Consider the following 288,358-nt stretch of genomic DNA (forward strand, 5'->3'; position numbering starts at 1 on the left):
AGGTCTTAGATGCTTTGACATGGAAACAAGAGAATATCAAAAAGGAAATTGCCACTTATTTAAAATCCTCGTCAGAAGCATATGCTTGGAGTTGTCAAATGTTCTACAGAAGGATAAATAGTGTATTAAAGAGCAAGACAAAGTATAAAAGTTTGGTTCAGGAGTCATTCTCATCTATCTGATCTGTATAATAATCTTCATTTTTCTGGACGTAGTCGCTCTGGACATAGTGTGTTACTTCTTGAAAGATTCAAACTCCAGTTCACAAAAACAGCCATGTAGTGGTTTTCATTAACCACACTGGGGTTTCAAGGACTTTAAAATTCACCCCTGCTACTTCTGCTTTCTCACAGAAGAAATGAACAGTTATCCTTCCCCTGAACTTCAAGAAGAGTGTGAAAACTTAGACCGGGGAGACATACAACAGGAAACATCCATGACTGAAAGGTTGGAAATTGCCTATTTAACTTTTTGAGGGCATACCTCTGAATATAAGCTTTATCCCTTTGGGTTATTTGTTGCATTCAAAGTAGTTATAACAGAAATGGGATTGGGGTCAAAACATTTTTTTCATGTTTTTCAGAAGGAATGAACCAGATGCGTTTTCTAAGGTCATATTTGTGCTTAAGTATATTTTCCCCCCTCTCCTTGAAAGGATACCTTTTCCTGGAATGGCTGGAAGGGGTTCCCGTCAAGTTTTAGAAGACATGGAAAAAAGTGAAAGTAGAATCATGAAGAGTAAGAAAGAGAACATCAAAAATCCTGTATACACAATGCCAGAAATGAGAGATGATTATGAGGAGAGCGAGTACGTCACAGAGGAAAATGCTAAAAGGGAAAAGCCTCAAGAGTGTGGAAAAGCTCAGGAGAAGAACAAGAAAAACTTAGAGACAACTGCAGAAACTAGAGATGCCTGTAATGATTATGGTATGATTCTAGAATATAAAAATCTTTTTTAATTCAGTAAAAAGACTAAACTGTGAAGGACTCAATCGAATATTTTTACAAGTTGAAGAATTTCCAATTACATTTCTCCAAAGCTTTTAGTCGCCATGTGTTAGTATTCAGTCCAAACCTATACAGTAAAGACTAAGTTACAGGTGTGATTGTAACTTCACTTTTGATTTATAACTTCTTGTAATAATATTATATAAAGTTCTAATCCCCCTTACTGAAATATTTGATCATTTTAAAATCCCCAAGTTGAACTCTAATTAGTGAGTTACTCCTGCTGCTAATTTAGCTCAACATGGAAGAACTAAAGCTGCTACAGTCTGTTCCTGTAGGAAGAACATGATCCATCAAAATATACTCTCTTCATGTTTTAAAGTACTTTCTAATGACACATTTTTTCATTGCAGATTTGCCATTAGGTATAGGTATGGGAAGCTGATTGTGAGATTGTTTGTCACCAAATAAATTATCTTGTAACACTATTGAGTGTTTTTATTGTATAAACTACAATTAGAGAGAATTTATGTGAAAATAAATGAACAGGTGTCTGCATAGTTTTGGGTGCAGTAGCTCATTTCTATAGATATTATCCCTTTGTTTTTCATCCCTCTCCACTCAAGAATGGTTCTGGAAATGTCTGGTAGCCTCATTCAGGATGAGAGAGGATCAGTAACAGGAAGATATGTTACTGTTCATACTTTATAAATAAAATAAAATATTTCCTTTGAGGAAGTGTTTATGGTCACTGCACTTAAGTTACAAATTACCTAAGTCACTTAAGAGAGATGTATGAACTGCCTCCTGCAATCCTATGCTGTAATTAGTGATCCAACAGTTTATTTCTAAAAACGTGTAGCCCATTTCCAGAACTTGCCTTCTGAGAGATGTGGTTTGTGCTCATCTCTTGCTTGAGATTTTTGCTTTTCAGTTGATTAGGAGAAGGTTATGTAATTTTAAATCTTTAAGTTGTATCATTATATTTCTTTACTTCTGAATTCTTCCTGTTTAATATTGTACTGCCACCAAAGGCTGGAGCTGCCTTTCTGTCTTCTTTTGAGTAACTCTGAATTTACATTGGTAAAAGATTATTAGATCTGTTCTTACCAAACACCAGATTGCTACTAAGTATGCTTCTCTCACCTACTTTGCTAATTTATGCAATTTAAATCTGTAATACTCTTGGATTTGTCTAAGAGACTAGCATGGATAGTATGACAACTAATGTATATTAATTTTTGAAATTTTATTGATGGATACCAGTATAAGATGTTGGAATGAAGAAGACGGGAATTATTTAAAAGTTTATTCCTCTAGTCCCTATGGACCAGTTATAGTTATTTTACAATCATTTTAATTAAAATTTCATGCTAGAAAACTGAACAAATTTTAGCAGTCCTTCTGTTTATGGCAACAAAAACCTAGTTGTTTCAGACATTCTTTCTGGTTAAAGCAATCATAAAAAGAGGGTTTTCACACTGGCATTGTGGGGTTGTGGATGAATACGTAGTGAATCTGTGTAAGACCTTGAGCACTGGATACTCCTTTTGTCTGACAGTTTGCACTGACTGTAATTTTCCCCTGAATTTATGATGCTGAGAAGGGTGGATCTTTCTTTCATTAAATCTGTCTCTTATTTCCCTTTTCCAGATGCATGTGACCTTGTTCAAGACAGTGGAGAATGTCAGAATTACATTTTGAAGTGGTACTATGACAAAGAGCAGAAAATGTGTGGTCAGTTCTGGTATGGGGGCTGTGGAGGCAATAAAAATAGATTTGAAACACAAGAAGAATGTGGATTCTTGTGTATAGAGTCCTCCTAGTGCAGAGACACTTAAATTACTTTAACTCTTCAGTTAGATTATCGTGTTGATGTTTTACATACCCACTCGGCTGCCATATTTCAGCTGAAAGAAATATTTGATTATAAAGTTATTATCTGGTAATGTAAATGTGAAAATAAAAATTAGGTTATTTCTCCATTGATCTAACATGTTGAGTATTGAGAAACTCTTGTTAGTCAACAATGCATTGTTTAAAAGGCATAAAAGTATTGAAACTCAACTTTCTTCCATAAATACCAAAATGTGCACTTTCTGAATATACTGCATAAAACAAAGCAATGCCTCAGAGATTTACATTAAATAATACCAGATGCAAGACACTGGCATCAAAATGTTTTGGTGTGTTTGCTTACATTTGTCCTGCTTATAGAAAATATCAGAAAGCATTTAGATCTCAAATGACAGAATCCCTAGAACTTAATTGACTTAAAAGATTTAAAAGATTTGTTACCATAGTATCATTCTTGACCTTTTTTTTTTCTGAATAATCCATTGCATGAATAAAATCAATCATTCTCAAATGTTTTACTTCTGCTGTTAGTTCTTGAAACAGGTGGAAGTGTATTCTCATGGTGTGGCTTCCCACTGGTAAATAACCATTGGTCCCCTTTCCTTGTTACCAGATGTTAAACAAGTACTTTTATTTTAGATCATTAGATTTTCATGACTGCCCCTGAGTGAAAGAAAAAATCCTGAGGACATCTGGTTGAAGATAGTAAAGACAGTGCCCTGCAGAAGGGTAGGACTTAACTGAACTTTTGTACCCTGATGACTTACCCAAATTCTGTTGTTACCCATTTTATGGCTGTAGAAGTCACAGTGCATTTAACTTTGTCACCAGAGGCCATTCTGCAGAGGTGGCTGTACTTACCTGGCCTTTTGTTCTTCTCTGGATTCACTTACAAGATACAAGAATAGATCTAGCAGCATCTTTCTGTATGCTCCCTTGGAAAAAAAAAGAAAAAAGAAAAGAAAAAAATAAAAAGAAAAAAAGATTAAACTGGAAGAAAAGCTGTAAAAATTATGCTGAAAATGATTCTCACTGAAGAAATAAAGTGAAATATTGATATATATTCCATACGTGAAGATGGATGTCACTGGATATAAAAGAGTATGTGCCAGCTTTCCTTAAATAAAATTTAAAATTTCCCTTTGAAAATATAGGCTTTGCTCTGATTCAGAGGAATCACATGCACAACACTGAGGCCTTCCTAGCAGAATAGGAGGGCTGGTTATACTACTGACTCTGTGGAAAGAAGTTCTTGTCCACTTATGGAAGAAATTAGCAGGGAATTTTATGAAAGAAGTCATTCTGTTGCCACTGCTCAGTGCCACTGGACCAGACATGCTGAACTTTCATAAGAACTGCAGTCAAAGGTAGCCAAGTGCTGTGCCACAATTGATCCTGTTAATGCCTTTTTCTCAGTCCCTTTGGTGGCAGAGTGCAGGAAACACTCTTTGCTTCCACTTGGAGGGATGATTGTACACCTGAAACCAACTGCCCCAGGCATGGAAACAAAACCCTACTGCCATGGACTGATCCAGACTGCACTGGAATGGGGTGAAGCTCCAGAACACCTACAGTAAATTGATAATACCATTGTTTAGGGCAATACAGCAAAATAAGTTTTTGAGAAAGGGAAGAAAATAGTACAAGTCCTTTTGAAAGCCAGTTTTGCCACAAAACAAAATAGAGCAAAAGGACCTGCACAGGAGATCCAGATTTTTAAGTGCTTCTCTTGGCATCCTGATTACCTGTGTTGGATTGGTGTTCTAAGGGAGGCTTTCCTCTACACATCATGCAACTAATACTACATGGAGTAAGTGGGTCACACTGATCACATAATGAGCTCAAATAAGAAACCCCAGTCATCCAGGAATCTTGGAAGTCATCATGGGCTGGCCAGAAGGCAAAGATTTTAGAATGTCACCTGAGTAGGAGTTAGCACATGCTGATAATGCCCCACTATATAATAAATTAGCAGAATGCGAAAAGCAATGTGCCTTGTTTACTGCTGGACCCTGCCATCAGATGGAAGGCTGGAAGGCATCAGATATGGAAAGACTCTGTATGGACTCCCCTACTACAAGCCACAGAAACTACTGAAGAAGAAGGTGAACCGGGTCAATTTGCAGAGGTCAAAGCCATCCAGATGGCTTTGGATGCTTTTGAATAGGGAAAGTGGTCAATGGTTTATATGGATTTCTGGAAGCTAGCAAGTGCCCTGTGAGTCTGGCTGCAGCAATGGAAGCAGAATAACTGGCACCATAGGGCTGCCACATTGTGGTAAAATATCTCTGTGTGGAGAATCTGGTTATGCGAGTACGTCATATAGATGCTCATGTACCCAAGAGTCAGGCCACTGAAATACTTAAGAATAGCCAGCAGCTGCCAAGACTAAAGTGGCTCAGGTAGATTTGGATTGGCAACATAAATGTGAATTATTACTATCTCAGTGGGTCCATGATACCTCAGGAGATCAAGGAAGAGATGCAGTATATAGGTGGGTTCATGACTGAGGAGTGGACTTAACCATAAACATTATCCATGGGTGTGAAAAATGCACTGCAATTAGGCAAGCCAGGCTACTAAAACCTCTTTGGTATGGAAGACAATGAAATGTAAGTATGGGGGTGCATGGCAGATTGACTATATCACACTCCTGCAAATCTGTGATGGCAAGATTCATGTACTTAAAATGGTGGCAGCAACCACCAGATGGCTGGAAACACCCTATGCCCCATGCTACTGCCCCTGCTGGGTCTTGAAAAGCAATTCTTATGGGACAGAGAACTCCAGAAAGAAATTAATCATTGGAACTAATTTCCTAAACTATCTTGTAGACACTTGGGCCAAAGAACATGGCATTTGAGTGGGTGTATCACATCCCCGATAATGCACCAGCCTCTGGAAAAATCAAGCAGTGTAATGGACTGTTAAAGACTACACTGAGAGCAATGGGTGGTGGGATCTTCAAATACTGGCATTTAGCTTTTCGTGAAGGCCACCTGGTTAGTGAACACTAAGGAATCTGCCAACCAGACTGGCCCTGACTAGTCAAAAATTTCCATAATGTAGAAGGGGATAGAATTCCTGTAGTGCAAACAAAAATTGTCTGAGGAAAACTGTCTGGGTTATTCCTACCTCAGGCAAAGACAAACCCATTCTACACTAGCCCCAGCAGCTAGAAAGGATTGCCATAGTTTAACCCCAGCAAGAAACTAAGCCCCACACAGCCGAGAACTGGGAATGTAAAAGGGAGAAAACTCAAGGGTTGGGACAAAGAGTTTAATAGGTAAAGTAAAAGCCATGCATGCAAGGACAGAGAAATAAGGAATTCATTAACCACTTCCCATGGGCAGGCAGTTCAGCCATCCTTAGGAAGGCAGAGCTACCTCGTGTGTAATGGTTACTTGGGAAGATAAATGGCATCACTCTGAACACCTCCCATTTTGTTCTTCCCCAGCTTTATATGCTGAGCACGTTGCCATGTGGTATAGAATATCCCTTGGATGAGTGGGGGTCAGCTGTCCCTTCCCAACTTTTTGTGCCTCTCCAGCTTTCTTGATGGCACGGCAGGGCGAGGCCTTGACTCTGTGTAATCACTGCTCTGCAATAACCAAGACATCCCTAAATTATCAACACTCTTTTCATCACAAACACAAAACAGATCTCCATATCAGCTATTGTGAAGAAAATCAGCTTTACCCCAGCCAACAAACATCAGAACATTCTCCACTCCTACAGGTGGTGGGTTGACAATGTCTGGATACCAGGTGACCACCAAACCACTCTTCACACTCTTTCCCTTCTTCAATGTGGAGTCCCTCCCACAGAGTGTAGTCCTTTGGGAATGGGTTCCTCCAGCATGGGACCTCTACAGAGTCACCAGTCCTGCCACCAAGTCTGCTCCAACATCTTCTCTCCAAGGGACCAACTTTCTAGACATTCAAATTTTTGGTCCTGTTCTAGACTGAATAGAGTCACTGTGCTCTTTTGACAGCCCTACATAAAGCTGCACTTCTGTAGATGGATTATGTTACAGTTGTCATCAGCCATTTTTGCCGGTCTCACCTTTTCCCATCAACTAGGACAAATCTGAGAAAATTTTGAGTTACTGTGGAAATCTGATAGCAGTCTTTGATAGAGTTTTGTAAAGGCTGATCATTTCATGCCTGGATAATCATAGTCCAGATCTCTGTCAGTCCTGTCAGGTGAAGGAACTGTTCAAGTGCCTGAAGGTGTTTTTAATGTTGTATCAGGCTGCCCATCAGTGACAAATCCAAGAGTTTTCATGACCCAAGAAACTGATTTGACAGAGTAACACCACTCTGGGGTCCTTAGTCGAAGGAGGTTTCTCTGCAGATGCAAGTTATCTAGGTGACACCTTCTGCTCATTGGTATCACCTTCACTTTGTCAAGGTCAATGTTCCTTGTCTGTTTTACCTTCACAGAGTGCTCTTTGTGCTCTTTCCTGCATGGTATATCTTCTCGTCTTGGGACCTGACCTTGCTGAGGTGGTGAAAGAAGAAGAAAAAGTGACCAAAAAGCCTCTGAACCTCTGGGGCAAGCTTTTTGCCAGCCTCATAGCAGTGCTGCTCTCCAACAATTCTACAGGACACCCTGTTAGCAGGTATACATCACTGTGTCTCTCACAGGAAGTGAAAAAAGATCCCAATGACCTCAGAGGCAGCTGGCATAGTCCAATCACATCAAGCCAGAATGCACCTTCTGGACAACAGACACCTTTGCCACGTACATCCACTGTTTCCTGAGTCAAGTAGCGTAGTGAGTGTAATGAAGCATTTTGTACGATCCTTTTCTGCCTAGATTGCTTTCTTTCTGGGCGAGTGCATGTTTCATGTTCCAGGGATGTCTGACAGCACTTTTTAAGATCCTAGGGAACATCTTTTTACTTCCAAATCCCATTCGTTTTCTGGGAAAAAAAAAAAGGTAACTAAATAAGGAAAAGCCTTAGCTCTTGCATGTGTCTAATGGAAGATTGTATCAGCTATACATCAGTTTAATCTGAGAAATATGGTACTTGATTGTGAAAACCAGGGAATGCCTGATGCCTTCTTCAAATTAAAATATTTTTAGAAGGAAACTGTGTATTATACCTTTCCAGATATTTATTGCTAACCTGCAAAAATAGCTGAGAACACAAGAAAAACCAATTAACTGTAATCTTCAGCAAGGGAGGTCGAGGGTTTACTGTAACAGAGATGTGAAGGACAATGTTCTCTAGCAGGATCTAAGGGGGAAATACCATATAGTTCCTCTTTTTAAATTAGTTTTCACATCTAATTTAACCAACAGCTTTAAATTCTGAGATTCTCTTATCTTTACACTTTCTTTGACAAGAAATCTTTGAGTTGCCAGAGAATTCACAAGGCAAGGCAGTGCTAGCAGCCACAGCCCCAAGAAAGGACATGTCTAAAGTGCCATCAAGAGCCAACTCTATAATTACTAAAATTGAAATTGAAAGTCAACTGCCAGGACTGGCAAAAAAAGAAGATATTCTTGTAGCTGAAGATCATGTTGCAATTGTCTTATCCCTGTTCTTATCCTGCTCCCTAACTCAGCTGTGCCTAGATTACCCCAGTACCTGTAATGGAGTACAGGAGACTTTTTCCAGACTCCTTAGATCAGCAGAGCCTGAGCTCATGAGGAAATTAGGTGCTTGGCTGTAGTCTTGCTGAAGTTTTAAAAAGAGCTACCAGCTTTATGTCCAGAAATATTGCATTGCAGTAGTTTCCACTGACTATTGTTTCCTAATGACTTGAATACAAATATGTGTTTTTATACACGTATCTTTAATAAATAGCATACTAATAATCCTGCAAAATAAATGTTTTCTTGCAACAAGAGTTCTGTCATCCGTAAGCTCATAGGAATGGATAAATCTCAGCTAAAATAAGTTCACATAAGTCAAACATTAGAGCACAGACTTGCTCTCATCAAAATTGGAACAAAAATCACCACTCAATATTCTGTAAAAAGATTTTCATCATATATTACTTTAAAAAACAAGATGAAAACATTTTTTAGAAAATAGTGATATAGCAATATAAGATACCCAGACTTCCTGAAATCACAAACATGCCATTTATTAAGGGTTAATAACTGTTAAAAACACATTTTTAAAAATAGCTCCCATTTGATTAATAGGTGGCTAGTTAAGTGTTTTCCACTTTTCTTCAAATTAGAAAAAAAAAAACAGGGTGCATCTGAACTTCAATAGAGCTGGCTCTTCCTGGTACATACATGTGGTTAAAAAACAGCTTCTTCAACTTACTGACTGTAGCCATTCTTTTCACCTCCCTCAGAGAGGATGCACAGAGAGAGCCACCAGGACCAAAAGGAAGACAAGGTAAAGTGGAATATCCAGGTAAAGGAGGTCTAAAGTTTAAACAAAAATTCTGAAAATACTGTTTATTTGTGTTTTAGAATAATTCTTCAATGTTTTTGCTGCATGTTTTTCTAAATTTGCTGTAATTTTTCTTTTCATGGATGCAAGAATTTGTTGGTAAAAGGGTACAATATTAATGTAGACAATCTGAATGTGTGAATGCAGTATTCTTTAGGGCTATCTCTTTCAATAATTTAAGTGAGTGTTAATAAATGTTACTTTTTTTTTTTAATCTGTGTGCAAATAGCTGCTGCAGTACCCAGTTTGTGTTTTTGCTTAGGAAACACATGGGAAATCTAACTGCAAGCATTAATTCCTGTGTTTAAGGATTTTTTTCTTCCTTTTTATCCTGTTTGGTTGACTGGTTGTTTATGTGAAAAACTCATGCACATATTTATTATTTCAGGAACAATGGGGAAGATGGGAGTGACAGATTTAGTGGAGAAGAGATACATTATTTCCTTTCTTTTGCCTTCTTGACCTCCAAGATACTGAGTAGTAAAAATGAAATAATATACCATATTTTGTCTCTAAGAGACCTCTTGGGGTTCCTGGAAAGAAAGAAGAAAAGGGTGACTTTGGATATCTGTTACACTTAGTCATCTTTTATTGGTCAGGTTTGGATTTAAGAACAATAGTATGGCTATTTCATGAAACTGTCCCTGTGAAAAATGTCTTTAATAAACTCTCAAGCACAAGGCATGACTTTGTACCACAAAGTTATTTGCATGTCTTTTTGTTTGAATTTCTATCAGAAGAGATATTATAGGACTTAAAATACTTTTTGCTACTCTGAAAAAGAGCAAACTACTGATGAATAGCCAGAGGGTAGTTTTGAAAACAGGGTATACATTCATTAGAAGAGGCCAGTGTAGGACAGAGGAGAAAACAGTCAAGATTGTCATAGTAGTCTTTATCAGAAGATGATTTTTAACATATGTACAATGCTCTAAAATAACTACTTGGCACCTCACTTCCAGATAAAACTTTCTTATCCTTTCTGTCCTTATAGAAGTGTGGAAGGACACACAGAGCTATATGTGCTCCAAATAGTGCACAGATAAAACTGCAAGTTTTAGGCATGTATAGCTTTCACATAAGTATTGTTACATATATAAAATTTCTTTTTTCATTTATTTGTGTCAGCTTCCACCACCAGGCCTACTGCTCAGCAAGTCTTTCCTGGTGACTCAGTATTAAATGATTTTTTAGTGTCAAGATTTTATGTCAGGAACACCACCACTGCATCATTTCAGGAGTACTGTCTTTGAATTATTTTTGCTGTATGGATTGCTAGGTCTTTCTGTGTCTGCAGTGTTCAGTGCTGAAATCAGACTGAGTAGATAGATCCCCTGGAATCTTCATTGACATCCATAAATGCCAGGAAGTATATTACACATAGGAGGAAGACATAAAGAAAAAGTTAAACCTTTTCAATATAATTAGTCCAAATATATTACTGTCTGTTAGGTCACACAAAAGAGCCTTAACAAGACAAAGGTTTGTTGTCATTTAGAAATAGATCAGTTGTGAACAGCCTGGTTACAATGGTTTGAAATGAAAACAAGGATACAAAGAACATCAGGTGAACATTTTTAATATTCACGAGCAAAAAAACCCCAGCATTAATGATTTTGTGTATTAACTGGACTTCTTTGTACACGTTGATTTTTAGGGTCAAAAAGGACAGAAAAACCAGGAAGTAAGAGTCTTCCAGTAATGAATGCACTGAAAGCATGCTATGTTGTTTAATTATAAGTACTGGATATTTAACCAGATGAGGACTGAAGTCTGAGTATTTTTCGTAACTAATTTTTCAAAATTCTTATAAGTACATGGTTTTAACCAGAGATACATATTGCTAAGAGACAAAAGCAATTAAAATAACTCATAAAACTTCATTATTACCAATAAAATATCAGATTTATAATAATGCCACCTTCCTAGAAATGATGAAGGAAAAAAATGGTAGTGTAAGGCACTTCTCCTGCACCAGTACTTTTTTCAAGCTGTGATAAATTCTACAATTATACCTAATAAGTTGCTGTAGTTATCTGTAACAAGCTATTAACAGAGCCTTGACAATTTTATTACAGTAAGCTAAGACAGAAAACAAGACGAAAGATCACAGATTTGGTCATGCAGAAACTATCAAGTATGAATTGATACTATTCATCTAAAAATTATAATAATTTTAGTTCCTAGGAATTATAGTTATTTCATAAGTGAAAACCCTTCTTAAAAAGGTTTTCTGCCTTTGCTCCTTGGTCTCCTTTCAGTGTGTGTCTCTTGTTCCAAGTGCTGTGGCACAGAGGCATTTGTAAGGATTTGCTTTCAAGAGCTGTTGGAATTTTTGTCGGTGTGTATCTACATTTTTGTTGTTCATGCTCACACTTCCTACAACCTCCATGACATTCTCAAATATTCTGTATAATTATGGTTTAGTACTTAATTAAAAAACAGAGTAAATATACTTATTTTCAAAATCTGATGGAATAATTTAGCCAGACAAAAAAATGAGAAAAATGAGGGGCTTTTTTTCAGGCTGAATGTGAAGTATGAAACCCCAATCAGTTTTCAAAATGATGCTAATGCTTAAATAGGACTGATCTGTGAAGTTGGTACTACACTTTAGACTTCAATCAATAAGTCTGCTTAATATCTATTAATATCTATTAATATCTCTGTGGATGTAGAGCTATCACCACAGAAAAAGCAGGCTTGCTTTACTGAACACCATGGTTTGGTGACACTGTGGGAAGATCTCTGACCCAAAGCTTTCTGGTAAGCTGTCATTTGTACATGGAGTAAAGAAGAGTAAGAAGTGCTTCATGTTCCCTAAGTTTGCTGACTGATGTACATTCCCCCACAGATGCAGAAAGTTTGCCCAAGGCTTGTTCTTGTTGATATCACTGGATGTTTTCAATGTTCTGTGCACAGAAATTCCCTGTTAATATTTTCTCCAATATTTGTGCTTACACAGAAATTAGGAAGCAATTAGAATTTTTGTTAAATAAATTGAACTGACAGCTCTTCACTGTTCTCATGGGAAATCAGTGTGTGCTTCAGTAAACAAGTAGATAAATCACACTTTGGAAACAGCCCCCTTCTGCCACAGACAGTATTATTTGGAGAAAACACACCAGTCAACAGGATAGTTGTGGCAGATTAAAAGGAGGAGTACTTTCAGTTCTTTGAAACAAAATGCTGCAAGCCTTTTGTTATGGTACCGCAGTAAAGTAACAGCTACATCTCATTTTCCTTTTCACCAGTAAAAATTGACTGGACATTGTGCAAATTTGGTTTGAGTCTTTTACACCAACCTATGACTAATATTTTTTATTCCATATTGTTGTGTTTCAGGGGAAAACGCTGCAATAATTTTTTGAGAAGCTTGCATTTTTATCAGAACAACTTCTTGTCGAATTTTAATTGTATTTTTTTCAGCTAACTAGGGTAAAGCTAGAAACAAGGGTCTTGCAGGAGAGCGTGGACTAAAAATATATAGAGAAAGAACAACGAGCACATCATCATTGGTATCCTTTAATGGATTTTTTTAATAGGTTCCTCCTTTATATGTGCTGTTTTCACACTTGTATTGATTTTTAAATGTTACGTCTCTCATTTGCAAAAGCTGTTAATACTCTGTCCCTGTGTCAGTCACATTAAACAGAAGCAATGACCATCTCTGTACATCGTACTATATGTGTTCCAGTCCATCTTCCTTTTTTGCCTTTTAGGTAAGAAACTGCAATAGAAGAAATAAGCTGGTTCAAGAGCAGTGAGATGATCACTTTTATTCCCCATTGAATTCTTTGTCCTGTTTTTTGTTTTTTTGGGGTTTTTTTGTTTATTTTTTGTTTGTTTTTTGGTGTTTTTTTTCTGTCTTCTTATGTGTTTCTTTCTCCCTTTTCTTCACAAGCTTTTCTATGGCTGAATAATAACTTCAGATGTTCTCTATTATGACAGGGACTGACAAGGGCTGGCTGCTCCCTGCTGAAACATGTGCTAATTTTATTTTAAGGACTGTATTTTTAAATGGACTTTGAACATATTGGATGAATAACTCAGTTAACAAAGATGAGCTGAACTACTAGAAGAAAATTGGTGTTTTGATGTTATCCACCCAGGCTGTTCATCTCTTGTAAGTGAAAATGGTGTCAGACCTGATGTTCTTCTTTCTTATTTCTCATTTACCATTACTTCAGTGGAACTTAAGCATGTAGCAAATAAGGAAAGTAATCTGCTTATTTCCAATAGAAAATAAAAATTTTATGCTGCCTCTGTATGTTGTTTGAATACCACACATGTAACATGCTACTACTATTCATAGAAATATTCCAGGACCTGCTGGTCTGGAAGACAGCTGAAGTGACAGGGGATCTCCAGGATGCAGGGCAAGACCTAGACTGCAAATATTTTGCCATTACTGGAAACTATGTTTGATCTTTCTCATTTTAAAGGGAAAATGAGGAATGAAACATAACATTCTCTTCCTGTTGTGGTGGTCTGGAGTAGTTATTCGTGCAGTCTTCTGATCAATTCCAAAGAAGTGTTGTCCATATACTGTAAATTGCACAGCTGTATTAGTCTGTGAACTTCAATACTTTATTAAATAAAGAAGACAGGGAATCCATCTGTATGCAAGTACAAATCAGGTTCTTCTGAATGCAAGTAATTTCCAGAAGTCACCATCTAAATGAATGATTTGTGCATGTTTGAAAAGCGTACCCGACTTGTACTTTGAGCCTCTCCTTTTAACTAATCCAAAAGAGAATTTTTAATGTAATTTTTGGTTGTCAGTAGCACCATAAATTTTACAATTATGTGTTTCTAGCAAACTCTCTAGAAGTCCCATTGTGGGAATTCATCAGTATGTATCTTTAGTCTCAAATGAACGAGGCTCACTTTAGAAATATTTATTTCCTCCTTGACTTTCAGCTTTGCAAGTTCAACACAGTATATAAGACAGATTGGGTTCATTTCCCCCTCATTAAATGTTACCATTGCTAAAATGGCTGCAGTTCTTGATAAGGTGGTATTTTCCCTGTACATCTTTTCCTGCACAGGTGATATACTGTGAATATTTTGCAGTTTCAAAATAGGATTAAAGGTGAAATGAATTGTAACAGTCATGTTCAAAAATTCCTGTAAGCACAAGAGGTCGGTCCTTACAAACAAAAAACCATATGTTTTCTCAACCTAAATGGAATAAAGATTTTATATATATACATATATATATATATGTATGTATGTATGTATAGACACATATATGTATATATGTGTGTGTATATATATACTTATATATAAAAATATTTAACTAAAATAACAGAAAACAGGTAGTAAAACCTTCAGTTCTACTGTGGAATTTCAATATCCCCAAATCATAGTAGACATAAAAAACATATAAAACTGTGCAATGCAAACAATCTTTGACTTTGATTGATTTCCCCCCCATGATTAGTAAAATATCTGAGCAATTAAGTGAGATGAAGAGAACATAGCTTGGATTTTTTTTTTTTTTTTTTTTTTTATTAGGGGAGTAAATGACTGAAAGGACAAGCCTGATTTTCCGTACATATCTCAAGCAAAGTCCATGTTACAAACACATGAAATGCACAACCTCACTAAGTACTCATGTGCTCGTGCATGGCTTTTTGTTCTTGTCCACAGCCATGTGAACTCATTGCCTACATCTACAAAGGCAGCTATAAGCTTTCAATTGTATTTTGATATTGTAAAGCTGAATAATCACTTGCTTTCTTCCCTGATATATTAATATCATATTGGTTCTGTGTTCAGCACTCCTGTGAATGTATGGTCTTAGCAGGCAGGTACTTGAAAAATGATGTTAGGTCTGAGAATGCAAAAGTTTGGGGTTTTTTGGGCTTGTGTAGATTACTGAAGTTACTGTAGCATAACTTATTAGAAATGTTAAGTGTCTTGGTATCCAGTGGTTCCAGTTACCATGAGGTAAGTTTGCATTGTTTTTCCTAATCTATTTATCCTATTTCCTTAGGAGGTGACCGTGCCAAACAGTGTGAGTTTCTACAACAAGAAGCATACTTATATCTGTAAACTCTGAGAAAAGCCTCTCAATTAAAATGTTTGGTATAGAGCAGGGCCAGGTCCTGCTTGTCCTTTTACTCCATTCTCCAATAAAACCAAAAGGAGTTTATCAAGCATGAAAGTCACTGAAAGATTTCAAATCTATAGAACTACGTAAAATAAATTTGGTGTGTGCCCCAACAGTGATTTCAGATTTTGTTTCAAAAACTCTTCCGATGCAATGTTTTTCAACAAATCTTTCTTTTTCTCTTTCTTTAGCTTTCTAAGATGGTGAGTATATCTTACTCCTATGTTACTGATTCTAATGGTACTGTTTATTTGTCAAATTGACCTAGCAGAGATCTGATAAATTGTGAACTATTTTGCCTGTGTAATGGTAGTCTCCACACAACCAAACATTCTGAGCTGTGTCGTTCCTTCACAGGGGTGAAATCCTCCCTTGTGTCAGGTGTTTACTGATCTGCAGCTTCAGCTGCAAGAGAAAACAAACTGAAAAACAACATATAAAACTGGATGCAGTGTCTTCAAATGTTTTATGTATCACAAATTTCTATTTACAATAAAGGTCATTGGTCTTCTTAGAGGCTTGCATCCTTTGATTTCAGTGATATAGTATTTAACACATTAGTAAGGGTATTGTTGGCAATAATGAAGCAATATGAGTTCCTCCTTTGTCATTTCCCCCTATTCTCTATGTTCCTGTGCTTCTTATTTTTTATTCTTTCTTTCTTTCTGCTTTTTCCTGAGAGATACAGCTTGCATTATCCTTCTCTGACCTTTCATAATTCTAATTGTCTTGCAGCTTCAGCAGTGCAGATTGTCTTCCCTGTCCCTTCTCTGACCTTCTTTTCTGATTAACTTCACTCCCACAAGTTCCTCCACTGCTTCACACTGAGCTGACAAATAATTTTATCACACCCATTATTTAAAACTTTCTCCTCTTTATTTGTTCTGATTTCAATACTGCTCTCCTCTGTTTTGCTTTGTGCAGTTTTTTCCCCCCCTAACTATACTCAGTATTTGGTGTGTTCCATGCCCAAATGTGTCTGATACCAATTATGTACAGGAAATTATAATGGAACCCCTGTCCTACACTGAATTCGCCTGGAATGGTGAGTCAGTAATCTCCTCTCTTCATGAGTGCTAGATAAATGATCTTATTGTTACTGTAGTTATGCTGCCTGCTCTAGCCTGTGATTTTTCAAATAACTTTTTTCTTCATGATGCAGCAGATTATTTTATTCAGCACAATTCTGCTTTTAGATGTAATATAATGTCTGGAGTAATTACAAGATTAAATGTGTTTTACTACAGAAATGTCACATTCATTATAAAACTGAACAGTTCTCTTAGCAATAATGCAGTAATAATAGCATCAAGTCAGTATCTGAGGCACACAGCAATACTTGAATTAGTGTAAGCCCCCACTGTGCCACAGAGAAGGCTCAAAAGGGAATATTGTGTGCTGAAATTGCAGGGTAGAGCTATACACCCCAATGCTGGCTGTTGCAGGCTCACACTGAGGTACGTAGTGCAGGTCTTTCCTCTGCAGGCACTCAGCAAGGGGGCTCAGCCTGCAGCAGATCTGCATTAACAGGGGTCAGACTGCAGGTGAACGTGGGCCTGCCAGAGCTTGGACAAAACCCAAGATCATTTCTACCCCTGTTACTGTCTTGTGTTTAGGTGGTGCTGGAAAAGCAACTTCTTTTCTCTGCTGCCGTTTATTCACCTGTAAATAGTGCTAATATAATTTAACACTATTTCTCAAATATCTCTGTAAAACCTTTTCACACAACAATTTGTGCTCTTCTGTGCTTCACTTCAGTATACATTGGGCAGATTTTTGTCTAGCTCCCCATTTTTCTTTGAGCTTCTATCAAGTGCGGGATGTAGTTCATCATTGCATTGCATTGCTTTTATGTGTATTATTCTCTGTGTCTGAGATGGAAGAAAACAAAATAATTTAGGGGTGTTTTTTGTTTCCTGCAACTCTGTTACCACCACCTCATCTCCTTTTCACAGTTTTGCAACAAGAATACGTTACTCAAATCACTAAAAGATATTTCTCACCAGAGATCCTCCAAGGGAACAGGACGCTGGATGTGTGATGAGGTTTGTTGCAATGAATGTTTTCAGGAGAACCGTACAAGACGCTAAAGAGAAAAAAATAGCCAGGAAAACCACAGCTGTGATTTACATTCATGGACCAGCTTCTTCTGTTAAACAATCTGTTATGGAGAGCTGTTAGGGAGATGAGTGCAGTAGAAGTCATTCCAGTAGTTATTATGAAGTTTCTTGTTTTGAGGGACTGCATGAAGAACAAATGGGTGTGGAGCTTCTGCTGCATGAGAAAAACTGCAAAATGCCTCTACTTGTCTGTTCTGGTGCAGAACCATCTTCTCATATGTAATGGGTCTGACCTACTTTTACCTATGAGTGAATGAAAATTCATTTGACAAAATGACTTCTCAGAAATGAGTTGCACTCTGCCACTTGATGTTCTCCCTTCTTGTGATCTTATTTCTAATTCTCTGTCATTTATTTTAAAGGAAATTAATGAAAGGCTGATAACTGGGCTTTTCCCAGCTTGCTTTAGGAGGGCAGAGTAGGGAAGCTACATTAGGAAAAGGCACCCTGTAAGGCAGTGAAACTGACACAGTTAATGAACTGTTTTCACAAAAGAGGAGCGTGAAACAACATGAGCATAGGAAGACTTTGTAACTGGAAGACAATAACCAGCTGAGCAGCCTGGCTACTTAGTTGGATGTTGTCATCCAAAGTGCAAATCTCTCCTATCCATTGTTGCAAAAACTCCATTTGTTATGTTGTTAAGATAGACTTTCCTTATCACTGATGACTTCTAAATCCTCAAACCAACGAACCTTTTCTATTATAAAGTTTGATGTGAAATCAACAGTGACCATAGTGCAGCTAATGAGTTTTCATTACAAAACCTCTTTTGAGGTGTTTTCTACTTTTTTTTTCTTATATTTTAAGTAATAAAGCTCAAAATTATTAGTAGTCACATTGCTCTTAATAGGGCATTTTTTAGAATCACTGTAGGTACATTCTACTTCTATAATAAATCATTGCATGCTGTAAGTTCACTGAAGTATAGATTATTATTTATTATTTTTCTGTTTAGTTTCTGAAAGGATTTTATACTCCTGCCACATGCTTTAAAAAAATGTTAGAAAGGAGTTCTTAACTCCTTAGTGATTCTTTTAATACCGCCAAGTGGCCCTACAGGGAAATGTGATGTCTCTATTATAAATGCCCTAGGAAATCATGTCATTTCATTTTAGATGAAAAAGACCAAATATAATAACATATACATGGTATTAAAGACCGTGCTGTGGAATGAGGGTGCATTTCTATGAAAAAATGTGAAAAATAATATACAATAACTATAAATCTGGTGTTGAGAGTAATTTATTTTTCTATCTAATTAGGCATGAGTAAAAGGATATATGAAAAACTAATTATAAGGTGGACATGGAAGATCTTCACATGAAGAAAATTGAGTTATTGGTTTAGATTCTGTTAATGTTCACCTAAAGTACTATATGATCTTGTGGAAATTATAATAATACCACTATATAGGAAGGATTTTAATAATTTAAATTTGTGTTCTTCCTTTTTGCCTTGTATTATAAAGAAAAACTCTTTTAAAAATGTGTTAGGTGGTTTTTCTCTAGCATGCAGTTGAAACTCATGGAGCAATGTCCAAGATTATTTTAAGTGATTAGGTTTTCATTCTGACTGGCATAATTAAATAATTTAAACTGGGAAAAAGACTTCCATGCTACACATAGTCTATGAAAAGACTATATTAGGTACAACGTAACTCATGTGAAAAACCCCAAAGGTGAACTGTGTTTCTCATTGAGACTGAAGTATTTAACCCCATTCTGGTGGTTTCTATTGCAGATAAGTTACTTGAAATGGAAGCCTCTTCCTTTTCCTCAAGTGTCATGCTCAGCTTCGAGGTTAATAGATGAGAGACTGAAGCTTACTGAAAATCTCTGTTCTTGTTCATATGCCTCAGGCCTCCTCATGAGACTGAGTCCAGCAGGATCTGACCTGTCACTTCTTTCACATTCACTGGATTTAACTTATTTCCTAAAGCATGTTTTGTCTTCATACAAAGAGGTGTGACTTTTTCCTAAAACCAATGAATAATAATAAAAAAAGCTTTAAAATGCCACAATAAAAGATTATATAATGTGGTAAAGTTTTGTGTATTCTGGCATCCATCACAATTTTGAACTTTGTTCACCTTTCAAAATCACCACAAGGTGCCAGTGATCCCTGCTGCTGCTTCCTCTGTGTCACATCCTGGGCAGATAGGGAGTTTTCTGTCTTTCTTTTAAAAATATGAGGAAGTTCTTTCAAGCTGTATCTGTTAAAGCAGTGTGTGGTGTGAAGGCAGACACAGGGCATGGCAGGACTAGTATTGCTGTTTCAGATCTTTCTGTGAGGATAAACAGCTGTCTGGAGACTAAGTTCATAACATGAACAAAAGTGATCCAAAAAGCTGCCACCAAATGACCTGGAAGCCTCACAGGGGTTCTGTCCCAGACAGGTGATATTCTGGTCATTACATCCCCTGAGTATATGACAGTGAACTCAAAAATATTGCCTTTGTTTATTTTGATGAGTTGTTGTAGTAACTTCTGAAAGTTGTTCTGTTGGATATTAGGGATTGTATGTTGTAGATTTATCATATAGCTAGAGAGGGAATTCAGCCATTTTCAGGGTTGTTTAAATACAGAGAATAGAAGTGGTACTGAGTTCAGAATTCATTCTAACACCTGATTTTCTTGCTACTGTAAAAATATAAACTCTCCCTGTCAAATGCGAGTGAGAACAGTCTAGTGATTGTCTGTATCCTTCACAAAGTGTGTTAAATTGTGAATATAGACCATATAAAAAGACATTGAGTAAAAGGTAAGAACACTTTACTAAGGAAATAAATAAGTATGGTATAAACATACCTCACTTATCCTCACATTCATCGAAATTTAAGTTTATTTAGGTCCTTCATTTTTTTAATTCAAATTTTGCTATTGATAAATGCAGAATCAGACCACCATAGCATTCACATACATATAGTGTTTGGTATAAAATCATTGAATATAAAATCATTGAAGTCACTTGATTTCAGGCTATGCTTGGATAAGGGATAAAACTGCCAAAATCTTCTACATCCCATAACACTAATGAATTTTATTACTTTTTTTCTGAACAGGAAAGGACAACTACACGCCAGAATAGCCCAAGGAAAATGCAATAAACTCCACTTTCAGAGTAAAAGAGCTGCGTAGGTCCACTAAATAATTATTCAGACATTAGGGGTTAATAGTGGATAAGATTTCAGTGCTTTCAGAGCACTGTCCTTCATGGGTATTTTCAACAAGTTTTTTATTTTATTGGTAAATTTCTGCTTGATTTGCAAAGAGAAAGATTGGAACTGGACTATAAAAGACACATTAGAAATTGATGTCATACCATGCTTGAAAAAATCTGAAATTGTTGTGCATAATTAATGACATCCCTTGTCTTATTTCTGTGTTTTAAATATACCTTTACAGTCCCATGAAACTAGTCATTGGGTCCTTCTGAGATTTCCAAGTGCTGTAGCAGATTAATATTAAAATGCTACTTTGTTGTTGTTGTTGTTGTTGTCGCTGCATGAAGGCATAAACACAACGGCAAAAGAATAGTCACAGCTCAGGAAAACAGTCACTGGTGTCAGCGAGTTTTGTGATTTCCCCTGCCAAAGGCATTGGTTGATTCTGAAACTGAATCAAAGTGCAAAAAGGCTCACTCTGAATGCAGAGATTCACTGGAGAACTGCCTGCTAGGACACACACTGGAAAGTGCTGAAAAAGAACTGCGGAGCCAGAGTTCTGATCAGCAAAAAAAAAAATATTAAGAAATTATGAAACATTAAGTTTTCAAGCCATTGTCTTCAGGGTTATTTCCCTGAAGCACGACAAAGAAGTGTGTGAAAGTTCCTAACATTTTCCTGGTTCCCATTACTGCTGTATAGAAGGATCTCTCTTATGTAGGCAGGCACATTGTCTTCTTACAGCTACCTGTTAAGGCAGCTTGAGCATGAACCTGGAGAAGAATTTGAATTCTTGCATTAGAAAAAATGGTGATAATAAGGAGCAAAACCGAAGACTTTGAAAGCCTACTCTTGGAGGAAAAAAGCCAGAACAGATTGTTGAGAGTTCTTGTTTCAATTTTCTTATGTTTAGAAACACCATCTCTTATTTGCAGTTATCCTGTTTTGAGTTTTCTCTAGCAGCAGTTCACATTACAATGGATCATGGCTGATAATAGCACTCTTACTGACTTGCAACAATCAACTTTGGCTTTGCCCCTGCTTCAAGCTGTTTTTTTCATTACTTTTCTTCTCTATTTGCAAGTGAATGATTCACATAAGCCTCCATCCATTTTCTGAGTGAATCGTCTCTAAGTGGGACAAGAAGCCTGATGCTTTTCCATTCACCTGCTGAGAGCTAGCCTTTTAAAGTACAAGATTGTGTTTTGGTTTCTCTCAGCTCCATGCTGTTTCCACCAAGATTTAGGTGAAAAAAAACTGAACTGCAGAGTCGGTATCAGAATAGTCAATAGCTGCTTAGCTAAAAGGAATGGATCTTCAAGAAGAAATCCTACAAATCATTCCTAGCTCTTTCCTGAATTGCATTTCCCGAGAATGGGTTTTGGGGTTTGCAATCAAATGTTAAAACTTTCTTTGTAACTTTTTTATTCTGAATTCTTTCTAGCTTTCATGCCTTTCTCAGGGTGTGACTTCCAACCACAGATACTATGTTATATGAAGAAAATTGTCAGCACCATAAAGAGATGAAATGTCTTTTCTTTGCAATTTTCTGCTATTCATTGTCCCTTCACAATGCATCAGCAATGTTTGCTGAAATCATGATCTGATGATGCTCTTTTAAAAACTTGCAGATGAGAAGTCATTTTCAGCAGTTCTCTATGAAAAAGGAGACCACAAAGCAGGGATTTCAGTTTCTTCAGACAGAGAGTTAGAGTCCATCAAATTAATTGCAAGTGGAGTACATAGATTCTCCAGTTTCCATATCTTCATACCTTTTCATTCTTTCTTTTCTCATGCAGCCTTAAGAGCAAAAAGGGGTTTATGTTTTGCTGTTAGGGACTACAGTGCTCCACACTGATGAGAGATGTTTTAATCCCATCTATTTCCATCACAGGCTCCTACAAAGCACTCTTTATATAAACAAGCTCATTCAAGCGCGTGAATTGGGAAGTGATTCCCTCAACAAAATATTTGGTATCTTGAAAACAAAGAGGATGCAGAAGATAGGAAGAAATAACCAAAGAAATAAATTTCTGTCTTCATAGCAGATGTTTGTGATTGTTTTGGCAGATGTCTGGGAAAGGGAGAAGGAATGCTCTTAAAAGGCACATAATAACCTGAAGACAGGGAGAAGCTGTTCATGATTTTACTCTGCAAGTACAGTGGATTTCAGAGAGATGTCTGTTTACCTTCAATGTTTCCAAGAGTTACAGAGGCCAAGGTCACTAGAAAGATACTTTACCTATAGTACAGTTTTGAAGTTACAGTACCTCATACCTCAAAGAAATAAAATATCTCCATTGCTTTCAGAAACCTGAAAATATACTTGAGCTCTGGTATGTAGCCTCTCTACTGCACAGGTGAGACTATTGAAAAGCTGCATCCTACCACAGTGTTTATTTGGGTTCTTTACTGGTGTTTGTTGATTTGCAAAGTGCTGTGAAGTTTGCTTTTTACTTTTTTGTTTTGTTGTCATTGTTGTCAATAATCTACATTGCAGGATTTCTGCTGATGGCTCTGCTATAATATGTATATCTTTCCTTATTTAAATCTTTGTCCTGGTTTACAATACAACATACATATTCTATTACCATCTGAGAAGTGTGATCATCCTTATCTCTGTGGGAAATGTCTTCTGTTGATGGGCCATCACTGATAAGGGTGATCATCCTTATCTCTGTGGGAAGTATCTTCTGTTAATGGGCCATTGAGTCCTACTATAGAACTGATAAGATTACTTCATCCCATTGGGAGATGCTCCAGCCAGGAGGATGAGCCAAGCCTTTCCTACCTAGATAAAAACTGAGGTTTAGAACGCCAAAGGCAGCCTTTTTCCACTGGATTCCAGAGGAAGAACCAGGTCCTTATCCACATCATCGCTGGACCCTTTGGAGGAAAACTGCACCAGCACTCTGACTGACAGGGTATCAGGTTGTATTCTGACTCTGTCAGTGGTTTTATTTTTATTATTGCATGTATTTTGTTTTTTTCTTCTTTTTTTTTCTCTTCCCTATTAAAAATTGTATTACTGACTTGAAGTCTCACTGGTTTTGCTTTCCAAACCAGTACATTTATTGGCGCCCAACGTGCGGCAAGAAGGTACTGAGAAAAAAGTCAGCATTACAATTTTGAATTTTGCCAGCCACCTATTCACCATGATTCTCAACATGCTTACGTGGGTTTTATATCTTACTCTCTATATTTTTCCGCACATGGGGAACTATCTGCCGGTTGTAATGCTCCTGTGTAGACCAGGGTATGGTATAAAAATTGCTTTATTGGTCTATTATGTCTATTGCATGATAACCTCTGAGGCAATGAACATCATTCGGAATATATACTCAACTTTGTTTGTTTGTCCTAGTCTAGGCTGCTACATCTGGGGTCTCAACAATCGCACCCAGCCCCTGGGGGGAGGGGAAAAGGATGATTTTTTCCAATCTTTCAGGCATGGCACAGCAGTTTTTGGAAATGTTGAGTTCTCTCTGGATGCCAAGGACAGCATAATATTGTTGTTAGTTCTGTTTTGTCTTCTCTGCACAGCCTTCACAGCCTGCAACATGCTTAGAAACAAAACACTACATGGTATAGTGCAGCGTATTCTTGAGGAAGAGGAAAAAAGAAACAAATCTACTGCGTCCATGTCTGCACAGACTGTCACAAAGGAGAAAAGAGCCAAAAGAAAAGCAACAGCATCCGTCTCTACACAGACTTTTATCCAGGAAGAAGGAACCAAAAGTGCCACCAGCATCTCCACACAAACTGTCACCGAACCAGAACAGCCCAGACCAGTAGCAGTTGCCCCCGTTCAGAAGAAGAAATCAAAGAGCAAATCAGTTCGCATAGTCACTGATGAGGACGTGGCAGGACCTTCGCACCCAGCAGAAGAGACAGAGCCAGAAATCATCACTCGCTCTCTATCCCTGGGTGAGCTGCGTGACCTGCGGAGGGAATTCACCCGCCAGGCAAACGAGTCCATCCTGACCTGGCTGCTCCGCATCTGGGACGCTGCAGCCAATGACACAGTTCTGGATGGAAGTGAGGCCAGGCAACTGGGATCTCTGTCCCGGGATGTGGTCATTGACCAGGGGATCGGGAAAACCCAAGAAACCCTCAGCCTCTGGCGGCGACTGTTGACAAGTGTGAAGGACAGATACCTTTGTAAAGAAGATCTCCAGGTGCACCAAGGAAAATGGAGCACAATGGAACAAGGTATCCGATGCCTGAGGGAATTGGCTGTGCTGGAGATCATTTTCTCAGAAGATGAGAGATTTCCTAAGAGCCCAGACTGTGTCCGGTGCACCTCACAGATGTGGTTGAGATTCGCACGGCTTGGACCAGAGATATACTCCCGTTACCTGGCAACGCTGCAATGGAGGGAAGGTGAGGACATGGTAGGCGTCTTGGCCAATAAACTAAGAATTTATGAGGACACTGTCACTGCCCCATTTCGTACCCATGTCTCAACCGTGGAAACAAGGCTGGTTGAGCAAGTCCGGAGCTTGATTGAAGAGGGCCATCAGAAGCTTAAAAAAGAACTTAAGGCAGAAAACTACCAGATCTCACCAGAACCAACAAGAGTCTCTGCCATTAGGAGCCGGCGTTTCCCAGCCAGGGAGAAAGGACACACTCCACGAGGTAACCTCTGGTTTTTCCTTCAGGAGCATGGAGAAGACATGAGGAAGTGGGATAGAAAACCCACCTCCTCCTTAGCAGCCCGGGTACGTGAACTGAAAAGAGGGACACCGAACATAAGAAGCTCACCTAGAGTCAATGCTGCTCCAGTCTCTCGTGCACAGAACTCCAAACAGTATCAGAACGATGATATGACTGATCCTCTTGAAGGGACCTCAAGAACCTATCTACAGGAAGAGAGCAACGTGTACCAAGACCAGGAATAGAGGAGCCCTGCCTCTAGCCAGGTAGAGGAGAGGGACAATCGGATCTACTGGACTGTGTGGATCCGATGGCCTGGCACATCCGACCCACAAAAACATAAGGCTTTGGTTGACACCGGCGCCCAATGTACCCTGATGCCATCAAGGTATGTAGGAGAAGAGTCAATCTCTATTTCTGGGGTAACAGGAGGATCCCAGCAGCTGACTGTAGTAGAGGCCGAAGTGAGTTTAACTGGGAAAGGGTGGCAGAAACACCCCATCGTGACTGGCCCAGAGGCCCCATGCATCCTCGGCATAGACTATCTTCGAAATGGGTATTTCAAAGACCCAAAGGGATATCGCTGGGCTTTTGGGATAGCTTCTGTAGAGACAGAAGACATCAGAGAACTGAATACCTTACCTGGTCTCTCAGATGACCCCTCTGCTGTGGGACTATTGAGAGTTGAAGAGCAACAGGTACCAATCGCCACAACAACAGTACACCGTCGGCAATACCGTACCGACAGAGACTCTGTGACTCCCATCCATGAGATGATTCGTAAACTGGAAAGCCAAGGGGTGGTCAGCAAAACCCACTCACCCTTCAACAGCCCCATCTGGCCTGTGCGCAAGTCTGATGGAGAATGGAGATTGACTGTGGACTATCGTGCATTGAATGAAGTGACTCCACCGCTGAGCGCTGCCGTGCCAGATATGCTGGAACTCCAGTACGAGCTGGAGTCCAAGGCAGCAAAGTGGTACGCCACCATTGACATTGCCAATGCATTTTTCTCCATTCCTCTGGCAGCAGAGTGCAGGCCTCAGTTTGCTTTCACCTGGAGGGGGGTGCAGTACACCTGGAACCGACTGCCCCAGGGGTGGAAACACAGTCCCACCATCTGCCATGGACTGATCCAGGCTGCACTGGAAAAGGGTGAGGCTCCTGAACATCTACAGTATATCGATGACATCATTGTATGGGGGAGCACAGCAGGGGAAGTCTTCGAGAAAGGAGAGAAGATTATTCAGATTCTGCTGAAGGCTGGTTTTGCCATTAAGCAAAGTAAAGTAAAGGGACCAGCTCAGGAAATTCAGTTTCTAGGAGTCAAATGGCAAGATGGACATCGTCAGATCCCAACAGAGGTAATTAACAAGATCACCGCTATGTCTCCACCAACCAACAAGAAGGAAACACAAGCTTTCCTAGGTGCCATAGGCTTTTGGAGAATGCACATCCCTGAGTACAGCCAGATTGTGAGCCCTCTCTACCTGGTTACCCGCAAGAAGAATGATTTCCACTGGGGCCCTGAACAACAGCAAGCCTTCACCCAGATCAAGCAAGAGATCGCTCATGCGGTAGCCCTTGGTCCAGTCAGGACAGGACCAGAGGTAAAGAACGTGCTCTACTCTGCAGCTGGAAATCATGGTCTATCCTGGAGCCTTTGGCAGAAGGTACCTGGTGAGACTCGGGGTCGACCACTGGGATTCTGGAGCAGAAGCTACAAAGGGTCTGAAAACAACTACACTCCCACAGAGAAAGAAATTTTGGCTGCCTATGAAGGAGTTCAAGCAGCCTCTGAAGTAATTGGCACTGAAACACAGCTGCTTCTAGCACCTCGACTACCGGTACTGGGCTGGATGTTCAAGGGAAAGGTTCCTTCCACACATCATGCCACTGACACTACATGGAGCAAATGGATTGCCCTCCTCACTCAGCGCGCCCGTATTGGAAATCCGAATCACCCTGGGATTCTGGAAATAATTACAAACTGGCCGGAAGGTGAGACTTTGGGGTTATCTTCTGAAGAGGAGGAGCAAGTGGCACGTGCCGAGGAAGCCCCACCATACAATGAGCTACCGGAGACTGAAAGACGATATGCCCTCTTCACTGATGGTTCCTGCCGAGTTGTAGGCACTAACCGAAAATGGAAAGCTGCAGTATGGAGCCCCACACGACAAGTTGCACAAGCTACCGAGGGACAAGGTGGATCAAGTCAGGTTGCAGAGTTAAAAGCCATCCAGCTGGCTTTAGATATTGCCGAACGGGAGAAGTGGTCAAAGCTCTATCTCTACACTGACTCATGGATGGTAGCTAATGCTCTGTGGGGATGGTTGGATCGCTGGAAAAAGGCCAACTGGCAGCGCAGAGGGAAACCCATCTGGGCTGCTGAGATTTGGCAGGACATTGCCACCCGAGTAAAGAAGCTAACCGTGAAGGTTCGACATGTGGATGCGCATGTACCTAAGAGTCGAGCTAATGAAGAGCATCACAACAACGAGCAGGTGGACCGAGCTGCCAAGGTAAAAATATCACAAGTGGATCTAGACTGGCAGCACAAGGGAGAATTATTCCTAGCTCGTTGGGCCCATGATGCCTCTGGTCATCAGGGGAGAGATGCAACATACCGATGGGCCCGTGAGCGAGGGGTGGACCTTACTATGGACAGCATCTCACAGGTCATCCAGAACTGTGAGACCTGTGCCACAATCAAACAGGCCAAGCGGGTGAAGCCTCTGTGGTACGGTGGACGATGGTCAAAGTACAGGTATGGGGAAGCCTGGCAAATTGACTACATCACCCTTCCCCAAACCCGCCAAGGCAAGCGCTACGTACTGACCATGGTGGAAGCAACCACAGGATGGTTGGAAACCTACCCTGTGCCTCATGCTACTGCCCGCAACACCATCTTGGGCCTAGAAAAACAAGTCCTTTGGAGGCATGGTACCCCCGAAAGAATTGAGTCAGACAACGGAACCCATTTCAAGAACAGCCTTATCAACACCTGGGCCAGAGAACATGGTATTGAATGGATATATCATATCCCTTACCACGCACCAGCTGCCGGGAAAGTTGAACGGTGCAATGGACTCCTTAAAACTACCCTGAAGGCACTCGGTGGGGGAACCTTCAGAAATTGGGAAATGAACTTGGCAAAAGCCACCTGGATGGTCAACACCAGAGGGTCCATCAATCGAGCCGGTCCTGCCCAATCTGAACCCCTGCACACAGTGGATGGAGACAAAATCCCTGTGGTACACATGAAAGGTTTTTTAGGAAAGACTGTTTGGATCAATCCCACCACAGGCAAAGGCAAACCAATCAGTGGGATTGTTTTTGCTCAAGGACCTGGTTACACTTGGTGGGTAATGCAGAAAGATGGAGAAACCCACTGTGTACCGCAAGGAAACCTTATTTTAAGAGAGAACTGTGTGTAGGGTTTCATTCTGTATTATATGTAAATATATAGGGTATTGGTTTGGGTATAATGTAGATGGTAATAGAATAAGGGGTGGATTATGTCCTGGTTTACAATACAACATACATATTCTATTACCATCTGAGAAGTGTGATCATCCTTATCTCTGTGGGAAATGTCTTCTGTTGATGGGCCATCACTGATAAGGGTGATCATCCTTATCTCTGTGGGAAATGTCTTCTGTTGATGGGCCATCACTGATAAGGGTGATCATCCTTATCTCTGTGGGAAGTATCTTCTGTTAATGGGCCATTGAGTCCTACTATAGAACTGATAAGATTACTTCATCCCATTGGGAGATGCTCCAGCCAGGAGGATGAGCCAAGCCTTTCCTACCTAGATAAAAACTGAGGTTTAGAACGCCAAAGGCAGCCTTTTTCCACTGGATTCCAGAGGAAGAACCAGGTCCTTATCCACATCATCGCTGGACCCTTTGGAGGAAAACTGCACCAGCACTCTGACTGACAGGGTATCAGGTTGTATTCTGACTCTGTCAGTGGTTTTATTTTTATTATTGCATGTATTTTGTTTTTTTCTTCTTTTTTTTTCTCTTCCCTATTAAAAATTGTATTACTGACTTGAAGTCTCACTGGTTTTGCTTTCCAAACCAGTACAATCTTCTGCACAAAAATCATCCATAGGACAATCTATTTCAGATGAAAGAGAATTGTGAAGTAAAAATTAATTTTGGCGTATTTGTGAGATAGCATGTGTGCATCCCCTTTGCGATTTAGAGCCTCATCTATATTCACAGTGTGGAATTGTCCCCCACAGGTATAGGAATCTAGGAAATGTGAGGATGGAGTGCAAAGAAAAAAGAGAGTTTTCTTTATCTTCCAAGAAACCTTGTGAAGAGCTGGGCTGCAATGGAGTTCTGATACAGAAAAACAGAAGAGATTTGTAGGGAGACAACCGTAGTTTAATTTATGTAATTTCAAGTCATCATAAAATTGGAAAATGTGTTGACTGTTCAAAGGTTGTACTTTTCATGAAGCTTCAGACAATTATTTTAATAAATTAACAGCAAGAAATGAGCATGTGCCATAATTCTTTAGAGCCTATAATACAGAATATCAGCTTCTTTTTATAGATGAGTCAATTCTGATATCATTAAAATTACCAACCACTTGACATATTAAACTCTTTAGTGTGGAATTTTGTTGTACCAAATATGGCATGGAAGAATTGTACTACAAAACAAAAATATATTGTAACTCTCAGAATGGCCAGTAAAAATACTTTAGATATGTCATATATACTAGGTTTCTTGCTTATTTAAACTTCTCTTAAATATAATCTACTGAACTTATTATACAGAAGGAGACTAGCATTAACTTTGTAAAAGAGATTAATTTTCATATAATTACTGTAAAAGAAGAATTGGATCTGGATATTCATAAAAGACTGGCTACTGTTTCCTTCATTAAGCTATATGGGGAATAAGGAAATAAGCTATGGGGGAATAAGGAAACTGCACATTCTCCATTCTAGAGTTCAAGAAGTCTTTTCTAAAGTATTTGTTATTTGTTCATTCAAATGGGGGGAAAAAAGTTAATGCTCTTATTGGAACAGTTTTGTCCTTGGCCATGCTGGGCAAGTAAGGAGGAAAAGTATTGAAAGTGGGGCTCACCCACTCTGTTCTCTGCCATCACTCCAACTGTCCTGATTCTATTTATAATGGTATTCTCAGCATCCTTTCATCTTCTCTCTCCTTGCTCTTTCACAGCACAGTTAAACACATTGAAATCCATTCAGTTCTACCAGTTCACGTTCTTTCAAATCCTTCTCTTTTTTTTTCTCAGTCCAAATATTAAAAAAGGAGATAATTTATAGTAAGAAATTTACATCTATTTTAACCATTTCACAAAAACCAGAACCAAACAAAAAAATCATCAAACTTTCTGGAGACATCTTAATTCTCTTAAACTGCTGAAGTTGTTTGATCCCTCTGCCCCTTTCTTTGTGAAATTTGCCTTTGATTCTTGCTTTATGTCTTAGCATGTCTAGCACAGAAATACTTGGGCTTTCTTGGTAATGATTGCACTTTAAAATATAAGGAAGCTCTAAAATGACATGGATGCATAGAATTATCCATTGCCATGGCTGGGTATATGTGATGTATCTCCTGGACAGCACAGGTTGTATCTGAGCTCACACCCTGCTTTTTCTCTTACTAGACCATTATATTCATCTCTAAGCTCTGCACTGCTGTTATCTCTCTACAGTCTGCAGGAACTTCAGAACTTTGGGACCTCTACCTTTCTGTCACATTTAGCTGAAATTGGCCAATATGTTCACAATTCTACTGTGGCAAGAATAAACAGACAGAGACTGTAACAATATCAAGCTCATTTTCATTGGAAAAAAGGCTAGAGAAGAACTGTAGAACAATAGGGCTGGCACACTCCACCCTTCCTTCTCAAAATGGCCAGATTTTCATTGTGCACATGGAAAACTTGCTTTTAAAACCTTTCTTCTTAAAACTAGGCCTGGTTATAAAATTGTGAAGAATTTTGCAGGATGCCATATTTTTAAACTGAAAATTAACTAAGAAGGAATGTCCAGCTAATCTCTGATTAAAATGTCAAATAAAAGCTGTCGCAGAAATTTATTTCATACTTTATGTCATACATGATTGAACTTGTGGTTCTGGATGCTGAGTCCTTTGTGCTTGCTCTGAAGGTAACCACAGTACTACATGTGACTGTACCATTCCCTGTGGCTGGTTTGTACTGACTAACTCACTCTGGCTTTTTGATAATTTTTTTTCCCCTCTTTTGAGAAGACATTCACAAAATACAATACAGCATAAAATGCTCATTTTCTCCAAGCAAAACAAAAGAAATACAATAGGTGTTCCATCATAGCCTGTCTTGTAGTATGATACACTGAAGGCATGGACTCCCAAAGCACGTGTCACTTTTCAGTATGAGGAGTGAACTGGGTTTTTGTATGATGGAAAAGTGTAATTGAATGCCAGGGGCTTTTTCTTTCACTCAGCCTTTTTATAGCCTAGAACATAATGGCCTTTTCCTGCTTCAGTCTGAGATTAAAATTTTGGCTTTGTGCTAGTTAATAAAAAGTTATACGTTTATGCATGTTACATTTTTATTGCAAGATGAGGATTTATGAATTTTAAAAGTCAAGTGTTCTGTCTCCCTTGGAAATATCTTTTTCATTCTGCCCTGCATAGTTAACTCAGCTGGCATTGAGAAATAGATTTTTTTTTCAAAAATTTGCTTTGCATTCAGGAGGATTTCCTGACTTTACACAATATTTCTGTTTTCACTTTTGCTACTCTTTTTTTCTCGGGTTTTTTTTTTCCTTTTCAGATGCTAAGGCACTCTTGCAATTTTTGTTTGAGAAGTCATTCTTTTAAAACCATGCATAAGTGAGATATCAAAAAGAAGGATTTAAAAAATGTTATTTTAATCACACATGCCAAAATTTCAAGAAGTCCTGAAAAATAGGAATGTCCAAACCTGGTTAGTAATATACTCAGGGAATGAAGCAGAAAAGAATAAATTGCATTCTGGTGGCTGTTGCTGGCAGATGATTATGGCTCAACTTTCATTTCCAACTTTTTCCTAAGCATTCTGCCTTCTTTGTCTCAAGCACAGATTCCACTGAGATCATGTAAACTGTGCCAGAAGTGGACCCTCTATACTGCATCTCACAGGCAGATGTGATATTTATATGGAGCTGCCAAGGTAAATCTCATCTTGAAGAGATTACTGGGAAGCACAAGCTCCTATTTTTTAATGAAAGTTTTGACATTCTGAAAACAAAAGAAGATGATTTTGTCCTTGCCATCACCACTGCTGAATATTTACTGTAATTCATGTTGATTCATGTATTTATTAATTAATTTCAGATTCAGCAGTGATTATTTTAATGAGATAAATAACAAAAAGGTGTTTTCTTCTTGCAATGTCACCTTTTTGTACAGTGTGTACATGGATGAAGTCAATTTTATTTAGGTCAGCCCATCTGACCCAGTTACCTTCAAAGATGTAATATTCTCCTTCTGATCATCTGCAACAGTAACATCTACCATCCTTGATCTGGGATTTGAGAGCAAGTTGTTTCTGCTATTCAGCTTGCTTGCATAATTCTCAGGTCTTTGTCTCCCCTGTGGTTTTTAGACATACTCTTCTTGTCTTTGCTTTCCATAAATCCTCGAGAGACCACTTTCTTTGGCAGTGCCTTTCTTTCCTGTGTATCTAAGAATACTAACTTCTTTCTCCTTAATTATGCTAGCAAGATCTCTTGTGATATAATCTCTTCCCAAGAGACTGTACTTGGTATCTCTTATCCAAGCACTTCTATGTAATACCAAATGTAATTGTAATTTCTTCTATGTAATACCAATAGGTATAACAATACCTATTTCAATTTCTTCCAGTCTCTGATTCACTCATTCAAACCCCAGTTTTTAAAGATGTATATAGATGATGATTTAATATGTAATTATCTTTTTTGAAGCTGACACTTCGAAGAAATCAGTGAGCTATGGAAATAATAAGGTGAGAAAACAGGCTTCCTTTCAGTTGTTATCCCTACACTGGATTCTAGAGGATGGCTGCCAAAGTGGTGTCAGCTGGAATGGAAGAGTCTCTTGGAGGCTCCAACCAGCACAGCACAAACTCCTTACAGTGCAGTATGAAAACCAGGGATTTTGAACACTTTGCTTTTCCCTCTCCTTGGAGAAGAAAATCTGGACTGGTATCTTCACAGGTAAAAATAGAACTTTTCTTTCTACTTTCAGAGCTGTTGCCAGCTTTACTTTACTGGTAGTGCTAATGGTTTTCTGCCTCCCAGAATCCATGCCTTATGCCAACTGGTCTAATTTTGACAAGAAGTAAATTATCTGTGAAAAGCTAAGTCTTTGCTTTTCCTGTAGTCAGGATATACTACTCCATGAGTGTTTAAATTTGGAAGGAAATGGGATTTGTGATTCTGTCTGGAATTTTAGAATCTCAGAATAGTCAGGTAATTCATAACAGTCTTGCTAACATCAAGCCATTTCTGTTTTCATGGAAACTGAATTCCATTCAGGAAGTTATTTTAATAAAAATATAATTTCCTCTCCCATTTTACAGAAACTTGCATGCACGCAAATAAAATCTTATTACTTTTTTACAGGTTAGTCCTGGCAGAAAATTCATGTTGGAGTTATTGCAAAATCACAACTTTAATTTTCTATATGGCATTTTTGTATATAGCAGTTTTGTTATCAGCAGCCCTTAAAGGATTCTTCTTTGCTCTGAATGTACTTAAGTACTGTATTGGAACACAGGCAAACATTGGTGTTCACAACAGCCCAAAACAATGAGTTTCATCATTTAATTACATGCTTTATGAAATAGTGCCTTCTTTTGTACATGTTTATCTCATCTTTTATGTGACACTCTGTAGTTCTTGCATTAAATGCATGAGCAAACAGTTACTGCCTATTCAGTGTTTCCTGCCATTGCTTATTTACAGATCTGTTATCCCTTTCTTCAGGCTTCTGTTTTCCAGATGCTGACTCGGAGTCTGGTTAATGGTTCTTTATATGGAAACTATTCTTTACCCACAATAGGCCTCTCTGTGCCTCCCACAGTTGTATTATATATTTTTCATTATTAAGGGGAGTTGCTACACACATTATAAACAGTAAGAGGGCACCATGGATTTGTTCACTGGTGTATTTTCCTATTCTTTCCCTTTTCATGTCTAACATTTGTTTTAACTTCTGGATCAATACTGAGTACTGAGTTAATAGTTTCACAGGACTGTCTGTTATAATTCCAGCATTTTTTCCCCTGAATAGTACTATTTATTCAGGACTCATTCAGCACTCTTCATTATAAACATAAAGTCCAGGGTGGGCTGTGTTTACCATGTACACCATTTTTACCTACAAATTATTTAATTTTACATGGGATTGTTCCACCATCCACCATAATGAAATCCTTATGTAAAATTTTTGCAGCCACTTTTTTGTTCCATATGCCCCAAGTAACTTACTTAACACTTTTAAGCAAGAGGCTCCAAACCATACTTAGCAGTTTGGCTGTTTCGTTCCTGATGCCCTTTAAAACACATAGTCTTTTAGATGAGAATTTTCTGTTCTTGGCAATTTACTATTGATTTAAATCTCTCCTTCCAACCTGGCAGATGTTTCAGGCAAAGAGAACCTGTGGCACAACACATTCATGTGCAGAAAAGGGACAGGATTTCAGCATAGGAGCTCCTCTGAATTCCTCCATGGTGAACACAGGCAAAGTACACCTCTAATTATCTGCCATGGCCTTGTTTTGTTTGAAATCTTCTTTTACGCCTTCCTCAATTATTGGCCAAACAGAAACTGTCAGATTCTCGTTCCCAATATCTTTGGAAAGGAGTTTATTACTTGTTTTTACGTCTTGCAGAATGTTTTCCTGAGAATATATTTTGCCTTTCTGTATTGTATTTTATATATGGTTTCCAAAGTTTATTTTTCTGTGTTTTCCATTTTAGCGTAACTTACGAATTTTGGAAGGTTTCCTTTACCTCACACTAGTCTTCAACATGTCACTGTGAATGTGTTATCTGGAAACATTATCCTTGCTTAAATGTCACACAGCAGTAGGATGTCATCATCCTCATGGTAGTTAAATGGAGTCTTTCATGATTGTGCTCTCCACCTTTCCAGTCTCTGTAATTTCCTTTAGCACAGATAGAATTGCCTTTCTGGTAAGAAAATCCAAGCCTCCTTTTGAGGGGATTCTGCTGCTTCAGACTCCCTTTAAAGTTTTGCAAGCTCTGCTTCAGGCCTAATCTGAGGATACAAAGTTTCTATTGACACAAATCCAGAGGAAAACCTCACTGCAAATATCATGCCTTTCACATGCGCCCTCCATTCCCCTTGTCTTTCTTTTAAATATTTCACCAAAACTTGTCTAATTGCAATTGTCAGCAATGTGGTATAATTTTAGTTTTAAAGGGAACAGTCAGTTTGTAGTTGAAAAGTCCATGCTACTAATAGTATTCTCTAAGATGTAAGAGTTTTGATAAATATTATTGAATATAATTTTGTTTTCTTTCCCCCTTTTGCATGTCTACAGTGCAGCTGTGCAGCTGTCCTTAGGTCCCCAGGACAGCAGAGCTTAGCCTTAGACTTAGCCAAGTTTAAAGCAAGCTGGATGCAAGGCACAGTTGGGGATCAAGGACACAACTGTCAAAGGAAAGACAAACTGACAGAACACTAAGCTGATCTCAAATGACAATGAACAGCCCAATGGCTCTGGCAGCTGAGACTGTGGAATCACTGCAGTGGAACCATGAACATAAAGAAACCCAAGTACCAAACAGGGAAGCTCAAGTGGACTTTATTATAGTTATTAGAATGTACAGGGACATCAGTGCACTGGTTCTTATTTAATTTCTCAGATCAACACAGGAGCAGTTAGACACCAGCTCTTTGCTTTGTGCACATTCAGAATGTTTCATGTGGGACATCCTTAAATAATTTTCTGAAAGGTTCTTGAAGAACAATGTGGTCAAAAGCAATCTAAGTGACTTCATAGATACCCTGATATTTCAAGGAAATGCTATGGATATCAAAAAGCTTTAATGTAAGAAGTGATTAGGAAGTGTGTCAACAGGAAAGTAGGGTACAGGTAACTGATTTTATCATTACTTTGTAGTTTTTAAAGTCCATTCCATTCCATTAACTGGAAACAGTCCTTGAAAACTTCATTATAACACTATTTCTTTATTACAAATATTTACATAGTATATATTAGTACAATTTTTATTTCCACACTTTAACAATCCCATCTCTTGATGCAGTTACTATAAACCCTTGTGTGGTCTGAAAAGTCGCAATATCTGTGATAATATCATGATGCCCAACTGGGAGAGACTCTGGACCCTTTCGAGGGGTCTCATCAGTGGGCCCCAGCTTTTGCTTGTTCTGAATTTCCTGTATAAAAACAAAGTGAGAAAGGGTGAACATTTGCAGAGAGACTGTTATCCATATTAGGTTGTCAGTGTAAGAAGACTGCAAAACCTCTTCCACCAAAAAAAAACCAAAAAAACAATCAAACAAAAATGCCCAACCACACAACCTCACACCCTTTGACAGTTTTTTCAGGATTACTCCTTGGTTCATTTCTTTTCATCACAAGCAGCCTAAGTCTTAAACTGAACTGATATTACAGCTCTATGATTAGGTAAACAATGGGTTTTTTTTTTCTCATATTTATTTCAATGACACTAAGATTTGATATTCTAACTGGGGGAGAAAGTTACAGGAACACATACATCCTGGCTTCCAAAAGCTTTTATGAAAACTGCTTCAATAGCATGAATGTAAATTACTAGTTTGAGAAGAAACACTAAAAAAGCAGTGCACTGGGCAGACCCCTACTGATTTGTTTTAGCCACCTTTGAAGTAGCACTCAATTTGTTGGACTGAAGCAAAGCATTGTGCTATTTAACAACTAGCAACACCTCCAGTTCCCAAAGTCACTCTGAAGGATGTAGCAAAAACTTCAGCATGCAGCTACTGTATTATCCCAGTGCCAGCGTATCTCACATTGCCTTGCTAAGATCTTACTCAAAAGACATTTCAAACACTGATGAAAGGAAAAACGTTAAAAGTCTAAATTTCAATATCCCAAAAGGAACATATGACTCTGGCTTCTGCATGTAAATACTATTTGGTGAGTCCAATTCTGTCAAAAACAAATTATGTTTTTCTTTTAATGTAACTTCTTCCCAATTGCCCAAAAATGCAACACTGACACCATCCACAAAGAGTGAGCGAATTATAACTAAAGACATCATGAAATGAATATAATCCATAGGGTCATCCAAAGGCAGGCAGAATATGTATCTATCAAACAAAGCAAAATACCTGAACCACCTCTGTGCCCTCAATTATCTTCCTGTAGTAGGAAACAGATGGGCAATTAGAACTTCCAGCAACAACATATGATCTCTCAGGGTAGGCTAGATCCCAAAACCTAAACATGAAGAAACAAAATCAAGGTGAGATGTTCAATTTTATCATCCTAAAACAGCTGCTTAAAAGTGATCTTGCTGTTATGATGAAAATGAGTGGGCACAATGCTATCTGCTTTCTACACTTAGTGGAAGGGAGTGATGCAGAGAAATCTACATTCAAATCAAGCTCACATATGAGTTATTTTTTGGTTTCTGTCATGGAGCCTGTGAAGAACTTTACAGAAGGATACACTCTGTGTTTGAGTGCACACTGTGCTTCAGAGAAGCACCAAGTTCTGCAGTCCTTTTGCTGAGAAGAATCTCCTCAACTCACTGATGTTTACTAATGAACACATGTTCAGTATTACTGTTTTGGCTTCTTAGAGATTACTTAGGCAACACTTGGCAAAATTTAGTACACCAGCAGGGGTGGAAGGGAGGGTGACTAACAAGAAAGTTGTTTAGTTTGATTACCTTATTTTCATGTCTGAGCCTGCTGTCAGTAATATGGGATTACCAGAAGCTGGACTACAGTATATTCCATGGATGCTATGAGGAGAAGGCTAGCAGGAAAAAGAGAATATAAAAACAACTTATCAGCAATAGCTGTCACCATGCCTCAGAAAGGGAATGCATTCCTTGCCACATTCATCCAGCCAGTTTCCAAATCTTTCTGGGAAATGCCAAGTTACTTTAATGGGTCACATCTTAATATATGAATGTAAATTGCTCCCTTACACTTTACAGAGCAATGCAACAGAGTTAACCCTCAGTAATCCTTTTTTTCTTTTTTTTATTGTTGGAAATTACATTCTCAATTATGAGAAATTATTTTTAAAATAATCAGGCAGGCAAATCCTACTGAAAAGCACATGGATGTTTAAATTTTTAGACTATGAAGGCATTACAGGACAGATATACAACAGAAAACTATCTTGGATCATGAAGCTCCCTGTGTAAAAAAGGGCAAGACTGAAATGAACTCAACCTGCAATCCTTGTAGCATGTACAAACTTTGGTTTAAGTAGATTCCAGATATGAATTTACAACATTTATAGAAGCAGCTGTGGTAGTTTTCATCTATGCACTTATGAATGATATTCCAGACTGCTCCTTTCCCAGTTAAGTCCCAGAAGAAGACCAACTTCATGCTTTAAACTAGCAGTTAAGTGTACTAGTGGCATTATAATACAGACAGAATGTATAAAAGAGCAGGTGCTTACGGAAGTATGCATAGCCCCAGGAACAGCAAGTAAAAATAAGTACAAGATGCCACACCATGAATTTTGGTGTTCTCATAATCTTTATAAGCTTGACCAGATCACTGGTTTTCCAAGAACGTGAGTGAGTATAACAAGTGAGTGTTACAAGTACATTACAGGGACAGTGGAAGGTACCAATGAAGATTCAGGTTACACTGCTGTTCTACAAAGGGGATTTAATTCTGACAAGTAAACAGTTATGATGACAAAATTAATCCCAGGGCAAGCTTAGTACTGATGCACAGCATGGAGACTAAGGCTGTTCTAACCCTGGCTACACAACAGAAACTGGAAAAGAAAGAGACCAGACCTGCAGTTCTGAAAGAGGTGGTGCACTGCTGGCCCACAGAGTGAAGCGTCGATCACCAGTTTCCATATCCCACATGGAGACTTCATTGTTGCCTTGAACAGCTACGGGAAAGATAAAGCCAGTGCAAAAAGTACAAAACAGGTTGGTTGTCTCCTGTTTGCTTTACTGACATTACACAGAGGGTATGACATAGAGACATTCTCTGCTCCCTGCAGCATTTGTGTTAGTCTTGCTTTAGTACTTTGGTTTTACTGTTTGAAAGCAGCTTCACTATACTTAAAAGTGCCTGATTTAAGTTTAAAGGAAACATGATTTAATTCCCAACCCTTTTAAAAATGTATAAAACCCTCAGTTTCCTCCCTAGATAATTTCTCAGCCTTCTTTGAGAAGGATAGATGGTTTGCTCAGCATAGTCATCAGGGACTTTGGAGAATACTCCTACGCAAGTAAGAAAACAATCCAAAGTTACAGAGTTCAGTAGCTACAATGAAGTTCCACACTCATGTGGATAGGTAAGAATTCTGTTCAAGGGATTGCTTGCAATCCTGGCAGGAACCTAGCAGGTAAGGACATTTTAATAATAATCCAAAATTATGAACTTTGTCATTCATTTAGTCTTTCACAGGGGGGAAATAAATTGGAAAGCATAGTGAAATTTGCTTAATTTGTATGTTTTTTCAAGAAATTTATCTCCCAGAGTAGTTAATAACTCAAAATAGGAAGTGAAGCCTAAGAAGCAAGTAAAATACGAAACTCAAATTACTCTGATTTTACAGCAACTTGATAGATTTTGTTATTGTAGGATTAGTTTAAGGTACTTGTCCATTTCAGAATGTCTTCCTGACACAAACTTATAAAAGTCTACCTATGACAGTGCCACATGCAGTGAGGATGAAGCAGCTGTAAGCATATTGGATGAGGAATCTTGGAGATTTCCAAAAGTTCTAACCCATGACACAGCTGGCTTAGACTGAAGAGGGAATTGGAATTCAGTGTCTGCTCTACAGTAGGTGGTGGCAGATTTCCCATCAGCTTCAATATATGTCATGAGTTTGAATTTAATCTTCTGTAACATTTTGTCCTTAAAAAGGGAAGGGGTAGACTGCACACAGGAAGGACCCCTCATGAGAGCTGCAATGCTCAGGAGACGAGAACTGTAAAGGCTGTCTCTCATTTCAACAATGGATAAACCCTATTTTTTTTTCTTTTCAACTTCCAACCAGGGCTTGAAGCAGAAACTGAAAGAAAAGCTGCTTTAATCACAACTTCTGGCAATTGTGAGGTGAGTTTAAGACATCTTTTACCTGCTATTACCCAGGACTGATAGACAGGATGCATGAGCAGGCGTCTGATTCGGGCCTTGGAAGGATGAGAATGGCTGGAGATAGGTAACTGAAACCTCATGTCCCAGCACGCCATGGTACCATTGCTTGTTCCTGGTGAGAAAAGGCTCTCCTTAGTCAGAGGGATACATAAGAGTTTTGGTGCTTATCTTTGTGCTCTCTTCCTAGGGAAATGGTCTTCAGCCTCAAGTACTTAGCAGGCTTCCCAAAAATAGATGAGAAAATATTTCTCTCCTCTTGTTTGAGAGAAGCATGTGCTAGTAAAATCAGATCAAGCAAAAGCTTGAGCTGTAGTTACTGTAAGAGAAAACCATAAAGAAGAGGGGGGCAGGGAAGAGAGAGAAACTAATAAGAAATACAAGCTTACCAATACATAGCCAGCACTGGTGTATGTCCACAGCAAATGAAGTTATGAGGCCTAACTTCAAATCATGTTTCAGTGTCCAAGCATTGCTACTGGATCGCAAATCCCATCCAACCAGAGATCCATTAACTGTTCCATAGGCCAGTACTGACTGGGCTCCTGAATTGAAGTGATGCATATCTACCACACAGCCATCATCCTTCAGATCTAATGACCTGGGTTAAACGAATAAACTAATTTAGACACAGGTATGACTCCCTCCAAGTTTAAGACTCCTTCGCACAGCTTATGCCGAGCAGCTTTTTCCTCTCTGCGTCACTTCTTAAGGCATCTCCCAGAAACAGCTTTCTGATTTTAGTACAACGGATGCTTATGCTCTCTCAAATCTCTGTGCTGATAGATCCTGCAAGGTTGTCAGCAGCCCTTTGCAAACATAAACAAAGCTCTGTGCCCTGGGTCAGGGCAATCCCAAGCACAAATACTGGCTGGGTTGAGAATACACTGAGAGCAGCCCTGAGCAGAAAGACCTGGGAGTGTTGGCTGATGAGAAGCTCAGCATGATCCAGCAGTGTGGGCTCACAACCAAAAAAGCCAGCCACAACAGAAGAAACAAAAGTGTGGGCAGCAGGCTGTGTGAGTTGATTGCCCCTCTCTGCTCCACACCTGTGAGACCCCACCAGCAGTACTGTGAGTACTTTCTGAGGCCTGGATATATCTCTCACTCAAACTGGAAGATTAAGCTGTAGTTTCAGTGAGAAATATTCAAACACTGCTCATATGGAGGTAAGAAAGTAAGAAAGAGCTAAACCAAGCCCAAAGACTCTCCTAAATAGTATCCCATTACCCATATCTCTACCACATCATCACATTAAGAGCCTAGGAGGAAAAATTGCAGGTCTGAAGCCAGATCACATGCTGTACATCTGCAAAGAACCTTCAAAATCACTTTGTAAATATTACAATTGTGACAAATGCACTAACCAACTCCAGTACATAAATAAAACAACTGAGAACTATTCAGAATGGCTGTTTCAAGCTCATAATGTGTTCAGTGACACAGGAAGTACAAATATGCTACAGCCAGCTAAGAATTGTCAGCTCTGTACAGTTGCCTTTTAACCCTTCTTTATGAAGCAAGATAAGAACATGGATTACAGCCTTCCAGTGCAGTCTGGGCTCAGCCAGCAGGAAGCCTAGAGCAAATTTAAGGGTCTATCTGAGGAATATACTAACAGCTTGAGCTCTGTGTGTGGTGAAATTTAACTGCTTTAAGTACATACCTGCTTTGTATTGGATGAATTTTAGGAGATTTAGGGAGCTTTGAGGCTTCAATACCAAGAAGCTGGATGGCACCATTATCTGAAGCTATAGCCAAGTAATGTGAGCCTTGGCAAAATGTAAGTGTCTTTACATGTCCTCCAATCCGAGAGTATGTCAAAATTGATCTAAACGGTACAGAGAGAAATACAGGGAGACAAAAAGATTATTTTTGGTGGCACTTACAAAAGAATTACTTCTCTTAAACACCTACTTAAAACCAATGGCTCTTGAGAGAGCTCTGAAAATAACATTTTCTAGCTGCTCCAAAATGAGAAAGCAAAAAAGGCAGTGTTGGCTTTAAACAACACCAGAATATATTTATATATGTAAAGAAATTAAATTAAAAAGCCTGCAATTATGGCTACAAAGCAATCCCTTTGCATTTTTTCTTTTATTAACTAATTGAAACAGCAATCTAATATTATAGATGCAAGCCAAGAGGAACACCAATATATCTCCTTATTGATATTTCCAATACACCCACAGTGACTGGCATTTTGCTCCCTGCTCTACTTTATTTTTCACTCTAAAATTGCAGCTCCAAATACCACAGGCTTTTCAGCTACCTGGTTGTAGTGGTTTTTCCTTCCATTTTTTGGCTGTTCCAGACCTTCACTGTGCCATCATTTGAGCAAGTGGCAAAAATGGAGTGTTCATCAGAGACCCGAATGCGATTCACCGCAGACTTGTGTTCATGAAGGTGAGCTACCAACAACCCTTTGGGACGCCATCCTACAGGGAAAACAAAACCACAATCTAATTAAGAGCATGCAAGTCTCCCTAGATCCATCCACTAACTATATCAGGATACAGTCACTAGAACTACAAAGCACAGACAGCACTGAAAACAGTGTTAAGGCATTTTAAATATTAAAGGCAAAAGCCTACTTGCTCAATTCTAAATCAGATGCTAGGTCATAGTTGTTCTGCACAGTAAACCAAGAATCTCCTCTTTTCCTCATCCTTTGCACTTCTTCCATGAAAGGATAATATCTTGACTCAAATTATGCACAGACACACACACACACACACACACACATATATATATATATATATATATACACATATATACATATATATATAACTTTTTAGCTAATAACCTCAGTGGCCTGTGATGTACCTGGAGGTGGGGGCTTGCTCTCCCACTCAGCATTCTCCATCATCTGTTTGGCAAGTCTCTCTGCATTACACTGCTCTCTCTTCTGCTGGATCAGATGCTGCAGCTCAGTTTTGCAGGTGGTGATGCGCAGCTGGTGTGCAGATGGGGACACTGTGCTGCTCAGGGCCTGCAGGGTCGGTTTCCTGGGCTGGACAACTGCTCCATCAGATGCCTGTAAGAAATCAGCCCTTAAAAATATATGTTTTATATTCTACACACATATAAATCCCCCTCATAAGATTTCTGGGTCACACACAGTGAATAAAAATGGAAACAATCTTTTTTATTGAATCAATTAGCAATGAATTATCATTTAAAAATTAATGCTTGCATGAAGACACTTTAAAATAGTGAAAATTATTATTTTTATAAAAGATTAACCATTCACTTATTTGACCCTGTTTGCCCACTCTGTTCTGTAGCTTGTCTAATGGAACTGTAATGTGCTGTGCACACCTATAAATGTGATTGCTACAGAGGCAGTTATTGCTCTCAAGACTTACAGAATTAAAGGTTAGCTCTCAAATTCATTTACATTGGGCTTTAGAAATCAAAGTGTGAAATTTTTCCCTTATAGTTCAGGGTAGACACATTCAGTTAAAGCTAGCAGAAGTTAATCTCCAACTAGAAGATAAACAGAAAAGAATGTTTGAGCTCCCAGCCTATCCTTCTCTAGCCAGTACTAAATATTACAGGTACAGGATGTCTAAATGCTGCTGTGATTTCCAAGTTAAAACCATGATATTTCTTTCTCACAACATGTATCAGGACATGCAAGCTGAGGAAAAGTCTTCCCTGCCAGAAAAGTTTACATAATAATTGTCTAATCCACAAAGTGCCATCTGTTTGTGCAAAGCATCTATTTGTTAGTTCTCTTCTGTTCCAGGGACTAAACTTCCTTCATTACTCCCTCAGTTCCTATTTTAAAAATAAGAACTAAAGGTCAGCACCTCTGCTGAAGACACCAGCCAGTAGCATGGCCAATGTCAAATAACCTCAGAACAAAACAAGAACATCACATCCCCATAGTTCCACTTTAAAAAAATTAAATAATTTCAGTTAAAGATGAGAACACAGTATTTTTCAGGTATACCTGTGGAGAGGAGGACAAGGTGGCACAAATGCCAGCTGAGGACTCCGAACGAAGTGGTTTCCCAGCTTGGATGGCTTCAGGATCAGTAGTTTGCCCATGTCCTTTGGATATTGGCTGGGAGATGCTTGCTGGTTCCAGGGACCCAAACATGCTTTTCCATTCTTCATTTACATTTGAATCTTGCTTTACATGCTTTCTAGCTATAAGTAGTTTGGAGGGAGGGAGGGAGGGAAGGAGGGAGGGAGGGAAGGAAGGAGGGAGGGAAGGAGGGGGTGTTTTAGGAGAAGAAAAAAAACCCAACAAACTGACATTACCATTACAACATTCACTCAGGATCACTCATTACTTTGAGACTACATGGAAGTCTAATGTTTACATGCCAGATTGTTATTTATGTACAGAGAAAACCCTACTGCTATGTTGTGGAGATCAGCTGACAGGCATTTATGAGGGAAACCAAAGAACCTGTCATGTGTGTTCACATCTTCTTGATCCTATAGCTGACTCATGTAATAAATCACTTCACTAGAGGGAAAGCTTACATCTAGAAGGCTGCAGGATTAGACTCCACCATATCATAAATTTTTCTTATAGAATCATGGAAGGGTTGGGTCATTTAGTCCAACCACCGTGCAATAAGCAGGGACATCAAGAAAGAAATTGTAACAGCACAGTACACAAATCATTGTTAGTGTCAAACACAATCAATTTTCCGTCATAATTGCAACATCACCTGTAGATTCAAATACGTTAGAAATTTATTTATTGTTCAGCATTCCTTTAGAGTCACTTAGAACTGTAAAATATAGACAAAAAAGTAAAAATTAAATTTGGACAAAGCCAGTGAAGTTAAAGCCATAAGACTAAGGGTAACAGCTTTGGGTAAAACAAATTAGTTCAAGTATAGACTTCATATACACTAACTTTTAAATCATGCTGACTCCCGATTCAAGGATGCAAAAAAAATGAAAAATCCTGTATTTCTACGCTTTCCTTTACAATTATATGCAAAACACCTTAATTGTGGAAATAAGTTGTTAATAACTGTAGGCTTTATAGATATTTTTGTATTTTTCTATGCAAAAACACAGCACCTACCAATGATGTAACAGAGGAGATAATTACAAGCTTGAGAGAGTAAAGAGATAGCTCAAACTGTCTGGTAAAGAAGAATTTTGAGGATATAGAGAACTGGAATAGTTAGCAGCAAGTGGATTTCAGATCTGAACAAGAAATGTAAGAGGTTTTTTTGAGCTGAAAGAATAGCAGGTAAAAAAAAAAGTAAAATGGGAGTGGATGGGAAGCTGAAGAACCCTAGGGTGAAAAAGCATGTACTTGGATGAGCAACAGTTGGCATGTCCTCAGTGCCAGCCTAGGAGTCTTCATTTTTCTTCAGGCTACCTCAAGAAAACACCCAGCATTTCCACAGTTAAAGAGCTTAGCACTTGTTGGGAGGAAACAAAGCAGATATGTAGCCTTCAACATTTACACTGTTGCCATGAGTCACTAGAGTCCTGTTTGTTACAACCAGCTGAACAACTGCACATGGTGCAGTCAAAATAATTCAAAATGTTCTCAGGGGAAAAAAAATCCCCAGTTTTCAATGATCAGAGAACATTCCACCACCCCACATTTCAAACAGAAGCAGTAATTTTCCTATTGCAAACTCAGTAAGGATGGTAAGGATGGTGATAATTATGTAGGCTGATTTACTGTGAACACCCTGAAAGGAAAGTTAGACTTCAACTATAGAGATCAGCAAATATACTAACCACGTTTGTCATCAGAATCCTGCTTTGTTTTAACAAGATCCACTTGTCTCCCAGTTATTCCCAGAGCTGACAAGTCAATCACCCCTTTGTGACTGCTGTCATGCAGGTGGCTCTGATCCACAATATTGGCTTTAGCTTTATTAGATTTTAACATAAAGTCCTTCAGTGCTAACAGTTTGTCTTCTTCCTCCTCAGTCATCCCCTACAGAATAAAAGAAAAGGTAATATTACTCTCTTTTAACAATTACATGCATCAAGGCATGAAAATTTAAGAAGAAGTAAAATTAATGTCTGGCTCAGAAGTGCAGAACACATCCCCAGAATTCAAAGTATCAGTCCATTGCTCATACAAACATAATGTAAGCTAGTGCAGTGTAAGGATATCTTTCCTCCTAAGGAATGGGGCAAGTATAAGCAAAAGGGCAGAACAGAATTTAATGCTGGATCACTATCTGGTGTAATCTGTTTAGCTGCACCTAGACCATGCTCACAGCCCACAAGCTGTAGGGGAAAAAAAACCCCACACTGCTATAGTCCTTTCTCTTCCCAGTTCTCACTGCTTTGGGTGGGTGATTCTTTACGTTTCCCTCTTCACACATAAGCTTCAGGACTTTCCAGCTCCATTTGCTTTTAGCACAATTTGACAAATACATACTCCCTTTATCCAGCACAATGCACTTAATCCAGCAATGCTCCGTAATGCTACCACATCATGGATGCATCAGAAGTTTGAGACTTACAGCCATTTTTTAAAGACTTAGGTAGTATTTGTATGTCTCTGTATCTGGCAGATCTTTTAAAATTCTTTAAGTTCTGAACAATTTGTCCGACAAGCTTATACTGAAATCAATGAAGTTAACAGCTTGGAGGATCAGAACCTCAGACTGGGAGTCCCTCACAGCAGCAACTGCAAGGTTAGGGTTTGTGGAGGTGTACTGAGCCCAAGAGTCTCAAGGCTGACTTTTAAAGTATAAATAAAACCCAATTACTTGTGAGAGAAGTTTCTTCAACAGCTGTGCAATGGCAGGGTCCTCTGGGGGTGGGCACTCAGAGAGAGCTCCAGTTCTCTTCTTTTGACGCAAGTGAAGGTGTCGGAAGAGGCTTGTGATATCCTTTGATCTTAAGACATAATCAAATATGGAACGACTGACAGGCTCCTTAAGTACACTTAACAGGACTATTTCTTTGTCTACCTGCAATTCAAAACAACAGACCAATCAACCTGATGATATCCATTAAACTTGTACAAATAATCTAGATTCAACTTGTCTCCTTTGTTGAAAGTAAGATCTGTGCTGGTCATGTCAGACTTTCTCCATTCTCTTTCCCTCTTTTCTATAAAGTCCTTCTCATAGCTTGCTGTCTACATGAAAAACAACTTCAAAACTAGTCCAGAGTGAGGATTTAATAATACAATCCAACTCAATGTTACCCACTACTTGCTTGCTAAAGATAGTGTTGCATAGCAAAGAAAAGATTTGTATACTAAAATGAAGAAGAAAAGATGTATATACTAACATGGTGCAGGAAGTGAACAGGACAAATTTACCAATCAATGTCTAAAACACAGCACAAAGAACATGCAAACAAGGAAAAATGTTATTATCGTGAAGTTCCCATCTGCAAGGTTTACAGCAAAACACAGGATGCATTTCTCAATGTACAATGCAATTATTTCTTATCTATCTATTAAAACACCTGAAAGGTGCAGTCTAAAGGTCCTGAAGTTGTATGCAAAGATGCCTATATGATCATACTATCAGCATCATGCAGGTCTTTCCTGGACATGCACTGATAGTAAATTACTTTATTCTTACTGAGCATTGTGCCCCAACCCTCAGCAAAGCACTGAAATACAGGAGCTGTGCTGCTGAGATCACAGGCACGGTAATCACTATTTAACAGACTGGTCTTGCAAATCAAAGCACAGAACATAAACCCACTTGTTTCATAGAAAATTTTTCATGCCTTTTACACTTCTCTAAACTAGCACAATATTGCAAGAGTTTGACTATAAACAAGGCACAAAAGGCTTGAACCAAATCGTACCTGTTGTTTTGCACTTTGCAACAAAATGTTTTGCACTTTGCAACAAATTTTATAGCCAACAGTCTTTAAAACATGGAAAGCAAAGGCCATTCTACAAATCCACCACCAGAGATCAAAAATCTATAATTGCCTGTAATCTTAATTGGAAAAAAGTATATATGGTCCTTATAGCCAGACCATGACCAAGACAAACTTATCATGGCTAGTCCAGAAATATTCCCATTAATATTACTGGAAGTATTACCTGTATTATTGGTTGTGTAATAAACGGATGGAGGTATGGCATTAGCTTGCAGTAGACATCAGCAATATTCAAATACTGTGCCACCACAGTGATAAATCCAACTGCACCATAACATATCCAAAGATTAGGGTGACATAGGAATGGTGCTGAAAAAAAAATAGGCTGTTAAAATATATCACTCACAGAGGAGAGAGGAGATCATCCTGCATATGGCAACCTGTGATGTAATTTCCTTCTAATAGAATTACTCCCAAACTGAGCCTTCTCTCCTCCAGAGCACCAAGGCTAAAACACTCATACAGAGGAAATTATTTATAAACAATTTCACTGTACTCATGCTGCTCAATTTCCTTGATCTTGCCAAAAAACATATTTTCCGTATTTGTTCATTTCAATTCCTAATTGTCAACTACAGATTTGCAATGGAGACTAATCCAGAAATAAATCTCAACCACATTCTAACAATTACAGTGAATCCTAAAACCGGTGATTTACTTTTTTCTTTTTCAGTAAATACTTTATTCCTTCCTGCTTTCCCTCTCTTCCTTGAAGAGTCACTACTTATATTCTAAGATGACGAGACTCAGAAGCCCCCTAATTATGTGGGCTTTAAGAAGTTGTTGTCATGGCACTGTATCTAGTCATGAGACATAATCACAGGCCATCTGCCCCAAATTCTGAGTGCATTTTAAAAACTATAACATTAAGATGCAGACTACATCTTAAAAGATCATTTGGTTGTTTTTTCTTTTTTCCATAAATAGCTGTTAAATCTTGGGCACATCTAAATTAAATTGATAAGCCTGATCAAGAAGGAGACACCAACTCTCCAACCAAGGGTGTATTGAGCTAGAATAAGAAAGGATCACGATTGTCTGAATTGTCTTATCTTCAAAGGCTAATGTGTAAGTATATGCAAGTTATGTGCCTGATGGACTACCAGAAGCAACCAGTAATTTTTTTTACAGGTTGCCATGTAAAGACCAAGGAAAGATCTTAAGGCAGAAAGTTTTTGGGAGTGAATGTTTTTTGCTGCTGCCCTATACAAAATCCGAGAAAATGCTTCCAATTTGTTCCACCAAAACTATTATTTTAGAGTCCTGAGCACTAACATGGTTCAACTAGCAGTAGGTCCTTGCAACAATTTTTTTTAGATTCTAAAACAGAACTGCAGGTTTGTATTCTAGATAGCTGACAGTGTAGCTTTATGTAGTACTGAGATTTCTTTTCTTTACTAGAAAAACAGAGTATTCTCCAGTATTCCAACTCACCGATATCACAAGCAAACTCATAAATGTGAGGCTTTTGCAAGAGCCCCAGCTGGCACATACAAGTAAGAGCATTGAGGGCTTTATAAATGACAAATTCTTCAGCATCACTGAGACCTTGCTGAAGCAGAGGTTTGAGTATTGATGAGCTTTGCCAGCCAACATAAGCAGCAACACCTGAAACATAATAACACATAAAAATCCAAAGCAAATGGATAAACACCAGAATACTCTATGTCTTCTTATCAGAATTGAGAGTAAACATAAAATAACTTATCACCTCCAATTTGATAAGCTAACAATCAATATATTGTTCATATCTTAATGCTGGATTTTGCAGTCCTTTGCTAAAAGGAAGGGAGGATGAAGAGAGAAATATCACAGATATGAGAAATCCCCTCAGTGCCACTGCTACAGAAGAGCATCTGCTCACAGCCACAGAAAGCAGTGCCTGCACTTATATATATATATAGACAGAGAGATAGAGAGAGCTCAATTTTAGAGATGTGCAAATGCTTGAAGTAAAATAAAAACATAACTTCAGAACTTAATCTGAATTCTTCTGTGGATTTTTTGAATGGATATTGGGAGAGGAGTTAAAAATAGAGGTTACATCTCTTCACTTCTACTCTTAATTGCCTCACATGTCTGTATGTCTTTTGCAAGAAGTCAGGACACTCTGGCCTATGCTTTGGTTGCTCCATTGGTCTTTCTAAATAATTTCTGAGAAGTTATCAATATCATCTCTTGGCAGTTTGCCAGCACAGCATTTTGTGGCTTTCAGCCACACTGCAATGTGAAGCTACCAAAATGGCGCCACTGAAAATTTGATCATGATTGTTTCTCTTGACATGCACCCGAAACACCATTTTTGCTCTCAGGAACTGCACTTGGAAAAGTTTTCTTGACCCACAAATCCTGAGCACTGACTCTCAGCAACGGCCATGTGGATTTCCAACATACATGGAGCATTAGATAACAGCTGATGTCATTACTGTTAAGATTTCCTAAATTGTTATGAAGCATCCTGAAGTGACAGGAATCTTTAGGTGAGGTTTTAAGGCACTAAAATCTTTTCCAGTTATAATTTAGCATAAACCATAAACCATAGCCTAGTTTTCATCATATGAACAGATCTAGTGAAGTGAATGGGAACGTGTGCACATGTGAAGTGATGCATCTACTATAAAGTTTGCAGAAATCCTAGTAATCACTTGCCATAATTTAGATTTTTAAGTTAGTGGCTGTAGCAGAGACTCAGAGAAGAAAAAAGCATTTAAATTCCAGTTTTTTAATGTTAACCTACCCTAGACTTAAATGCCCCAGTCTTATTTGTATTAAATATTTGGACTAAAAGAAGTATACATTTGTATCTACATTGTTTCATCTTCATTCCCTAAAGAAACATTTCCACCCAATCATTTATTCTCTTATAAATTCTAGAAATCTTTATAAGAAAGGACTTCTATATGATTTATTTTTTCATATCCTGGAAATCATTAATTTATTAATATTACTTTCTTTCCACTCTGTTTGGCTGAAACCAAATACTTACCAACAATGCTGTCAAAGAAAGCTCCTCGAAGATGCCAGTCATTCTTGTCATTTAAGAAAGTGATCATATGAGACAGAAGAACATCATTGGCTTTTTGACGGCCAAAAAAGACACACAGACGTGTTATTCCATTTTCCATCAGTGTTTGTTTCACAATATTCTCTGGGTCACTTAGCAAAGTCACAACTTTCTGCTGGACCATTTCATGCAAGGCTTGCAACTCTGCAAGGGACAACAGGATGAACATTTTGGCAGAGGAGAAACACCATGTGCATGTGTAATACCTGCTGCTAAAGGAGTTACAGTGACAGGTCATCCTGAACAACACCAACATGGCAAAATGCAACAGAACTTCAACAGTTCCAACAAGGGCTTATCAAAGACTTCAGGCTAAGCATCAGGTTGTGACAATGCCAAAGAGTAGAGAAATGTGAGACATTTTTACCCAGATCAATTTATTCCAAACTCGTTGCAACTTCCAATAAGATGATTCCACTCATTTTATACATATAAGTGACATGCAGATGTGAAGAAGCATCAGTATGAGCCAGCAGCAATGTTACCACAGTAAACAAAATGCTTTGAGGCAATTTTGGTTTGATATGTTTATTTCACTATGAATTTCAAAATTTGTGAACTGACAACAGATCATGAGTATGTTTTTTAGTTAGGTAGATAGATTCATTTATTAAGCATATAGAGAGGAATACAAGAACACCTGAGAAAGTGAGTGCTTCCAATTTCATTAAATTTCTGCAGTTAACCTAACAATACTGATGAAAAATTTGAAGATGACCTTGCCTATGGCTTCTACTTCATGACACAATTAAAAAAAAATTCTATTAAATGGAAATAACACATTGTTAATGCACTGCAGACTATTTAAAAGTACAAGGCAGGATCTCAAACAAGCAAAGAAAAATCTCAACTACTGCTGTACCAGTTTCGAGGGCTGATTATCATTTGCCTGCAGTCAGAAGTCCAGCTAATTTGCTTTCTATGATGATCCTGTCTATCAGTCACATGAAAAAACTGCCTCCTGTGTTCAAATTTCTCATCCTTGGTTTCCAAAAGGGTAAAGAGACCGAGTCAAGCTTCTTCCTTCCTTGTATTACTTCCTCCATCTCCAAGCTATCTCAAGGGATAGGGGAAAGCATTTCTTAGAAACACAGCCCATATGATGGAGCTTCCTCTCTCACTCCTCAGAAATTCTGGGTACCCTATGCCCATGTACCCTATGTGAAGGAATTTGAAGAGGATCTTTTATATTTGGTTTTAGTAGATTCATTGCTATTTTATTTTAAGGCATCATCCTGAAACTAGTTGAGATAATTGCCTTGTCCCCAAATGGAATACATGCAGCATATTTACCAACTCTGATTAGTCACAGATTGAGCTACTTAGCCCAGAAGAGAAACGACCATTTTTAACCACAAGTTCTTCTCAGCTAGGAAGACTTGCCCAGCATTATTCTGGGAATTTATGCAACACTAAAAGGCACTGCAGATGTCACGCAGGTCACTTATCACCATGTGTCTTTCCAAAGGGAAAGGAAAAGAAAATTCATCCTTAGGATTTTAGCTCGTTATCTGCACTAGTTACAACACAAAGTTACAGCAATATTACTGCCAAATGGCATCCACACATCTAGTTTTGCCAGGCAAACAGACAAGAATTGTGAGAGACAGAAAAAGAAGAATGGCTGAAAAATACAGTACAATGATTATGCTAGAATTTGACGGGTTTTCCAAAGCTAACGCTGCTTCCCAATCCAACAGAAGCAGTATTTGCAACACAGGCGTGTTTTTGCAGCTGACTTGATTATGAGGCAAGCTGGAAGTGAAGCTGGATATGCAACCAGGCAGCCAGCATCACAGTCATCACATTGAGGACCTCTGGAGAAGAAAAATATACTCATTTATATCCTTTTTTTGTCTCTCACAATATTCAGAGCAGATGTGTCTGTCTGTGCATGAAGCTGTAACACACTTTGGTACTGGTCAAGGCAAAACATTCTTCCCATTCAACAGGAAGGCTAAGCTTTGAGAGATGAGATAGATCAGTGTTACCTAGGAGCTCTGGCCCATGATTTGCTATTATAAGCAGGCAAAAAGTGACATTACCTGTGTCATAGTTATCGCTAGGGTGAGATGTTTCATCCATTTCTTCACCATTTGGTTCATTTTCCATATTCAGATTTTTCAGCTGTACTAACTCTAGAAATCTCAGAGCTGTTTCTGCCAATAATGCTATGTTTTCTGCAAAGGAAAGCATTCTGGTTAAGAATTGTTCTACTTCACCAATTTACACCAGTCTGATGATCCCCCTGAAGTGAGATTACAGCCACTGACAACACCAGCCACGATGGGCAAACAGGACTGAAATTACACAGGATGTTCAGGTCAACCCACTTCTGTTGATTCCCAGCAAGGCTACTAAAGTACATCAACTCACACAGTACTTTTGTCATGCAAACAAGTAGACAAATCCTAATGTTAGGATAATACGTGCAAAAAAGACTAATTTAATGCTTCAAGAACTAGTCCTAAAGGCCACTTAATCTCACTTTAGTGACTAAATAACTCGATAGAATGTAAAGGCCAAATAGCCTGAATTGACTAACATTGCCAGATAAGTAGGCTGCAACAAAATAACAACAAGCCACCACACCAGGACATGTATCCTAGGGAGTAACAACTTGTTACCCTGGAATCCACTTTTAGAACATTTGTCAGTGTATCTATCCAGACGATTTGGCACCCTTCCGAAACATTTGGAAGCTGCTGAAGCAACTCGGGCTGCATTATATGGGTCAGGCCACTGCTGGCACAGGAACAATAACATCAAGGCAGAAGTCCCACTTAAGCAGCCGTTCTGAGTGTCATCCAGAACAACAGCAACATGCCAATGGAGCCTGTTCGCAGCCAGACCAAATTCTCTTCAGTAACCAGTCTGACCACTTCCAAAAGTGTACTATAGTAACAGAAGTTAACTCAGTGAGACTACCTTTAAATATATCGATGTATTTGAAATTTAAAGTGATCACGGTGACCACAAGCAATTGGTTCTATTCATTTGGTATACAAAGTCTACAATGAGTAGTTTTATCAACTTACTTAGTAAAAAAAAAGGAAAAACATCACCTGAGACATTTTCAACTGGAAACTTCATTTATAACTAAAAAATCACCAAACCCAAAACAACACACCCGAAAATGTGCTAGTCATAGCAAACCAGGGTACATAGTAAAGAGCAAACATGGGCATGACTACAAAGCTTCTTCCTGAACCATGGAGAACTCACACATCTGAATAACATCTAAAGAAAATGTATGTTACAGTATAAGCCAGTCTATTACAGAGCAAATAATCTAATTTCAGCCCCCGCATATCCAATTTCATTTTGTTGGAAAACAGCTCTGCAGCCCAGCAACAAAGAGATGCTTTAAGATAGTTTTGTATTTATTCAGTTCCAACAGGGCATTTTAAGGAAACAATTAGAGCTAATGAAATGTGAGTACAGGTGTCATTACCTGCAGTCACTTCTGAGACTTCTGGAGGGTTTTACTGACAGAAACAGTTAAGAGAATACAGAAAAGCTCAAGATTTGGAATTCTGACTGGACGTCCTCTTACCAGCATATGCAAGTCTGACGATGGTGGCTTCATCCTGGGCCAAGTGTGCAATGCCTGGCAGAATATATTCTGGGTAAATGTTAATATCATTGCGTGGCACCTCTTTGACGAGAGCAAGAACTTTAGTTAGTGTCCTCACAGATTCTGCCCTCACCCTGGGCACAGAGTCGTTGCTGAAATGTAACAGATAAGGAGTAATACGATCCAGAAGAATCTCTACGCTTAATCTTGGTGCTAAATGAAGAATCAGCTCCAAAGCAGCCAGTTTTGAATCACAGTACTTGAGAGTCTGTAAACAGGAAGTTATCACAGACACTAGAATAACCAGACCATTCTCTTTTGTCTCTCCCTCGGCCTTCTCTGTGCGATCATGCCCACAGAGATTGTGAATTATGTTGTCCAGATCTTTACGTATGACCAATATACGTTCATCTGCTGACACAAACGTTTCCTTGGCAAACTGGGCCATGTAAGGCTGAAGGAAAGTGTAAAATATTTCAGGAAATGCATTGTTACGCTGCTGTTTCAAATAATCTTCAGCTGCTAAACGTTTATCTGGCTCTCGATGGATCATCTGAGTGACCTTGAGAAAGGCAGAAGTCGGAGGGAGCGGGAGAGAAAGATCAAAGGTTTAGACATTTGTAATACGAAAACATTAAAACCCAAACAACAAGCAATCTGTTACCAAAGTAGGTGAAATAAACTGCAAACAGAACACACAGATGGTTCTCATTCTGTAGTTCATCCTTACCAGTTCCCTGATACTGCGGTCTTCAATTTTGTTTAGGACTTGATCAGGGGAAAAGAGGCCATTTCTGTAAGCCAAAAGCTGAGATAAATCAAACAAGGGTACACCTTCTGTGAAGAGCTCTGCTATTACACAACCTGGGACAGAAAGAAAAGAAGTCAAAGATGTCAGAGGAATATAAACAGACACTTTAACTTTGTTTTCTATATGCAGACAAGAACAAACCCTAAACAAGCGTTTGCTCAATTAAAAATGAGGCAAATGAGTTGCCAAATTAATATAAAGAAAAGAGGTAACATCTCAAGCTCCAAAACCTGGCTTTTATACTTGATTCCTGAAATGTGTTCCAAGTAATTTATTTCAAGCATGTCAACAGCAGAGGAGTTTGCAATTAGAAAACATAAGGCAGTGACTTCAGCCACCTGCCAGCAGGAAAATCCATCCCTAGAAAAGGAACCCACATCACTGTCACGTGGAAGAAGAGTGTGGTAAGTCAGCACGGATGGGGTAGTAGCCAAAATTAAGCAGCCATGTTACAGAAAATAAAGAAATAACTTCTGCTCCCACAGCTGATGCTGGGAGACAGCATATATTCACTCACACGATTGCTGAAAACAGACCCCAGTGCTGTGTACATGACACCAGTCTCTCTTCAAAGAACCTGCTCCTGCTGTTTGCTCCTAATAGTCTGCTTTATCAGTGGAGTGTCCTGGAAGGTTGGCCATAGCAGCAACTTGTAAAATGAAGTAACAATTTTCTTTAAATTAATGTTTTCAATCACTTTAAGGGGAGAAAAAAACCCAAAAACAAGGGCTAAACTCAACACTTTCAACACAAGGCCAAGACTCAAGGCAGTCTCCCACAGTCAAACTCTAACTAGTATTTGTGAATGGGACCATAACAGGACTTTGCTCCCACTTTGTGCCTGTGGGGAAAATAAAATGAGAAGGGGCTTCTAGAGCCAGCATTGCCAAATTATCCTGAAAGCTGTGTCAGGCGCCCCGGAACTGGTTTCTCCTTTCAGGCCCCATGAGGCACACACTTCTCTGCCAATAGTAGATGGACCTCCTTCCTAGAGCATAGCTGAGCCATAACAGATTAGTTTGTGATTTAGAATAGTTTGTGATTTCTCTCCTCAGATAATAGTGATACACTTAAATGATGTAGCCTACTGTGTTCTTCTGTAGCTATACTGTACTGTACTCTTCTGGACTGTATTAGTCAGAAACAACACCTGATAGCTCCAAGTACCTGCAGAAAAGATATCCATTGCACGTTTTAACTCCCCTCTTGTTCGCTGATTGCTATTTGCCAAGTCTACCAAAGGAGTGGAAGGGTCCCGCATATTTTCCAGCTCCGTGGCAAACATGCTGCCATCAACAAAGCGCTCAGGAGCGATGTAGCATGTTCTCCTCCGGGATGTGTCAAAGAAATAATTGAAGTCAGCAGGATTGTCTTCGGGAAGATAAGTTGGTTTAAAACTGGCAAAGTCAGTTAGAAGGACCCAGTTCCAGCTGGTCACCATGATGTTCTCTGTTTTAATATCACCATGGCGGACTCCAGATTTGTGCGCTTGGTCCACCGCAGTGAGGATCTGGAAAGCGATCCACCTTTTCTCAATGTTGTTCAGGAATGGCCTGGTACTAATTCGGTCATAAAGGTTGTCCCGTACGTACTGTCTGAAAAGCATGGCGGCCTTCTCGGACAGGGCGGCTTTCTGGAAGGGGAGACAGTTTTGTGCCGAGTGTAGCCTTATCTTCAGCTCCTCCAGCTCCTGCTTGTAGCTCGTCAGGGGCAAGGTGGGATCCTGAATGGCAAACACCTTCACGACCACCAGCCCCTCCCGGTGCTTGGCTCGGGCCACCTTGAAGAAGCGGGTGCTGCCTAGGCTCTTGTCGTACTCGAAGTCGTGGATGTCAGAGAAGTAGCTGTCCACCGAGAGGATCTGCGAGGGGGCGATGCCAGCCAGCTGGTTCCCCATGGCGGCACCTTCTCGGGCCGCGGGCACCGCGCCGGGGCTCCCGCGTCCGCCTGGACAAACGCAGCGCGGATCTCACGCAGCCCCGGCTCCGCCCCGCTGCCCGGGCCCGAGGGCCGCGCTCCCCGCCCCGAGCGGGCCCGGCCGCCGCCGCTGCCCAGGCCCGGCCGTCCGGGCCGGCCCCACGGGCGCGGGTCCCGCCGCAGAACTCACCGGCCCAGGCGGAGCCGGGACCCCCGGCCCCGGAGGCGGCGAGAGGGAGCGAGGCGGGACTCGGGGAGGCGGAACCGGCGCCGCCGGGCGGGCGGGGAAGGGGCGGCGCCGTGAGCTCACATCCTGGGCCCGGCCGGCGGCACCGCGCTGTCCCCGGGAGTCGGTGGCGGTGCCTGCGCGCTGCGCGGTGACACCAGGTCGGCTCTGCTCGCGACCTGCCCTCGTGGACTCCTGGTTTTTTTTCCCCCTCTGGCTCCGTTCCCTGGAAAAGTTTCGTTTATTTTTTTTTTTTTCTCTGCAATAGGGAGAGGCTAGGGCGGCAGCGTATGTGATGTGTTCCGGCCGGCCTTAAGTTGTTCTCGTCTTATTTGTTGAGCCGTGTTAAGGAAGAGCTGTGGGGGTGCAGCGTCTCCTGTGAGCCTGGTGCTGAGCCAGCTGAAGCAGCGCGGGTCGGAAGGTGCCTGCAGGAAATGGGGGTGCTGGTGGAACGGGCCTCAAGAGCATCAGTCACGACCTTCTCTCAGCAAACAGAAGAGCTGCCATGCTTCCTTCTGCTTGTGCTTAGCACTGGGTGCCTGTAGGCTTTTTCAGGTGGCTTCACTTCTAGGTTTGTTCTGACAATGCTTGGTTTATCTGAAATACGAGGAAAAATGTTTTTCGTGGCAAACAAAATCATTGCCATTGTCTCAGTTTAATCTGAAAGGGCTTGAGGGCAAGGAGAAGCCCAGGTCAGGATTTGTTCATTCTTCCCTTTGCCAAAGAAAGGTCTTTATTCTATGATGCGTTACTAAAGATGTAGTATTTGGGTCTCACAGACCAGTGCTTGTATACTCAAAACTTTCCTTAGTACAAGATTGCCACCAGCCATGTGTGAGGTCACTTAATCAAGCAGTCTTCAAAGTGAGTTGGGTTGTCCTAGTGAGGGTTTCTTGCTAGCAGGACTCTCATGTCAGTAATTGAAACCTGGAGTATTAACCTGTCCCAGGGCTGAAACCCAGGGCCTAGGGTTAGGTCAGGACTAGGATCAGGGTGAGGAGAGTGAGAAGTAGGAACCTTCTGGCATTAGACTAGTGCTTAGGCACAGCTCCTTCTAGGGTCATAACTGTCATACTGTCATGCCATTTTTTCCCTTTGGAATGCCATGATCTGGACATAACTTCCATTCACAAGAACTTTACCTGGACGGCAAGTAGGGTAGGCATCAGGTACCGGGGGAATTTGGAAGAGAAGGCATATAACTCAGTTTTCTGCTCTGCTGGAAGCTTGGCGGGATGGTTTCATGCTGTAACACTGTAAACAGCACTGTTTAGCTCCTGTCATACTGGGTAAGGAAGGGAATGTGGAGAGTGGTGACTACTGTGCTTCCTTTTTGACTTTGAAACTGACAGTATGCTAATAGTACCCTGGTATGATCCTTCCTAATCACCTAAAACTTCATTCCCTCATTTTAGGGCATAGCATGGGTGGAGAAAGCTGTGTAAGGAGACAATTGAGTGGCCGGCTAAGTTGGTTGTTGATTGTCTTGTAAGTTACTAAAAGGATGATCAGAAAATCTCCATGGACTTGTCTACAGAACAGTTACATAGGTGTTGCTCTCTCCAATGGAAAAAGTAAATGAATTTAAAGCAGAAAGGTTTTCTCAGTTGCAACTGTCAGCCCCTGCAGCTTAGCTGTACTCTCCAGCCTTTGATCATAGGAGGTAGGTTCTGTTTCCAAAAGAGGGGTCTTTGTAGCTGCCGCAGGCAGACTGTTCTGAGCTGGGCCATTAGCTGCTGTCTCCAAGCTAAGGCTGTGCACACAGTTGTGATGGGCTGGAGTCATGCTTCAGGCCAGTTTTTAAGCCACCTGTGTCAGGGTGACAGCTTCCACGGTACCGCCAGTTGTACAGCATGTGTGGGCACAGGTGCTGAGAGAAATACAACACATTTTCATGTTAATTATTTGAAGTTTACCTGAACTGGCCACAACAAATGGAGGAGGTTTATTCATGGCTTCAGAGCAATAAAATGGAAAAAAAGAGTGAATTGTGTATATGCTCTCCTCTTTCAACTCCTCTTCTTCCTAGGTCATATACTGTTTAGGTGCTCCTCCAAATTAAAAAAAAAATAGGAAGGAAAACTTATCATCTCACTGTGGCATCTTTGGTCGTCATTTATTCAGAAGTGTAAAAGAAGTAAAAATAGACGCTTAGTTTTTGCTGTTGATCATGCTGAAGTTAACAGAAACTATATAAGCTGCTGAATACATTGTGATTTTTTTCTTGTCTCCCAAATCTATTTCCCTTCTAAAGCAAACATCCTTGGGTACCTATGCAAATGCAATGCCTTTCATCATTTCTTGAAAATGTCAGGACTCTGCTGCTTCTGCAGGGCTGAACTTAGAAACAGAAAAGAACATTGTCATATCAGAAGTCTCCTTTAAATCATGGATGCGGACTAGAAGTTGCCTGTAAACTGCCTGGGCTCAGTGGTGTGTCCTATGGATCTCCAATGCCCTTGCCCCAGTACAAAGAATTTATCCCTATTTACTCATTCCACAGCTTATGGAAATATTTATGTTGTGTGAAACCAAAACTGATTTGAAAGAAGAATGAAGATTCATTAAATCTCCTATCTAAAGCATCTTGAAATAAGAACAAAGCTTCTGAAATGCTCAGATTTGTATGTTTTACTGAAAAGGGTTTGGAAGGTTTTAATTTCTTATGATTCTCTGTGCCAGAATTTTGGGTAATTTTTTGCTTTCAAAATGGTTCAATATGTCAGTTGACTTTCTAGGAATGGTGCTTTTTAAATTACTAATTTGCAAATGGATTTGAGATCTGTGCACATCACCCCTGATTAGTACGTGTGTACATTTTAAAACATTCTACAGCACCATTCTGTCCTATCACATCTTGTGACAGTCTGTCCTGCTGATTTAGCAAGACTTCACTGCATGCAATATGGCAGTGATCCCAGGGACTTAAATGGGTGAGAGAAATGGTTTATAGAATACTTTCTTTAAAACTGCCTAAGATAGGAGAACTGCCTCAAGTTTAGTCTCCAGACTGATGTACTGACAAATTTGTTCCCTAGTCATGTGCTAATTGTTTCTGGAATGAGAATCACTTGTTCCTGGATCCTTCTACAAAAGCAGCATGTACAAAATTAATTTCACAAAACTCAGCAGGAGACCATATGGGAAGTGAAAATGGTATTTATTTTAAACAAAGTTGATTTTAGTCACTAACACATTGTGTTGTAGATGTCAGACCCTTGCACTCCCACACCATGTACTCAGAAGCATCCAGTCATGTGTGATGCTTTCATACACAATCTTCTATTAATGTTTCATTCAGATCAACTTCAGTATTTCTGCCACACAGCAAGTTAAAATGCACTAGCACACATGCCCACCATTAGGTTATACTGGTGCAGTTTTCTTCTATGACTGCAGCTACTTTTAACTTTGGGAATTAAAAAGAGAAAGATGGAAATTGTAGAGGCAAGTTCTATTACATACCTTAAAAACCAAAGCCTTAAACATACCTGCAAGCTGTGGATAGTTCTTATTACCACCCCCTTGCAGGGAGAGTGGAGCAGGAAGAATGCTTCGCTTTTATTTTTTCTTTTACAGAACTATGGAGATTCACTGAGGGAAATGTTGCTCTGTTTTGAGCTTCAAATGAAATTTGGGTAATTCTTTAGTCTCAGGAACTAAACTGTGAAAGATTTCCCCTTTCCTAAATTTGATTCCTCTGCCTGGGACTCAGAATGGCTCTTCTGTATTAGCCACAAGTCAGCTAATGGTCATCTTTCATTTGACTAGGTCAGCTCAAGTGACAAACACTTCATGCTTTTTATTGTCTTATATTTTAGTTTTGGTTTAGCCTAAGCTCCAATGCCAAACACCTTATATATTTAATTAATTTAATTTAATTTAAAATTAATTCTATTTTTATTTTATTTTATATTTTATTTTATTTTATTTTATTTTATTTTATTTTATTTTATTTTATTTTATTTTATTTTATACAGTGACTATTTAATCTTCCATTGAAATCCAGGGTACAAATCCCAAACTGTGCTTTTGGGCAGAGATTTAACAAGTTCTTCAGTAGAGGTACCAGCCCTGTGCTAAACAAGATGCTCTCCACCAGATCCAGACTTGGTCTGGGCTGTGACCCCACAGAAATACCAAGTGTTTCCAAGGAAGCAGGTCTCTGCTGGAAGCTGAGAAGGCTGTGTGTTTCAGCTGTTTATTTTGTGTGCTGATGAGAATTTGGAAGGGTCTAACAGAGTGGCCAGCACATTTTGGAAACATGTTTTAGATAATCAGGTTTTATGGAAAGCAGATGCCTTCCCAAAGTGATTGTAACTCACCATTTCCAAGGCTTTGATTTTCCATGCCCCACTTGTTCCTGTCTCAGTAGGAAATAATTTTACCAAGACATAGAGGAGACTGTTCAAAGCATCCGCTGACTAAAGGCTGAGTATCATGTTGTGAATGCATGTCCTCATTTGTTGGAATTGTAGAGGCAAAAGACAGCACAGAACTGGGGTCAGATATTAAATTTCCCAACAAAAAAAAAAGTTAGCAGGTGCTAGTTGCTGTGAAATCTGGATGATATTAATTAAAAGTGGTTCTTCCCTCGCAGGAGAGATGATGTTATGAGAAGTGAGGTCTCTGTGAACAGGTACATGTAGGAGAAAGCCTGCTGAGAAAAGTCAGATGTTAAGCTTGCCTGGCACACAGCTGACAGAAGAATTGAAATGGCAAAATCTGGGGAGATGAGGGCTGGGAATATCTGGCTGGTCAGTGGTGTTTGTTATGGGAATGTCAGGTGAGAGGACAGTGAAATGGTCAGTCCCATAACTGAATACTATTGTCCTCCAGGCCTGTGTGTCAGAGCAACCGCAGTGATACTGGATTTGTCTACAGGAGAAAGGACTGAGAACAGAATCAGTGCTCTTCATGACCTCCTCATGTGGACATACAGCATTAAAAACAGTTCCACCTTACTCTTTCAGTGACAGCTCTGGCAGAGACAGAAGCAGTAATGCTTATACTGTGGTATCAAACAGTGCCCTTTCTTCTCCACACTTGCCTTCCCTGCTGAAACTGTAAATTGTCAGGGGAATTCAATGCTAGAGTCTCTGTCTTGCTGCAGTCAGATTGTTTAGCTCCAAATTCTGGTCTGAATACTACTAATACTGTCATTTTTTTTTTCAAATGTGGGACAAAAATGATGGACTCAGGCCCATCTTTAGTGAAGGATCTATTATCAGATGCGAGAGGTAGTTAGATCAGAACATAATTATGTACTTCAGTACAATATTCAGTTGTTACTCATACTTCCCTAATGGTGAAATGTGTGACAGTTTCGGGTTTTGATTGGCACCTCTATTACCTGCTCTCAGTAAGATTATTGGCCTCTTTTTTTTTTTTAAGCAGAAATTTGCCATCTTCACGTTGCACACAGTCTTGTTACACAGCCTGCTGTAATGTGTGCTGCAACTAATAAATGAGCAGCTGCCATGGCTACTGTAGCCGTACAAAGAAAAGCTCTTCAGCTTTTAAGGAGTGGCTGGAGGCAGGTAATTAACCACAGCTTCACTCCTTGCACGCAAAGCGCCTGGAAAGCCACACACCGGGCTTCCCTGTGGATTTTCCTTTTATCAGCACTTACTTCAAGGATTGCAGGGTTGCTGCCAGTTCTGGCTACAGCAATAGAGTAGAGAAAAAGCAAGGCAAATCCAGTTATAATTAAGCTGGTGATAACAAAGGGGTCTTAAAAATATAGTAGCAGATTAATCTTTTGAGAACTTCCCTTCTGATTCTTTTCCCCCATTTCAGGCTTTACTCCTTCGTGCTGATGTCTGTTCACTGCTTCAAGAAATGCATCTCTAATGCATCCAGGGGTAGGAGGGTGTTCACCAAACGATCTTGACTCTTTTCATATCAATGCATTGTTATTTATACATCTTAATCCACTGGCCCTCTATTTCAAAACCATCCCTGATATTATAGAGCTATTTAAACTCATTTTTTAGCATGTGGGGTTAATCACATTCTGCTATTTATCAGATTGTTATTTGTCTGTCAGCCTACAGTAAGGGGTTTGATTTCTGCCCACTAACTTCACTGCAAAGTTCTCAGTTAGGAGAACTGAGTTAGTTCCCTTCTAATTAGGGTAAAATTTGGTACAAGAGTGTTAAATTATATCTTCTCCAGCACAGAAGAGCATACTCTGACTTTTAGCTGTATCAATCTGCTTTCAAACAACAGTGAAATTCTTTTTGGGTCTCACTGAGCCATGACAACATGAGTCTCTTAGAGCTATAGGTTGGATTTCAGGACAGAAATTACTACTATGAGCTAGTTTGAATTCTTGTAGAGAGAGGCAAAAATTCAACCAGAAATTTGCCACAAACTTATACATCCTGGGTGAGCTGTAGGCCAAGAACTGCAGCTTCTTTGCCTCAATAACAAAAAAACTCTTACCAGGAAAGCTGCTGGTATTGATTTATTGGAGTATATTTTATTTTTCTCTCTGTCTCTGTTTCTCACGTCTCATTCAGAGCTTATTCACTTGTCTCAGAAATTCAAACCATTAGTAGTTGCTCTTTAAAGGTCAACAATAGCTTAAGGTTGCTCTAAAATTAATCTGAAACTGAAGTTGCAATTTCACTCTTACTGTTCAAGCAGTATATTTTAAAGTGTTTGGGGCTTTGGGCCAAGCATTGGTATAATTCAAAATAAATTCTTGGCTGACTTGCTTGGGTATCTTCCTTTGGCAATCTGTTTCTAGCTCACAGTTTGGCCTTCTTTGCAGCTGAGATACCTGGTTCATTCTCTGCCAGCTTTTTTTCTAGGTTTCTTTTTTTCTGTTGTTTTTTGTTTCTGTTTTTGCATCTTCTGTCTGAAGCAAAAAATTAACTTGGTTTAGCAGTCTAACATTGCACTTTATGACTTCTCAAGACTCCAGTCAGGAGTTTTCAAGCTTCCTTGAGTTTTGCCACTGCAATCCACATGATTAAAAAATTTTTTCTTATTACCTAACTTGTCCTTCTTTTCTGTCTGAGACAAAGAATTATGGTGATAATAGCTGGCATTGACTCACACTGCTGTTTGTGTCCAGCCTGCCTATCTGTTGACTTCAGTCAGGCTGAAAATATAAGGTTTGCAAGAAAATAAGCTTCTTGCAGATGCCCTTCTTTTAAAAATTCTCATTTTCAGCCCATCTTCATTCTCTCCCCAACCTGTCCTGATTCCCTAACTGTGTTTTCTGTGGCCTCACTCCTAAGGCATGTTTGAGCCTTGCATAATGCCTGTCTGGGGAGGAGGGAAATAGTGATGACAGCCAACAGCCTCAGCCAGCTGGGGAATTCAGTGCTGGGGAAGCAGTTTTGGTCCTTGGTCTCCACCACCCCGTTCTGCACTAGTACTGAGTGTGAGAGCTAGCTCAGCAACTGGTGAGGAACTACATCTGACTTGGGATGACTGGATTCCTCTTGCGAGCTTAAGTTCTAGCTGTCCTCTGGGCTTCTGCAGCCTTTAAAAAGGATGACTGGGATCTTTTGTTGTCCTGTTGTTTTCAACTGATTTAAGCATCTTTTAAACTTAGGGACACTTGGGGATAGCAAGTGAAATGAAATAGTTGTCTTAACATCTTTTGAAAATACTTTCAACAGCAGCAAACTGCAACTTAGGGGGAAAATATTTTCCATTTTGGGGTGATTGTGTTTGCAGCCCTGAGTCATTTGAGAGAATCTCTGAGCATACACATTGAAGACCATCAGAAAAAAAAAAAAAGGATAGGAGGAGCTAAGCAGGTGGATTTTCTCCTGCAGTAGCATCCACTGGCTGGCCAATACAGTCACTTTGTAAAACAGTATTATTGCAACTCATCCTGGTCAAAATCTGAGTGGTGAAAGAGTAGTAAGACTGAACTAGAGGGTAGGAATTTCAGCTACATGGCTCAGTACTGGCAAACTCGCTCTAGCTTTGAGGCTGAGAGGAGACTTCAAACTCGTCTTGGGCCATACTTCTGCTGTGAAGCCATCTGATGGCAAAAGTACAGTAGAAAAGACCACTTGGAGAGTTATGGCAGGTTTTTAAGAAATGTGCCTGTGTAACAAATTTCTCTTCTTTGCACCACAGAGCCAGGCACACTCCTTTGTGCTTTTTGACTACAGGGACAGGTTATGCCTCATACAAGAGCAGTGTTGATTGTCTCAAAACATTTGCAGAGGATCAAAGCACAGCCAAGACCCACTCTCCACCATGTGTTGCTGGTCAGCTGGCACAGCAGCACCTTACAAGAAAAACATCACTTCTTCCTTCAGTAGAACACCCATTCTTCCTTCAGTAAAAAGCCCATTGCGTTAGAAGCAGCAGGATGAATTCTGCTATGCTACATCTTATACTAATTGTGTATTACAGTATACACAAGATAATTTTAAAATGAGATTTTTCATTCCCAGACTGTGAAAGATTCTATTTTCCAGCTGCTGGAAAATAACATGAGCTGATCCTGTAATGAACTCTCTCCTGTAAGAATTGCCTCATTACCACTAAATGTTGCCAGCTCTTAGATTTGTGTTCTACTTCATAAATTCTAAAAAGCAGCTCAATGTATTTAGAAGCTATTTCCCTGTTTTAAAAGGAGCCAGAGTCTATTCCAGGACCCAAGCAAGATCCTTTACAGTTCAAATGAAGATAGATTGCTATGTGTTTATTCAAAGATGAAGAAAAAGTTTTTGTAGAGCAATTTCTCTCTTTTTTACTTTTTTTTTTTAAGGAAAAAGAACCTGTGCTTTTTATGTTCCTGAAGAACAGTGAATAAGTCCAACAAAATTGCACTATTGTGTGTGTCTGCTAGTTAAGTATGAATATAATATTTTTTTTTCCATTTGCAGAAGGCAATAAAGGGGCAGAATCCATTCTCCCTGATTCTACATACCAAGTCCATAGGGTTCAATTCACTCCAAAATAAAGGGGAGCTGCTTTGGAAGAACTAATGATGAGGTCTGGAGGGTTTCTCCCATCAATTTTTAATTTAAATATAATCTATGTCAATGTTGAACGCTTTAGTCAGCTCTGTGTTGCTTGACTGCTATAAAACAATGAAAACCACTTCTAATCATGGTAAGCGGTTACTGTCATTTTTCATTTTTATTGGCAGCCTGAAGTAGTGAATAGGACAGAGGCAATTTTATTTCCTTACCTAGATGGGTATAGGAAGAGCAGTACAACAAATTTGTACTGTTATTAATGTTGCATATATCCATAAGAAATAGAAGGGAATTTGCTATAGGCTGCACAAATAGTTCACAAAAATGAAGTTGCCAAGGAGAATATCAGTTCTGAACTGTGCACCTTCCAAATATCTGGGAATTCTGCCTGGGCAAAACAGTAATGTTGGATCTTAATAGACAATGTTGCACACATGTTGGGTTTAACCAATTAATCTTTCCAAAAGGAGATAGAAAGGGGAAAAATCCGTAATGCAGTTGGGCACATTTCTCATTTCCCATTGAAATCTGTCTGCTTCTACCATATCTAGACAGATTTAAACAGATGAAAATATCAACTAAACAATGATTCTATTTGTACATAAATTAATATATTACAGTGTTCAGTAATTTATTTTAGCTATTGAAATGCTGCTGTGATTTTGACTTTGAGGAAGGAAGAGCCTTAGAAGGATCAGAAGGCAGTATCTCATGACAAATAACCAAAACTAGATGAGTTCAAAGATGCAAGAGGATGTGTTCAGTCAAAGATATATTCAGTCTGTTCAAGAAAGAGCATGCAGCTGTGTCCTAATAAAAAATAAAGTAATTTAATTTATTTGGTCTTCTAGGGTTCTTTCCTTCATCATCTATCCAAGAAAGCATTTTTTGATGTTATGACTTCTTTCTGCATAATGTCTTTCAAGACCAAGCTTAGTGTAAAGAGCCCCTCTTTTCCAGCGTCAGCCTGACATTTGGCCAATGGTATGTTCATTACATTGGATCCCTTCTGCACTGCTCCTGGAGGACTGCACAGCAGACAGCTGGGAAAGCTATGGCTGGACCTGGACTGTGAGTTTCCCATCCATATAGGACAGAAATATGCAGAGAAGGAAAGCACCAGGTCTGACATGACAGTGCTGAGAAAAGCTTCTAGCTCAATTAATAGTTAGACCAGGAAACTGTTGGACTCTCTACATGGACTTGTTTTATTATCTAAACCCAAAATTCAATTTTACTTGTCATGTCATAGGTGGAAGTAGAGTACATAAAACAGGCTGAAATTCCAAGTGTGGGTACAATGAAGTATTTAACTCTAGTACTCTATTCAGCCATTGCTTAGTGTTTCAGTTTTAAGAAAAAAGTGGATTTTCTTCCAGTTTTTCTTCAGAAAACCTGTTAACAGTTATAATTTCTTATTGCAAGAAGGGCTGAAAGATTTGGCATCTGAACATCATCACCTTATGGTATGTTGTACCTGAGCAAAAATTTACCCCCCCACTTCACAAAAACAGAATGCATAGAAGGAACAGTTGTATCACTTTGAAGTGCTATTTAGGCTGTCAATTCTCTTTCCATAAATGTTTTTAAATCAGGGATTTAAATTAAACACTCACATTAATCACTCTCAAACTAATCAGTGAATTGATTCCAAATCTGGCAGCCAGTCAGTGTTGATACAAGATTTGTTGCACATATACTCACAAATTTTGTTTGCACAGTATTTTATTGCAAATATATAAAGGCAAATGCAATTGTCAATTATTAATGAAATTGAATCAAAATAAACTGAAGTATGAATCTGGTGTATATAAACTCAGCAGCCTGTCAGTATGGACAAAACCACCTCTGATTTAACATCTTATTTGATAGATCTTCTTGTAAGTAATAAATCACCTTTTCTTTCTGCAAACAACATGAACTGTGTTCATCATCTGAGATCCTTTACATTATTAACAGGTTGGCAGAGAGTTCAGAAACTCAGCAAAGAAAATATTCAGGAGATCCTATATAGTTTATATTAAGATTCCATGCTGATCTCTTGTACATAGCCTTCCTATTTTACTAGCAAATGTACATAATTTTATATTAGAAAAGTCATGGTCTTCTGCTTCTTGGGGCATTTCCATACTAGAAGTATTCTGAAATAAGATTTGAATTACAAGAATCATAGAATGTCTTGTTGACAGGAACATTTAAAGGCCATCTAATCCAACTCTCTGCCATGGACAAGGATCAAACCAGGTTTTTCAGGGCCCATCCAACATGGCCTTGAGCACTTCCAGTGACCAGGCATCCACAACTTCCCTCACTCAGAAACATTTCTCAGTGCCCTACCATCCTCATCATTAAAAATGCCTTCCTTATATCCAATCTAAATAATCCCTCTTTCAGTTTAACACCATTGCCCATGTCCCACCACTACAGGATGGGCTGGAATCATTTTTATTCAAGTAATGCATATAGTTTGCTATGCATTTCAGAAAGTGAGGCATTTCCAGCAGTGCTGCTACATTTTTACAGCTCCTGGAGTTGATGTGCCAAGGAACAAATTTCTTCTCAGGAGCAGTTCTGGCTCAATGTGGGTCCTAAAGAAGCCATGTCAAAGCAAGGAAAGTAAGACAAAAGGTACAAGAGTATACAGACAACTCCTAGGCCACAAAGTAATCCTGTTCCTCCTCTGAAGACAGTAACACACAAAAATACATCTTTGTAGCTAAAGCTGGTTACTTTCTAGCCTTGACATGCTTCAAAAATTATTTCTATGATGTAACCAACAATAACAGGCTGTTATCTGATGAAGACAGTGGTACCTTAAGAGCCTCATTGACTGATGAAGAGCTGGGCCTGTTTGTTTACTCCCAAAAATGCCCAATGTTCCTGTGTATGAAGGAAATTCCATATTTTCACTGAAAGTGTTTATTGGGCAAAGAGAGGAAACCAAAAAAATCTATAATGAAAGAAGAAAAGAATCCTGAAGTTCAAGAAGCACAAACAAGATGGTGTACTCATTTCTCTCAATCCTTTTTATTATCTGAAATATACCTTCACAAAAACAGGATTGCTGAGGCAGGGGAGAAAACTTGGCAGGAAAGGATTCATGTCCCTGCCTTTTTTTTTCTGGTGCTGTAGTGAGCATGGGGAGGGTGGATATGGAGATGGGGGACAGTGACACAATCACAGTTCCCTTGCACAATGGCCACTTAATCTTTGGCTGGAACAGTAGAAACTCTCTCTCCTCACCCATCCAGTACAAGATCCAGGATCCTGAGTGCCCTGGGGCAGGTGTAGGTGTTTCAAAACAGATGAAGACCATCTGGTTCTTGCACACCATGAAAGTCTTCACACGAACAGCCAAGTTTGGTTTTAGGTCTTAAAATTACACGTGAGCTGCCGAAAGTAAAGCTATCATTAAGTTCATTAATTTCTATAATTAATTTATTCTTATTATCTCCCCCCCTCCCCCAGATAGACATATCTTCCTCTGGTTTTTGTGGCAGATAACCTGCAGGGCTAAATGGAAATGGAGTTTGTGCCCTTTTTTCTAGAGTGATTTGGATTGGTGGTGTATCACTGGAAAAAACAGCCATCCTAGCTGCTAGGCAATTTTAATAGTGTTTTAGCCATTTCCCCCTTATTTATTGTGGACTTAGTTTCATATTTTCTTGTTCTTAACCTAGACATCCAGTTCATAGATATATAATTATTTACTGTAAACAAAACATAGATGTCTTCCAATAGTGATTTGTAAAAAATTATATAAAATATAAAAGGAAGAAAAGCAGTCTGGTACCCTAGGGAATGTATATCTTCAACACATCTTTTTCATTGCATCAACCTGTACTCTTCAACACATAAGCTTACTGAAAGACCTGCAGGAACATCCCATCTGCACATCTGATTAGTGCAAAAAGGCTAAACAAATCTGAGTGTTAATTCAGTAGAATCCTTTGATCTGGTAGGTAGCCAACTCAAATAAACAGTTATCCTGATAAAGAGACACAAAAATGCTTCTGAAAAGACTTGCAATGACATAAAGTAGCCATCAAAGTAAAACTACAGCTATAAGGAGATTACTCGCAGCATTTAATTTGTCTTTGGTATTTATTTCCTTATTATGACTGGTATCTCTATTTGTAATGGAAGTTTGGCAGTTCACACTGATTTAAGAGCTTGAGATACTTCATTTCTGTATCACTAAATGAGTATATCCCTGTTATGCAGTTTCACAGTCATTTAAGTATAATTGTGCTAAATTAGGATCCATGGAGATGTCCTGGTTAAAAGATTTTCTATCCCAGTGAATGTATACAAATAACATAATCCTGATTATAAAAAAAAAAAGAAAAAGAAACCTGAGCAATAGCTAGGAAAAGGAATTTGTAGTTGTTTTTCAGAAGAGCAGGCAGGGAAGTGGCTTCACACCAGCCTCTCCTGGGACAGGGAAGATTCCATTTCTCAGCTAAGTCAACAGAGTGGTCATGGCCCCTGAGGATTGCTATTTGACACAGGTGTTTCTCTAAAGAGACACATGGCCATTGCAGTCCAGGCTTTGGCATGGTCCTGATTTCCACAATGCTTGTCTCTGTTGCTGAATGGAAATTATCTACAGTGCTGATGTTTCTTTGGCTTCCTCTGTGCACCCTGCACAGGAACAGTTTGCCATACAAATTCCTCAAACGATCCTCTTAAGAATTAGTGTTGGGAGAAGGCTTTTTCCTTTTTGAGCTGTTATGCTTAACATCTAATTAGCCCATGGTGTCAAGGCTAACATGATAACTCTGTAGGCCAGACATTTCTCATGAGGACTAAGGAATAATTTAAAACCATCATTAGGAGCTGCAAGGTCTTGAAAATAGAAATTCTAGTCACTTTATCTATAACTTTAGATAACTGAGCTACAGTATCCCTTCCAATGTAGTGCTCATTTCTGGAGTTACTAGGTAAAATAGCAAGCTGACATCTGTACTGTATCATATGCTTGATTACCTGTATGCAGAAAATGGCAAAGAACTATTTCAGATAACCAAGTGATTTAATTCTTGAGGGAATTTCCAGTATAATTAATCAGCATCTCAGGACTTTAAACTGTTTGCTTAAGAAGGATTTTTGGTTAATTGAGGTTCACTAACTAGGGTTACATAGAATGCAGAGCAACTTTTAGACCTTGAAGCATTACATTGAAGGGTGTTTCAGAGGATTATTTGAAAAAATATTTTCCACATCTAATAGTTTGCCTCTTAATTATCCTAATTATTAGCAATTTCATTGTCTTTCTTACTGTGTAAGCTAAACTGAAAGAAAATTTATATTCCTTTTCTTATACAAAACGAAGAGCAAAAGTTGGTCCTTACCTACATATATGGAGAAAATTTGAGTAAAAAATCTTACTATTCCATAAGTGCTGAAGCATGTTAAAATATTATTAATTCATATTCATCTCCACAAATTGAACATATATTTCAAAGATATCCGGATACAATCTATCTTTAACTGTATGCTTCAATCAAAGCACCAGGAGTATGTTGGAAGGGAAGGAAGGATGAGCTGCAGAAGGAAGAATCTTCTCTGATCATGCCTCTTCCCAGCCTCTGTTCAAACACATATACCTGCAACCAAGAAGTTCACAGCTAATTTTGATAGCATTCTTGTTTTAATTTTCTTGAGAAATTGGAGGATGAATGAATCACAGGGGTCACATTTTGACCAAGAGATTACTCAGTCAGCTTAACTGACCACTAGATTGGTCCATGTGTCACTGAAGAAAGCAGTGTAATACTCATCCCTGACAGTTTTTGGTTACAGAGTACACAAGCACAGTGAAGAACAATACACACAAAATTTAGGATTCAGCAATAATCTATGCTGATGTTTCTTAGCCTCTAGTAGTTGAAGAACAAGACAAAATTTAAGCAAAGAGGGTTTTATCTTACTCATTTTGAGGTAAATGTTTTCTTGTGTAACTAAACAACAAGTACATTGAAATGGGATCATTCATGCTTTCATTTTTTATACTATCATTTTAATTTTTTTTTTGCTTGTATTTGGCTGCATATTTCACTAATATTATGGGATTTTAAACTGTTTGGAAAATGTGCCATCTAAGATATTATGAGACAATGGTGAAAAACTGTTGAGAAGCTCTCAGCTTGGAAATTTCTACAGGTCCTTTCTATCCATTTGCTCCACAGCTGTTTCATATGTAGTAGTTTTCAAGTAGATGCACTGTTCACTTCTGAGCTGTAAGAGGGATGATTCAAAACCTTCCCCTGCATTCCCCTGCTCTTACAGTTTACACTGTAAAGCTACCAGGGCAAACAGAAATGTTTACTGCTGCTGACTGCAGCTTGTTCATCCAAATGTCATTATTTCAGTGACCTTTCTTGTAGTAGCTGTGTGTAATGTTTGTAAAAGCAAATTTTGAGGCAAGGGATTTGTCTATAAATTCTCATTTGCTTCTACCTGTTTTATTTCTGATGAAAGGTTCTGTTTGACAAATTAAGTGTAATTGCTTTGAAAATCAGCCTTGATACGTGCTACCTTATAGCTAATACTTTATGAGGTATTTGTGAACTGAGAGTCAGTATAAATGTCAACATGGGAAATATATTTAATCTTTCTGCACAGCTGTTTTTATCAACCTTTTCCTCAACTATTAACAAATAGCCGATAAAGCCCTCAAGGGAACTTGTCATGACACATACTGATATTGGTTCGCCCATCCTATCCCTTCTCTTGCTTAATGGAAGGTTAATGCTTTAATTGGTCAGAGAGTTTGAGAAGATGCACTAATTCACAAGCAGTTACACAGGTTACATGATGGGCCTGACCTTGTCCCACCATCTGGTATGAAATTAGAGGGCAAATCATTTCACTGGAAAAAAACAGTGAAACCAGACCAGACCCCTCTTCTAATGCTGGGATAAATTTTATGATTTGCAAATTTGTATCAATGGGTCAGCTGCTCCAGAAGGAAATTCTGACACACAGCCAGTGGGGTTGCAGGTGAAGTGAGGGTAAAACATTTCCCACTCGTCTGCAAGCTCCAAAAGAAGACTGTAACTTTGTGAATGTTATTCCTGACTAATTCCTGGTGCTATTTCTTTAAAAAGACCTTGTTAAAAACCTTCTCTCATAAAATTGATAAGAGCATTTCCATTATTTTCAGTGCAATCAGAATTTTATGCTGAAGAGGAAGAAACATAACTTCAGAGTGACTTCCTTGACAGTAGAGACTATATGCCCATTATTTACCTAGGAAATTATTTTTCTAGTGCCTGAGAACGTCTGTTTTTCATTTTGGTCAAAATTGCTTTGTTGACAATGTTTATTCATGATGCATTGCACTATATGATAGTCTTCATTTGCTCTGTTTACCTGACAAAAGTGACTCAGTGGGACAATTGTCCTCTTGAGTAAATGATATTTAGGGTGGAAAGTTGAATTGTCCTTTGGCTGAAAGAGCATTGAAGTGCTGCTGATTGTTGTTCACTCTGGCTATTTTTGAATTAAAAGGTGCTGAGGAGTGCTTCAGTTCTGGAAATACATATACTTTTGAGGGACAAAAAGGATAATATTGTAAATTGCCTTTTTATTGGAATTTTGTGACTTAGAAAATAATATTGCAAGAGTGACGACCGTTTTCCTGTGAATTTATGGCCATGTTCATAAATGGCATCCCTCACAACATTATTGGAGGTACTCTGGATTTACACAGAATTGTTTAAGTTGGAAAAGGTCTTTAAGATCGAGTCCAGCCATTGCAAACATGTGTAGGAGCTGTAGAAAGTAAAGCCTTTTATTTTCAGCCAAGATGCAACATGTGCCATGGTCTTGTAAAATGCCTGTCTCCCCTTCTAGTGTCCCTTCAGCTTTTGGTAGAGAGGATCACAGCTGAATCTAAGAATGGAAGTAAGGTTTGGTTTTCATACTTTTCTCAGAAAATGCATGTGGTAAACACTCCTTATGTCACCTGTATGTCTACTTCTATCCCACTTATATGTGACCTGTATGTACGTGACCACCACTGGACAAAATACATGAGGTAATTTTGCAGCTCAGTTACCTTTGATAGTTAAAAGCTGGAATCTAGGGCAGTGGGCAGAAAGGGTTTTTATATATGACTGTCCCATCATCACTATGCAATGAATCAGTGGTGACAAAATCCACTTTACAGAACATGATGTTCATTTCAGCATAGTGGCCATGATGAGGCTGACTGGGTACTGGGACTAAAAGATCCTCTTACCTTTGAATGAGATTTGGACTGTGTTTTTAGCTGCCTGAGATTCATATCTCATGAGTAGACAGCTCCTTGCAAATGCATCAGATAAATTATGCACAAACACTATCTTAGGCAAAGAAACGCCAGATACAAATGCTGCTTTCCTTTCCCCCAAAAGTGCATGTTTCTATCCACACAATCTTCTATCTCACACAGTACATTTATTTTCTTTCCATTAATAGACACTCTGCGCACTCATTTCATCAAGGGAATGAAATAACCCAGCACTGTTGAATAAAATACTAATACAGTAGAAATAAATGCAGATGTTTCCTATATGCAGGCTTCACAGCTGGTTAATTGACAGTCTATGTAAATGTTATTTTCTAGCACTGCTAATAATGTTTTTTGTGATTTGGGTCATAATCCATTTATTTACAGAGTCTATCATTGCACTGAGAGCGGGGAGTGCAGTGTGCTTTTTGTAAAGTCAGCCTGTAGATTGTTATTTAAAGCATAGTCCAAGGCTTACGAAGAAGATATCCCAGGAGGTGATAAGGGAAATTGCATTGAGACAGCAGAGCAGGAGGTTGGCTTCCTACACTCTGGAATGGCAAGATATGACAAGCAAAACAGAACAGTAGTAAATCCCAGGGTAATGGCATCATGTTATTTCATGGAATGCCATGGAAAAACAAATAGAAGGAGAATAGTAATGTCTTACACTTGAACTGTAAGCATCTGCAGGCAAATTGAGTGACCCGTGTGCTGAAGATGGGTTTTAAATACAAAAATGGGGGAAGAGAGGGGTGAAATGCCCTGCTAGCTCCAGTTGTGACTCCACTAACTCCACTAGAAACCCTGTCTTGAAATGATCTCCTGAGTGTATGAAATGCAACACTTCATTCTCCCACTCAAAAACCATAGCAGCTCAAAAGCTCAAGAGCAGTATTCTGTGTACAGGAAGCCCTCGAGATGACTCTTGACAGAGAACACCTGAAATAGAATAATGAGGAAAATGGAGTCTTCCCTTTTTTTCATTGTTTTAAAGCCAGCAGAGCACCTGCCATCAGCTTTCTGCGTCAGATAGGGAAGTGGGTATCATCTCTTACAAGATAAGCTTCTGTTGGGGAAGCAGCAATAGGCTGGAGGTGCTTTGAGTAGCTTGGAGTAGGCTGGGAATGCACAGTATGTGCCGCCTTAAGGTGGGCCTTGTGGCATTCACTCCCAACTAACTTTCCCAACAGGCTCTCATGCCCTATCCCTGAGTATTTTTCTGGGTGTTACAGGGCTCCCTGCAATTCAAAAGGCAATGCAACTAAGGCAAAATAGCAGAGTAGCCTCATCCTATTGTGCATTCCCATTGCAGAGACATGGGGAAAAGTCCCTGTGTTTGTCAGTATCAGAGGATGGTAGCATTCTGCCAATGTCTTGATCTGTCCCAGTTCTTCAGTGCTCTGAATTTTTCAAATTTCCCCATAATCCATAGAGTTAATGAACATTTCCCAGTTATATGCTGCACTGAATATCCCAAATACAGTGACTGTAAGGTAATTTTTTTTGACTGACAAACTGTGTACTATTTCTCTGTCATGGAACCTTGACTGAGTCTGGAAACATCATTTGAGCATGTTTGGTGTATTGTATCAATCAAAATGGGGAGAAAGCCTAAGAAGGCATTTCCCATAGAAACACAAGGTTACAGTGGGAACGCCGAGTCTTCTCTTGGTGATAAATGGCAAAGACACTGTGATTATTCTGCTCTTGTGCAATAATTTTTTTACTAACCCTTACTTTCCTTTTTTAATCAACATTGTGGCTGCCAGATTTTACATAAGTGAAACAGAACACACTGTATATTTTTTTTCCCCCAAGAGTAGTTTTCCTAATCTCTCTAAGCCCAAAATTTTATATTTGCATGTGAGCACAGTAGTATCAAATCATTCAAAGCAACTGATACTTCTAGATCAAGGTCTGTTCTCAGTTAACTGGTAAGAATTCAGCAGTAATTTAGCCACATAAATTTATAATTTCTGCTTTCTAGAGTGATTCATTAAGGAATTCAGCAGCCAGAGGAATGATAAGAAGGGGAGCTCACTGCTACAGGATGCTGGCACCAGTATTTTTTATGGTTTCTTAGAGGAATTAGAGAAATTAATGCACGAAAAATTAATCTGGGCTGCCACACCTAAAGACATCACTCCTGATGCAGGAACTCCATGACCCGGAGATTGCTGGAAGCTGATGAAAGTACCTGGGAGTAGCAATGATGTGTGCCTGCTCTGTTCTCAAGTCACTTGTGTGTGCATCTGCTAAAAGCCCTTGCAGGAAGCAGCTCTCAGGGGACACATCCTCTGAGCAGGTACGGCTGCTCTTGTGAACCACTTCGAGCAAAGGGTGAGACCTGCAAAGACAACCCCCAGAACTGTAACTTGGGGCACAAGAACACAGCAGTACTCCTGTTTGGCAGAAATGGATGAGGACAATCTCTATCTCATGTCAGGGCCCTGAGAGCACTCTCTGCCCCTCCTGGGGGTTTGGGGCCAGTCTAGTGCCCTGTGACACAGCTGCTGGTCCTAGGGAGAAAGTTGGTAGGACTCAGTGAGGTCTCTCCTTCCTACCATTCATACAGGATCTAGATTTAAGCTCAGGCGCTGTCCCCTTGGGTCCCAGCCAGTCTGCATTGCAGCCACATCACAGCCATGCTCATGCTTGGCTGTGGACCCTTCTGATGGACTGCCCCTGCCTGACCCATGAATAGGTTCCCCAGCCTGACTCCAGACCTACTTCATTACCCATGGACTTTCTGTGCCTGGCTGCCCCCTTCCAGCCTGCCCTGCTCCCTCCATGAGGGCAGTGGGATGAGCCCTGGCTGGTGGGGCCATCCCTGTGGCTCACAGCTACCCACCTCTTACCTTGGGAACTCACTCCCTTGCTGTACCACACCAGTGTCCAGTGCCATACCAGTAGCCCACTCTGGGGTGCCATGACCAAGTTGTTTACCCATCTAGTGATCCATTGTAGGTGATGAAAGGTTGGTGTTTTGTTCACCTGTAGTTCTTATGCACCTTGAGCTGTGGGGCATGGGCACACCCTCCAGCTGTTGCACACCCTACTCCCTGCCTACTTGCCTTTTGTCAAATGAATCTAGCACATGTGGTCACACACACTGGGAGAAAAAGTAATAGGTCTGACAGTAATACACTTGATGCAGCACCATGATCTTAATAACTCAACTACATCTTTACAGAGATTCTCTTACAAGAATTTATAAGGTTGAAGTTTACCATGCTAAATACAAAGGTTAAGGGTATTTATGGGCATGGCTGCTCAATGTACTTCAGTAATAATTATAAGGTGACTCAGATGTTCTGCCTGGGGTTTCTAGAAGTTTGTCAGAAGGTCCTTTTGACTTCAGACAAAGATAATAAAATGGCCTGGCCTGAAACATGGCTTATGGCTCACTTGTAGTCATAAGCTAGGATAATGAAAATCACTCCAGCTACCAACAGGTTGTGTATCAACACAGGCAGTGTTCAGAGTTGAGAGAAGTTAATTACACAGCAAACTTTGCAACTGGAATCTGTTCATCTAATTTGCCTCATGAGACAGAAAATTGGTTTCAGGTTTTCTCTTCCTGCCTTCCTTCCTTCCTTGAGAATCCATTGGCAGAGGAAGTTAGTGTCAAACAGCCCTGACAAATTATAATTTCTGTGCACAAAACACATAATTCAAGTTTCATCACCCTTTCCTGTCAACAAGTTTCAGTCTGCTGGGGAATCATGGGGATCAATGGGATCATTTCTATGGTACCTTCTGCCTCTGCTAGAACTGAAACATGTTCAAGCTCAGGATGAGAAAGTACATATAGCAAATCATTTAGACAAACTGCCTCCCTGGTAAGCCAACAACTTATATTAACTAAATTTTTAAACATTTAATATTGCCTCTGCTCTGTGATTTTTATTTTAATAAACAATCCATTTAATCATCTCTTCAATATGCCACATTTCTGTTTCACCCTCTCTATAAACATGATGCTCTTTTACTCAAACATTTGAAGCACTTTTCCTGTCTTTTCACAGTTTTACCTCATTGGGCCTAACTCAGAACCTTGAGCTCTTTCTCTCCAGCTGATTAACTGATGTTTCTTCCCTATTCTTTTTCTAAGAAGTAAGTGGAGGATTTTCTTTCTAAGTCACTACATGTTGATTAATTTGTCTGTTTACTAATTCCGTTTCTATTTCTTTTTTGCATCTATATCCCCCCCTTGTGTTTTACATCAAAGGCATTATAAATGAATTAACAATTCTTTCCCTGCCTGCCAGAATAACTGCTTATAAAAGTCTGGTTTCTAATTCCTTAGAGTTGATGAGGGACCTTTGCCCTGAAGCATACAGTTTGATATCCCAGACTGCACCCTTTCTTATGAAGGTTCTCATTATACACTTACTTGTCCAATATTCCTTTGAATCTGGGTAACATTTGACCCCTGAAATGACATGCAGGAAAAAAAAATCCACATTTTAATCACTTCCTATTTTATTCAAAAGAAAATCTATTTAAAAAACAGACTTCCTTCCTGTGTTTCAGATGTGCTGTACCTAGTTCTTCCACAGTCTTTCATTTCCTCTGTGTCTGTCTCATGCCAGCTCTAAACAGTTTGCATCTTTTCAGTCCTTCCTCATATAAAAGCATTTGTAGGCCTATTCATGACCACTGTCTGTCTCATGTCTTTCCATTCCTGCAGATGGTTTTTGTGAGATGATGATACATTTGGCTATGGGTGCTCTCAGTTAGACACACCTTCATTTGTAAAACAGAAAATAATATAGCCCTCTATTATTCTCTAGGTACACTTTTTTGATCATCTGTGCATAAGGTGAAGCAATAGCTTCTTGATATCTTTAAAGTGACTGTATATCTTCTGCACTAGAAATGCAGGCTATCCAAAATTGACATATAATTCAATCCTAAAGTAATTATTGGAGTGTGTACAAGGCAGAAAGAAGAGATTGTCATGTAGCTACTAGGAAGAGTGCCCTTTGATATACAAACAGATAAAGTCTGAACCAGACATAATTTTTCAGAATCCATTTTCTGAATGTCTTTTTAGTTTCAAATACCATTCTTCAAGTCAGTTGCTTGCCAATTTACAACATGAAATTCAGAGCCTGTTGGGCAAGCTTTTGTTCTAAACTATCATGCTGGTTCTTCATTTTAGTTGTATGTAGGTTTCTAACACATTCTTCTTTTAATCTGATCAATAGATAAATGAACTGCCCTGAGAGATAGATATTTTAAAATGGAATATTTTATAAAGTAAGGTATGGGTTTTTTTAGCATCTTAGTAGATGCTAAGCAGCTGAATTATTAATTGCACCTGGAGTATAAGGTGCTCAGCAATGGGTCCTTGCTCTCTACTAGCTTTTAAATGACATATATGCTTTCAATTAGATCCTTTACATCCTATCAGTGGCAGGATTCACATTCTCCACTGTAGGATAAGGCACATTTCATGCACTCACACCATCTCTTCTCCTCACTTGCTTAACTCACATGCCTCAAATCTGAGATCTTCACAGAGACAAGAGAAAAAATTCTAGAATTACCTAGCAATAATCTCCTTAAGTCATATACTAGGCTTGGTGTTTTTAAGTGAGAATAGGGGAACCTAAGGTGAGCTCTTGTAAAGCCAATACTGCAATCCTTTTCCTTTCCTCCTCTGTGGTGTGTAGTATTCATTTAAGAGAAATATTCCTAGGGGAACATTTGGAAGGGCCCTGGAAAAGGAAAATAATTACAGACCATGAGAAGATGAGAAAAAAGGTTAGTTTTTTAATTTCTCAGTTGTTGAATTATCTTGAGAATGGTAGATACATTCAGAAAGAAAGAAGGTTTTGCATAGGTATAAAGTCACAAGAAAATACAGCAGAAGAAATTATGCAACAAGTTTGAGGAGTAAAGTTAAAGTGCTAGAAGGGACTACTTTCACTTGAGTGCAGAGACTCCTTAATTTCAAGAAGAAAGTTGTACACCAAATCTGGCAGAATCCAAGTTGAATTTCCATGTTCTTTCCCTAGTTTGATGAGGGGAATATTTTGAAAAGCTAACACTAGGTTTTTAAAGGTGAATTGCTGGAATCAGGCTCAGCTTGGGAAAGATTTTCCTGTTTTTCTACGGTCTCTTATGGGGCTCTTAGCAAGTACGAGTCTTGTATCCCTAACTACACCTGCAGATCTACTCCTTGGTGTCCAGGATGCAATTTCTGTAGAACTTGTACTTGAATAGGAGAGGATTTTCTCGTAATCTGACCTTGTGTGTCTCTGATAATGCTTTAAATAAGTGCACTTGTTTAGAACCTGGACTGTATTGTAAGTGTTCTTCACCTTAGGCAAACCTCCAGGGGAAGTGCTTTTGCTTAGGGCTCTACTGATGGAAACTGTTCAGATGAGTCCTCTTTGGAGCTGGAAAAGTTGTGTGTCTGACAAAAGGAAAACTAAAGTAAAGGCCCCATTCTTCCACCCTTCAGACATTTCCTGCTGGCTAGGAGCTTAGTGGGTTTTTGGATGGGCTGCTACCTGCTTTTGAGTGTTTGAAGGCGAACTTGAGGATAGTAACAACACTATAGGAAGATTAACTGGGCTAGACAGATGAGACTGTGGTGATGTAATGAGTTAAACCTTGGATCAAAGACTTGGAGGTGAGAAAAAGCTCATCTGGCTGCCAGGTTTACAAGCAATGAAATTCTGCCTGGCCTTTCTAGCCCCACTACTCTGTGAAGCACCCTGAAACTAACCCCCAGTCCATCAGCGCAGTGAAGAAGAGGTTTTCATGCTCCTTTGAGACATGTGTGAATAATTAGTTGAACTTATTGGTTCAGACTAAGTTAATATGCTGCAGTATATTATGTGTTTAGTAGACAAGTGAAAACACACTGGATTTCTGTTATCTAACTCTACCATGACTTCTTGTTGCTATGTGTGGGAAGCTCCTTCAGGAAGAATTCGGTAGGAACAAAGCCCTCATTGGCTTCATAAACCTGTAACATGAATACAAAATTGCCTAGGCTACAATGTCAGGATAATTAACAATGAAACACCAGTGGTGAGGGAACTATCACATGCGATATCTCTGAATCAGTATCAGGTCTGGCATTAATTAATGAAAGCACTAATTAAGGTTTCTATTAAACAATCTGGAAGACAAAATTAAGCACGCATTGATCAAATTTGTAGAGGCTAGGCTGAAATCACAGAATGATTGATCAAGAGATTTTAGAGCAAGAGGCAAATTTTAAATAGAGTGTGATTTTAATTTAGATAAATTTAAACAATGCACTAGAGGGTGACACTTTATAAAATAGAAGGCTGCTGATTAGAGCTCATTAACACGAACTAGGAGAGCGGGTAACAAATGGAGCCCAAATCCCAATACCATGGAGCTTTAAAAAGAGAAATAGCTTTACTGACTGTGCAGAGAATAAGAGGTAGGTCACTTGTAGGACAGTGGCTATAAGAATATCTATTCTGTGTTTCTGGTGCGGCAATACAGGTGTAAAGCTTCAGCCTGTTATCTGTGTGAAATTAACTCTTTGAATGTAACCTCAAGGATGGATACTAAAGCAATTAAGTTTCTGAAAGCAGTGCTGGGCTGATGGATCTGTGTACACAGCCTCTGAGAGGCATGTGAGCACAGTGTGTGCCACTGACAGCCACCTCTCAGCCATGTGACATCTGATCACACACTCTGCTTATGATCCATTGACTACTGATGCATTCCTTTACTTGTCACAATGCGATGGGAGTAAACTGCTTTGGTCAAGGAAAACATAGCAGGACATAAGCATAGAAGTCTCAGACTCTGTCTACCATCTTATCAACCTCTTCCTTCCTGCTCTTGCAAAACTGAATATTTGACATTGTCTACTGACTGTGTGGGGTAAATTAGGTGAATGTGAAGAGCATATCCAAGGAAAGAAATTTTAAGAAATGGGTGTTGGGTTTTGAGCTTTATTTTACAGCTGGGATCTCTCTTTTCTAAGAGTGACATCATGTAGATTGAAGCCCTGGTACAGCAGAAGCACCATTGAAGCTAGTTGCTCCTCATGACTTTGTATTCTTGGGAATTAAGGAATTAAGGAATTCCCCCTTTTCAGGGGAAAGCAAACTGCTTCATGCCTGTTTAGGAGAGGTAGAAAAAAGTCCAAAAAAACTTCAGCATCTAGGAGGAATTAAGGGCCAGTTATCTAGTCCAACAGGTTAAAGTAAGGTATTGGCAAACACACTTGTAGTATATGTAGTTATTTGATGTCTGTGTGAATGCCTCTACACAAGAGTGCTGTATTACATCTGAGAAGCATTCTGGAAACTCAGGCAAATCTTCTTGCAATAAAATGCAATATTATTTTTTGGCACTGCACCAGCAATGAATCTATATATTTGGGAATCAGTTTACTGGTGACATTTCTTTAACCGTATCTTCTTTCTTTAAAAAGCACTTACTTTTTTTCAGAATTAATGATGCCATTTGCATATCCTTAGGGGGGTTTTTTATAGTGATAGCTTATAATTGCACAGAATTATAGAACAGCTGAGGTTGGAAAGGACTCTTTGGAGATCATGTGGTACAATACCATGCTCAAATCAAAGTCAAAAAGCGCAAACTGCTCAGGACTGATTGCAAGGCTTTGAATTTGTCCAAAGTTGAAAACTCCACAATCTTTCTAGCAGTAGGTTTCAATGCTTCATCACTATAACTGGTTTAATAAACAAATATTTAGATGGAGCTTTCTGCATTTCAGTTTCTGCCCATTTCCTCCAGGACAGGACACTGCTGGGAAGTCAGGCTCCTCCTCCTTCGTTTCAGCCTCTCAGGTATTTTTGCATATTAAGAAGATCCCCCTGAGTCTGCTCTTCTCCAGACTAAACAGTCCCAGCTCTCTCAGTTTCTCCTCCCATAATAGATATTCCAGTCCCTTAGTTATCTTAATGGCTCTTTTCTGGACATGCTTCAGTATAATCATGTCATTTTTGGACTCGGCTACTGGACATGGAATTAAAATTGGAGCATTAAAATCCTAGAAAATCTAAACTAGTGATGCATAACAAAGACGTAGTTTGCATAATTCAAAATAAAAATGAAAATAAAGAAACTGGATCAAGTTTTAACTATAATTGAACTAATAAATCCTGCTCAAAAATTAGAAATTAGTTGAAAATTAGATTAGTTGAAAATCTTAGACTAACAGCTCTGCTGGAGTTACTGTTATTTATCGAAACAGTGAGGTGGGGGGAGATGGGGGAAGAAGCAAATTCTTGTTCTGCCAGCACACAAAGCAAAAATGCAATACTCCCTTTATACATATAGGATATGCTTCAAGGACCCAAATGCCGCTGGCTTCATTAGGATAGACAAACTTTGCAATGAAAGGCCTTAGAAGGCAAAGGTGTCTGGCTGAGATACCAAGATGGTCAGAGAAGACAATTGAATAGCTCACAATGAGCAAGAATTACACATTGTGAGCTGATGCCAGCAGCTTGCACTGAGTAGTAGGACAAAGTCTATGTTTGTTCACCAGCTTCTTAAATGTGTTTTCAGGGTGGGGATATTGTGTATACAAATAGTACCTACATCTATATAATTATACACATATACCTCTGCAGATGTATACATATTTCTGTTTTGGTGCAGGTTTTATTCACTCAGCAAAAAGAGAATTATTTGCTAGTATTACACAGGATCTGGATGCTGCTTGTGGATTTTGGCTCTTAGTGATATATTTTATTACTGTCATTAAAGAAGCTTATAATACAGGGCAGGGGTTGTCTAAGTGCTGTGTGGGAGATGCTCAATTCACTTTGACTGATACCACAAGAATTAGTTGAACAAATAGGTTAGTGCTATTCCTGTTGATACTGGATAATTGCCAGGCCAGAGCTGAGAAGTTTAGTCTCTGTTGTTTGCTGTTGTCTGAGCACATAACAGATCACTATTTTAGTATAAATTCATTCCTAGGCATAGTCAAAATGTTGAAATTTCTTCCATTTTCTTTTAAACATACCATGACATAAGGAGGGGATTTCTTAAGCAAAAACACAGAGCACAACAAGAAACTGTTCTTTCAGGTATCAGAACACGTTTGGAAATTTTGTCACATTATTTTATGCCAGAGAAAGGAGACTTTTCCACTAAAACCCTTAAACTAAAATATTCTGACAGCTGATAGTGTTTGTTGAAAGCCTGTCTTTGCTTTTCTTGGCTTGTTACTGCTTTTCTTAAACAGGGTGGAGGGAAGAACATTTGTGATTAGTACCCACTGATTTACTCTTGACAGTGCAAGTATTTCCTAGTTAAGAAATCTTTCTCTCTGTTTCAATACAGACTTTAGATACTAATCAAGGAAATGTAGGATATTTGCCAAGGTATGGCTCAACCAGGTGATGTTGTCCTACACTTCTGAAGGTCCATCCGCCTGGATTACTGCAGCTGTCTCCCTTTGTGCTCCCTAAGCACCCATATACAGCACAGAAGGGGTAAGCCTACAAGTGCCTGCTGAAACACTCTCATTAGGCCAATCAGAACAAGCCTATGGTGCTCCCCTCCTCTGAAAGAGCTTGGTCATGCACTTCAGAACTTTCCCAGAAGCATCTTCAGCCTGATATGATTTTGCAGGTAATGGCATAAACATAACACTGTGATTTTAGGTAAAAGTTTGAGGTTATACAAAACAAATATGTCCTAGTACAGGTAATTTTAAAGGAACCACTACAGCAAAGTGGAGCTCAGTGTTTTCCCCTGCCTGACTCTTTTATGCCTGTGACTTGTGTTTTTGCTTTTACTATTCTTGTCCTCCTGTTTGTGGTGATCCTGGCTTTGCAGAGCAATTAAAATTCCTGTGCTAGGATGTGTCACTGATCTTCCTAACATCCCCACGGCTTTGCAATAACGAGTGTACTTGGCAATTTACAGTGCTGACAACTCCAGTTTTCTTCCTCTGCTGCTCAGGTGGTCAAAGTCACACAAGTGCCAACAAATTTTATAAAGCACAGGAACGGTGTTTCTGACTCAGCCGGGCTTTGCACCAAAGTGAGGGCAGGAGAGGTATTGTGCTGAGACCCAAAATTGGCTGGCATCTCTCTATAGGAAGTGAAACAGGAAGATCACCTTGTAAGCAGGCTTGGTGCCATCCAAACAGATGGGTTGAAGTATAAGCAGCCAGTCACTTAGGAACACAAAAAGGATTTGTTGAAGGCACATTTCCAAGCATGAAATGTCAGAATGTTTGCCTGTGTCAAGCATCAAACCTGAAGGGCGGGATATGTGCAAGTAGTGTGCGACAAGTTAACACAGAAAACAAACGTGTAAATCTGTCTTGGATTCTTTTCTGAATCCATTGAAAGATTTTTATTTTTTTTTTGTAGCTGTGAGACCTAGAAAGGAGGAGTGGGTGTTCTGAAAAGCAGTATTATTTCCCTACCATATGGATCACTTTCCACAAACAGTGCTGACAAAGTAAAGAAATTATTTCTTTTGCCTCCCACAAATGTTGATGTTCAGGAGGCACACTGTATGCTCTGGCTGGTTAGTCTTTAACAGCTGTATTTAATAGCTTCAGGATAAATTGGGTGAAGGTCTAAATAAGAGAATCATAGAATGGTTTAGGTAGGAAGTGAACTTAAAATAATTCATTATGCACAGAAACATACCTTAAGAAAAACTTAAAAACTTGGAGGTAATGGCTGTGGAGTTGTAGTGAGGACTGAATTGCTTTACTGTAATAAGAACCCAGCTCTGTGACTTCTCTGCATGAAAGGTCAGCAACAAGAAAAGAGAGAGGGAGACATCCACCCAAACTTCCATAACTCTGAAACTCAAGAATTTAGGATGATGCTTGATGGAAATGTGCTTTGCTGCTTTTCCATCCCTACAAAAGCCAGACAAATACTTGTCTGCTGATTAAAGGTGTGAAGTAGAGAAGGGGTTATAAAGACAAATGCAGTAAATTGAAAGGAAATGAGCTTGCAGTTAAGATTCAAGGCAAAGCTCCCGGTTGCAAGTGAAGCTTTATCTGAGCTTGCACTGTTTTACTCTGTAACTGGTGCCTTGCAGTTCTAGTTTAGAAAGCGGGGAATGAAAGAAAGCATTAATCTGACTGAAATCCACATAACAGGATTGTGTGTGAAACAAAAGTGAAACCAGACAGTGCAGTCGGTGAAATACAGCTTGAGGAGGAGGGGTGAATGTGCTGGAAACAGCAGTTTTCTAACCTCTTTACTGCAGCTGAACAAGCTTTAAGCTGTAAGAGGCATCAGGCATTAGGAGGGGTAGGAAAAATTAGGACCTAGTTAGTGTTATTTGATTTTTGCAGCAGAATGTTCTTACCAGAAGTAGAGCTGTTTGAGCAGGCTTCCAGGGAAATGATTTGCCTTTGGTAGAACTGCCCCTCAGTTCTTGCAGCTCACACTGCCCTTGTGGCGCTTTAACACTAGTCATTTGTTGGAGGCTCTGCATTTGATGTTTTGATTTTCACCAGTTGCTCTGCAGAAAAGGATTGTGCAACAGTCGAGGATTACGAGTCTTTGGGAAGAGGCCGAAAACATGCATTCAGAACTGCAGACAGGGAAGCAGTAAGAGAAATTGCCTGAATTATGGATAATCTGCTGCATAAATCTGTCTTCTCCTGTTTTATAAAGCTTCCTTTCCATGTGATTTGGAAACTTGTATCAACAGTGAAAGCCAAGAGGATTCAAGAAAAGGTAAAAGCCAAAAAAAATAATAATAGGAACTACTTCAATTGTAACTCTGGGGATGACCTAGCTATATCTTAAAGGGGAGGATCACAAGTTTAGCTGCACTGTTTTCTACATGTCAGTATCTGTGATTAATGGTTCTATTTAGGATTTTATGAGAACACTGTGAATTTGAAAAAATATGCTGTGAGAACAAATAATTTTTGATTCTGAGGAAATTACTGGACCCTTAAAGCAATTGGGGTCTGAGACCACGAAGTTTTAAGTAGTCATTACCTGCCTCTTGAAGATCACTGAAGTCCATATTTCCTGCTGTCAGGAGTTGTTTACAGTGTAATTCCAGTTCATCTTGAACCATTCATCTCTGTACTAGCTGGGTAAAAAAGTTGTTGAACTTCCTTATATTCAAGATAGTCTTGAATCTGCTTGTTATGCTGAGGGGGGGCATATTTGACAAAATTAATTCCTAAATAGGTATATAAAAAAAAACCCAACAGACTTTCCTTCTTTTAACTCCTGTCTTAGCCATAAGCTTTATGCTTTGCTATTCTCTGTTCTCTAAGGGCTTCATCTTTGCTAAGAGATTTTAATTCTTCTGAGATCAGGTGTAGGCACTGGTCAGTATTTGGGCCCGTTGTCATGTAAATCTGTGTTAAATAAAAGGTTGCATTCTTGGCAGTAACCAAGATTGTAACCTGATTTCTTAAATGTTTTGGTAGATCATGATTTCTTGACTTAAATGCAACATGAATATCCTTAGGAGAACTGAGTCCTAATCTGAAGCTGTTGCTGTTTCACGAGGAAATGGACACTGTTTAGCGTGGGCTGGGGGCAAAGGGGTGAGTCTGGAATGAGGCCGTCTCTGATAAGTTACTGTTCCTTTTCATCCACTATGTGCTGGATATTAGGCTGTGTGATGAGCATTCAGGAGAACTCTGTAGCAGGAGCTGAAATTCTGCATTCCTTTGAAACAGTTAAACTTCTTTGTTCTCTGTGTGCTAAATGATGCTGAAAAGCATACTTCTCCAAATAAGAGGTCATCAGGCAAAGAAAGACACATTCCTTTACCATGATATATTTTGGAAAAAAAAGTACCAGGGCTGTAACTGGCAGGGGGTGGGTGGGAGGGAAATCTGCTTTTCCTGTTTTGGTACAGTAATGTTCATTATTTTCTTTCTTGCTCCTAATGTTTTTACAACGGCTAACAGCTCAAGCACTACATGCTTAAAGAAACATCGTGTTCGTTCTCCTCGGGTTTGTCAGATGTTGGCAGGGCTGATACCACATAGTAACACTTGCTGCTTTGACTCTACAAACACAGAGTGCAGTTTTGCTCTGGAGGCTGCCCTGCATGGTGTTGAAAATAAGCTCTTTATTTCTGAGCATCACATTCTTTTATTTAGTTGGGTAAGTCCTTGGGATGGTTTGTTTAATACTTAATGCTTAATACTGACTGAATGTCTTTTAATAAACATTACCAGTAGTTAATTTTTTTCTTTGAGGGTTTTTGTTTTTTTCTGACTATTCACTCTTTTCTGACCTCAGTGGACATTAAATTAAAGTTCCAGAGATCTTAGCACAATCTAACTGTGTTATTGTCTTGTCTGTTTTGATATATTTTATCTGATGCATATAGTGATACTTGTCCAGTCACAGAGGCAAAAATCACAAGCAAAGAATGCATGCATGATGGCTAAAAAGTTTTGAGTCGTTCAAGATTGGTCCTGACAACTGAATTTCAGAGGATGCACAGGCCAATTGTAACTTAAACATTCATTGGTGGAATTGAATGAGAGAATTAGAGATTGAATTAGAGAGCAACCTGTAACTTGATGCTAAATTTAATCATTCCACTTGCATAAGGATGTGAATATCCTTAGTGCAGTATGTTTCTGGCACTGCTGCTTACACTGCTGGAAGAAATCCACTTAATCAAAACAAGCATTGATGTGGTTATTAGCATGTTAGTCCCGAGACACAAAGCTTTATCAATATAAAATGAACTGAATGTGGTGCTACTATTCATTCTCTCTACATTGCTTGATATTGTGCACTGAATGTAATGAGGCTTGTTGAAGAACTGCTGTTCACTGTGGTGCTCCAGAAAACTTATGCATCCTAGGAGACTTGTTCTCTGATCAAACATTTTAAACAAAATACAACATTAAAATAAGTGTAATGGCTACAGTCTGAGGTTAGCTTTGCATGCTCACTTTAATGAGTTGCAATTTCCTCGGGAAACTGACAACTTAAAAATCCTGTTTACCAGTTGCTTAGAAACTGATCATCAGTAAAAGCATTAGGCATCAAATATCTCAGTAAAAACTAAAGCTAGGAAATACATGTGTATTGTTCAGAAGTGATAGATTCTGGAGATTACCACAGATTTTCATGAAGTCCAAGACATAAACAGATTATATGAAGGACATGCATACAGATAAGAACACCCAGACTTATACTAAGAAGGATAAACTTGCTTGCTTCAGGTATACAATATGGTTTAAGAAGACTGTTTCAACCCTGGTTGTGTATTAAATGTTTCTTTTCTTGGATCACCTTCTGGAATCATTCCTTACTGAACACACAAGGCCCAGGAGCATGGACTTCAGGGAGTATAAGTATGATCCAATAATGGAATTATTTATGATCTTTGAGATTTTTCTGTAATTTTTAATTCAAATGTGACTGTTTTAAAGCAAAGAAACCTGAAAGCTTTTAAACAAGCCTTATAGAAATAGTATGAAAATGTGTTTTGTGGCTACATGGTAGAGTTTGTTTAAGTGCAAGTGACATTTTAACAGCATAGTTGAGTTTAGGAGGTAATTCTGGATAAATGAGGCTTTTATCTAGATCTCTGTAGCTCTTTCTTAGGGGAATATGTATTTTTTTTAAAGAGCAATTCTTTTCTAATTCTATACATTGAATTTTTCCATTAAAATTATTACGATAAAATTCTTTGAAGGTATGAGGTTTTTAATATTAATTCAGTCTGAGTAAGGAAATGGAACATGCCACTTATTTTCTTGTCAAACATAAAGGGACTATTATTTCAACATGTTTAAGCAGCCTCTCTGCTTAGATAAAAAAACAATATAAAGCATGTATGTGTCTTGTTTAATGGTGTTTATTCTGGCAGGATTATCTCTTTTCCTTTAAGTAATTTTTCAATTCATTTGGCAAAGCAAGAAATTATTTTCTTTTGCCTTTGTTGCTAGTTAGAGTATATCTCATTAACATTTGAGGAAATTACTTTTCAAGAGTATTGTAAGGTTACCTCTTTCCAAAACATGCCCATAAAACTTAGATTTCCTGTTGAAAATTCCAGCTGGACCCAGATAAAATCTTTTCCTGGAAGAAATGACAGGATACTTTTTTCATTCACAATCAGTTTCCAAAGGGTGTGTGATCAATGCTAAAGGAAATGGAAGAAACATCATTTTGTGCTGAGAAACTACCATCTTTCCTCCTGAACCCCAGCAATAAATAGACATTTCTTACATCCTTTCCAGCCAATAATTCTTTAGAATTATTTCTCAGCTACACACTAGCCACAAGATGAATGCTAAAATAATTTCTCTAGCTATTTGTTCTTGCAGAAGAGTGGTACCATCAATGAGGTTCTCTACAGAAGTAACAGATGGGGGTTTGTCCTTTAGGGAACCCACCAAATGAGCTTTGGGAGTTCAGAACTGAGGCAGCACGGAGTGATTTGTGCACTGTACTTGGCATTGAGAGTATGTTTCTTCTTAACACAGCTGTTTTGGCAGAACCCTTTTAAGCCTCTTTTCTGAAGAAAGTGAGCTGTATCTGTCCCTTTCCTCCAGTAACTGTAGAACTAAGTCATGGATAGAAAGCCTCAAAGAAACACCCACACACTTAATGAAAATGAGGCTGGTTGGTTAGAGGGGAGGCATTCTATTAAAACTGCCTTTAAGAGCAGCATTACATCAAAGAGATCACGCAGGGGAGAATAATCAGCAGTACTTCGTGTACTGGAAAAGCTCCCATCAGTGCTTGCACCTCTCAAGTATTCAAAAGAATAATTCACAAAGCCTACCCTGGAGAGTGTAACTGAGGACATCCTTGACTCCTATCCCTGGTAGAGGTTGATTGCTTGCAGCTCAATCAGTTTACAGGTCAGTCAACCAGAGGACACCAGACTGCTAGAGACCAGTCAGGACATTTCCCTATTCATGAGAGAGCTGTTGCCATTAAAATGGATTTGTCTTTCTCAAGTTTACCGATCAAATTAATTTAAAAAGCAGTGATTGAATTGAGAGTAGAGTTGGATAATAGTGTCTATGCTGAGTGGCATTAAGCTGCCTTTCCTTCAAATCTCTGTTCTAACTGTGATGGCCAGGATTTGTAGGTCCTTCCAAGGTCTGAGTAGGAACAGAGTACGGACCCTTTTGTGAGGATGTTGTCCTAACAGCTTATCAGATGCTTATTTAGTGCATTGTTCTTTTGCCTTATCTTCAGTTTCCCTCAAAAATGGCAACTCTGTTCAAGTCGAGGTCTTATCTCAAAGTAACTGAGGATTTAACACTATCTTTGAGGAAGACAGTGTTTACAAAGCATGGGTCTTTCTTTAATCAAGGAGAAAAAAGCTCACAGGCTGCATGCAAAAAGGTATCACCTTTCCATGTGTATTTAACATCTGGAATAATTTATCTGTTGTCAGCCCATACTCTGAATTTGTGGTTAGAAATGCTTATAAAATACTTCATATAGATGAAATAGAGGATATAGTCCTTGTACATAGTTTACAGGAGGAAGTTCTCTGTTACATATACAGTCAGACTGAAATAAAGAAATAATTCCTTACAGCTTTAAACTCTGTATTAGCTGAATCAAACTGGCACTGTTCAACTTTGTCTGCAAATGTAATTCTTGTATGCCAAGCAACATTAATGTAATTGAATCTGACATGTTTGACTCACAGTTCCTGAAATTACAGGACTACAAGCATTTAAAAGTACACATTTCATTACTTTTGCAAGAATCAGCTCTTCCAAGTGGGAAAAACTTCAGAAATCTAGTTAGTTAGCCTGGAGAAGGGATGCTGAGGATGCAGCTTAAGGTCTGAACAGGACATGACTTAATCTAGTAAAAGATCTGGCAGCTTTTGCTGAAATAGCTAGCACTTGATCTGTGGTCTGAGATGAGTACCTCCCATTCCACACAGGTGAAAGTGATTCCACTCTAGCTGAACGTGATGCTGTCTCAGTGTGGAGAGATGTCTCTCTCAGGAGAGATGGGATCTGTGGTTATTAGTGTTGTAACAGTGATAATGATTTTATTATGGCTGTGATAGTTCAAGTGCTACTGCTGGCTTACAAACAACAAAGGAAAAAGAGAGAGGAACTCTGGCTTTTTTTTTTTCTAAAGATTTCTGTACCTAAAGATACATTTGGTGTATGTGCCTCAGGTTTACAGTGTAAGTTCCCTATTACATACATAGGTATTACAAATGACATAGTATTTCACTACTAGGACAGCTAAGAAATCAGTACAGCTATTAATGAAAAGTTCAATGTAAAGGCTTTATCACGCCTAGTTAATTCTGTTTAACAACAGTAGTATTTTTACTTCTTGGTATGTAAAAACTAATGTATATGCTAAATTTGAGATGACCCTTTAAAAATGCTGCTTGCTTTGAAGACTAAGGCACTCTGATTTTTGTGGTTAAACAGAGGCTTGACTAATTTTTCTAATGAAACATTTTTCCTCATTACTCTTATTTGTGTTCTGAAGCACAAAAAGCTCAAATTGCTGTGTATCCCTGGGAATGTGGTATCTCCAGAATCTAAAGTACTTTGATTTTCTAGGGCTGATGGATATTATGTTGTTTAATATTTTATATTTAAATCCATTGTGCCGAAACAATTACTATGATCTAACTGTTCCTTGCAGTTCACAAATTCATTTGGAAAACTCTAAATCTTCTGATAGAGATGGGTAGCTCAGGTACCTTCTTTGTCACATTAGTTTCTCCTAAGCTCACTTAGATCAATACTTGAGAGACTGCATCAGAACAAATCCCCATTTGGTCTGATTTGGCTTTGTGCTAGACTTTCTCCTGTAGATTAGATTTTCTGTTTGAATTGTGATCAGTGGCATCAAAGCTTGGCTGTTTTGCCTCTTCACATAAACATCTTTGTTGAATCACCATCTCAGATTTCAATCATAGGCTAGGTCTCCACTGCTTTGTGTCAGACACGACCAAAACTTTTCAAGCATATACTATGTCTATCTATATAGACGCATTTTAAAGTGAGCAGGTTTTGGTGTTGCCAAAAGAAACCAGCAACTAATACAAACCACTTGAAGAAACCACTAGGCTAAGCGAGAATCCTAATCATAAGGCACTGAGCTTTTGTCTTTTTCACAAAAGCAAAATGGAGCTGTTTTCCAAACAAAAATCATAGAACTTATCTAGCTGCTGATGGACTGTGACAGCTCTTGCCTAATGGTTTATTAATTTCATTTATTAAAATTTCTTATTTTAATATGTTGAAAAAGTACTAATCGAAATGGACAACGCTTATTTATTCCTTGGAGTCTAAGTTTGAGATGATCTTCTGAAGAAATCTTACACCACTGACATTTTACATAGGACTGTAGTACACTTCCTGAAATATTGTTTTTCATTTAGGCACTTTTTGTGACACAGATATCACATCAGTCAGATATGGCCAGGTTGGATGGGGCTCTGAGCAACCTGATCTAGTGAAAGGTGTCCCTACCAATGGCAGTGAGGTTGGAACTAGATGATGTTTAAAGTCCTTCCAACCCAAACCATTCTGTGTTTTGACAGTTCTTCATGTAGGCCAGTATCAAGACTGAATGGTTGCTGCTGACAGCTGTAGCTTGGGAAGGGAGGAGAGTGGGGCACGCTGACTGCCACTTCTCAAATCTAGTGAAATGAAAAACCTTAACAGAACAGGCTGTGCAGTAGAAAGCTTATTCTCTCCTTAATCCTTAAGATCAACTTTTACAGCTTTATTTAAATAAGTGGTAGAACAGTGCATGTAAACATAAGTATGTCAGGGATTGAAAATCAAGGGAAAATATTTGAAAACTAAGATATATTCAATTACTGAAGCTTTATTTGATTACAAATGAAACAAATTATTTGCAACTAAAAAAAAATCTGTCTTATCCCATGTTTTCCTCTTTTACATGTAAGAATATGCCTGCCAGATACAGATGGATTAGAATTTAATTTTTGGAGCCTTCATGCTAGCATTTCCAATGTCATGGAGATACAAGGAATCCAACAAAGTAACAAAGCTTAGGGAGCATTTAAAGTTCTGAGACAGTCAAACAAAACAGATGCTTGGTTCCTGTTTTCTTAACTGAATTTCCTCAGCTGTGCTCTGTCAAATTAGCTTCTTGCACCATCAGATGTACCAACCATGTGCTACAGTTAAGAGGTACTGTGCTCATGTGCAGTCAGTAACACATTTATTTATTTACAATTCTCCCAGAAAATTAGAGAGAAATATAGCAGCACTACTTTTTAACCATACTTTTTAAATAATCAGAACAGAAACTGCTCAAGAGGCATTAAAAAGGGCTAGGTGAAAATGCTTTTGAGTGTTAGAAATTCCAGGATTGTCAATTGCAACCATTACAAAAATAAATTACCCTTTCAAATTCCAATTTCTTTTCAGAGGAATTTCATTTGGCCTTTCTGTTCAAGTTTTGAGGTTCATGCCTTCCAAATTTTCTGTTGAACTAAAGGGATTAGAAGCGTTTTTCAGCATAGGAAAACTTATTTTATATGATGGCACCATACCACAAACATCTTTCAATATCAAACAATACAATTCTAAAATATTTAATATTGTATTTAATCCTGGGCTTTAATATTAAAGCCCAGGAATTACAAAAGCTTAAACACCGCAGTTTTATAGGCATCAGGCTTTGGGTTGTAACCTTCTTCTGGCATTAATGCCATGTCAAACTTCTTTATGGTATTTGCTTTGCATCCACAGGAAGTTTGCCATAGGCAGCTACAGCCTATGCCCAGCCCTGAAGATAAAGCAGGGAACCTGAATTAGTAAAAGCAATCTTAATGACAGTGGTCGTCTTTCATAATAACACATGGTATTTTCACCGAGGGCTAAAATAAAAAAAAAGTATTTGCAACCATCCTATGTATAGGACTCAGAAGTGCTGGAATTGCTGCTGGAAAATTTTAAACCTGACCAAATTTCAGGTAGCTGCTCCTTCAGTTACAGTGCTGCTACAGGCTCTGTGTTTGGGTAGGGGTAATTTCATGTGGAAGGACAGGATGTCATGCCACAGCTATTTAAAAAGTTTCCTTGGAATTACTGTCACCAATGACTAGGCTACATGAAAATAAATTAAATATATTAAAAAGAGAGAGAGAGAGAAAAGAGTTCTGTTTAAAGAGAAGTGCTTGTGAAGCTTGCATACCTGCAATAAATCTGAAACTCATCAGAAAATATTTGCTGGGAAGTTCCCATTGGGATCAGAAGCCATTGTGTGCAGAATGGCAAAAATGAAGTGATTTGTTTTTTTCTTCAGCATGGATGTATTTCTTTAAGTGGCCTAGGGCTTGGTGGAGGAAATGGTGGTATTCCTTTTGCCATAAACTGCAAAAGGAAATGCTGTTTTAGAGGTTTTGGCAAGTGGGGAAATGGACTTTATTTTCCCTCACCAATTCTCAGTTTCTCTGCTGCAGTTCTATATGCTTTGGCCCTAGGAGCTGTATCTTGATTACACTTTGTAGGATGTAACAGCTGAATTGATGCAAAGCTTAATTTATTCAAACCTAGCTCTCTCTGTTTAGATATTGCAGTGAGGCTGTGGTTTCAGACTTTATAAACAGGAAAAACTGAAACACCAAGGTTAGTTTATTCCCCATTCTTTATAATCTGTCCCTGGAAGTGAAAAACAGCATCACTGGATATAAATGTTGAAGATGTGAGGCTGTAAACAACCAAAGATCAAGTTTTTAAACAAGGAAAACAATCTGGAGTGAAAATTATGGGAGATGTGAAAGATGTATGCTTAAAAGCACCTGGCTTACTGAAATCCGTATCTAATGAAGAAAATACTCCAGGAGTCCTGCTTTGCAACTCCAAGAGAAACAAAATCAGGATTTTGGTTCTCTATGCATTCACACGTAAGTGATTTCTTATTAATGCATGTTGCTACTACAGTGTCAGAGGCTTCCAATGATTGTTTTGATCTTTCCCTGGATGGAAGATTTTCCACAGGTGAATGACTAATGAATCAGAAACATTTACATCTTGGTATCTTTTTATTTCTGCATATTAACTAAGTCATAGATATATGGTTGGATAAATTTATTATTTGGTATAACACAATAATAGATAAACTAATGATAAGCAGATTTATGATTAAGTAAATCACAGATCTAATAGGAATAATATAAATATAAAATGTACCATATATTTGATGTGATGTGATGTGATGTGATAGGTATGTTCTCATATCTTAATACAACCTAAGATAATCTTCTGACCTTAAATTTATTATATAATATATGAAAGAAGTAGGATAAAAACCATGCCATTAGATATAAAAATATTCTGGTCAAATTTTAAATAGTATATAGGAAATTCAGGGTTAAAATATACTTTAAGCTGAACTTCAAATAGGAAACAAGATTTTCACTGATTTATCACTACTAGTTTCTGTACTCTGTTTATAGAGGTGTATCCTCAGAACTCCTCAACAGGTCTGGATTAGGCTGGAGGCCCTCAAAGATGGAATGGGAGCTGCCTATTTTTTTTCCTGAATGAGAAATGTTTTTTCTTCCTTCCTTCTGAATAGGCAGTTGTCATGCTGAATTGTACTGAATGTCCCCACTAGCCAGATGGTGGGGAGGAGGGCCTATGATATGAGTTTCAACTCTTTTTAAATTAAATCCTCTTCTGGTGCTTCTTGGCTTGTTGCAGATGCACAGAATGCAGCTGACATTAGCTGCTGAATTACTGGGAGACAAAAGGGCACCTCAGGACCCTTTTAACCTTCCCATTGCAACAGGCTGCTAGAATATATTCTCCCAATTTATATGACATAGCTATGGGTGTTGTCCCTCCCATATCTACTCCTGTCACTTTCAGCTGGGGCTGTATCCAACCTTTGGTGATGCATGAAATGAACATGTGATCTATTATTTAGAGTAAGGCTACTAAAGATGGTGATGTTGCTTGCTAATATTTTAGCACCTATTTTCAAAGCAGGAGCCCTCTTTGAAATGTGTGTTTGTTTCTTAATTCCCTTGTGCTGAAGTTTGATATTCATTAGCAGTGGTGTGGAAACACTGACAAGCACTTGCTCCCACCTCCACTTTGTCCTAGCACAAGCTTGTGTAGTTGGATAGGGAATGAAGTCAGAACAACCTTGTTAGATTTGGTATGTTTTCTAAGGGTACTTTTTACTAAGTTTCTAAATGTTACATAACCTGTGTGTGCAGTTTTTATTCCGCCCCCTCCAGCCTTATTGTTAACTTTGACTAAGAAGGCATCTGAATACAGATTTAGTCTTTCAATTCACCAGCTGGGCCTATCTTAAAGTCGGGGGTCTTTACAATAGATCGCATAGTTGCAATAGAAGCACACTACATTAATTGCTTTTATCAGTAACCTTTACCAGATTTAAAAATGTGACCTCAGACCACTCTTTTTAAGACATAGGGGAGGGAAAAATCCTTGGTATATTTGACTCAATTTACATGAAAATTGTATTAATACTGAAAATAAAAAAGTATATGGGCTCTCCTGTAAAACAAAAGTTTGTTACAAATTCCTCCCAACCTGAAAAGCTGCCACATGCTTTCACTTGATAACATTTTTTGGCTCTGAGTCTGAATAAAATTTCACAGCCCAACATAAAATGCTTAAGTGTGTTATCAAACAAATCATTGTATTCTTTCCACGAGGTGAAATAGTATAATTATGTAAACATCTGTTTATTAACTACCAGATCCTCACGGACTATTACCTTTGCCCTGTTTTGCTCTCACCCATAGTCTTGAAGAAGAATTTCCAAGACAGTCTTGGCAAGCTTACTTGTCTGTAATATATGCAGCATTCCTGAAATTCTTGGCACATTAACCTTGAATCAATTAAAACGAAAGGACTTTGCTTTTGCTGGGTTTTTTTTAGCTGTTTATAGTTTTATTGTTGAAATGTCTTTATTCTCCACCACAGACAGCTTGCTATAATGTAACTGAAATAAATTAAAAGTAAATGGAGTGCCTTTCTTTTCCATGTAATAAATTGCAATAAATTCAGAAAGACATCAGCCTTTACTAGTGAAGAGTTTTCCACCTGCTGCATTCAGGCCACAGCATGATGGTAGCTGCAGCTGGCAATGCAGAGGAATGAAGTCTTTGTCCTGTAGCAGACATCCTAACAAGGCATTTTGTCTGCCTCAGCCAAGACTTTCAATAGTAACTTGCTTCACAGCATATTCCAATTATAGAGCACATGTTTCTTGGCTGTCTTTTACAGGCAATGTGAAACTAGATCTTTACTTCACAAAATGTCTCTGGAAATGTGAAGCCTACAGTAGATAGGATAGAGGCACTTGTGAGAGCTTCCACTTTAGCAGAGAAACTTTTACTGGAGTAGTTAGATTTGAAAACAGTCATTTAGGGGAAAACAGAGTCAGCTGAAGAGCTCTGTGAGTCCTAAATGAAGGGAAGGGAAGCCTCTCTGGAAAATGTGCAACTAATATTTTTAACTGTTTCAAAATAGTGCAGCTGAAGGAAGAAAATAGCAAGTGAGTATTGAATATGTGCATGAGAGAGAAGATATTAAAGAACAGTATGGAACATGAAATGCAGGTTTGAGATAAGTTGACTGCTATGGTCAGAAAGTGAATTAACTTTGTCTTTTCCTGAGGGATAGATTAAACCTGATTTTCTTGAATGCTCTGAGTATACATTCACAACAGTACAAACTGATTAAAGGTTATAGACCTGTCACTGTCCTACACTGCCTTCCTGCACTAGCTCTGTGAGTTCAGCAGTAGAGCCTTTCTTGAGGCAGGCTTTCTTCTGGGATATACTGAGCTGGGTTATCAAGACAGGAAAACATCAGGGCCAGTGCAGAACTTGGCACCAGCAGAAGGGTAATCATAGAAGCCTGATTTTATGTCAGCTTAAACTGCTGCGGTGCCGCACCCCCTCTCTTAATGTAGAATATTGGTGGAGATGCTTCTTAGGGATGGGATGACAGGGTTAAATTTAAGTGTTTAAAAATCAGTGAAATATAATTTAAGACTCCCATAAACCAGAGTTCCTTAATTAGCATAATTGCACAGTGTCAAGACAGGGCTGAGCTAAGGTAATTTGAAAATGTAGTTATGTTTCTTACATCTTAACATGTTCAGAATTATAAAATTAAATGAGCACTTATTTCCTTTGGGAAAACTGTATCACTTTTCTTCTTTTAAACTTGAATTTATACATATACACACACACGCATGCGCGCACACGCACACACACAGACATTTGAACTTCAGGTGGACTTGCCTTGGATTTTCCACTGGAGAATCCAATTTGGAGATGAAGTGATTGCTTCTATCTGCTATCAGTTGACCAGCATGGATGGAAAGGATGTGGAGATGAAATTTGCAACACAGGCTTTACCAATGACGTGCCATTTAAAGCGTGTAAATAAGAAGCTCTAGTATCATCCCTCCTCTGTCCTGACTCCAGTCATAAAAGTACTCTGTAGAGGACTGTAAAAGCACTGGTGAGTTTCTGACTTTGAGATGAAAGACAACAAAAAATTAGATCAAATCAAGTGAAAGTCCATCTTACCAGAAACTAGTTTTTTTCTTTCATGAAAGCTAATTTATGCTCAGTTTATTGAGGGCTGCTTAAGTTACACCTAAAGCAAAGCAAGCAAGCAGTGAAGAAGCCTGTTTTGACAGAATTATCATATATTAACCGTTTCTGAATGAAACTGAAGTGCTATAGAAAACTTTGCCCATATTAAAATATTATCAATTATATGACTCAGAAAAACATCTCTTGTTATAATGTATAAATAAATTCTTACTAGATTAATAAAATTCATAATAGATTTCAGTAGCATTACTCAACGCTGACTGACTTTAAACAAATGCATCTTGAGAAGGAAAACAATAAAAACAATACAAGGATCTGGAAGCTCACTTCAGAGTAACAAATATTTCAAGTGCTTCTGTCGTCTGAAAAGTGACTTCAAGAGAATTCTGTATAATAAATCACTAATCTGTGCAGTTATAGGTATCTTTATTATGTTTAAAATACATTTTATTGCTTTTGGTAGTGCTGTAGCACATGGGAGCCATTGGGATGAAACTGAATTGATCCAGATCCCAAAGGCTAAACCAAACCTGAAGTTCAGCTTGCATATAAACAAGCTGCAGGTCAAGGCCTATCTGTTTAATGCCATTAGAGTGAATTCTCCCTTTTTTGCTTCCATCTGATTGATAGCTCTTGGTGGAATGTAAACTATTTACTACTTTTAAATTTTTCCAAGCTTTCCGGAGGCCTTCAATTCTGAAGAAATAGAAAGGCAGCTATATACAGCCATTTGTGTTGCTTCTAGATTCATACAGAAGCTTTTTTACAGCTGCCTCTTATAAAACCCAACAAGTAAACAAAATCTAGACAACCAATTAATTTTATCAAATTATTAGTTTTCAGACCTGAAAGCCTAAGGGAGCAGAGAAAGTACTGAAAGCAGCAGTACCTATTAATGCACCCCATACCTATTCCACCCCCTTTCTGTGCCAGAACCACTTCTGATTTTAGTAGGGAAGTCTGTATTCACTGATGTGCTGGTTTATTTCAGACATGAATCAGCTCCCACATGAATTTAGGTGTGGGTCAGTTTGGGGTTGTGGGTCAGAAATAATCTAGTGGCTGCCTGCTGCTGACAGCCACTTACAGAAGGCAAAGTCTGATGTGGCCATCAATAGGAGGCAAATTATGAGAATTCCATGGGGAAAATAACAGGGAGGGGATGGGATGTTGGTGGTGGTTGGGTGGCAGGTACTCTTTTTTGTTGATGCAGAACATTAAGGTGGTGCTGTGTGGCATTGAAACCTGGTAACACAGCAAGAGAAGGAGAATGCCTGGGGCAGGGGGCTGCTTAAGTTGCCATTGAATGCTCATGAAACTCTTCTCTACGAATGTAAACCTATTTCCAGAAGGTTTGCTTGCTTTTATGAAGTATTTTCAGAACTGTGAACTAGAAACAAAAAATGCTAACAACCACCAGTGTTCAGTCTTTTCCCCCCCCCCAAACCTATCAGTATTGCATATCCTCTCAAGTACTCTTTTTTAAAAAACAGAGATTCTAACTGTGACATTTAAGGACTGTTTGTGTATGTATTTTCACTGGAATTATTCTGTTTGGGATAGACATGTTTGCTCACTGGAAATTCAGAGGACCATTTAATTGCAAGATTTTTTTTCAAGATTAAAAGAAGTAAAACAAATATTACTGTAATTTGTGAGTGCAACTGGCTACAACAGGTTACTGTAAGTAAAGCCTTTTTTTTTAAATTTCAGACCTATATCTGCAATCATATTTTAATAATGTGCTTTGGTTTGCCAAGTAATGCCTTTGCCACACACTTTAATTAGGCTTCCTGAATATATTACGGCTGTCCTAATGCCCTTGTGAATCAAGCTCCCATTAAGGATGGGATTTTTGAAGAAACAACATTTACCAGCAGTTGTAAATAAAATACTTTGAGCATTGTTTATTAAACAGCCACTGTTTGCAGGCGTGGAATATGGCAGAAACCGTATTATAATTTTCAAGATGGATATAGTCCTTGTATAATGCTGAAATGGCACTTCCCAGCTGTCTGGCAGTATCACAGGCTGTAATACTGGCAGATGCACATAATGTGAAAGAGATTAAGCCTCAAAGACGAAACTTTTTTAGTTGTTGCTATAGAATAGGACTTGCTTTTGACTTCTTTTCTTGTGGTATCTGTGAACACAGAATGTTTCTTAATACGCAGACTATGTCATAGATATTTAGGTCTCAATCGTGAACAAGCTCAGTAATGTTCAGGAACTCCCACTCTTCTCCCCAAAACTTTTCACAATGTAAAGAAGTCCAAACATTCTGTGGATGTAAACAGTATTAGGACCTACAGGCTATGCTTTTTTTTTCTCCATGAAATATTTACCTAAGTTTTTAATTTTTAATGATAGCATATGATACTGAATGCAAGACCTACCTGTTTTAACAAAGTAACAAAATGTTCTTCTTGTTGGGTGCATCAGTTTTGTGTTGAAATTGTGGCATTGTAACTGTGAGCATATAATGATTATCTTGGGAGGGTTCTTAGTTTGCTTACATACAAGTTAACAGAAGTGCTGTCTTGGAGGACAGTCACTGCTACTTGTAGTGGGATACTTCATGCAGTAACCATGGAGATGCTCATGTAACATGGCAACTACATGAGGCAGGTCAGAAACTATGTACTAGGTAATCTCAAATTATTAACCTGCCTGTTGCCATCTTAATTTTCTGAATGCAAATATCTGGAGCCTTTACTTTAGGGCAACACTTCTAACTCTTCTTTACTTCTCAAAATATATTGGCAAATCTATATTACATTAGCATTCAAAGTTATCTTCAAAAGAATCAAAGATGCTCCTTAGCTTCAATATGCATGCTATAATGGATTGTGAGATTAATTTGAAATGTTAAAATTCAGTTCTGTTAAATGCTGCTTATGAACTGACAAAGACTGAGTTTGGTTTCTTCTGCTGCTTAAGAAAAACAAAGCCAAGATGACAGGTTGTTAATCATGAGATGTCAATGCAAGTGTTTTTTTCAGACCTTGTTGTCACTGCTCCTTTAGAAATGGGATGTAAAGCCTACAATTAGCACGTCTTCATCAGATTTTGACCTTGAAAGTTAAAGGTATTTTGTTCTTACTAGTAGTGTACATCATACCTTAACGTAAAATTTATCATCTCAGTGGAAGTTACTTTTACTTAAAAAACTTCCCCAGTTGAAGAGCTCAGCATTGCAGTAATTTCAAAAAATATTCCTCTGGTGTCTAGATGAACACAACTGAGTTGATAAAGAAATTTTTCCCCCCAGAATTCAACTAGTTATTAGGGTTGGTAGTTCCATAACTGGTAGTTAAAACCTACCTGTAAAAGTAGTTAGTTACCTGATGTGTTTTAAGACTTTGTATTGAATCGACCTTTGTTTTCTGCTACGATTTACAATAGCATGATGATGTGGCGGTGCAAAACCAGGGCTGCCAACCTAGCCTGGCTGTAGGAGCTGCCTGAGGCCTTAAGATGCCACTGAGGAGATCCTCATTATTATATAAAAAAACAGAAATTCACCTTCAGGATGATCTGGCATTCCAATAGGCTGCCGAGGTGGAGTAACCATCTCTGGAAGGGGTCGAGAGGCATCTGGATTTGGCACTGAGCGTTATGGTTTAGTGGTTTAGGGGTCTCAGTGCCTGGTGCACGGTTGGACGGGATCATCTTAAAGGTCTTTCCCAGCCTTGATGATTCCGATTCCACTCCATGTGCGTGACCCCGGTTTTCATGGGAGGGCAACAGGGCAGCGCTCGGAGGCGAGCGGGAATGACGGGGCTGTTTTCCCACGCCAGGAGGGCCGGGTTTGGCTCCCGGCGCTGGCGCCGGGCCCGGCGGGGCCGAGGGCGCGGGCCGGGCCCCTCAGCACAGCCCGGCGCCCATCGCTCCCCGCGCCGGCCGCTCAACGCCGCTCCCGGATCCGCCTTCTCGCTGCACCACGCAGCTGCCGCCCGGGCAAGGGGCGAGGTGGGCACCGGGCGGGCGCCTCCATGGCTCCCTGCAGAGGCTGGGCGTTCACACGCGTTTATTTCCCACCGCGGCGCGGCTCGGCTCCCGCGGCCTGCGGAGCTGCCCGACGCTGCGGGTGAACCCGCTCCGCCGTGCGGGGGTACCGGGGTCCGGCACCACCCGGCCGCCGGCGGGGAGCGGGCGCTGCCGGCGGGCGTGTGTGGGCTCCGCCCGCCCTTCCGCCGCGGCGCCCCGCCCCGTCCGCCGCCTCTGCCCGCGGAAGTGAGCGGAGCGGGGATGCGGCCGCGCCGCCTCGGCACTCCGAGGTGAGCGGCGCGGCCGGGCGGTGGGGCCGGGGCGGTGGCCGCGCCGGAGCTGCCGCTCGCACCTCTGTGCGCTGCCCCAGCCGCCTCCCCGCGCTGCCCCGCGGCCTGCGCTACGGTGCGGGAGGGGCCGGGCGGCCGAGGGGGCTGCGGGCGGGGGTCGCTTCGGGCAGGCAGCGCTTCCCTTCGCCGCTCCCCTGTCTCCCGCCTGGCGCCGAGAATGCGGGGTGCGGGCAGAGCGGGGAAGGGGGTTACTTGGGGTGAGGGTTTATTTTTAGGAGCGAACGCCCCTCCCCGGCCGGGACGGAGCTGTTAGAGGCGCTGGTGGCGAGGGGGAAGCGGCGGCGCTGCTCCTCCGTGTTGCTGGAGCTGCTAATCCTAATCCTCGTCCTCGGTGGTCGCTGACAGCTCTGCGGGCTCCCTGTGTATACTCTGCGCTGGGCAGCCTATACGGTGTTTGTTTTTTTTTTTTTTCTTTTTAATTTTTTTTTTTCATTTAGTAATTCTTTCCTCTTTTAGCGTTGGTTTCTCTTGCAGATGTTGCTGCAGGTGGGGGCAAAGGGAGCGCTGTGATTGCCTGGGATCTTGGGGCATTTCTCTCTTCACCTTTCCGCTCCCGCTCCAGCGCTGCTGTTGCTAAAGACTTTTTAAACTATCGACTCAAGTACAATTTCGATGGAAAATGAAGGTAAAGGTCTCACCAGAGTCACTGACTTCATTGGAGCTAAGAGGATTTTTGCATGCAATTTGGTGACAACTCCTACTGGTGCGTGTGTATGTTTTACAGTTCCAGGGGTTCGCAGGGTTGCTCTCGTGTGTTAATCTTGTGGTAGGGATTTTGATCAGCATTTCGAGGTTTAAGATTTGTAGCATCATCGTTTTTCTTTATTTGTGCTGCTGTTTGTTGAACTAAGTGTCAGATTTTATTCTCTCTTGACAGATATTCAAAGTACCTATTGTGCGTTTCACTGCTCCGTGTGTTTGGAATAGAAATATTTTATTTAAGACAGAATCGTCTTAGCATTAGTTGCTTGGTATTTGCTTAGATTATATGATTCTATTAAATTTATATTACAGGGTGATATTGAGTAGCATTAGTTGCATTTCACTTTGAAATATTTTGTGTATTTATATGTTCTTGAAAATGACTCAAATTTTCTCTCTTGGCCAGTATTTAATTAAAAAGTGACACTGAAGTTTTGAGCACTGAAAGAAGTTGCTCTATTATGCTTTCATCTACTTGTCTAGTTTGGAAATTACTTAACCTAGGGAATTATTTCAGTTTTTTCCTGTTGGCCTTCATTTTATGCTGTGGGAACCTTGAAAGCCCCTTTGCATTATGTCAGTGACTGTAAACTTCATTGATTTTTTTTTTTTGTTTGCTTTTCTTTCTGCTTGACTCTGTATGTTGCAAATATCTGAAATTTATTATTTTTATTACTACTTATGTGAGAAAAGAACCATTGATACCCCCCTCCTTATGTCATCACTGTTCTTTGAAAATGGGTGTGGGTTTAGGTGACTACTGGATTTCATTTGCTGTGGATTGTTACATGACAGTTTAGGTGCTCCTTTTCTTCCCATCCCCGTCTGAAAAGAGGAGGGTTTTTTTTATTGTTTGACTTGAATCAAGAACTGAATTGAGGTTGAGGGGTAAACCTAAGTTATTTTTTATGGTTGTATGTTTTTCTGTTCTGGAATATTGTTTCATGGTTAACTAAAAAGTTGTGGTAGCATTGAAGTCCAACCCATGTTGAAAACTATGTAGGTTGCTATCACCTGGCATTTCAGAACTTTATTCTAACTTTAAAATCATGTTAGAATATTTTAAATTCTGTTGATCATGGCCTCTAGCTGGATATTTGTAAAGGAGAACGTGGTCCTTGTTAGGTAGCAGGAATTTCGAAGTGCACAGAGCACCTCAAGAAGATTGGTCTCTTTTTTTAGAGTTTGGGTAGCTGACAGAAGCGGGGTCAGAGCCTTTGCATTGCAGTCACTGTTGCAAGTAAAAGGGTTTTGAATGGGCAACGCCCAGGAGCAGGGGAAGGCGAGCAGAGCTAATGCCACTGAATAGAATTACACTTAAGGGAAGAAAAAGTATCTGTATGCCAAAACCCAAATGGCAGAAAGACTTTTAATACCTTACAGTTCTGTTACCAAATAAATAGTATGTCATAGATGTAGTGTACAGTTGAGTTGAGTGTGGTAGTGTGGCTCTGTTCTGTTCTTCCAAATGCACAAAGATGGCATTTGTTATGGAATAAATAAACTATGCATAAAAATGAGTAATATTTGTATGATAGAAATAATATTTTAAAAGCTTTAGCTAGGAGAAAATATTTATAGCAGAAATGAAATGAAATACTTAGGCAGAAATGAAGGCTGTGGTTTATTGAGGATTTCCAAAATGGTGTAAGCTATGGGGACAGGAGAAAATGATGTATGGTAAAAAGACTGAAGTGATTCTCCGAACACATGAATTACTTCTTCTCCACTATTTCTGCTCCCATATCCTTCCATTTCATAATTAATTGAGTCTCCAGATGGGCATGGATACATTTACAACTGTGTACTGTCTGTTTTGGTGTTCTTGTTATTTCTGAACCCTTCTTTTTCTATCAGTGTGACATTTTGAGGCAGCTAGACACCAACAGCTTTCGTGTTGGAACTTTTCAGCACTGTTGACGTTCCTTCATGTATTTTTTCCTGGTGACAGCTGAATAATCTTTGTAATTTTGTAGAATCAAATATTGCATTTAGAATATTTTTAAGCTTTTTTTTCCCCCTCAAGTATATGTTTGAATATTGAGCAAGAGGTGGCAGATTGTGGGGCTTTTTTTCCCTCCTGTATCTGAATGAATATTCAAGATGGGGGAAGTGATGAGATGGTTAGGGGGAATTGATGTTTTTCTGTGTTAATTCAGTTCTCATAAGCAGTATTATGTGTTTATGTCCAGGCTAATTAATGGTTTGTCCCGAGACTTTGTGGTTCCAGTTTCTTGTGTGGGGTTGATTGAATTTCTGGAAAAGTTCATGTTTCTCATGGTAATGGGGAAGAGAGAATTTCCCATCATAGGAAGACTTCTGATCATGAACCTATGATTTAAAGGAATGATGTTTGTATTTCCATTTGGAAAGAGTGGCTTTTGTGACTTCTTTCCATAAGAGGAGTCTTTTCTCAAACTATAGGCAGTTAAGGAAATCTTGCGTAGACAAAATATAATTTTGCAATTTTTGGATCTCTTCATTGGCACCTCTGGGCCATTTGAAGTAATTTTATGTAATGTAATTTAATTTTTTTTCTTCCCCTTATTAGCATCTTTTAGTTTGTGATTTAGGCTGTTAGTTTGAATGAGGGTTACGTTGTAGAAGTCTGCCTTTTAGCAGAAAAATAAAGAACAGGTTTCTTAGACTTTGAGCCTCTTTGAGGTCAGGCCATGACCACAAATATGAATTGTTAAATAGGAGTACTGTTTTGCTTTCAAGGCCTTAGGTAGGATTTGTTTTCCTATCATTAAGACCCGAATGGAAGAGGTCAAAGTAACATTTTCCTGCAAAAAAGATTTTCCCAAAATCATAGGGAAGGTTGGTACAGAAATTCAGACCTGACTTGCTGCATGTAAGAAAACATTATGTGATGATGCAGAAATCTTCCTTAATCCTTATTGTTTTGAGTCCTAGTTAAGTTTAGCTAATCTTCAAAGATGATGGTTAACTTCAGCCTATGGTCCATAGTAATTTCAGGATAATTTTGATGATTAGATGAATAGGGAGATGTAAGTGATGACTGTTTTATTTCTTAGAAAAAGGTACTTTAGTTCTTCATAATATCCTGACAGATTAATAATTTTTGTCTTGTGCTTGAAGTGCAGTTGAATTTCCTAGCGAGTTTCATGGGAAGTGGTTTTTGGTTTTGGTGGTTTATTTAAATTTATAAAAATGGGCTTAGTTGCTAAACTATCAGATTGAAGATCAGTGAATGCGTTTTGGGTTTTGGGGACAGTGAGTTTAGCACCCTGGACTGGCTCATCATGGATTAGGCAGCTGTAAGTACTAATGAAGGGGTGGAGCTGTGTACATGCAACAGACAACAGAGGGGGGAGGGATGCCTGCGGCAGCAGTGGCTTGAAAACAAATTAAATGGTTCCAGAATGGCATCATCAGTTGTTCATTAAGTAATATCCAAAATAATCAGATTGAAATTTGTGATGGAAAATGTTGGAGGGTCTCAAATGGACTTGGTGTTATCACAACAGTTCAAGTTTCTTTTGGAATGTAGATGATTTCTTAACAAATTAGTAGGTAAAACAAGAAATTTGATATTCGATTACATTTTTTTTACTGTCTGCTACTTGTAGAAAGCTAGATACCAGTACTTTGCTCTTATGTTGACGGAAGTCACATCTTTTTAACTTGGAGATTAAGGTGAGAGAAGAGAATTTTTCTTTCTTTTTTTTTTAAAAAAATAGTTGGGGTCTTCACTCAAGACCGATTCTATTCCTATATTTATTTAAACATACTTTGATAACTTCTATAATTGCTAAGTTAATATAGTGTAGTATTAATATGCATTAGAAACATGAATTTCCTGTTTAAATGAACAGTCAGAGTAATATTTTAATCTGTTTGGTTGATGGAGCATTAGATAGTTTTAGCCTTTTCTTTCGCCTTTTTTTCCCATGCAGGTAACTTGGAAATGTTAATGTATAATAACCTGGAAGTGATTTAACACGCTGTCAGTTTGAGTTCAGATGTTGCAGAATGTATGTTTAATTATTTTGCTCCCTTTGTAACTCCTCTACTTGGAAAGTCTGTAGTATAATCTCGTGGTGAGGCAAGAGGAGCATTGCTAAAAGGAAAATGCAGACAAAATTAAACAAAAGAGAAACAAACATTTTTTTCTTGTATTTTTTTGGTGAAGAGTGACAAATATGCAGTGACTTTGAGCATCTTGGGGTGCTTTTTTGTAGGACAGAATAAAAGGGTCTTCTTATTGTTGAAAAAGGATCTTGCTTTTGAGTTCTGTTCCTGCACTAGGGTTGTGTTGACTCTTGTGGTTGTTGAATTTGTCTGCCTTGCAGGCTTGGCAGAAGGTTAGCCCAGCCCTTTCTTCCCCTTGCCCTTGTTGGGCAGCTTTCTGTTGAGTTGGAAAATGGAATGGGTTCATGACATGTTCAGATAATGTTGAAAAAGGTGAGGGGCAGAGGAGTGAGACCTGTTAGCTTGACTTAGTTCCTTATGTAATCATGGCTTCTGTTCAGTATCAATTCACCCACAGGCCATGGTGGAATTTTGCAAGAGTGTCATAAGTTAATAGATTTTTCATTGTGAGAGCTGCGGTGAAAGAGTTCAGATGGTACTTAATTGACATTGGGTGATAAAATTGACATTTGCAGTGTGGTTTGTAGTAGCTAGAAGGAATGGTAAAGTTATAATACAGAGAAGAGAGGGAAAATAAAATACAGTAATCAAGGTATAAATTTGGGACAAGCATCTGTTTCTAGGTATTTGTTTTGTAAACACTGTGCTCCAAACACTTAGGATAAAAATGGGTAATGGGTTAACAGATGCCATCTACAGAATCTTTTACAAAGGCTTTTAAAATCTTTGTAAATCATAAATTTTCTGCAGCACTTTTTTCTGCATACATAATTCACCAAAATAAAGAAGCATTGTGAATAAAGTGTTGCTGCTTTCTTGATACTAATCATAAGAAAATTTATTACCATAAGTAGAGCAATTATGCACTGAGTTATGTTTGCATTTAAATTAACACTGACACTAGCTTGGTCCTCAGAACTGTTGTAAACAGTAGGTTCAGCATTTTTTTACTTAAAAATTTATTTAGTTGCATTATGAAGAGACTGCATAGCTGTCAAAGATATAATCAACTCTGGGGTCTTGAAGCTTCATTATTTTAAACAAATACTGAGGGAGTATTTTTACTGATATATACTAATATATGGCAACTAGATTCTGCATGTCATGGATACATTAGCAGCATATCACAGGGTGATAAACTTCTTCGTTTTAGTGTTTGCCATTCAAGTGCCATCCTTGATTCAGAGAAGCTCAGCACTTCGGAGTGTTATGAGATACAAGCAGGCTGTTGGAGAGCAGCCATATGATCTTATTTCTAAGCTTAAATGTTCTCTTCTAGAAAGTTAGTAACTCTCTGGCAAGATAAATGACTGATACTTAGACCCAAAGTTTTTTGGCCTTTAACTTCTAAAGGGTTTCCTGTGAATCAGGATTTAAGCTGAAGCAGAAGCTCTTTAGAGTCAAACAAGGTATGGCCAACAGATCGAGGAGTTTCTGAACTGATAATATTTTCTTTCATCGAGGCACTAGCATTGATTTGATCATTTTAGTGTGCACTTAGGATTGTTTATCTTTTTGTTCTTCTGATTATTAGTAATGACGAATGTAAAGAAATGTCCAAGCAGACTTTTCCACTGTTCAAGGAGTTTTATGAACAGGAAGATTGAAAACTGAATATTTTGGCCAGCCAACTAAAGATAGGTCTGATGTGTTTGTCAATGCCTTCTTTGTAAAGATGACACTATCTTCAGGCTTTCAGCAATGAGGCTTTAAACTCATCATAGTACATCCTCCAGAGTATGCATAAATGCTCTAAATGGTAAATCTTTGTAGAAATTAAATAGAAAATGTGTTTGGCATTCTTAAGTTTTCCCTGTATTCTACATTAAATAAGCTAAAGGAAGATAAATTATGTTGCAGGTTTACTTGAATTTTTTTTGCCATTACTCTGGCAGTCCGCAGCACTGCAGTCAGGTTAAGGTATGATTATTTCTGTGAAATGTTTTCTCTAGCTTGAGAGCAGGCAGTTGTCACTCACAAGGTTTGCAAGATAACCACATGGTGTATACTGTGATTACAGCAAACTGCCCATCTTTACTCTTTGCTGGTAGCCTCAGTTGATGTCCTACTTTCTGTTTTGTAAATTAAAGAAGACACTGGGAAACATCCTGAAAGAGTAAAATGTATTTCAGTTGTGGAGATGTGTTTCTCAGAGAGTGTTCTTGGAAAGTATTTTTAGGACTTGAAAATAGTTCTTGAGTGTTACAGAGTATTGTGGAGTTAATAAATTGCATGTTAAGTGGAGCATCTTAGTCTTTATTATGCTGCCTGAAGATGGGGTTGGGGATAGGTTGTTTAAATATTTTACAACTTTAAGGTAGGACAAATCTTGAAATTTAAAGTGATCAGTGCCAGCATTCGATTTCTGTTTCTTATTTGATCAGAAATGCCATAGTGTTGTATATCAGAGTATGGTTCTGCATTGGTGGTTGTTTTGTGGCCCTAGTGAAAGTCCTAAGGTCTGCTGAAGTGTTACTGGTGTATGAGATGGGGTTTTTTCATGCTTACAGAGCAGCTTGGTAGGTTGTTATCATAATTTGGGTGTTTATATTTCTTCGGTTAATGGGTGGTGTTTTTCACTTTTTCTATAAAGTATTCTGAAATGACACACAATAGCAAGGGGCTGAAACTGTGACCTCCCAGGATAAAATTACTCTGCAAGGAGAACTCATTAATGCAAATTAGTGTTTTTCTTTCCTTCTGGCTTTTTAGAGTCAGAACTTTTCTGTGTGAACTTCCTTTGATGTGGGGGCTCCTGGTAAATGTTTTAACTAAAATACTGTTGAATAGGAACTAATTTTTTTTGACTGTTAGAATACAGGGTTGCTGCAGCTGTTTCCTCAGAAGCGAAGAATCATCACACTTTTACAGAGGAGTACATTCCAAAAAAGATAGTAGATGGTAACTTCAAAGCCTTCAAAAAAGTATTTCTTTTTCTAAGTAAACAGTGCTTGGTAGAGAACAAGATGCTCATTAGTTTGTAGACTTCTATCTTTCCTGGGGTGGGCAGGGACAGCTCTTTGCAGTGATGAATAAAATACTCTTTCTGCAAATTGGTCATGGGTGTTTGTGTTGGATAAGTGTTGGCCCTTCTTGTTCTAAAAACCTTATTTCCCACAGAGGTATGTGTCAGAGTTTAATGCTCTCTGACCAGGTTCTTTTAGATAAACCACATAAGGAGGGGGCAACATTGAGTATTAGGGCAGCAAAACTGGTGAAGGTCTGAAGCAAAAGTACTGTGAAGAGCAGATGAAGGAGTAGTTGGGGTTTAGCCTGAAGAAAAGGAGGCTTAGGGGAGACCTTATTGCCCTCTAGAACTACCTGAAAGGAGGTTGTAGCCAGGTGTGGGTTGGTCTCTTCTCCCAGGCAGCTCAGGACAGGACAAGAGGACATAGCCTCAAGTAGTGCCCAGGGGAGGTTTATGTTGGACATTAGGAGGAATTTCTTCACAGAAATGGTGATTAGACATTGAAATGGGCTGCCCAAAGAGACGATGGAGTCACTGTCACTGGAGGTATTTAAGGAAAGACTGGATGTGACCTTCATCTCACCTTGTGTCACTGGTGATTACACTGATGTGTCACCATGGTGGTATTTGGTCATAGATTGGGCCCTGATCTCAAAGGTCTTTTCCAGCCTAATTGATTCTGTGCTATCAAATGTGTGTGTTTGAAGATACTTGATGTTATGTGGGTTTTTTGATTTAGCAGAAGGACACATTAATATTATGTTTTCAGTGTATTTTATAAGTATAGTTTGTAATTAGCAAAATGTAGAAATTTCAATACATAGTTCAGTCACAGTAGCAATGTGATTCCCATTTTCTGTCTCTATAGTATCTGCACCATTGTCATGCTGGGCATCCCTCATTGCCAGAAAGGATCATGTGGGTTGAGAGCCCATATGGTGCTCCTGAAATTTTGTCAGTGGTTCAGTGCATGTGAGCAATGTGAGCCTGACCAGCAGGGGGGGTATGCAAACTCAGTCATTAGCATTCTTTTAATGAAATCAGGGAGAAACATTCACACCACCAGTTGATCCACTCAGCTCACTGAGGTGTTTATCCAAAGCAAAGGCCACCCTCCAGTCCCACTGTGTAGAGGTCAAGTCAGCCTCTTTGCAACAGCTGTGGTTTGTCACACCTTGCTTTACTTCCTGAGCTTCATGGGTGCTTCACCCTTGCTCATCTCCTCCAATCCTTCTGTTACAGGGCTTTGTGGTTAGTCACTGTACTTGAGTGTTTGCCATATCTAAATTTACAGGAGTTTGATGCTCATTTGAGAAGTTGCTAGTCAATCACAATTGGTCTTCATGATTTAATAGTATATAAAGTACAAACAACTGTATAAGTGCAGTCTGTAAAGATAAAGCCTTTCTCATTCCAATTTTATGTGCATAATTAAAATATAGATAAATTAGTTCCAAAGCCAACAATAAGGCAGTAAAAATCAGAGTTTACCTAAGGAAAATTTAGCTTGGCCGCATTTATAGTTTGTGAACCTGATTGCACTGGGTTTTATTTATTTTATTAATTCTCTGTTTGACACACTCAGCTGCTTCTGTCTGCTTCTTCTGTTAGCACAATTGGTTAATTTCTCTGGAGATTTAATTGCATTAAAATCTGGTGGCATTTTACAGATAAAATCGAGTCATAGTCACAATCATATTGGGTATTGCTGGTTTCAAAGTGGTCTGGGGGCTCTTTATGTGCTCCTGTGTGCCTTACCTCCACTTCTGGAATACTGCTGTTGCTTCAGGGGTTTGCTTCTGGCTGTACAGTTTAGGATTTATTGTAACTATTAAGTGTGCCTAATGCCTTTTTTTGTGTGTGTGCATTTGGCTTTTTGTGTCTTCTCATCACATGGCCATGGTTCTGTGGCTGGGACTTGTATTGAGGTTCCAGAAGTACTTTGCCTTCTAGACAAAAGGGGGAGGGAAAAACGGCATAAACATGTAGTGAAATAGGTATTTTTAAGGTCATTGTTAGCTAGTGACTCTGTGGAATCACAGTTGCATGCTGAGTAATGTCCTATTGAGATGGAGAGCTTGATGATGCTTAAGATAAGATAGTTATGCTTTAAATAAGTCACTTAAAAATGTGCTTCTCCAAAATCTCCTAGCCACAATATCTTAATCAGCAGGAGGGTATTTTGCAGTGATTCTTCATATCTGATGGAACTGACAAAAAAAAAAAAAAAAAGGATTACTTCCATTCTGGGTAGTCTTTTCCCTAAAGATGCCTTTTGCAACCAAGAGTCTTTGCCTAGTGGGAACTGTGTTCCAAGTCTGTGTGCATCCACAGTGAGTCAGACCTCTGTGCCCATTGACATCTAGTTCATCACTAGTTCTGTGTGCTTTCAGGATTCCAGACAGGGCAGAAGAGGTAAGCACTTGGTATTTAAATATCTTAGTGTATGCATGGGTGTCTGTATTGCCCCTGTGCACGAGTTATCCTGGCTCTGAGTTGTATAGACTTGGAGAAAAACGTGCTTTTAGGATCTGAGCTTTTTAAATCTTTCAGTGTATATCACATGTAGTTTGATCATATAGAAAGTTCAGGAAATGGGAAGCTTGTATGTTTGAGTCTGGTGTTCACTGAAACATTATGTTGAAAGCTACTGTTTTTTTTTAGTGTGGGGAAGGTAGATAAAAAATGAAACAGAATTCTTACAGTGGGTGAGAAAGTCCTTATTCTTTTGGGATCCCAGTAAAGAAAGGCATGAACACTTGAAAGGCAGATCACTACTAATAACTGAGAAAAGGCAATAGTGAGGTAGAAAATCACGTGTCCTTTCTGATGCTGGGAATCTTGAGATGATACAGCCCTGATCTCTTGTCAGGGCATGGCACATTATAGATCTTGTTTGCTCATTGTTCATTAGTGCTGGTATGGGGTTTTGCACTACAGAGTCATCCATCACTGGTAGTTGTTGAGTCTGGAATGAGAACTTAGAAGTGTCCCAACGTGCTCTAATATCCTCACCTCATTAATAAAACTGCAGTTCCTGAGCAAGGTGCATATAATATTTCAAGTGGAAAAGACAGCATACTGTACACATACTTAAAATGAAATGTGCATTGATTAGTTGCACATTGATTACATGGCCATTCATTAATTGTGCTATTGATTAGACACAGCATGACTCCGTAATGATCACATGGTATCCATGATAATCACATACCTGAATGTGGATCACTGACTGCTCACACAATCATAATCCTACTGGGCGGATCGTTAAAAACAAGTTGAAAGGTCTTTGTAGTACTTGAATTGGCTTGAAAGTGGTTCAGTTTTACAGGGATTGATGGGACAGATTCAGACAGATTAAGTGAGCTGTTCAGATGGACCTGAAGATTCAGAATGAATCTCAAAGAATCAGAATTTCTTTCAGTACCTCAACTTAAATTTCATTGTTTTGTGAACATCTGGGTTTTTATCACTTTTGCTGTTCTCTATAGATTTGTTTCTCTACTACATTTGTATTTCATACTTGTAGGGCAGTTGAGTAGCTTTATGTAACATTTACAGGGCTTTATATTAGCTAATTAGCCGAAGTGTTTTTGGTCACCAGTTTGTTTAAAAATAGATTTTGCTATGAGAGTGTTCTAAATTTTTAGACTGCTCTCAGTGAATATGGGTCTTCACATGTCAAATGTCAATTTTCATTCTCTGAGCAAGAAGAGCTAAAATTCCCCTTAAAAATAATTGTAAGAGTATACTGATGTCAGTGAGCCCTACTGATGGATAATGGACTTACCTGCTAAGCTGAGAAAAGCAACGGTAGACGTAAGCTGTTGGTACTTCATATTGGTCATAGTAGAAGGAAGTTAGCTAAGCTCTTGTAGCCTGTGAGGAAGAAGAAACAGTAACATATCACTGTAAATATTTTCTTCAGAGAAAACAGAAGGGAACTCTGAATTTCTGGTAGCTTTTCTTCCAGACAAATTTGTATTAATTTTGATAAACGTCCTTTGGTCACAGTTCCATGGTCATATGATTGATGCATATTTCTTGGCCTAGAAATGATGGTGTGTACCTTGGAAGTGGTCCAGGCAAAGCCCTTCCTGGGGCAGTGATTCATTTTTATTAGTTAGCATGCTGGTGCTTTGTTCCTTGGTGGAATTAGCTGCAAGTGAGGAATAGAAAGCTGTAGACATAGACAACACTTCAGTGGTGATGTATTTGCTGCCTATCCCATAGCTGACATTGGCCAGTGTCATTTCATAGCCAGCATTTTCTTTATCCATAAAAGAACCTGGCCTGCAATGAAGTACTGAACTATTTTAAGGTATCAACAGATGAATGATGGAAAATTAATTGCAGCATAGAATGGAAAGAAATTTTGCTGTATGCAGGTTGTCTCCTTCTAATACAGGGCACTGTAGTTCTGGGAAAAACTTCTGTTGGATACCTTAAAAGGTATTGCAGTGGCCCAGATCCCTGGTGGGCAGCAGTGCAAGGGACTGTAGAAAGCACTTGCCAACAGTATTCAATAAGTAATTTTTCTAGTTCTGTGGAAGTAAAAGATGCATAATGAAAGCAAAATCATTTGCTTGAATGCAGTCATTGTAGTCTAGCAGATAGTGAACACAGCTGTTTTTCAAACCTAAATCTGTTGGTGTAACCCATTTTATATTTTGTTAGGGGAATGGTGATTGATTTCTCACTGGCTACGCAATTGAAATTTAATTTGTGGCAGTGTTAGATATTTGAAGCTGTTCTTTTCTGAACTACAAGTGTAGTTTAATCTACAAAGATTGTAGAGGGTTTTGAGAAATTAGATGAGGATCCATCCAGAATTATTGTACAATGTGTAATTCTACTCTGGTGAAAGGAGCTGGTTATAAAAAGACTTTCTGAGCCTTTATTGTTCTGATTCTATATCAGATTGTCTCTGTAGTTTTCTTCACCACATACAGTACAGCGTTCTTCATAAAAGTGGGAGTTAATATGAATGAAATTATTCAAAATGACTGTTTTTTTGAGTCTGTCACAAAAAGGTTGTCAAAATAAGCTTTGTTGTTGCACTGTAGTTTTGTGCTAATGAAGATTGATTTGGAGAACAAACCTGGCCTCTGAGAGGGCATTAATATTTCTGTTTAAAGATATTTAAATTCTTAAAATAATCTTAAAAAACCATATTATTAGACTTCCTGAAGTCCTAATTGATAATATTAGGGAAATGACCAGTTATGTGTCCTTTTTTGGAGTTGTTTGTGTTTAGCAGTGATGTCAGTTGCTACAGGGAAAAAGACTTTTCTCAGCACTAAAATTTATAATGGTTGTCAGTTCATTTCTGCCTGCTCTTACTGGGAAGGCATGGCTGCTCAGCATTTTGTTGAGAATTTGGAGTCATCTTGGTCAAAGTTGTATGTTTGTGGGCTTGTTTTGGAGCATCACTTAGGCTTAATGGTTTTCTGTCCTAAACTGGTGTTTGGTAGAAATGAGCTACAATAGTAGAGTACATGGCCAACAGCATGCAATATAGAAAATGAAGATTGCCATACCTTTTTGGGGGCATAAAATGTTAGAATCTTTTAATGTGTTGTCATCTTTAGGTACTTGTATTTGAAGTCTCAGCACCCATAGAGGAGGTATATACAATACAGGAATTAATTCCTAAAGCATAAACTCACCAGTTGAAATTCTGTGCAAGTATAATTTCTGTGCCACAGCCATTTCTGTGCTCTGCATGTTTGCATGTTAGGTCTCTCCCAGTTAATGGTAGGGGGGTGTGTGGACAGCATGAAGTATTAATTGTGGGTGCAGTGAGACAGCAGGATAAGAGAGTATCCCTCCAACTTCTCATGTAAACAAAAATCAGAAACTCTGAAGTTTCATTGAATATCAAAGCAGTGCTGACTTACACAATCAGTGTTACTATTGCAACTCTTCTGCAGTTCACAAATTTTTAGCTTCCTAAAATTACAGAAAACATTACTTTTTATAGCGTTGATTTGAAGCTTTTGTACTATAGTCAAATTTTATGGCTTCTCTTGCATCTGTACTATTATTTGAGGTTTTCTTACTGGTGTTTCTCCTTTCTTTATGTGCAAGAAAATGTAATTAGGCCTGCTTAGAGTACCTTTATTAATGACTAGAAAGTAGGAGCAGGGAGTGAAATTTATCTGGCGTGACTTTCTGACTAGGTATTGATGATAATGAGCTAAAGGATTATTAAGTTATTTTGCTGTTAGGATCTTTGCCTTCACTGAACACATTGTTGCAGAAATTAGTGTTCTCACTTGCATGTCTGGTGTTTCATAATTGCAGGTGGTAACTGCATGAAAATAACCTGAGTTGTAGATTATTTAAGTACAGCATTTATAAAAAAACTGCCTTTGAATTGTATTAATACTTAATTGCTCTGGCATGTCTTGTTTAAAATAAAACATTAGCACTCCCCTTCAGACTTTGGTTTTGTTTCTAGGTTGCACGTCTTCAAAAACTCCCTGATGGTGACAATGAGACAATGATTCCTGTACTGTCTTCAAAAAAAGCAAGTGAATTGCCAGTTGATGAAGTAGCAAGTATTCTGCAAGTAAGTAATTTTTTCATATCTAAAGAATGTACTGATGTTAGCAAACAATAAATTTGGTACTGCTTAAGGACAGATCTTGTAATTCAAAGTCGATGCATTATCATGTGGTTTGATGTTAGCTGTTACCTATTTGTAAAAGCAAATTGATTTTTAAATTGTTGCTAGAAATGCTCTAATCTCATAATATTTTTAAAAATCCCAGGCATTTGCAATGAGATTCAACTTGAAAATGTTTGGATTTGTCTGCTTTGAAAATTGCAATTTGTTAATAAAAATCCTAGAGTTAATCTTGCTATAAAATTCTTTCCCTGGAGTTAATGTTCTTAATTTATTTTGGTAGCCTCTGTCTTAAGTGGAGAAACAGGACAGAGAAAGCTACCCATTGACAGATTTATGAACCATTCAAGCTGGGTTAATTTTCATGATAGATGGTCTTTTTTCATTTTCTTATGCTTGACTGCTTGAGGAGTACACCATGATAGATGTTGGTCACTGACAGCTCAAGATTTTGAAGCTTTTGCTGTCATTTTGCTGAGTCACTGAAGTCATGACATAACCCTCAAGCATCTGAAGGATGCTTACAGTTTGGTTTGTTGTAGAGTTTTTTGCAGGGAAGATCAGTAGTCATTTGCAGATGTGAAGCACCATCTGCTTCCATAGTTCTGTGAATTTTTGGTTGAATCCCCTAAATATTGCCAAACAGTTTTAAAATATTAGTTAATGAGCTTTTATTGCCATACAAACATTAGTACAAAGCTTGTCTTTCTGATGTTGCCCAAATTTGTATAATCTAAGACTGTGTATTTGGATGTGAGAATTTACAGTAGCTTCTCAGTGTAATTGCTGCTTTATTCTTTGCATATTTTAATAGGCTAATCTTCAGAATGGCTTAAAGAACTGTGAAGTTTGTCATAGACGGGCATTTCATGGATGGAATGAATTTGATATTAGTGAGGATGAACCACTGTGGAAAAAATATATATCCCAGGTGAAGATTTTTGTCCTTTCTGCTTTTTGGTTTTAGTACTTTTCAGTAGTTTTGCTCTTTATTTTGTTTTGCCTAGCTTTTGTGTACATGAACATATCTTGATAAAAGTGGGAAAAATCTAGTAGAGTGGGAAAGTACAGCTTGTGTAATTTATATCTAATTTACCTATTGACAAAGCTTTTATTTAGGCATATACCTATAAACATCATAGTGTTTTGATTGTGATTTATTCTTAAATGTATGTTCATAGCTAACTGAAGGGTGCCATTCATAGCTAGCCTGAGGGCTAGAAAAGCAGAACAAACTTCCCTGTAGCCAAACTTGGTCCTGCACTGTACTAAGGTCACAGAGCAATGCATATGACCATTGGTAAATATTTAAATGGAATATGAAATATTAGTAGCTTAATAGGAAATTTCAAAAAGCAAAACGGCTGCCTTTGATCTGAGGGTGGAGGTGGGACGAGCCTTGATTCTGGTGTTGAGCAGTCTGGCAAGAGTCAAGTGTGAATTTGTTTCTTACCAGTGTGATATATCTCAAATGCATATATACATATCTGATGTGAAAGTGTCACTACTTTCTCCTGCCTACCCATCCCACCCCCCAGCTATGCAAGGTATTTACACAGATGATTCTTCTAAGGAATTTGTAATGTTAAACGTTTTGGTCAATATTTGCTGCACCTTGGCTGTGCAGCAGTGCAACCCTGAAGTTGCACTCTGTGGTTGACTCTGTGTTCCTTGGGAGAGATTAAGGTGATTGATTCAGTGCTCTGATGATGGTAGTGGTGGGAGCATGTCCCGTCCTGGCTGTACTCTGGCATTAATGCTTTATTTTCAAGTGTGTAGGGTCAATTACTGAGATACATCCGAGCACTTCTAAGGCATATTGCCCAGGCCTGTTTTAGATGGGATTTATTAAGATTCATACTTGTTTTGAGTGTGTTTATCAGATCTGCTTTTGGAATGTTCTTCAACTGAATTGTAGGAATGTTCTTTTTTTGTACTGTTTTCTCAAAAAATCACCACGTTAGCAACCAGCTGTCATAGAAGCAAGATCCTTTATTGTTTTAGCCTTAAAAAAAAAATCTGTGGAAAAAAGATAAAAGGAAAGCTTTTATCTTAAGAAATCATGAATTGAACATTAAGAAATATATTGCTACCTTAATAGTGATCAGTTGCTGGAACAACATCAGTCTTTTACCTCAAAGACATTTTGAATATATTTCAGGCTTCATTTTGTATGTTTAAATACAGTATAAACAGTTACAGGAGATTATTATTTTTGCATTTAAAATGTGAATCAATAAATGTAAGAAACATTTTTTCCTGTTACATGTTGAATACAGTGTATTCAAGGTCTTTGATATTTAAAGGAAATTGCCTCAAGTAAGCATCTGAACGGTAGAGTTAGCTTTTCTTTGCATTGGTAGATTATAAATACTTTAATAATGGAATAATATGTTTCAAAAATAGATCTGGTGTGCTTTGAAGGATAGATGAAATGGCCTTTCTGTCAAGATTGTGGATGAATTACTCTTCTGTTTCATTTCAGTTTAAAAACCCCCTTATTATGCTTCTCCTGGCATCTGCAGTCATCAGTGTTGTAATGCATCAGTTTGATGATGCTGTCAGTATTACTGTGGTAAGCAACTAAAGTTCTATCTTGGTTGGGAGTACTTGGGAATGTGTGACCCACATGTGTGTTCAGCATCATGAGAATGCCAGTGTGGGATGGAATCTCTTGATTGTATGTGTTATCATTAAATCAGTTTAGTTTGTGACTGGATTTTGTTTTTTTCTTTTCCTTAATTGATAGCAGCAACACACATCAAAATGCATCCAAGAATAATTTTATGGCTGCTTCTTGCATCATTTCTGTTGGTTAAAATGCCTGTCTTTAGGCGTTTGTTCAGAGAAGTAATTTTTGGCATATTCTGTGTAATTTTAGTCTTAAATTATGCTTTAATTTTGAATTGAAGCCAATTTAAACCTTCTGTGAATTTACTTGAAAGATGTAATCTTTTAAACATGAAGAAGTAAAACCTGGACTGTCTAGAAATTGCAGAAGAAAGAAGCTGAAATAATAAATTTTTGTAGAAGGTTGCTAGGTTGCTAAAAAGGGTGCTAACCTAGTGAGCCAAATATAGTATTCATAACTGTCACTGCAATTGGCACAGAGGAGAAAACTGTAATCCCTTTGACCTTTTAGGGGTGATAGGTGGTGACTGATAATCATTTCTGTATGACTAGAGGCACGTTCTAGCTGGTTTATTTTCTGTTTTGTCTTATCTCTGGACTTTCTGTGTTGACTTTACTTTTGTATTTAACTCAGGGTAACTGGAGGTTTGCTCCTAATCCCTGTATTTTTTTATAAATAATAGTTGCCTTTGAAAGATAAACTATGTGGCCTCTCAAAGATAAAACTTGCAATTTTGAATTTGAGTGTAGTGTTAATTTGGAATAGCTTGTTGTGTTCCTAAGTTGGATATAGGTGAATTGTTGTATTATGAAATATATTTAATTATCGTGGCTTAAAGTTGAATAATTTGATGTTTTTTTTCCCCTTGGTTAGTGCCCTTAATTCTATTTCTTAAGCCTCTTGAGCAAGGCAATGAGAAAAAACAAGGCAATTAGTGTAAGAAAGCAGTAATTCCTTTGTTACAGTCTGGGAAGAAATCTTTCAATAGCCTTGTGGATATTGGTAGAAGTATCTTAAAATACAGAGAAAATGTGATTGAGTTAAAATTATCAGCTGTGGGTTTTGTCTAACTTCTAACTTGTACCATTTAGTCTTGTTATTATCAGTAATGCCCACTTTGTCACCAAGTGAATATTTGTTTTAATTAATTTTCAGATGATTGTACAATTTTTCTATGACTATACATTTGTGCTTAGAGCCTTGGCAACAAAACTTACTTGCTATGAAAGATCAGTGACATATATTACTTTTGGTAGCACTGCTGCCTTGAGCTGCTTCTGCCCTCCCTTTAGCTCTGTTGGTACAAATGTAAAGCTTCTTGATGTGGACTTGGAACTGAAATATAAAATCATTAAATACTTTCCATTTGGCTTCTTAATGCAAGCCATTGCACACAGACACAAGCTGAGAGACTGATGTGAGGCTAGGAATGCAAAGCTTTTTCAGGTAGCGTGGTCTGTGGCATATAATATAGCCTCCAAAAAACCATGAAGCTGTGGTGGAAATATTCCATGGAAAGATGAAATATGTATATAGTTATTTCCTCATATTCAATTGGTGAGGCTAATGTTGCTATCACAAGTAAGATGGACTTCTGTGGATTTATTTAAGAGGTCAAGAGAGTTTTTCACTTGCAAAATGGTAGTATCTTGGTTGTTTTAGTAGCTGCTGTGTGTACTTGAAAGGCTTAATTAATGGTTGTTGTGTTAGGGTTCTGGGAGAAATCAGTGTAACAACTCAGCTTGGGTAACAAATTCAGTTAATGTAGCAAAACTCAATTTGGGAGTGTATTGAGGGAGAAGGTGAGACTTGCTTTACAACAAACTGATCTTTGTTGTTTCCTGGAACAGATTTATTTCATTTGCTCACTTTCACATCACATGCTTAGAAACCCTGTAATGTTTACGCTGAAGTGTTGAAACCACGATTGTATGTGATAGAGGGGACTATGGAGGCTGCTCTTGAGGCCTTAGTACTTATCTTGGATTCTTCCTAATGAGCAACATTTTTTAGCATTTTTGTTTGGGTTCTCTGACATCTTGTCTGTTTGGATTTTGCCCAGTGTCCTGTTTCACTTTGTGGGTGCCTTGGGCAGAGTTTCTGAGGCTCATTCTCCTCTTGTTCTTGCCTTGGGCAGAGTTTCTGAGGCTCATCCTCCTCTTGTTCTTGCTAGACTCTTTTATGGCTCCAGACTGGTTCTTCAGCCTGCTGCCTCTTGTCTAGTCTTTCTGTTATCTGGGTGTTTGAACGAAACCATGTCTGTGAAGCCCTGTAGCAAGTTAACACCTTTGTTCTGGTCACAGAAAACACCAGTCAGTTTTTTTTTATTTGTGTCGTGGGTCTCTTTCCATTGCTGTCTTTTACTCACTGTTTAGAAACAGGAAGCAGAGGCAGTTTTTCAAGTTTGGTATCTAGTTATTAATCTTATTTTTAGTAAAATCAGGTTATCGCACTCTTGGACATCACTGAAGCAGGTGCAAATAGATAATGGCATTGCTTTTATGACAGACCTGAGGGATTTTGAACATGAGAAAATTAGTTTGTTTCCCAAATCATCGTGTTAATATGTAGTAACAACTGTGACTCAGCAAAACCAAATATGATTGCTTACTTTTGTGGTCATTTGGAATGCTTTTATCTCACCCACTTCTGTTCTCTTGCAGGCAATAGTCATTGTTGTTACAGTTGCCTTTGTTCAGGTAAGACAGCTGTTGTCCAAATAAGATCATTGCTTTTCAGTAAGCTTTAATTTAAAAGACTGAAGTAGCTGTCTTGGTGCATTGCGCTATGAGTGGTTGAGTAAAGTGCTTTCATCCAAGTCTTTGCCTTTTCCAAAGTGCACAATTGGTCCTGCTTTAGCCATGTTGACATTTATGCCCCTGTGTCAGCATTATACTCAGCAATAGGAGTACTTGGTAAGGAAGCCCTTGTAATAAACAGAGTAGAAGTACTTAAAACATCTAACTTCATAGAAAAGATTTTGAAAATGTAACTCTTGCTTTGAAATGGAGAAAAGATTGTCTTCGTTTCCCAAGTCATAAAAAAGTTGTTTTCATTCTGTAAATGCACAGCTTTAGTCAGGGTGTGCCTAAACCAGAATTGCTGTGTGTGTTTGTGCTTTCTATCTTTAATTACCTTAATTTTGTAACCTGTTTATCAAGTTAAAGATGAGCTGTCTTACCTTGGTTCTCCAGGGGCTATGAGCACGAGCACAGTATTTTTGGTATGATTTGTTAAACTGTAGCATTCAATAATGCTTCTGATGCCTGAGTTTAGGAGCATTTTAGCAAGTATTACAAGGACCCTTGTACAAGATGTTGAAGGATAATGCAAAGGAGCTCCGCTGTTTTTTCCAGAAGAAATGCATGTAGGCAAATCTGTAAATTTTTCGGTGTTTGGACTATATTTGCTTTTTACCTAATAAACTTGTTGGAAGTAATCTCTTATCTGTCTGGAATATTACTTAATACAACTTTCTTAATGAAATAAATTTCAGTAGCTAAATTTTATGTTGTGTAAGTTTTCCCTGTTTAAAACTGCAATCTGCTTTATTTTTTAAAAAATGTCTCTGCAGGAGTACAGATCAGAAAAATCTCTTGAAGAACTTAGTAAACTAGTGCCTCCAGAATGCCATTGGTATGTAATTTTGTCCTTTGAGTCCTAAAGTAACTCATGGGAAATTTAATCTGAAATCAGCAAATGGGAAAGATTTTACTGAACTTAGTTCCTGTGTATCAAGTTCTTATGCTGACACAGAACACACTTTGCTTTTGCTCATTTTAAAGATTGTTTTATGAGCCTGAGAAACTATACTGTGTGGTTGCCTCTCTAAACCCTTTGAATTATGTTATTGATGAATAAGCTCTGAGAAACAAGTAGCATATTAGAAATATTTTGCTGAAATGTGTAGCATTGCAATGTGGAATAAATGGTGTGAATGCTTTTCTCAGCCAAAATGCCAGAGAAGTAATTCTTACTGCTCTTTGTGCCTGCAGTGTGCGAGAAGGTCGGGTGGAACACACACTTGCAAGAGATTTAGTGCCAGGTGATACAGTCTGCCTGTCAGTGGGAGACAGAGTTCCAGCTGATCTACGATTATTTGAGGTATATTCCTAACTTGGTTTTAGTATTTGGTAACTTTGTTTTTTGTGGGACAGAGTGGAAGGGAAGATAGCCACTGAGTACTGAAGTGCAGTGTTGTTTGGACTTCACAACTATCTTCATATAAAATTTGGAGTAATTACTTTCCAAATGTCCCATACATTCTTAAACAATGTATGTAGTTTCTTACTGTAGGGCAGGAGAAGAATTTTTCAATTTTATGTATAATATACGTAAAACTCTTGAAAATACTATTTTTCCCCCCTCAATGTTAAATATGTTGTAAAAACACTGTTTTCAGTCTGAATGCTAAGATATTTTGACATCTGTTTGAAGGTGGTTTTCACTCTTCATCTGCATTAAATTTTAAGGTGTAGTTCCACTGTTCACCAACAGTGAAATGTTAGAAAAACTCATGAAATTGTGCTGGTGTAATCTTTTCTCTCTGACGTTTTTTCATCAGTGTGTGTTGTTATATCTTCTAGTGTACTAAATATTTGTGGTATGGAAGTGCTTGAGTTAAAGCAGTTGCACCATAGCAGTACTTGAACATTCTCTTAAAATGAAGTGGAATGTGTGTATATATATTCATCTAACATATTTTGGTGCTTTTAGTTGAATAATGTCATTTTTCTATCAGATTGGGCATCCTCAGTTTGCTCAGTATCTGGGCTATCTATCCTGTTAGTGTCTGGATATAAAAATCCAGAAAATAAATAAATATAAAAATCTGTATGTCCAGGTTATCCGCAGTTGATAGTTAATTAATCAGTGTTCCTTTCATAGACAAATTCTAAATTAACTAGTTTCTTGACAAATTTGTTTGGATTGTGTTGTTAGCCCCTGTGGTGTAGTTGGTACTTGAACGGGTTTATTTTTTATGACTGTGAACATACTGCTTCCCTTGGCAATTGTGTAGTCCCTGCATTGTTATGAAACTGCTGTTGCAGCAGCACCTACTTGCTTGCTTATATCTGATACCATGCTAAGATAGCCGCATGCTCAGGCCTCTTGCAAAGGAAAGCAGAAATGGAATTAGAAGCTTCTCAGATGTCTGCAGCCCTTCACTAGAAGAGATTTTCTTTCCATTGTAAACCACTCTTGCACATCATTTGAAAATAAGAGCATGTCATCTTATTTTCCTCTTTTGTCTACTGGGCATTGCTACAGGGTGGTGGGTTTTAAAAAGAAATTACAGAGATCATCTTTTCAGAGAAAGAACCAGATTTGTTCTGCATATTCTCATTGATGCTGTTCTAGAAAACAGAAGGGGTAACTATGCACTATTTACTTTGGAAAGGCATTTGTATAAGTGAAAACTTTTCTTCACTGGTCTGATTTTTTTGGGGACAATCTTGATTTTCAAAATGAATTTGCAGATCTTTTCTAGCCTAGGTTTTCTATATGTTAATGAGTGGTCCATCGAGTTTTCTGATCATCTTCTCTAAAGCCAGTGTATTGAATCAAAAACTAACATACCTATAAGAGTGTAGACTTGAAACACAATTCCTTTTGGTAGTGGTGATAAATACTTCAGAGCTCATGGCTAAATCTGAACAGTAGCAATATGGCATCTTCATCTTCCATCTTTGACTCTGGTGAGAGTTTTGTAGGAGTGCTTGTTGCTTTGATGATTCTTAAAATATTGACATGTCTCATTATCATATGAATAAATTGGTTATATTTTAATGGTCAAAATTGTGAAACTTGCCTTTACACTTCCAAATGCTTACAAAATATTGTCATGCTTTTTATGTATTTTGTTTTCAAAGGCTGTGGACCTTTCTATTGATGAATCCAGTCTCACAGGTGAGACAGCTCCTTGCTCTAAATCTACAGCTCCTCAGCCAGCTGCAACCAATGGAGACCTTACTTCTAGGAGCAATATCGCTTTCATGGGGACATTGGTCAGATGTGGAAAAGCAAAGGTAAAACCATTATGGAGAGAGAAGGACATATTCCATGTTTCAATTCTTTGAAGACAGCTCTTAATTTTTAAGTTTACCTCCCAGTGATTAGTGTGATACTTTGCAGAGCTTTTCTCGCTGGTGCTTTTTCATACACTAAGTTTAATAAGAAAACTGTGGCCATGAGAGCTCAAATTCATAGGGAGTAGATGATGTAAAACTCCTCTGTCTAAGGTGTTTTGCTTTTAGAGGTACACTCATGTGTTTGAAAATGTGTAACAGAAAATATGGTTCTGGCTAGTGTTGGGTGTTACCAGTTTGAGTTTGGCTACTGGTAGTTAGTAAGTGCTTCAGCAGTGCACAAAAAAGCAATTTGTTTCACTGAGGCAAAAGGATTTTAGGAAAAAATTCTGACTTGTATCCAGAACTAATTCTGTAAACAGTTAAAATTTGTATTGGGTTAATGGCATTTGCCCATGATTGGAGTAAAATCTGTCAATAACAACCATTAACACTAAAACTTCAGACTTGATTTGGCTTTATGTTGTTTTTTTTTTTTTTTTTTAAGGGGATAGTTATTGGAACAGGAGAAAACTCTGAATTTGGGGAGGTTTTCAAAATGATGCAAGCAGAAGAGGTAAGAGAAGATATTTAGAAGCAAAGACGTAGTTTGAAACTGTGTATTTCATTCATTAAAACTTTGAATTTATTCCATAGGAACTTAGTTTAATATACATTGCTTTCAGTATTTTCCTTTGCTCTAGTGAAGCAAATCTTAGGTCTTGGTCATGAAAGTAGTAATTTAATTCAGTGCAACAAAATATCTATAGCTGACCTAAAGAGGTAACTGTGAAAATAAACCTGTCTAAATATTTACATAGCTTTCTGTTTTGCTAAATTGAATTTTCTGTAGATGATTAAAACATTCCTTCTGAGATATAACTAGCCTTCTAGGCTCTAATGCTTCTGTTTTGAAAATCAGTTTTATTCTTGCTACCAAGAACCTTTTGATCTGGAGGGAAGTGTGGTGGCTTGTAGTTGGCGTGAGGTTTTGGTTTTTAAATGAAATTTTTTGGTAAGACTTTTTATATTAATTTGTTGCAGATATCACAAAGCCCTATTTATTTCTAATAAATACTTCATTTAATTCAAGTATTTTTGAATCTCACTGAATTCTGTGAAAGAACAGTCGGTTTTCCTAAAGTAAATATATGAAAATACAGGGTATAACTGCATCTTATTTACTGACTGTCTTGAATTTTACATCTGTGAAGTAAAATGTGATGCAGTCCATTTGTTAACTGCTGCTTGTTTGCCATTCATCAAGGCTCCAAAGACGCCTCTGCAGAAGAGCATGGATCTCTTGGGAAAACAGCTTTCCTTGTATTCCTTTGGTATAATAGGTAAGATAATAATTGCAAAAGATTATCTAATGGCCTGGGAAATGGCAGACTAAATCTCTAAAAATCTTTTAGCTCCTGATTTCATTGGTCACATTGAGTTCATGCCACTAGTTATCTGAAAATTGCATAATGTGACATAACTCTAATCGTAAGGGTGTTTACTTGCTTTTTCCTGCAAATGTGTTTTACTGACTTTGTCCTCCAAACACTTCCTTTTAAATTGCAACATGTCTTGGATTCTGATTCCAAGTGTGCATAAGTGAGTACCTCACTTAGAGATATGGTTGGGCAACTTGACTGGCTAATACTTTCTTCATCTTTGCCACACTAATGGAATCATAACAGTGAAATAAATAATAAATTTTTATGGATAGCACAATGGTAAGTTTTGTTCTGGTTATTTGAATTTTTTCTTGTCTCCATGAGGTTACAGTACATGCTGGTTTTATGTTTATCCCCTTGACTGTTTTCCTTATAGGAGTTATTATGCTAGTTGGCTGGTTGCAAGGAAAGCATATCCTTGATATGTTCACAATTGGTGTGAGGTAAGATTTATGTTTTGAAATAATGTAGGTCATACATTACAGCAAATGTTTGAAAGCTAGTGATCTATTTTATAATATGCTTACATACACTGCTCTTAACTTCATGTAAGTAATTCAGAATGAAAATAGAAAAGGAAATTCTTACATATTTTTAATGATGCAGTGTGTTCCTGTCAGTCTCTTAAACTTGACATTCATATGGTGATTTCTGAGTGTCTCATGGAATGTCTGCAAACAGGCAGTAGAGTTGTGCAGTTTGAATTTTTGTTACTGAGTAAATAAAGTAGCTGTAATTTTACAAGGCATATGACAACACTAAGTTACTTGCAAGCTTTGTGTCATGTAGTTCAATAACTCATCTTCTACTGTATTATGCAAACTTAATCCCAGTGTGTTCGTTGAGAGCAGCACTGAATTTAGATGGTCTAACTCCATACTTCTGGAAAAGTTGTAGGGGTGGTGATTACATGGGCAGTGCATAAGGCGGAAAGGTTTCTTTAAGTGACAGGATCAGACTCTGAAGAATTATGCATTTGTGAAGGGGAGAAAAGAAACCCAGGAACTGCATCTTTGAGCATTGCCTAATGAGTTATGACCTTGTTTATGTAGTCATCAAGTTTTTTATTTGTTTGTTTTTAAAATGACCTTCAAGGCCATTTCCTCACTTAATTTGCTGCCACATCATGATCTGGCAGTAGCAATTGTGGATCAGTGGTGGCATTTCCCAGTTCTGTTTAGTGCTGACTACACTTATTCTTCACAATCTTGGCTGCCTTGCACAGCCTAATTAGTGTTTTGTGTAGGCAAAACAGATGTACAATTGATCTCTCCCTCTCCCCTGCATTTCTTCGTACTTTTGCATAAATAATGAGTAGAAATGATCTAATTTATTTCATTTGTTGCTGTCTTCAGCGGGTTTCTTATAATGAATGCTATATAACGAGAATCGTATGGCAACTCCTTTTCTGTTTTAATCTCAGTGACCAGTCATCTACAGAAACAATGTTCTGAACTGTAAATTCATCACTATTGTGAATTCCTGTATGACATTTTAAACAGATCTGTGTATTTACTTCCATTACAGTTTGGCTGTGGCTGCAATCCCTGAAGGACTCCCAATTGTGGTAACGGTGACACTGGCCCTTGGTGTGATGAGAATGGTGAAGAAACGGGCTATTGTAAAAAAGCTGCCTATTGTTGAAACGTTAGGTATGACTAGATTAACTTAGAGATAATGTTTTTGAGTAGGAAGTAATAATGACTTCCAAGGAAAACAAAGCAGGTATTCTTATTTTGCTAGCAGTGTGTTGGCATCTCTAAAACATTCCTAAATTGAATGTATGTTACACTGGAGCAATTCAGGGAGATGTTTCTATGGGCCTTTTAACTATGTTTTTTTGAACTGAAATAAAGAATCTGCCAATTAATAGCATGCCATGCTAGCAATACGCTAAACTGTTTGCTGTAAGATGTTCTTCTTAAATGAGACTTATAAAATATTTTTGAAGCTTTAACTTCTTGGTGTGAATTTAGGATTGATATTGACAGTTGAAAACAAATCCATATTTGAATATTAGAAAAAGCTTTGTAATCATAATGCACCTTCGGGATGTGCTAATATGCTGCTCATATTAGACTGCAAAATCATTTTAAAACTTTAAAGCTCAAAGAAGTTCTGTATGTAGGTTGAGTGATAAAACATGTAAAGCACAGAACATGGAAAAGAAATAGAAATACTAAGCTAAATAATTCTGCCGCATCTGAATTCCTTTTTACGATTTGAAGATTGGGAATTTTTTTTCTCGGTGCCTCTATCAGATTTTCACTAGTGTTGTAAGATTTTTTTTGTTGCTCGTACAGTTCCTGCTGTCATGTCCAGAAATGGCAAGATGCTGTAACACTCTCAGAATTTCCATTCCCGAGTTAAAAAGGCACATACAAATCTTACATTTTTGTAATATTTTCAAGATTATTAAAATTTTCAGGCTTATTAGTAAATCACACTTGTGACTTACTAGTGTAACACTTGCATGACAGATAGTGTGTCTAGTGTTAAATACATGTTGTACATTTTAATAAAGAAGAATTAATTCTGTAAAGCAGGCTCATAGTTTTTCTCCTCACCAGGAATCACAACTGAGATTTCAGTAACATAGCTTGAGGTACAGCAGAATAAAATAAAAGGGAGGTAGTGAGTGGACACATTTTGTATAAATTGTGAATTTGGGATTTAAATTAGTTTGGAGGAGTTTTTTTATTTATTGGACAAACTCTCAAAGAATCTTGTACAATTATTCATTAGTATTTGAAAACTTGCTGTCTCTCACTTGTTCTTTTTCACAGACAGCTGCAATATTTATAGAAATTTGCTCAGCTTGCATATTTTTGTCTTTGTTAGTTACTCAGATTGTTCTAAACAAGAATTGTCTTATAAATGTTAATTTGTTATTTCAGGTTGTTGCAATGTCATTTGTTCAGATAAAACTGGAACTCTGACAAAGAATGAGATGACTGTTACCCATATTTTTACTTCTGATGGACAACATGCTGAGGTATGTAGTGTGACACTTAGACTTGAATTTACTTTTTTATTTTGTTGTGTGTAACATCCTGGACTATACTGCAGGTAAATTGTCAGTTAAGAAAGAATAAATTTGTTGTACTAAACTCCTGTCCCTCAGTTCATTTTAGTATGCAGCCTTTGAGCTGTGCTATGCAAGCCTTCTCTGGTTACAGAAGCATTTGTCATATTTACATATATAAATTTATATATATTTTATATTTTTGAAATGTATATTAAGTTCTTAAAACTTTTGGTGACTGTATGTCACACACAGTAAGAGACAGATGCTAAGATGCACAGACAAGTTGAGAGATTGTGTTTTTATTCAGTACAGAAAGTTGAGGCTATTTTGCTGTTTCAGGTCCAAAGAAAACCCCCTAAAATTTACATGTTCCTAACATTTAAAGTGGAGATATCCAACTTTTTGCCTAAAAGACAGTTTATTGTGTGAACTGTTCATACTGAATATGCACTGTCATTCTTGCTTTTTTATAATGGATGGACTTGCAAGTAGGATCAGGACATGAAACAGTGATTGTTGAGATTAGGGAGTTGCTGGAGAGACCAATGATTTAAATCCACAAAAGAGAAGCAAACGCAGCGGGAATGGAAAAGCAGTGAGGTGTAACTGGATGTGGGCTCATAGGAATGTTTTAATCAAGTTCTTAAATTCTCAAGATCCTTGATCAGGGTTTTATTTTAATAGTAATTTTATTCACATTGTTTCCTATTAATTGCCCATATTTTCTTACATATCCTGATATTTGGTTTTTTATTGCTAAAAGTCTATATGAATACTGCTAGTAGCACCGTTGCATCTGGGTCAAATCAACTCCTTTTTCCTAATGGAAAGAGAACTTTAAAATGGCTGTGAAATATATTAGCTGGAAATGCTGTAGGTATGAAGACTTCTGGGATCCTAGTAGGATACCTGGTTTTATGCACTAAAAATACAATTTTACTGATTTTAACACCTTTCTGATGTCTAAACTCAGAGGCTGTTCAACTGTTTCTTTTTTTTGTTTAATAACTCCATGGTAATAGGACTCTGCTCTGTAATGACACTCCCCTGCAGGGGTTATGCATTGTTAATCAGAGTCAAGACAAATAGGAGGAAGAAGTTAGAAAGCAAAAGAAAGAAGAAAAAAGAAAGCATGCCTAATACTGTATGGAAACAACATATACTACATTTATTTATGCTAAGGATAGATTGATACTGTTTAAAGAAATTAGTGTCTAATATATTTTATTGAACTCAGAGTGTTGCTGCATTAGAAGCTGAGTAAGAAGAATTCATGCGCACTGAGTAAAAGCAGTCATTATGAATGACCTTTTGAAATTCTGCTGTAGTTTGTAATAAAAAGCTGAGAGCAGTTAACCTGGTGAATGCTGCGTTGCATGCTGCCTCTGGCTGCTTGTCTTGCAGGTTACTGGAGTAGGTTATAACAGGTTTGGAGAAGTGATGCTTGATGGTGAAGTTATTCATGGTTATAACAACCCATCCATTAGCAAAATTGTGGAGGTAAGATCTTGGCAAAGAAAGGTGAGTTTTAACTGATGATGTAGCACGAGAGCTTTGTGTGGCATTTACTTTGTGTTCTGTTTTCTTCCCTTTCCTTCCTCATCTTTTAGGCTGGTTGTGTATGCAATGATGCCTTGATTAGAAACAACACATTGATGGGGAAGCCAACAGAAGGGGCTTTAATTGCACTTGCTATGAAGGTGTGTACTTGATAGTGCTTTTTGGATTCATGGCAGGTGGGAAATGTGTAGAAATAAGTTGTGGCTTTGTTTTTCTCATTTTCTTCTCTTTTGGATCTCCTAGATTTGTATTGCAACTGCTCATCTCCTATGTTTTTCTTGTAAATCTTGGGCGTTCTGAAGGATCAGAAAAAAATATTTACGAGTGAAGTAAAATCTCTATTTTCATCTTTTTGCACTTAGTACTGTCTTTTTACCTGCCACAAACTGATTTGCCTGTTGAATATTGACTGTACTGTCTCTTTCCCAGTTTCACATCAGTAGCAGAGGGAAGGTGATAATTGTATTTGTGACTGCAGAATTTACAGTGCCTCTTAAGTGCAGGGCTTTTGAATTGTGGACACTGTGCTGAAGTGTTTGGGTTTTTTTCTTTTTGGGGTGGGGTGGGGGGGAGGGTTGTTATTGCTATTTTGTGTAATGCTGTGACACACCCATTACAGCTACTGAGAAATGTATTAAGGCTCATGGTGATGCCTGGAAGAAGTTTCTAGGTGTTTTCAGTGCTAGTTTGTCAAGAAGTCTGTGTAAATTGGACCATTGCTCAGAAGGCAGCTTTGGAGATGAAATTGTTCTTTAATTAAGTGATGTTTGCTAACTAAGGTGTTTCAGCAAGTCTTCAAATGTCATGCCTATTTGAAAAGAAAAGGTCCTGACATTGTGGTGGTACTCTGTATCTGTTTTATACAGATGGGTTTAGATGGAGTCCAGGAAGACTACATAAGGAAGGCTGAATATCCCTTCAGCTCAGAACAGAAATGGATGGCTGTCAAATGCATTCACAGAACACAGCAGGTAAACTTCAATCGCTGTTTTCCATGTGGGAAAATTGGTAACAGATTTAAAGGGAAGATAAATTATTTGAAGACTAAAAAAATACCGTGGATTTAGAAACTTGGAACTCTCATCAGTTAAGCTTGTCATGGAAGATTGAGGTAACTTGACTGCTGTGCATATAAATAACTTCACAGGAATAAAATAGGTGTATTTAAAAAAACCCTTTTTAATTTAGCGAGAGAAAATGAAGGACCAGTGATTGGAAATTTAGCTGAAGCAGCCTTTCGTAATGGAAAGGGGGGAAGGAAAGGAAGGAATGAGTTGATTTAGCTTTGGAGTTTTGTTTGAGGTAGGTGGGGGACTCTTAGTCCCGTATCATCATCTCAAGGCTAGATGGCTATCTGGAAAATATTAGAGTTATTAGGCCTTGTACAAGAATGGAGGGGATGCTTAATGACGTGTGGAGCTGTTCTGATGATGAGTTTAAGGTCTTTCAGGTCTAATGTCCCATGTAGGTTGAATTTCTGTCCTTTGCGTGGCCTCTTAGTCCGTAAACTCTGACTTGCAGTGCCTGTGTTTGATGTCTACTGAAATGAGATATTGATTACTGGCTTGGCTCTTTTGACTTTACAACTCTTGAATGTACGCTGTCTAGAGACACTCAGAGGATCAGATTTTTTATGTTTAGTAGTGTAAGTTTGGTTTGCATTATGTTCTTGAGATTGTTAAGAAGAGTACGCATCTGTCATATATCTATGTGTGTATGTACTTGTGTATGTGTAGTTATGCATATACACATGCACACAACAGCTCTTTTTTCTTTTAGGACAAACCTGAGGTTTGCTTTATGAAAGGTGCTTATGAACAAGTCATTAGATACTGTACATCGTATAACTGTAAGGGACAGAGTCTACCCCTGGTGCAGCAGCAGAGGGAGCAATACCAGCAAGAGATGATGTCTATGGGTTCTGCAGGGCTTAGAGGTAAGGCTGTTCCAGTTTAAATGGCCACTGCTTGTTGTTAAAGAAAAAAACAACCCTAAAGTCCATAACAACAAACAAGAGCAACCCAAAACACTGGGATCTTCTTTTTTGACTGGTTGGGGGTTTTTTGTTCAGTAAGTGCCACTGTGTTGTTTAGCTATTAGGCCTGTATAGTAACATGATTAACATGATTAAACTGCAGAGGGTGAGAAAGGGCACCGTTGCCTCCTGTCATCTCTTACAAGTGCCCATAACTGAACAGTACATTTCTACTTAATGACTTCCATACCTTATTAGAGATGCCTGTGGGGGGAGGGGGGTTAATGTGAACGTATTTATATGTCCATTACTTTGGTTCCTGTCTCCTTCATGAGTTAGGCTAGCAAAACTGATTGCAGGTCAGGAGATACCATTAGAATTATCTTGTGTTAACACGTTGTGTAGAATTTTAGATAAAGCAAAATATTTTTCACAAGGTGATTGACAGGAGTTCATTATGGGCCACGATCATATGTGACTGGCTTTCTTAGGCCTCTGTAAAGAGATCTCTAGGCTGCTAAATCCATGTACAGCTTTTTATTTTTTTTTAAAGGGAGGGTACTCTGTGGTTCAGGAATTTCCCAAGATGCAAATTATTAGAAGCTGCTCGGAGTGGTATTTTTTTCCTGTTTTATTTGAACAGTCATTTGTTCGGTCTGTCAGAAAAATCAAGGGAAATGTTTTGAAAGAAGCAAACTTGCTTTTTCCTTACAACTCTGATGACATTTAAATATATTTGAATTAAGAATCGTACTTTAAAAGACATTCCAGAAACTATTCAGCATGTACTCAATGAAATCTGCCTCTCAAAAGGTAAAAATAAAAAAATTAAAAAGCAGAAAAATAAATATATTAACTGATCCTCCACTTCATCCTAATGCATAAAATAGATGCACAGAGAAATCACAAATCTAAGTGAGGCTCTCTTTCTACACAGTCAAAATATAAACACTTGGAGATGAGAATAAATAGGAAAGTTATCTTTAAAACCTGGCTGTTTGGTAAGGAGTTCTTTAGAAGACAAGAGTGTGTATAAGTAGGCTATTGTGAATGCTCAGCATTGCTGCTACCAAGGTTTAAAAAAAGGAAAATATCAATTCCAGCCCTTTGTTTTATGCTGGCCTGTTAGCTTGAAACAGTTTTTTTAAATGCTGATATAAACATTGATTTTAAATCTTATCATTTTTATTTCTTCTTAAAGTTCTGGCTTTAGCTTCTGGTCCTGAGTTAGGACAGCTGACTTTTTTGGGGCTTGTGGGAATAATCGATCCCCCACGGACTGGCGTAAAAGAAGCTGTTACTACACTCATCACCTCAGGAGTTGCAATAAAAATGGTTACTGGAGATTCACAGGAAACTGCAGTTGCCATTGGTATGAATAGTTCACTTCCTTTTATCTTTTCTTGTTTTCTGCTTAGCTAATTGTTAGGAAGTGTGCATAATAAGTCTTTAACATTTCTGAGTTCTGTATTTTGTATTAATGTATGGCACAGTGGAATTAGTGGGGAAAAAGACTCTAAAAACCCAGGACCCTAGCCTGAAGTGATAATTTGGTTTCAGCTTTGAATAGCAGCTTTTCCGGTTTGTTTAATATATGACTTTGACTGTTTGAAACTGTATTTTTTCATGTTGTTTATTTATTTGCATATGCTTGATTTCTGACTCTTGCTGTTACACCACCACTACCCTCCCAACCCTCAGCTTTAGATGCCTGTCTCTGACAACAGGGATTAAAGTAAAAGAGCCAGTGACGAGGAGTAATGATACATGGCACTTCAGTGCTGTCTAGTACAGTTTTGTCCATACAACTAAGTTTGAACCTTAGGTATCATTACTAAATATAGTAAAAAGAACTTATAAGCAGTTTGTTTAAATATAATGCATTAAAGAGCAAGCACTTTAGCCAGAATAAGAATTCTTTACAAACAGGATGATGAACAGTTGAATGTGCACATCAAGAGTATATCCCCAAACTCAGAACATTTTATCAGAGGCTTTTTTTCTTTCCCTTGTCTCCCTCATGTTATTTTTCATTTTCTGTCATGTTATTTTTGAACTGTAAATTCTTTGAGGGGACTGAACTCCTCTATTTGTTCATATGACACCTGACAGAATCAACTACAGACCTTTAGACCTAAAAAGACTAAGCAAATAAGTGTCTGATTTAGGATAGACTTTGTAGCATGTTGTTATTGCTCAAGAGTTCATCTAATTTACTCCAAAACACTGAATCAATAATACAGTAAGTTATTCTGCTGCAGGTATTTCAAATCTGAAATGCTGCATTAAATAGTATGATGAAAAACAAAATTGGTATATAATGTCTTAAAAGGGTAAATTATCATAATAAGGTTTTTATGACTTTTTTACAGCTAGTCGACTAGGATTGTATTCCAAAAATTCACAGGCAATCTCTGGAGAAGAGATAGATGATTTGGATATTCAGCAGCTTTCTCAAATAACACCAAAGGTTTGTTTCGATATGCTAATTACTGAAATGTGACAAAGGATGCATTTACATTGTGAGAAATGCTTTTTTTTTCTGTGGCAAGCTAAAATGTGACTTCAGAGTTACAAATAGTATTGTTCTAATAAGTATTTTTTGGTCTGACATATGACCAATATGAAAATCTATTTCTTTGAACTTACACAGTTATCTTTTTAGGGAGTTTATTGCTTCTGTCTCTTTTAATAACTCAGGGGTTTTTTTATCTTTAACTTTCATTTTGCCACCTCTTAGTGAACATCACCTTTTTGTGTTATTAGGCCATTTTATTTCTGAGCAACTCAGTTCATTTATATAATCTTAGAGTCTGCATGTTCAGACAGTCCATTCTTTTGTAATTCATGAGAAGACTTGTCTGTGTTTTTAATGATTTTGATTGATCTGAGGTCGCTAGTTGGGAATTTTTAAAGGGTCTATTTATTAAGTTACTGCTTAATACTTTTTAGTTATTAAATAACTAAATGGATTGACCAATGTCCAAGTTATGAATGTGAAGACATAATCAAATGCAATAGGGATTCAGGTTTAGCTATGTTGCAAAATTCATGCATCAAATTGCTGCTCTATTTGCAGAGGACTGCAAAATTGCACTGCAACATGGTTGAGCCTGGTGTAAGCAAGCCAGAAGCCAGTATTTGCAATCAAGAAATGTGCATGTCAGCTTTCTGTCTTTTCTTAGTGACTCACAGAAACTGAGAAAAAGAAAGAATTGTGTGGCAAATAGTAATTTTTGGTTTATTTGTTAGTATGTGTTCTTAAGGGCTGTAAATACCCACATTAAGTAACTGAAGTAGATACAAATTCACTTACATGTTTGACCTTTAACCCAATTGCTTTTCTAGGTGTCTGGTTAAAATCTTACTAGGAATTAATTAAAATCAGCCAACAAGATTGATAGCTGTATACAGTCTAAAGTGGTTGATGAGAAATCTAGTTTTTTGTCAGGCTTCTTGAAAAGGAAAAATACTAACTGTATGGAGATTATGAAAAACTAAATTCCACATGCTCAAATTTCAATTTACAGAGAAGTCCAGAGACCAAGAAAAACCTGAAAATTGGTCTGTCCAAGTCAGAATTTTTAATTAGCTTTAAAAACTTCTACTGTTAATGATATGCTATACACTAATAAAATTGAAATATCCTGAATAGCTTGTCACTTGTGCTGATAAGGAAAAGGATATTGATTGTAGACTCAGCATCACAATTGCCTGCATGAATTTAGTCAGGAAGGCCAGCACCAAGCCATTATGCCTCCATTGCTTCATTATTTTAGAAGGCTTTTAAATAGCATATTCTGTCTTGAAATATATAGCACTAACTTTGTTTACCAGAGCACACTTTGAATCTTCTCTAAAATTAATGATTTCACTCGATTGAAAACACAACTCACTGGTGCTTCAGCTTAAGAGGTAACAAGAATACAATTGGCCTTTGATTGTATTTTTACCCTCTAACTTAATAGAATACAATGCAATTCTTTACATATCTGAAAATTTCACCACTACTTCATTACTCTTTTAAAAGGTTGCGGTATTCTACAGAGCCAGTCCCCGACATAAATTGAAAATTATAAAGGTATGTCTTAGAGAGGCTCAAATGCTGGACTGTTGCTATGGGTATTGCCTGTGCTGCTTTACTTAATGTGCTACAATGTGTCAAGATGAAATCAGATATGCATCTGATTTGGCAATGAAGTGTACTTGAAAATATTACCTAGAAAAATGCATAGTGCCTGTAAGGAATAGGTAGGTAAAATTGTGCTTTCTTCTGTGTAGGGAGCTGGGGCTTGATTGAGATTTTGTGTCATGTTGCAGTTGAATTGACTAGGGACTTGAAAACCATATTTCTGATACTTGTCAGATGAGATAAAAGGGAATGAATTTCAAGCCGTGTCTGTGGCAATGCCTCTATTCAGAATTCAACAAAAGAAGGTAGCAAAGAAGGATGGACTCAGTGTAACTGGAACAATCAGAAAAGTGAAAATAAGGAAAAGTCAAAACACTGAGACCATAGGGATACATGCAAGACTTATAAGAAGGTGATAATGGTAACATGGAAATACAATATCTTCTGTCTTTCTCTAGAATTTTTTCTTTCCCTAAAGGCAATTTATATACCCTAACTTTAAAATTTAGGCTCTCTGATTATATGAACTGAAGTTTAACCCAAAATCTTGTATAAAAATTATTTAGAACAGAAGCAGCTGCTTTTTTCTTTAGGACATTACAGTGCAATTATAAGAAATGTAGGAGGGGGAGCAGTGATATAAACCTTGTATCTAGAATAATTTTAATAGGATGGGTTATTTCAATCCCTGATTTCTTTTCCTTCTCTTTAGTCCCTGCAAAATAATGGTGCCGTAGTAGCTATGACAGGAGATGGAGTGAATGATGCTGTTGCTCTGAAGGCTGCAGATATTGGTGTAGCAATGGGACAAACTGGAACAGATGTTTGTAAAGAGGCAGCAGATATGATCCTCGTGGATGATGATTTTCAGACAATAATGTAGGTGGCCTTTATGTATATCTCTTCTACTGTATAGCTTTAATAAGGTGTTGCCTGGGTTAAACCAGTAGAAGATTCCCTGAACTTGTAGCTGCTGTAAATTAGTTTTCTGCTCAGTCAGGAGTATTAGCATGTTTAGAAACATACCTGAGGTGAAGTTGTGAGTCTATTAGCAGTTAGTAGATTTCATTCAATTTTGTACTTCAGAAGCATAAAACTAATTAAAAAATTACAGAGCATTGCACTCAGTTTTTAAAAATTATGTAGATCTCCATTTATTTTCAATTCCTAAATGTGGTGATTTCAGAAAAGGAAAAAAACAAAACTATTTAGATAGTGAAATCTAACAGGTGAAAATAGGTTATTAGCATTTGGTAACCAGCTGTTTGTACTTTTTCATTTGTTTTGGTTGGTGTATTTCAAAAACAGCTTAGCTAAACTTATCCTATTTTGACTTTAATTCATCTGACTTTTGAAGGTAGTGATTGTTGACAGAGCTGAACTGCTGTCTGGTGAAATAGCCTTCATTTTGAAATTATGCATCAATCTCAGAACACTTCAGTTCCAAAGTATGGCACTTAGCCCTTGGGAAGAAGTGAAATGGAGAAGTACAGCATAAGAAAATCTACCTATGTAGCAGTATGTCAGAGGATGATCTGAGGTTGTCACACTAATTCAGCCAAAAGAAATGTGCTGTTGTGCAAAAGCATAACAGAGAAGGGAATCATTTTAACATAGTCAGAAGGGTACATAGGAAGGACATCTGCAGTAAGTACTTTACGTGGGCTTGGTGAGGTTTTTGCTGGAATGCGTTATCCAATTTTGCTCACTTCATCAGGAGAGCTCTCAGTAGGAGAGAGGAAAGAGTGTTGAATGCTAAGGAAAAAAGAAGTATGAATTTCCATAGTTTTGCATATTTTAATTTTTCTGTTTTAAGTTGCTGAAGGAATGCTGTTTAATTACTGGGTGAATGGAAGAAAAAAAATCAGTTTTATTTGCAACAAAGTAGGCTTGATTTGGATAGCAGAAAACCCTTTCTCACTGCAGTAATTGTGATAATGTGATAGGCAAGTTGTGACGCATGCTAGGGGTTGTGAAGATGGTGTGTACATATTTCATTCTGGTAAAGGAAGAATACATGGTCCTCTAAAGCCGTGCTGTATTTTTGTGGGTTTTTTTAAAAGTGTGTGTGTAGAGGGTTTGTTGGCTTTTTGGGTTTGTGGATTTTTTTTTATTTTTATTATCTAACTTGATTTAGAAGCTCTTATCACAGATGGTGGTGAATTTTGAATACAGAGGAGATCTTATTCTTAATAATTACATTTTGAAAGTTAAGTATCTGGAAAAATAACTTGTGATTATTCACAATCACGGTATAATTTGGGTTTGTATAGTCTAGTTGAAAAACAAAGACTGCCAAAGTTAAAAGCGCCTCAATTCCATTTGTTTCTTGCTGGTTTTATTGCTGCTTAAATTAATAGTTTTTTTGGTTTGTTTTAAGGATTTGTCTAGTAATGTAATCTTTGTTTTTAATTGCAGGTCTGCAATTGAAGAGGGTAAAGGAATTTATAATAATATAAAGAATTTTGTTAGATTTCAACTGAGCACGTAAGTTTGAAAAGCTGTCAGTATCAGATATTTCTTGTGAATGAATCAAAGCATGAAACAGATGCATAAATTCCTGTAAATTTCAAGTTAGATGCTGATACTGTGCTTTTGAATTTTCACTATTTTGTATTTGGTGGCTTGTTTTATTTTTAAGGACCCAGAAGATAGTGCAATAAACAGACATGTAATTTTAAACTCAACAGTCATGGTTCTTCCTGTTGAGATGTGTAAAGTCAGTTACTGAAGGGGTGATGAGAAACAGCATAGCTGCCTTTGGATCCTTGATTAAATGAGAGTAGTTAGTCCCTCCTTAACCAGAACATGTATTCAAATGGAGGAAAGCAGGGAATCAGGATGTTAGTTTTTCTGAAAACCATTTAGTGGTTTGTAGAACGAGCTAACTATATGAAACTGATTTCCTTTCCTTGCCCGTAAGGGTTCATGTGCTAGCTATATAATGTGTATGTAAGACAAGAGGACAAGAGTTTATTAAGCCTTAGTTTCAATTTTTTTGTGAGTTTATATTATTGGATCTGGATTCAGGGACATGGTTTTCCTCTTCACCATGTCATTCATGTACTTTTTTGAAGTCTTCATGACATTTCAGAGGGGTCTGAAATTTTGCAGAAGTTAAAAAAAAACAAAACCAACCAAACCTTAAAACCTCAAACTCAAAAAAGCCCCATAAAAATCTCAACCCACAAACAACAAATGCCACCCAAAAAAACCCCAAAACAACAACAACAGAAATTCTCAGCAAAAACTTCCAACCCAACAAAACCCAGTTAAGACCAATTTGTTTACCTGCATAAACACTGTAAGAAGTGGCATATACTTGCAGTCTTACCAAGTGTCCTGTCTAGTCTTACCAGGACTAGGCTAGGAATCTGCTGCTGAAAAATAACTAAGTGTAGATGTTCTAGGAAAGTGTGCTTACCTGTTTTTGATGAACCAGTTGCCCTTAGGTTTTTCCTGTCCCTCTTTGCAGTGAGAACATAATAGGGTTCAGTACAGTGCTAAATTTGGAATCATTATAAGCCTTGCTCTCTTCTTCTTGGTTATGAAGCCTCTTAATCTTGGACTGAGAGTAGTTGATGCATGCTTGTTTACAGAGGTTTCTAATGCTGAGCTTGCAGCCAGCTAATCTGTTTTACAGTTTTTGGCCTGGCCTTCTCATCTTGCTAGTAATGAGGAGTGGTTGTAGGTGTTTTTGGGGAGCTTGAGTAGTACCTTGCCTTGACTGACCAGGCAAACCAGTGACATGTGCACAGAGTGAGTTTGCTTACATTAGGAGTGGAAAAGTGATTTGTTTTTCAAAACCCTATTTAGAAGTTCCACTTTTGGCAAAAGAAAAGTCAAGGACCCAGTTCCTCATAAAAAAATCAATTAGGTGATGGTGAGTGATAACTCTGAAATGTTACCTAAAGTTTGGGAGGTTTTTAAAATGCAATTTTGCTGCCTTTTTATTGCCAGAGAAATGCTGTTTTAAATATGGACTGTGTCAGAATGAGTATTCTAAAGGATTTCATGCTCTACCTCAAAAGTTTGACTTAATGTCAGTCATGACTCCCACTGTCAAAATCTGTATCTACTCTTAAACAGTTGAAGTGTTGATTACAAAGCAGTTATTAGTGGCTCTTCAGAAATGTTCCATGCTGACAGTTGTAAAAATGGATTCTTTCAACAGGAGTATAGCAGCACTGACTTTAATCTCACTGGCTACATTAATGAACTTTCCTAATCCTCTCAATGCCATGCAGATCTTATGGATCAATATTATTATGGATGGACCTCCAGCTCAAAGGTAGGTAATTACTCTTAACTCTGTTAGGTTCTGTAGTCCTTTTATTTTAACAAGAGAAATGGTTGCTCATAAAGGGAACTGTGATGTGTTAAATTTCAGTGAAATGTTTCAGGAAGAGCAAACCTCTCTCTACAACTTCCTGAAAGGTGGTTGTAGTCAGGTGGAGGTTGGTCTCTACCCAGGCAGCAGCTGACAGAACAAGAGGACAGTCTTAAACTGCACCAAAGGAAATTTAAGTTGGATGTTAGGAAAAAGTTTTTATGGAAAGAGTGATCATATACTGGAATGATCTCCCCAGGGAGGTAGTGGAGTCACTGTCCTGAAAGTGTTTGAGAAAAGACTGGGCGTGGCACTCGGTGCCATGGTTTAGTTGAGGGCATGGGTTGGCCTCTATCATCTTGAAGGTCTCTTCCAACCTAGTTATTCTGTGTGATTCTGTGTGAACTTTCTCTGTGATCTTCAATGTTCGCACTATGTTTCTGTGTTAATTCTATTTAGTTTGCTTTAGTATCTAATTATATGGGGGCAGCAAGGATACCCAAAGATCTATGGATATTCCCATGAAACTTGCATGCAGGGTTCTGGCTTCCCTCTGGGTTCTTCTTCTGACCCTCTTCACTGCAAGTAGATGGTGGAGGGGGAGATGGTGAGGAACTAGCATTAAATCCTCTTTTTTTCCAACTTAGAAAATCTGATCCTTAAGTTAGAAGCAGTGAATTAATTTTATGATGATAAAAAATTTAAGATGTTCTTTTAATTGTAAGCCTTGGGGTGGAGCCTGTGGATAAAGATATTATTCGAAAACCTCCAAGAAATCTGAAGGACAGCATTCTGACCAAAAACCTGATTGTTAAAATACTGGTTTCATCCATAATTATCGTCTGTGGAACACTGTTTGTCTTCTGGAGAGAGGTATGTCAAAAGTGCAAAACTTACACCAGTAATAACCTAATTTAAAATAAATCCTTTTTATACCAGCAGTTGAAATTCAGATTTAATATGAACTTAGTAATGAGTTTTTGCCATGCTTATTGAATATTAGCAGAGTAGAGAGGAAGATTTTCAAAGTAGTTGTTGAAAAGCAAAATACAGTTTTAGTCCCCAGTCTCTATTTTAACACAGACATTTTTAGGTTCCAAATCTACTTTGGAAACTTAGCCCATAGAAATAAATTATGTAAATCTTCTAACCAGATTATTATGAAACAGCCATTTGACTTTGTTTTCCCAGTAGAGAAAAATGTTGCGTGAACATTTGGCAATGCATCATAGAATTCCTTCTATTCCACGTGCTTGAATAAATGTTGGTCAGGAGGCTTCATTTAATCATATGTTGGAATTACAAATTTATCTAAGTTACAGGTTTGTAATATTTGATGTATGATTTAATAAATCAGCTTGGGGCAAACAAGTTACTTTTGCTTTCATTTCCTAAATAGTAAAACTTACTGTAGAATTATTGTAACAATTTTATTTAATTGACTTTGTTTAATTGTAGAGGGTTTAAAGCATGCTAAAGTAATTTCATTTTCTTTTGTTGGCAGTTAAGAGACAATGTAATAACACCACGAGATACAACCATGACTTTCACCTGTTTTGTTTTTTTTGATATGTTCAATGCTTTGAGTTCTAGATCTCAGGTGAGTGACTCATATTGTCCAAAATCAGAGTTTTCTTAGAGGAAAGATCTTGCTGTGTTTGTTTCAAGTGTTTTCCTGCAGATTTGCTTCACATCAGAGTTTCACGTATTTACTAAGTAGGATTTCTTAAATTACAGATAAGTTAATTTACTTACATGGTGGTGTTTTGACAAAAGCAAGAAAGTTGTTATTGAGAATTAAAGTGCGATGGTCCTTTGTATTGCTGTATATACTTGGTTGTTTTTTTTTTCTCTTCCTGGAAAATCTGTCAGTTCAGCAGCCTTACCAGAATGTGAAATTTCTTGAAGGACTTAGCTTTTATATTTTATAATCATAAACCCACAGTCCAAGGAAAATTTCTGAAACTGTTCTGTATTTTTTTATCTGTGTATATTTTTTCAATTTGAGGAAACAAGTCTGAAATTTTGTGATAGCATGCATTACTACATTTACTGTAATTTGCAGTCTTATCTGTCACGGAATAGTGTAGGGGTAACCTTTTTCTGATGAGCTGTACTCGTGGAATAGTGAGCTCAATATGCAAGTTGTTGACTACGAAGACAAGACTTGTACTCTGTTTACCAGGGAGAAAATTTAATTAGCCTGTTCAAGAAATTGCTTTGGATTATCTAAGAGGTCAACAGTAATATTTTACATTTTTCTAAAAATCTGGATGAAAAGAAATTGTTGCTTCTTGTCTAGATAATTAAGATTACATGTACATTGTAACATGCTATTTATTTTTACAGACAAAATCTGTGTTTGAGATTGGACTTTGCAGTAACAAAATGTTCTGCTATGCTGTCCTTGGATCTATAATGGGGCAGTTATTGGTCATTTACTTTCCTCCACTTCAGAAGGTTTTCCAAACAGAGAGCCTGAGTGTGTTGGGTAAGAGCAGTTCCCTTTTCAAAACTGTGCATTAAGGATTAATTTATGAATTTGGTGGGAGGTAGTTCTGTAAGAGCACTTTCTGGCTGTTTGCACAGAATGGGAATACAAAACCCGCGGATACTTTTTGTTTTGTGGATAGAGTTTTTTGTGGGTTTTGTTTGTTTCACTGATTGGGTTTTTAGTTTTGTGAATTGTTCTAGATGTTTACTTTGCGAACCATAATTTAAATGCATATGGCACATAACTGATCAGTGTGTTTTTAAATTATTATAAAGGGGCTTATTTATTTGGGAGTTTCTAATATAAATTTTGTTGCAGGCAAAATTACTGACTTTGTAGGTTTGTGAGCACTATTAATTTAACTGTTCCACAAGGTTTTCTCTAAATATAAACACCTTATTTAGGAATCCTGATCCTTTAATATTGATTTCATTGTCATAGGGTAAATAAACAGGAGGATTTAAAACTATAGATACATAATGCTGTTGGCCTCATTGCGACTTACTTACGTTTATTACTTTTGTGGTTTTCTGGACTTAAGTGATTGTAATGAAATACATGTATTTATTGTAGCATAATTTCTGGTTATATTCTTTTTTCAGAATTAAGTTAATTATGTTGTTGAAAATAAGTTTATGAAATACTTTACAAGCTTTTTAATATCTTGTGTGTAGTTACACTTTGTGCATAAACCATACATGTTAATCTTCTGGGCCTGCAAAAAATTGAATCTTGCTTCATTTCTCCTGAATTTTCCCAATGATTGGGAGAAAATTTGAGAGTCTTGTAAGTCTTGTTCGTTTTTAAGTCTCCCCTCAGCCTTAAATAGCAATTTTTAAAGAAGGTTAATTATCTCTTCTAGATTTACTGTTTCTTCTGGGACTCACTTCCTCTGTGTGCATAGTGACTGAGCTAATAAAGAAGTTTGAAAGAAGCAAGGAAAAGATCCAGAAACGTGGAAGTTCTTCTTCATCAACTTCGTCTTTTCTTGATGTATGATGCATATTGCATTCTTGTGTTTGCAAACTTAGCGATTGCTGTCTAAAGGTGTTGGAGAAAGCAAAACAATATCTGGAGGATAAAGAAATCCTGAGGGCTTTTGACAAGTCCTTTGTTTCACTGGCTAATGACGAACTTCATGTTTCAAGACTGTTTAGAATTTAACTTCCAGCTGTGGAAGTAACAAATCAAATTATGCAACTTTGGTAACATTTTTCCTCAAACATAAATTTACTTTTAAGATTGAATGGTATTATGGGGGGAGGGGGCAGGGGTTAATTTAAAGAAAGATCTAAGCCCAAGTCCCATTTTCTGCACTTAAAAGATATAACTGTGTAAAATCCTTCTCTTAGATATAAATATTTTAGTTTGGTTTTATTTAAAGCATTGTACTATTATACTTTTATGGTGGTGGGACTTTGCTACTAATACAAGGATAAAAATATTTCCGAGGCATTCCACTGGGTTTAGAGTCTGTCACAAGAGTGCCATATTCTAGCTACTGTATTTATTTACTTTATCCTGCAATGTGTAAGCGGCTCAAGTACCTTGTGCTACAGTTTTTTTTGTATCCCAAGTTTGTTTCTTTTTGCACAGGATGTGACCGCTGTTGGATCACTGTTTTTCTTTTCTTTTTCTGTGATTGAAAAGCCTATATTGCAATTTGAAGTAAATGTTTGCTTTTCTTACAAGAGTGTGTCGTCTCTTTGTTTTAAAAGAAACTGGCATTTACATCAAATGGATGAGCTTGTTTTGATATGATTGCAGATACAGGCTTTGTTTCATGTCTTGTTCCATATTTACTTTAGCTTATAACTGTTAGATCAATTGAGTGATTAAAAGACAGTAGTTATGGAAATTATTTGTAGTGTACTGAATTAGAAAACTAATGCAGTAATCCTTACTGGGCAAAATCCCCTCATTCCTCTCTCAAAGAAGCTTCATTTTCCTCCTTTCCCTTTTCCCTTTTCCCTTTTCCCTTTTCCCTTTTCCCTTTTCCCTTTTCCCTTTTCCCTTTTCCCTTTTCCCTTTTCCCTTTTCCCTTTTCCCTTTTCCCTTTTCCCTTTTCCCTTTTCCCTTTTCCCTTTTCCCTTTTCCCTTTTCCCTTTTCCCTTTTCCCTTTTCCTGTTCATAAAAAAAAAAAAAATCCCTTTTTCCTGGTAGGGTAACTTTAAATTTTAACCCTCAGAATTACTTTTGGAGCTAGAAAATAATTATAATAGATTTGTTTTGACATTGTAAAAATATTTTTAATATGTTACAATGTCTGAATACGCTAATGTTCACTAATTGGAAATAGTGCTTTTCCTCAAAATAGTCTTGCCCTGTTGCCGTCAGTGTCATCTCATCAGAGAAGAGTGTCATCAGTGTCATCTCATCATCCTTTTATGAAATGCAAGGAACTATCACCTAAAGAATCTTGAAAAGAAGATGCCTAAAGATCTCTTGGGGGAGGGGGGGGGGGGGGGGGAGTCAAAGACATGGTGGGATCTCTTTCCCTTGTAAACTTGTGTATGGGCACATCTCCTCACTGTAGCCTGAAAATGTGGCAGTGGTCATCCTCTCATTTGAGGAGGAATTGTCATAAACAGACACTGGGATATTTCTGCACTTGCCATTGTGACTTGCCCCAAATGGCATGCTTGAAAGTATAGTTTGAATTTCTCTGCTAATGCTACTGGAATTGTTTTCTTTTTGCATGTGGGATTCCTAGACTTTGCCAGGAAATGGGGCTGCACAGGGCATGAGTGCGTGTTCAGTCTGCTTTATACATGGTTCATCCATGGCTCTTCCTGGCCTTCAATATGCCCATAATACCTGGACTACCAATGTGCTGGAGATGTGACTGTGTAAAGACAAAGATCCTACAGCACTTGGACCTCATCTTCCTGGGGTTGTTACCACCGAGCTGGGAGGGCCTGAACAACATGACCTCTTATAAAATGCTCTTGTGTCTTCAAGCAAAAGTTTCTTACAGCAAGAAGAAACTTACTCCCTTTCAGAAGTTGGACAAATTTGACAGTTTTTGAACAATTACTCTCTTTGGCAAGTGGGGCTATAGTTGTTCAGTATTGTAGTGTTCAGTATTGTAGTGTTCAATATTGTAGTATTTCAGTACAATTTCAGAACACTTCATTAATGAAATCCTTAGTATTCATTAATAAAGACAGATAGTAAAAGCTGACAGTGGATGCTGATGAATCTCTGATTTTGGGAAGGGACAGCAACTATACCTTTTAAAGTCCTAACTTGTGGTTGATATTCTAACATGGGATTTGACTGCTTTGTGCTCTGGTCTTGGAGTCCCAGAAATCTAGGTAGGTAGAGATAAGTACAAATGAATGCTAGATTGTTGTCTTAGCATGGAAGTGTCATTGCCAAGTCAGTGCCTCTTTCCCAGCTCAAGTCCCACTTTCTGAATAAGGTACATCATTCTAGACAAATAAAATTTCAGTTTCTTAAGGACAATTTTGCCTTATTGCAGGGTGGGGAAAGCAAATACTACCAAGTATCTAGTTGAATGTCACTATATATAAAAACTGCCTGGACTGAATTACATTGCCATTATTTTGGCTGCTTTTGTGATTCATTACTACTTTACGTCAGGTTTGAGAAATTTTTTCCCAGTTGAATCAATAGTAGGAACTTTCCATAAAAATTAAGAGGCATTTCTTATAGGATGGAAATAAGAAACAACCAGAATTTGCTTGCTTCTACTGAAACATTGGTTTTAAAAAGTAAAGGCCCTTTGTTTTTTAATTTTCCTACAAAGAAGATGAAAGACCTATAATGAGTCAGAAAGGAAAACTGTAGCACTTAAAATTCTGCATGGTAACTCTAGAATCAGTAATTATTTTCTTCAGCCTACAGGACTGAGTTTTGCAATGAGTGTGTATTGTTTCATCAGCAATGAAGAACAACTGAATGCTGCATTGAGAATATATTTCCACTAAAGTAATTCTTAATAATTGAGTCAGCTTTCCCAAAGGTATTCTCAAAATGCTGCATGGTCATAGCACTGGTTTTATCCCAAAGTAGAATGTTTGACCTTATTCCAGTCTTCTGAATTATCTAATTGAAAATACGACTTCTTATCAAGTCTCAGAAATTTTTAGGACCTCCAGCAGTTTTCTGATGTGGGATTCAGAGTAGATGAAGATCTCTCTTCTCACCAGCACTAACAAAGTGGAATCAAACAGAGCTGTATTTAAGACTTAATTTGTGTGTGGCTATTTCTGATGATGAAAAAATCAAAAATGAAAAATAGGTAATAAAACATGGGTGATCATAATGGAGGATGATTTGGACAATTAAGAATTTTAATTTTAATTAGTAAAACCAGTAACTTTAACCCCTTTCAACTTTCAAATAAAAGTAATCCGATGGGAATGTGATGCTGTAGGCTGCTGTACATAGAAACCTACAGAGAAATGGGTTGTGAGATTCTGGCTTGTGGTGTGGTTGGGTGCCAGCTGCTGGTAGTTCAGTAAGTAGCAGCTTTTGTACTGGGAGAAGTTGTATCTTGCTACCACAGGCTCTATCTATCTCCAAACTAGTTTTCTCTTTAATGCAACATCTTATAGATCTGTTATTTTCTCATTGACTATATTTGTGCAGTACCAATGCTCACCTGTATGGTATAGGAGATCTTTCCTCTAAATCTAAGATACAGTGAGTTACTTTCATGGGAACAGAGGTAAGAGGGAGCATAAGCAGGACTGAAAACTTGAGCACACAATGCAGGAATCAAGTTTGAATTCTGGTAAGTTATGGGCAAAACTTTGGTGATTAGAGGTGGAAATCATGATTTTCCTAAATGCAAGAAAAAGTATGTGGATTCTTGAGAAAACCCAAATATAACTATATTTTACATAAGAAAAACCAATAGTTTCATAAGAAAAGTATTTATATAAATTGACTAATTATGCTGGAAGGTTTGCTGAGGCAAAGCACTGAGAAATAGATGACATAGGATTTAACAAAAAAACTAGAAGTTTTTTATAAACAGGTCTGGGTTTTAGTACAGCCATTGTAGAAAGAGTAAGAGTGACACCAGCCTAATAGCAGTGGACTGTACACAAATTACTGTGACAACTACTGAGAATTAGCAAAGCTGTAGAAACTTACTCCCATCTGACAGCTTTGTGTGTGCATGTAACACTTTTCTAAACACATCACAGGGGGAAGGGGGAGAAATAAAATCTGAAGTTTCTCCCTGAGTATAGACAGAACCCATACTACTACAAGCACAACTTACTCAGTAGTCACTGAGCAAAGCTACCTCTCCCTGCAAGTAGAAGAACTCCACGAAAATGAAGCATTTTACAGTGTTTTTAAACCTTTCAATTTCTATTTTAATCTCAACTGTTAGACCGTGACCACTGTGTTCCTCAAACACAAACTTTAAAGTTAGATTTTTTTGTAAATGAAGTGTTCAGGGAGATGAGGCAGGGCCAACTATAAATGTTCAGGAAAAAAAAAATCCTCTAAAATAGTTCCACTTTGAAATGTTAAACAACTTTGCTCTCATTTTCAATGAGACTGATACTCTTAAAAAAAAAACACCACAACTTTTAGACAACATTTCTTTTATACAAATGTTAGTTACAAAAAGGTAAATAAAAAAAAATTCCCTGAAGCAAGGTTTTTGGTAAAGATTGAATCAAGAACTTGTGTGAAAACAGTTGGACAAATTCCAATAGTCACGTATTTTAATGTAATTTGTTTCCTGAGCATGGCATTAGATGTTATTCCAAGAATAATGCTTTCAGTCTTCCACTTCCAGTGATGCAAACCTATTAACATTGCATAAATGCTGAGTTTCTGGCACAGCACATCGGATGGCTGTTTTTTTCTTATTAGATGCTTTCCTCTTTTTGCAGGACTCTGATCTGGTCTTGGTCATCTTCTGAAAGAAGTCTGGAGATACCACTGATTCCACTGTATTTAACAAAACCACATAAAGCTGAGCCATTTTTGGAGATAAGATAAACAGACTTTCCACTGAAGGTGCTGATTTAAGCTCTTGATACAGTCTGTGTACAAGGGTCCCAGTGTAAAGCCTGCTCAAAAGAAGTAGAGAATCTGCATTTAGAATTGCACCTCAACAGGACAGGTACAGAAACATGTTGCTTGATGACAAAAACATACAGTGTCCAACAGTCAACTCCTATGGTAAGGGTATTTTTCTTTAGAATTCCTTTAAAGAAGGGAGTTCTACTGTAAGTACTGGCCAAAGGAGTTTGACAGAGAATGAAACATGTTAACACATTCCATCAGCGGCTTGTGTGGAAAGGAGATCTCTAGAACAACCTTACCTACTCAGGTCTGGCTCAGAGAGAGGAGTACCAAGTAACTGGTTGAGATACAATCCCATCTGAAGACAGCACTGCCACTGGCAAAAACTGTGTCCAGCATCTAAATCAAAGTCATTATTTTGCAATTTCTTTTCCTTCCATTTTAGAAATTCATTATATGCAACGCTGTCATCTTCAGCAGGTAGAACTGTGGGATCTAGGTTATAAATAAAAAAACATAACTTGGAAATAAATGTTCTGCTGTGAACAGTACAAAAGGAGGGTGAAAGGAGGGTGTAGCCAGGTGGGGTGGTTTCTTCTGCCAGGTAATAATCCCTTAAATGGTCTTAAGTTACATCAGGGGAAGTTTAGCTTGGACATTAGAAGGAATTTCCTCACAGAAAGGGTGATTAGACATTGGAAAGGGCAGCCAAGGACACGGTGGCGTCACTGTCCCTGGAGGTGTTTAAGGCAAGACTGGACGTGGCACTCAGTGCCATGGTCTGGCTCATAGGGTGGTTTTTGTTCGGTAAATTGGACTTGGTGATCTCAGAGGTCTTTTCTAACCTAATTGATTCAGTGTTATCTAATCCAAAGAAGTCTGCTGTCTCACTACAATCCATTTGAAAACATTGTCAGTCTGGTTTCTATAAACTAGAACCTAAAGAAACTGTATAACCCTGGCATGGCACCATCTTTGCCATCAAATGAAGGACTCCTGGAGGAAATGTCCATAGCCCTAACAGGTATAAATATTAGTGAAGCAATTTCTGTGATTATTTAATACTTTCAGATTTGCAATGCATAGGCAGAAAAAGCGTGCCTGGGCAACTCAGCATTTTTAAGTACAAATGATTTTAGAAAAACTCAAAAGCAAAAAAAAAAAATATTGGAATGCTTCAACAGTAGTTTTTTGATGCTTGAGTACATTAAGCTTATTTTTTGTAACTTTTATATATGAATTAATGTTTTGATCCTAAAGAAAGTACTTATAAATGCAAATTAATGTTTTACAGTGTGGTAGTGTTTTACCTATATAAAATGTTCAATTGATGGTTGTCACTTTTTTTTGTGCATATCAATGCAAAGAGTGTGACACCTCAGGATATAGTGTATATCTGGGCTAATTCCTCTAAATTTGGACAACTCCCTCTAAGCGTGGGAAAATTAATTGCAGCCTGGATTTTTGTAGTAGCTGAACACCTACAATTGTATTTTTTGGAGACATACCTGGATCATCGGTTATCCTCTGCAGTTCTCCAGAAACTATCACTAGAAGCAGAGCCTTTAATTGGTTCAGCTTAACTTTTGGTTCTGAACAACGTATCCAGTAACACGTCACAGCAACAGCAAGCTGTAAATGACTTGGGATAGGTTCTAGGAAACTCATTTTCACTCCCAGAGTCTCCAGCAAAAGCATCTGACGGCATGACATGGGAACCTGAAAATAAATTTAAAAATTGGAGGTAAGAGACTTGTTATGTCGTGAGCAATTTCTAAAAGGCCAATAAGTTCCTGGTTGAATTAGTTACTGCTTTAGGTTTTTGATAAAAAATTGTTTAAGTTTCAAAGATATTCTGAACAGGAAATATTTTTTTTAAATATTACCTAAAACTTTAAAAACTATTCAGTTAAGCATCAGGTAGAAAGATAAAAGTAACTAATAAGTAATTAATTCCCAACACATATTCCTTTTTGCTGAGCCATTTAACTTCCAGAAAGTGGTGTTAAAAGCTTTGTCCATAACTTCATGCATGCAGAATTGCAACAGCTGCAATCTGAGTGCTTTGTAAACCTTGATTAGGATTGTTTTGCGTACTCTTAGGCAGACATTCCCACAGCAGAAGAGAAACTGAAGTCAGTTTTGCCTGGAGCAGTTTAAATGCTGATCAGTATTTCTTCTTCTTTTTGTTCAGCTGATAGTTCCCATACATTCACTAAAGAAAACTGCTGTAGTAGCAAAGCTCAAATTCATTAAACAGCACACACACCAAAGCTGAAATAAGGTGTCATTAATGACTCTTAACATGAAACTTGATTTTTCAAACTCTTTGGTGTTGCATATTGTTTAAAGGGCGTGTGCCAATAACCTGTGTAAAGTAACCTGTACTTTGGACCCACAGCTACCTGTAGCATTTAATGGGTGTAGCAGTGATAGACTTGGTTCCTTTACAAATGAGCCACCAGCAAGTGATAAAAACATTCAGCACTGCCCACACACAGAGATGTGGTTAACAGTCACTCTGAACCCCAGAATGGATAGAGCATGTGCCTTAAAAATGCAGAATTAAAACACATGGATTGTATTTCTAGACATTGCAGAAATTTCTGCATACAAAACCTCAATAATGCAACTTCGAGAATGGGAGATTACTTCCTGTTATGGCACGAGTTACAGTCCTAATCATTAGAATTTATACAAAAGTGCTACAGTGGTGACTGGGACTAAACTAGTACAGCTTTCCTGTGATTTTCAGGTGTTTTTCAGGTCCTGCTCCGCTCTGTCTGGCAAGTATAAGAGGTTCATGTTAGCAGGAGCATACTTGGGGCAGGTAAAACTGCTGGGCAGCTGCAACATTCACATGTGAAATAATGACTTATAGTAAAAAGGCATAGGTCAGATTTTGTTTCAGAACAGTGCTCTGAAACATTCTACAGCTCGATCAAATACAAGTTAGGTTTTGTAGTGTTAAAATCAGACTTTCCTGAAGTACATGAAACTGAATTCCTTCCCATAAAAAGCAAGTATTGGTGTAACAAATTACATAGGATGAAATAAGGGCTTCCAGTGGAAAATGCAGGGAGTGTTGCATATACACACACTACAACTTCTCATGTAATTTGTCTTGGTACCCTTGGAAGGTGGAAGGAAATAAGATGAAGATAACCTGATGTAGCTTCTTAAATATCACACACTTCTGTGTTAAGCAGTTACTTACTGAGGTGGCTTAGTTCAGACATCGCATTTAGTGGCCAGATGGCAAAGGTGAGTCCCAACTATTTTTGTGTCACTCGTGAAACTCTGTTAACTGCGATCTGTCGTGACAACCATTTACCTCTATTAACTTGTCCAAAGGAAAACGATCATCACGAAAATCTGAGGGTAGGCTTGCTGCTTGAACAAATGTTTTTTTAAGTGTCTTTTGGCATCTGTCAAATTCACATACAGTGGGCAGCGCGTTGGTCTGCTTACTTGGAGAAACATCTTCAGTACCGTAAGATACTCTAAGAAGCAGTCCATAGATAACTTGTCGGATGGGCAAAGCTGTGCTATGAGCACTGGGTCTCTGCATGTTCTCCACCTGAACGCGGAGGAAGGTACTTTTAAGTAACAGGGCATTGATGACGAATGGGGCCAGCTTACCTTTTGCCAAAGCATCAAGTACCCACTGTGGTACGTCTGCTTTCCTGGCAGCCTCGCACTCATAACACCCATTCTGAAAGAAGTCCTCAAGATTCACGTCAGACGGAGCATAATCCTCCATGGAAGTGCAAAGAAGCTCCCGTATTTCTTCCCTCTGGTGTTTCTTGAGGTATTTCAGCACGCTCTCGACGGCCTCGGCGGGCTCCGCAAACTGCGCCAGCCAGTTCAGCAGCCCCTGGAGGCGGAGGTGCTTCCCGCCCCTCCCCGCCGCGCAGCCCCGAGGCAGGCGCACCTTGCTGAAGAAAGCCTCCAGCGCTTCCAGGCCGATGAAGTCGTTCCCGCTCATGACGGCAAAGAGCGGGAGCAGCGCCTTGCTCAGGGCCCCGAAGTGCCGGCAGAACCTCTCGGCGGAGAAGCAGCGCGCGGGCACGTAGCATCCCTGCGGCCCGGCCGAGGCGCGCACGCTCTGCCACTGGAAGTGGGACAGCGGGCAGTACCCGCCCGCCAGGTCGAACACGAAGAAGTCGCTGTCGAGGGAGAGGACGGGGCAGCCCCAGCGGTTGGCCAGCCCGGCGATCTCGCGGTCGGCCTCGGCGAAGCACTGCACGAAGGGCACGCCGAGCCGGCCCAGCGCCTGCACGAAGGCCTCGCGGGTCAGCAGCGGCACCAGGCAGCCGCCGGCGCCGCGGGACAGCTCGCGGGCCGCCCGCAGCTGCTCGGCGGCGCGGGCCCGCAGCGTGGGCAGCTTCCTGTCCTCGGCGCCGCGCCCGCCGTCCAGCACCACGAAGGGCGCGACGCCGCAGGCCCGCAGGACGCCGAAGAAGTCGCGCACGGCCGCGGCGAAGGCGCCGTAGTCGCCGCCGCGTCGGAAGTCGGCGTCGGGCGCGAAGCAGAGGCGGTGGTAGAGGCTGCTGCCGTCGATGACCAGCTTGGTGTCCCGCACCCGCAGCTCGGTGAAGAACACGCCGCGCTCCTCCACGAAGCCCGTGAGCCCCTGGACGCCCATGGCGCCGGAAGCGGAGCCGGCAGTGACACGCGGCGCCCTCCGATCCCGGATCCGCTTCCTCCGGCTCCTCCCGCCCGGCGCCGCTCGGGCGAGCGCGCGCGCCGTCTCCTGGCGACGGGGCCGGGGGCCGGGAGCGCTGCGGGTCCCGGGCACTCCCGCTCCGCCAGCCCCGGGGGACGCGGGGCACGCCGAGGCATCGCAGCCCCGCCGTCCGGACGGGCGCTGGGGCGGCGGGGGCACCGCCGGCTCGTGGGGAGTCCCGCCTGTCCCGGAGGGGGGTGAGGAACGGGGACGCCGCCCTCGGCCCTTGCTCTGGTGGAATGTGGGTGCTAACTTGTGTTCTGAGTCTTACACGGTCCTTTAACAAGGTAATAGCGTCGCTGAGGTTATCCTAGGGGATCTCGGCTTCCTGACTGTGCGTCAGGGAAATACTAAATTTGATAGTCAAGTACATTTGACCCTGTTTTGCCATCACCCTCAGACTCGTTTGCTACCGGCACTAGTAATAAAATTTAGTTATCATTTCTCTAGGAACAGTTAAAAACCGAGTTGCGATTATGTCACTTTAGCCTTGGGTAAGTTTATAAAGATGTTGCAGATGATAGTAATGGAGCCAGTGTTAAAAAGTTAAGTATATTTATTTTTTTTTTCTGTGACGGAAAAAAAACAAGGCAAATCTCAGTTCTTGAATTTTCCAAACTTTTAAAGGGGCAGGCCAGTGAAGTCATTGGCAGGAAAAAAAATCAAGGTAGTAAATACTGAACATATTTAGAGCTAAATGTAAAGACTTTCGAATTCTGTGCTGCAGAGGTGGAGGGTGGCAAAGGTCAATGTAACAAAATAATTCTTAAGGAATTAAAAGAAAACCTGATAAAATTGGAAAATAGCCTGTATTGGCAAAGAAGGGATTATCTTGGAAGCAGAAAATGTCAGAGTATCTTAGCTGTTGCTAAAGAGACCTGAAGGTTAATCTTTCCTACAGAAACCAAGAAAGGTCAGGGGAGAAATTGAGATTGTTTGTGCATAGCGTGTGTAGGTGGAACTGTGAAACCCTAACCAGCAACTTTCCTAAAGTTTGCAGCAAAAAAAGGAAGATTTAATTCTAGCTAAGGAAGAAAATATTAAAAAAAATATCCAGACAATGTAATTGCATTAGTTTGGTTGGCATCAACAGGCTGCCTGGCTTGGGGATGGGACTTGGGAATGGTGGACAGGACAAGGGAATCTCCTTATCAAAGATACTGGATAGGGTATACTGAGATTTTCTTTAGGAAAAGAGAGCTGGAGACTTGATTGCTTTGTGTTATCTCTAGTTGTTCTGAACTTAAATGAAGCAGTTGATGTTACTGCTCAGGAGACACCTGCTCAGTGGGAGATGGACACTGGTAGGAAAAGAGCACAAGGAAGGTTGGACTGAAGGTTGAGTGGGGTTGGAGAGGTTCATATACTTCATGAAGAATCCATCAGTCTTATGGCTGAGTCAATATTTAAGGTGTCTTGGCTCTTAAAAGGCATTTCTTTCAGATGCAGTGCTCAGCAGTCCACCTCTTCTGTGCCATTAAAATGCACCTCTGATGCCACAGTGGCAATCACTGGTCCCTGCCTTATGACACTCTTCAGCAGTAGACACTAAAGCATTTCACTAAGTTACATGATAATTATTACTATTATTATATAGGGAGGGAACTTGAAGCATAGAGAATAAAAGGTGGGAGGCGTTATTAGAAATAAAGCACAGAAGTTAAACCCAGTGAGCAACTTTATCTTAAGCATGGTTTTGTGGTGTAAAGGATTGTCATACATTTCTAGGCCCAAGTAAGTATGAAAATTTGAAGGTGAGCTGTGGTAAGTGACTTCCAGAAAGAAGAAAAAAACAGGTGTATATAGCTCAGCAATTTTTCTAAGTGCAGCTATTTCTAAAGGAGTTTATGAAGCAATTAAATAAAACAGCAATTAAGAGAATAGAACAGTAAATGAAAATTGCATGAACTTTCTAGAATTGGCAGTATAATATTTTATGGGGTTAATCTTTCTGCCCTCCACTCCTCTACACCTCATCATGGTCCATTTGGGCTCTTTCAGACAGATTTGAAGTTACAGAGAAATAATTTTCTAGCTGACATTCTCTCCTTAGCATTGGCATTTCAAAATTTTTTTCAGTGTTGATGAAAGAGAATGAAGAAACAGTATTAGGAGTGCTGTAGTTTAAAAAACATGCAGGATTTATATTGTTTAGATGTCTTGCAATAATTAAAGTTTATCTGTGTTTTGTAACATGGTGACAGTGCAATGTCAGGCATTTTGGTGTAGTGTGACAGCAGCTCAGCAGGTGGGTATTGAAACAGGGTCTTGTACACACACACACACATACACAGTTTGTTGTTGCAAGATGCAAATCTATACTCTTAATTTAGGCACTAGATTCATTTGGAAGAGAAGACAGTGACTTGGAACCTAAAGTTGTACAGCTTTTAAAATTAGAAAATTTGTCTCTGCTCTTCCAAAACCACCACCGCCACAACGAAAATCCTTTTTATGAGCTTGCCTTGGCCTTGGAATGATGTGGTGAACAAGGTCAGTGTGAGGCTCCTGCTCTGCAGTGCTGATGGATGGTAATGATAGGAACACTGATCTTGCAAGATCTTTACTTGTTCCAAAGGATCTTTGAGCAAAATTATGCATGTAGTGTTACATACAGAAAAAGTAATGAAAGCAATATTGTTTTATTATGTGCAGTGAAAACACCTCCCCTTTTTCATTTGGAATGAGGAGAGTTGAGTAAACAAAGTTACTCAAAGTTGAGCTATTGAAAACAATAAAAATGCTAGAGCTTGGCCTTTGCAGTCCTTACGTTTGCAGAATTATGACCTCAGTTAGACAAGAATTCCCAGCCAAAGCTTGTTGGAAAGGTTGGAAAGGTGAGTCATGAAAGGACACAGTGAAGGATAAATTAACTTTAGGGAGAGTTGAGTTTTACTGAAAATCTTGCAGATTTTCTGTGAAACTAATTTGCAGAAGATACTAGTAGTGAGTCACAGTGAAGCTGTGAGGTCAGCCCTGGAACAGATGGTGAAATCTGAGAGGTAAATGAAAGAGCAGAGAAAACAGAGATGGGAGAGAACTGAAATTATGGGTAGAGGTTATGCTTCAACATGTACAACAATATTGAAATTAGTATCCTGAAATGCCGATATTTTTGGTGGTGTAAAGACAGGTGGTGAGGAAGAGTGCCATATCTATGGGAAGTATGCTATCAGTTCAGTGAATTAATTTAAGGTTGATTTAGGGGAAGATTGACTATGTCACATCTACATTATCTGGAGTTTGTTTATCAAGTTTGCTGCCTGCAGTTTAGCAGCTAATGATTCCACTTAATTTGTGTTTGCTGCAAGCTGAGTACTGTAAACACTGGTACAGAATTAAATGAAAAGTTTAATAAGAATAATACATTGACAGATCAATATTCTTCTGTTTCAAGTGATTTCTGTGAACTTCCATGGAAGAATAAAAGGATTTGAAAGCTATATCCTTGAGAAATCTGAGTAGTTTTTGTTGCCCAGAGAAATGCTGAAATTTCAAGAAACTGCTAAGCATGTCACTGTTGCCAGATTTAATTCTGCTTGCTCAGATGCTATGATTGCAAGAAGATACACTATTCAGAGGAAACTGGGCAATGGGAGCTTTGGAAGTGTGTATTTGGTTAATGACAGAAAAGCAAAACAAGGAGAAAAATTGTAAGTAAACCCTTCATATGCTTTGAATAAAAAATATTGGGAACATATTTGTTGCATTGTAGATATTTTCTTTGTGTCTTATCTCTCAGTTTGGTGTTATGTTGCAGCCTTAACTGTCTAACTTTAGTGAAGATGTAAGGTACAAGCAGCCTTGTTTTGATAACATTTAATTGAATGCCTTCAGGAATTGATTCTATGTTACTGTAAAGACTCAGATTGTTAGAAGGGTCTCAAAAAAAACTGTAGAGTATCGATGACCTAATTTTTATAACTGAGTTGTCTAAATGAAACTTGAAAGGGAAGAGTTACAGAAATTCTAGTAAACACCTTTCTATTTGCTGTATACCTCACTGGTAGAAGGTTTGAATTTATTTTTTTTTTAAATTGCCAGAAAATTTTGATTTTTTTTTTTCTAGCCTGCCTGACTTTGGACAAGTCTCATCGCTTTTATTGATAAACTCTTGGGATCCTGAAGCCACAATGACAAAAAGAACATTTTCAGAGTGTTGACATTCCTGTATGTGGGTTTGATGCTGTGTGTGTGGCTGGGCTTTCTGTAGAACCATGTTTGTCTACCTACTTACACCAAGTGAAATTTAACTATAAATATTTTTGTTTTATCCAAAAATATTTGTAAGGCTCTTTGTCTAAAGTCAGGAACATCCAATCAAGTCACTCCTCAGCCAGAAATACATAATTCCTTTAAATAGGGGTGTCTGTTGGTCATTATTGATGGACACATTAATGAGCACTTGAACGATTTAAGAGCTTTTTCTGATTCATTTGTGCCTCTCTTTTGCTCCTTATGGCCACAGATTATTGGCAATATTGCTTTAATAAGTGTGTAACCAAGACATAATTCTGTAAATTGTTTTCCTTCTACACCAATTTACAGTTTCTCAGGTCCTTGGATTAGGCTTAGGGTCCACTAAGTTCTTAGCTTTTTTCACATGACTTAAGTGGTTTTGACTCTCCCATAGCCCTAGCTACACTCTTCTCAAAAAAAAAAAAAGTTCTGTGATGAAATATTTCATTAAAACAAATAAACAGTATTTTTCATTTTATTTCTATATTAAGATAGTCTATCATGCACGTGGGGTGACAGGAACTACCTGAACTTCTAAGACACTTCAGAACTCGGCTGTTGCTAAACTCATTCTTACAATATTAACAGTACAGTGAAATGTGGGTCTCACACATTTGCTGCTATAGCACAACCTGCCAAACCTCAAAAACAAGGAACATGTCTTAAGCTTTTAAGTGGTTATTTAAATTATTTTTCTTAAGAATTTTGAGTGACTGCCTTGAGCAAACATTCACTGCCTGCAGCATTTGATGCCTGTGTTTTGTTAGGGATGAGCCTGAGTGCATCCTCAGGACAGAGACTGAATATCAAATGATGTATTTTTGTTTTTATTTTTAGTTTTTATATCAGTCTCTTTTTGTGACCACAGTGCATTATAAATACACCAGTATTTAACCAGCCCAAGTGCTCAAAGATGTGCAGTGCTGTGTTTAAGCCTTCCATCACAAGGGGGTGCTCACCTATTACAGTTCATTTCTTCCACACTTCAAGTGTGAATCGATGAGGGGATGCCCCAAATTTCTATCACTTATATGCTAATGGATGACAAAAATACTGTCCCAGTGAGCACAAAAATACAGGCAGCATAATGATAAAGAGTGTAGAATTTAGAAATACTGGTTTCTTAAGGTGGTAAAATTTGTGAGGAGTCGCATTCTCAATACTTCTTTCAACTAATCTCATATGGAACTGTACTGGCTGCTGCTTATGTTTTCTATCTATTTTTGAATGAAAATTTATGTGGTTCAAAGAATGATCTTATTACAGCTCTGAAGACACTTTGATTGTAAAAACTCACAAACAGCTGTGACCTCAGCAGAATTAGAATTCTGTTGTTATTGTTTCAGAGATGATCTAGAGCATGCTGAGACAAATATTTTGTAGAGTGTAAACTCAGCCACAGATAATTTCCTGAAAACTGCTATAGTCTATAGGACTGTGAAAAAACATAGGAATAAGTCATAGGAATACAAATTCCCAAGAAAAGTAACGTATTGATACAGAAACTGTTCAGGGGTCTCTTTCTGATTTTTCATTAGTACAATGTCTACAAAAGGAGTTAATGAGGTGACTAACAGTGGTTATCATGTAATTTCAAGTACAATCAGCAGAACTTCTTCATGATTCTAGAAACAGTTTTAGGTTGTACTTTGGATTTTGTTACCTCTCAAGGATCATACCTGTAGTGGGTGAAGTGTTATGCACAGAGTTGCTTCAGCTGTGAAGGAGAAAGAGTTGATTATTTGGGGCATACCTCAAACTAATAGATTTATTTCACATAAAACTTTCAGGGCTGCTCAGGCCAGCAGTGCCTGCCTTTCTAAGAAGGCTTTCATGCCAGCTTCATGCTTCTCTCCAATTCTTTGTATGGATGGGATCAGGATTATTGACTTTCTCAGATCATAGTGATCTAGTGATCAGTATGATGTGGTTCACTTGCCTACTCTATAAGCAATAAGGTTGTGAAGTACCACGAGTATAGTAGCATATGTAGGTCCCTTACTATAAGTCCCTCTTAAGTATTGCTTAAGTGTTGCATTTTATTACACATTCCTTGCCTGTTGCCTTCCTATTTTTTTTTTTTATTTTTTTGGTAAATTTTATTTTCTGGTGTAAGAACTTTAGATCCTGTTGTATGATCATTGAGTATGACAGAGGTTTAAATATCTCAGATAGAAGTCCCTGCAATTTATGTGAAAGCAGCAGAGTAGAGAACAAAAAGATTGCCCTTATTGAGAGAAAGATCGGAACCTGGGAAGTTCTTTACTATGAACAAAGTTTCTCATGTACTAAACAATCTATACAGGAGAGAGATTATCAATTTCTCCCCTTTTGGAAGAAACTAGAATCAGAATTCATATCTTAGATCCTAAAGTCAGTTAAGAACAAGAGACACATTTGCATAAAAGCAAGCTTCTTCGTTCCAATTTACACAGGATGTCTTAGTTTGTGGATCATTTGATATTTATGTGTTCCTGGACATTATGGACCTAGACCTACCGAAAGCAGCCCAACTTGGTTGGTATAAAGAAAGTAGCAGCATTGTGCTAGCATTTTTACAATCAAGTAATATTCCTGCAGTCACTTCTATGCTAGTCCCCATGAATATCTTCTCAGTTAATGATAGCAGGTAATTACAGTTGAAGACAAAGTCTTTTACAGCAGAGATAAGTTCAGCAGTAGTCTTGAAGAACTGCCATCACTTAAAGAAAATTAATGTCCTAATCAGTTGTGCCAAGGGAAGCTCTGGGTTAAGTGCCACTGATTCATAACCACATATACACAAGCAGCTGAAGTATACAGTAGGCAATAGGGGCTTCTAGTTCATAAATATTCACAAGGTATTTACGTGTCCCTGTGGTGGAAAGGACACACTGACAAGTGCCAAACTCCCTGGACTGCTCCACTGTGTGGTAACTGTGGGGTGTCAGCTCAACTTCTGCATCTGACTTGCATTATAGCTTTAATCCAGACTCATGCTAGGATTCCTTGGAAACTGTGAGCTTAGCTGAATAATTTATCATGTGACTTTCAATTATTTATGACTTCTTATAACAAATCATATAAAATCTAAAAGTGGGAGAGATTTGTTCCTTATGAATATCCAAGTGACTATCAGCAGATTGCTGCATTGTCAAATCCCTGTGTTTGCTGCCTATTTGCTTCTCTGAAGGTATTCCAAGGGAATGGTCATTTGATGCTGAATCGATTAAAACAGAAACAAATTACTCCCTGTCAGTTGTTGTGTGCATATTCATCTTATTACACTGCTTTCCTTTATCGTTCTCCTTCATTTAATAATAAAACTAGAAATTCAGGCTAGAATTTATAAGGGTATTTTAGATTTGTGAAGGAATATTCACAATCTCCTTGAAAAGTGACCAAAGGTGCATTTGCTGTAGGACCTTCCTGATTGTGTCTTATTTTTAAATAAGCCTTTCTTAGTGGACCATCTTATGCTTGGTTCAGTCACGTGTACCTGTGCTTTTCCATGTGAGGCTCGACTTGCATGCCATGCCTGCTGACTGGGTACGGTCATGCTTGGCTCAAATAAGTGACCCTAAAGGCATTGACCTTGTGGATTTAGCTAGAGCAGTTTGAGAACTGAGCCTTCATGACCTTTCTACTTGAGTGGCCAAGCATGACTTTCATATTATGTGGGCAATATTACAGGAGTCAAGGCCTAGAGCTAAGTGTCCAAACTATTTCCTTGCTGAACCTCTGTAAGGGTGGCCGATGCTCTCATGCTTTACTTCACAGTACACCTTCAATGGAGGTTGCCAGGGAGTGAAACTGTAGGTGTTTTGCTTCAAGTTTAACAGGCAGTCCCAGCTGTGACCACAATGGTTTCAGATTGTTTCTAGTGCAGTTCAATACGATCCTGATTCAAAGACAAGTTTGATAACCTTGGACTCACCCGAAGCAGACCTCACTGGAAACCGTGTGGGAGAGTGCTTTAGTCCCTACATCCTGCATCCCTGTCAGTGCCCAGCTTTTCCTGCAGCCTAGCACAGTAGGGCTCCTCCAGCTCAATGTAAGAAAGTTTAGGAAGCTCCTGTGCTGGATAAGGCTCTGTGGGTGCTGCAGGGTAGCTTGGCATTGAAGCACAAGATGTAAGATTTCACCCTGCCTGTGCTGGTGATGGATTTGGCAATTTAAAGTCACAGCCATACTGCAGACCTTTGCACAGGCAATCACTGTGTTACATTTCCCAGTTCCCTCATAATCAAAAGCATAAAACCCAGCATTCTGTGGCTTCCTTGGAAGCAAAAGATCCGTACTGGAACATGTTGAGACCCTTTGTTCGGCTTGTGTAACACAGGTGTCTGTGAAATCCTCCTCAGTGCTGTCTGATGCAACGTTTACATCTGCTCAATCACTTTTATGGGCTTTGGTGTTTTCATTATTGGTTGTTGTTTTTTTATTTTGTTGTTATTTTTTGGGTTTTTTTAGGGTTTTTTTAAACTGCTCTCCTTTTAATACTCCTTTCTTAAACTAAGTAGCCTACTTTTTGATTTTTGGTGGGACTTGTCCATTTGACTAGGGAGGATTCTATCTATGTCTTTTACATATGTAAGTGGGAGGCAGCGTGCCTTAGAAGAAATACTACTTGGGTTTACAACAAGTCTTGTCTCCCACAGAACCGAGCTCCCAGGAGCAGCACTCACCACATTCTGGCCTGACCTGCTGGCAGTGAGCAATGCTTGTGGTTGAGGTCATTGTTTTGAGAATTGTTTACAAGCACATTTTCAACACTGGGTGGAAACCTGTGCTTAAGGCATTACTGGTGAATTACATTTCTTCGAGGTGCATGGCAGAGACAGAATTTAATGATTTTGTAATCAAGTAAATGCCTTGATATCACTTCTGTCTCATTCATTTTGCTGAAACTGGTTTTCCTGCATTTGTAAGCTAGTTTTAGTAAGAAATGGGGAAAGGTGTGGTATTATTATTTAGGTTGAACTGTGGTCACCTGCCTCAAAGATGTTAAAAATATTTAAATATGCCTGTCTACTGTATCTTCTTATGGGCTACCCTTGTTGGCAAGGTGTTTCCTCTTAAGTCTGCAATGGGGTGGTTTGAGCATCTTCCATGCAGAATGAGCCTCCAGTTTTTTTGTTGCATTCAGTACATTGTAATGATAAAACTGCTGCAGTGAGTAGAATAAATTCTGGGTTTGCTGGGCAGTCATTGTATTTTCCCTATTTTTTTTCTCTTGTTTTGTTGTTGTGCTTATGTGAGTTAGTAACTAATTCCTAGTTCATTGTTTCCCTTACATTCATGGTGTGCCCTTCAAGTGTTCTAAAACTTTTTAATATTGCTGGGTAGTTGCTTAAGTTTTGAATTGCATGTGTTACAGATTGTTAAGACCAGAGTATCATGCTCGGGAGGGCTTAAAAGTATTAAGAGATGTTTAATCTAACAGTGGATATTATATGCAATTAATTTTCTCAGAATTTCTTGATTCCCTTTGCCTTTGATTGCAGACTATTTAGTAATGTGCTTTTGTAAAGCTATAAACCATGCTTTTATCTTTTTATACACTCCTCCCTTTTTTTAATTGGTACAATAGATACTTGAATGCATATCAGAAATAAACATTGAAGGAGATGCCTGATGGAAAGAGATATGTAGGGAGAGTGAATTTTCTCATTAAAATTGCAGCAATTGCTGTTTAAATTACTTTCGGGAATTAGTTACTCTGAAGAGACAATACTGTTGACATAAATATCCTTGCAACAGTGAAAGAACGTAATTCTGCTTGCAAATAGATCTAAATTCAGAAGATAACCAATTAAATTTTGCAATAACAAGCATTTTAGTTGAATTTCTATGGAATGTATTCTTACAGCAATTTTTAGTATGTCTGGTTTCCCTTCACAACTCCTGTTGATCAAAATAGTTTATTTTCTGTGAACTGATGAATATACATCATGATATGAAGGTCTTTCTTCAAAATTTCTAATTGCAACTAATTTAAAAATTCAAGCTAATTCCTATGGAAGGAAAATTCATTTTTAACAGATGCTCTAGCCCAAGGCTGCTAGTTGAAAAGTTACAACATGGCAATGATGAGATGTTTAATCATATTTAAAAGCTTGAAGACAAAATGCTGCATTCAGTCTTGAGTTCTGTAATGGTGTCTCCTCTTGTTTTAAAGTGAATGTTAATTAACAGAGATCAGTTAATTGTAAAGTCGATTGTCTGTGTAGTGAAATCATAATGCTAGTTTAGAAGATTTGTTGTGTGATGGAAATCTTCAAAGATGCAGAGAATAAACCAATTATTTAGTTCCTTGTTGTATTTCTCAAAAATCCCGTTTAGGTTTGGGACAGCATGCTGCTTAATTGCACTCTTAAGGTAGACTGGGCTGTAGGAAGAAGGTTGAATGAACGGTAGAGGGGGATAATGCAACATGTAACTCACAGGTATTAGTATCTCATAATAATTTTTAGTACTTTTTCTGTTAAGACACAAATTTCTTCTGCTCAATCACAGTCTATTAGTGTTTGATTTAGAGTTGAAACATAAGAATGGACTATAAATGTATTTACGTTTTATTTTGCTATTTCTCTCTAGGAAAAAAGTTCTAATTTCCAAAATATGGCTTTAGAGAAAAATTCATCCTTTATTAATCAATGCCTACTTTTATTCTGTCATTTTTAATCAATGTAAATGACCACCAAAAGTATCTCAATTATTCACAGTAAATGCATTTTTATATCTAAATAAATAATTTCATTTAATCACTTGTTCAGTTATGTGGCAGATAACACAATTGCTCTGCTTTGCTTTATAATTACTGATTTTTTCCAAAATTGGCACATATGGTTGACCAAAAATAATTTAAGTTATGCCCCTTTGTATAAATGAGAGTTTGCTTAGTGCAGAAGAAGTTTATGTAAGCTGTATTTCTTGAGGCTAACTTATTTCATCAGTATTTTCTTTCTAGAAAACAGATTCTACGTTTTTTGGGATACTAATTAGGAACAGTTAATTTTCAAATAAGCATAATCTGTTTTCATCATGAGTTGGCCTGTTCAGTGTTAGTGCATATGTTAGAGCATTTGAAAATTTGGCATCTTGAAAAATATTTGTAGGTGCTATAATTGTGACTTGCTGTTGGAAATGGAAAGTGAATAATCTATTTCATTTGCAAATTTAAGAAATCTCATTGCCATTCAAAGATATTAAAGTGAGTTTAAATTAGTTAAAGTGCTTATTCAGAAAATGAAATTATATTTAATCTATCTGCAGATATTACAATGCTCATATAGTGATTGAATTCATAGTGTTTAACTCAGAGATCAGTTCTCAGTGTCTGTGAATGTTCATGAACAGTGTGAATAGGATGTTTTGGAGAACAGAAAAAATGAGTTGAGATGATTCTTCTGGCATTACTAGGAAGTCAGTAATGTCTAGGAAGATGACAAAAGAAGTGCAGCATTTTATTCAAAAAGCTATGCAGTGATACTTGCTATTGAAAGGGGGTTATGGCTTGACTAATAAATCCACAGTGGGCATGGGAAGCCAAAATTCCATTTTAAAAGTTCTGTAGTCATACTTGGGTCTGAAATGCTTTGGATAATGAGTATCTATATCTGAGGGGGAATACCAAACATCACTGCTTTGCTTTTCACTGGAGGCATGGTAATCCTCTTGATTTTCCCATAGAAATAAAGTGCTTTTAATTTACTGTGTTTCTTTCCTTAACTAAACCCAAGAATTCTTCTAGGTAGGACTGATTTGTGTATGCTGACTTACTGTATTTCATGGTTCCACCATCTTCCTCCTTCCCTAACAGATAGATGTGTGTCTTTAAATTATCTGACCATGCAGACATTGGTGTTCCAAATATGATGGATAAGATATGAAGAATGACTATTTGAATTTTTGTTGCTAAGATGTCAACTGCAGGAAAAAAGTAGTAGTAATGGTGGGTGACTTTGCCCTGTCTGTAGGTACATGGTGCCTTTGTTACCAAATTTCCGTAACAGTTCTAACAGTGTGGAAGCTTTATGCAAACTTTCTACATGAGGGTTGTCAATTCTTCTTCATTTTGGTCTCCATTTGCCAAGCTGTACCTTCTCTGTTTGTCATTTGATAAGCAGAAAAAAAGGAATCGTGCATTAGACAGGCACTCCTTTAATTTTATTGTTTGCGGCTGATTTCTAATCCAGTTACAGACCCAGTAAGAGGTGATGCATTTTTACAGAATTGCACCTGGTTCTTGTACTGAGGAGTTACCAGGGTGTAGTGGTATTCCTGCAAAAGTCAGCATGGATAGAAATTCAGCTCACAGTTATTGGTTATGCTACAATTCTCCACAGTGGCAACTCAAAATCTAAATGAAATTATAATTAACTGTGGTTGACTGAAGAACTGCCTGTGTAAAATGAAGTTTCTATTTAATGAAAAGCTTCAACTTTTGATCTTACATTCCTAGATCACAAATTTTTTTTGGTTATTTTAGCAGACCTATTTATTCTTGACATTAAAAGAGTTATATTTCTTTTACTTCCTTCTCAGCAAGCAAATTTACCTGGGCAATAATTCATATTGCAGTTTACTCAATAAACAGAGAGCATTTTGAGAAACACTGACTTTTAAGAATTGCATCTGATCCAATAATACCAAATTATATAATAATAAAGTATGTCACTGATGTAAACAAATACCAGATGGGTTGTAAAACATTCAATTTTAGATCAGTGCAAATAGACTGAGATAAATACTGCTGTGGTGTATTGTCAGTCACTAGTAAAGCTTATAAAGGGATTCCCACTGCATGCCTGAATACTGGAGGGTTCCACCTTCATGTTTGTTTTTCTCTTGCCTTAAGTCTTGCTGTCTTTAGCCCCACTTGCTCCCCATTATTGTGCTTTCAGACCCAGTGCGTGGCTGCTTTTCAAAGTGTGGCAGCACAAGCCAGCAGGATTTTTCCAGTGAAAATCAGAAGACGTTCCCAGAGAAAGTGTTCCAGGGAAGGGGTGTGGGCTTGTTGAGGCATGGGCACTGTGGGGGCTAGGACATTGCTTGCTGTATTTTGGGAAGTGGACCAAGTGTATTTTGGTGTGGGCTCATCTCTCATGTTATTTTCCGACCCTAAAGGGATGGATGTTGCTACCTGTACCAGACCCAGCTTCCTCCCGGATGAATGTACATGGTGACAGTTGGATTATTTTACTCTTCAGATAGGAATGCTTTCACTATAAGACTCTTTCAGTTGTGATCAGTTCGAGATAAAGTCTAAAGTGCATTTCCATTATTGAATGAATTGTAAGGCTTTTTCCACACAGTAAAAACCCGGAGGCTTTTGTTCTGTATTTAAGGTATCTGCTAGCGCTTCTGTGATAAAGTTTTCTAATTGAGTGTTCATTCGCATTTTATCTTATCTTTAAATACATGGTCTAGTGGTGGACTTGGCAGTGTGAGATTTGTGGTTGGACTGTGGTTAAGGTTCATTTTCATCCTAAACAATTTTATGATCTGCTTATGTGTCGTATTTTGCATTAAGTCAAATTTATAATATTATTGAAATTTAAATTAGCATATCTCATTTAGCATTCCATCAGAAGGGGTAGGTAAGTATTGTATTTGGAGGCTATACCCAGTTTTGTGGCTTTACTTGGTTTTCTACAGATGCCACTTAGATCTCTATTTTCTTTGTTCATATGATAAATCTGAGATTTCTTAGTTCATGCAAACAGCTTTAGACCTTTTAAATCCTACTTAGTACTTGAACCTAAGTGGCAGAAAATATAGGGGCAGATTTTTTGAAAAATCTTGACTTTCAGGTGGGTCTGTATACTCCAGATGGAGTCTTGATAAAATCTGAACAAGGGAGTGTATTATTCCCAAAATCCAGAATAATGTTCATGTAACACTCTTCAAAAGGTTTGTTAAAAACAGTTTGCAAAAAGTAGTTAAGTAACACAATGCAGGCGTATTTTCAGCAGATGATCTACAAGTACCATGTCTGAATTATGAGCTATGGTGGCTCACTATTATTAGCAAACCATAAAATGCAGGTTGGATCATAGAAACTGAAATGCTTTGTCTCCTTCAAATTGTACACCTGGGTTTTATTGGTAGAGAGGAGATGCAGTCAGGATAGTGTAGCTGAGAAAGGTTTGTTGTTTTCTTATGATTACTAAGCTTTTATTTGTGGATTGATCTATCGGCCTATTTGACATCACCAGGGGTACCAAATTCGAGTTATCTTAGGTGCTGTATAAAACACAGAATGTGCCCATTTTAGCTGCCTGTTCAGGTAGAATTTACTTTTCTAAGTACTGGAATGGGGTAGGGTGAATTTAAGCACTCTTTAGGTGTTTTATGTGTTAAAAAGTATAGTTAATTTATATGGATTAATTTATAGCTGCAGACTTTTGTTTTCCTTGTTTTTATTCTAAAGTTAACAGAAAAGAGCCACTTCAGATCTGGAGACTTTTTTGTTTTCTCTGTGAGGCTTCTGAGAGTCTGACATAACTTCTTTGTCAATACTTAATTAATGCAGAGATTTTTAATACCTCTCTTAAATTTTTAAGTGTTTTTACTGAAATATTATCAAAAGCCTTGCAGAAAGAAGTCTAGTTAGGTTCTTCATATTTAATGCAGTAAAATAAAACCTTATCTACATATAAACACAGTACACACATGTGTATGCATGCAGACATGTCTAATCCCAGTTGCATCCAAAAGTTTTCTTCCTAGAAGCAAATGCCTTCCAGTTGTGGGTATGAATTAGAATTGTGTGGCAGAAAACCAATATCTTATTTACAGGAAGTATATTTCCTTGATTTCTTCTTCTGGGAATTAATTTAAATAAGAAAAACACCTGTCATCTTGTCTGACAGCTGATGACAGCATTAAGATCACGGAGTGACTAAGATGACAAGCTATCCGTACACATCAACACATCAGGCTTTTATTGCTGTCTTGGGTATGCAAGAAACTTGTATTGAGTGGTCTTTAACAAGGACTCATCCTGTTTGTAAGTTTTGTGACATGATTTTTATGAAGGAGGGGGTAATGACCCACGTCAGCTGCAGATGAGAAGATTGCAGTAGGTATTGCCTGTCTATGTTCCATGAAGCTTGTCTGCAGAGATGGAAACAGATCAAAAAGGCATGTTTTTCTATCACAATTCCTGATGGGGATTAGGAAAGTTTATATGAAAATTCAGATGTTACTAGTCAGAAACTGATTGTTCAGGCTTAGGAAAAAATTTTCTCATGAAGAAACACAGCTTTTTTTTTCTCCCCTTAGATAATGTGAATTATCATAGTTTTATCACAGTCGTGTTTAACAACTGTAACTTTACAACCATGCTCTATTGAATGGGGAAATTACTAAAAGCACTGTGGGAGCTTCCCATCAGTCTGAAACTTGCCTTTCATGTATTCAAAAGTTTGGGGAAATTCACCACTTTGTTTCGGTAAAGAAACATTATCTTCTCTAATAGTCTTCAGAATCTCCTTCAGAAATGACCTATGATCTATTCTTTATTAACCAGTAAAGTAAATGGAATGTGTTGTATTGTCTTTTTTAAACATTTAATCAGGAAAATCTTGCCAAAATGTGCTTTCTTATAGTGCCCTGCACTATATTTTCCTTATATTTTTCCAGGTCAAGTTAACAGTAAACTGCCCTATTCCAGCTTCTGTATAGAGCTAAATCTGAACTACAAATTCTCTTGTGCACATTCATGTGTTAAGGTTGTTAAGGAGAATATTAAAAATCCTTACATTTTCCCAGCATTTTCCAGGGGATTTAGGGTCTTCCTAAACAAACATTAAATACTAAAGGATTAGAATTCATTGAAACAGTATAATTAGATTCCAGTCCTAAATCTAGATTTGTACTTCTCACTTGTGTGCTCAGGTGAAGGACAGGCTGATGTTTAGAAGAAAAAAAAATGATAGCCTGAGTTTATCACTGGAAAAACAGCCACAGAAATGTTACTCTCTGATTTTTCTCATAAAAGAAGTCTCTCCATGGAGAGACTTGGGTAAAATCTGCAAATGCAGTTTCTTGCTATTCCTTGACCATATGCTCTGAGTGGGTTTGAAGTCACTTAGATTTAATTTTTTGTTTATGTTTGTTATTATGCAGTAATCCACAGCACTGAAAACATGTTCTAAATAAAACAGTGCAGTAGGTAATTAGTGGGAGAAATATTTTAAAACAGTATTTTTAATATAATGTTGCTTAATCTATATGGTGGCTAGCATATTTGTTTGACTTTTAATGCATTCTCGTTGTTTACCCATATTTGCCTCATCCATTTCATGTTGCCAATAGTTGGTCAGTGTTACTATTTTGCATTTAAGGAAATTTTGATGGGATTTTGAATGTTACATATTTTTATATTTTTCTGATTTTATTAATATAAAGATTTCTTTTTTTTTTTCCTCTAGAAAGGTCCTAAAGGAAATCTCTGTTGGAAACCTAAAGCCTAATGAAACAGTTGAAGCAAATCTGGAAGCACAGCTACTCTCCAAATTAGACCATCCAGCCATTGTCAAATTTTATGCAAGCTTTGTGGAGCGAGATAGTTTCTGCATTATCACTGAGTATTGTGAGGTGAGACTGCAGAAGTTTGAAAAACTGTGTGTATTAAAATAGGATCCTGTAAGAAGCCATTTTAGAAACTGTTTTATTTTGAATTTTAGTTTTTATTTGTTGCTTGCAGCATCACCTGCTTCTTGTTAGGTGTGTTTCTTTCAGATAAGGAATGTTACCTGCTCATGTGAGACTCATAGACAAATAAACCAAAGAAGAAGAAATAGGTAATTTTAAGTGCAATTTACAAGTGTTGGTGTTACAAGTGCTACAAGAAAGGCTTAAAGGCAGACGCACTGCCAGATCTGTGGGAGAACTCAGCAAGGTTGTACCACTTGTGTGTGATGTGCTACTGATAGGTGAGAGAGGATGAGATTGTGGGCATGGGGCACGATATAAAGTCTGATTTAAATGAGGAAGGGAAAACTCACTTGTGATTTGGAGGTGATTACAAGAGGCTTATGCCTGATCACATGGATGATGGGTTTGGCAGCAACATTGGATTTATAAAATGAAAAACAGTGTGAGTCAAAGACCAGAGTGTAGTGAATACAACAAATACTAAAGCAGTACAGTTATGGTTAATTTTTTTACTCCAGCTTTTGGTTTAAGAACATATTGCTGGAATCTGTCTTAAAGATTTCATGTAAGAATTTAACCATATTTAAGACAGTTTTTTAGTAGTTTATACAAAACAAGTGCCTACTTTGTATTAAATATAGATGTACTCTTTCAAAAAAAATCTGTCATACATAAAGTGATCTTTTTATGAAGCTTTGGAAGATAATGAACTTAGATTACTGGGTTACCTGTACACAAATCAGATTTGACTTAACTAATCACACTTCTTCAAGAATTTAGCTCACATGGGAATAATTAAACAAGTACCATTCCTGTTGTTTATTTCTTCCTTGGAAGCTTTCTTTGATGACAGTTAAATGCGTGTTTATTGCTGGGTATTTAAAAATTAAATCTGAAGTATTCAGTTCTGTGATACAATCTGAGTATTTGTTCACATACTATTTTAACACTCATGCCGAAGCTTTTTGTGTCATTCCTTCAATGTGTGACAGCTGGGGTTTGAGAATATTGTTAACTCTTTAAGGAAATCTGGAGCTCAGGGCTGAAGGATTAATGTAAATGTCCAGCCATTCCCATGCACTCACAATTTTCTCTCTAGTAGCGGTACAAAGTGGCCCAATACCAGATCAATTTAACATGTAGGAATAAGGGGTCCTACGTCAGCAGCATTATAGTCATTATAGTGTCTTTTATCTATTCACTGCTTCACTGCTTTTTACACCTTTTTTTTTCTTCATTTGGCATAAAGTTATGGGTGAGTAAGAAGGAGCATAATAGCAGAGTAATCACAAGCATCGCTCCTTGGAGTTTGGAGTTTTTTATGCAGGCAATGTAAACTACCCTGCATGAAAATGTTTTGGTACCAGAGTTACCTTAGGAGCGGGGAGTCACATCCTCAGACAGGTGAGAATGTATTACAGCAAGGCAGGTGAAGGAAGAGGAGATGGATTCATTGGCTATGCACTGATTCTTTTCAATTTTGAGTCTGCTAGGTGAGGTCAGGATGATACCTGGCCCAATAGGATGTGCTTCTGACTTTTCCCCAAAGGACATGTTCTGTGGTATTGTTGCATTTATGCCATTACAATGTATTTCATTGAATGTTCGGACAAGGAAAAGTACAAAGCAAAGTTTCACACAGTGCTATAAAGTTTATTTTCTGTTTCAGTGAGAGTATTTCCAGAAGGTACACTTTTGTATTTACTTATCTATAACCTGCCTTTGTATGTGGTAGGATTTGGGTGTTGTGACCTAGAAGATGCCTATTTAGATCACGCATAAATTGAGAAAAATGTAGTGCTACCTGATCCTTGCTTGGAAGTCTAGTAAGTTCAGTTTCTCATGCATAGAATAATTACCAGATTGGCAGTAATTGCTACTCTTGGGCAGACTCAAAACAAAGAGCACACTTTAAGTTGGCATGGAAACGGAACTACCCCCCTGAGCATTATTCTGTTTTCTCCAAAGTACTGTGACTTATTCATTAGCCACGGTGCTTTGTTCATTCTGGCTGAGTAGCACAGAGTGAGCCTCCAGTGCAGCTGCCCAGTGCTGTACCTTGTCCTGCAAAAGAAAAACAGAGAACGTTGGTCTCCATGGCTCAGATCGACGTCTTTTATTACAACTGAATTCAATCAAAATTATAGACAAGTGTATTTGTTCTGTTTTGATCTTACTTTTTGAGCTTCTTAGACACTTTTCCCAAATTAAAATCTTATGGGTAGTATAAACATTATCAGCTAAGACTGATTTAAAACAAAAATGCCTTAATAAACCTTGGAGTTAATTTTGTAGTACAAGTTTGATTTCAATAATATACAGTTTTTACAAAGCAGTTACTTAAAAAATTGCATCGTTTTAATGTATTATAAGGCAGAACTCCGTGTACTTTTCCCCCCAGACAATTATTTATGTCTCTTTACTGCATCTCAGCTGTGACGTGAGTACACATATGCTAAGGAAATCTGAGCAAAAGGAATAACTAAAGCAGTCAATGCCTGTTCACGTTATCAGCTCTAGATGCTAAGCTGTTTATTAAATAAAGTACTGGTGTATTTGATACTCTGATATTTAAATAGAAACTGGAGGTTGGAAACTCCATATGTACCTAATTTGTTAAATTGTTGAATTCCTTATGAATTCGTTAGTCTGACCTTCCAAAAAATGAAATTGGATTAACAAATTTTTTCAGAGTTTCACAGCAGCAGTATTTCAGCAAATCGTTTATGATGTGTTTTTGTTTTCCTTGTTTTAGACACAAAATCAAGGGTAAATTAATTGCAGGAAATTGAGACCACTCTTCTGTGCTTGAAGATAAAAAGCTATGCAGTTATGTGAGGGCACATATAGTTCATTATTCAACTGCTTTTGTTCTCCTTTGACCTTTTGCAAGAATTGTCCCTAAGCTTCAGAGTATTCACTGCCATAACTCTATAGGTACTGCCCTTACTTTTCTTTGTGTTTTTCATGGCAATGTGTGAGGGGACACACTGAGACAGGGAGAAACAGTGATTGGAGCCTGCTGTACTTCATCTGTTCTCACCTGGATAGTACACAGTCCCTGAGGCCAGCAGCCAGCTGACACATGTTTGAGCACCCCATCAGTCCTGGGCTCTGGATGGTCTGGGTCATCTGTCTGGAACAGTTTATTTTATAATAATGACTCATTGTTTTCTAGGTGCATTAGTAGACTCAGTCACAGCCCATCTGGCTGCTATGCAATGGAGTACCCAGCAACAATTTTTTTTTTCTTCCTCTTCTGTGCTGCAAGCAACCAGGGGGAAGCTGCTGAACATTTGGAGTTGCAAAGGGGAAGCAGCTGCTAAGAGTTCCAAGTTCCCAGAAGAGCTTCTCTCTGGGCTGCAGCAGGGCAGCAGATGGAGAGCTGAACCCATATTCCCTTCCCTAGTGTATGAGATGATTCAGACATTTTAATTTCCAAATTGCAGGACATTGTCAGGGAACACGTTTTTGATAGATGACAAAATGGATTTGCTTCGTTTTAACACACTCACTTTTGAATGTTGTAACTTAGAACCGGAAAGGCCATAGAAATTACTGTAAACTCATATCAGAAGCACGTGAATATATAGATCTGCAAGGACAGAATCTGCTTATTTTGTAGCATCAGTAGGAAGCACTGTGGTGTTGGGAACAGAAAAACAAGAAATGCTGGACATCATAAAATGGTCAACAGTACAGAGGAATGAAGGGATGATGATGGGAAATGATGGTACTGGTACAACTGTACAGGCAAAATTGTTTCTTGTATATGGCACATAAAGCCTTTGATTTTATGTAGAATCTATAATGTAAAAGTAATGATTTATGGCTAATAAACTGTCCTGATGTTAGGTAATTAATCACTAGAATGTAATCAGACTCACAGCCCCTTTGCTCTGGGGTTAGCTACTTCAACACATTGCTTGCCATTAATGTGTGTGCATTCTTGTAGAAAAAATTAATTTATTTTATAAACTGGATAAACAATAAGCTGACAACCATCTGTATATTCTTGAGCAAAAAGAACTGGTTTCCTGGAAGTCTCAAAATCTTCTTTCATTGTGTTGTTTTGCAACTGGTATTTCCAAATATCTGGATTGCAGTTTTCAAGTAGTCTTTTTCTGGATATATTTTCTGGTTTATTGGCACTTCCTGCTGTGTCCTATTGTTCCATTTCTAGTGCTACTTAAGATCAATTGTTGCTTTAATGAAGTATCACAATAACACATGCTCCATATTCTTGGGGCTTTAAATCTGCTTTGCTTCTGGCAAAAGTTTGAAAGACGGCAAAGTATCATAAAAAAAGAGACTGTATTTTAATTCTTAGGAGAAGAACATGATTTCTTTGATGCTGACGTGGTTATTATAACATAATAAATGAGTGCTGCTTGAGTGTGCAATGTTTGACTGTAGTGGAAAAGTTTTTTTCAGATTTATTAACTTATTCAGACAGATTGGGGCAGAATAATTTTACTTACCTAAGTGTCTATATCATAGCCAGTCAATGTAGGCCCTCATCATAAATCTTTGTAGAGAAACAGTGTTTCTACAACATGATCCATCCCTTCCAAAGGTAAACAACTAGATGACAGAGATAATTGCACTAAACAGGTGTGTGTTCCTTTGTGTTGAATATAAAGGTTTGGGGTGACCAGCTCAGATGCTGAAGTTGGGTGACATGAAGGAAGAACAGTTGGAAACTCTGATGATCTTGCTCAACACTAAGAAAAAGAAAACTACAAAACCAGACTGGTTGATACCACTTTGATCCTCACTTGTGTATGCATTTGGTGCTGGGAGAGTTCAGAATTCATGTGCACATGTTGATTTGACAGACCTACATGTTAGGATGCCTGAAGGCCTAAGGAAGTGGGGTCCTGTACTATGATGAAGGAGATAGCTTTTGAAAACTTACTTTAAATGTACAAATATGTTGTGATATTTTTCAGGGTGGAGATCTAGACTTTAAAATTCAAGAGTACAAACATTCTGGGAAGATGTTCACTCAGAGTCAAGTAATAGACTGGTTTATACAGTTATTACTCGGAGTCAACTATATGCATGACAGGTACAGTCATTTGATATGAGACTATTGAGCTTGGGAGGGGAGTGAATGGACTTACTGACTAATTGGAGGTATTCAAACAGAAATAAAGTTCTGTTCACCAAACTAATGTAGTTAGTTTATGTCAGATACCTCAAGTATGATTAATTATCTACTCTGCAGGAACATTGTGCATTACATCTTTTAGCAGGACAATGGTAAATGTCTTCTAGCAGTAGACACTTTTTTTTCAGAGTCAAATGGAAAATGGAGCACCATTTTGAAGTAGTTCAATATTCTTAGAAGAAAATTGATTAAAATGCTTAAAAAGTTATCTTTTTAAAGGGGAATCAGGAAGCATGTCCTGCACATATTTAATGTGGAACATCCAGTATATATGCTTGATGTACTCCCAATAAAATCAGTGGAGTTATATACATGCATTCTTTGAAAAGAGATGTCACTTTCAATAGCACATCAAAGATTAACTTAAAAAAATACTCCAGGGCATCCAGATATGAGGAGATCACACATGGCTGGAGCAGGGGTAGTGTATATAAATGAGTATCTACCTGGTCATCTCCATGAGTGTAGCTCTTGCCTGCAGTGTGATTTAGGCAGGCTGACCGCAGTGATGGAAAAATTTCCCATATTGCTAATGTGCTGGACATGCACAATGCCTTTCTGGTCCCTTTCTGTGGCATCTTTTGCAGAGCTTGGGCAAAATTTGCATGCCTAAATTTTAGGTGCAACCAAGTGGTAGGTAGAGAGGTCACCTGTTATCAAGAAAAACGGTTCCTGAGTTGAACTGAAGTGTGTGTTTGACCTAAACTGATGGATGCCAATGAGTTTTTGCCAGTGTCAGACTGTAGAGGGAAAAGGGCAGAGTGAACTGCTGCCCAAGATGCAAGAGCATTTTTGTTCTTAAATGCCAGTTTATCTAGGGCTTGTACATGCAATGCTGCTCTGCCAGTGATGGGAACACACACAGGGAATTGTCTGGGGATGCTGTGCTCTTCAGCATTCACCTCATGCCAAAAGAACAGAGGGAAATGGAAATAGAAATCCTGACAGTTTAACTAAACTATCAGTGTGATCTGGGTTATTTTCCCTCTCTTGAACTTCAATTTATCAACTTATTATTAACAGCTTTGGTGCCCTGGAAAATCCCCTGTTGGCAGAGTCCTTTCTTTACCATATGCATTTAGAAGGTGCGTTGTGCAGAATAATGCAGCATAATAACATAAACATTGCATTTGGACCATTGCATGGTCATTGTAGGCACCTTCCAACTGAACTACTTTATTTTATTGTGGGAGTTATTATTTTTGTCTTTCATTTTCTGTATTTTCTTATGCCTTTTTTATATCTTCTCTCTATTTTACTTACCTTCTACTTGTTCTCAAACAAATCTTTAAAATCAAATAAGATCCTACAATAAACTTTATTTGGTATATATGTATATAAAATTTGGTCAGTTAGTTCTCCAATTAAAGCAATTTGATTTTCCAAACAGGATTTTATTTTATCCTTTTCAATCACAGCTAATAGTACCTCTCATAGCTAATAGTACCTCAGATACTTAAAAATAACTTGTTTTAATTTATATATATTTATTTGTATTTTGTGTTATTTGGCTGTATGTATATTATGAAATTGTATGTATATTATGAAAACTACCTACAGAAATTTAAAATACTAGAACATAATAACAGCCCTCTGTTTCTGTATAGAGGAGTCGTTCATGATTTCTCCTCTACTGACATGGAAAAAAAGCTTGATGTATGTTTGAATTATGTTCTAATGCAAGGAAAACTTTTCTCTAGAATTAGAAACTTGAAGTGTTTATAGCTTGTGGATTGGTCCTTCCCCATGCCATTCCTAAGAAAACTCAGCTTCTGCGGACGTGAGTTTTTTTTTTTTTCCAGAGCAGCAAAAATTATTTATGGTTTTAAACACAGACATGTACTGCCTTGCACAACTTTAGTTGTTCTTCCACACTTTTTGAAAACTCTTATGCTGGAAACTTAATGTATTTTTTTTTTATTTGAAACTTGAAAACAAAGTTATCTAGAAATAAACAGAGTCAATCCTTATCTTTCTTGAATATAAAAAAAGGGAGAAATAAAAGAGAGACAACACAGTTCAGTGGTCTTATCTCAATGGAGACCTTTAGCATGAAACCATCCTGCAGTCTCATGTGGTACACACAGCCCACTGCATGTCAATACACAAAATAATCCCACAGCAATCAGCCAATGAGGCCATTGATTAATTTAACCTCAATTTGAATAAGACTGACCATTATGTTAGCTATAATTTTGCTAGTCTTTATGAAGAATTTATGAACACAGATTTTTATAAGGTTACTCTTTATGCAAACAGCAGGTAATGCAGGTTCAGAGTTACACAGAACCTCTTACTCTTCTGCAGAGTTCTTCAGATAAAGGAAAGAGAAATTAATTGCACATTATTTCACAGCAGTAATGTACTTCAGCTTCCCTCAGCTTCACTTGCAGCTCATTCTGCTGCAGGCAAAGATTCATTCAAGGAGGCTCTGGTCTTGTCCTGTTCTTTTGTGACTATGAGCCAGCAAGCTGATACTCTACAGAATATGGGTATATTTGCAGCCTATATTTGAAACTGTTCTCTAGTGTTAATTTCTACCGCAAATAACCACTCCATAACCACTTCACTGTCCATCAAGCAGAGTTTTGCTGGAGCCCAGTTAATTCATGTTGCCTTTATAGGTATGTCTTTTCTTACAAATAAAAAAAGTTGCTCTCTTTCTAAACTGTGCAGTGCAGGTTCGATATTAATTTCTTACTAGTATTAAAGATTTCTTTCCGGGTAAGATTTCAGCTGGTACCTTGTTTATCTTCAGGCATATGATAGCAGAATAAGTTGCATTGTAGTGAGAGATATCATCATGGAAAGCTGAAAAAAAATCGCCCCAAATCACCCCAAATATTTCTTTGTCATATTATTATATGAAAACATCTTATAATTATTGGTAATTAAAATAAAATGCATAACATTTTCATCAATATGTTGTAAGATTACAGTAGCACTACATTGTAATGCAAACTAATGTGGCCCAAACATCTTTTTTTCATCTTTTTAAATAATGTTACTGAAAGCATTCTGGATCATTCTTTTACTTCAATATACCTGTTATTAAAATAATAGATATTCAGAAAAGTTTCAGGTTCAAAAATTCTGTGGTTATATTTCTACAAAGGAATGCTATTAAAAGAACGTTGGCATGTTCTCATTTCTCAGTTCTCAGTTCTCCACCAGTTCTCAGAAACAATGTTCAAGAATAATTTAACTCAATGAAAGAAAGTTCTTTCAAATGATCTGTGTGATGAATGCTAAGAAAGTCCTTGTGAATCTCAGTTAACACAGTAATATTTCTGTAAAAATGTGTCTGTGTATATACCAACATATATATAGTTATGAAAGAATAACAAATACCACCTCAGTTTAATTTCTTTATTAATGTATTGTATGAGTGTACATATATTGCTCACAGAAGCTGAGCACAGAGAACAAATAATTTATAAACAGTATTCTATAAACATAGGTGGAGGCATATTGAATAGAACTTTTTTCCCAATATGCAAACTTTTTTCTAATTGAAAGAAAAACATTTACTTTCATTTTACTTTCAAAAATAGAACAAAATAGAATTGAAAAAAGATTGCTAAGAAACATGAAGATCTCTTTTCCTTGACCCATAAAAATATAAATGTTTCATTTTCATGCCCAGTCTATGTACATACTGCAATGAATTCTAGTATTATTTTTCATGTTTTTTTTTTCCATTTGTGAACTGAGTATATTGAATTGCATATTTTTTTCTTTTCTTGCAAAAAAAAAAAAGAAATAAAATGAGCTGTGGACAAAATTGGGTATTTAAATTGTGCTGTAGAATGCATATTTTCTAATGTTAATATAGGAACTAATGTCAATGCCTAAGACTTTAATAATTCAAATTTGTGATAATACTTGAGGATTGCTTAAAACATTGAAATTATCATAATTTTTTATGCCCTCAAAAATTTTAGATCATCAGTTTCTTTCTTTGCATGTTCTAAATGATTGTACTTGCATTAGCAAATGCAGTTTCTGTAGGCAGTATATATTCCAAATGCTGTTCTAACCTCCTCCTAGACAGGAATGTGTTCTGACTAATCCTGTGTATTAGTAATCATTTCAAAAGTGGACAAATTCTAGTTTAGGTGAGGTTACAGGCAACAATGCTTTTGGAAGCATTACTAACAATTAATTTAGAATATGTTTTGTATACTGCAGAGGTATTTTGTTTTCCTAAGGGGCTGCAGAATTACTGTCACACATGTAAGACTTATAAAAATTAAGAAGATTCTGTATATTCTTAAATGGTGTGTAGCTTATAAGCTGTTTTTTTGTTTGTTTTTTTTTCAAACTCTGCTGGAAAAATAAGTCTGTAAAAGCTAATTGTTCTGTTCCTTTTCCTTTTCATCTTTGTCTTTGAAAAGTTCTTTCATCTTCCACACTGTAACTGTAAAAAATTGAACTACTAGCTTAGGCTATATACATATTTGTCTTTGAAGTAATACTTCTACTCTGTAGGAGTTTTCCCTTAGCTTTAAGAAGCTCTTATTGCTGTTTCTCTCATCTGTTATTCCCTTGTGAGGTATTTATTCTCTTGTGAGGCATCTCATTCTCCTGGCAGAAAATAAGATGTAATGCTTTTAAGACGAGTCAGATAGTAGCGCTTGCCTTTCTCCCTTCCTCTGCAGCTCATGCTATGTCAGTATCTGTATTCTTAAGCTGGGATCCCCAGGTATATTTTTATCATTCTGCTTTGGCTCTCACCCTGCATATGGGTGCCTGTGAATGCACCTCTTTGAAGCTCCCTAATGGCATTGTCCATGGATTGTAACTGGCAGCGTTAGACTGTAGCAGTGGTGGGCTGACCTTTCTGAAAATGGCAGAAGTTAAATACCTGAAAAGCTTAATACATGACTCTCAATGCTTCCAGTTGGATGAGGTTGAATTTCATTTTCTATTCCAGACGGATACTTCACAGGGATTTGAAAGCCAAGAATATATTTTTGAAAGATAATCTTCTTAAAATTGGTGAGATTTCCATACTTTTTAAAGGTATATTTTCCTGTGATAGAACAGTCCAACAGACATTTTGTCAATAAGGAGATTTAAAGAAAATCATGGCTGAAATAGCATTTTGATTTGTAGTCAAACATTTATTTGACAGTCAGACACAGGAGAGGCAGTGAATTCTCTAGCCTTGAGGATGCTTCAAGTTTGGCTGGACCAGGACCTGAGCAGCCCTATTCAACTTTGAGCCAGAGGTTTGAATCAGATGACCTTGTGAAGCCTCTTCAAACCCATGTTGTTCTGTGATATTATGCTGCTTTTGTTGTGTTTTTATTTTGAAGAATTACATAAAATAATTTTTTGTCATTTTTATAGATGCTAACAGAATTTTCTGGATGCACAGTTGCTTTATCATGTCTGATAAGAAACAAAAGAAGGTTTATGTGAATAGATACATGTTTATATTACTAGATTATTGTTTATACTGATATTTTTAGGAGACTTTGGAGTTTCTTGTCTTTTGATGGGTTCTTGTGATCTTGCAACTACTTTTACTGGGACACCATACTACATGAGTCCAGAAGTACTGAAGCACCAGGGATATAATACAAAATCTGACATTTGGTGAGTAGTTACAATGCTGTTTTGGTTGGATTAGTCATTTATCTCCACTAAAACTATTTCAGGACATGAAAATAAATGTTGCAATTTGAAGCCTTTCCCTTTGTGTTGAGAAGTGTGTAGTTGGCTTTCATTCTGGGTTATCTGAGACTTTAAAGGAGAATACGATTCAGGTCCACTCTCTGATGTGATACAGGATGATTGTAGACGAAGTTCAGGTTTTTCTAGGAAGGGGGAATCTCTTTTTTATGTGTATTGAGATAGATGAATTGAAAGAAGCAACATTCTGTGAAACTTCAGGTGGATGACCAGAGTGATTCTGGCTGAGAGGATAGAAGAAGGACCTTCTTAGGAACTAAATTTTAAAACATTGGCAAATGTTAAAAGAAAGAAGGTATTTGCAAGTGGAGCTGAAAATGAGAATAACTGCTGTGTTAGAACAGAAAAAAAAAGGCACTCCATTTTAGAAGAGGCTCAAAGGTAGAAAGAAAAGTTCTGCATTTAGATGGTGCAAATTATTGAGAGCAGGACTTCTGAGGTGATGATTAAAGGATCAAATTTAGGAGCTGAGGTCTGTTGAAAGACTTTAGGAAACTTAGGTGTGCAGGTACTCTTCTAAGCTAAGATGAAGAAAGATTTTTTTGGAATGGTGAAAATATCTGGCTTGTTTATATGTGTGTCCTAAAGCATCTCATGTTTTAAGGTTATAGTTGAGTTTTTAAATTTTGTCACAGTATTTTATTTAAGGGGCTTTATTTATTTTATGAGGTGTTTTGTTGATTTTTGTTTTTGTTTTTTTTTCTGTAGGAATGTATATCTACCTTCTATCTATATCAGAAGATTAATTCTTTAATAAATACTTCAAAAGGAAAGTTCCTTTGTGAGACATTTGGCCCCTGGAATAAAGTTTGATTGCTTGATAATTTACTCTAGCTTTGTTTCAGTTCTTCCTTTTCAAAATGTATTTGTGGCTGCAGGATATAATTCTAAAAGTGGAGAACAGCCATCTGTATTTTCAAATGGTAGCAACCATTTTTCACTGTTGGCATATTCAGCCCAGTCAATGGATATGTCAGGAATCTCATCTCATGGCCTGTGTAGCTGACTGCTATGGATTTGATGTCAGATTCTCTTGATCTTCTGTAGCAAATATCAGTCAATAAAAATATATTGGGAGAAGATTTCAAAAAATGTCAAAACAAATGAGTAGACAGGGAAGCCTGCCTTTTGTACTCTTCCACTATAAAGAATAATTTCTTTTAGTTCAGTGCAAATAAAAAGTAAAACACATGTTTAAATTCTATTTGTGGGTGCTAGTGCCAATCCATATAGGTCATTGAAGTTGTATAGAGTAAGCATAGTCAGAGTTTGGTCCTAAACTTCTATAAATCATGTACTGATCACCCTTTCAAAATTTCAAAAACACAGAAAAAAAGCCCCCTATCCCAAACTCAGTAGCTACCAGCTGTCTGCTTACTTTCTGCCTTTTGTGATCTTTCCAAAGCATTACCAAGACCACTCACCTGAGGGTGAAACTGCCTTCAGCAGAGCTTCTTGGCCCTCACTGTAGCAGCACTGAGGAGGTCTGCCCTGACTCAATACTTCCCCAGCCCACAAACCTCTTCCTTTTTTCCTTCTGATCAGGACTCATGTGTTTGACTGATACTTTCATCTTTTAATCTTTTAATATTGATTCTATTTTTTTTCCTACTGTCCCCATTTAACAGGGGCCAAAAGATAAGAGGAAACTAAGCATACAGGTGAGCCCACCCTGGAGGCTCCAGGTGAGATTAAGTCCTTGGACCCTGTACAGGAAGTCTGGTTGCTCATGAAGAATCAAGACTCAGAGAATGTTTTGGGGTTGGAAGAGCCCTTAAAGAGCATATTGTTCCAACTCCCCTGATGTGGGCTGGGACACCTTCCACTAAATCAGGTTGCTCAAAGCCCCATCCATCCTGGCCTTGAACTCTTTCAGTCTGAAGTTGTTACCCCTTGTCCCATCATTACACACCTTTGTAAAAAGTCTCGCTCTGGCTCTCTCTCACTTTATGTACTTGAAGGTGCTCGAAGGTCTCCCTGGAACCTTCTCTTCCCCAGGCTGAACAACTCCAGCTCTCTCATCCTGTCTCCATGGAAGGGGTATTCCAGCCCTCAGATCATCTTTGTGTACTTCCTCTGGACTTGCCTCTACAGGTCTGCATCCTTCTCATCTTGAGAGCCCAGAGCTGGATTGCAGCACTCCATGTGAGGTCTCAGAATAGTGGAGTAGAGGGAAGAACCTCCTTCCACAGTCTGCTGGTCACACTGCTTCTGATTCAGCCCAGGATGTAGTTGGCTTTCTGGGCTACCAGCATATGTTGCCAAGTCATGCTGAGCTTTTCATCAAACAACATTCCCCAAGTCCTTCTCCTCAGTCCTGCTTTCAGTCCATTCTCTGCCCAGTCTGTATTTGTGGCCTAAGTGCAGGACCTTGCAATTTGCCTTGTACTCCATAAGGTTGGCATGAGCCCACCTCTCAAGACTTCCAAGGTCCCTCTGGATGATAGCCCTTCCTTCCAGCATGTTGACCATACCACACAGCTTGTCAGCAAACTTGCTGAGGATACGCACAGTCCCTCTGTCCATGTTGCTTACAGAGATGTTAAATAGCACTGGTTTTGACCCCTGAGGAATTTCAAAGAGTTGCCCAAGTCTTTTATATGTAGATGAAGTGACATTCTCTCTTCAGACTCGTTCTGATCTCTAGCAGGACTCAAAAATTCACACACAAAAATTCAGACTTACAAGTGTTCCCATGTTAAATGTAAGATAATGTAAAATATCTTCTGGAAAAGAAGTGCTATCTCACCTTGTTATTGTGATCCTCTCACTCTTCAGTTCACTTCATTGAAAAGACCTTAATTTATGCTGCATTACTGATGTGCTCTAAAGAGACACTGTGCTTTTCATGTTTGCTGAGATAGTCTGCAGCTGCCTTTTCAAAATTGACTGGAATATTCACAGTGTAGCAGCTGGTGCAAGAAGTATTGTCCTTTATAGCCCAAGGTCAATAAATGGGGAAAAAGCTTCATGTTTTACGTTTTTCTGCTATGGAAGTTCTGCAGTTGGGCTCAGAGAAGTGGCAGCATTTATGTTTTTCTTCAGTTGAAATGTCAGGAGTTCTTTGTTAGTCCATGCTTTATGTAAAATCTAAATTCATAGGAGGCAAATTAAAGTTGGCTCACATGTTTTCCCCAGCATCTCTGAGCCTGGACTGGCTGGGCCATGAGAGAGAGCTGTTGCAGATGACACAGCCTGGGGTTTCCTCCTTTCCAGACAAGAAGCTTCTTCAGGGATCTGATCTCAGTTCAGCAGTTCACCACCCCTTCTTCCCATCGGTGCTTCCCCCTGTAGATGCAGCAGGTGGAGAGGAGTCAGAGCAGTGCCGGCAGCTGAGCCGAGACAGAGAGAGCCCAAGGGGCCAGGCTGGGCCAGGGGTCCATCAGTGATGTGTGTGTGTGCCATGGGGGCTCGCTGGTAGCCCAGCACAGCGTGACCCCGAGGTGCTGCTGTGCCACTGTCCTGGTGTCCCTTCCTGCCCTCACATGCCCTGTAGTGACACCCCTGTTGTTGGGGCTTGTCTGACATTCCCATGCCTCCAGTGCTATGGCAGAGACAAAGCAATGTCACAATCACATGTAAATCCATTGTATTCTGTCTTCCATCAAGTATGGTCAGATTTTGACAGATGGTTTGTCTCTTGTGTTTGGGTAAATTGAGCTACCCACACCACAGGTCTTGAGGCTTTCATTTTATTGTGCTTGCTTGTCTGTGCTTTCCCCCCCACTTTGTCTTTTTCTTTAATATTAACAATCAAAAAATGAAGCAATGTGAAGGCTGAGGGGTTGGGGAAGACAGCAGCAGGGAGTTCTCATTTAAGGGCGTGTATTGAGGAAATTAAATTCAGATACATATTCCTCACAGAGTCTCTTAAGACCTTTTGGTATGACCAGGCTGAGAGATATTAATTAGCCATAAAGATATATGCATTTACATTATAAGACTTTTGAAGTTGAATATAAAACTAACTTGGGTTTTATAACCTTTGAAAAGCTGTAACGTTTTTTTACAGAAAGATCAGATGTTAAAAGGATGATGCTATTTATGTAAGCAACACCAAAAACCTCAGGGTGGTTTTTCCTGAGAGGGAGAAGTTAGAGGTCTGTCAGCTGAGAGTGGGGAGGACACACGGAAGGCTGTCCATATGCTCAATTTTATGATGTAATTGAGCATAAGTAGCTTCAACATGAATTGGTCATGCCACAATTTTGCTGAAATTATGTGCTGTTCAGGAACTTCACCAAACCTGTTCATGAATGTAGGGAGTTGTCAAACCAAATATGCTGGATGGCTGGTTTAATGACCATTTTAGAATTTTATAACACAGCAGTTATGCAGGCTATGATTATAGAAGTAATTAAATTATATGTTTGGATCATGTGCAGATTGCTTATGGGAATTGGGAAGCAATTTCCTCCTGTTTCTCACAAGGTGCTTAGACCAGAAATGTCAAAACACAACTGAGAAATGCAGTTTTGAGCCAAAGACTTGTCTGTTACTTCTTTGGGTGTTTACAGCTCAGCAGCTCTCTTGGGAAGAAATAGTCTTGTTCAGGAACCCAGGACAGCATTACTCATCTTAGGAGATGTTTACTTAATTTCAAAGATTTCAATCCTGTGGAAACAAGCTTTTTCCTTCATTTTTCTTTACTTTTCCCCCTGTTTTATTTTCTTTCATGGGACAGATGGGATTTTCCCTGGGTAGGCTGTTCATAGCCCTGGCTGCAGCAGAATGCCCTTTGGCATTCTTTTCATCTTTCTCCACCTCAAGTGTAGTCAGAGTACTAAACTAGATGAATAAATCCGCTTCCCTGATGTGTCAAATCCTGTGTTCCTAATGGCTCATTAAACAATTTCTAGCTGCCAGAATCAAGCAGCTTCCAAAACAGATTGATTCTGCAAAAAGAAGTTGTAGTACAGTCTGTTAGGTTGGGATTTTCCTTCTTTTCTTCTTCTCTCTGGCTGATTTCCATTTCTATTTGATGCTTTCAGATGCTGTGTGCATAGGGGCTTTTTGTTGTTCTTTTTGCTTTAAGTATTTTCTCATGTAGTAATCATCTTGTTTCAAAGTCTGAACATACATCATAAATACAAATTATCATCTGCATCTTACTATTGGCTGATTTTGAAAGTTTGAAAGCTGTTTGACAGTCAAATCTTTAAAAAACCTAGTCAATTATTTACTTACCTCAGTAGTTGTTCTTTAGTTGGTTCTTAGCAAAAAATGCTCTGCAAATGGCTCTCATATATTGCTTGAAAAGTGCCAGTGAGTGGAGTCCCCCCATTCCCTCTCTGTTCTTCCTTATTCATACTGAATGTAGAGCCTGGGTTTCAGCTTTAAAATTATTTGCTCTTGTTCTTTTATTGCCAGATGGACCAAAACAACTCATCTTCTTTGAACAAAATGAATAACTGAAACTTTATGTATTATTTGCTTTCAAAGATTTTGTTACCCCTTTCCCGAAAGCCATTCACCCATACATGTTTCTTATCATTGTGCTTTATTTTCTTACTTCTTCTGGAATCACAGATTAAATTAAAAATTCCATAGTCAAATATAAAGATATTTAAGCTGGTTGCTTAGATGAGCTGCAGCCTCATCTGCTCTCATCTATATCTGGCTGTCATCAGCATTTTCTATGGCTTTGATCAAGTCAATCATCGATCAAGTCAGCACCCTTGACTGGAGAAGGAGCTGAGCATCCTCCAAGGCCTGCAAAACTCAACTCCCCTATTTTTTTAAAAAACGTTTGTGAGACAGAACTCAGCTGAAATGCAAACTGTTATGAACAGTAATTATATAAAATTATTATAAGAGTATTTATTTTAAAATGTTCAATTTGTTCACCTTTTATGATGGTCATTAGGACTGGTGAATAATATATACTGTTTCTATTTGTTTATTCTTTAAGGTCTCTGGGATGCATTTTGTACGAGATGTGCTGTATGAACCATGCATTTACTGGACAGAATTTTTTGTCTGTCATGTTAAAAATTGTAGAAGGTGAAACACCTTCTCTTCCTGAGAGATACACAAGCAAACTGAATGCTGTGCTACGCAGGTATGTTATTTTCTTGTTTAGCAGGTTTTTCTGTAAGTTTTTACAATTGCTTAATTACTACTTTTGTTTTTTAATGTTTCAGCATGTTAAATAAGAATCCTTCATTGAGACCAACAGCAGCAGACATCCTAAAATCCCCTTATATTGATGAACAACTGAAGGTATGTAAGAAAAAGCAGTGGGTGTACACTTGCCATTTGAGTACATATTTTGCAAAAGCGAAATGTAGCCAGGGAAAACGTGTTGGGAAAAACTAATTTGATAGCTGTTGATAGGAGCATTAATCTAGGGGACTTTCAGAGCTACCGTATTAATATGACTGAGGAATGAAGCCCTCATCACTTGACATGCTGAATGTATCCCCTCTTAAATGTTATGAGCAAGAAGAAAAACAGACATTTATGCATAAAAATGTAGATCACTTTGGCCTGGGTGCATATATAACTGTTCTGATTAGTCAGGGTTTTAATGAAAACCAATACCTATTCCTCTTTTTACCCAGGCTTCAGTACCTGTGTTATTTGGCTTTCTGAGAAGGTGGGGAAGGAAACTGCTCAGTCACTTTTTATATCAGGATGGTATTATATCTGAATAGCATTGTGTCTTGATACCCCTTCTGTTTTATTTTCTTATTTAGTTATTCTTTCTTTGCAGAAAATACAGTACAAGTTCACCAACACAACTGTGAAAGATAAGGCACTTAATTGGCAGAAAGAAACTGCTCCCATTTTTGGTACTGTGTAAGTATTTTTGACAGTTTTATGGGCAGTAGTATATGAAATTACAATGTTGCCAAATAATATCATTAAAACTTGTGTCAATCTCATAGTGCTTTATGTTTAGACAAACTTACTCCCCAAAAGTACAAAAGAGCAACCACTCCCATTAGGGAGATACATAATTAAGATATAGGGAGTTAAAAAAAAAAAGATTTGCAGATGTAACGTTTTTATTATGTGACTGTGTAAATTGCACATGCATGTACAGTATATGTTTATGTTAATACCAATTGGTAAGTAAATAATGGCATTAGTCTTGAAATTTTTGAGTTTTAAGCTGTCATTTTAGTTAGGTTATCATCATTTATAGTGCTACTGTTTCTGTACCTACTAGAAGTGGAATGTGAAAGCTATGTTTCCTAAATGATCCCAGTATTTTCAGTAAAGGCTTTGCTCTGTCAGGAGCTAGCAAGAGCAAACCTAGAAGTTTCTGGTCCCGTGAGGAAGCAATGAACTATCCTGTTTCTTGTTTCCTCTAAATTACTGTCAAGATTTTAACAGCTCTCTGATATTTGTTTTGAATTATTAGGTAACAGCAATAAAGATTAAAACAATCTAAAACTGGCAGTGCCTTTGAGGCTATAGGACTTTCACCTTTGTATTTTGTGACCTCTGCTCTTGTACAGGACCCACAGTTTTGCAACTGTGATCACTTTGCAGATGCTGCCAATTCTGTGGCTTGCAAGCCTCCCTTCAGGAGAGGAGACTACCTTCAGCTTTTCCAAACAAAGTGTAGTTTGCTGTCAGTGGCAGGAAGAAAGCAGAGTACAGACAGTTAAATTCAGCATAGCAAAACCTTTTATACATAATTTTATCCAGTTTAAATGCTGTCAGTGTATCTGTAGGTTCTCATCTCTGCAAATTTTGTTTTGGGTTTCTACTCATCACTTCTGTCTTTAATCTGTCTCTTGTTGACAGATGAGTGTCTTTTTGTGAGGCCATAGTTTTCTATTGTGGTATGAATAGGTACCTTTAGTATAAATAGTTCATTGAATTTTGCAAGCCTTGATGTAAAATGAAACAATAAATACATATATTCAAGTTAATTCAATTAACTTTGAGAGGATTCCTTCCTTTTCAAATTAAATATAGTTGACTACAGAGATGTTCCTTAGAGATATACTGTAAATAATTTTGGAACACTGAAATATTCCCCAGATATAATGCCAACTCTATCTGAATTATATTCAGTATTTAATGCTTGTTGAAACATAGATGATGAAAATCTTCAAGAAACTTTTAATTCTTGCCTTTATCTTATGGGAGCAAGATTTCAGATTATCTATATGCACCAAAACCATTGTATCCACTTTGGGGAAGCAGTATTGTTACTTGCAGAATATATATCCAGACTTCAAATATCCTCATGCTTCTAGAGGAGACTGATAAAACCACTTTTTGTTTTTTGTAAAATATATACTATGTTCTGTACCTGATCCACTGTCATTAGCTAGAATGTATTGAGTCTCATCACCTTCCAAGTGGACATCATTTTCTGACGCAGCTAGCATGTGGGAAGGACATTTATGTACATTCCAGAATCTGTAAATATACTTTTTCACAACTAAGTTTGTAGTTTCTCAGAGGAAGAGCAAGTAGTTCTAACTGCAAACACCATACAAACACCATGCTCTTACACTGTTGTTAGAAGTAAATAGACAGTCTGCTTCTGTGCAGAGGTCTGGAGTTCCTAGGAATCCTGAAACAATGAATGGCAATTAGTCTTGAGGTTTTAAAATTCAGGGTATCAATTAGGAAAAAAACAAACTAGGAGAAGCTTTTCTGTAACTTATCCTCATTTGTGCTACAGTGTGATTATTTTTGGCCAAGTGTTTGGAATAAGCAAGAAGTCATAATCTTATGACTCTCATTGTATTTATGGGAATATTAGCTGCCTGTATCATCACTGGTAAGCAAAATGCCAAAGAATTCCTACAAGTCCAGATCTAAAGAGATAGACAAAATGAACTAAAAATACCTGAAAAATGACACAGAGCAGAGAAGGGGAGGAGAAAAAAATTAAACACTGTGAATCCCCCACATATGCTGTCTTGCAGCAATTATTCTAGTCCCAGTGAGTGTACAAACAGTTGCTAGCTATAGTGTTCTCCTCAACCATTGCTAGTTTATATTTAATGTTTACTTTTTTCTCACCAGGAATTCTTTTTGCCATGCAAAGCAAAAAGATTGAGTCTAGTTTCTTCCAGTAATGGCCTCTGATGGCTTATTTTAATCTATTCCCATTCAAGTAATAAATTTTAAATATTTAAGGAAGTATAAGGCTGTACAAGTTCAGTTTCAACTTGAATGAAAAATTGCTTTTCCCCCATGAGATTCTTTTAATTTAAATTAGAGGTTTTTATAGGAGACAAGAAATATGTCTACATTATTCATACTTGAAGAGTTAGTTCCATTCTTATGAATAATTGAAGTCTTCTTGTCTTTGTCCTTCCTCTTTCATATTCCAAACTAATATTCATATCTTTGCACTATTTGAAAAACATAATGAATCTTCTCTGCTCATTTATTGAAATCTTGATTTCAGAATGATAGTCCAGAAGTAGTGTTACAATTTGTATGGTTGCAAATCTGGTCGCTTAGATTATTAGAAGTGAATTTATAAGAGCAAAAACAGTAATTTGAAAGGAATACTTGGTATTATAAATACACAGTATAATAGATATATATTGTGTAAGTGAAAGGAAACTGTCAAGGGATTTCAAACTAGGTTTTAATTTTTGTTTTAATTACTGTAGGATGTGAGATAAAAACCTGAGATTAGGATCCTTTTTGTGATAAAGGACTAATATTGCTCTCCTCCACTTGATAAATACAGCTGAAATACATAAATCAATAATTAATGCTCAGCTTTCAGAGATGGTCTATGGAGACCATTTTGCCTGTGAACTCTTGTTATTGATTAGGACCAGAAATTCAAGAAGATAACATAATAATTATATCTGTCATTAAGGACACATAAATATTCCCTTTTATTCTAGACAGCTTGTAACAATCAATGTAAAATGTACAAGTGGTATTATGGTTCTCATTTAAAGGCTGTCTTTGCACTTGGAATATGTGCAATAATGAAGCCTGACAGGGTATATATTTCACTGTGCTTCAATATTTATTCTTTTAAGGAGATGAATCTACCTTTTTCCATCATCACCTGAAATGATTCACTTTCTTCACAAATCCAGGTTTAAATATTTCAATTTAAAGAGGCATTTGCTTTCCAAACTAAAGTCTATTTAGTCTGCTATAGTTCCAGAGACTTTCTAATTATTCCATTTAAAATGTCACTGTTTCAATATCCAGTCGAAATACTGAATATTTTCATTTTTATATGAAGATGGGTTTGCTTGCATTCAATTTCAGGCAGAAGAAAGTTCATTTGCAAACTCTGCAGGACCTTTCTGAAGTTCAGAAAATGACACCACGGGAACGAATGCGGCTGAGGAAGTTAAATGCTGCAGACGAGAAAGCAAAGAAGTTGAAGTAAGCTGTGCATTAACCATGCAATTTTCTCCACCCAACAGTCTAATAGGAGAGTTAGAATTGTCAAGGTAGAAATAAAAAAAGTATGGGTATTCAGCTACTCAAAGTCAATGAGGATTTTGGATGACAATAAATCACACTAATTATTTATGTAGGGAAGAAATTAGAATGTTAGCCCAAAACTGATACTTTGAGTGCCATGGTTCTGGTTAAATAAATATATGAGAGATTTTCAAATGTGTTACAATAGGACACTTTTTTAGAATGACTGTTGATGTTGAAAATTGCACAGTCCGAGGAGTTGGACATCTAGTTACAACCCAGCTTTTGTCAATGATTTTGGCCTCAGAGGTTTTCCAATAGAAGTTAATAACTCAGAGGATAGGTAGTCTTGTAGAAGGATCAAACAGGGATAATGGAAGTGTTGTAAAGTCTTTATAATTGATGGGATTTTTTATTAAGTGAGACATAAAATGTTTTGGAAGAGATTAGGTACAGTTTCCGATGGAATATGAGGAACTAGAAGGCTTTGTTTGGGGTTTTTTAATAAAAATAAGAATATACTGGTGTATACACATCAAAATGTGTTTTGATGACACATTTGAAGCAAATAACTAAGACCTTCATGTCCTTTTGGAAAATATGCCTAAAGAGCACTTGTGTCTGACTGGCATTTGCTACATAAATTGATTCTCATTCAAAAAAACCTTCTTGAACTGAAACCACTGTATAAAAAGTATTAAATTTACCACCTCTTCTGCATGGTGCTTTCAGTAATATGGTAAGCCAATTCTTGTACTAGTATGAAATTTGTAAATAGGAAGTCTGTCTCTTTCACTTTTTAAAAATGGATGGAAATTGGGAAATAATACTAATTGTAGGATTGTTCTAGTTTGGTTTTCACTTTCGTTGCGTTCTCACATGTTTTCTGATAAGATTTTCATGTGTTTTCTTTCCCCCAAAACCAAAATGAAATATATTTATTTTGTGATATGAAGGCAACGTTAATATTCAGACCTTGTTCTCAGTCATGAATCTTTAAAATGGGTGAACATTGAGCTCTAGGTCATTGTCAGCTGATGCTGGCTGAAGATGTTGGAAACAATGATGCCTTCTCAGACTAGAGCTCTACTTCCAGCAGTGCAAATCTAAAGATGGATGGGAAGGGAATATATTAATGGAAGCTGGAAAAACTGCTTAATGTAGCACCTGTTTTAAGTGGTTCCACACAGAAAACCATGGTTACCAACTGTCCCCCAGAGGAAGAGTTCATAGCACACAAATGCTGCATGCCTGTGTAGAACTGAAAGGTCCCTGCACTACATGGTGGAATAAAGTCCTAAGTATTTAAGACCTTTGGAAGAACTAGACAAGACTGGGACTAGTAATTTACTATTTCTTAATTATGTTACACAAGTTGTGAAAGTAAAATATAATAGGGTTTGGAAATAAGGTCTGAAATCTCATTTTGCATTCATTAAAACTTGAGTAGAATCCATGAATATCTGGCAGCATGAAAATCTCAGTATGGGATTTGTTTTACCGTGTCTGCTTTGAGAAGATCCCTTTGTGCATGTCCTGATATCACATTGTAAATAAAAGTGTTCTGTATTTACAGGCAGCTGGTAGAAGAAAAATACCAAGAAAATATCAAAAGAATGCAAGAATTCCGGTCCTGTAATTTTCAGCAGCTGAATGTTAACATCCTACATGTAAATATGGGCTGTTGTTTTGGAGGTCTCATTTATGTGCACCCAGTGTATATCACTTTTCTGTTTCCCATATGGTTTCTTTAGCACTAGAGGCACAAGCCTGTTCTGAGACTAATAACTGGGAAGTGCATCAAAATCTGGACTGCTTAGCTGAACCTGTTGATCTGTGATGAGGCAAAGTACATTCAGTTATTCAGATATGGTTCAACAAGCTCTATATTCATTGCATAGTTTTGGGTTTTTTTAAGTTATCCTTTCTTAATTTACCCTTAAATCTAAATCTGCTCTCTGAAATGTTTTTACTGACTATATGACATTGGAGTTCAAAATACATTTCTTTTCACGATGTTTAGAATTGTAATCCTTTAAACATTTTAATTTGGCATGGCAGTGGGTTCTTTTCTTTCGGTTAAGCATAGTAGCACTTCAACTGGCTTTCTAGTAAGAAAGAAGCCTTGGAATGACTCCCAGAATAAGCTGCCCTTTGCTTTTAAGCTATCTGCAGCAGAAGATGAGCCAGTTCAATTCTAGCACCACATCCTATTTAGAAAGAAAAAGGGTCAATTTGGAAATAGTTGGTGAATGTATCTCAGAAATAATTTTTTGTGTGCTGTGTATTATATCTTTTCTTTTGCATGTCCTCTGGTTTCCATTTTCCATTGTGTCTAGAGAAAAAAAAAAGTTAAACTTGCTGCTTCTGGCTGAATCACTACTGATCATTTACGAAAATGTTAAGATTTTATTTTAGTATTTGCCTAATACCAGTCCCAGGAATTGTGTAGATCAGGGCAACCACTGTGTTGTGATCCTGCTGAAAGCTCTGTTCCTGTTTCTTCATGCTGCTTCATCATTTGACTAAGGAATCTGATGACCAGACTTCAAAACACCTCATTTCAAATCACCTCGTTGATTCTCAGCTAGCCACTACGGGCAACTATGTGTCCACAGGACATGATGAGCCACAAGGGAACTGGACGAGTGAACTCTGCATGTCTGAACTTACAGACCACGGTAAGGATTCAAGGTCTGATGTTAAAATGACAATTCCTATCAAAAAAGATTAGTCCCTTGTAGTTCATATGTGGTGGGGAAACTGCAGTTTAAAAAGTGGTCAGATTTGTAAAGTTGTCAAAAAATGGTGAAGAGAGAAGGAAAGTAATCTGGGTGAATGTATGTACAGCAGATGTATAGCAAGGTTATGTGGCAGGAGATCTGTGTTCCCAAAGTTTGAGTGACTTGTGAGCAGAGATGGAGGTGAATGTATTTCCTCCAAAGGATATGCTGAGTTAGAAGGAAATAGCTTAAACTTTCCACATATGAAATGTCTGGCATTAGAAAAGCATTTCCTAACTTTCCTCTCCAGGGAAAGAGGGAGTACAAGAATTCAAAGTGTTTGCACGTTTGGTACACTTCAATGCCATTTTCTTTTTCTTTAACAATGAGAGAAGCAGATGGAAACTCTTTAAACTCTGCTTATCTATATTGTCCACAAATACTTAGCTATTGTCTAAAGAATATGAAGTACTATATAACATGTATTTTTCTGTAATAGGTAAAGAAATAGTCAAGCTTTTTGAAAAGGGTCAGACTGTGGAAATCTTGTGTTTAATGAGGAGACTGTTTAAGACCGTATTTATATGATTTTTGTCTACAGTGTTCTGGAGGAGTGTCTTACTCTTAAATATTTAAAAATCATTGTGTGAGCACTATTATGGTGAAAGATTTTTAATCAGATTAAAATCTTGCAAATATGCATCAATATACTTTAAAGTAGGAAGACTACTTTTCTCTAATAACCTTTTAGTGTTGGTTTATGTACATCTGTGAAAGTATAGGTCATTAAATTAAAGGCATCAGAATCAGTTTGCTTGTGGTGGAGGTGTTTTGGCTTTTTTTAATAGGAAATGGTGCATTTTTCTTTCAGTGTACCCTCATTTGTGTCTGTGGTTGGCTTGCTGTTTCGCAGTGTGAGGAGAGATGACCTGTGTAGGAGAGAACTCAGCTGCTAGAAATACATCCTGCGGGGAGGGTGGGGAAACGTGCAAAGGGAGGACTGACAGAAAGCAGTAAACGTGGGTGAGAGGTGGACTGGGAGAAGCATACAAAGACTCCTAAATAGAAACAGAACAACGTGGTTGGAAGGAAAGAAATGTATGTTTCTGCCTTTAGAGGTCATTAAGCTGTTAAACTATAATGACAGGAATGAGATGCATTTATATCTGTGATGCAAAAGCTGGCTTAGTCCATTGTACAAAACTGAATGCATGTTTAATTGCTTGTGCCAGAGTCTCTGATGGAGGAGTGGTAAGTTCATGATAAAAAGGAGTTATGCATAGGCAAGAGAAATTACATGGTTTCTCTTCTTCGCTTTGTGAATACCTTGTTGTTCCTGAAGCTGATGTCACAGCTGGTTCTTAGTCTATTCAGTATTCATGCTCTTCTTTTCTTTAAGCATTTCAGTGCAACCATGCATATCCTACATGTCTAATTATTAAGTTATTAATTGCACCTTTGTATTTGAAAATGTAGAAACTGTTCCAGCTACTGATTTTCCAACATAATTTTGTTCTTGTTCAATGGCTATACAATAATAAAAGAAAAAAAAAACTATAACCAAGTCTATAAAGTTGTTTTAGCGAGTTCTCTTTCATGTTAATTAATCTTGCCGACCGTTACTATGTTAACAGAAGAAGTAAGCATGTGAAAACCAGACTAACAAGCAGTTACAACTAATAACTAAAAGCTGTTTAGGAAGGAGAGAAAAGGCAGGAGCAAGTTTTAAATTATCAGGGCAGACCTATAAAAATCCGCTCAAGTAAAGCTGGTGAGGAACAGCTAGGGAGAGTAACCCAGACCCAGAAGGTATGGAGGAAAGGTCAGAGTATCTGTGGCTCACAGCCTGCTGTCCTTCTAAAATTTGCAGCATGAGATGAAGAGAATAGCAGGGTTTGGAATACTGAAAGATCAAGCTATTAATGGATGAAGGAAAGGAAGAGAGAATAAAATACCTTGCACTCCTCTTTCAGTGAAAATAATCTAAACCATTGTGAATCACAGTTGTATGTCAATGTGGAAGGTGTCAAACACAAATCTTAAGGTTTAGCTTTAGTAAGTAGTTTCGAATACTGTGGCATCTTGAGTCAGATTTAGTAGTGGTAGCTGCACTTAACTGGAAGTTGGGCAAAACAAGGCAGTGTAGTTAGATAAATAAAACCCACTATGGCAGTTTGGGGTTTTGGACTTCACAGTAGGTAAGTTTTAGCAATGCCAAAAGCATTCAACTGCTGTAGACTCGCCTGGGAAGTTTATGCTTCACTCCATGTTTGTTTTATGTAATCAGCAATGACATTCTGAACATTTTTTATTCTAACTAGTAGCCTTGTGCACTTGAGAGACATTTGAAAGAGTTCTTTGAAATCACCTATAGTTCACCAATTTGTTACTGTTCAAGCACATTTATTTTCTGGAATATGAAAGATATGAGTGGACCCTGTGGTTTTGATGTGGATGAACTCACTGAACTACAGAAAAGCTTCCTCAAGACTGTTTACAGCTGATACAAGTTCTTAAGAACTTAAATAAATAATATGATTCTTATTCCTAAGGAGAAGTGCTTCAGGGAATATAAATACTGGTTTTTTTAGCATTTTTAAGATGCATTGCCTTATTGCCTAGCATCTTAAATACTTCTCTCCTCCTGTGTATAAACCTCTATAAACTTCTATATTGTTCATATGTTTTAACACAGGTCACTTTTAGCATACCTGGACCTTCCATCCTTATTCTTTCCTTAAGATGCTTCCTAGCTCTTACCTCAGAATTCATAACGGATTATTTTTGCTTTAAAGCCCTAAGTTTTGAACTCTTAACTCTGTTCTTTGAGTTTCCTCATTTTCCATTATTCCACTTCTTAGGGTGATGTAGTGTTTGTTCTTATATTATCCTGGTTCTGGGACTTGGTCTCTCCAGCTGACATACATACTAGAACAAAGGATACTTTTGGTATGGCTATTACTTTTTTCCACACTGCAGATTTTCAGAGAGGTGTGTGGGGTAACATTATTTGCAATAGTGAAGTTTTAAAAATGCGCTTTAAATTTCTATTTCTCTGATGTTGCTATAATAAGTTTCTGAACAGTTTTGCATCTTTAATCATACTATCTAAAGTAAACAAATATTCTCTTTATGTGTAAAATGACAGACAATGGAGTGGCTAAGAAAGAACTAGAAAAAATTACTTCTATGATTACTAACTATATTAAGTAAGTATTACTTATTACTAACCATATTAAATATATTAAGTAGTATTATTAGCTATATTAAGTAAGTAAGAAATATGTTGATTGTGTCATTGGAACAGTAAATGTTCTTACTGTATACTTCAGCTAGTTAGACCATTAACATGTTTCTTAGAATACTAAACCTTTGAAAATAGAAGAAAATGAAAAGTATTTTTGCTCATTTGCAAGTCTTTTATGTAATAGCTTTAATCTGCAATAAGTTTTTACACTGGTTAATTGGAAACAAAACATGAATTATATTTTGCTAATGAGATATTTATGGAAAGATATTTTATAGTTGTGTTTAATATTAGTTGAAAAATGTTGATATCTCTGTCTTATCTGTCCAGGAATTTAAGGAATTGTCATCATACAAATAATTTAACTCTATGGCATACAGAGCAGTTAAGAATATATTGTACTACTAGGAACAATTTTGGGTTACTCTAGATATCTTTGCATCTCTTCCATCTTTAGTTTCTCCAAGTACAAGCGAGAGTCAAAAGAACTGAAATAAGATTTGTATAGAGATAGTACACAGAAACACTAAGCCACTGCCAGCGTTAAATTCAAATATTTGTGTGCTGAACATATACATATATATATGTATAGATCTGTACACTTTATTTGTTTTCAACAAGCAGCATAAAATGAAATAGCTAATGATTAGTATTAGGAATAGCTAATTATTAATAATTGAATTTCCTTTATATTTTTATTCAGAGGTTTTTTTTTTTTTGTTTTCTACTTCATTTCTCCAGTTCATTTTATTGATCAATTATTTCTGAATGTTCAAAAGTATGTTTTGGAAGTCATGGCAATGATGCAGGAATGAGCAATGCAAAATGTGTCAGGATAAATGTCATATATTTCTTGTTCTTGCTGAGGTTTACCTACAAAATAAATTATTCATCTTCTCTTATTATCATCAAAAAGAAAAGGCACCTAGCAATAAAGTGCTTAACATCACACACCTACCCACACCCACACACAACTCTCCTATCTCTTGACCAACTTTTTATAGAAGCTATCTCTATTTGGATTAGGACAGATAGGCCAATGTACATTTTGCTGGAGATTACTGCATTTTCAGTGCATGTACTTATCTTTCAGCAGTGGGTTTGTGAAAATACCAGCGAGGCAAATTGTATTGTAGTGCTGGCAACCAGAGGTCAGTTCATCTAATAGAAAAAAACCCAACAAAGCTGTGAAAAAGAACTCTGCATATTAAACTGCTCATTTCCATTAATGGTAATTACTGCAGCTGGAATAAAACAATCCATTTTATAAAACACAAGCAAAAAATTGTCAACAAGATAATAGGACCATCCATGACCTACAGCCCGGCCTGGTTGTTATGGATGAATATGGTCAGTGTCTTTCTCTTCCAGTTAGAGCAGGGCAGTTCCAGCTGGGCAGGTTCATAACATGTTTAATGATGTGACCTCCTTCTAAAAAGCTACTGGAGCCATTACAAAAGCAATGCATTGCTTCCTAATACAGTGTTATAATTCGTCTTCTAATTCACCTGATTGAGCTTGTCACCCACTTTTCTTATTCAAAAAGAATAACCAGAGAAGCAGATACCCCCTTTTCCAGAGAACTTGATATTGAAGTTTTGGGATGCAGAAAGTCATCTTTGCCCTAGATTTTCTACTGATAGACCAACTCAGCTTTTTTGTGTGTGCTACTACACACTGGGCTAGATAATGGCAGATCACATTAATTGTTTGAGTGCAGGTAGTTTCACCTTGGTTGCAATGCCTTCTAATGAAGCCAGATTTTACAGCATAGTTCCTCTCAATTCTTTGGACAAGTAGATTCCTTTTGACTTGCCTAAGTTTGCAGAGATATTGAATAAATTAGGAAACACTGCTTATAGGCACTTAATGTAAAGAATCCAGAGAAATCTGTATCAGACCATGCATTGTACCGACCTCTGTAGCAAAGAAGTGTGGAATTTTCTTAGAAAATCCTCTAGGTAGAGGAGCTCAATCTTTGCAGCTGAAACTAGCATGAAGAGCAAGGCATAATCCTGTTATACAACAGTAATAGCTAAAGGTTCAGGGTTTCTGATTCAATTTCTACAGTGGAACTTGCCTTGAAATTTGCTACAAAATCATAAGCTGTATCTAAAAGTGCTTCTAGATAGTTCAGTGCAATTACGGATGCAACAAATCTACCATTTCCTTACTGTCATTGTTGATCATTCTGGTTTGGATCAGTGTTTACATTTGAAAGATAAACAATACAAAGCTATCTTCACTACCAAAGGCCCAGACCTTTTACAGGCACCATAAGGAGTGTTAAATTCAACAAGCCACACTCTAAGAGGCATGAAGAGTTAAAGCCATGCACTGGCATTTGTGGCTAAAATTTCCACTTTATATTCGTATCAATTTCACAGCTGATGAGACATGGTAAACAAGGGTGGAGAAGATTTATTTTTAAAAAAGGTATTCAAGAAATTATACATGTATCTGTATTTTTAAGGGCTTTTCCTCATTGTACCACTTCATTGCCTGGAATGAAAGAAAGCCAAAGCAAAATAACACTGGGCATAAAAGACACTAACAAAATCTTCTATCCTGCATTTTTATATTGCCAGCTGGGGCCTCTGTTGCCATTTTTGTAAGATTCCCAGCTCTACATAAACTGCTACTGCAGTTAATAGACATATTTTTGTGTGGGAAGGGGTCAAGTTAAAAGAGGAGAAGAGCTCCAGTTAAATACTTGTGGTATTTAAATTCTTTGTACAGAAAAATAATGTAGCAAATTAAAGCCATATGAATAAAGGGATATATTATATGATCTCTCTGATCTGTATTATATTGCTTCTTATTTCTGTATACTGCAAAGGTAATCATTTGTTAAATTCCTTAGCTTAATATCTTGCAATACATTACACCTGGCAATCCCCTGATTTCATTATGGTTTCAAAATAGCTAAGTATGTTACAGTAATTGTATACGTTATTCCTATATCTCCATGGCTAGTTTTAAGTTATGGATATAATGCCTTGACTTTCAAGTGGGCAAAGTTCAGCTGGCCCTCAAATAGGAAATGTTCACTCATCTTAAAATGCTGTGCTTTTTTTCTAGCCTGTTATTTTCATGAGCTGTGTTGAAGGATTTTCAAGGTAGTACTGTAAATTTTGGGAGGTTAAAAACCTGTAATATTTCTGAGAAAATCTTCCAGCAACTGTGCACACACCCCTTTGTTTTGATGCCTGCAAAATTGTACTTATTTCATACTCATGGGTAACTGAGTAATACTCTAAAAGATGACCATACAAGTGATCATACTGCTCAAAGGCTTTAAGGAAAATCAAGTCTTGTCTTGTTTTTCAGTCTGGCAAGTCAAAATAAAGGAGAACAGTACTTACAGTAAGTGGTATTAAGCACCTTTCTGCATTATTCTTGTTACATTATCCTTTGTAACCAGGAAATCTTGTGTCAGTTAAGAGGGCAGCATTGCTCTGAGTTCTGCTTTGGTTAGCCACTGGTGTCCTCTTTCTCATGGTTACCCTACTTCTAGGATCATAAGGCGTATTCCCTTACTTGCTGCAAGGATAGTGTAGGATGCTTGTGGAGAGAAACTCGCTGGTTTAATTCTGGCATTTGCAGTTACCAGTCCCACACTTGTCCTTGGAACATGGGGTGACAAACTCCTGAGACTCTCGCAGGATCTGAGGGCGTAGCGTGCTCCTCTGACCTCCTCATCTGTCTCTTGTTTTCACTGCTTGGTTTCACACTGAGCCCAACTCGTCCCAGATTCAATTAAAGGAACCATAAACCTGATTTATTCTAGCAAAATCAAGATTTCATGAAGTTCGTTAAGTTTGCAAGTTTTAGCCAGAAATTGGAATTTGTTTTTTTTTTTTTTTTAATAACTGACTAAAGCATTTTTGTTCTTATTTAAGGAGTTCTTCCCTTGAAGTATTGTCTTTGGAGAGCAGGAGTTGAACTCTAGCCATAAGCTCCTCAGGAAACCTTTTCTATATCTATGTACTCTTCAACATGCCTAGCTACTAAAATCTTTTCATATCTTCACAAAAAATTATAGCTTACTTCTTACAAGAAGTCTTGTTCTTGCAGATTCACAGAGGAAAGCCTGCAGTATGAAGTCTTTACACAGCAGTTATATAAAAAACACAAATATTTCCAAAGTGTGGGGAGAGCAAATTATATTACTTTATAATTCCTTCTTTTTTCCTAATCTATTTTTCATATTGGTTTAGTTTGGCATTGATTAAGAGAGTCTACTTCAAAATTCACCTTGGTAAATGACTACAGTTAAAATGATGCTGGCCAAATTTCTTTAAAAACAGCACAGGAATTCTCTTCACTCCTTCCAAAGCATTTTGCTAAAGAACATTTATGAAACACTCTGTGAATTTAGGAAGGAATTAGAAGCAAAGGCACTGAGACTGTGTAAGTCAAAAAAATACTATATACTGGATTCTGTAGCAGGTACTTCCAGATAATATCAGTGTTTAAAACTTCCTTAGAAAGATGCTAGTATCTGTTCCAAGTTGTCCTACATGCAGAGCAACATGGCTTTACATGGTACATTAGACACGATGTAAATAAAGATGCACCAGGCTTTTGCTTGCAAACAAAGCATCAGTGAACAGGACGGAGATGGTGTTGGAAAAAACTTTGTTAGGATTCCCAGTCCAGCTCCAGTTGAAGTTTTATGGCTTACTTATGTAGAGAGCATTTTTGAGGAGCTGAGACAAGTTATATGATGATGCAAGAAGCTAGAGCCAATTCCAAGTGAGGGAGAATTTGCCCTGAAAGAAGCTGTAAATGCTGAATTGGTTTGCAAATTCTAGCAGTTTGGCTTTCAGTGCATGTGACTGCCAGACAGCAAGGTGAAGGGAATGAGAAGATGACAGCAATGAATATCAGAGTTGAATTCTCCTGCTGTATTTTCTGCTTCACAGAACTAAGTGTTCCCCTGTGATCTTGTAAATACGTGCTTTCTCAAGTGAATTTCTTTTAAGTGTTTAAGGGCTCAATACCTTTTTGTTTGGTTGTTTTGTTTTTCTTACTTGTTCATCATATAACTTACATTATTGCTTATATCCAAATTAAATGCATTTTGCATTTTTGCTACATCCAGACTCATGTGCAGAACTGCTTGCACCAAGTTTGGATATGAGCCATTCCCATTTGTTTTCTTCTCTTTCTGTAACTTTTGTTTGTGAAAATGCCCCCAGATCAAGTCTTTAAAATATCATTCTTGAACCAAATCTCAAGGAGAAAGAACCAAGTCTCTTAAGGGGCAGATTTTGTGCTAACATGTGGACTTTTTCCTTCCCAACACTGTTGTCAGACTGAAAGGGAAAGTGTCAGAAGGTCAATATCTGCCTCAGATTCAGGAGGAAATCTGAGTTTTTATTGGAAAGTATGCTTTGACTGATAAAAAAAAAAGTTTAAAATAACTTAGGGAGTAAGATAATTTTAAGTTGATGTCATTAGGTCACTTTTCCTTTAATTTACATCTCTTGGTCTGTTTCTGCTAGAAGCAGTGCAAATAGCAGGGCAGCTTTTACAATAATAAGGATGCTTACGCATAAATGAAATGGCTTCCAAAACTCACCAAATGCTTCCTGTTATTGACTAAATCACTATGTTGTTCTTTCTCTTTATTCAGCCATCATTACTAAAAAGATTTCTGAACATTTGGAAGATTTTTAGATTTTCTGAACTTTAAACCATGCTTGAAAGGCAGCATGGCTTCATCTTCATTGTCACTGCCTACCAGAGCTCCCATTTCTGTATATGTGACAGCTAGGAAATCATTATTATTATTCAGAAAACTAGGGGAAATGTGATTAAAGTCTTCCTTCTTGCTATTCATTTTTGTTAACCCCTCCTTTTAAGAACTTCTTTTTTCCTCTTATGCTTTGTGCTTACTGATAAAATACCAGGTGGTGGAATGTTTAGGGGAAAAAAAAGGTGTCCTTCAAATAAAATATTTCTTTTGGAAATTTAATTTGGTTAAAAAAGGTATTTTTCCTTGGATGAACAATTTAGAACTTGCTACTTTCTTTCTAACATCAAGTAGTAGATGATTTCTATAAGGCCACTCTGATTTATACCCTCTGTATTTCTTTTTCTAGCCATTTCTCAATAGATAGTTCTTCACTCAGTGACACCCATAAAATAATTGAAGCCTTTTACTTCTTTTGAAATGCAAAGAGGACAATTATAAACTATTAATGTTTAAATTTGGTTATATTACTAATTCTCATTTAGAACTCACTTTATGTCTAAGTATGACATGGCCATGTTAGAAGATGATTAATTTAACAACTTCATAGTCCTTTTTTTTCTTATCCAGAAAGATTGTACAGAACTTTGATGAGTACAGAAGTCCTGTACAAAAGTTTCCACTGTCTTTCTGAGCAATGAAGCTTCAGAGCTTGAAAATGCTTATATATATATATATATATATGCATACCTGACCAAAGGATGGTGATTCTCTTTGACTGAAACTTTTAAAGTTTAGGGGTTTTGTCTTGCACAGGAAAAAAAAAACAAAACAACAAAGCACAACAGAACAAAATAACCCAAACCAATCTGAGTGATCTGAGATTATATTAAAGGAGTTGTTTTATTTTTCTAATCATATGAGTATTGTCCTGAGCTACAGAGGGTCACAGAGCCTTTGATCTCTGTGGTAGAATTTCTCATTCAGGGTGTTGTAGCTCAGGGAAACATATCTCTGTGTTTCAAACTTCTCTCCTACTGACAGTGCTTGAGCTCTTTATGCTTTCTTCCTTGAAAGCAGAAATCCCTTTCTGTTTTCTCCCTCTGTGATAACTGATGTACAGTTCTGAAGACAGCTGCCCAGCCCTGTGCACCAGCTCCTCTTGCCAGCTCCTAAGTTTCTGCTTAGCTTGTTTAGTGTGCATGCTAAATATGTGCACACACACAAATAGGTCTGGGTTGATTTTGAGCTGTTTTTGACGAATCAAATAGCTACAGCATTATAAAATAATTTAGGTTAGAAGGAACCTCTGGCAGCCTAGTCCTATTCCCTGCTCAAAGCCATTCTTTTCAGATGAGGCAAGTCAGAATGTTAGCACTGAAACACATAATCACAGGATGATTATCTGCAGGTGCTTTTGTTGAAGAGCTCTGGATATCAAGGGTACAAACCCAAATCTGACTCCAACATGGATTCCAGATGAACATGTTTTTATACCCTTTTCATTATATAACTATATATTAATTATTAAACCCATATTGTTCTATTGTATACATTGATCTTATCTAAGCATGAATTTTTGTAATTTTCATCAGGTCCCCCAAACATCCTTTCTCATGATTCTTGTTACAACAACAGCCTTTCTCATGATTCTTATTACAATTAAACAATAATTACATTCAGCTACAAACAATCATTACATTTAACAATCGTATCAGTTATCATATGATGATTACACAGGTGCAGTTTCACCTGATCTAATTCGTTCCCAGAGCCTAGTTCCCTTTCCCAGGCCTACCAGACCCAACCTTTCTTTCCACCCCCTGAATCTATTGTATACAATGCCCATGATTTTAGAAACATTTTAACCCTACGCTATCAGGCAGTGTACCTCCAAGGGTTTATTGAGCTTGCAGCTTCTTTAAGCCCTGTTCCAGTATTTGATCACGCTCTTTTACCTTTTCTTTTTTTTTTTTTTTAATAATGTCAAATTGGAATTTAGGCTGTTCCAGATGTTTGTTGTCTCTTGTCCTATCACCATGCACCTCTGCAAAGAGACTTGCTTCATCTTCCTTTATCCTCTGATCGGATAGTCATAGAGAGCAGCAAGGCTGTCCCTTTGCCTTCCCTCCTCAGGGCTGAAGGGATCCTGCTGTCACAGCCCCTTCTTGCACCCAGCGCTGTGCCCAGCCTGGGTGCCACGGTGGCATCTACTCCAGTAAGTAACACCTGTTCATATGGGATCAAACTGGCATTGGCTGATGCATTTCCAGAGAAAGGAAAGGATCAGGGGCACCTCTGTGTTACTGACAGGGTCCTGCCAGTGGGCTGTCTTGCAGCCCAGTGCAGCACAGCAGACAAGCAGAGGGCAGAGGAATGATTTTCTCTGCTTTGCCTCAGTGCCCAGCATGGCTCATATACACAGCCTTGCAAGGGGGCCAGTGCATGAGTCTTTGTCCTGGCCAACTCTCTCAATTTGCTGAGTTCTCTATGTCAGTCTGTGGGAGCAGAGATGTAGTAACACCACTTTCTGGTGTCCTGGCTCATGTCACCATCTTAGGAGCCTGTTATGTCTCATGAGAATATGTGTCAAAGCAGTTGAGTGAATTGCTCCTCACTTTTCCTGTGTGTGGTACTATGCGAGCCTATCAGTGTAGCAACATGAAACTGTAGCAATTTTTTCCCTTAAGGTAGGAATGTGGCAGCTGAAAAAAATCTGCCTTTTCCCAGAGATGCAATGAAGCCTTTGGATCAAAAAAGTACAATAGTCCAATAGTCCTTAAGAGTCAAGTGTGACTCTGTTTCTGTGAATACAAATGATGAAAATTTACTTATGTTACACCATTCTTTTTTTCTTTTACTGTTTTTCTTTTACTTTTTTTTTTCTTTTAATAAAAGTAGCCTTATTATTGTCTTCTGCATGCTCTGGAATGTGGGAATACTATATCAATGCAAGTATGAGTTTGAGGCACAAGAAAATTAAAGATATTTATCAAAGTATTTTCATCTCTTTGGAGAAAATTGTTGTTGCTGAGTTACCTTGCTACCTGAAGCAAGCTCTTGGTGGATTTAAGCAAAATATTACAAGTATCACATTCCTCTGTTTTCTGTTTAGATTGTCTTCTCAGGAAATAATGGTGCTTTTATGATTATTTTATTTTTAGATAATGGGTTTTTACCCTTCATTCCACTATTAGCATCATGTTACTGTATAGAAAGAGATCTAAGGGGAAATGCTTTTATTCAAAGCTTGTTTTCTTTTGAATGTTTAATAGCAACTATCAAGCATCTCAATACTGTGCCTAAACCATCTAGCAATACCAAAGCAACAGCTGAGTTTGTTCTGAATTCCGTGCTTTGTAAGCAAATAAAAGCTATTGTAACTGGCCTTGGTGCAATACACACAGCTGGATAAAGCACAAGGTGCTTTCAGAGATGAGCTGAGAGATGTGGGGGTGTGAGGGAGCAGAAGCAGCTGTACAGACCCTTCCTTGTACTCCCTATAGAGAATATAAGTATATAAGTGTGCTGTATCAGAGATGGTCAGCTGGATGCTAGTCCAGCTGTCAAAACAGAGGCAGGGTCCCTGTGTTCTTCAGCAGCAGTTTTGTTTCCTCTTTCAACAGGATAGACTTGGCATTGCCCTCAAGAGCACCACTTCTTTACCTGAGTACCTCCCAGGCACAAATAGGCTTATATCTATTTTATTTATCAGAACAAAGGACAGGGTCAAGGTCCTGTCACTGAAGTCCATGCTGGGCTTTGCAATGGTCAAGGACAGGTCAAATAGCCTAGCCCAAAGACCAACATTTTTATTAAAATACTTATCTGAAAGCACAAATCAAATAATTTTCTTCTGTTTTACAGTAATAAGTGTGCAACTTCACTAGTAATGTTCAGGAATGGGAGCAGTAACCAGACTTCTGTCACCTGGTTTGTGGAAACTGGAGGTGTATGTGAAATCACATGGAATTATGGGAAAACTCAGGTAGCAAATATTCTAGAGGAAGGACTGCAGACATGGAAATGGAAGCTTATGGGGCCTGAACTCCCCCTGTGCTGAAAACACTAACTCACTCAAGCTATCTGCACTTGGACTTCAATAGGCCAGCATAAGTAAAGCTTGACATGTAGATTTATGGTATCTGCTGTGCCAAATCCACCTTATCTGTTCTTGAAATTCATCTGATCCTGGGTATCAGCTCAATAAGCTGCTCTGTACTCAGATGATTCTGCAGAGAACTGGAGATGTCTTGTGCATTTGTAATACACGGAGGACTGTGAGCTGGCTTTACTTTGGTAAGACTCAAAGAATTGTTATATGGAAACAGTTTAAATAAATGTGTAAATACTTTGAAGGCTCCTTCTTTAAAGATGCTAGTTTTAAAACCAAAAAGTTTGAAGAAATTTTATGAGGTAAATGCCAAATTCCCCTGCACTGGATATGCTGTCATCTTTCAGAAATGCTACTTGAATTGGTTTCTGAATTGGGGGACAGTAAACTTGTATACCCTGGAACATCTCTAGCATCTGAACTAGCATTTCAAATTGTATTACTAAGCTTGGATTAACCGGGTGTCTATGAACAGCTGTGAAACCAGTTTCACAAATGGTGAGGTAAATAATTCCAACAAGGATGCAAAAGTTGGCATGGAAGTGGGATACAGCCACTGCCAAGTCTCTCTGCATAGTTCAGGAGCATCACCAGTTTTGTATGGTCATAGGCTGCTCACAAAATATAGAGCTTACAGTAGCCAGGTCAGACATTTTAAAGTTACAATTATGAGTAAAAAGACTGATTTTGATACCTTGTTTGGTTGGAAAGGGGAGTCTTGCATTTTTTAGTACAGCAATAAGCAAATGCAGAATGTGGGAGGATAAGATAACTCAGAAAACATCAGCATAGTCTGATTTTATATTACAACATAGTAAATGGGCTGTTTTGTATGTATTTGAATGTGCATAGACAGAATGCAGATGAATCTAATAAAATTGTCCTAATCACTGGGATGACAACCTCTCTGCAAGAAAGAAAAATTGATCACCTCACATGGGATAGGAGATGTATCTTAATTTTGTAGTGTTCTTTCCACGTAGAAAGGATGATATTCAAGATTCCCTTTTTAATGAAGTGCTGGTCTTTTCTGTCAAATGGCACTTTGTAGAACTCAAACAATTGAATAAATGCTTTCTTTGTGAGAAAATGGTTTTGGGTTGGGGGTGTTCTTTTTCTGGAAACTCAGATATTGATTGTTTGTTTGCTGGTTTGTTTGTTTTTTCAGATTAAGAAAGGTGAAAAATAGAAACAGGAAGGATTAGGATTAGAAATTATGGCAGTGGAGCATGGGGCTTTTATGTAGCTTCCATTAATATCTTAAAACAGAAACCTGAGTGAGAATGTGTCAGCATTTTGAAGCTAAATCAGGTTTATAAAGAAAGAAAGTATTTTTGAAATTACTTTGTAGAAAATAGATAGTAGACCTTATATCTCAACAGGAGATCTTAGCTATCTAATGCTGAAGATAGCTACGCTATTTTTCCTGAGTTTCTTTCTTTCGCTTTAAAGATTAGAATTATTGCTCCTGCCCAAACTCACGTCTGTTAATGGATTTTAGTTGCATTCCCCTCTTTGAATCCTTTTGGATCTTTATCTATGTGAAACAATTAATAAATATATTAGTAATTTTTATGTCATATGGTTTGAATTTAATTTATTTCAATGCTGTAAAATATAAGATAGTTCTTGTTTCTCTAAAGGGACAGACTTAATTGAGGAGAGTGGTTGAAATTAGCATTCGCTAAAATTATGACAATGACAGTGATGATTTATGACAGCTGAACATTAAATATTTTTTGTCTTCAACTAACATTTCTTGTAGTAATCTCCCCCTGAAGGAGATGCAATCAGACTTCAAACTGTTCTTTCGTACAGAGTCTGGTATGCTAAAGGATTTCACCCAGTGCAGAGTGGCTGAAGTGTCTTTCAAGCTGTGATGAATGTATTCAGTTTTAATACCAATTATTGTACTTCATGGGCTCATTGGCTATATTAATGTTGCACTCCCTGCTGTTACTAAAACTTGTAATAGTAATAAATTGAGAAAGCATGACACCAAGGTATGCATAGCTTGACTTTATACTAGTTTCTTTTATTTTATTATGGTTTTCCTTCAAGAAAGTTCAGAAAAATATATAGATTTAATTTCTCATATCTTTTAAACATGTACTTGATACATATTATTTTCCATTTTAGCTTAGCAATTGTATTCACCACAAGTTATGTGTGTTAGAGAAAATAAAACTGAGTTATAATTTCAGCTCACAAAAGCTGGATTCAATCAATATTGGCTCTGCTTTGACTAAATGTTCCCGTAGGGTCACTTCCAGCCTGATTTATTGCATAGTTTAGAGATTTCAGTGCAATATCAATATAGATCTTTTAAATTCTTTAATTCACACATTATAAGAATTTGCCCTTTGCCAGAGACAGCTTTAACACTGCTTAACATATCATTAAAGACAAATATTTTAGTCTGAGTACCTATCCTTTGCTTTCAATTACAGAATGCATCACTGTTGACATAACATTGGTGCTATAAAGTTCATTTATATCTTTTTCAGATTGTACTTTTTTTTCTCTGTGCTCTAAACTCATAACTGCCTTTAGAGATTCCTGAAGACCCAGAAATTGCAGAAGAATATTATAAAGATGAGTTTGAATCCTGTTCAGAAGACAGTGAAGAGGAGGAAGATGCAGAACTGTCATGGGCAGTCCCTAAGACAAATCACCAGGTATATGTGACTTTTCAGGACTCTGTATACACTTGACGCTCATTTTCCATGAGAAAACCGAGTTCCTTCCCAGAATTTGTCCTACTGACATTGCTGATTTTTTTTTTTTTGGTTAGTAATGTGTGTACATATCAATAGGATTAATTATATGTGTAGTTTAAGATATTGATGAGAAAGGTTTTTGCATTCCTTCAAGATTAAAGATAACACTCCCATGAGTGCCTTAAGGTAGATCATTGTCAGAAAACATCCTTGTGACTCTAAAACACTCAAAGTGGGATCCTCTCAAATGCTAGTTGTGATTTAAATTAAATTAAAGCTGAGAGTATACTTGAAGCATAAGACCTAAGTTCCAGCTCTAATTCCTAGGCAAAGATAGTCGCCTCTAGTTCCTGCCTATATTGGACATATTTTCTAGGACAGTGTGATGAACGATGAGCCTAAACAGTTGCAAGACTTGATCAGCAAAACTGTAGACTTTCCCACCTCACAGAAAGTGTTAGTGAAGAGAAAACTTATTATTGCAAGGCTTAAAGTAGCTGTATCAGTTAAGGCAGCTGCAAGAAAGTCAGGGATTGCAGTGTGAAGGTTGAAGATTATTGGAAAAGGCACCTAATTTAGATCTGATCAGAATGAGCTGAGATGAATCTTGTCTCCTGTGATCAAGTCTCAGTGAAATCAATAAACATAAGTGCCTGAGGCAGTTCTGAAAATGGATATTCCTAAGGCATTCAGGAACTCTTAATTTCTCCCACCAGTTTCAGGCATGGCCTACAGTGCCTCTGAATAGTACTGGTTCTGCCAGTTACTTTATTCTGTGATCATGAGCAGAGTTTGCAGAATAGGGTGTGATGTCTTCTGCATTTCAGGGAACCAGTCAAGCAGACTAATATTCTTCACTAAATTATAAATAACTTGTTGTTTTTGAAAAATTTGAATTAATAGCTTCTTCAAGATGTGGTTTTTAAGGCAAAAATAAAGTGTGAGAAATCAGAACCCTATTACCACAGTAGCAGGACATCCTGAAATTTTCCCACAAGTAAAACTTGAAGTTTACTCAGAAACAACTTCATTCAATCTAGACATGTCCTCTTAACTTTCAAATTAAACACACTGATTGCCTTAAAATTCAGGAGCAGTTTGTGCAGCAGTGGTCTAGAGAAATTGTTATTCAATTGTAAAACAGTGGCTTATCCTAGACAATACTTTTTTTTCAGTTTTCTGGGTTTATACTTACCCACAACACATAGACGTGCAAAGAACCATTGCCAGAAAGTCTAGCACAAGATACTCTTGAAAACTAAATTACTGCTCATTTTCATCAAACTCTGAGACAATTTTTCTTTTTTTTTCAGAATGCCTTTTGAAATTTTCATTCATCTTTCATTGATGGTATCATTAAGTGTCAATCAGAAGTGTTTTTAAACAGAGAGACAGCTGCTTAGAATTAATGAAGGGCAGAAGACAAAAATAGATTTCTCAGTAATGCAGAATGAATTAGGTGTTGGCATTCAGATGTGAGCTGCAACAGTCCCTCATGTTGGACTGACTAAAAATTCCATTATAAGAACCAGCATGGTGGGCTGGGAGAGCCATCCCACTGGCACCCCTTCATCTCTGTCCAGTCCCTGTGGCCCTGAGGCTTTGCTTTACCAGCACGTAGAGCAACTACCCTCTGTGAACAGGCCTGCACAGACTGACTGGAATGCACCCCCATGACCATTTGCCTTTTGGGACTTCCTCTGTAAAAGAAGATAATTATCTGTGCTTCTCTCATGTTGACCCCAGCACCTTAAGATATTCAATAAGTGTGTTTCTGGGTATGGACACAATTACCTTTTCTATTTCTTGGGAAGCGAAAATAGGCAATTTAAGCTTTCTCAAGTAAATCTGCAGTAAGTGCAAGGTGAGAGCAGACTGAACATAGCTGTGTAAATCTGAACATCTGTATCTGAACTCAACAAACAGAAAGGCATTACTTTGAGGGGAAGTAAGCAAGAATTGTTAGGGAGTAAACATCTAATGCAGGTTGGATGGAATATGCAGAGAGGTCCCTCTTTGGTGATTATAAAGGGATTTGCAGTTATTAACATGCACATAACATCTTCCTTTGGGTATCAACGGTTATGTGAGATGAATCCCACTCAGAGGTAGGTGGGATCATGCTCAGTGTTAATAATAAGCTTCAAATCCTACCAGAATAGCCAAGGTTTGCTTCTGCACTCATTTACTTAATACCAAACCTCCTACTTCTATGGTGGGATTCATACTCTTAAACACTTTCTTCAAAGATACCTTAAACAAAGCTTTTGGAGGTGTGTGTTAAAAAAGAAATCATTCTACTGCAACACAGCAAGGGCTTGTAAGGTAATTTCTGCAAATTTCTTTTATTTTTAATCCCAAGATTGCTTTGTTAGTTACTTCTGCACAGAGAGTGCAGAAATGCTGCATCTGCTGGTGCTCTCTGGTGACCCCATTAGTTCAAACAAGAATTTAAAAAAAAATTTCAATATTCACGCAGTAGCATGGGGTCGGAAAAGTCATCTTTATGAACAACATAATAAGGTGCAAGATGTAGAAAGGGATATAAGTTGTTTATTCAAACTGTATTAGGCTGCCACAGATGTCAGGACAGACTGAGAAGTAGCCTCACATGAGATGTAAGACCACTTAGGAAGGTAGAGTTAGTCACTAAAAGACTTTAATTTTAAAGGTTTAGGGTGGGAGCTGAGACAGCTTTTTTCTCGTGTTGATACCTTTCAGTACAGCCTATCTGATTTCAGATACATTTTCCAGTTCAGTGGAGTTTAGTGTCCTTTGTTCCTTTCTTTCAGAGCAGAAATGCACAATGACAGATTTCAAGCAGCAATTTGCCAATTACTTTTCCAGATCTCCTTTTCAAGCCAGTGGCTCTTTTCCACATGTTTTTTCTCTAGGAGAACCAGTTTCTAATTAGGGGGAAATCATAAAAGAGAATGACAAACTGTTTTTTGAAACATTTTAATGTGTGGTGTTTAACAGGGGTTTCATATAGAAAAGTTAGTGTGTAATGAAGCTTCCATTGGCTTTGATTTAGCTGAGATGCTGGTGGATGCTTTCTACTGCAGTTCATCACCATGCTCTTAGTGGTTTTTGCTCAGTGACCATAACAAATTTACCCTCTTCATTATGAAAAAGTCTACTACAGTGATGCAGTAGCTTCCTATTTTCAAATTCCAAGTTGCTGCTGAGATTGTTAAAACAGAATATCAGCTGACATAAATTATCATAGCTCCAGCAGCTCTGAGTGGTCTATGTGTTGTGAACCCAAAGATGCTCCACTGGATTCCTAACACATGTTTTGGAATGGCTTGTGGCTGTTAGAAATAGGATTTTTTGTTCTGAATCTGAAATGTGCAAGCATTCACCCACACTGGCCCTTATGCATGGGAGTGCCTCTTGACATTTCCGTAGGGCTTTGCTTTCTCTGAAAAAAATAAAAAGAGAAAGATTAAAGAGACATATTAAATGAAACAGCTAAATCCTCTTCCAGTGCTAAACCCAAGTGGGGAAAAGACAGGAGTGATCAAAGAGGTGAAAATATATCTTTTGCCTTACAGCATAACGAGAAGAAACCAGCTTTGTTGTTATAATTGGAGTAAATATGATGTCCTGTTGTAAGAAGTCAAAGGATTGGGAATTACAGGCTTTATCCCATCCCAATTTTTTTAAAGGTTTTGTTAAAGCAATAGTGTTGTATATGGTTATTTACTATGTTTTGTCTACCTGTCTGTAGATTTGTGGTTAACTGTTAGTGATAATAAAAATAATTACAAAGTAATATTAGCAGAAAGTCAATATTACTTTTCAGTTTTGAATTAAAAAGATTGAGTAACTTTTTAATGGAGTCCTAATGGTTCTTTTTTTAGAAGTACAGAGAAATTATATCTGTAATACAAAATGTGTCTTAATTCAATATTCAGTATGTACTGTGCATATTAACATAATGAATGCATTTCCTGGCTGCAGAACTGGAAACCCTTGTCCTGACTTCATCCAGTCAGGACCCCACAGGCTGCTCCAAAAGAGCAAAAAGGGTCCTTCAAACCTATGAGCATGTGGGTTAGCTGCTGTAATGGCCAACCAAGAAACTGATTCCTGGCTTGCAAACCTCAGCTGAAGTAGCAGAGCCTGTTTCAAATATAAGCCCATGAAACAACTTGGGGTGAAGAATTGTTAATTTATGCCCCATAGCATATGGCTTTGTTCAGATAACTATAGATTAAAAACAACAGATAGTTTATATCCATAACAGCTCCCACTTGCACTGGAAGGTCCCTAACCAGCTGGAAGTCATTGCCAACAGTTATTGCTGTCCTGTTTAGATGTACTGGCAGTTCCTAAGTTTCAAAAATTAAGAAAATGCATTTTGAGTAAGATCACAGAAGAATATGAAGCAGGTTGTCCATTTGAGAAGTGGAGGTTAATATTGTTTCTTTTTATTCCACTGTTTTAAGTCTTAAAGGCATAGAATGCTGACTATTTTTTAAAAATACATATTTCTGACATATTTTTTAGCAAGGTCAAAATGTTGACTGTCAGTTTTAAATAGCAGAGAAATGCTGTGTTGTTAAATGGGATATGGCAGCAGCTTCTACACACCCAGAGTCCAAGATTTTCTTGGACTTTCATAAAATTGTGATATACTTCCTGAACAACAATCATTACTTAATGGTCGGAACTTTAAATTTCATCTGTGTACACAAACAGCATTTCATATCAAAGATATCATGGCAAAACTGTTAGCCATCTGTTTGGTGGCAGAACACTTGAAATATAAAAATGTTTTAACATTTCTTCTTAATTAAAAATTTTTCAATTAGCTCTTACTAAATGTGTAAATAGATGGAATTACATGAAAGATAAGTATTAATTTGCTGTGGGCAGCTATCATAAGCATAAAAAATTCTGGCATAGTTTAAAAGTATATAGTTGCTTTTTTCAATGTAATATTGGTTTAGATATTCCAGGACTAACTGATGATAAAATGCTGGTATATTTTCAGAGACTGCATGCACACCACCCTCCACAGTAAATATATGTCCTTTAAATTCCATGCACAGTTGTTCTAAACACTTCTGTTCTACAAGGAATCTGACTTAAATAGTTATTTGGTTATAGCACCATCCCCGAGCTTGATGTTTTAGGAGAAGGAAACATAGAAAATGTCCTGGGTAATGCAATTTCTTTATAGTCTAGTCTTGACACTTACTGGTGTGATATCCTCTATGTTTGTGTGATCATACCTCTGGGACATAGTGTTTGTATTTAAGTTTATGTTCACACTAATGCTATCCCATTATTCCATTATTCACAGGACAGTGATGTGGAGGCAATGGTTGAGTATTTGGAGAATGTCCTAAATAGCAGCTCATTGGGTAAGATGATATATCTTCTTTAGATAGCTGCAATTATTAGCAGTTTGTATGCATCACTGTCCAACTATTTCCATTTTGCCACAAAGTAACTAAAAAAATGTGATCTCCTTGAAAATTACTTCCTTAATCTACTGCAGAGGAGTATAACTGTGCCAGAAGAAAAGGCATGAGTAGTTAAGTGCTTTTGTTGAAAATAATAAAGCCAGAAAGCATGATAATCAAAAGTATAGAATGTTATTAAAAAAACTTCTTTAAAAACTACTGTCATTTTTTCTCCAGAGGAAAATATCTGAGGATGTGTAAGCTGTTTTATGGTTTTTTTGTCCTGGTAACAATTAGAGAAAAATCAATTAAAATATTTAATTTTAAAAAATATGATCGAAGTCTGGATAACATTTAATTTAAGTAACAGCCTGGGAAGAAATGGGAAGAGAGAGCCAAAGAAGAAGGATGAAAGGTCATCATATTCTTGTAGCCACTGGTCACCTTCTGGATCCCATGTCAGGGAGACCCTCAGGACTGAAGGAAGAAACATTTGCATCCAGTTTCTCGTCACACTTACAGAAAACCTCCTGTCTCCAAATTGTGCACTCATTTATGCATTTGCAGCATTGCTGTCTGCAATGGGTTTGCAGAAGTCGAAATAAGAACAAAATTTTGCTCTGTGCTTCAATATTCTGTCATTTAATTAAATTAGAGGAATTGCCATTGAGGAATTGCCTTTAAGGCTTCTGAGAATAAACAAGAATATTAGCTGAAGACAAACAGTGGTATTTTTAAAACAATCTTAGTATTAGAAACTCCCTTATCTTAATATTTTTCATTCAGTATTAGGGACAAGATTTAAAAAAATTGTAATATTAAAGAATTAAATTGTGCTTTTATAATTCAAAAAATCTCCAACCAAAATTCTCTGTGCTGAAACTTATAGCCTTTCTCTAAGCTAAGGTAGTAATTAGGTATGATTTTCTCCAAAGAAATACATGTGATGATAGTAAGAGACAAATCTCCAGGCTTCCTTTTATTTTTGTATGCCCAGTGTCACTGAGAAAGTTTGAATTGTCATTATTTCAAGTTCTTCCAGAATCAAGCTATAAATGTGCAGTCTGGGTCTTTTTTATGTGTTTGCTAATGTTCATTAATACCTTGCATATTCTTCACTGGGCTCCAAATTCCCGTTACATCAAAATTTTTCTGTGTATGGTGCATTTTACATAGGTTAGGTACTTGCTGCCTTTTTCACCCTAAAGCCAGTTGTGTCCCCTTCCAGGTCTGCATTTCTTTAACTGACCACTAGCATATTGGTTATAGCCATGGCATTTCCAGCATAGCCAGAGCGTCTCTTCTTGTCATCCCATGCCTGTAGACCTTTACACCTCATCCTTTGTTCCCACTTTTCAAGGCATCTGCTGTTGTACCAGGCCTGTACTTCTCTAAATTAATTAAGTTAGTTATAAATATGTCTTTCTACACAGAATATTACTATACGTCTAAAAGTGCAGGTTATATATTACAAGAATAAGTGGAAATAAACAAAACAGCTCACTACATAGTAATTAGAAGAACTGCTGCTATAGCTTAGGCAATTAAATCAAAATTTCTGTCAGGACAAGGCAAGATCAGACAAAACCTGAAGCCTTGCAGACTCAGTTCCAAGTGTGTGGCCTGATGCAAGCAGTGGCAATACCATATTATTGGGCCACAGAGCTACAACAGAATTATAATGGCTGCTCCTGAAACGGTATGGATTTCATGGCAATAGAAGCAGGAATCTGGCCAGCACAGAATTTTTTGAAGCATCTTTCATTGTTAAAGTGTTGCAAAAAAAAAAAAAAAATTATGAGTAATTTCAAGTGTTTGTTAGAAAACCAAGAAGAAAAAAACTAGAACTTTTTTTTTTTTTTGTAATGTCAGTAAGGGCTGTGTTAAAAAGGATCCAATAAATATACATTGTTTTTCAACAGGTGGAATTTGTTTAGTATAAACCTCAGTGTTTATAAAAGACTTGGGAAGTAACTGAGCTTTCTCCTCAAGAGGTCACAGAATCACTCCAAGGGCTTTTGTGGTAGACAATTGCTTTTGTTGGCTATACAGGTCCATGCTGATAAATTGAAAAAATGGGAAGATCCCAGGAAAAAAACTGCAGAAGATAAGGGAGTTTGAAAAACTAATTTTAAAATTTACTAAATTTGCTTGGCATTAAGGAGGAGAAGGTTAGGGGCGGTTGGGTCACTTTGTATTGTTTGTGAATTTGGAAAACACATCTGATTCTAATCTTTTCTATCTTGTACAAAAAGGCATTGTAGGATCTCATATGTAGCTGTGAAAACTAAAGAAAAGAAATCTGAAATACAAACAGAAGTTTAAGAGCTTCACAACACATCATGGCTTATGAAGAGATGCAATAGATGTGTATCATCAATCCTTTGGTCATTAGCAGAAATGTTTGTAGGAATGCCTTTGAACCATAATTTATGAAAACTCTTACCAGATAATGAATACACCTGTGACTAAATTCCTTTCTCTACCAGATTCTCAGTGAAAATGTCAAAATGGTGCTCTATCACCTGAGAGGACAAAGATCTTTTGTCCTTTGCCCTATGTTGTTTCTGAAATACTGGGTTAGACACTGGAGACATTGAAATATATTTAGAAAACCACAACACCTGGTTTTGCAAAGTCAGTGTTCTTGTTTCATTTGATTTTGTTTAATGGATCAAGAATGATATATTGGATAAAAAATGCAAATAATTATCAGGTAACGTTTTGAGGAAGCACAGTTCCTTGTTCTGTGTTGATATGTGGGTACACAAACTTCCTGAAGCTGGGTGCAAAATATATTATTAATCAAGTTACTGCTTCTAAGAAAATACCTTTGATATAGAGGTTGGTATGGTTATGAATCAGGCCAGCAAAATTTGTTGAGATATGCTGTAGCACCAATGTATCAAGCTCTTAGCAGTCTTCACTGAGAACTCATTTTTTTAATGACTAACCACACCTTTGCAACATCCTACAATCTTCAGTGTGTGCTGCCTCGCAGTAGCCAGAAAATCATATTAAATGGAGAGGAAGATAGAGAGTTTGCATGTAGAGATGATGTTTTTCTTGGCCAACTGCCAATGTGTAAAGTAGACAAAATATGAATTATTTAGCCATAAATCCGAGGAGAAAAAAAAAAAAAGACAAACCAGAACAAACAAGAAGGATGTCTTTAATAATGAAATGACAGAGGAGAAGGAAATGTTGTAGTAATAAACATACTGAATTCACTAAACAGAAAGAATATGCTGAGCTCTTACTGCAGTGATATATCCTATAATAGTAATGCTGGAATTTGTCTGGTGCCTGTGTAGTCTTTCTTAAGAGACTGCAAGGTTTATATTTTCCTTAGGCCACTGGTGTTCAGGGCATCCATTTTTAATTGGTTTCAAAGCACAAAGTCCTACATCTGGACCTTAACACTGTGCCAACTGAGAGAGGAGTGTGCAGCCCAGTAAGTCACGAGCACTGCTTTGCACAGCACCAGAGGTTTCTTCAGAGCTGGCCTGAGGGCAGCTGAATTTTCCAGTGCTGGAGAAGGAGTTGAATGCTTACAGACTGCATGTGAAAACATATGGAGATATGCATGTGCACTGTTACAGGAAAGGATCAGGAAATGTTTTTGCATTAATGGGTGAAATAATTGATTGCCAGTAAGAACTGGGCTTGTCATTTCTCATCTTTTAAACTACATTAACTATACCTGAGTGGTAATACTTAGGCACCAGATAACTCCTAGCCATTAGATGTAAATGTAAGTTAGAAAAATGTTTTTAAATGTGCAATTGTTTGTCCATCCTGCTAACAGAAGCAGGAATCCATTTCTTCTGTGCTTCCAAGCTCCTGAATCCAGCAGACACTCACTGTGAGTGATTCAGTGGGATCACTCACAGTGAAAAGTTTTAATCTCAGTACACAAGTAGATGTGATCAGGGTCTAGAATCATGTAAGGCATAGGAACTTAACTGTTGGGAGAGCCATGATTACACATTCCAGGGAAGCATTTGGTGTTCTCTGGGGGTGTCTATACCAGCTCGTAGAGGGATGGGAGCTGCTAGCTGCCTCTGGCTGCATGTGATCCCTGTTAATGCAATCCAAACTAAGCCAAACCCCAGCTGAGTCCAAGCTAAAAACCCCTGGTAGGAGGGGAGCGTGTGTTCATTTAGACAAGACATTGTGTTAACGTGTTTGACTTTTTGGCTTGCTCCTATCCTATGCAATGCCTTCCCATGCCTGTTCAGAACTTGGGTCCTGTGTGGCACAGCCCACACATTTACATCCTGATACATCTCTTTTGGGAAGTGAAATCCTAATGCCAAACAAATTGCAAGAAGAAGCTAAAATAGCTGCTTTGTCCCGCTTAACAAATTGAAAGCTGAAATAGGATCTCTTTTTCCAGTTACAAAGAAATGAAAAGACTATGCAAAAGGGGAGGAAATAACTGCATAAGCCAAGGGAAAGGACTGGCACAGGAGGAAAATGAGCATGAACTGCTCGATAAAGAAATTTTATCAGGAAATAAGAGGGGAGACTTTAGCCACTAACTCCCAGTGAGGCTTTGAAATTGTCTTTCAATGGGAGCAGTCAGGGGAAAAAGTACATAAATTTCTTAGGAAAATAGATTTGTATTATGGTATGACTACACGAAATTGCAGTATATTTGAGCTGATAACCCTGACAGTCCTCTGTGATTCAGCACTTCTGTGTTCCTGTGCATGAGTGCCTCAGTGGTATGTGAGCCCCAGGTCCTGAAATATTGCAACAGCTCACAAGGCCTGCAAACAGAAAGAGTGGGCAGGTGTGTTTATGCATATATATATTTCTTACACATACACATGTATTTACATATACAGATATGTTTATATATATATATTCATATATAAAAAGAGTACCTTTATATGAAGAAGAAACTGATGTTTTAAGACAAATACTTCCCATTTACAGTAATGATAAAGCACAAGGAGAGACTTGCCTGTTAGGAAGAATATTCTTGCTCTTAAAGATAAGTTAAAAAACAATGGAAGAAAGTGCTTATTGTCTAAGAAAATTTAATTTTGTTGAATATGTATCCATGCCAGCACTTCCTCAAGTGATTGTCCTTTCTGTTGTAATTCTCTGTGTTATTCCTTGTTTTTACAATTCTGGTGCCTTTCAACTATAAACCTACTTGTCCCTCAGAAAAGAGTTGCCCTTAATGTACATTTAATAATCTAATTAGTCTTTAATTAATATGGCGCTGCCTTGTGAGAAACGGGAATAGTCTTCCTCCTTCTGTCTGCCCTTGATTCTACAGTAGAGCTGGGGGGATGAAGGTGAATAAGGTTGTGTGTCTGTGCATTGATTTGTAGGCTCGAGGACTGTCACCGGAGTGTCTCCAGGGGTGCCCCAGGGATTCAGAGCTCTCAACAGCACAATGGCTGAGACCAAGTTGAAACGCATGAGGGAGTAAGTAGCATATGTATGTGTTACCAACGTGCAGGCAAAGAATATGGATTTGTAAAACTGCAAAGCACAGCAAATAAAACCCAAAAATCCCATCAACAAAAAGAAGTGGATGGTAAGGTGTTTAGAGACTTGCCAACTTGTGTCCAGAGAGGATGAAAGTTGATCCTCATTTTGATTGTTTTCTTGCAAGCTGCACAGTCACTGACATCCTTCCAGGATCCAGTTTGCCTTCCATGCTCTCAGTGTCATTCTGAATTTCACTTTCTTTATTAGCACAGCCCATGCCCATAAATCACCTGCAGATGTACATATTACCACCACATTTACTCCTTCACCCACGCTTCATTCTTGCCTGGAATGAAAAGTAAGTGGGTTTGTTTCCCATGGTGATATGATGTTTTAAACCAAATTGCTGCTGTTGGCTGGGATTTTCAAATGAGACAGAGGAATGTACATGGGCAGTTCCCTTTGAAACTCATTGTCTACACTGCTGAAATCCCAGCTTTATTTATAAAGGTTTCAGTGTCTTAATAAAAATAGATCTGTGCTTCCTTTCTAGAATGTACTGGTTAATGTATCTTGAGCCTTTATCTTGATTCAGTAATTTCTAGCTTTCAAAGACATTGAATCCTAATTTAGGTGCTGATCTGATAATCACAGTGATGTGTATTATTTCTGAGCTCAAATATTCTTTCCAATGCCACAAGATTCAACTGCTCTCAGAATGTAAACTCGTTTAAAAAGGGCAGTTTTTTCTCTTGTGTAGGTGGACAGTGCCAATAGTGTGGTGGTTGTTACTGGAATACAAATAAGTTCAAACAGTAAATGCTAACAGTTAAGTGAGCTCTCTGAAGAAAATAAGTACAATTCCAGCAGCACTGATAACAATCACTGTTTAAAACAAATCACCATGTACTTCAGGAAAATACCAATCACATTTGCTCCTGATAGAAGTTGTTTGGTTTTACAGTATTTCAAGATGCAGCAGCTCTCAGGGTTTCACTCCATGCCTCTATTGTGCAACCAGTCCCAGGTCTCACAGCCTTCCCACTTGTACTGCTTTCCATCCTCTTTTCATGGAAATTACTTTAAAAAATTAATTAATGCATTGTGTTGTCCCAGCTACTTAACAAGGTGAGATTTTTAGTCAAAATGCCCACTAAACTTACAGATTTCACCTGGTGTTCTCATGGTTTCTGGATAAAAGTAAAAATACTGAATTTCACGGTCATTGCTTTTAAGGCTGAGGTATGATTAGATGACTTCTTTCAAATTCTGTCTTTCCAGTGGTGTTTCATGATTTACATGGTTTGTTAAGACTGACATTATTGTCCTTTCTCCAAAACATAGCATGACTTTTTCATTTTATGAATATGTAAAGGTGAGAAAGGACTTAATTGCTTGGAAAGTAAAGTATTAAGGAACAGGTCAATGAGCAGAGTATACAGCATGTGTGTAGTCAAGGAGATCCCTGCAAACTCTGACCCATGGCCAATCTGCACACAGGGCACAGTGGGGTTTTCAGTGGTGAGAAGGAAGCATGTGTGGCTATGAATCAATACATAAAGACACAGCTTCTCTGCTCATCCCTCAGCAAACTTCATATGATGTGTCTGTTGAATGTCATCCACATAACAGTGCCTCATAAGCAAGGCTAATATAATTTAGACTTGTGCTATTCAGTTTTACTTGGGTAGATGCAGGCTTTTTTTTTTTTTTGGGGGGGGGGCGGGGTGGGGGAAGGGAGTTCTTCCAGATGACAGCTTCTGATGAAAGAGAAAATGAAGGGGATTTGTCTTGCAGAAACTGAGTAGCTGGAGTTCCTAAAAGGAAAGAGAAGAGCAGAGCAGGGGAGATAATGTGGAGGAGCATTGAAGTCTATTTGGTTGTCAAGTCACTCTTGAAAGGGGACTATGAAGGTTTGGGATTTGCAGCATTTTCAGATGTTAGGAGTAATAGATTCTGATGAGGAAGACTATTATGTCATGAACTGTTCATAAAGAAACTTTGTGCCCACATTACACATGATGTTACTGGAAGAAAGTGTCAGTAGCTCTGATAAAATAGTAGATTCATCTAAAATAAGACAGGGTCTAACAGAGGAAGCTCCTTTTAGCCATCTCCAGTTGACACGTGAATGATGTTGGCTTGCAAACAACAATAGCAAGGCATTCACTTGACAAGATGTTATGTGTTCATTGCTTGACTTACTGCAGCATAATTCACTAAATGCCTTCTTTGACTTGCTGTGTATCAGAGCATCAATTTAGGAAGTTTCTACTGTATTTTTATGGAGGACTTGACAAGGATACTCATGTGAGAGGGAAGCTGTGCTAAAAATCTTTATGGGAATATAGAAGGAATCTGCTAATATTTTTAAATGTAGTAGGTAGGAGTTCTTGATCTCCTCCTATTTTAAATGAAAATAAATGGCTTTTTTTTCACTATAACAATATTTCCCCTGACTTTTTCTTTCCAATTATCGTTGCACTCTCTGTTCCAGTTGAACACATCCAGCATCAATGTGAATCGCTGTCCTCTCCGTAAAAGTAATGAAAAAATTGCCGACTCCAGTGACAGCAATTTCTCATTTGTTAAATTTGGTATCAGAATTCATTATGAAGTTTATAAGAGCAGAGATATATCTTTACCTTTCAAGCAGAGTTCATTGTCTCCACAAAAATTTCCACTTTAGTGCTAAGCATTTCGATATTGGGATCTGCAGTGTTCATAAGAAATCTCCATTTTTTGAACCAGCTCTCACCAAGGTTATCATTATGCTCCTTCCTAGCCCTGCATGCCAGCAGTGAGAAATCAACCAAATATAGAGATCAGAGCTATGAGACTCTTGTTCATACTGGGCTTTGTAACAGAGGAATCATGTTAGATGCAGGAAATGGGAGGAGCCATTTCCTGATATTTTCTGTCCTGGCCACAGTCTAATTCTCATGGTGGTTCCCATCCTTGGTGGTATGAGGTAACTTGGTGAATGCTGAGTCTGAGAAGCATTACTGCCACATGCTCTCCAGAGCCAAGTTATCTTCATGGAGAGATCCATGAAGACAAACAAATGACTGTTTCACTGATGTTCCCTTACAGAGACTTTCCAACTATGCATCTCAGAAGAGAGCCACACTATTCTTCAGAAGCAGCTCCTCAAGCCAAAGCACTTTTGCCCTGTCAGATTTAATTTTAGTAGCACCTATTAATTTTTTCCCCTGAGGTCCATACAGAAAAACTTAGTACAGATCATTTTGTGCTCCTTTGTGGAGATATCCATGAATACCTACAATGAGTCATTTTAATAGGCATGAACTTTAATATGCACTTTAGAATTCAATAAAACGTATGTAAAAGGAAAAGGCTTTTATGCCACAAATTTTAAGTAAATTAAAATCCTTTAGCCCAGCAGTAAGCATCTCTTAGTCAGTCCCCAAAGTCTTATGCACAGCAGCATACCATGATCAGGCAAAAGACTTCCTCATCCCCTGCTGAGTGTAAGTAAAGCAGTCTTTCAGAAGTCATGAAGAAAAGGCACTGGGTGATATTTTTATTCTGCTCCTGTGAATGCTTTTAACACTATTGGTTTAGACTCATGAGTGGTATGTATATATGCTTCTTGTGCTTGTGATGCTGCCATCATCGTTTATCTTAAAAATTCAGAAATAAAGGTCATTTTGAGGTTATTCAGTAGTCACTGGATGTTCTTTGAGATAAGTAGTCCTAAAATGCCAGAAATATAGAAGACTTTTTGTACATTTATTTGTGCAATTTAAAAAAAAATATTACCGTAAAGAAAGTATTTACTTGGTGTAGTATTTCAATTTATGCAGAGTGGACCTTTCTGAGCCAGCTGAAACTGATTTTGTTATGGACATCATTGAGGACAGCTTTTGTGAAGACAAAAGCAACAGATACAGAAATGTTAATTGTTTTTTAAGATTTTGATTTAAAAACTTATCACTGACCTTTTGATTGTCATTGGCTGTCATGTTTAAGGTGTCATGATGTAAACATGTTTAAGGAATAAGATGTCTTCTCACAGACAAAATACATATTCATTAAGGAAGTTTACTGACTCTGTCTGAGCTGCCACATTTTTTGCAGATGAATAGAATACTCTTGAAAGTATTGATTCTGAAATGTTTCTGAGCATTGAATTTTGTCTTACACACACCACAGTGTTCTGTCCAACACTCCATTTTCCAGTAATAAGTTCTGTCTGATGATCCCAAGACATCTTACAGCATGACTACAGGTTTTTGCATCTCATGCAGAAAATTTTAAGCCAAAATTTTATTTGCATATTCATCTTCCTTGTCACAGTTTCTCACACCTCATTTTTAAAGGCCAATCTCAAATGAGTCTAATGAGTTCATTATGAAACAAACATCTTAGTCCATGAGTTTCTCTTTCTTTTACTGAAAATCCATTCTACCATTACCTTCCAGACCCAGATTTGAAGAAAGTATTTTGGATTTTCTATTTGTTTTACAAGCAAGTACAGTAAACTCAGTGGGAACACTGAAAGATTGAACCCTGCCTATATGTGACCAAGCTGGGATATTGGTCCTTGGCTTCTGTCAGGGAGAAGTGAGGGAGTGCTCCTGGCTCAGGAGTCATTGCAGTGCCAAGACAATGACTGAAAGAGAAAGTTGGGAATGGGTAAATCTTGGGCTTCTCCCACCTAAGAAGAAATCCTGGGCTTCTTCTGCCTAAGAAGGTGAGTGAGACAATGTCTGCTGCTCAGAAGCATAGGAGCCCTCTGCAGCAGAAGCAGCTCAAGGCTGAAATTGGAGCTGATGGTCTAATTCCTCTGGCATTTTCCATGGATCTTGATTCAGCATCTTCCCACTGTCCATACTCCTTCCAGTTGCCAAGACCATAATTTCAGCAGTTCTTCGCAGCTTTATATTTGTTATGGTGCACTTTGAATAAATAATGAGAACAAACTTGGTAGTTAGAGTGAGTGAGTATTGGGGCACAATTTAAGGCATTTTCTTGGGATGCTCACCTTTTGCACATTTTGCACATTACTTGAACCTCAGGTTGTACCCTTAAACCAATATGTAATATTTTGCGAATTTGCTTAGATATGTAAAGAAAACACAGAATTTTTTCAGCTTCTCTGCCAAGCTGTATGTCACAGATCCATGAGTTATTCTGAAATTTTAAGGACTTCTTTTTAAGGGGACAGTAATGTTATGATTGCTTTGGCACAAGAGAGGGATTTTATTCACTTTGAAAATTGCATTTCAGTAGCAAAACACCTAAAATTTTAAGTATAGATTCATTCATTTTAAGATGTCAAGTGGCCCTAAACACTCAAAACATTCAGAGAATTAGGGTTATACTTCTTTATGTTTTGCACACAAAGCATAACTTCCCTAGTTTCTCGTGGTGTGCATACATAATGCATAGATTGAGCTGTTCAGATTTCCAGCACCTTGATTTTGTCAGTAGTTTGCAAATGTGAAAATGCTTTCATGCAGCATTAATTATATAGTCTGTTTTCAGTATGGAACTACTTGAAGAATTTTGACAGTGTTTACTAGAAGTAGCATTGCAACTTTGGGAATTTTACTTGAGAGAAATATAGGTAGGGAAGTTTCCAAGAGGTTTAACGCAGGTATGACCAGAGTTCTCTTTTGAGAGCTATTAAGTGTTTGCTTTTCAAGGCAAAATAAAAGTACTGGACTTCTATCTATGTCTTTAAATGCCTGAACAGCTCTGTGAAGCTTGTTGTATTTTGATGCAGACCCAAAAGAAACTGAATGCATAAATCTTTCTAGGCCTTTCTGAAAATCACAGATCTACTGTCCATAGTTGGTAATTGCTTTTCTTTCTTTCTTTCTTTCTCTATTAGAATGGTGTCATCATGGGATTGTATGGCTCTGCTGAAACGTGAATTTGCCTTAGTCCTTTTTTGTGCTAGGAAGTTTTTAAAGGGGTATGGATGTGAGAAGATACCTGAAAGAAGTTGTGGACCTAATCCACCTAGCTTCAGGCCCCATTGGGTGGAAAAAGATGTGAACTAAGCCCAGATGGTTGATGTTCAAAAAACTGTTTGCATAAAACCATATGGAAATGGGTTTGGGAGTCTTTTTGTTTATATGTTAGTGTCTCTTTTATGTGTATGTATTAATATTTGCCATATTTGGACATCTCATATTCCACAGCAGTTTTTTTTAGCTTTTAAAATGTCTTTTTGACTGGATTGTTTAAGAGTATTTTTACTTTTATTGTAACCTTGCATGGGTGTTTAGCATATCTCAGAGCTTGAATGTGCTTCACCTCCCTCTGTGGCTGTACAGTGCTCAAGCCCAGCTGGAAATTTTGTGAGTAAATTACTGTGATGTTTGTGATACTTCTATCAAGAATTGTCCATCTCCATACCAGCTGATTACATTAATCTCTCCATTGAAGCACCTGACTCATTGACAACCTTTTAATGGGACTGACTTTTGCTAACTCAGAAATGCATTGTTTTATATCCAGTAGTAACACTTAATAGAATATGGCTAAAGACAATGCTTGGATTGAGAAAAAAAGTAGTAATAGTTATTGTTTTTTAAGTTATGATTGTTTCATTGAAATGCATAAATTCATTTTCCTTTCTCTGATAAGCAATTTGTTGGTTTTAAAGCTGTCATTTTAGTATGAAATAATAAGTTAGGAGAGACCTCCTCCCAGTATTAAGCCATGTAAAAGGAAATCAGCATTAACTCTGTGTTACCACACAGCTGAGCAAAAGAGAATGCAGCTGTATTCTTAAATTCTTATAAAGATCTGCATGTAATTATTGACTTTTCAGAGGAAACTAGTGTATCCTTACATGCCCACATTCAAGAAGTAGCTGTATATTGTGCTGCTCTTCAGACACATCTCTCTAAAGCAAATGCATTGATAAACAAAGCAAATAGCATCAGGTGTGTGTTAAGTGTGCCATGAATTCCTGCTTGATTGTGATCAGTGATGCTGAAGGAATTAAACTGATGACTTTTTCAAAGATTCTTTGAATGCCATGGCACTGTTAAAAATCAGAATGTTGTTTAAAATAATAAACTATTATTTTAACTATTTTTATTATTTTAACTATTTTATTTTTAACTATTATCAAAAATAATAAAATAATAATTATAGAAAGACTAGGAAATCTCTGACTGTGTATAAAACTCCTGCAGCCCAGGGAAATGTTTCAGGTGGCCACAGTGAAACAGTGTAATTTTCAGCCACCCTACTTCACGAAGAATAGCTCTATAGAAGCAAACATGTTTCCTTTCTTGTTTTTAGTATTGGTAGTAAATTAATAGGAAGACTTTAAAATTGCAGTATTGAGTTTTGATTTAAATGACTTTGTATACTGTAATTTGTTTCCTTCTGTGGGAAAAAGAGAGACATTTTCTCTTATGATAAAGCGTCTTCTAAATTCATAGTAGCTAGAATTCAACTAGCAGCTCTAAATTCTAGTTAACTCCCTTCCAAAAGTAGATGTCAGCTTCAATTCCTATTTTATAAATTCATTTATCTCTGAATATGAGGTGCATGGAGAATATTACTGTTGATATTTCTTCACCTGTGTGCCTGCATCTTTTAATAATAAGATCCTTTTTAACTCATGGGAAAATGTGTCCTAAATATGCTTTAGATTTTGCAGGTCTTTGAAGTAGAACGCCAGAGAGTTTTGTTTGCAATCAAATTAAGGTGTTTTAATTCAGGAATTAAGTAATTAAGGATGAATTAGGAAAATTATCATTGTGTTTTCAGGTGAAGAAATTTTCATTCAGCAGTAATAAGAGGATAGTCGAAGTCCACTGAGGCTTGAAGGTGAAGGTGGGGGCTAATATTAGTAATTTGTATTTATTTTCTAACTAGCTTTCATATAATACTTTCCATTACCTTATTTTTTTTTTAATAAGCCCTTTTCTTAGACGTAGCCATTTTTTTCACATTCCCAAGATTGAACAGCTGTCAGAACCAGAAAAGTGTTGCCCTATCTTTAGAAATAGGTTCCTAAAACCTGAATCATGGAAGTTATTATGCCCTTCTCCTAGCAGATCCCAAGGGGTCTTCAAATGGCAACAGAGAAGTTATGCTGCAAATTTGAAGGTTTGAATGCAGAGCCATTTCTTTCAAGTGTCAAAATTTTAATCATTTGTAGTCAGTAATGCCAGCAAACTGAATGACAGAAAGATAACTTGAGAGGACAGAGATCTTTTGTGTTCTGATTGAGATAAACCTGTTTGTTTACTGAACCATGAGATGCTGTAGTAGATATCTTAAAATTTTTTAGTACAGTTAGAAAATAATATTTTGTATGAGACTAAGGATATGTAATTTCCTGATTCTTTTGCAATGTCATCTCAGGAGATAAATGTAACAATCTTTTTTGCTGAGATTAATATCACTACTGGTTAACTGTAAAGTGGCATGATTGTACTGTTTTAAAGTGAAATATGGGGTTAATAAATTGATGCTGGGAAATAGCGTTAATTCAGGGACAAATCATTGTTGGATGTGTTGGTGAGAATCCTAAGTAATACTGCTGGACTCCATGGGGTTAGCTCCTTCACTTAGGAAGATCAGAATTTAGAGGCATCTACTGAAATTATTCCTCAAAGATCCCTGCACTTGCTTTTATGCCTCGTGAGCCAAAATCAGTGCAGGTTTGTTCTCTGCTTTACAATTTGATCTTCAGTGGTGGATGCAGGTGGCCTGGCTGCATTCAAAAGGATAAATAAATGCCCAGTGGAATGGGTATTCCATGTCCAGAAAGTTTCTTTATTAAGATTTGCAGTGATGTAGGCATAAGTAACTGGTATTTTGAAATAACTGGATTTTCTGTATTTGTCGTAGTATTTGTCCAGTGTGGTGTTGTTGTTATGGCAGAGGTGGGATGTTATTGCTGATGCCTGATCCAGAAGTACTTTCATGGTGTTACTGCTCTGGTGTGTGCAGAGCCTCTCTTGGCACGGACCACACGCAGCTCCCTGAAGGCACCAGTGAGACCAGGATGGCTTTAAATGATAGTTGCCATCATGCTAAATGACACTGGAAAGTGAGAAGCTGAAAAACCCCTTAGCTGCTGATTTGTGTCATAGTTATCCTTCAAGGCAGGTCATGACAAGTTGTTGAGAGATATTAGCCTGGCTGCTAATGCCCATGGAGGATCACAAACTTCAGCATTAATCTTGTTTTGTGGCTTTTGTCAGTGTGGCATAAAGGCAGGTGTATTGTGATTGATCTCCCAGCCATAAAGGAGATGTTAATACGTAGCTAGTACCAGAATAGTCAAAATGAAAACCTGTGTGATAATAGAGAATTCTTTGTTCACCTAGGGAAAGATTTACAACTTCCTCAGCCAGTTGAGAATACAATATTATTATATTGTCAGATGTTAGTAATTTTGCACTGATGCGTAGAAAATCAACTGTGAATCACCAGATAGCCTGATAAATTCAAATCCACTAAATTAGTTGGAATGGGTTTAGACACCCTGTGTCTAAAAACTGCAGTTCTCAAGGCTCCAATTTAGCTCCCCTCCAGCAGTGCCTGTGATTTTGCTGTTATTCTTTACTACGTCTCCCATACTCAGAAGTGCCTTATCCTTGATAGAAGCAAGTCTCTATTTTATGTTCACGCTCCATCATTATCCACAAATCAAATATCAATATGGCCTTTGGGTCTTGTTGTAGTTCATTTTCTCAGGCATGTGTTGTGTGCTGCACAGGAGCTGGCAACAAGAGTAGTTATTTTTCAGGCCACAGCTTCCATGGGTGACAGTGTCCCCAGACTGGCTGTGCAGCTGTGCAGCCAGTGGGTTGGTGGTCACAGCATGCTTCCAGTCCTGTGCCTCCTCTGCCTGGAGCATTGGGACTGCTCTGTGCAGCCAGGAGTGAGGGAAGTTGAGCTCAGTGAATCCCTCCGACTAAGACTGTACCTAAGAAAGAAAAGAACAATCTGAGATATGACACTTGAGCACATTACTGAGTGTTACCCAAAGCCATACCCTGGACTGGTAGAGCCTGATGTAATTCCTTGTATTTTAGAACACTGGAAAACAACTTAGGCCAGTGTGGGATGGAGGTCTGGCCCACAGTTTTTCACAATAATGAAATCCCAGATGTCAGGTATCCCCCTCACTCATGTGGTCTTGACTGAAAAAGAGATGATGACTCACAGTGAGTTTTTAGGTGAGTGAGCTATAGGATAGCATGTAAATAGTAAATGCCAGTAAATAAGAAAACATGGATGGCCAAATGTGACTGTAAATGAGAGTTCTGCTCTTGTTCTCACAGCATATTTAGTGCCAAGGCTTTAATTATTTTCAAAACATAAATGCAGTTACCCATATTTCATGTGAAATCTGTTATTTTGCCTCTCTGGGATTTTACATGGTTGGACAAATACCCCTAGCACAGAATCAGGGCCATAATGGACAAAACTCACTTTCCAGGAGGTGCCTTCCCCTGTTCCCCCATCAGGATGATAGATTGACTTGGTGACACCTCTTTGACATTCACTCTCTGAGAGCCTACACTTCTGCCTCTGTGATGCATGGTGTGGTAGTAGAGTCAAATTAATGCAGCTCTCAAGTCCAAACAGAACCTGATGTATTCTTTTGTAAAAAGCAGGTTATAATTTTTGTTACCTACCCCGTAATTTTCAACCTATGAACATTTCCCCCTTAATTCTATTGTATCAGCTGTTACATGGATTAGCTGATTTGCATGCTCTGCCAAGCTGAACAAAGAAGATTCAAGTCTGCAGGCCACATTTATTAGCAGAAGCAATACTCCCAAGGTATATGTTTGCTTAATTTTTCATCTTTAAATAGACAGGACTGACAAAAAAATTAAACATACTTGTCTGAGAAGGAGAGAGGAGTCATTAAAGGCACTTAGGAAGTAGCAGTGATTGTGATTTCAGGATAGCTTTTCATTGATTTTTAACTGTTGGACAGAAATAGTGATATTTTGATTATGCTTTGTGAAGAAATGTACATTGTTTATCAAACAAATCTCCATTTAGCTTTTAATGGTAATTGCATCCCTAGGATTCCAATGCCTGAGAATTAATTATTTCTGACACTTTGTATTTTCTCATAAGCAACATCCTTGGTAGAAAATTAAAAGTTAATTTCTAGTTATAGGAAGCAGGGCTGAGTCAGGTCTAGACCTGTAGAAATTCCAGCTTGGCCCTGTGACTTCTGATTCTGGGTCTTGGCTTTCTCTGCCCCAGCTTACTGATCTGCCTCTGTATCAGGAGCCAGCAGAGGGGTCACCTGTAGCCAAAGGGGAAATCACACCTGGGCATGATCGAGGTTCTAGAAAAGCAAAGAACAAGTGGGATGAGAGAAGTTTGAGAAGCAATAAAGTAAAATTCTTTGCAATGTTTTCCTAAGAATTGAGGAATTTACATAATATGGAACTCTTACTGCCTGACAGGTCACTATGATTATGTTTTTCCTCAGCAATAACAAGGTGACCGCTAATGAAATGCAACTACACCGTTAGGTTGATTATGCTATTGTGTGAGGAGAGTTGACCTTGCCCTGGGGTTAGACATGTAGCAAAATCAGTATAAAACCAAGAAAAACTACAACTGCAGTTTGTGAAGTTGTTGTTGGGGGTAGGTTTAATAATTTAAACTGCTATGGGAAGTGTGCCTGCTCCCTCTGAACCTACTTGCACATTTACTGAAATTCTAAGCCTTAATGCTGGCACCAGGAGACATCTCTGATCCCCTTCTCTGCCCCTGTATAAATTATCCTTGGTACAGCCACAAGTTAAGGGTGTCCCAGCTCCTGCTGCCTCAGACACTGGCTGGGGAGCCTACTGCAGGCACCATATAACATGATCCCCTTCCAAGCACCTCCTCTTCATCTAAAAGACAACCAACTGCTCTAACATGTAAAGGTTTAGTGAAAAAAAACAAATCCTGTGTCAGAGGCATGAAAAGCAGATAGTCTCTGATACGCTGAAGGAAAATTACCCTGGTATTTTCATCAAAATATGAAGCCATCACCAAGTGAAAAATTTTATGTTACCTGTGATACATGAATTTAAAGATGCTTTTCTTTTAGGAGGAAGAAATGCTGTTCATTGTCTTGCAGTTTTCAAATGAGTCTTTTTTATAAATCAATATTAAGATGCTGTTGAGTGCGTGTTTTGTCACTGAGTTACAGATCTGTGTTCTGATAAAAGGAGAGCACTGTAGAAAAGAAAAAAGTGTCAAGTTAGCTCATGCTGAGCTTGTATAATGGTTTTCTTGTATTTGATAGAAGTGAAAATAAAGCAATGAATAACAGAGTGTGCTCACATAAAACACCACTGGTGTTCAGCTGACTGGGGTTGCTCCTTTTGTTTTTGATGAAATCCAGAGGCAGTAATACATGTGTATTTACCAGACTTCTAGATAAAAGAGTCTGTCAGACTCAGCATGAAGAGGATTCTCAGACTGTAACAGTGAAGATGGCCATGCTTCCCATGACTTTGCTATGGCCAGATTTTTTCTCTTGGGCTCTTTGTATAGCAGCTAACCATGGAGAAATTCACCAGAATACTTTAGTTCCTTTTACTGTCAGGTAAACAAGGTGCATCATGATATCATTGTAATCAAACCTACAACATTTAGAATAAGTATGCACTAGTTAATGCTTGTGCTACTGTATATCATAAATTAACTTTTACCTGACCTTTTCTGTAATATTTACCCCCAGGTCTGCCATTGGGAAGCTGGGAGTGGAGGCATTTGAGGCGGTGTACAGCTGCCTCAAGCAAGCGAGGCAGCAGAATGCCAGTGAGGAGGAGATCAGGAGCTGTTTGGAGAAATTGGTTTCTCGAGCAAGTGATTGCTTTGAAGTGGATCAACTGCTGTACTTCGAGGAGCAGCTACAGGCTTCACAGCTGCATCTTCAGCTGTAGCAGTGTGTTAGTAACAGCTGGAAATGGCACAGAGGGGGAAGGGGCCTCCTTCAGGCCAACAGACAAGTACAGGAGGTATTGGGAGGACACTGCTGAAGGTAATGTAATACATAAGCTCTATTTAAGAGTCCAGACTGCAGTAAGAAGTGGGTAAATGTGGCACGAATTTCAGGGGCTGGAAGAAGAGCAAATGTTTGTGACAGTGGAGGGGAGGATTCACAGTTAACTATGTCCCCTTTTTCTGCCACTTAAAGCATAAGGAAAGGTGTTCTAGGCTGAAGCTGGACTCCAGTCCTGCTCTCAGAGCATCTCTGGCAAAGCTGCCTCTTATGGAATAATGAAGGATTAGCCTCCAGCTGGTGTTGATTTCTGTGCTAACTAGTCCTTGTGATATTTAAGCCCATAATTTTTGTAATTTGGCAGATTTACTCTTAAATGTATATGTATATGTATATGTATATGTATATGTATATGTATATGTATATGTATATGTATATGTATATGTATGGCCACTCAGCCCCTAATTGTCTTGTTATTATTGATTGGTCAAGAGGGCTGCATTTAATCTGAGCTTCAAAGGAACAGTGGAAAAACATACATGTGTGTATATTTGTAGACATGTATGCACACAGAGATAGGTGTGCATATTCATAATGGCAGAAGTATGTCTGGTCATACACTGTACTTGTATGAATATTTTTGGATTAAATAAATTCTTCAATAATGGAGCAATAAACTGATTTTTTGCTGCCTTGCACGTTGTTACTGTTAATGTTCTTTCTTAGTGTTTATGCTCCCTTCTTCATATGTATGTCACTCCTGCTTATTTCAGCTGTGTATCAGGTTCTGATTATATACCTGGTGCTCTCCTTCTACTTCTTCCTTATTCGTCATTCTGAGCTCCTTCCTCCATCTGTAAAAGACTAAAGGTTAACAAAGTCATACAATTGGTAAAGGAATCTAAAATGAATTGTAAACCAAATGGATTTTAGACATTGAGCCATTACAATAATCCTATGCTTCCTGCTTCTTCACCACAAGTCTTAAAGGACTTTGGGACTGCATTAAATAAATTAGAAGAAATTTGTATTAAGAATATCAAAAAAACATTTCCATTTGACCCGAGTTATTTACAGTGAAGTGTACCAGTATTGATGGTCAATTAAACAGTGCTACTTATCCATCTTTATGATGTGTTAAGGACAAAGCAAAAGGCAAGTAGAGTCATCTAAATCTATTTTAGCAGCACTATAAACTGAGGAAGCAAAAGCACATCCAGCTACAGATGATGTAGGCACTTTACTTCCAGCTCAAAGTAAGAAGATATTCTGGTATGTTTCAGCTTTTCCCACCTTCAGCTTTTATTTAGAATACACAGTGTTACAAGCCAGAGACTAAAGTCCACTGTGATGTTCACTGAGGTAGGGAAACATATATGTTTGTCAGGTTTCAGTCTATTTCCTATTATTTCTTCTTGATTTGCACTCCCCATCCTTCTCAATGCTGTGTATGTGTGTCTGATTCCAGATGTGTGATTTTCTGAATATAACTTAAGACCATTTTAAAAGAGAAGTGCTGAAGTCCGAGATACAGGAGGCATGCTTGGATGTTGCAGGGACTATGAAGTCCAAAAGCAAACAATGAGTAGCTGACATGGTGAGAACAATGTCAGAAGATAATCTTCACTCTTTCTTTTACCTCTGCTGCAATTCAAGGTGATTTATCACAAAAACTTAAAAAACAGCCTCTGTAAGCAGTCAATTCCTCTTTTATTAGTGACAAAGGCTTCTTCAAGCTGTTTTCCATACAGCATGCAAAAAAATAACTGGGTGAGAATGGGTCAGACTCCCTAAGGCAGTCAAGGACTCAGGAGATCATTAAAGGGATAAAAAACCTGAAAAACATTGTTTAGTCACTCATATTGACTTCAGGGAAATGGTTGTGCTCTCTCATGAAAGTATTTTCTTTCATTTTTTGCACAGGAAAAAGAACTCACAGTACCTTTATACTTCCTTAGTTGCTGTCTGCTCTCTGCAGGAAATGACCTTCAAGGCAGGTGAGGATCTGGAGGTTACTGGTTTACTGCTTATATGCTTTAAACCATACTTTGTTTCATTTTATGGGGGTTTTTTGCGTGAATCATATCACAATTAGCCAATGTAGTATACACATTAATCACAGCAGGAAATTTTTGCCTTTGAGCTGTAGTAAAAGCACAGAAGTACATCCCATGGATTTGACAGAAATTTTTGCATTACTGTTTAACTTGCAAAATCCCATTGCTGGTGGTCATTAGTAGAAATCTAACAGGAAAGAGGATGATTGTTGATATCATGGATCTTCAGTAATAAAGCACAACAGAACTGCTGGAAGTAAATGTAAGGAAGTAAAGGCATTAAGGTGCTGTGTATAAAATAAAAAATCCCATTTAACCTACACATGTGTACCAAAAGCTTTGCAGGCATGAGCCAACCTTGCTGCCTTTTTTATTGATTCACTTAAAAATGCTACAAGATTAATTGCTTGATGAAGAGATATTGAAAATAAAGGAAGTGGGCTGAGTATTTTTTTAATGCTTTGAGGTCTTAAACCTGGTATAAAGGTGCTTGAACTATAAAGGGAAAAACAGCACCTGAGTTTTCTGATAAGAAGTATAACTGCCAGTTTCTTGTTGGCAGCTGGATTAGGAGGCAGACCAATGCTATTTTTCACAGCAAACAAAAAGGAAATCCTTTCTTAGAGGTGATTGTTCTGTCAGATAATTTCTAGAAAGCATCAGAATCCCCTTTTGGCAAGATGAACTAGAGGTTTCCATTTCCTGAAAATCCTGCCTGTAGGAAAGGACCTTCCTTCCTCACAGATCTGACTTTGTGGCCGCCTCCCTGTGATGACCAGCTCCAAGGTTCTCTCACAGCCAAACCACAAAGCTGCACTTGGCACAGCAGGAGCTCACCTGGCCACTCCTGGATCTCCAGCTCCACACAAAATCAGAGCAATGGAGCATCAAGCAGGTAGACAGGTGAAAAAAAGGGTAGGAGACAGCAAAGTGGCCATATGGTTAATGCAAAGGCTGACCCTTCATCTTTGGTATAAGTCAGCTCAGACTGACCTGTAGGTGCAACCACTATTACCTGAGGGAATTTAGTGGGCAAGAGATGAAAGGCTCAAGCAGGAGATTTGTTTGGAAACAGGATCAATATGCACAGAGGCACATTCATCTTTCAGATTTTGTTTGTAATATGTGTGCACAACACAGCCTAACCTGAAAACTCCTGAGCCTGTCTCCACTGAATACTGTTGTTTTTCAGGAGAGAAAAGTCCAGCAGAAAGTTTCTGCATGTGATTATTCGTAGTAAGTAGGTGTCTAATGAAAATACAGTCTCCAGATGCTGATTTGGCTGATGACTATTCCTGTTCAGGAATATGACTGCCTTGGTAATAACTATGCAGATTTGCTGGATATATGCACATAAGAAGAGCTGGTTAACAGCAAGGGCAGATTTATGTACAGACTGGTCAGGCACAGAGAGTGGGGAAGGGATGGAATAGGATGAATAGGGTTGTAGGTTCCTTCCTCTTACACCTTCTCCTCATATACTTAGTTACCACACCCTGTCCTACTTACTTTTGCCACTTTTTTATGGTTGGGGCAATAAAGGGACAGTGAATGGCCTTTTCTGAAGGCCACTGAATTACCTAAAATGAGACTAAGAATGAAAACCTAACAGGAAACCTTGATGTCAGTGGTCACAGCAAGAGAAGACCATGCATATGCTTCTGATCCAGTTTTCTTTTATCTGGTTTGGAATTTGGCCATCATGACTGAGAAGTTAGTATTTACAGATAATTTGCTCTATTAGCTCTGCAGACATGTTTCAGTCCTCCGTTGTTCATGAATGGCTAACTACAGCCTCCTGACTTTCAGTATTCTCACACTGTGCAGTTGGTCACTTCCCCATTAAGTCAAAAAGCAGAAAACAGGTCCTGGGAAAACTTCCAACAGAAAGAGCAGTTGAGGAAAACAGACATTTAGTCAGCTGGTTTAAAAGTACACCGCTTGGGTAAATATTTTCCATTCCACTTGATGACACCTGGCCAGGGATTTCCAATGTTTTGCAATGCGCCAGAAATACACACACTGTGATTATCACCCCGTAGATGAAATGGGCTCAGCTTTGTTGTCATTCTTATTATTACAGCGTAGCTGTAATCAAAGTACAAAGGCAGTGGTGTGCAATCAATAAGAAAAAATACCTCTGAAAAAAATGGCAAATGAAGGAGAAGATTACTGCTTTGTACTAGTTAATGGTCCTACATATTGATATATTTTAGCATTTAGAAACTGCAGTCTATCTTAGGGAGCCTGAGAATGTTGTATCTATGTACATGTATCTACACAGAGAAATGAATTGTGACTCTATCATGAACTGTTTATCTATCAGTCATCTCCCTCTACATCTATGCATGCACACACAAACATATTTATATACATATGGGCATGTATATATCCTGATGCACAGCACGTCACCAAACCTTCAAGGATATGTTTTCTCTCTTGATAAACTAAATATCTGCCAGCTGCTCAAAAAAATTCTTACGAGCCAGTAAATACACAGCTGAATGCACCGTGAATAGAAAAAAAACCTGAATGTTTTGATCAGGTACTGCATCAGGCACTGTACAAAGAGGTCCAAGGAAATCCCAACCTCCCAGGCCTCCCAGATGAATAGTCCAGCAGGAATATGAGTGTCAGATGGTTCAGAGTAGTAACCTGAGCTTGTATAGCAAAGTGCAACAGGAAGCCAACCAAGGTGAGCACTCCTCCTGATTCTCACCTGATGCTGTGCCAGGCAGTCAGCCATGGCTTGTGGGAAGAGGCAAGGCATAAAGGAGTGTTGTGAAATGAATTTTAATACAGAAAACCAGTATTTAATGAAATAAAACTCTGTGACTGTGCATGAAGTGTGTGTGTGATGGACTGTCGATGAGGTGACTCTGTGCCAGAGCTTTATGCCCTAGAGGTGACCGAGTGCTGTGAAGAAGCTGGGAATCTGTGAATTTCTCTCCTCTCCTCTCTCCATTGCCATCTGCTGATCCCTCAGGAGCTGGCTGGTTGCACCATGGCATGCATATATTCCCTTGGGCTGTGTTATTTCCTCTCAGCATCTCTAATACGAGTTCTATTTCAGGCTTTTTCATATGGAAGTCTCTTTCTGGCAGAGGCTGCTCTATTGAACTGCATCTATAAAGGGTCAGCAGTGTGAGAGTAGTCCTAAATAATGCATTGGAGTTTTCTCCCTCTGCTCTCAGTGAGTTCTGGGTAAATGCTCCATAGAACTGCCATGGAATCTTCCCAGCTTGAACTTTCTCAGTTGTCTTGTCTTGTCCTCTTTCCTCCCCAAATCCTCGAGGACAGAAAGCAAAGCAAACCTAAGGTGCTCAGAGTGTGTAGAACAGATGCTGTTATTTAATGTCCAGAGGCAATCCTTTAAATCAAGAGAGGTTGTTTCTCTTGTTTTGTAAGACAGTTTTTGAGTGTGAGCATTATTTTATTGATGCCTTTAGGCATCTGACAATCAGTGGCATACTTTTGCCATCCTGTCTCTGCCAGTGAGTTGTGCTTTTTTCCTCACCTCAAAATGAAGCCTGCTTGTTTTGAATGCTCTCTTGGCAGGAGCTTGGCTCCTGAGGCTGACAGCAAATGCTCCTGACTCCCTAGAGGCCTAATTTTGCCAGTTACTCATGCGTGTCCTTCTACAAACTGCCTTGGCAACTGGGGACTGTGTTTCTGGGAGGGGGTGGTATTCCAACAAGCATAAGCATGGTTGTTGAAATGATCCTACTATTGCCTGAGGTTGACAGGAATCACTTCCAGGTAGCACAGTGGGAGTGGAGGCAGCCAGAGCAGCCCCAGGACTGAGCATCTCCCTGGTGCTGCTGGAGGAGCCCTCAGGGTTTGCTGCATCCCAGGTGGGACAGGAGACTTGGGGACCCTCTGGATTCACGTTCACGTTGTGCTTGCTGGTTTGAACTAATACTGCAGAGAGGAGATTCATGGAGAGTAAACCCTTGTAAAGACAATGAGTCTCCAGACTACCTAATGACTACTTAATGAGTGTCTAAGCACTGCACCATTATTGAATTTTAATTGCCTTCTTTCTGGGTTTGTGCTAGAAAATGAAAAAGGAGTAAGCACTACATGTAATGAGGGCAGATGATTAAAAAGTAATACCTAAGAGACACCCAGGCATTTGTGGAAAAGACCACAAGAATAATGTGATGAAAGAAACAAGCACTGCTGTGTGCCTGCCACATCTTTGGATTTTCACAGCTGTTGAAAATCAAAGTTGTTTTCAGCACGACCTAGCAGAGAAATAGATTATTTGGTATCAGCAATGTAATTAAACTTATTGATTTTAATAAATCAATAAATATTAATTAATTACCACTGTATGGAAAATCCAGTCCACATCACCAGGTCAGTACTGATGGGCTTTTCAGAGGTTGCTCTTTTGCACTGTGCCCTTTCTGATGTCTGCTCAGATTATTTTTGACTGCATTGAGTGAATGTGCATTACTTTGAGCAGTAGACAGCAGAAAGGCCCAATTGAGAGTAGACCAAATGAGCCCTAAATCCATCAAGCATTTAAACATGTGCTTAGCTATGAATGCCAGCCTCACTGCTGCAGCATTGCCAGGGAAACAAGGAGCACTGGGCTGTTGTACAGAGCAAAACACAGCACAGGGACTCTTTGTTCATAGAAGAGGTAGTTCTTCAGAGCTGTAAGCCCACCTTTGAAGCTGTGTGCATTCAGAAGTCTAAGAAGACCTGCAACCACTGAGACAGTGCCTCAGCCTGGTGGTCCAATCAGCTGAAATAAATTAATATAGATTTATATAATGAAAAGATCAATTTAATTAAAATGTACATAGATTAAATAGGTTCCTATGAAAAAGAGCTAAATGTGGTTTTGAGGAGAAACTTGCATAATTTCACTTTTCAGCTCTGATGGCTGGAATTTGTGGGTTTTTTTAGCCTGAACCAACAGAAAACTCTGACCAGATGTTGATGTCTCTAATTCTACACTTTGTTTTTCTCTTTCTCTTTCCATGCCACACATTTTGTCAGCAGGCATTAATCTGACAGGTCTCTGTCTTGTGCAGCTTCTCTTTTGGCTTCTGGTCTCCTGGAGTTTATAGTAACTCTTAGTGAAACATCTTGTACTCCAGTGTTTTCATAATGAAAACTCTTTCTTTCTTTCTTTGTTTCTTTGTTTCTTTCTTTCTTTCTTTCTTTCTTTCTTTCTTTCTTTCTTTCTTTCTTTCTTTCTTTCTTTTTTTCTTTCTTTCTTTCTTTCTTTCTTTCTTTCTTTCTTTCTTTCTTTCTTTCTTTCTCTTTTTTTTCCCTCTGCATTTGACTCTAAAAAGCTTTCTTCTAAGTGCATACTACATGTCTACATTCCTGTAACATCTTAGAAAATTCTCCCTTCAAATTCCTGATAGGCAGAAAACTTACAGGTAAAATATCTGACACTTTGGATAAATTGTTACACTTTCTATGTATTTACTAGCAGCCTTCTCTTAAAAGACACCAGATCTATATTTCTGTCACATCCCTCTTTTTGCTTTCCTTCCCTTTTGTAAGGGCTGAACTTTTCCCTTATGTTTTCCAGTGTTGCCTACATTTTAAATTAGTTTTGAGCTTTTGAAATAATGACAAACAAGACTCTACCTAGGAATGAGAGGTGAGCATCAAGCAGTGCTTCATGGCAAGACAATACCATCCTTCTGGCTAGAGACTCTGCAAAGCAAAAAATCAGAGAGACAAGTCATAAAAAGCAAGTTTTTTCAGCTGCCAAAAGAAAGAACAGATTTTCAGAATTCTTGCTATGAAATGAAATATCTGGAAGGCAACAAGAAAAATGGGAAGGATCATTTAGGCATTATTATTACAAAAAATCTTCAGTATTTTAGTATTATCAGGACATGAATGTCTAATTCTTTGACATCAAACCACTTTTTTTATTACTGCATTTATACTCAGAAGAAAGGTCATCTCATTATTGTCATCTGAGAAAATAGACAATTTTTTCACCTTAACTTATTTAAGTTTGGCAGCAAAAAATGTAAGAGACTGAAAGCCTGGACAGATGACTTTGAAGAAAAACACTTTTCTTCTAATTTATGTATTTTTCTAGGAAAGTAAAAAGAATTTGAAAAAGTCTAAAGTGTGAGCTGCATCAGCTGATCATGTGAAAATGAGCTTCAATCAAACAGGCTTTGATTTCTCAGAAAAGGAAGCACACTTTCAATATACTCATTTGCAATCGAAAAGCCTAGACAGATTTGACTTTCGAAGCAACAGATTCAGGGATTTGCAGAACCTGAGGATGTGTTGATTTAATGACAATTCCCATGAATTATAATGAGTGGCATTCTCACACCTGTGAACATTTCCATTTCCCCACAGTACAGCACCAACTCATTTAAAATTGCCCAAGAGCAGGAAGACATTATGGGCAGTCACTAACTAAAAGAGCCACAAAGCTCTTTGTGTGGACCACAGCTTAGGTTCAAGATGATGGAACCTGGTCAGGATGAGTAGCAAAAGTATCTTAGGCCAAAACCAGAATCTCAGTCCCATCTCCACCTGTAGGAACTGCAGGTGCTGTGGTTGGACCTCACATGGGCAATGTTACACTAGCAGTGCCCCTAAGGCAGATCATGATCCTGTTTCTACCATGATGTCTCTTTGCAGAGTCAGTGAAAGGAGATGATCAAGAGAAGTATATCCTCAAGGGTGCAAGTGGTGTGATTTTGTTGTATCACAGGGCAAGGACAGTCAAGCATACAGTTTTAGATGGTGAGGATGGGGTGGACTGCTGCCTGACAGCCCTGAGCTGGTCTGTGCAGCCCAGCACCCTGGTCCAGGGCCATCTCAGCAGTTTTCAGGCTTTTTCCAAAGGGTAAACCTCAAAGTTGTTGCTATTGTGTAAAAGGAGCCTGCATTCCTACTGCTAATATCTGTCCATAATTCCAACAACGCCCTCATACAAATGAAGACAGAGCTCATACTAAGATGTGAAGTGTTATTGTTGCTTAGGACTAATGGTTTCTGCCTTATTGTAGCCATTTATTCCTTTTCCTTTTCCCTTTGTCATATCCTTCTCTCAGAGTTACTGTCACCAAAGATGGGAAGCAATTTGCTGGGGCTGCTACATAAGCAAGAGTTGCTAATTATAGACTAGGAGTAGGCAGAAGGAGCCAGGTAGGTTGTGAATTTGTCTTGATTAATGAGTGAGCAGCTAGGCTGAGGGTCTCCAATTATCTTCTGTATGCCAGCAGTCTTGCTTCTCTCCTGGCTCATTGTTCAGGACCCAGAACAGCAGTCCAGCTGGGTAGATGTGTGTGCTCCGAGTGGGAACTGGCCTTGCACTGATTAGCCTGCAGGTATAGAGGCCTGAAAGCAGCACACCATGTTCCACTGTCCACCCAAGGTGGCCTTTAAACACCCATTTGAACCTACTATCCTTAATATTCATTGTGAAAACAAGACAAAACCTCATTTGGAGGTGAGGTGAGTTTATTCTCAGAACGAGCTCTCACTCTTGGATTTGTGACTTAGTGCTGGTTGTCCAGATAGAGCAGTGACTTCTCAGTCACTGCTGACTTCTCAGTCACTGCTGCTGGCCACACCACAGCTCTGTCTGTGGTGGGTTGGGTGAGAACAAATGCTTCATTCCACTTGGACCACACAGCCCCTCCTGGGCTCAGTAGTATTTCCAAGAATGTTGTGGGTAAAGATATATTAGGAATCTGTTTCTTGGAATGGAATGCATGAAGAGAGAGGCAGGAACTCCATATGTGCAGAGGATAAAGAGGGGAAGAGGCAAAATGCCTTGAAGAGAATTGTAGACCTCAAACCCAGCCTGGTAAATGACAATACTTCCCTTCAGCAGGTAGGGACCCCTGAAAAATAGACACATTTCTGAAAAGAGAAGAGAGTGCTGCTATCCCTGTGGGTGTATGTCAGTGTTTTAAGCTCTCTTTCAAATAAAACAGCAATCAAGTCTTTTGAGTATCAATAATACTGTAAACCTGGCAGCCTCTCTAAATTCAGAGAGGGTTGATCTGACCCCATGTTTCTGATAACTGTTGGCACTAGGGCCATGACCTAAGTTGTCTGATTCCAACCAGAACAGGGCACAGGAAAACGCTGGAGAGAAAGTAATTTTCCTCATCCTACTCAGCAAATCAAATATGAGTAAGAGATTTCAGTGTCAGACCTTCTTTAATTATCTGAGTATTGCTAAATGTGTCTGAGTTTACACTGGCTCTGACAAATTTAATACCAGCCATTAAACATAATGGAGCAGACTGTCTGAATTCCCTTTCTAGGATAATAAGATACACTGAGGTAGGGATAATTCTTTTCATGTTAATAAGCCAAGTGCCTTTCATTGTATTGACACCATGAGGAATTTGAACTGAATTCAGAATAAACCCCCTGATCTGGCAGCAGGCTAACTGACAGCTGGCTGTTTGAATGACTCTTCTGTTTTTAGGTTTGCCAGTGTCAGGTTGAAGCTTCAGTGTGAGTCTTCAGCAAATGGTTGTCAATGAAATATTAGCTCCTTCATGAAGGGAAATTAGGAAAAAGGCACCATAGATAAACAGTGTGCTCTGAGATGTTATTCTCATCAAATAAGCTTTGCTTTACCCAGAGGCTGTATCACCAACAGTGTACCTGTTTGGCAGCAGAGCTATCTCCACAGGGTGTACAGTTGAAAAAACCATTTTTGACAGGTGGTACAATGTCCATAATGAACATGAAGTGATGTGGCAAGAGGGCAAACCAGCAGGAAACATCAGCACGGGTAAGCCCATGTGCATCACTCATCTCCCAGAGAAGCACTCAACTGCTATTGCATGACAGCAGTTAGTGCACAAGTTTGAAGAGGTGAGGGAGTCAGGAAAGGGATGTTGTCAGCTGAGAAAGTTAAAGGTGCTGGCTGGACAATCAGACAAATGTGACTGCTCTCATCAGTAAGGAGAGAAGGCAAGAAGGCAAGAACATGAGGTGGTAATGAAGCAATTCGAGATAAACCGCATAACAAAGCCTACAGCTGACAAGGTCTCCAGAAACATTCAGGTTGGCATGTTTAATTACAGGGGCCAGAGAAGATGTTGATTCTAAATCTGGAAGACCATCTAAGGATGGTCTGAAAAGCAAAACTTGTCAAAAAGGCTCTAGCCTTTTACTGGTATGAGTATGAACCGTGGTAGCTACCAAGTTCCAGTCACTTGACTCAGTGCAGAGCTCGGTAGGCAAAATACAAGGATATGTACCTGTATATCACAGTAGCTGTCTGTAGTATCCTTTCTGGCTTTCCAGGCAGCTCTGCAGGTATGTTTTTTATGCAGCAACACAAGCAAGAAGCAGTTATTTTCATCAGCAGGGTCCTTTCTGTGTTTGAAAGTGCCTGCATGAATGTTAGTTGATTGAAGAGGTGTACAGCTAAGGAATATCCCACTGAGAATGTCAACCAAATGACTGCCCATCTTTTCCAAACAAAAAGATACAGACTGACTATATTTCTGAATTCTGCTACAGTGTCCTTTAAGTAATCAGGGAAAAATATGTTCAGAGGCATTGCCAAATTTGATTGCAAAAGTAGAAATCAAAGTCTTCTCTAGTTTCAGTGTATTTGCTTCTGGAAAATTGATTGCATTTCAATGACAGTGCACCAAAATATGAAGTGCTGAAGTTATTCAGTTAGAAACAACTTGCTGCTGCTCCTGTCTGTTTAGTCTTCCCCCCACTCAGCTCATGTCACTCAGAGAAGGACTTCCATTGAAAGGAGATACTTGTTAAGCTTTCCAGTTTGCTGTTTAATTGGCTCCATTCCCCTGAAACTAAGACTCAGAAGTTTTCGAAGTTGAAATGACAGTGGTGCAAGAAAGTGTTTCCTCCTTCTCCTTCACTTCAGCATCCCTGCATGCAGGTCTCCTCCCTCGAGAGTCCCACATGCTGAGGAGCATTCAAGCCTCAACTCATGTCAGGAAGGGAGGGCATGCAGAGATGACAGCATGCGACAACACAATTCCACAGAGATGCAGAGACCCTGGAGAAGAGCAATTCCCAGCTGGGGCAGGAAGACGTGTGTGAGCTTGAGCAGAACCAAGGAGAGAGGCAGGCAGATCTCAGCTGGGTGAATGCAGAAAGACTTCTCAGTAGCTGCCCTCTGACAAGCTGTCAGACAGAGTTGCCTTGCTAACTACAATATCTCTAATATCTCCATGGTGGGCATGACTCAGACTTTGAAAAGCATTTCAGAGCCACAAACCTGATTCAGATTTACTGTTCCTATTACTTTCTTATTACTTCTTTTAATTATCTGCTTAAATTAATTTATATTGGCTAATTAGATTGAGCCTATTCAGATTAAGACAGTGTTCCTTCTGATGTCTTAGTACCAGTAATTCAGACCAGCTACTCTCTGAAACTGTCCCTGGCTCCTTACAGAAGCAATGAATGGAGCATCCACTGTGGAGGCCAGGATACTTACTTACCATAACTTGCCAGAATACACCCACTGCTCACAGACAAGCTGAAAAGCTCTAAATCCATCCGCGATTCACGGGTATTCCTTGAGGCAAGGGCTTGACCAGATTCTGGGAGCTGAAGTTGTTGTTAACTCCCAGTACAGGCTGAGCAGCTCCTAAAGCCAGAGATAAAGACTACCAGGTCAAAAAGGGATGTGTGGGAAGTGACCAGTGCCTGCAAATTAAAAATCTGTCCTTTTCTTTAAACCATGGGCATTCCAGTCCCTTCTCAGCTCCAGTGTCCTTGTCCAGGGCATTCTCTCCTGGCAGCCCAAGCAAAGAGGCTCTTTGTAGAGTAAATACCACAAACATCCCTCCCCACACTGATACCTGGATTTGAGGCAGCACGTTTATAACTTCCTCTGAGAAAAGCAAAATGACTCGAGAAAGCGAGTGCCTGGCCCTTCAAGTCATCTACTGTCCCCTCTTGTTTCAGACTGCAAAACTGGGAAGTGGTAATTCCTGCTGCTTGTTCTTTTGCTTCCTTTTCATGAGAAGTATAAAGCAAGGTTGAAAAGAAACATAGTTACAGCTTCATAGGATAGGATAGGATAGGATAGGATAGGATAGGATAGGATAGGATAGGATAGGATAGGATAGGATAGGATAGGATAGGATAGGAGGATATCTGAGGCCACTGCAGCACTGGCACTGGCATCGTGACTGCACACTGGTCACAGACCCTGGGAAGTATTTGTTGAGGTATTGACATCAATACACTGTAGATGCAGCAGGTTTTTGCCACAGAGTATATCTGCAAATTGCTACACTTCACTGCTGATACTTGCACTTGTCCACAGAGGTACGGTACTCACATATTGTTGAGATCACCCAGAATTAGCAAAACTGTATTTATTCTAGGATACTTAGTGCTCTCTCAGCAGTCCTTCTTGGGATGGCAGTGCACGCCCTGGTTCTCATGTTCTTACCACAGTAGATCAATGCATTGCTGAGCACACCCAGCAAGCAGGTCTGTTTTCCATAGCTGTGCTGCTGGGCTCTCTTATAGCTGAGGAACAGGCAACTGGAAAGAGCAGCTGAAAAAAACCAGCTCCAAAAAGCCTGGTAATTAATCTAAGCAAACTTTAGCAAGCCTACAGCACCTTCTGCTTGGATTTGGCCAGTTAGGCAGAGGATGTGCTGTGTGTATGGTCTCCAGGAAACACCAGCACATTTGCATCTTCTGGCACTGCTCCTTAAAAAAGTAAGCAATCTCTAAGGGTGACAGTTTACAAAAGATTTACTGCCTGATTGCCAAACTCAGTATTCACACTCCTACTTCAGCTGCTTCTCAGTCCTGGAAACCTCACTTTCCAAGTGTAACCCATCTGCCAGAATTCAACTGGCAACAAGAAGGGCTGCACTCAGACTTAACAGAATGAGCCAGAAAAAAGGAAAAAATTTGGAGAGTTTATTCTCCACTTGCAAAGAAAAAGCAGATATCTTAATTGATATTTTGTTAAAGGAGACAACAAATCTCCATCAAGATAGGTAAGCAGTAACCATTGCAACTATTTTCTAAGGTAGAGCTAGAGTTTAAACAATTTTAAAAACATTTTCTTTAGGTGAGGCAGCTTCTAGGACAGAGGTTGGCTTCCCTCTGCTTTCTTGCACTAATCTAGATCAAGAAATTTAGATTCACTCTGTTGAGTTACAAGACCTGTATTGACCTGTGCAACTTGACTCTGTCTTCTGCTCCTTGTTTTGCCAGCACCCCTCCGTTCGGTCAGTCAACCCCGGGCAAAGTATGTCCCAAGGCTGTTTTCTGGTCATTCTCAAGCATCCCTCTCTGCTTGAGTAGATGTCAACAGGTGCTTTGCCAATTATTTCTCCCCAGGAAGTTCTGGAGAAGGGAGGCTTTGGAGGAAATAGTGATGCCAGACTGGAGCTGGTGTGGAAAGTTGAAGGGATCTCACCAAACCATGCTGGTGTGGAATGTCTGATCTGTGTGTGGCAGCCATGTGTGGACACTGGTACACGGCCAGCACAAGCCCCCCTCACTAATCCAGAGGGAGATAAAAGCAGTCACATAATTAAAGACAAAGTGCTTGGGCAGGATGGCACCATGCTCTTAGGTGGATGCATTATCTCTGTTGGATTTATTTGTTCTGTTTGCTTTATGTCTTTTCCAAGGAACTGTTTATCAAATTCCCTGTGTCCTTCAACCCCTTTTCCTCCATAGCAGAAGTCCAATGTATGAACTGCTGCTAGCATTGTTGCACTCCACCTATTCCTGAAAACAGAGAATAAATTGTGAGGCTATAAATTATCAGAAGCCAAAAGCAATTTGTTTGGTTTCAGGGAAAAAAATGTTTTTTCCTTTAGCTGTGTCACCATAGAATCAGCTTTCAGCAATGGAACAGCCTTTGCTGTTCAGCTTGCCTAGGTGAAATTATATTGTTCCTGCTCTCCTCACCCTTCCTCAGTGTAACCCTTGTCCTACTTTAGCCACAGTACTTAGCTGGGTCCCCCCTTGCTGTAGTGAGGCTGTTAACTGCATTGTTCTGCATCTGTCTTTTTTGGGCTGCTTCTACAAGATTCTCCCAGAGATTAAGGGTGTCTCTTCCAGGGATTTGGAGAGGCCTTTGCAAGAGTAGCATTTGCTGTTTCTGAGCCATGAGGAACTCAATCACTGAGGGTACAAATCCAGATGGTACAACTTTTCTCCAGCAGCACTGCTGGTTAAACAATGCCTGATAGGGAAAAAGAAAGAAAGAAAGAGGAAAATAGATAATGAAAATAATGAGTAGGTGCCCTCCTGAACCACATCAGTTCTCTTGCATTGGTAAAGGAGGAGGGATGACTGAAAAGCTGTGGTGATAAGGATGTCCTAGAAAGTAACAGATAGATTTTCTATCTGCTTTCCAGAGGATGTATCTTTCATTCTCAGGAATACAATAAATTTTCTTCTTTTGTACTGTCAGCTATGCCAATGCCTATCACTATAAATCCACTGCCCTCCCCAAAACTTTACTTCTTTATGGTAATTGAAGGTCTGACTCCACCACATACTGACTCAACAGAAAAATCCATACAAGGACTTGACAAGGTTTAAGAGTTTGAGCCTCAAAACAAAACCAGAGGTTCACAACAAGTGCAAATGATTTTCCCCAAATAGCCTAAAGGAAATTGTATTCCTGCATCCCATAGGCTCCCTGGGGGTCTGAAGTGTGTGTAGCACTGCGGGCCCTGGGACACAGAAGCACAGAGGTGTGACAAGCTGAGGGGACACAGGTGCACACAGCTTTAGATCTCACAGCTGGGTTTAGCCTGAGGCCAAAACAACCACATTAGTGATGCCAGCAGTTGAAAGCTTAGTCTTCCTCTTGACATCCCATCCCTGCATGAGGCCAGTGGCACATACATCCCAGGAGTTTAATAGCTGAGGTCTCCCAAGTTCCACAAGTCAAACTTCCTTCCATGTGCTGAGCCTCAGTCACAGCAGACCTTAATTTCCCTGTACTCGGTACCCAGCAGCTTTATAGACCACAGTGAGGCTTGTGGCAGGGAACAAGCAGTGTCTGGAAGGGCCACCAGGCCATCACTATGGCCAGGGATCTATAAAGGAGAGCATAAAAGAACAAAGAAGAAAATAATAACAAAAATAGGGCAGGAAAAATGAAGTCAAAATTGCACAGGAAATAGCAGCAAAGAAAATATGTGGGGAATAGAGTTGTTGAAAATGTCATTGCAAAGGTCAGGGCAGGCTCAGGGAGACAGCAATGACAGGAATACTAAGCATGTCAGGAAATGTAAATACGTTCTTTTTCCAGTGTTCATAGAGGGATAATGAGAGCAATGCTGGGGACAGCCTTATACTTTCTGGGGGAATAAAAGAAATAATGAAGGGACTCTGGGTAAAACCAGAGTGAGTGATGAAGGACTTGCTCTTGTTGCAGACTGTTAAAGTATCAAGGCAAGGATTCAGCTCCTGGGGATCTCAGCAATGAGCTGTGACCAACGGGGGCTGCACTAGGTGGATGGACCTTGTTAAGCTGCCACTGTGGTCTCATGGCAAGGTCAGGCAAATGACGCAGGTAGTAATGAATCAGGGTCCTTGAATTCAGCAGCTAGTGGGTCCAGCCAGATGGAAAAAACCTGGAGAAGTGCTATTTGATTAAAAATAGTCTGCAAGGGCTAACAAAAGAAAATCATGTTTAACAAATTCTATGGGAAGTTATTGTTCCTGAAGTGGATGACATTAAGAGCTGACTGGCAGACACCGTGGGTGTAATTTACCTGGCCTTCAGTACAACCTTCAGTATAGAATAAATGAATACATTAAATTTGCATTTATATGGGTCCTTTTTTGTCCACACAAAGCACACTGCAAACATCACGTGGGCCATACAAAAGGTACATCCATGACAAATAGGGACAAAGAAATTATTGGGCAAGCAGGTCCTGGAGAGGCTCTGGGTTGGAGTCACGGGTATCTCCTGGCAGAGGTGCATGATCCACACCTGTCCTTAGAGAACCACTTAATAACTGGAACCTAAGCCTGCAGACCACATGGAAATTAGTAGAAGTGAATTCCTGCTGGCCTACTCACACAGCCCCTTCCCTCTCTCCAAGGGGAATCCCCAAGCAAAGAGTGTCCAGACTGTCCTTTATCTTCTTTTAGCTTTGAGGGCGTACCAGTGTACGAAGTAGCCTTACACCTCCCAGGTCCTGCAGCAGCAGCTGGAGCTGCATTAGCCAGTACATCCTGCTGCTGCTGAGGATAGCTCATAATGAACAAGTCCCTCAGCAAAATGCACATAAAAGCTTCTTTAAGTGTCCTCTGCTACAGTAACAAGGCAACACACAGCACTTAGTGGAAGCACCTAAAAGCCTCATTAAGAATTGACCATAATATTTTCATAGATAGAGTGTTTTTCTGTAGTGAAAAACAGCAGAACTGTTTCCATATATCTGAGATGTGGTTTATACTAACCTTCTCAAGATATTAGTATTTCTTTTCTATTTTTAGTAAAGAAGGTTGTTGCACAGATCTACAGCTGAAAGTATTCCTGTAGTTGAACCCTGCTCGCAATCATTTCAAGGTTAAGAAAGGCGGGAAGAGGGCTGAGAAAAAGTCAAAGTCATTACTAATGTGGAAGAGTTTAAGATGACTTCTGTGTCTGCCAGGCTGCTCATGATCTCTGCCCTCTCCTGCTCAAAGCAGCGTTTGTTGCCCTAGGTAGAAAACGTCACGTAATTGTATCAGCGAGGATTTCAGAAGTGTGTTACCATCAGGGCTGCACAGGACTTTGATTGCACAGGTTGTTGATTTATGCTGTGAGCTTATAACCCTTTCATTGACTCCAGGACTGATGAAATCCCATTCAAGCACAAGGCTATGTCTCTCCACAGCTGTATGTTACTGCAAATATCTCTGTGGAAGGACTATCTATCAGTAACTTTAATGGTGCTAACCAGCTGGTTTAGCTGTTTTCCTTGTAGTCATTTTTTTTTTCTGTTTTAAAGCAGTATTAAGTGCTTTGCCAGTATTAATAACAGTAACTTTAAAATCTGCCTCAAAGTTGTCTCTTCTTCAAACAATCTCTGACTTATCCCAAAAGCATTTACTATGTGAAACAATTGTGAGAAATTACACTGGTAGCCGAAGACAAGCTGTCTCCAGAGTCTGATTTTAACAGATTATTTTTATTAGAAAACACTGGGAAGTGTCAGTGAGTGACAACTTGGACAACTGGTTTATGGCAGTCCTTTCAACAGCTATCACTCTGCACTTACTCCACATCAATCTTAAATGAGTGTCTTCTTCAAGGCTTATCTCATCTACTCCAATTTTAGAAGCAACTTAATAAAGTGTATTTACCCCCTCTTATCCACACTGAAGCTTGGCGAGATCTGCATTTATGTAACTTTTATGTGCATCTCAACCTTGATCTGCTTTTCCTAAAAATATGCTTATCAGTCTTTTGATGAAGGGCATTTCCTCCTCCTTTTTCATTCCTCGATGCTGACATCTCTGTGCTCATGCTGTTGCATTAAACTGTTCCATTTTCACAGTTCAGCTTTTAATGAGGGTTGGTAATGGTTGTAGCAGGGTATTTGTGATCCCACTGCCTTCATGTTTTAAGATGTAAGGCATGAGGCACAGTCCCATGGCTATTTTGCAGGGAGGCAATATGCCTTTCTCCCAGGTTGCCTCAGTCACTCGAGGTATGTGCACAGTGAATTTAGGACAAGCTCCTCAGATGGAGAGAGAGTTTGCCTAAAATCCCAGATACCACATATATGTTCATTAACATCAATATTGTTTAATTGTACCCAGTGTGCCTTTTAATGAGACTTGGCTCTTTACATGTGCCAGGCCTAAGCCAGGATCTCCTTCCATGTGATACTCCACTGAAGAAAGTAACACACCTATGATGTAAGAAAAATGTGTTTTGGCACATTGCAAAGATCGACTGTTTTCCTCCTGCTTTGGATTTATGAATTTGCATTTGCAGCAGAGATATTGATGTCCTTGTTTATAATGGGGGACAAGGATTTGTACTTCAGACTGACTCAGTTTCCAGGAGGGTTTTGTAGAGCCTCTGGATATTTCTCAGTAATTTTTTTGTTATTGACTGGCCCTGGGGCCTCTTCTCTCCAGCCCTCCTCTCAGGAGCACTGGTTGCAATTTTTACTTCTTTGCTCAGTCCTTGTCTTTCAGTCTCTTGAGGATAGGGACAGGAGGAACCACCTGCATGAAGGGGAAAAATCCCAAAGCTAGCTGCCATCCAGTGAGGAGCTAAGCTCCACCTGCGTCTGTCTCACAGGGGATACTGGACAATTCCCCAGCCCCCAGGGCACCCTGATTCTCACAGGACTTCAAGGAGCTTTACCATGTGACTGTAGTGGCAGTGCTGTGGCTTTCCACTTTAATTGGGCTGCTTTACTAAGCTTTTTTTTTTTTTTTTCTCCTTGATTTTCCCTCTCAGGTCATCATGGTGACCAGTCTTCTGCTCTCATATCCAATATCCCACCATCAGTACTTTATACAAGACAGGCACTCCCAGCAGAGCCATGCACCCCTCTCTGTCATCCCAGCTGTGCACTGGAGGGTTCATATGCTTACCCCCCAAAACAGATCTTGCCTCTCGCCCACCTCATCACTGTCTCCACTGCTCCCAGTCTTTCTCTCCCCTGGGATCCTGGGTGCACATTTGCATGTTTGTTGCTCTCCCTCTTTTTCCTGATGTCAGCAACTATTCCATATGTCACAGATGTGTACTGGGGACCACACTCACATCTAAGGTGGTTAAATAGCTTCAGGAATAAGCCATGATTGTGTTTTCAGGAGGTCAAAAATGGAGGCATTTCTCTCTCCCATGGTCTTGCTTGATTTGTGTTCTGTTCACTGTCAAAAACTACTGCTGCATGTTTGTGGACTTGATGGGATCTCTAGCATTCATGTTTTTATGCATTGGAATAATATCTGGAGTGACCTTCTGCTAGCCCATGCATTGACCACTTTTAAAAATAATAAATTCCTTTTGACCCACCAAAAGAGAGCAGAGCGTGGTCTGCCTGCTGGCATTAACAACATGATTGAACAACCAGTTGTCCTTTCACCATAGTGATGGGAATAGGGGATGAGCTGAAGAGGTAAATTAGTTCTTTTCCTGTTGGAATAGGGAACATGTAATAAAAAATAAGATATTCGGCAATAAATAACTGAGATGACATTTCAAACAAAGCAAAGATGTACACACTCACCTATTCCCACACAAAACCCTGTAAGACTTACTGGGGAGAGTGGGGGGCTGATCTTTGCTTTGTTCTGACCAGTAAGATGCAAATGTGGTGAGAAATGGCAGGAATTTAATCTCATGACAAATACAAGAGTAATATTGAGCTGTTTATTACATGTAATCTGACTTTATCTGTTTTCCTACATGACACTGCTCAGAACTACATACTCAGGCTCTTCCTCATGGGCTGACTTTTGGAATGACTTTGGCTGGGCAAGGGTTGTCAGAGGATAACCATGATGATCCCCTGACTTCTCAAGAAAGATTTTAAACCCCAATCCAAGCAAGTCAAGGCTGTTGACAACATTAGAGTCTGTCTTCAGTCTTTCCAAGGAGTCAGTAGTGCGTGTCCACAGGAATTTGATCAACCTTAGAAAGCAGAAAAGTGTTTTTTAACTGATTAATTAGCAAAGGTGAAGTGGATTGGGCAGGTGGCTGGTTAGCCTCTGAAACAGGAAAGCCTGGAGAAAATTCCTTGCAGTACTCGCAGGCTCATGGGACACTCTGATTAATGTGGGACATCACTGAAGGTACACAGAAATCTGCTGGACGCCTGAGCCCAGGCTGCAGCATGGAACTGTGGGGCCACACTATCCCAAGCAGGCTTGTCCAAGGCTTGGGAGTAAAAAGTCCCTCACCTTTCTTGCAGTGGCAGAGCCCAGTCCCAGACTTCACATGCATTATTCTGTCTTGATGCACTGCACACAGAGACCAAGGGAAGACTAAGAGTGTGCTGACCAGTGTTTTTCCCCTTAGAAGTCTAAAGCCAGAGACCAAACCCAAAGCCAGGTATTTGGGGGAAAATGATTTTATTTATTTATACGTTCCAAATGGCTGAGCTTTACAAGTACAGTGAATGTCACTGGTAGTGCAAATCCTCAGTAAACATGCTGCAACTCCCCACAGTTAAGGGATTGAAATAATACCATGTCAGTTTTATGAGAGGTCTCAAAATGTACAAGAGCCTATATTTATGTCTGAAAGTATCCAGGTCTTATCACCAAATTTCTTAAAAAGTGCAGGACCTGAGTTACTTCATTCCATTTCTAATCCTACTGGTCTATCAGCACTTTGTAGCAGGACTCTTTGCTCTTACATTGTGGTCAAACAACTAAAATCTGCCATGTTTTGGAAGCTACCAGTGGTGGATTGAAAGGAGGCATTATGTGCTGCTTTTGGTTTTGAATTATACTGAAATCTGTCTCGCTCACCAACCCCAAATCAACATCCTGATAGTGAGGCAACCAAAGATATGAGACTAGGAGTCAATCACTTTATACTAGTGGACTAGTCCAGTCTACTCTTATATGGTTTGATTCTTGCAACATATTCCTCCTTGGAACATGTGAAGATTCCTCCCTCCTTTGGGTAGGGGTTCCCCCCCCACATTGAGGATAACCTTTAAGACTGGGTGGAAGAGATTAAGCCCATGGTCATTGGTATGGGTGCATTACATCAATCTCTATTTTAAAAATTGTTTCTTCCCTACTTTAATATAATGGCTTTGGTATAGTGCACTATCCTATCCCATGCTATACACTACTAGTAGTTTTAGATGTTCAGTAAATAATTCTAATTAAGATCCTTTTGTCTAATCATTAGTCACAATGAATAACTCACTTTATATAAATGTATGTGATTTGCCATGCTTAATCCTTCTGGATTAGGTAATTTAAGATGCTGAAAAAGTCTGGGGCTAAAATGGGATCCAGCTGCACCCAGACTCCTTTATGAGAAGTTTAGAAAACAAGGGAGATAGTTTCTGCACCTCCTGACTCAGTGGCAGGGCTTCTCTAATAAAGTATCTGAAGCTCCCATTCACACCCATGACATGCATGTATCCTAAGAGTAGAGAGTTAAAAGATTATGTAAAACCTTTCACCTTTACTATTTGAGCAACATGCTATCCATCTTGTCACAGCTATCCTGCTGTGCACAAGGAGCCAAAAGGAGAAATTCAGTGGACAAAAAGCTGTCTACATTAACACATAAAGCATTCAATAGGAGTAGTTCTGCAAAGTGATGGAACTGATACCAAGGACCAAAGCTGGCACCATCCATCAGATTACTTTAGTTTTGAAGAGTTCCGGTCGGGTCACATCAGTAGAGGTTGGAACTCATTAGTGACATCCCCACATCTTCCAGTTTACTTTAATCTAAAAAATTCCAATTTGTGCACCCTGTAATCATGCCATGATGCAAAGCAACTCAAAGGAAGTGAAGAGGATCAGTATATATGCTTTCAAATTTTACTTCTGATTTGAACTAGAATTTGAGCCAAAGCAGGACAACTCCCACACTGATTAAAGAAGTACATCACATATTTTCAGTCTATACATAGGTCTCTTCCAGCAAAAAAAAAGGGACAAAAGAGAAAACTCGTAAGTCTGTTCAGCATCTGTTGCAGCATCTCCTGTGTTTTCTAAATGAAGTGGGAAGCCACTTCTTAAAATGGTCTCGGGGAGTTGTGCATATGTAAAATCACGTGCTAAAGTACTGAAGCTTGTTGTGACTGCATGAGCAGAGATATGGTGTGCTAGTGGCTTTTTAGCTTAAAAAGCTATTTAGCAAATGCTCAGGAAGTCTCATTGTATGATATGAAAAGGGCAAATTAAGTTCAGACTCAGTGTTTCTATTACAGTTTTTTCCTTGCTTTATGTACCCATTCCTGTTACCATCCATCTGATCTCCAAACAGAACAGATGAAGCTACATTCCTGTTTCATGAAAATAAAGAAACACATATTGCCTTGATGAGAAATCTTTATATGTCCTTGAGGAAATCCAGAAAACCTCTGCCTGTAAGGACACGGAAACTTAAAACAGAGAAGATAAATCGTGGCTGACAAGGGGCTGTAGGATGAGGCCTCTCTTTGAGGAAAGACCTAATAAATTAAAGGTGACATATGAAAGTTTTCTTTTCAGAAGGAGATAAATTCAGAGGTCTGTCTCACCAGAAGTGTGCCTACCAGGGAGCACAAAGAGCATTCCTGCTTACCAGGGCAGAAGTAACTCACCTCCAGCTTCTTTCACTGGAACTTCTTGCAAAAAACCAAGGCTCATGCCCTTGTGAATTTACCTTGTGTCCTCACTCTTCATGTGACAAAACACACCTGGAGGACTCGTCTGTCCAGTGTGGTTTGTGCTGTGGCAGCATCTCCTGGGAACTCAGTGCTGCCCAGTGCTCCAGCAGCCTCTCAGGCAGTGGGGACAGCACAGACAGCCTGAGTAGTGGGGGCAGAGCTGAGGGGTCAGTGCATGGGACTAAAACCACTTGAACATTAAGATGAGATGATAAAGTAAAACTCTGTGGCCTCAGCCACTGAAGATTGTGTGTATTTTTGGTCAAAACCTGGTTGAAGTACTTAGGATAAAGCTAGACAATATGACAGAGAAGGGAGAGAGGTCGAGAGCAGGGTTGAGCCTGGCTGTAGGCTGGATGGGTTTTAGGGTCTGCACCAAAGTGTGTAGCTGCTTTTGAAGCAATCCTGCAGTGAACAACAGAAAAATTCATACCCTGCACACGTTTCATGAATTATAGAATAACAAATGTCAGAAAGCTTGGAATCATCTGGAGCCATTTCAGTCCATAGCAGGGGGAACCAAAGTCAGTCAAAGAGATGATCACTCAGGGCCTTGTCCGGACAGTTACTGTAAAATCTATGTGATTTTGATGTGAATCTATCATGGTGAATTTTTCTTTGTCCAAAGTATGCCTTGCTGCAGCCTGTGCCCTGATTTTTTTTTTTTTTTTTTTTGCAATGCATCACATTCATCTGCTCCTCTACCACAGAGCTGCTCCTCACAGTCAGCTCCAGTCCCAGGACTGTCCCACGGTGAAAATTTTGCATCTGTTTTTGCTGAACTTCAGGAGGTTAATGCCAGGATATACTCTCATGCATCCCCAGCCAGCCTTTTTTAGAACAGACCTCAGCTAAGATATCTAATGAAGGCTTATTGCAATCAGCATCAAAACCATTAGGATCTGTCTTTGAATTTAGAGAGAAGTACTAATGTCAAGGCAGTCCTCTAGAGGATGTCAAGAGAGAGGAAAAGGATCTGAAAAGACATATAAACTGCCCTGCTCCCTTCAGTCTTTCTTGGATGATTAGGTCAGAAAACTGTGGTGAGTACCAATTTCTGACACGCCAGGGCTGCACACAAGCACATGCTCCCCTTCAGCAGGGCCTGATGCCGTGATCCCTGCAGCAGAGACCTCAGATCCCTGTGCTGTGACAAATGCAGTTGTGCTGTGGACAGGAGGAAAGTGTCCACTCTCAGGGACCAGCCACTTGAGGGAGCCAAGATGACGTGCACTAAGAACTGGCAAATTATATAAGCATTTTTGGAGTGTTTCAGCTGGAATCGCCTCTTCTGTGATATAAAATCTGTTGGGTGAGAAAACTCTGAGAGCTTCTGTCCCAGATTTAAATGGTTTTTATTTGGTTTCCAAATGAAGTCTTGCACAGTTGTGCTCAGTCTGCCCCCTTTGATAACTTTTGATGGGGTGTGTGTGTGTTTGTGTGTGTCCAACAGATTTGATTGCTGTTTGGAAAGTTTAACATTACCTCTGTACAAGCTGCATGCAAACAGGTAGAAAAAAAGTAATGAAAATAGGTAAAGTAAGTTTGTCAGTAAATCAGTTAATAAAGTTGGAAAAAACACACAACCAATTGGCCTGCAAAATTTCCTTCAGATCCAAGCCTACTGTCATTATTTTAAACATTAGAGACTCTCCAGAGAAGAAAGTTACAAGAAAGTTATAGGAAAGCAGTTCTATGCCGAGAGGAAATCAGGATGCAGTGGTCAAAGAGATACTCATTTAGATATCAGAACAGATGCACAGAACTTTTTCAGTATGGTTCACTTTTCCTCTCAACCCCTCCTCACAACTTCCTTTCTCCAAGATCCAGGGACTATTTTCTCCCGTCTCATGAACTCCAAGTGCTATCTTAAACTAACATTTTCCAGAATATTATGACTCGAAGGAGAAGGGTCAAAGATTTAACTTGTCTAGATTTTAGCCCATGGGATTTACCATTCATGGAGCCAGGAGATTTCCCCATTTTTGAGTCCCACAAGAATTCTTGCCTTTCCTGATAGGACTTTGTACTACCCAGCCCAAGAGCTTCAGTCTGAGTGTCTGAATTCCAAGCTCCATGATGACCTTGCGTGATGGTAGTGGGACCTTGTATCCATGGCAATCTTGCTCCTGAAGATCTGTGGTGTCTCCAAGTCACGACATGAGCAAAGAAGAGAGAAAACTAGGAGGCAAGGGGAGGCAGAGCAACCTAAAAGAGAGGGTTACATGGAGTGCTTACCTGGCACCTGAAAGGACCACCACAATCCTCCCTCCCAGATTTTAGTAAGTTGTAGACTTCTGTGGGTGTGTTATGGACAAGACTGGTTCTTGCAGAGACGCTTAAAGGAGAATGGCTAAACACTGTTAGAGTTTTGTAAACCATTGCTCAAGTTTCCTTTAAAATGCTGTTCAAGTTTTGAAAATTATTGCTATAAGTCTATGGAAGTGACAACACAACTCTTTGATTTTTCCTGTAATTCATCTCCATGCGTACTGGGAAATAGTATTAGAATTTTGGCCATGGTGTTACATTATGAGCTCTCATTCGTGTTTCCTTTTCTTCCAGGAAGATTTATTTCTTGCCCACATCAAAATGCAGAGACTGTCCATCCATCAGGACCACAACATGCAAAGGAGGCATTATCAAAATGCATATTGCATCCTGGCAGGAAAAACTTGGTGTCAGTAGAGATATTTAGCAAGTGGACAGAAACACAGAGTTTCCATGTTAACAGATAGTGTATCAAATAAACAAACAAATAAACAAACAAATGAATAATAATGAATGACAGCAATTACATCATTGCTATACACTGAAATAGAACAGCAGCAAGTCAGTGTCATTTGACTGTAAGAATACCTGAGAAAGACCACCTGGGGATACGAATAGGGTTAGCACATGACAGAAGGATGATAATAAACGACGTGCCTCTTGCCCAAAACAAACATTTCTACTGAAAAGACAGGAGGTATATATTCACATGCACTAAAGCCACGTGGTTTTTTAAAAGACCTTATTTTGCAGTCCATGTATGCATGGCTCTCTTTCTCTCTCTCTTCATATCCCTATATATGTAAACACTCATTATTTCTTTCCTCGCCATCAAGAAAGGTGAAATGGCCTATAAGTAAAATGCCGATACATGAAGCTTCATTACGTAAAAATCTGTCTCCTCACAGCTGTTCCAGGTATATACTGAGGAAGCTGTTGCAGAAGAATAAAAGAATAAGCACCAAGCACTTTTTGCTGTCTTGTCCTTGCGTTCAGGAAAAAAATGTGCCTTTATTTAGAAAACAGAATTAACACTGAAGCAATTTTCACATCACTGGTCCTTCAGCCTCTTCAAATATTGTTTGTGGTATCTGCTTTTGTGCAACAGAATGGGGCCACATAAAAGCAATCACAAGGATGAAAATGTTCTCAGCAGGAGGAAATGGGATTATCAAAAAGCAGAGGAATAAGGCTTATGAATATTTTGTACTCTTGGGCATCCATATGCCATTTGAGCTATGTAGAGTGTTAATAGATAGATCTAAAAATAAAGAGTACCTTATTTATTAATTTAATAAGCTTTCACAGTCAGGAGCTGAATATGTTTGGCTAATAAAGACACATCTGACCAGGTCCATAGGAAAACATGTGGATGTAAATTGGCTGAAATGGAAATCTGTGGGTCTTTGGGAGGCCATTCAGAAATGCCTCTTTTCAGGGACACTTTTTTCTAGGAAAAATACATAGAGTAAGTTTGATGGCATCTCTCTGACATCCTGTATCTGCCCTTACCCTGCTTCCCCATGGTAAATACAGGTAACTCTAGATTTTTTTTCAGAACAAGATCTGCCCAAAGGAAAATATGATTCAAGGGAAATATGATACTGGACAGCAAATTAAATGCAGAAAACAAACCACTGAAGGCTGTTTGTTGGGATCTCATGACCTTCCAGGTCTTTGGCTGAGCAAGACAAACTGCTGGATTCACCAGAGTAAAGAGCTAATTTACAAGCTGGAGAGCCTGGACCAGCTTTCTCAGGCCACCTTCTCATGAAGGTTGCATCTTTATTTGCATCCTTGCCTAGCTATGCCGAAGGAGAGAGATTAGCAGCAGAGGCTGGAGTGATGGTTATTGACTCTGTGACCTGATGTCTTTTTAACATCCAAGGAAGGAGGTGCACAGGTTCCTGGAGAGGTCTGGTCTGTCTCCACATGGCAGGGGAGAGGCAGGGGTCTTTAACATTGTAATGACATTTGTGGAAATCATACTTTTATGAAGACTGCTCACTGTTTCCATTTAATCACCTCAGTGATAGCTGCTCATGGCCACCACAGCACAGAAGTTACATAAAAAGCATCAAAGTTGAGGACTTCAGAGTTTGTGGTGCTTTTCATGGGCTGATGGGCTGTGAAAGGCATGGAAATTTTGTCCAGTTAAAAGTCAGAGGAATCAGAGTAGCATTATTGTCTTTTGTGGTTATAAAGTCTTCTTTCTCACTCCCCCAGCCAGGCATCACCCTTTCCCCATGCTAATCACCCCTTTCCCTCATGATAAGACCACCTCAGGACAGCCTGACTGTACACCAGGGAAGGAAGGGAATGAAGGTCAGAAAGAAAGCACAAAAACATACATTGGAATAGTGGAGAAATCTTTTTGAAGGGGACAAACCCTTATGAAGAAGGAAACCTCCAGACCATAAAAAAAGCTCATCTGGTGATGAAATAGGAAGGGAAAAACTTTTGCCCCTGGATATTCCTGGCTGCCAGCTAAACTCTCTGCTCATACTAGAGAAAAGAGGTCTTTACCTCAAAGCACAAGGTCTTAGTACAGACTTCATACTTTTGCTCATTAGATTACTTATTATTTTTGTTGTTTTTTTTCAAAAGATCCCATTTTCTCCGGATGGCCACCCAGAAACTTTTGTGACCAAATTGAAAGACCAACCATTGCCTGTATTTTAGAAGGAAATGCTACACAACAACAACAACAACAAAAACAACAACAGCAACAACCAAAAAAAAAAAAAAAAAAAAAAGAAGGGGGTATTTCTGAACTCCTGAGTTTAAATTTTGCATTTTAAGAGACAAAAAAAATCCTTTTTCCCCCTGTTATACCTGTAAAGTCATATTATGTCTTTGTTTTGAAATGTCACATCATCCAATGTAGTAATTGCATGCAGCTGTTAAGAAATTGTTCCACATATTTCTATAAAATATTTTACTTCTATATTTCAAATTTGTATTATAAAAACCGTAAATGGAAGACTTTTTTGGATGTTATTATGTGGCAGATACCTCCTGGGGACAATAGCTATTTATTTGGTCTCAACAGGCCTCCAAAAAGTAGCTCAAAGGTCAGGAAGTTACATTCTCCAGCTCTGCTGTGAAAGACAACATAGGATGCCTGTGTTGGAACCAAACATCAATATCATAATCACGCTCCTCTATGTTCCCTGCTGCTGTGTGCAAATCCCCCTTTTTTCCTCAGCCTCCCCAAGCTCACAAAACAGCTTTCTCTCTTCAGCTCCAACTGGAAGGTCAGGCAGTAAAACACAGGATTTACCTGTTGCATTTAGGTTAGAAAATTGACTAAACAGAGCCTCATAATTTATAACTCAGTGTTTATGAATGCTTGTTCTGAGAGGTTGAAAAGAAGCAACATGTTTTCTTTCCTCAGTTGACTGAACCAGGTGTCACTAATTTCCATCTCCTGAAGGCAGGCAAGAACAAAATGACTGATATATACAAGAGCCCTGCCTCCCCCCCCCCCACCCCAAGGGAGTAAGTGCCAAAATAACTCATCTGAGAAGCTCCCCTTCACTGGAATGCCACCTAATGCTAACCATGATGCCAGACTTAATTGCAGCAGTCAGCTGCTGCATTTCATCAAGTCCTGCTCAGTTTAATTAACCTTTGGGGAATTAGCATTTTGTTGACTTACAGTACCTGCTTTGAATTTCTGGCAGTGTTAGAGAAATAATCTGACTTGTTTCACTCAGAGAAGAGTGATGCCCAAAGGCAGTACCTTTAGAGCATGGTCCCTGGACAGCAGCAGGCTGATCCTGTGTCAGAAGAGTCTGGAAAGAAAGAGCCCAGTACATCTCCTGACACCTGACTTATGCCCCACTGTTCTGGAATTATTCATTCACCCTCACCACGGGGTCAGGTGTGAATTTCTCACTAGTCCCAGAGTCTCCTGAGCACTTATCATAGTAGTTCATCACTTTGTGTTTACAGTAGTTTCCAAGCACCTCATTCCAGCTGGCATGCTCTGCCTCCATTTACCAAATAACATCTATGTTCTGCCTTTCAAAATTCACCAGGTGACCACCTGCAGGTTGCAAGAAAAGATGCCCATCCCAGGAGAGTGCAATCTGCTGGACACATCCATATGTGCTCTGTCTGCAGTGAGCTGTTGGTAGGTCCAAGGGAGTGTTGTCTGGCCAGGAATGAGAGTTGAGTTTGGTTAAGCAATGTATGTCTTGGGGCTTGCAGCTATCTAAGAGCTAGCCTGGGCTCAGAAAAGGTATTGCTCAGGTTCCTTAAATCAGGCTGGCAGGATTATGTCCATCAAAGAAGGTGCTTCCAGCCTCCCTGAAGGGAGGTGTACTCTTACAGGTCTTCAAATTAAGTGATTCTACAAATCAGTGATATGGCACTAGTTGGTTGCAGGCTGAGAATACAGGACACAAGACACCTCTGAACTCTGCTGAGGGCAGTCCAAACTGGCATGACTGACTGCTCCCATACACTGCTGCCACTTACTATTTGTCCTGTTTTTACCAGATTCAGACACCACAACCATATCTGAGAGGAGACAGCAGCTGGCCCAGCAGTGTTTGCCCCAGAAGATGGGGGAGCCCAGCCCAGCTTTGCCAGCTTGTGTGTACTTCCAGCAAGGGTAGTGGGCTGGCCTCACCAGGAGAGACCTCACCTGTTCCTCCCAGGTCTGATTTAATCAGTTGTGTGCCATGAACTGGCCTCCTACTGTTCTCCACATCAAATGGATCCCAAGCTTCTCTGCCTGTCTGAAAGTCTCCTTCTTCCATGCAGGGAGGACATCTTTAGGGCAGCAGAGCACAATGCACTCTCAGCAACTCCCTGTGCAGCAGGCTGACCCTGGCCTCCTACCATCCACTCTGTGCTTGGCTTTCTCCCCTGTCTTTGAAGAGTGCTGAGAACAGAGGAAAATCAATGAGGTTTTGTGAAATAACTGTGGATTGTGCTCTGGGCAGAGAACCAAGAAAGTACAGCATAGATATTCTGGATCGATAGGATTCATGCAACATTTGAGGTTCTACTGTTAGCTTTCATGCTAATTTGCTTTCATACTTACCTATGATTTGGGGGACTTCAATGTGATCTACTGTAAAAACTGTTTTCTGTGAAAAAGGCAAGAAGGGTAACATTGTGAGAAATGGGAAGTACTGATTTTCCCATAATAACTTTTCTTTCCCTACCAGAGATCTATAAACTTCTTACTCAGAGGTCTGAGTGTAGTTTAAGAGCACAAATAAGAAACACAAGAGACAAAATATAGAAAAGATGGGTGTAGGTTATTTGGAAAGCTGATGCACAGGCATCCATCCAGACATTTTTCTGTTAATTTAGCAGTTACTTCAGAAGACAACATAACATTTACATCCTTTACAGAAAAAAAAAAAAAAAGGAAAAAAAAAAGGCAAAATAGCCTGCTATCAAAGGAGTTGTCTTTGGCACATTTTTCACTGAGGTTTGGTGAGGCTTTTTATCCCCTCTACAGGTGTATCAGCCTTGGTGTGAAACAGAATAATTGCTGCTGGTTTGCAAGAAAAGGTGATAATTTGAAGCATATTTTGGGCTGTTTTTCTTGAGGGGATTTAGTTTAAAAACTGTTCTTTTCAACTGCAGTTTTCAACATTGGTAAACTATTATACCATTCAACATAGGAGTTGCTGGCATGTTGTCTGAGACTTGTTGCATTTACCTGACTGCCTGTCTACTTGGAATATTCTTTGGCAGAAAATAATACCATTAATTTCATACCAACTTGTTATTTCATGAGAAAGTAAATAAGGGTTATTTAAAAACCATTTTTCTGTTTCTGTTCTGCATTTATAGGGTGTGAGGGTTCAAAAGGGCCCTTGCTTCATCTAGCTGCTATATTTCCTGTAAACAGAAAAGGTCACATTTTCAGAGATTGAATCTGTATTAGTTACTTTGCCAGGGAAAATATTTTATCATTTTTCTATTTTTACAAATAAACACAAGGTTTGATTCACCAGTCCACCTACACTCTGTTTTGTCAATGGAGCTGCAACAGAACAGCACTGATTTTATAAAGGGAGAATCAGGCTTGTTATACTCTAGTACTAACTAATGTTTTTTTTTTTCCATTCCCTCTAGCTAATAAAATTCTTTCACTTGGGGCATTATTCATCCCTCCCTGCCATCCTCCAGTCCAGGATATTCCCCATACTAGCCTGGGTAAGAGTGAAGGTTTGCATCTTAACAAAAGCAACGGGTGCCTTCTCTTCCAAAATCCAGCTGACACATCCCACCCTGCCACATATTTCTTAGTAAGAAGCATTTGGCTAGGCTGCTCAGGCCTTAGTTTTTTTATCTAAAATGCAAGGAAATCCCCAGCTGAGATTATAGTGCCATCTCCATGAATTATGCACCTAATTCTCATTGCTCTGGAAGCAGAGACAATCCCCTGAGCTCCCTGGATTTCAGTCCTGTTTGATATTTGTCTGCACTGACTCCTTCTGCTTGGCTGGCTGCAACTCCCATCCTGACAAACCTTTCTAGCCCTGCAGCAGGGACCAAGCTTTCAGGAAATCCTTTCTGAATATCAGCCATAACAAAAATTCTTCAAACCATTAGCATCACACTTGGTTGCAACTGCTTGGGTTAAATCTTTACCTTCCTGAAACATTTTATTTATGACCTTTTGCATTTCACTTCACATGGTCCTTCAGTTAAACAACAGCAGACAGTGTATGAAAGCGAAGGTTGCTCTGGAGATGATGGATGAGGCTCCCCCTGCTCCCCACTGCTTGCAGCCCGTGAGTCATTTGCTAATTTCCTCAGCTAAAACTGACAGATAATTACCTGGCATTTCACCACAGCCAAAAAGATGTTTTGTTCCAGAGCTCGCTGTCTATCTTTTAATAGCAATGATTACTGCCTACAACATTGTGTCTCAAATCTTTAATATTTTACTCCTCTTGCTTTGAGTTCTTGATCTCTTTTCTCTCCCAGGGTTAAGATAATTTAAATGTAATACTGCACAATATGATTTTTCTTTGCTGCTCCAAATCTTTCTCTGTATCTGCTTCTTTACAGCACATTTCTCAATAACTCCTCTGTTAAGTGCTTTATTTAAATATTGGAACAAATCATGTTCATGTTATTAATAAGTGTTTCTAAAGGTCATGTTTTTTAGTAATTGCAACTCAGCGATTCTCCCAATTGCTTCCTTATTGCAGATTATGATGATGATGTTTAATTTAAATGCAGTATTTATAGTTTTGTGCAATATCTAACAACAACCCCAGACCTTTCCCCTCCTCCAAACCCTTTGGCTGGACTCTCAGCTTCCCTAGATGGAGCACTGCACTGTTTGGCAGACAGCCCAAGTGCCAGAGAGCATCTTTTCCCCTCGGTGGGAAGGTCTTCTTCGGATAATCCAGGTCTGTAGTAAATCCCTTCTCAGCGTGCCTGCTGCTCGGGGCAGCCCTGTGCTCTGTGCCTGCTGCCTGTGATGGCACCACTGGCAGGCCCTGCCTGTCTGAGCCGCTGGCTTCCCGTGGCTCAGGGACTTCTCTGCCGACCACATGTGGGACTGGGACCAGCTTTAGAGCCCATTGCCCCAGCCTGAGAAGCTTGTAGAAGCAGAGACATTGTTGAGAGGGAAGGACCTTGTGCTCTCTCAGCAGCTGATACAGGGGAAGATTTTTAGAGCCTCTCTAGTTCAAAGTAATAGCAGAGGATAATTGGCCTGAGATCTGCTGTAATGAAGGCCAGGGATGTTTCATGCTCAATGAGAAAGCCTTCAGTCACTCTGCCCTTCTAAGGACTCTTAGGAAATTTTATAATGGCCATCTGATATTCAGTTTTGATTCTTTTCAAACTGATCAAATGCCCCATCTTAAAACATAAGATCTTCCCTTGCAGAGATTCTCCAGCTTCAGAGAAATGATGTACCACACCGTTTTAAAAGACAACATCTTCTTTGGAAGTGAAAAGAAAGTACACTCTTCCCAGAGAAGCTGTGGATGCTCCATCCCTGAAAGTGTTCAACGCCAGATTGGATGGGGCCCTGAGCAACCTAGTCTAGTGAAAGATGTTCCTGCCCATGATGGAGGGGCTGGAACTAGATGATCTTTAAGGTCCTTTTCAACCCAAATCATTGCATGATTCTACATCTGTGCAGCCAGTCAAAGCTAAAATTGTCTCAGGAGCTGATATTTTCCCTTCCTAGGAGAGCCCAAAGAATCCCAAGCTCTGTGATTAAATTTCATCATGTTCTGTATATTAAGACCTCTCAGCTATTTTAACCTTTTGATAGACTAAATCCCTGTCCTTTATATGGCACTGGTTAGCTGTGAGTGAGGTTTGGGAAGCGACTGCATAGCCCTGGTAGGTGTTGCACATAGTCAGGTGGGCTTCATAACCTAAAGGGTTGTGTGTTAAAACTGACAAATACTTTAGTCTACTCCTTTACACTTTTTTTTCAGGCTAAAATTTATTCCTGGCTTTCTTAAACCCATATTTCTTTCCTGGTAATTATTTCCTGACCTTCTGGCATTAAGTGCTAGAGAACAAGGATATCTATCCTAAAGGAGCCCTTCTTCTCATTGACAGTGATGTCTCTATCCCTCTGTGGGTCCTTGTGGCCCCATCTGCACCTGTGTCCCCTGAACTACATCTTCAACACCACAATCAGATCGCAGAAAATACACCAGGCTTTGGAAGACAAATCTTACTGTAAGACGTAACATGTAGAGGAGTGGAAAAAAATTACCAAATCAGTCATAATTCAGGAGTAAAAAATATGACGTTAATTAATCTATTTTCAAAACTTACGCACACCTCTTGCTCTTGGCTAGATCTTAACAGCTGGGAAGAGTTCAGATGCTAGAAATGTTTCCTGCTCTTATTTACTCAACTAAAAATAGCTGTGAGTGTTAAACCACCCTAGCACTTCAACCTAGCACTTTTGCATTCTGTACCTGTGCATATATAAATATATACATAATGGTGCATATTTTACATATATTTATATACACACAGGTAAAATACATATGAAACATGTATACGGTATACAAATGTGTGCACACTTTTATGCATACACACATATACACACACACAAACACCTACACATACCTAAGTGCTTTGTGGTGCTATTTAGCATGAATCACAATGTCCAGCTAAGAGCAGACACATAAAAATTAATGCATTATATGAAACTTTCTGCAGAGCTCATGGCTTATCTGTATGGTGTTTATTCACTCCAACTTCTGTAACTTTATAGAAGTTGAGTTGTCACTTAAGCTGTCTTACACTAAGGTGATTAATTCCTCCCCCCCCACCTGCAATTCCAAAGTAGTACTTGGTAACAGTGTGGGTTCATAATCATAAAGTATTGATGTCACAAGCATTTATTGCCAGGGTAATCAGAGGAGGAAAGGTTACCATCTATGTATGTGCACATTCATATGTATGACTTCTGCCTATTCTTTGTGTCTCTCCCTTTGATTCCCCAACACATCAAAAGCCTTGTGGAGGACCCAGCTGAGCAGCCACCTGTGGTGGGAAGGTGTTTCAAGATAGTTTGCCATCTTATCACAATGGCCCAGGGAAGGCAGGTGGTCTTCCCATCTGGGCACTCTGAAAAGAACTGTCTAAAAGCAATTGCTTAAATTTCAGTGCTCCCCAGGAATATGTTGAGCCTTTCCTTTAACGTGCCTGGGTTTGTTAACATGCTGTCCAAGGCTGGTGAGCAGTGCCAATCCTCTGTCATTTTGTGCAGGCTCAGTGCTTGTGTGTGCCTGCTGAGCACAAGGGGTGGCCAAGGGCAGTGGAGAGGGAACTGGATGAGTCCCTCTGGTCCTGTGCTAGCCAAGCCTAGCTGTTGTTTAGAGCGACCAAAGGAGCTGCTCTGGCCTACAGCCCTGGCAGAGCATCTCAGTGGATTTCTGCCCCACTCTGCCATCATTTGTTCCACGTTCCTGGTCTTTGGGATACTCACTGATGGGAAACATCCTTTAACCTTCTGAATTAATCATGCCTCTTTATCAAGCCAGAGCATGACAGATCCTTGAGCATAATGGATCTCAGACCCATCTCATTTTCTGAATAACCTAGCTCAAACGAAGGCACAAAGATCTGGGGAGCGTGAGGATTCCAGAGAGAACAAGGCAGGAGGGCTTTGTTTCACCATGGTTAACATCAGCTGGTGCAAATCACCCTTTCACATATTGTCAGCCAGTGCAGTTGGTGACCCCAGCCAGATGATGAATACATCCTTATCTAACTCATCTTCATTGTTGAAGCCACTTCTCCTCTAACCTGGTCTATGGGCTGTCTGTGCAGTTAGGTCACTCCTACAAGAATCACTGCTGATCCTGGCAGCCTTCAAGCTGGGAGCGTGATTGTACTCCAGAGTGAAAAAACTTTGCCTTGATAAATACACCGTCATGAAATAAAACCAAACCCAACCAAGCCCAACCCAACCTAGCTCAACCCAACCCAACCCAACCCAATTGTGTGAATCCAGGAATTGCTCTTCTTGGAACTGGCTTCAAAACAGCTGATTATCAAATCCAAAAAGTTTGTGACTGTAAATTATGAGAATGGAAAAACACCTTTTGTTTCAAGAAGCCCTGTTCTCGATAATGGCCTAATGCAAAAGCTCCAGGAATCAGGGGGAGTTGTTAACTGACTCTAATGAGAGGAAGGCATAAGCACTGATGGCTGTAAGATAGTACTTTTTTCATTTAATCCAATGAATTTAGACAAAGAAAAGTATTATTTTTTAAAAGAAGAAAATGTGCACGTTATCTGACATGGCTGACTCTAAATGCTGAGCCACTGTGATTAGAACCTGTGCCATTATTAGTGACATGAATAAAAAATAAGAGCATGAGGCAGACATAATTCTCAATGATTTTTGTATACAACCATAACAACTTATGCATAAAAAAACTAGCCAGAGTTCAGAAATAGCAGAAATAAACAATTAACTCAAATTCTGTAAATAAAAAAAATGTTATTACTCTTAATGAAAAATAGTATCATCTCTGTTTTTTGCAGAGGGTAGAGGGCAGATGGTGGACATGATGCACAACAGCTTCCAAATCTACATCCTCACAATAAAAATTTAAAAAAATTATATATACGACATGCATAAGGACAAGATGGAAACAGTAACCCTACTATCTTCAGAGCTGTTGTGTGGATTAATATGGTCCTTGAACCAGAGCCCTGTACAACAGAACTCTCTTAAAGGCAGGCATTTGCCTGCCTTCATGCCCATCTAGGTGCACTTCTTCAGCAAAGCGAGCTTCGCTGAACTTCAGTCCTGAACAGGTGTGTTCCTGCAACAGGGCTCTGGGAAAGACATCTTTATAGCTCTCCTTCAACTGTGTTTTCCTAGCTGTTTCCACGTAAGTGGGACCAAATGACATTTGTAAAAGGAGAAAAAAAGAGGGCAGAAGCCTATATAGAGACACCTGAGCTCCTTAAAGTACTGCATCTGCACTGACACCAACTCTGTCCTTTCTCAGTGCCCCAGTACCATTTAAAGAGTTTTCACTATAGCCTTTTCAAATGTCACAACTTGGCTCCAGTTTCAGCTCTGATCACAAGCTAGACTGAATTGCCATTAAAAAGATGTGGTAAAATCAATCCCCACACCAAGCAGGTCCCAGTTAAGTATAGGAACATCATCCATTGCAGCAGGCACCCCACTTCCCAATTGCCCCAGGTACACTACATCTGGAGGCTTCCACTGACAATGGATAATTTTTAGGCATTTGCAGTGTACAAGGGGGGCAGTTGCCTGTCTTGGGATAGATGGGTGAAACCCCACTCTGGCCTAAAGGAGCCTGGCTAAAACCTTGCAAAAATCCCACAGAGCATTTCTTCCTTTAAGGCATCTTGAGACATTCACAGAAGGCAGCAGTTCCTGATGGGAGAAGAGAAAAGGATGAAATCCTTGTGAGAATATGAAGCATTCATAATCAAGCAGGGCACTTACTAGCAATGACTAAAGCAATGGAGAAAATTAAAGACATCTCTTCAGAGAGTTCTTTGCTGTGCAATTTCCAACTAATCCATGCAGCAAAAATCTTTTTAGGATCAAGCTTTGAATACAGCCATAGTTTATTTTACTACCAATTTATTACCTGTTGTTGTATCTAAGGTTGCACAATACATAGAGAAGTCACCATTTTAGTACACCAGATCAGTGAGGATGCAAAAATCATCTGTGTTTTTATTATGTGTTGATAAGACTCTTGCTCATCAATATTTCTGTGCTATGCAAAATTAGACCATTTAGTCATATGTCCCTCTCTCATCTAATGCTAATAAGAAGCCTGGCAGCAGTATAGACACAGCAAATCAAGAGTATGTGTGAAGGGATGGAGGAGGAGCAAGGACCATCATCTTCATGACCTCACCCACACAGTGTCTGGAGTAGAATGGCAGCCAGGGCACACACCAGCCCTGCCCAGGGACACATCAGAGCACCAGCCCTGGGTGGCCTCACAGGATGTCTCCTCAGGCACAGCCTGACTTTCCTCTCCACTCTACCTTGATCCCAGCTGATAATTCTGCATGGCTGAACATCATGAAGTTGCACTGCATACTTGAGGTTCAGGGACAAGCCTACAAGAGTAGAACACCCCCCAGACTTCGGCCACTCTTCCATGGGGCAAACACAACCATCAAGAAGATCTGGGCTAGGTGGCTGCCTCCAGCGACCAAGCTGACCTCCCATTCCAATCAGACTGCTGGGGAGTCATGAAGGATGGAGGGGGTCAGCAGTGCAGAGCCAGGGAGAGGCTTCATTCCCTAGTGCCACACCAGGTGTTTGCCTGACACCATCACCTGGGATGTCCATCTCACCTGGCACAAATCCTTCGTGTTCCCGCAGAACTTTGTTTAGGCCCCGAGTAACATGTGAAGAACTGCAACTCCCTTCCAAACCCTCCATCTGGACTTGGCAGGAAGTACCATGTACATGTACCATGTACATTTCTCATCAGGAACTAAAAGTAATTGCTATTTACAGCCAAACTGCAGAGGGCTTTTACAAACAATCATGGATGAAAACACACCCACCCAAAGTGTTTATGGCTTTAGTGGGAGTACACAAACTGCTGAAGCTGGCTGAGGTTTTCTAAGGGACAGCCAGTGTCCTCTCAGCAGGGCATGACATTTTGCTGTGCTTCAGGGCAATGGGTGCACTGTGGCACTCAGCCAGTAGGATCTTTCCCACAGCATCCTCTGGGGATGCCTGGGTCTGCTCCACAAGCCCAAAATCCAGCCCCACACCTGAACTGTTTCTTTGGACTCTGCAGACAAGCTGTGGGGATGGGCATTCTCAGCATGCCCAGGGCTACTTCTCCAGCCCCCACCTTGTAAGGCAGGTTTTTATAGACACTTTGGAAGTGGCTTTGGTAATAATAGGCACAGCAACAATTGAGACTTCTCTCTGCACCTCCAGATTGTAGAGCCTACATTATATTGCATTCTCCCTCTTCTGCTTCTCTAAGAAGAATCCCAGCAATCACCAGCACAAGGCTGCTTTCTCTTTTCTGATAAGCCTGAGGAGCAAGCCAGACTGCAGAATGAATGGAAATTTAGCATCCAGGCAGAGGAGTTTCTCTGCTTTTTTTAACATTAACTGTATTTTGATTAATGTGAGTCGATCCGTCCGCCAACAGACAGGGGAGTGCTGAGCTGCACCAACGGAGCCAACAAGCAGCAGCTGCCTTCCTGTTATTTTCACCTCCCTAAAGCCTCCCACACCTCTCATGCAGACATGTATTTGAACCCTGCTTAAGTCGTGAGTATAAAAGGGTGTTAAAAATGGACTTCAGCTGATGATATAAATAGTTCACAGCCAGTTACAGGTGAAAATTAGAGAGAAGAAATCTCCAGCCTCTATGTGTTAAGATGAAGTTGTTCGTCAGGAGAGGAAGAATTAGACATTTGGAGTGAGGGGCAGAAGTAGAGAAGATGGACCAGTGTGCTGACACTACACTGAAGAGCCAGAGGGAATATTGGGGGATGTGTGCCCCGTCACGGGACATGCACTTGGAGATGTTACTGGAGCTAGGACAATGCTGGCTGGCTAAGGGTGCATCCCAACAATTCCCAGTGGCCCTGACTTTGCCATCCAGCCTCACTCTGTGTGTGCAGTAGGACTGCTCATGAGGGCTGTGAGACCCTATTCACATGGGGGAGAAAAGAGGTGGTCTCCCTGGGGGAAGAAGCAGGTGCAGTGTCTTGGAAAAAAACTGTGGAGTCTTGGAACAAGAATTGTGGAACACGACTCAAGACATGGGAGCTCAGAGGTGACAGCTTATCAGGGACTGTCACAGGAAATGATAAGTTCTCAGCAATTTTCCCAGGGACATATCTCATGGCATCTAGCAAAGAATCATACACCTTGGGAATTCTACAGTTGTAATACCCCTTAGGAACTGCCCCAGCCTGTACACACGTCCCTCCTGCTCAGAGCAGGAACTCACAGCAGAACCACTGCTCCCCTTCACCCACATCCAATGAAAGACTAGATGGGAAAGGACCAGTGGAAACCTGGAGACAGAACCCAGTGGAACAAGCAGATCCATCAAGTGTGCTGAAGATTATTGGCAAAAATAAAGCTAACTTTTAGTCTATGCTTGAAAACATGATTATACCACATGGCTTGCCCCAGTAAGAAACATAGAGAGTGATTAAGCTGCAGCTATAGTCAGGAGCAGCAATATTGTCTTGTTGGGGATGGACAATGCACAGCAAGGATTTTGATAGCACATTTCATTAAAAACCAAAATAAATCCCATTATTTTCTGAACACATAGTAGAACAAGTATTTGTGTTGTTTGTTTCTATATATTTCATAGCCATGAAGACCAACTTTCTGCATATATTTGAAGTATAGACAGTCTAGGATAGTTTTCAGAGTCCCAGAAATGTTGCCTGAGCACCACTGGTGCCAATGTGCAGGAGTTCCACATCACTGACTCTCTCTCAGATGCTGGTCTAAACTGGACACTCAATCTACAGCTTGTCAGTAAGCTCTTCCAGTGCAGAGAAATTTCTTCCTAATGTCTAGTCTGAGCCTCTCATGCCACAATTTATGGACATTATCCCGGCTCAGACAAGAGTTTGAGGGGCAGAATGCAAAGATCTAAGTCCAACACAGCAGGTCAGAACTTTTTTTCAAGAGTGTCTTAAATTTCTTACAGATAAATTTAATGTACCTAAGTAAACAGTAAAATCATTTAAACACATAGTGAAATGTCCATAGTTGGAAAATAAGCAAAACTGGATATAGGAGACTAAATTTAGGTGCTTTCTGCAAATTCACTTCGAGCAGAGTATGAAGTGCAGTCGGGTTCTTAATTTTTCATGTTTCACATTGTTCAGTAGTTCCGTTTTGTTGGTTTGCTTACTCAATCCCAAAATTCATACAGGTTTAATATCAGGACTTGGAGAACACAGCTCTTCCATAGGAGCCACCAGCTTTTGGGATTATCCTTCACTGGCCAATGGCCAGTTCAGTTAGCTCCACAGAGAGGGGCTGACCAGCAAAGAGGCACAACTCCTGTGGCTCCTCTCTGGTGATGCAGCTGTGATTATTGGTAAGAGTAAATAGTAATATTAGGGTCAGAATAAAGATTTCCAGAGAAGACCCTCAACAATGAGCAGGTAGGTCATATTAGCTTAAAAGCTTGAAAGGCAGAGGTATCCCTGGGTAAGGGAAGCCTATTCAACCTAAACAACAGATGATGTGTGAAAACTGAATACTTGTAAGTCAAGGGCCACCCTCTGCACATTGTGTTGCACCTCAATTAGACAGAGATGATAAGAAAGAAAAAATTATGGTCAAACTGCAATGAAAATGAATGGATTGATTATTTAGATTTGTTGTGGTAATGAAGCTTGCAAATACAGATTGTCTCCCACTCTCTCATTTTCTTGCCTGGGACACCTATGGGTCTGTGGGACTAGGATTGGATACCAGTTGCATTTAAAAAGATACTTCGTATGCTGTTTGGATTTCACAGTATGTGCAAACATGAGATTAATTCAAGGGAAAGATAGCGAGAAGCTGCTAACAGTTTACTTTAAAAAAATTAATTTTGTTTTCTGGTTCTTTCAAAGATTCAAGTATATCTTCTCATCTAAATCCATTGTAGCTCCAGTGATGTGCTTCTGTTATGGCTGCTCTGTTAAGAAAATCTATTAGATTTTCCTTGTACCAAGAGACTGCATCATTCCCTGTTCTGTTGAATTGGATCCAGGGCATGAATATGGACAGCACAGGCCCTCCTAAACACAGGCAGTGCAGGATGAGCTGTACCATTCACATGGAGCACCAGCCTCCAGTCTGGCCTGGACCTGCAGCACAGAAACACCTTGCAACAGTCTAAATGGTTTGGTTGCCACATACCTGTTTGTTTAATGGAGCCAGTGAATAAGATGGTGCCAGCAAATCTTGAGACAACTCATGGGGCAGTGGGGGCCTTTTATGGGCTTTGAGGAATGGGAAACATCTTTAAGCTCAGGAAAGAGTTGTCAGCGTTCCCCATAAACTCAATAACTGACAGCAACTTCATTGCTGGGGCAGCAGAGCTGATACCAACTCCTGCACATCCCACCTGAATCATCACATGCTGAAGCACTGGGTAAGGTACAACTCATCTTGAAGGTTGAAACAGAGGTGAGGGAAATTTTCCAACAAGCACTTGTTTTCCTACTGTCCCTGCTGGTGGTACAAACCCCATAATTAGATGACCTGAATTTTTTGGCACTAAAGAATAGCCTGCTCTGACTTTCTGAATAGTAATTGTAAGTCCCTTAGGACTAGCTTGGCTCTGTTACTTTGCAGTCTGTGCCACTGCAGCTCATTTGAAAACTACATTGCCTTAACAAACAAAGGAGAGCTGAACTGCACCTGTCCATGCAAAGTACATACATGAGGTCTCATATTTTTGCTAGTAATATATTATTGGCAAAACTTACTTTCATTCCCTTCCTTCCTTCCCTTCCTTCTCTTCCTCTCTTTTCTCATTAAGGTCTGTCTGTTTTACAGAATCACAGAATAAACCAAGCTGGAAGGGACCCACAAGGATCCCTTGAGTCCATCTTCTGGCTCTGCATGGGACCATCCCCAAGAGTCACACCATGTGCCTGAGAGCATTGTCCAATTGCTTCTTGAACTGTGTCAGGTTTGGTACTGTGACCTCTTCCCTGGAGAGCCTGTTCCAGTGCCCAAACACCCTCTGGGTGAGGAACCTTTTTCTAATGTTTAACCTAAACCTCCTCTGACACAACTTGAGGCCATTCCCGAGATCAGTGCCTGCCCCTTCTCTTCCCCTCACAAAGAACTTGCAGACTGCAGTGAGGTCTCCCCTCAGTCTCATCTTCTCCAGGCTGAACAGACCAAGTGACCTCAGCTACTCCTCACCAGGCTTCCCCTCAAGGCTCTTCACCATTTTCATTGCCCTCCTTTGGACACCCTTCAATAGCTTAATGTCTTCTTCACATTGTGGCTCCCAAAACTGCCCCCATCACTTGAGGTGAGGCTGCCCCAATGCAGAGCAGAGGGGGACAATCCCCTTCCTTGCCCAGCTGGTGATGCTGTCCCTGATGCCCCCAGGACAGGGTTGTCCCTCCTGACTGCCAGGGCGCTGCTGACTCACGTTCAACTTGCCATTGACCAGAGCTCCCAGGTCCCTTCCCACAGCACTGCTCTCCAGCCTCTCATTCCCTGGTCTTTACACACAACCAGGGTCCCCTGTCCCAGGTGCAGAATCCAGCATTTGCCCCTGTTAAACTTCATACAGTTGGTGATTGCCCATCTCTCTGATTTGTCAAGGTCTCTCTGCAGGGCCTCAAGGCAATTGGCACACCCTAGTTTTGTATCAGCTCCTCGCTTATCCCTTCCAGTCTTGCATCCCAGTAATTTATGATGATGTTGAAAAGCACAGGGCCTAAGATGGAGCCCTGTGGAACCCCACAAGTGGCATGTTCCAGTCTGATGCTATTTAGGTCCAAAGGCTTTCCTGAGCCACAGCAGGGAGGCACTTGCAGGATGTGAGACATTTGTGTCTGGAGGGCTCACCCCAGGTTGCACTGGGATCAGTTTTGAGGCTGAAAACCCTGCTGTCATCTCCTGGTGACAGGAAAGTGTTTGGCTGGAGAGAAGCACACATTCTCTGGAGCTGGAAGCACACATGGTCCTGCAGTCCTCCAGTACAAGCCATGTCTTACAATCACTGCTATCCCAGTCACCCCACTTAATCCCAGTCCCTCAGGTGAAGAGCTGCCTTGGAAAAGCCTGGCCTCCACTTTCCTTTGCATTACTGTTGCTGTAGAGATGGTGCATCTACATTCAATGTCTGCTGTTTCAATGGACTATATTCAATATATATATTCAATATACTATTTCATACAGGTTCACTTGGTCTGACTGTGCAGAAAAACATGCAAAAATGTGTATTTCCGGATTCAGGGATTTTTAAATGTATCTTTGCACTGATACTATAAGAAATTAGAAATTCTATCTAAAAGGCAAATTTTAGTTAACTTTGACTATGGTTACCCAGTCTGTGAACCTGAAACTAGATTTTATGAGATTCAATTTCTACCCTGTAAAAACCTCCAGTGTTGATCAGTTTAAGTTTGGCTTTTGAATACTTGAACACTCAAGGTACAAAAATGGTCAGATCCTGCCCTGCTGTTTCCTATTTTAAACACAAAATATAACTGGACAAAGTAGAGTGGAAAAAGGCAGCTGAAGACAAGCAAGTTACATTCATGTAAAATAAAATTTATTTTCCAGCTCTGCAATCAAGTAGTCAAGCATCTTCTGCTTCCCACAGTAGAAAAAATGCTAGAGTTCCACGTGCAGAACGGAGCCCAAGCACCTCTGCTGTCACACCGAACCTGCAGTGCCTGACATCAGCTGATCAGGGACTACAGATCTGGCTGGCAGTTAGAGTGAGGTACTGAAGAAAAAAAACAAAACAAAAAAACCCAAAACAAACAAAAAAATCCCTAAAAGAAAGGAAAATTTTTTTTAATAAAAGAAATATTATTAAAACAAGCGGGGGAAAGAAAGAAAAAAGAAGAGAGAAGAAAGCTGAGCTGTTTTCAAGATATCATCTTTTAGGATTTTGTCTGTCAACAGCTTTCTTGAGATGTTAACACAACCTGTGCTGGATAAGAGCTGCCAGGAAGGCACAGATGTAATCAGTCACAGAGCCTGTCAAGCACACGTTAAATTCCAAGTGAACCTCCAATACTGTGCTGCAGATTCTTTTGGGTACATACCAGATGCAGGATGAAGTCTTTTTTCTCTGCAACTCCTTCCTTGGAGTTTGTATTCCTTGGAGTTTCTAACTTTCTATTCCTCCACCAATCTAATGTGCTGCACCTGATTTCTCTGCTTCTTGCCTGCTGCTGCGCTAAGCTCACCATGCACGACACACCCAACCAGTCCCTGGCAGAAATTAAATTTGTTATTAAATGACTGGCAGCCACTGCCACAGGGAGGGAAACAGAGACACAGAGGTTGATGGACTCCTTAGCCTAGATCGTCCTTGCATTTCAAAATGTGAGGTCTGTACATCCTGCTGGCCCCTTACAAAATATTCTTGGTACTAAGAGTGCACAGCAGCAGGCACAGCAAGCAGAGGATTACTTAAGCCAGCTAAGAATGAGGCTTAAATTTAAATCCTGCCCTTAATCAGGGAATGAAAGCCTAGCTGCAGGCAAACAGCAAGCACTTTCCTTAGGAAATAATTCAGTGCCTGGATTCCTCTTCTGAAGATTATGTTTCTGAATTTCTTATTTCAAAAGGGTTGCTTATCTTTTCAGCTGGGTGTGTGGGACATCTTTATTCCCCCTATATCCCTCCAACCTTGTTCTCCTGAGAGTTCATCTATCTGATTTTGTCAGGCTGGTCTCCCAGATGATGCCCAAGCTGTATCCTGTCAATGCGGTCCTTAGCTACAAGCCTTTCCTAGGTTTGCTACCCACATCCATCCTGGTTTTGCATCCTGTTCCCCTGTTCCTGCCAACCTGCAGCACGAAGCCATGTCTCACCTGTCAGAACTGTCAGAACTGCTTCTCTGCAAATTCCTCAGTGCCTCCTTCCTCAGTTGCTCATCTCCACACCATGCCCTCAGTGCCTGTAGTGCTGGGCTGCTCACACTCCTTACACACTTCTTCCTCCTCACTCCCTCATCGTTCCTCTCTCTCCTTTAGTTTTTAGGTTCCACCCTGGGTGCAGCGGAGCTCCAGCAAGGTGCCTAATCCTCAGCTGTCAGGTGTTTACTCTCTTCTCCTTCCAAGCCCTTTCAGAGCAGTCTCTGCTTCTCCAGGACCTTACACACACCTGTCCTGAGTCAAGTTCCATTTAAATTCCACAGACTGTGGGATCAATCTTGTGATACACTGACATCTCAGGCTTGTGCTCTTTTGAAGCCACTACCTACTAGAACAAATTTAAATGCACATAAAGAGCATTTGGAAAGGTAAGAGTCTGGTTTGAAAAATACTTTGCAAGTAAAGAACTGGTCACTAGTAATGCATTAGGTTTCTTACACGTGAATTAATAGATGAGATACTTTCACATTTTTAAAACAGCAATTATTTTCACCTGATGATTAATAACTATGGTTTTTTTTGTCAAAATCTCTCTGTATTTGAAAACATGCAATTACTTTTAATCATCTACAATAAAGCTCATTAAGTGATTAATAGTTAAAGTACTGGATTCAGATGACACCACCTGGTATTTCCAATCCTGTCTGCATTTCAGACAAGAGCAAGATTTGTGTTCACATCAAAACACCGATTTTGGACATCAGTGAACAGGGTAGATCTGACTGGGGGGGATGCACAATAGGGAAGCAGCCAACACATTTATTATGTGTCTACACTGAAGTTTCAGGACTCCATTTGGGATTTTTTTCAATGAGTGCAGAGAACAGACTGTTTCACCAACTGGAGCAGTTACACTGAACTGTAAACAGGTGGAGCTTGAAAGGCTGTCACTGAGACTCCTGGTCAGAAATAACATACAGTAAGCAGTGGAGGACAGGCACATACACACAAAGTTGATACACTATGGTACTTGGGTTATTCAGCTGCTAGGTCACAGCTGGTAAATAGTTCACTGTTTTAACAGCCACTGCGCAGGGCACTCAGCAAACTACTTCCAAAAGCACTCCTCGGCTTTTCAGCAGCATGAAAAGACAAAGCCTCCCTGAGCCCCCTTCCACGGTGGGTGAGTGCCCTCAGCACAGCCCATAACAGGCAGGATTCAGCAGCCACACCATTAAAGGGTCCTACAGCTTCAAATAACAAAGCTTCGAACATTCTGTCTCTGGTGCTTGCTGTGCCTGCAGGATGATAGCCTTTGGGCTCACAGCCACGGCTCTATGGATCCGAGATTGTGTGACAAAGAGCCAAAGGACATTTCACAGCACCTTGTTCTGAGGGGGTGCAGTAGCAGGTTAGAAACCAACTGGCAATTTCACAGAAAACAATTGATTTTCTCTTTAAGTGCCATACAGGGAAAGCATTTCTCTCTCAACTTGCGATCGAGGGAAATGAAAGATGAGGGTAACAAAATGAAATCTTTCTTTTCTATCAAGCTACTTCTCATATGCAGCTCTTAAATAAAGGAAATATTCCAATAAAGGAAAATTTCAAGCTAGCCTAAGGAAAAACATGGCAGCTCTAGAAAAAAATCTCCCTTTGGAAAGAGGTAGTGCAATCTGAGAACAAGCCAGTGGACAAAAATCCATTTCTTGCTTGCTGCAGAGAAAGGAACCATGATTTTGAATATGTACCATGTAGTAAATCTCTCATTGCCCACTGCCAAATTTTCATGCCTATTTTGTGTGGTGCTGGGCAGATGTATATTAAACAGGACTGAGACATTGAAACTATAATTTGTACTAGAAGCTCACTATTGCATGGAGCAACAAAAGATTTCAGGCAGGATATGCTGGGAATTTGTGGAACATCACTTCAAGAGAGGTCACGTGCAGAAAAGACTCTGATTCAGCAGTCTTGATCTTTCCTCTTGATCTTTGAGAAATAAAAAAGGGGAACTTTTATAAAGTGACTCTTGCCTATAAATGATGAGTCATTGTTTTTCAGTAGAACATCAGGTTGCCAAGGGACCTTCTTTGAGGTTTCAAGTGCCTGAAAAAACCCCACATTTTTAAAGGTTTTCTACTACTTTCTACTAGAAAGGAAATGAGGAAGGAGATAAAAACAGACAAATGAAAACTTGACTGGAAGACTGGAAGACTGCATCACCCAGGGAAATGTGAAGCAAATTATATAGCACAATTTGATTGATATGAAAATGGTTTAAGCCAATTTTTTGTTAACAACCCCCCTTGCAATCCTGCCTCTTCCAAAATCCCAAATCTGGATTTATGCATAATTTGACTTCAATATGTACGTCTTATGCCAGATTTTACACATAGGAATTTGAGAAGCAGCAGGAAGCACCACAGCACAGAGGGCCTTATCTCCAGTGTATACTCATTACATTATAGCAAATAATTCAAGCCATTTTCTGTGTTCACACTGAAAAATGCCCTCATTTTACCAGCTGACTTTCTCTTCTGGGTTCTGTCTAAAGTACTGTCCAAAGTTACTGCCATGAAAGTGAATACTAATTTAGCCCCCAAATAGAATTATTCCCAAACGGCGATTTTCAATTCATGGGCAGTGGGTGCCATTTGAATGAAAAAGCAAGACCACAGCTCAGGTCTTCGGTATTCCAACAGAAATTATTCTAGGCTGTATCAACCATGCACAAAGGTTGTGCACAAAGGTGCGACCCCATATGTAACACCTTAATGGAATGAGGGAGAACTAGGACATTATTATGGACACTGAAGCTGCTGGAAATTTTTCTTGATGCCCACTCCAGTGCAACATTCCCACTTACCACACACACACTTCCATGAAACGAGGGGAGAGATGAGCAGGAAGATGGACTGACAGAAGGGCAGGGGACTGGAACAGCATGGTAGTCTTCTACAGTTCACATCCCACGTTTTTTGGGGCACTTCATGATGTAGAAGTCAGTAGGCTGCATCAGTTCAAAGACTACCAGCCCTGAGGTACCCCCTTCCTACCTGACACAACTTGGCTGTGCACATTCCTCAGGAAAAACTGCCATCTTTCTGTTTTGCTGCCACACTTTCAGACACAGCAGAGCTGCACCTATTTAAATGAATTCTTTCTCCAGTGTGATAATATTAATGCTACATGTAATCAACTTATATTCCTCCCCCGGAAACTGCATGCTGTCTCCAAAACCAATAAACACCCAAGGCCAAGGTCAGCATTCCTGCATGTTCTTACAGCTGTGAAGTGCCTTCAAGCATGTTATATAAATAAATATACTAAGCTATGGTACATGCTAAGGTGTGCAAGACAGCAGGGCAATTTTCTGCAGGTGAGAGATGCTCATTAAATGCAATTAATAAGCACTAACTGTGCACTGAAGGGCAGAGGAGCTAATTATTGGACAACACTATGTACAAACAATGTTTCCAGTTATGAACCCAAGGGATTCCATGCAAAATCTCAAGGAGGTGGGGGAATGACATAAACCAGAAGAATGACTCAAGCCAAACCATAGCTACAGACACAGCAATCCTAAAGTTAATGAGCCCCACCACTGTCCTCACTATTAGCCAGATTTTATGAAGCAACCTAGGACACAGCCAGCAACTTCCTTTGAATAGTATTCACCTTGGCATTCCAGGGGAACCCATGTGCTGGAGCTCACAAGCACTGGGCTGGCCAGTGGGAAGCCTCTGATTAGGGCTTGGGTTATGCATTTCAGCCCCCTCAGTTTACATCCTAATCAGTTTTCTTTCAATCAAGTCTTCAAGGTTGGCAAAGGCATCTAGGATCATCAAAGTCCTCCAGGACTTCTAGAATTCAGCAAGGAAACAGTAAGGAGGGTGAAATTTTACACATAAGCTTGTTACCCCTTCAGTTTACTAGCGTATTTGTTAAACATTAACAGAGCAAACCACATTTTTCCACATGAAGTGAAAATAGCAAACGAAAATGTTTATCGTAATGACAGAGCAATGGTTTTTGAAAGTATGGTATTTCAAGAGAAATAAACTCTCCTTGTTTATCATCAATGGCTGCAATTATGCTGTCAA

The 288,358-nt window shown here is 38.7% G+C and overlaps 4 protein-coding genes across 6 annotated transcripts; 2 read left to right on the forward strand and 2 right to left on the reverse strand.

The window, feature by feature from the left end:
* Positions 1–36,149: 36,149 nt before the first annotated feature.
* PIK3R4 (phosphoinositide-3-kinase regulatory subunit 4) lies at positions 36,150–58,494 on the reverse strand. Of its 2 annotated transcripts, none has more exons than XM_062509210.1 (19): positions 57,113–58,494; positions 55,865–55,998; positions 55,114–55,696; positions 53,603–53,737; positions 51,480–51,701; positions 49,928–50,101; positions 48,657–48,802; positions 47,353–47,556; positions 46,364–46,565; positions 44,592–44,791; positions 43,460–43,670; positions 42,906–43,071; positions 42,300–42,464; positions 41,023–41,234; positions 40,617–40,748; positions 39,313–39,404; positions 38,215–38,303; positions 37,652–37,760; positions 36,150–36,715 (listed from the first exon to the last, which is right to left on the reverse strand). In XM_062509210.1, the coding sequence occupies exons 1-19, from the start codon at positions 57,840–57,842 to the stop codon at positions 36,545–36,547; spliced, it is 4,077 nt and encodes a 1,358-aa protein (XP_062365194.1). In that variant the 5' UTR covers positions 57,843–58,494; the 3' UTR covers positions 36,150–36,544. The 2 variants fall into 2 exon arrangements, with proteins under 2 accessions (XP_062365194.1, XP_062365184.1); XM_062509200.1 differs by having other exon boundaries at positions 39,313–39,413.
* A 46,905-nt stretch (positions 58,495–105,399) lies between these two features.
* Positions 105,400–153,662, forward strand: ATP2C1 (ATPase secretory pathway Ca2+ transporting 1). Of its 2 annotated transcripts, XM_062509232.1 has the most exons (28): positions 105,400–105,851; positions 119,476–119,586; positions 120,458–120,574; positions 122,129–122,218; positions 124,939–124,974; positions 125,850–125,911; positions 126,271–126,379; positions 128,149–128,304; positions 128,852–128,920; positions 129,611–129,686; positions 130,165–130,231; positions 131,316–131,440; positions 132,686–132,783; positions 134,221–134,316; positions 134,427–134,516; positions 135,243–135,347; positions 136,156–136,312; positions 137,553–137,723; positions 138,724–138,821; positions 140,382–140,432; positions 141,196–141,362; positions 142,902–142,970; positions 144,658–144,774; positions 145,539–145,686; positions 146,318–146,413; positions 147,163–147,304; positions 148,170–148,300; positions 153,633–153,662. In XM_062509232.1, exons 1-28 carry the CDS (start codon positions 105,846–105,848, stop codon positions 153,660–153,662), a joined length of 2,790 nt encoding a protein of 929 aa, XP_062365216.1. In that variant the 5' UTR covers positions 105,400–105,845. The 2 variants fall into 2 exon arrangements, with proteins under 2 accessions (XP_062365216.1, XP_062365205.1); XM_062509221.1 differs by lacking the exons at positions 105,400–105,851; positions 153,633–153,662 and having other exon boundaries at positions 148,170–149,343.
* ASTE1 (asteroid homolog 1) lies at positions 152,746–157,973 on the reverse strand. Its single transcript, XM_062509243.1, has 4 exons — positions 156,660–157,973; positions 154,834–155,044; positions 153,625–153,820; positions 152,746–153,369 (listed from the first exon to the last, which is right to left on the reverse strand). Exons 1-4 carry the CDS (start codon positions 157,971–157,973, stop codon positions 153,075–153,077), a joined length of 2,016 nt encoding a protein of 671 aa, XP_062365227.1. The 3' UTR covers positions 152,746–153,074.
* Positions 157,974–161,537: 3,564 nt separating this feature from the next.
* NEK11 (NIMA related kinase 11) lies at positions 161,538–238,487 on the forward strand. The gene is made up of 15 exons (XM_062496724.1): positions 161,538–161,707; positions 174,716–174,881; positions 179,894–180,012; positions 185,051–185,115; positions 185,592–185,718; positions 191,726–191,875; positions 191,958–192,036; positions 192,530–192,615; positions 196,033–196,152; positions 197,771–197,864; positions 198,725–198,875; positions 214,533–214,657; positions 220,014–220,074; positions 225,465–225,561; positions 238,283–238,487. The coding sequence occupies exons 1-15, from the start codon at positions 161,538–161,540 to the stop codon at positions 238,485–238,487; spliced, it is 1,815 nt and encodes a 604-aa protein (XP_062352708.1).
* Positions 238,488–288,358: the final 49,871 nt, after the last annotated feature.

The sequence above is a fragment of the Cinclus cinclus genome, chromosome 1 (assembly GCF_963662255.1).
Source record: "Cinclus cinclus chromosome 1, bCinCin1.1, whole genome shotgun sequence".
NCBI lineage: Eukaryota > Metazoa > Chordata > Aves > Passeriformes > Cinclidae > Cinclus > Cinclus cinclus.

Coding starts and splice junctions, on each gene's coding strand:
- PIK3R4 (XM_062509200.1), bottom strand. CDS start 57,842: ATGGGGAACCAGCTGGCTGGCATCGCCCCCTCGCAGATCCTCTCGGTG. Junction 55,999..57,112: donor AATGGATATCTTTTCTGCAG/GTACTTGGAGCT, acceptor TTTCTGTCCCAG/GTTGTGTAATAGCAGAGCTC. Junction 37,761..38,214: donor GGCTCAGACATGAAAATAAG/GTAATCAAACTA, acceptor CTTCATGTTTAG/GTTTTGGGATCTAGCCTACC.
- ASTE1 (XM_062509243.1), bottom strand. CDS start 157,973: ATGGGCGTCCAGGGGCTCACGGGCTTCGTGGAGGAGCGCGGCGTGTTC. Junction 155,045..156,659: donor CTTTGGACAAGTTAATAGAG/GTAAATGGTTGT, acceptor ATTTATTTTCAG/GTTCCCATGTCATGCCGTCA. Junction 153,821..154,833: donor GAGGATAACCGATGATCCAG/GTATGTCTCCAA, acceptor TTTATAACCTAG/ATCCCACAGTTCTACCTGCT.
- NEK11 (XM_062496724.1), top strand. CDS start 161,538: ATGCTGAAATTTCAAGAAACTGCTAAGCATGTCACTGTTGCCAGATTT. Junction 180,013..185,050: donor GTCAACTATATGCATGACAG/GTACAGTCATTT, acceptor TTTCTATTCCAG/ACGGATACTTCACAGGGATT. Junction 185,116..185,591: donor AGATAATCTTCTTAAAATTG/GTGAGATTTCCA, acceptor TGATATTTTTAG/GAGACTTTGGAGTTTCTTGT.
- ATP2C1 (XM_062509232.1), top strand. Junction 122,219..124,938: donor ATGCTGTCAGTATTACTGTG/GTAAGCAACTAA, acceptor GTTCTCTTGCAG/GCAATAGTCATTGTTGTTAC. Junction 130,232..131,315: donor ATGTTCACAATTGGTGTGAG/GTAAGATTTATG, acceptor CTTCCATTACAG/TTTGGCTGTGGCTGCAATCC.